General features: G+C 36.2%; 1 protein-coding gene across 1 annotated transcript; it reads left to right on the top strand.

The window, feature by feature from the left end:
* The first annotated feature begins 87,463 nt into the window (after positions 1 to 87,463).
* Positions 87,464 to 234,523, top strand: LY86 (lymphocyte antigen 86). Its single transcript, XM_074208361.1, is given in 6 exon segments — positions 87,464 to 87,654; positions 177,063 to 177,149; positions 181,191 to 181,319; positions 226,023 to 226,075; positions 229,355 to 229,439; positions 229,442 to 234,523. Coding segments are annotated over 6 exon segments (522 nt in total). The 5' UTR covers positions 87,464 to 87,533; the 3' UTR covers positions 229,489 to 234,523.
* The last annotated feature ends 53,835 nt before the right edge of the window (positions 234,524 to 288,358 follow it).

The following is a 288,358-nucleotide window of genomic DNA, read 5'->3' as shown; positions in this document are numbered from 1 at the left end:
TCATTAGCTTTAACTTCTCATTCTTGCTGGCCCCACATATCTGACTATTTGCCTAATTTTACTTTTTCTACCACTAGAACATCTCTCATTCCAGACTTCTCTCCACTTTGTACAGTCACCATCTTAGTTCATGTCCTCATCACCTCTCACCTCCAGACAACTGCAACATCTTCAACTTGTTCCCCATTCAAATACATCCTGTTATCAAAATAAATGTCCTTAATGGTAAATCTAAATATGTCACATTCAATCCAATCCAATAAAAATTTATAAAGTACCATGTGCACCAGGCTGGGCAGCTAGATGGCTCAGAGAGTTGAGTCTGGAGTCAGGAAGACCTGAGTTCAAATATGACCTCAGATCCTAATCACTTAACCTCTATTTGTCTTAGTCCACTGGAGAAGGAAATGGCAAATCACTTCAGTAAGTCTGCCAGGAAAACCCCTGGACGGTATAGACCTTAGGGACATGAAGAGTCAAACTTGACTAAATAACTGAACGACATTTGCTAAGCACTGTGCTAAGTGCTAGGTCACAACTAATTTTTTAAAAATAATGGTTGACCTCAAGAAGGTTCTGTTCTAATATTAGGAGACAATATATAACAGAAGGCAGGAAAGGATGGGGGGTGGGGTGGAGACCGGGGGTACCTGACTCAGTATACAATTGAAACCACTTAGGGCAGCTGATGCATACTGGAATAAGCCCAGCTTCCTCTCTCAATTTAAAAAAAGTCACAGAAGGAGTTTGGTACCCTGCCCTCCAGACCTCCAATCAGAGGGATGAGTAGACTGAGGGAGGTAGTATCTATAGGGCTTAAATTAACAACTAGACTGATGAGATTAGAAGTGAAGAACTTAACCTGGGAGAGATGTCTTGTTCAGTGAAAGGGCATTGTTAAGTCAGTGTTTTGGAAATAGCAATTTAACAACAGTTGAACCCTACAGAGCAGTATATGCAGAGTGGAATGCTGTTGACTCCTTTCAATCATGTCTGACTCTGTGATCTCATCTGAGATTTTCTTGGCAAAGATAATAGAACGGTTTGCATTTCCTTCTCCAGTTCATTTTATAGACAAGGAAACTGAGGCAAGCAGGGTTAAGTGACTTACCCAGGATCATCCAGATAATAGCTATCTGAGGTCAAACTTGAAGTAGATCTTCTTGACTCTAGACCCAGTTTTCTATCCACTCTACTGCCTTAGCTGCCTGGAAAAGTTAAGTGGAGTTTATTTACTAAAAAAATAAATAAATAAACCCAAGTGATCTTTGCTACAAGATTAAGTACAAACTTCTTCTTTGACTTTTGAAGACCTTCCCAACATGGTCCCAGCCTATCTTTCCAAATTCATTGTACTCCCCATCCAAAGCTTACCATCTCTTTGTTCTTTTATACAAATCACTCCATCTCCACCTCCCTGCATTTACAGTAATTGCCCCACCCAGTCTAGAACACTTTTTCTCTTCATCTCTACCTCACAGACTTCTTTTCTCCAAGATACAGTTCATGCTTTTCAAAATGAAGGACAAACAACAACAATAGCTGGTCCCTGTGCCTGGAAGCTCTTCCTCCTCATCTCTGCATACTGCCCTTCCTGTCTTCCAAGTCCCAAACAAAATTCCATCATCTACAGACCATCTCACTCTTTATTATTTCATGAAAGTCTGTTTTTCTAAGATCATACAGCTCATCATTTCTTACAGCACAGAAGTATTCCACCACAATCATATATCTCAACTTGTTCAGTCATTCACCTTTTCCCAATCTCATTTAATTCAGATGCCTTCCCCTCTCTCAGTTATTTCCTGTTTATACTGTTTAAACAGCTTGTTTGCTTATTACCTGTCCTTTTAGACTGTGAAGTCCAGGGTTCAGAGACAGTCTTTTGCCTTTTTTTGAATACCCAGAGTTTAGCATAGTTACATGAACATAGTAGGTGCTTAATAAGTGTTTATTGACTGACTGACCCATAAAACTAGTTTGCAGACAATGGAGAGCATTTTAGGGAGGTAGTATAAAATGAGAATGTCAAAATAAAGGAAAGACAGCTTGTAGGAGTTTTTAAAAACCAGAATAAGTATTCTAGAGGTAAAAAGAACCTCTTGAAGATTTTTTCAGAAGTGAAATGGCATTATGAAGTCAATGTTTTAGAATAATCACCTTGGCAACTGTGTGTAACATGCATTAGAAAGGGGAAAGGCATGAAGCCAATTTGGAATGTATTGAAATCATCCATGTGAAAGGGGATGAGAGAGTGGACTAGGATAGAGATCATGAATGAAAAAAAGAGGATAGATGTAGGAGATCAGAAAAATTGATAGAATTTGGCAACTATATGCAGTTTAATTCAGTTAGTTAATATGAGACAACATTTCTATCACACATTTAGGTTTGCCAAGTTTTTTATATGTCACTTCATTTGAGCTTCACCACCCCATACAGTACTATATTTCCATTTTACAGATGGTGAAACTGATGCTCAGAAAGGTTAAATGGCTTGTCTAGAGTCACTCAGATAATAAGTACTAGAGGAAAGATTTGAACTCAGAGCTTTCTGACTCAAGTCCACCATTTTTGTCTAGGATTCCAGATACACAGTGCTAGACAGCTAGATAAAGGTAAAATGGTCCCTGCTCTCCAGAAGCTTATATTTACTAGGAATGGTCTTGTAGGAAAGGAAGAGTCAAGGAAAATTCCAAGTTTGAGAAACTGGGTAACTGAAAGGAGGGCAGTGTCTTGGGGAAGTTGAAAGAAGATGAGTTTAAGAGGATATATAAGGAATTCCATTTTGGATCTGACAGATTTTAGAACTGTCCTTTAATGATGAGAAAACAGACCCACGGAGAGGTTACAGAGCTAGTATGTGTCTGAAATGGGACAAGAGTTATTTTAAATATAGCAAAGGTTTTCCTTGTTTCCAAACACCAAGAAAGTAATGAAACTTCCAAAACAGCATAATCTAAAATATGCGAAAGATAAATGGTGAAACTCATTTGTGGCAAATTGGTGACATTTCAGATTTTTCCTTAATGTGCTAATGTTTGCACAATTAACATGCAGATGGGCCAGATTCCACCTGGCAAAAGTTTTTCTCTTGATAGAAAATTAGGAGCCTTTAAAAGCCAAATTAGTTTATTTAAATCTCTAGGATACAATTTGGAATATCGTTGCACATTATCAGTGTATTAAATGGGTAACTCCCACAACATGTCACGTCTGAATGCCATCCAAAATTTTGACATTTCATTCAGAGCAATGATCCCATCTTAGAGAACTCACTATCACCCACAACTGGGTTGCCTCCATGATCTTGAATTGAAATATTCCAACTCTGATTATAACCTCTATTATCTTTTCCCATCTTCTCTTTCTCCTTCTTAGAACTTCCCTATTTCTATTGACAACACCATTCTTCTAATCGCCAAGTGTTCCAATCTTAAAATCATCCTTGCCTCTTGCCTTTCCTTCCTACAATCAATCATCAAATTCTGTCAGTCAATCTAGCTGTACAAACTTTTGTCTCCATTCCCTTCTCTGTATTCATTTCAGCCTCATAATTTTATGAAATATGTACTATAAAAATTATTATCTTCATGTAACAGATGATGAATTTGAGGATCAACTATACTAAGCTACTTGATCATAGTAAGAATAGCTGGTAAATCTCAGAGGAACCCAGAGTTTTTTTAATTTCACATTCATCTCTCTCCGTCTTCTCTTCCAAATCAACTCTACACTGTCCTCTGCCCTTGAATCCCTTGTTGCTTTCCAAACCTTGGTTTAGCCCAACCTGATTTCATTCACACTTAATGATGTTTCAGAAAATCCCATAGTTATGTCTCATCTCACCACTGTATGACAAATCTTTTATTCACCTCTAATCAATTCTATCATATTGCTAATAACAGGCACAATTACAAAATTCTTATCTTTTCTTTTTTAGTCTTCTACTTACTTTCCAACAAAGCAGAGATCCCGGATCATTACTTTAGTAGAAAATAGAAGATATCTATTTGAGGGCACTTCTTCCTAACCTACATACACTGCAAAGCTTTTCTACACCAGTCCCTACTATTCTCTTTCCTTTGAGGTAGAGATGGTGAGGCTATCCTTTTTCTTACCAAGGCAATTTATTTATTTATTTGTAATTCCATCCCCTTTCATCTCCACTATGAAACTAGCTCCCTTCAGTCATCATCAACTTCATCATCATTATCATCATTGTCTCTCTCTCTGGTGTTTTCTTTCTCTGTTTCTTTGTCTCTGTTTTTCTCTTTCTCTCCGTCTCTCTGTGTCTCTCATCTCTCTGGGTCTCTGTCTCTCTCGTCTCTCTCTCTCTCTCTCTCTCTCTCTCTCTCTCTCTCTCTCTCTCTCTCTCTCTCTCTCTCTCCCTCCCTCCCCCCCTAACTTAACTGCTTCCTTCCTTTCTATAGCAGATATACTTGTCACTCTCATCTTTAAGAAACTCTGCCATTCACCAAAGTTGTTTGATCTTGTTGCATCCAGGTCATTTTGTCCCATTTATTTCTTAACCTCTTATGATCTGACTTCTGATTCCATCATGCAACTAAAACTACTCTCTATAGCATTACCAGTAATCACTTACATGGTAAACTCAATAACCTTCTATCAGCTCTGATTGTACTTGAACTCTAACTTTTGGATAGCCACTTCTTTCTTATTTTCTATGATGTCGTTCTTTCCTGGAACACTTCCAACTTATCCAATCATTGCTCAGTCTTCTTTTTTCTGCATCATTCATTACCTACCTAGTAATCTTTAATTTTCTTTTATCTTTTCTCTATGATCTTTTTCTTGGTTATCTCATGTTTACAATTGTTATCTTTCTGTAGATGACATTAAAATCAATTCATAGATCTTTCTCTTGAATTTCAGTCTCATGTTGCCATTTGAATGTCCTATATGCACATTAAAGTCAACATGCCTCCCTAAAAGAACTCAACTTCCAAAATCACGCTGTACCTCCAAACTTCCCTATTTCTCTTGAAGGTACCACCTTCACTACACTCTGGTTCCCTAATATAAATTTATTCCCAACTTTTCTTTCTCCAGCAATCCTTTATCTAATCAATTGTCAAGTTTTATCAATTCAACCAACATTTCTTACAAGTATCCTCCCATTTCTTCTCACATGTCCACTTTCCTAATTCAAATCCATGCCACTTCACTCCTAACTTATTACAATATCTCCTTAATAGAACTTCTTTCTTCCAATCTCAATTCTTTTCAACCTATCCACACAGCTGCCAAGTCTTTCTGTGACATAAGTCTGATCATATCACTCCTTTCCAAAGATCTTCCCTGTTTTCCTTTTGCTTTCAGAGTCAAATGTAAAGCCCCTTTCCGGTCTTGCTCCAATCTACTTTTCAAGACTTTTTCCCAATGACTTCATTTGGTTTCATTTTTATTTAAAAATAAGAAAACATTCCTTATTCCAGCTAAACTGTTTAACTGACTTTCCCAGAACTCAATACTCCATCTTCCATCTCCGTACCCTTGTTTAGGCTTCCCCTCCTTTACAAGGACACATTTCTTCCTCACCTACCTCTCCAGAATCCCTAGCTTTCCTCAGGATTGCATCCTATAAGAAAATGTTTTATATTCTTCTAGTTGTCAGTGTTCTACCCCTCTTCAAATTATCTTGAATTTAATTACCTAGTTGAATATAGCATAGGTGGCAGGTATATAGAAGACCCTTACATCTGTTGAATTTAATTATTCATCCATCTTAAATAAGCATCCTACCTCTTTAAAAGAACTGTCAATGGACTGGAAAAAGACAGGTAGCATGAGTAATCAGTCAATTAGAAAGCTCAATAAAGTGCTTCAACACCCTACTTTAGCACACTAAGGCCATGAATAGTGTCTACCTATTCAAAAATATATTGTCAGACTAGCCCATTAGAAGATTAGGAATTCCCTGAGAAAACCTGTGCAATACAGACTACTTCAAACCCATGCCTGAAAATACATGAAGTGTTTGTATGTGTGTGTGTATATATATTTCTGTATGTCTTTCCTAGGCTGAGCCATCACAGACACATGTGTCAATGGGCAACTTTGAGATATTTTTTACTTTCCCAGGAGGCCTAAGCTAAGAGCTGCCCTGGGGAAATGACTTGTGTTTCATCCACCTTGTGACCCATTTTCCATCTGAGACTGACAGAAGTATTTCTGCTACAAGTGACAGGACTGAAGACTGCTCAGTGAAGTGGGTGATGAGTTATATTAACAAACTTCCAGAGGCATTTAATTTTCCTCAGTCGGGTTTTTGCAGAAAGAACTTTGTTTAGAAGTACCACATTTTATTGCTCTTGATGGCAATTTAGCTGGGTGAAGAAATGCAGCTGACCCAGTGGGCCTTTCAGAGGAGTTTTCTCTAGAGAAGCTGAGTTGGTAATGGATGAGCTCGTCAGAGGAAAGGATTCCCCTGAATTAATTCCCATCTGTTCTGAAACTATGGTTGTTCCTGATGCTGAGCCATCCTAAGACATTCAATTCAGCATGTGAAAAAGCCCCCAAGTAGGCTCCAAATCATGTCACATCTTCCTCTTATCTAACTGATACAAGCCATTAGCTGTTTTGATTTGTTTTGTTTTCCAGGGGTTTTCTCTCTTAACCTAAGTTCTTTGTTGTTTGGGCAGAAACATTCCATTCAAACTGTATGAAGCCTGAAAGGGTCTTTGGATTTTCCAACATATTGAAAATAGGGTACACTCCACCTCTTCCCTCAAAATCAGAAGGATCACTATGCTTTGCCTCCCCCTCACATCACATCCTTCCTTGCCATCACTCAGAGCTCTGATGGTTCTCAGTATGAACCTTCCCTCTCACATGCCTATCTTCTGACATCCCTAACCTTTCATACTCACCCCTAAATCCAGGAGGTTGGAACAGATCTATGCTGGGAAACTAAAGTCACCAAAAAAAAACAGGCTTATGAACAATTTTTTTTCTATTACCTTGTATTTTTCTTGAGAACTGGAATGGAGCATCAAAATTCACAATTACTGAAAGGCTGAATTCCAGACTCACCTAAATGGATTTCTCAGCTTTTCTAACACATGAGCCCTTTTTCTTTCCAAAGTGTTAGAAGATGTGCATTGAATTTTTCTTGGCAGATGTTTTAAATTATCCCTTAGAGAGAGAGGGGGAGAGAGAGAGAGAGAGAGAGAGAGAGAGAGAGAGAGAGAGAGAGAGAGAGAGAGAGAAACAGTTTACTTCAATGGAAGGAGTCTTCCACTTGTAGATTTGAATTCCATTTTCATTTTATTATTTCATTTTATTCAGTTCTGGTATTTAATAAGCTATGTATCTTTATCATAGCAGTGCTCTCATTCTCAGTTTCTTATAGTTGTACAACAAGTTGTTCAATAATTTTCAATTGTGTTCAGCTCCTTTATGCTGAGGAAACTGAGACAAATGGGATTGAGTAACTTGCCCAGTTATACATGCAGTAAATGTCTAAAGTCACATTTGAACTCCAAACCCAGAACTCTACTCAGTGTGCCACCTAGCTCTCCCCTCCCATAGTTATAAAGTGGGGCAAACATCTGCCCTATATTATAAGTTTTCTATGAGGGCTTTGAAACTTATAAAGTAACATATAAATTGTCTATTATACCTGCATATATGTTATATGTTAAATATATATCTACTAGAGGTAGCTATGTCTAATGGATAGAACCCAGACCTACCTGACATTAGCTGAGTTCAGGTCCTGCTTCAGACATACACCACCTATGTAACCCAGGCAATTTACTTAACCTGTTAGGGCCCCCAGGAAATTCTCTAATGCTAGGAATTGCAGAGCAGGTTCAGTTCTGCATCTGTGAAGGGAGGTCTAAGGTCTTTATAAAGGTAAAATCACAGATCTGGTCCAAAAAAAAGGAAAAGAAAAATGATAAGTATTACCTCTATTACTTAACCTAATTATGTTGATTTTTTTAACCTCATTTCATTTTAAAGTAGATTGTGTCTTTAATTGGGAGGAAAACAAATTATAGAAGGTGACCTAGTTATTCTGAAAGAGATCACCTTTCTCCCTGTCTCTCTTTGTGTGTCTCTCTGTCTCTCTGTGTCCTCTCTCTCTCTCTCTCTCTCTCTCTCTCTCTCTCTCTCTCTATATGTATACATATATATATATATATATATATATATCTTTTTTTTTGGCCCAAGCTCTTGTTAGCAGTGAGCCTGCTAAATATCTATCATGGCCCTAATTGAGCTAATTGATACCTGTTTGCATCCTTGATGCTTAATGTGGCCCCTATGGAAACAAATTCAGACAAAATAAAAGGTCTCCAGATGAAGTTAGGGCTGAAGCACCCAATCTGAAGAGGAAATAAGGTTTACAACCTAGGAAGCATTCTTGATTCTTTACTCTTATTGCCCCCATCCATAGCAGTTGTCAAGCATTAGCATTTCTATCCCTAATATCTTTTTATCCATCCCCTTCTCTCCATTTTTGCAAAAAAAACTATTATAGTTCAGATCCTTCACAAGCTCTAACCTGGCATATTTGTAATAGCCTTTTTTCTGTTGAAACCTTCAGAAACATTTTGGATACCATATGTTTTTTTTTAATTACCTCAATGTCCCAATATATTCCTTCTGCTTTTTGATTGTCTTAAGGATCTAGTTAGCCTCTTCTCTCACCAAATTAACCTCTCCCCTCTGCAATCCAGCACCTCTTCTCTCCAAATAGCTGCTATATTGATTTTCTAAATAATAGGACTTCTATATCACTCCATTGTTTATAAAGCTTCATTGGTTGGTTCTTTATTGCTGCCAATACAAAATACAAAGTCCTCTATTTGGTATTTACAAGTCTTCAAAACCCCCAATTGTCTTATCAGTCCTGTTGACTTCCCTTCACAAACTCTACCTTCCAGAAAAACCATCTTATTTAATTTTCTCTAGACATGAAATGCCATCTTTCAACTCCATGATTTTGCTCAAGCTATCCCCTATGCCCACAATACTCTCTTCTCATCTCTGTTAGGACCCCCTAACTCAATTTAAGGCTCAACTCCAGTGCTGCTACTATAAAAGAACTTCCTTTATTTCTTTTGAAGTGAGCATTTTCCCCTTGAAATTGCTATTTATCTTTTTTTTTTAGTTTTTACAGGGCAATGGGGTTAAATGACTTGCCCAAAGTCACACAGCTAGGTAATTATTAAGTGTCTGAGGCTGGATTTGAACTCAAGTCCTCCTGACTCCAGAGCCAGTGCTCTATCCACTGGCCACCTAGCTGCCTCAAAATTGCTATTTATCTTGTGTTTACCTATCTGTGAACATGTTTTCCTTCAGTAAAATGTAAGCTTTGTGAGGACAAATACTATTGTTTTTCTCTTTAGAGTCTCAGCTCCTAAAGCAGTATCTAGCATATAGTCAAAACTTAATAAACTTGAATGAAAAATTTAGCTGAAAATGAGTATGGGGAAATAGGACAAACTCTATTCATTCAAGATGGAGAAACATGGAGAGAGTTTGGAAACTGCTCCTGGGAAACAGGACTGGTCCATGAGTAGATATTTTGCTTTTTGCTTTCCATGAGACTGAGGGCAACCTCTTTCCATGGGTCTTGCAACTGGAACTACTCCTTCTGGAAACATACAGGGGGTAAAGGTCTCTTTCAACCACAGAGGGGAAATGATATAATGAGGAGGGGGAGGAGAGGCGATCCAGAAAGCTACCTTTCCCTTCCCTTAGGCATTGTAGATGCAAGAAACTGGCTTAGGGGTTGGATCTTATTTTGTTTGTCTTTTTGAGTTCTAAGTGAAGGGAGTAGAGTTCCAGATCTGAAATTTCAAGTCATGATTAATGGGGATCCTTGAAGTCCGAGAATCTAGATATTGCATCCAATCGAGTAGGTAAGCCATAGAGAAGCCAATATGTGGAGACAGCTGCAAGAAAGGAAAATTATAAAACACCTGACACACAGGAAGCAGGAGTCCAGAGAAATAACACTCACAAAAACATGCCTTGTTACCAATAATGCTTGGAAAATGGGTTCAGAGTTCTTTAAATCCTATTGCCAGCCAGTTCTCCTAGGAACTTTTGCTTTTGCTTGATAGTACACTGATGATGACTTATAGATGAATATAATGCCTCAAAAGACAGGCATACCTATTAACTCAAGTGACTAAAAAATGCATATTAGATTTGAGGGGGAAATTCTTAATTCAATATAAATATGTAAATTTTGTCACCTGGAGAATATCAAAATTTATTCAACCAAAATATCATTTTTATCATTAACCTTCATGACATATACTGAAGAATGATAATAGCGTGTGTCTTATTTAAATTCAAATGCCTTGAATTTCAAAAGTCTTGAAATTGAGAAGTAGAAAAAGCAAAGGACAGAATAAGACAGAGAACAATTCAGTTTACAGTAAGGAAAGAATAAGAGCAGGAGTAGAAGGATCTGCCTGATGAAGAGTCATAAAGCCTCTTTAATTCCCTCCTTTGCACCCAAAGGCAGGGAAAAGGTAGGGAATAAGCTGTGTGCTGCTTCAGGTACTAGTCTCTCTGGGAGGAAAAAAAGGATTAAAATAAAATATTTTTATGAGTTTTTCTCCATATTCTTCCCACTGTTAGAGACCAAGACAGGTTGGTTACAAGTTTTTAAAAAGTCCAAAATTACCTTTTTCCTGACTTCTCAGTGCCTTACTTCTCAGCTCCCCTGAGTAGTTGAGAACAAAATCATACTTTCCCCATTCCAATCTTCATACTCGAGTTGAAGACTACAAATGCCAGAAGAATGGGTTCAAATCCCACCTGTGGTCCCTACTTATGTGAACTTTAGCAAGTCCCTATCTGGAAGCAGGCTGGGTGGATTGATGAATAGAAGATGTAGTTTTCTTGAACTCCTGGACAGATATCACAGTAGGGCATAATATCTCTCCTTTTACTACCCAGAATTTTCTCTATACTATCCAGAATTTTCTCTAGTCCCATTCTTGATCACTCACATGTGAGATACAAGAAAAGAAATCTGTATTTTAAGAGATTGATAAAATTATATTTGGGAATTGGTTAAGATGATATAATAGAGGTAGCAGTTTAGTGGAAGTCTCTCAGTAACTATAAAATAGCACATCAAATTGAATTCTGGAGTGGCACAGGTGGCAAGACCACTGGTTGGACATGACTGCAATAAGAACAGCAACTTCAAGAGCTCTCAATTGAGAAACAGTAGGGGGACTGGAAAACTTATCAGGAAAAAAAAGTTACAGGGGACCCTGTAACATTAGGTGGAGGATTGGGCAGGGTTTGGTAACCCTGTTGCCCATAAGACAGAGGTACTAGAACTTGTGGTGTTAGGGAAGCTAAAAACTCTTAGTACTATTATAATCAAATTCTAGAACTCTCATGCCAAGGAAAAAAAAAATATAAGCAGCCAGAAACAAACCATTCAAATTTTGGGGAGCTCTATAATCAGGATTAGAAAACATTCAGGAGCTTCCATGTTAAAATAATTGAGAGCTTGGAATATGATATCCTAGAAGGCAAAGGAACTACAATTAAAACCAAGAATACTCTACTCAGCAAAACTGAATGCATTCCTACAGGGGCAAAATGGACATTTAATGAAATAGAAGACTTTCAATAAACCATAAGAAACCAATATAGTAAAATTGTCTTCATTTCTATATGGGAAGATGATAAATGTCATTACTAAGAGCTTTATCATTATTAGGGTAGTTAGAAGGACATAAACAGAGGGAAAAGGCATGAGTAGATATTGGGATGACCTAAAAAAATGAAGACATGATAAAAGAGGGATGCACTGGGAAAAGAAGAAGAGGGGAAGAAAATTAAGGGAAATGACCTCAAAAAATGGTGGCATGTAAGGAAGACTTTTTACAATAATAGGGAAAGAGAAGGTACTAAGGGAATTCTTGAACCTCACTCATTTAAATTAGTTCAAAGAGGGAAGAATATGCAAATATACATGCATGCATGTATATATGTAGATTTATATGCACATACACACATATACATACACCCACATAACATGCATTTGATTGGGTAATGACATCAGTCTTGCCAACAGGGAAGTAAAAAGGGAAGAAGATAAGAGGAAAGAAGGAGGTGATCAAAAGGATGGCAAATTAAAGGAGTAGTGAGAAGTAAAACGAACTTCTGAACAAGGACTAGGGGAGAGAGAGAGAGAGAGAGAGAGAGAGAGAGAGAGAGAGAGAGAAGAAGAAGAAGAAGAAGAAGAAGAAGAAGAAGAAGAAGAAGTATAAATTGAACATAACTATGCATATGAATTAGATGAACTTACATAAAATAGTAATAAATAGGAGAATGGGTTAGAAACAAGAATCCAACAAAAAAAAATTTTCAGGAAATACATTTGAGAGACCCAGAGAATTAAAATAAAAGGATAAAGCAAAACCTCTTATGCTTCAGCAAAGGTTAATAATAGGAATGCCAATCATGATTTCAGAAACAAAAGCAAAAACAAAGATAGATCTAATTAAAGGATTCAAGGAAACTATATTTTATTTTGCTAAAAGTTAAAATAGATAATGAAGTAATGTGAATACTAAACAAATATCTACCAAATGACATCTAAATCAGGGTTATGTGATTTTATACAGCTTCCTGTGGGTTTACTAAATGCTTTAGTAAATGAAGACAAACTACCACAGAGCTCTCACTAAAATGGCAAATCAAAATATATAGTCTATTATTTCAATAAAAAACTTTCAAAAGTAAAATTGGACCACCCTGAAATTCTTAAATAAAATATTAAATGAGTTAAAGGAGAAAATAAGAATAAAACCCTACTTATGAGAAACCTCAACTTTTCCTTCTCAGGACTAGGTAAATATAATTATGAAATAAAAAGGAAAGAAGTTGAGATGAACAGAATTTTAGAAAAGGTAAATTTTAAAGACATTTGGAGAAAACTGAATGGAAATGGAAAGGAGTATCTTTTTCTTAGCTGTACGTGGCACCTTCACACAAAAAAAGACCATATATTAAGCCTTAAAAAACTCACTAACAAATGTAGAAAAGCAGAAATGGTAAATGTACCATTTTTGTACTATGTATGATGCAGTAAAAATTATGTTCAATAAAAGGCTTTGAAATATGTATATATATATATATATATATATATATATATATATATAGAGAGAGAGAGAGAGAGAGAGAGAGAGAGAGAGATTAATTCTAAACTAATATAATCCTAAATAATGGGTGGATCAAGAAACAAATCATAGAAACATAATTTCCTAAAGATAATGAATGATATGAGGCAACAAACCAAAATTTGTGAGATGTAGCCAAAGTAATGCTTAGGAGGATACTTTTATCTCTAAAGGTTTACAGCAATAAAAAAGAGAATGAACAGATCAATGAATTGGACGTGCATTTTAAAAAAAAATAGAAATAAAATAAAAAGTCCCAATTAAACATGAAAATAAAAATTTGTAAATCAAAGAATATATTAATAAAATTGAAAATTTTTAAAAAACATTAAATTAATAAATATGATTGAGTTGATTTATGAAAAATTGATTTCATAAGCCACTGGTTAATTTAATTTAAAGAAAAAAGAAAACCAATTACAGTATCAAATATGAAAAGTTTGAATGTGATAAAAAATAAAAATAGAGCAATTATTAGGAGCTATTTTACTCAATTACATGTCAGTAAAATGGATCAAAATGAACATTATGAAAATATAAGTTCCCCAGATTAATAGACAAGGAAATATACTACTTAAATAATTTTATCTTAGGAAAATAAATTGAACAAATTGCAAATGAGTTCCCTAAGAAAAAAATTCCCAGGACTAGATGAATTTACAAAAGAATTTTTTCAAATATTTAAAGAACAAATAATCTCAACACTATATAATCTGTTTGAAAAAAAATAGGTAAAGATGGAGTCCTACCAATTCCCTCTATTAAACAAATATAGCCTTGACACCAGTGAGAGGAAAAACAAAGAAAACTATAGAACAATTTCCCTAATGACAACTGATAGAAAATTTATTAATAAAATACTATCAGAGAGATTGCAATAATGTATTACAAAGATCATACTCTATAAGCAGGTGAGATTTATAACAAAAATGCAGGACTGGTTCAATATTAGGAAAATTATAAGCATAACTGACCATAGCAATAATAAGAACAACAAAAATGATATGATTTTATTAACAGATGTAGAAAAAAGGTTTTGGCAAAACAACAAAACCCATTCCTATATTTTTTAACTAGAAAGCATAGGGGGAAAGATGTAATTTTTTATTAAAAGGTTAAATTGGATAAATCTAAAACCAAGAGCAAATATAATTTTAATGGGGATAAATTAGAAGCCTTACCAATAAGCTCAGGGGTAAATAAAGGAGGGTCACTAACATCAATAATATTCAATATTGTATTAGAAATGCAAACTATAGAATTTGCAGGTGGCACCGAAGTGAGGAAGCTCCCAGAGCTTTTCCTGAAACAACTTTGAATGAAGTCTCTAAATAGATCCTAATGCCATCAAAACCCCTCCCCCAAAAAAAGTAACAGTGAAAGAACTTTTCAATGAGATGTTTTGAAGGAACTTCAGGAAAAACTCTATTTCATGGGTAAAAGGGTTGTGTAGCTCAGTGTAGGTGGGAGAGCTGGGAATCCAGCAAGAGGCTCTTAGCCATGACTCAAGTCCTGGTGTGGTTCAGGTCCCAGCTCAGTAGGCTAGCATTAAGGAGTCTAAACCTCATTTCAGAGAGCAAGTGCAGCATTGGGCTACCCTAGTGCAGTGAGCAAACCATAGACACCTGGGTCACTGCAGAAAATGCTTGGGACTTTACCCTCTATACCACAGGAACCAAATTCAACTATCAAAATGATCAAAAACAACCAAAAGGGGGTGGAGGCAGAGCCAACATGGCGACAAGAATGGGTCGTGTCTTAGGTGCTCTCTCAAAAAACTCATAAGCTAAGGACTCTAACTAAATTTTCGAGAGACAGAACGCACAGAGGGACCCAGTGAGGCAGTTCTCCTACTCAAGGTAACCTGGAAAAGAGCAGAAAGGCTCTGCTCCCTGGGGTTGGAGGGGCGGCTGCCAGAGGGGCAGCCTGCCAGAGCAAAAGAACTTCAGCTTCCTGGAGGCTGCCCCAGGGCACTGGGAGCCTCAGCTCACAGCAGCAGGGGAGTTTCCTGAGCTACACCTTGGGGAGCACCAGGCACAAATTGGGGAAACAGCTGGGGGACCTCTGCCAGAGCGAGCACATGAAGCCCAGCCCTCAGGGTACACAGAGAGCAGCGTGGCCAGCACAGCCCAGATCCAAGAACAGAAGCAGGCAGAGCCCTAAGCAGGAGCCCCCAGGGAGGGGAGTGAAGAGAGACTACTGAGCTCTGTCCTCTGCCCCTGGAACAGGACTCTGGGGCTCTGACCACATTCAGATCCTGATCGCAGTCTAGGCCCCCCCATAGAACAGCAGGCCCCTCCACCTCAGCCCTGTGGCAGAGGGGTGCACATATGGTCATTCACAGACCAGGAGGGAGGACAGAGCCTCACACACTGAGACCCTTGTGGGAGTGTCTCAAAAGCTCAGGAAACACCCCAAAAACAGGATTAGGCCGGGAAAATGAGCAAGCAAAGAAAAAAGAGGAACACCATTGAGAAATATTTTGCATATGAGCCCAAGAAGGATCAAAATACTCAGGGCCTCTTGGTCCCAGAGCCAGGGATCTATCTGCTGCACCACTCAGCTACCCTACAGCAGAGTCAGAGTGAAAGGGGAGAGAAAACATAGTACATGGTAGTGGATAAATAGGAAAGGAGGGAGTTGCGATCAGCAATGGCAATGGTGGAAAAATATGGAAGTAACTTTTGCCATGAACTTATCATAAAGAATGTGATCCACCCATGACAGAGTTGTTGGTGTTGGAACAAATAATCAAGCACATTTTTTATTATTATTATTTTGGGGGGGGGTGCAGGGCAGATGGGGCTGGGTGGCCTGCCTGGGGCTGCATAGCAGGGTGATCGTTGGGTGTCTGAGGCCGCATTTGGACCCGGGTGCTCCTGGCTCAAGGGCCAGTGCTCTGTCCACCACCCAGCCACCCCTACTATTATTACTATTTTATGTTATTTTGGGCCTTTTTTTTTCTTTTTTTTTCTTTTGGTTTTTGCTGGGCAGTGGGGTTTGGGTGGCTTGCATGTCACATGGCTGGGTGATTGTTGGGTGTATGGGGCCAGATGTGGGCTCGGGTGCTCATGGCTCCAGGGCTGGTGCTCTGTCCATTGTGCCACCTGGCCATACCTACAATTATTACTACTATTTTATTTTAATTTTAATCTTTTTTTCTCTCCCCTTTACTTTATTGCCCAAGCAAGTCTATATTTATGGGGGGAGGGGGTATTTCGTTTACTCTTAAACAAGAATATTTTATTAATGTAAAAAAACATTATTTGTACAAAATGAGAATAGATATTAAATTTTAAAAAATCCTAAATACCAAAAAAAAAAAAAAAAACCCAACCAAAAGGGGGTGGCTAGGTAGCAGTGGATAAAGCACCGGCCCTGGAGTCAGGAGTAACTGGGTTCAAATCCGGTCTCAGACACTTAGTAATTACCTAGCTGTGTGGCCTTGGGCAAGCCATTTAACCCCGTTTGCCTTGCAAAAAACCTAAAAAAATAAACCCATTACTCACTAACAGTTACTGATAAGATCAATAAAAATGCTATCTCAGAAGAGGGAAGCAGCAGCAAAATATCTACATGTAAAGCCTCAAAGGGACTTATTAATTGGACTCAAATACAAAAAGATCTCTTGAAAGAGCTCAAAAATGATTTTAAAAAAAACAAAGAAGAGAGGAAGAGGGAAATGGAAAAAAGAAATGAAAAGAAAAAATAAAACCTTAAAACTAGAATTGGACAATGGAAATAAATGACTATGAGACACCAAGATTCCATCAAACAAAACCAAAAGGTTGAAAAAAGAGTTGAAAATATAAAGTACCCCCTAGGAAAAAACCACTAACCTGGAAAAAAATATATCCAAGAGAGATAATTTATGAATTATTGGTTTACCTATAAACTACAAGCAGAGGAACTGCAGTCAGAATTATACAGGATTTAGCAGCATATAAATGAGGGCTCATAGGGCTTGGAATATGATATTCCAGAAGGTAAAAGAACTTGGATTACAACTACCCAGCAAAACTGAACACACTCTCTTTCAGGGTAAAAGGTGAATATTCAATAAAATAGGGGACTTTCAAACTTTCCTGTTGAAATGACTAGAGCTGAACAGAAAGTTTGATCTACAAGTACAGTTCTCAGGTGAAGGATAGAAGGAGTAGATGGGAAGGACAGATAATATGGATTTTATGATGTTGAACTGTGTGTAGTCCTACATAGGAAGATGGTACTGATAACTCATATGAACCTTCTGATTTATTAGAGCAGTTAGAAGGAGCATATATAAACAAGGCACAGGAGGGAGTTGAATGTGGAGGTATAATATGTTATAAAGATGGAGTCCATGGGCAAAAAATGAATGTACTGGGAGAAAGGAGAAGCAGAATGGACTAAGATATTTCATGTAAAAGAGACAAGAAAAAGACTTTGCACTAGAGTGGAGGCAGGGGAAGGGGGGAAGGGGGGGGTGGAATGAATGAGTCTTCATTCTTATAGAAATGACTCTGAAAGAAAACAACATACATTCAATAGGGTATAGAAATCTATCTTACCCTAGATGGAAAAGGAGAGGAAAAGAATGGGAGAAAGCAGACAGGGGGAGGGGAAGATGGGTGTAGATGATAGAAAAAAGGGAAGATTGTAAGGGAGGGTAGTAAGATACCATAAACTTTTGAGGAGGGATAGGTCAAAGGAGAAAGAGAATAAAATAAATGGGGGTGGGGAGGAATAGGATGGAGAGAAATACAGCTAGCAAAAACAACTATGGGAAAAAATATTGAAGCAATTTCTCTGATGGACTTATGATAAAGAATATGATCTATCCCAGAGTCAGGGCTGATGGTAATTGAACACAGACTAAAGTACACTTTTTGTCTCTCATTTTATTTCCCTTTAGATTTCTTTATCTTTGTGAGAGGAGGGAGGATTGTGTTTATTTTTACAAGACTTTTGTAGTAATGTGAAAATAAATAAATTGAAAATGCTAATAGCTCAAAAAAAAATCATTCTTGTACAAAACTAATCTCCTGTTGTCTCTTCCTATCAGGACAAGTCTCCCAACATCCTGATCATTGTCTTCCTCTTCTTGTAGTTAACATAGGGAAGATATCCATGAGTCTTAATTTCTTACTTGGCAAGGTGATTCTCTAAAGAATCAGTCTTTTTACCAAGAATTTAATGTCACTTGTGTCAACAATTTGAGAGAGACCATTCTGAGAAAGCAGGAAACTGGTCTGGTTATCTCTGTAAGAGACCCCCATTAAAACAGAGAGAGAGAGAGAGAGAGAGAGAGAGAGAGAGAGAGAGAGAGAGAGACATGCATACACAAGCAGAAAAAGAGCCTGGAGTATATCCTGCAGGAAATTATCATGGAAAACTGCCCAAATGTCCTAGAACAAGAAGATAAAATAGTTCTTGAAAGAATTCATCTCCATAAAGAGTCCCAAAATAAAAACTTCAAGGAATATTGTAGCCAAAAGAGGAAATTTAGATACCAATGAGCCATAATCAGGATTATACAGGATTTATCAGTTTAAACATTAAAAGATAAGAAATCCTGGAATATGATCATCCAGAGGAAAAAAAAGGAGTTTGATTACAGCCAAGAACCAACTACCCTGGAAAATTCAACATATTCTTTCAGAAGAAAAGATGGACTTTCAGCAAAATAGAGAACTTTCAAACTTTTCTGATTAAAAAGACCAGAACTGAACTAAAAATTTGATCTTCAAATTCAGAACTCATGAGATGTATAAAAAAGATAAACAGAAAAGGGAAAAATTTGCCAATAAGACTAAATTGTCTATAACCCTATATGGGAATATGATACTTGTGACTCTTAAAAATCATATTTCTATTAGGAAAGTTGAAAGGAACATTCTTACACAGAGGGTGTGAATAGGAATTGACTTTTAGCTCTTGAGGATTGTATTTCTATTGGAACAACTGGAGGATGGTACTTGGAAAGGAGGTATGGGTATAAATTAACTGGGATGTGATCAAAATTTTAGCTCTTGAGTGACTATACTTGAAAAGAGGATGTGATTATAAATTGATTATGATGTGAGCTGCTTATGGCACTTGAGAATTGTACTTCTATCAGGACAGTTGTAAGAAGTATACTTTGATAGAGGGAGTAGGTAAAAAAAAGCTATAAAACAATTAGGACATGGGGAAAAGAGATTATACTAGGAGAAGAAAGTGGAGGCATAAGAAGAGAACACCAGTGAAGAGGCACAAAGAGCAAAATATAGTAGAAGGGAAAAAACAGAGGATGTGAGCACTGAGTAAATCGTACTATCAATAGATTCCTCAATAAAGAGGGAATAACATACATCTCCAACTGAGTTTAGAATTTCACCCTACCCTATAGGGAAGCCAGGAGAGAAAAGGGAAGAAAAGGGAAGAAGGGAGTTATAAAAAGGAAGGGGAAAGTAATTTTTTTAAAAAAAGTAATAAAAAAGGAAAGAGAAGGAAAAAGTTAGTGAAAATTGAGGGAGGCAGAAGTCAAAAGCAAAATACAGGTGAGGAGTAATGAGGGGAAAAGAAAGGCAAAAATATAAGTGTGGAAAGGAAATATGGAGTTCACAATTATAGCTATGAATGTGAATGGGATGAACTCTCTCATAAAGCAGAAGCAGATAGCAGAGTAATTAAAAATAATAATATGTTTACAAAAATCATAATTGAATCAGAAAGATACACAAAATTGAAGGTAAAAGACTGGAGCAGATACACTATGCTTCTGTTAAAGTTAAAAATGGCAGGAGTAACAATTCTTATCTTGGACAAAGCAAAAGCAAAAATAGATCACATTAAAAGGGATAAGGAAGAAAACCATATCTTCCTAAAAGGTATCATAGGCAATGAAGTAATATCAATTTTAAACATATAGGAGAAGCTAAAGGGATTAGAGGAAGACATAGACAATAAAATTATATAATTTTATTTATATGAGTGGGAGACCTCAATCTCCCTCTCTCAGAATTAGATAAGTCTAACATAAAATAAACAAGAAGAAGGTTAATGAAGTGAATAGAATTTTTAAAAAGTTAGATATGATAGACCTCTGGCAAAAAATGAATGGGAATAGAAAGGAATATACCTTCTTCTCTGTAGTTAATGGTGGCACCTACACAAAAATTGACTATATATTAGGGCATAAAAAACTCACAATCAGATTCAGAAAGGCAGAAATATTAAATATATCCTATTCATATCATGATGCAATAACATTACTTTTAATTAAGGTTCATGGAAAGATAAACTAAAAATTAATTGGAAACTAGGTAATCTAATATTAAAGAGTGATTGGGAAACAATTTTTACTACTATTATTTCTGACAAAGGATTCATTTCTAAAATGTATAGAGAACTGAGTCAAATTTATAAAAAAAAAAAAGCCATTTTCCAATTGGCAAATGGTCGAAGGATATGCCAAAGCAATTTAGAGATGAGAAAATTAAAGCGATCCATAGTCATATGAAAAATTGTCCTAAATCATTATTGATTAGAGAAATGTTAAAGCATCTCTGAGGTACCACCTCACACTCTCAGACTGGCCAATATGACCAGAAAAGACAATTTTTAATGTTGGAAGTGATGTGGGAAATCTGGGACACTAATGCATTGTTGGTGGAGCTGTGAACTCATCCAACCTTTCTGGAGAGCTATTTGGAATTATACCCAAAGGGCAATTAAAATGTGAATACCCTTTGATCCATCAATACTACTACTGGGCCTATACCCTGAAGTGATCATGAAAAAGGGTAAAAACATCACTTGTATAAAAATATTCATAGGAGCCCTGTTTGTGGTGGCAAAGAATTAGAAATTGAGTGAACATCCATCAATTTGGGGAATGGCGGAACAAATTTTGGTATATGAATGCTATGGAACACTATTGTTCTATTAGAAACCAGGAGGGATGAGAATTCAGAGAAGCCTGGAAGGATTTGCATGAACTGATGATGAGCAAGATGAGCAGAACCAGAAGAACATTGTATACCATAATTGCAATGTGGGGTTGACGATCAGCCATGATGGACTTGCTCATTTCATCAGTGCAGCAGTCAGGGACAATTTGGGGGTATCTGCAATGAGGAATACCATCTGTATCCAAAGAAAGAATTGTGGTGTTTAAACAAAGACCAAAGACTATTACCTTTAATTTAATTTAATTTTTAATTTTTTTAAATTTTTCTTTAATTTATTTACACATTACTAATATATTCTTGTTTAATAGTAAATATAGGGGGCAGAGCCAAGATGGTGACAGGCAAGGACCGTCTTTTAGATGCTCTCTCTCAAAACTTATAAACTTAGGACTCTAACTGAATTTTTGAGAGACAGAACCCACAGAGGGATCCAGTGAGGCAGTTTTCCATCCCAAGGTAACCTGGAAAAGAGCGGAAAGGTTCCACTCCACGGGTTGGAGGGGTAGCCTGCCAGAGTGAAGGAACTTCAGCCTCCCAGAGGCAGCCCCAGGGAACTGGGAGCCACAGCTCATGGCAGCAAGGACAGTTTCCTGGCTTACACTCCGGGAGCACCAGGCACAACTTGGGGGATCAGTGGCGGGGGGGCCTCTGCCAGAATGAGTGTGTGAAGCCCAGCCCTCAGGGCACTCAGCGAGCAGCATGGCCACCGCAGCCCAGATCCAGGAACCAGAAGAAGGAGCCGGTAAGCAGGAGCACCCAGAGTGTGAGTCCTGAGCCTAGGGAGAGGAGTGCAGAGAGACTGCCGACGTCTATCCTCTGTCCCTGGAACAGGATTCTGGGACTCTGACCACATTCAGATCTTGATCACAGTCTAGGTACCCCATAGAACAGCAGCCCCCCCCACCTCAGCCCTGTGGCAGAGGGGTGCACATATGGTCATTCACAGACCAGGAGGGAGAACAGAGCTTCACACATTAAGATCCTTGTGGGGGAGGGTGTCCCAATAATACTCAAAAGCTCAGGAAGCACCCCAAGACCAGGCACAGGCTGGAGAAATGAGTAAGCAGAGAAAAAATAGGAACACCATTGAGAAATACTTTGCCTATGATCCCAAGAAGGATCAAAACATTCAATCTAAAGATGAGGAAATACAAGCTCCTGCATCTAAAGACTCCAAGAAAAACATAAATTGGGCTCAGGCTATGGCAGAGCTCAGAAAAAGACTTTGAAAATCAAGTGAGGGAGATAGAAGAAAAATTAGGAAAAGAAATGAGAGAGATGCAGAAAAAACATGAAAATGAAGTCAGCAGCTTAGTCAAGGAGAGCCAAAAAATGCTGAATAAAATACCATGTTAAAAGCCAGCATAGGTCAAATGGATAAAACAATTACAAAAGTTATTGAGGAGAAGAATGTTTTAAAAAGCAGAATTGGCCAGATGGAAAAAAGAGATAAGAAAGCTCTCTCAAGAAAACAAATCCTTCAGTTATAGACTGGAACTGAGGGAGGCTGCTGATTTTATGAGAAATCAGGACAAATACTTCAAAACCAAAAGAATGAAAAATTAGAAGAAAATGTGAAACACCTCATTGACACCTCATTGAAAAAACAACTGATATGGAAAACAGATTCAGGAAAGATTAATTTAAAATAATTTTAAAATTATTGGAATACCTGAAAGTCATGATCAGGAAAAGAGCCTTGACCTCCTTTTCAAAAAATTACTACAGGAAAATTGCCCTGATATCCTAGAAGCAGAGGGCAAAATAGAAATTGAGAGAATCCACCAATCTACCCAGGAAAGAGATCCAAAAAAACAACCCCCAGGAATATTATAGCCAAGTTCCAGAACTCCCAAGTCAAAGAGAAAATATTACAAGCAGCCAGAAGGACACAATTCAAATATCATGGAGCTGCAGTCAGGATCACACAGGATTTAGCAGCAACTACATTAAAAGCTCATAGAGCTTGGAATATAATATTTCAGAAGGCAAAAGAGCTCAGAATGCAACCAAGAATCAGCTACCCAGCAAAACTGAATGTCCTCTTCCAGGGAAAAAGGATGGACTTTCAATGAACCAGGGGAATTTCAAATGTTCCTGTTGGAATGGCCAGAGCTGAACAGAAGGTTTGATCTTTAAATACAGGACTCAGGTGAAGCATAGAGAGTGGAAGAGAAGGGGAAAATATGAGGGACTTAATGATGATGAACTACATGTATTCCTGCATAGAAAAATAATACTGATAATACTCATATGAACCTTCTCATTTAGTAGAGCAGGTAGACGGAGCTTTTATATATGAAGCACAGGAGAGAGCTGAATTTGAAGATATAACATGGTGTAAAAATGGAGTTAATGACTAAAAGGGAAATGTAATGGGAGAAAGAAAAAGAAGAGGTGGAATAGGCTAAGATTTCATATAATAAGATTTTTTTATTACAATGAGCTATTGCAATGATATGGAAGAGGGAAGGCAAGGGGGAATGAGGGACTCTTTGTTCTCATCAGAGGTGGCTAGGAGAGGAAACAGCATATATACTCAATGGGGTATAGACATCTATATTAAGAAGGAGAGAAGTGGGACAGGAGGAAGGGGGGGATGTGAATGATGGAGGAGAGGATGGATCATGGGGGAGAATGGTCAAATATAACACATTTTCTTTTTTACTTCTTGCAAGGGGCTGGGATTGGATGGCCTGGCCTGGACCATAGGGCAGGGTGGACGCTGGGACTAAGAGGTGGTATGTGGGCTTGGGGCCTCTTGGCCCCAGGGCCGGGGATCTGTCTGCTGTGCCACTCGGCTACTCTACAGCAAAGACAGAGTGAAAGGAGAGAGAAAATATAGTATATGGTAGTGGAGAAGTATGAATGGAGGGAGTTACGATCAGCAATGGCAATGGTGGAAAAATATGGAAGTAGCTTTTGTGATGGATTTATCATAAAGAATGTGATCCATCTGTGACAAAGTTGGAGGTGTTGGAACCCAGACTGAAGCACATTTTTTATTATTATTATTTTTGAGGGGGTGTTGCAGGGCAAATGGGCTGGGTGGCTTGCCTGGGGCCGCATAGCTGGGTAATTGTTGGATGTCTGAGGCTGGATTTGGACCTGGATGCTCCTGGCTCCAGGGCTGGTGCTCTGTCCACCACCTGGCCACCCCTGCTATTATTCTTATTAATATTTTATTTTATTTTGGATCGTTTTTTGGGGGGGTTTTACAGGGCAATGGGGTTGGGGTGGCTTGCCTGGGGTCACATAGCTGGGTGATTGTTGGGTGTCTGGGGCTGGACTTGGGCTCGAGTGCTCCTGGCTCCAGGGTTGGTGCTCAGTCCACTGCACCACCTGGCTACACCTTCTATTATTATTTTTATTATTTTTAATTTTAATTTTTTCTCTCTCCTTTATTGCTAATGCAGGTCTATAGTTTTTTTGGGGGGAAGGGGGTATTATGTTTACTCTTAAACAAGAATATTTTAGTAATGTATAAAAGGCATCATTTATACAAAATAAGAATAAATAAATAAATTAAAAGAAAAAAACAGTAAACATAATAGCTCCTCCCCCACAACTGTATAAAACCTCATAAGAAATAAAGTAAAAGATGTGTTTCAGTCTGTGTTCTGATAAGATCAGCTCTGCCTTGGGTGGATCACTTTATTTATCATAAGTCCATCATAGAAGTTACTTCCATATTTTTCCACAGTTGTTGTTGCTGATTGTAATTCCCTCCATCTATTCCTCCCCACTACCATCTATTCTATTTTCCTCTCTGCTATTTCCTCCTCTGTGCTGTGGGGCAGCAGAGTGCCTGCCACAGGGGACAGAGCACTAGTCCTAGGACCAAGAGACCCCAAGCCCACAACCCACCCCAGAGACACAGCAGCCACCTGACCCCATGATCCCAGTCATATCACCCAATCCCACCACCCTGCAAAAAGTAAAAAAGAAAATGTGCTATATAGGACTATCCTCTCCTATGACCTACCCTCTCCTCTATCACCCACATCACCCTCCCCTCCCCCATCCCCTTCTCTCCTTTTTCTTCTATATGTCTATACCCTACTGAGTATGGATGTTTTTTCCTCTTTGAGCCATTTCCAATGAGAATATAGGATCCCTAATTCCCCCTTGCCTTCCTCCCCTTCCATACCATTGCAAAACTACATGAAGTATCTTTTATATGAAATATCTTAGCCTATTCTACCTCTCCTTTCTCTTACTCCTAGTACATTTCCGTTTCACCCATTGACTCCATTTTTACAATATATTATATCTTCAAATTCAGCTCTCTCCTATGCCTCATCTATAAAAGTTCCTTCTACCTGCTCTATTAAATGAGAAGGTTCGTAAGTATTATCAGTATCATCTTTCCATGCAGAAATATACACAATTCATCATTAAGTCCCTCATAATTTACCCTTCTTGTCCACTCTCTATGCTTCACCTGAGTCCTGTACTGAAGGTCAAATTTTCTGTTCAGCTCTAGTCGTTTCAACAGGAACATTTGAAATTCCCCTGGTTAATTGAAAGTCCATCTTTTCCCCTGGGAGAGGATGCTCAGTTTTGTTGGGTAGTTAATTCTAGGTTGCATTCCAAGCTCTTTTGCCCTCCAGAATATTATATTCCAAGTCCTACAAGTCCTTAATGTAGTTGCTGCTAAGTCCTGGGTAATACTGACTGCAGCACCATGATATATGAATTGTGGCTTTCTGACTGCTTGTAATATTTTCTCTTTGACTTGGGAATTCTGGAACTTGACTATAATATTCCTAGGGGTTGGGGAATCTCTTTCCAGGCAAGATTGGTGGATTCTCTCAGTTTCTATTTTACCCTCTTCTAGGATATGAAGGCAATTTTCTTGTAGAAATTCCTTAAAAATGAGGTCAAGGCTCTTTTCCTGCTCATGACTTTCAGATAGCCCAATAATTTTTTACAAGTATATTCTATCAAACATTTAAGGAACCATTAACTCCAATTCTATATAAATTATTTGAAAAAATAGTTGAAGGAAGAGTCCCACCAAAATCCTTTTATGAAACCAACATAATACTAACACCTAAATCATTAAGAGTCAAAACAGTGAAAGGAAATTATAGACTAATCACTCTAGGGGCAGCTGGGTGGCACAGAGGATAGAGCACTAACCCTGGATACAGGAGGATCTGAGTTCAAATCCAAACTTAGACACTTAGTAATTGTCTAGCTATGTGCTTTGGGCAAGTCACTTAACCTCATTGCCTTAAATAAATAAAGTTTTTTTTAAAAGAGTATAGACTAATAACTTTAATGAATATTGATGTGAAAATTTTAATAAAATATTAGCAAAGAGATTACAATAAGTTATCACTAAGATAATACACTATGATTAGGAAGGATTTATAATAGATATACAGTAATGGTTCAATACTAGGAAAACAATCAACACAATTGACCATATCAATAAGAAAATTGACAGAAATCATATCTGAAAAAACCTTGGATAAAATGCTGCACACATTCCTATTAAAAACTCTAGAGAATATCAGAATAATTGAAGTTTTCCTTAAAATGATAGGCAATATCTATCTAAAACCATCAACAAACATTATATATAATGGGGGGAAACTAGAGACATTCCCAGTAAAATCAGGAATGAAACAAGGATGTCTGTTATCACCATATCACAATATCATCATTATTATATTAGAAATGTTAGCTTTAACCATAAGGGAAGAAAAAAGTAATTGAAGGACGTAGAATAAGCAATGAGAAAACAAAACTATCACTCTTTGCAGGTGATATGATGATATATATATAGAACCCTAGAAAAGCAATCAAAAACTACTTTAAAAAATTAGCAACTTCAGCGAAGTTGCAAGATATAAAAGAAATCCACATACATCATAAGCATTTCAATATATGCCAACAAAGCCCAAAGGCAAAAGATAAAAAGACATATTCCATTTAAAGTAATTGTAGACAACATAAAATACTTGGGAATTTATCTCCCAAGACAAACATAAAAACTATATGAATACAATTACAAAACAATTTTCATGCAAATGAAGTTGGACTTAAACAATTGGGAAAATCTTCTGATAATTGTCCTTCATTCTGGAAGACTATGAAATCAGAGAGGTGATGCCTTGACAAGCACATGAATTGTATTTGAGTGAGGAGCTGCTGTGCTAAGCCACCTACCTCACTTTCTCCTCCAGAGACATCCTGATTCAGTGGCCAGATAAGAATCAGGATGACTGGATATGGCCCAGGGTGTGAAACAATCAGGGTAAGTGACTTGCCCAAAGTCACACAGCTAGTAAGTGATAAATGTCTGAGGCTGGAGTCAAACTCCTATACTCCTGATGCTGAGGTCAGTGCTCTATCCACTTTGCCAGCTAATTGTTAATTAATTAACATTAATGTTAATGGTAATTGCTTATGGTTAGGCCCAGCTAATATAATAAAAATGACAATTCCACCTAAATTAAAATACTTATTCAGTTCCATATCAATCAAACTACCAAAAATATTTTAAAGAGCTAGAAAAAATAGTAATAAAATTAATCTGAAGAAACAAAAGGTCAAGGAAATTAATGAAAAATAATTCAGAGGAAGGTGACCAGCCAACCAGATCTAAAACCATGTTATAAAGCAGCAGTCATCAAAATTGTCTAGTTGGCTAATAAATAGGGAAGTAGATGGGTGGAATAGATTAGGTACAAAAGAAAAAATAGTAAATGACTATGGTGATATACTGTTTGATAAACCCAAAGACTCTAGCTTCTGAGATAAGAATTCAAAATTTGTAAAAAAGTACTGGGAAAATTGGAAACTTGTATGGCAGAAACCAGTCAAAGATCAATATCTTATATCCTATACCAACATAAAATCAAAGTGGGTACTGGATTTAGACATAAAGGGTGACACTATAAATCAATTAGGAGAAAAAGGAATAGTCTGTCAGATCTATGGAATGGGGAGAGGTTTATAACCAAAGAAGAGATATAGAACATTGTAAATTGCAAAATAGATAATTTCGATTACATTAAATAAAAAGTTTTTGCATAGTGCAACTCAGATTAGAAAGAATTCAGAAAGATGAAAAACAATTTTCACAGTATTTCTGATAAAGGACTCATTTGTAAAATATATAGAGAAATGAGTCAAATTTATAAGAATACAAGTCATTCTCCAATTGATAAATGGTCAAAGGATAAGATCAGGCAGTTTCCAGATGAAGAAATTAAATCTATCTATAGTCATATGAAAAAATGTTCCAAATCATTATTAATTGGAGAAATGAAAATTAAAACAATTCTGAGGCACCACCTCATACCTATCAGATTAGCAAAAACGACAAAAAAAAAGGAAACTGATCATTATTGGTGAGAATGTGGGAAAATGAACTCTAATGCATTGTTGATGGAGTAGTGAACATTCTGGAGAGCAATTTGAAACTATGCCCAAAGGGCAATAAAACTATACATACCTTTTGATCCAGCTATACCACTACAAGGTCTGTATCCCAAAGAGATCATAAAAGGGGGAAAAGAATGAGCTGACTTCAGAAAAGTCTAGAAAGACTTGCATGAATTGATGCTGAGTGAAGTGAGCAGAACCAGGAGAACATTGTACAAAGCAAAAGCAATATTGTGAAATAATCAACTACAATGGACTCAGTTCCTCTCAGTAGTTCAGTGATCAAGGACAATCCAGAGACACCTGTTAAGGAAAATGTCATCCATATCCAGAGAAAAAACTTATGGAGTCTAAATTCAGAGCAAAGCGTACTATGTTCACTTTTTTAAATTTCTTCTCTGATTTTTCTTTCTTTCTCAAGTGTTTCCACCTTAGTTCTAATTCTTTCACAGTATGACTAATATAGAAAAATGTTAAATGGAATTTTACACATATAATAAAACATACAGTTTACTGAGAGGTGGGAGGGGGTGGGAAAATATGGAACTCAAAAGCTTGCATAGAGATGAATGATGAAAACTATCTGTGCATGTAATTGGAAAATAAACAAATAAATAAGGAGAGAAAAAGAAATGCTAGCTATAGCAACAAGAAAAGAAAATTAAAGGAATAAAAATATTAAATGAGGAAACAAAACTATCACATTGTAAATGACATAAAGATATATTTAAAGAATACTAGAGAATTAATTAAAAATTAGCTGAAACAATTAGCAACTTTAGCAAAGCTGCAGGATATAAAATAAACCTTTATAAATCCTTGGTATTTCTATATATTACCAACAAAAAATAACAAGAAGCGATAGAGAAATTCCATTTAAAATAACTACAGATATACTTGTAACTCTACCTACAAAGACAAACCCAGAAACTATGATGGCACAATTACAAAATACTTTTCATACAAATAAAAGCAACTGGACAAATGCTAATTACTCAAAGGTAGGCCAAGCCAATATAATAAAAATGACAATTCTACCTGTTTTAATTTACTTATTCAGTGTCTTACCAATTAAACAACCAAAGAATTTTGTAAATCTAGAAAAAAATACTTACAAAATTCATCTGAAAGAACAAAAGTCAAGAATATCAAGGGGAAAATGCAAAGGATGGTGTCCTAATAGTACCAGATTCAAACTATTACAAAATGGCAATGATCAAAACAATTTAGTACTGAATGTATCAGTGGAATAGATTAGATACACAATACACAGAAATAAATGACCATAGTAATCTAATATTTGATCAACTCAAATATCTAAACTTGCTTTATTTACTATTTGACAAAAATTTCTGGAAAAATGGAAAGTAGTTTGGCAGGAAAAAAGGCATATATATCACACCATTTACCAATATAAGGTCAAAACATAGAAATAGTTTGGACATGTTATAAGCAAATTATGGTATTTTGAAGTTTTTTTTTCTATCATATCTATGGACAAGGGAAGAGTTTGTGACCAAATAAAATATAGAGAGGATCACAGAAAACAACCAGATAATTTTGATTACATGAAATTAACAAAAAGTTAATAATATTAAATAAATAAATAAATAAAGCAATTACAATTAGAGAAAAGCTGGAAATTGAGTGAAAAAAATTATGATGTTTCTTTAATAAAGGCCTCACTTCTCAAATTTATAGGGAAGTGCATCAAATTTACTTTAAAAAGATTCATTCCTCTATTATTAAATGGTCATAGTATATAAAAAGAAGACATCAATGCCATCAATAACTATAAAGAAAAAAGATATTCTATTCAATATTAACTAGAGAAATGAAAATTAAAACATCTCTGAGATACCATCTCACACCTATCAGAATGGCTAACATGACAGATAAGCTTAAAATTACTTTACCCAAGAGAGGCTGTAGCATATACAAGATCCTTATCTGCATAGAGTTTGGGGAGATAGCTCCAAATTATCTCTTTAATTTCCTCCTCATTGGTGGTTAGTTCACCCTTTTTATTTCTGATACTGGTAATTTGGTTATCTATTTTCTTTTTCTAAAAATCAGATTAACTAAAGGTTTATCTATTTCATTGGTTTCTTTTCATAAAACAAACTTTTAGTTTTATTTATTAGGTCAATGATTTTTTACTTTAAATTTTATTAATCTCTCCTTTGATTTTCAGAATTTCTAATTTGGTATTTAATTGGAGAACTTTAATTTGTTCTTTTTCTATGTTTTTTAGTTGCAAACCCAATTCATTGATCTCCTCTTTCTCTATTTTATTCATCTAAGCATTTTAGAGATATAAAATTTCCCCGAAGAACTGCTTTGGTTGCATCCCATAAATTTTGGTATGATGCCTCATTGTTATCATTTTCTTGGACAAAATGAATGATTATTTCTATGATTTGTTGTTTGATGCACTCATTCTTTAAAATTATTTAATGTCCAATTAATTTTTGTTTCATCTTTCCATGATCCTTTATTACAGGTAATCCTTATCCCTTTTAATGAGATCAGTTTTTTGCTTTTGCTTATCTGAGTCAGGATCACTACCATTGATTATTTTTACTCCAAATGAAATATAATATATTTTACTCCAGCCTTTTATCTTTACTCTGTGTGTATCCCTCTGCTTTAAAAGTGTTTCTTATAAACAACATATTGTAGGATTTTGTTTTTAATCCATTCTGTAATCTACTTCCGTTTTATGGGAGAATCCATCTCATTCACATTTACAGTTAAAATGATTAATTCTGTATTTCCTTCCTAGTATCTTTCCCCATTTATATTGCTCTATTTCCTTTCTTCTTATTCCTCCTTATCAAAGTTTTACTCCCTTTCCCCTTTAACTTTTCTTTTAAATTTTAACTTTCAGATTATTTTCATTTATACCTTTACCTTTCCTTTTATCAGTTCCTTCTTCCATTTTCTTTCCCTCCTCACCAGCTTCCCTGTAGAGTAGGATAGATTTTTAAACCCATGTGGGAATGTATCTTTTCCCAGTCATTTATTTTTACTTTTAAAAGAGTTGATTTCTTTGGTCAATTTTTCATAATTTTCCTGCATGACTCATTTCTTTTTTTCATTTTTCTTCTTTTCTTCTTTGGTTTTTAAAATTCTTTTTTTTTTTAGGTTTTTGCAAGGCAAACGGGGTTAAGTAGCTTGCCCAAGGCCATACAGCTAGGTAATCATTAAGTGTCTGAGGCTGGATTTGAACTCAGGTACTCCTGACTCCAGGGCCAGTGCTCTATCCACTGCACCATCCAGCTGCCCCTAAATTCTTCTTTTGGTTTTAAATTCTCAAATCCAAAGAGCTTTTGGATTTGAATCCAATTCATGGACTCTTGAGACTCCCCTATAGGTAATTTTTCACTGCTTTCTTCATCTGAGGTGGCATTATTATCATCCTCAGAGAAGTTTTAATTTGCATTTCTCTAATAAGTAATGGTTTAGAGCAATTTTTCATATGACTATGGATTGCTTTGATCTCCTCATCTGTAAATTGCCTTTGCATATCCTTTGACCATTTGTCAATTGGGGAATGGCTTTTTTTTTTAAATTTGACTCAGTTCTCTGTATATTTTAGAAATCAGTCCTTTGTCAGAAACATTAGTTGTAAAGATTGTTTCCCAGTTTACAGCATTTCTTTTGATCTTTTACAGTGGTTTGGTCTGTGCAAAAGATTTTTAATTTAATGTCATTGAAATCATCTAGTTTGTTTTTAGTGATGTTTTCCATCTCTTCCTTAGTCATAAACTGCTTTCCTTTCCATAGATCTGACAGGTAAACTAGTCATTGATCTTCTAGTTTGCTTATATTATTGGTTTTTATGTCTAAATTCTGTATTCATTTCGATCTTATCTTGGTATAGGGTGTGAGGTGTTGATCTAATCTAAGTTTCTTCCATACTAACTTGCAATTTTCCCAGCAGGTTTTATGGAAGAGAGAGTTCTTATCCCAATAGTTGTACTCTTTGGGTTTATCAAACAGCACATTACTATAATTGTTTCCTGCCATTGCACCTAGTCTATTCCATTGGTCTACCACTCTGTTTCTTAGCCAATACCAGACAGTTTTGATGACTGATACTTTATAATATAATTTTAGATCAGGTAGGGCTAAGCCACCTTCTTTTGCACTTTTTTTTTCATTAAATCTCTGGAAATACTTGACTTTTTATTTCTCCATATGAATTTACTTATAACTTTTTCTAAGCCATTAAAGTAATTTTGGGGGATTTTGATTGGTAGGGAACTAAACAGGTAGCTTAGTTTTGGTAGACTTGTCATTTTTTATTATGTTAGCTCTACCTATCCATGAGCAGTTGATGTTTGCCCAGTTATTTAAATCTGATTTGATTGTTTTCAAAAAGTTCCTGAGTGTTCTTTGGCAAATAGACTCCCAGATATTTTTGTCTGAGGTTACTTTGAATGGGATTTCTCTTTCTAGTTCTTCCTGCTGTAGCTTGCTAGTCATACATAGAAAAGTTGAGAATTTATGAGGGTTTATTTTATATCCTGAAACTTTGCTAAAGTTGCTAATTGTTTCCAGTAGTTTTTTGGATGAATTCTTGGGATTCTCTAGGTATACCATCATGTCATCTGCAAAGAGTGAGAGTTTTATCTCTTCCTTCCCAATTCTAATTCTTGAAGAGGAAAATTATTTATATCCTTTGACCACTTGCCATTGAGAAATTAATCTTTCTTTTTGATTTCTCCTTGCATCATCACATATCTTGGGCCTTATTTGAAGTTTCTCTGGAGTCTGATATTGTAAGTTCCTTCTTGTGTGAGGCTGGACAAATCACTAAATTTGTCTTTGCTTCAGTTTCCTTGACTGTAAAATGAGGGGCTCAATTTGATGTCCTCAAAGGTCTCTCCTAGCTCTATCTCTAGGATCCAATGATTTTATGACTTTTTCCTTGTTTCATTTTTTTATCTTTGAATTGATCAACTTACAGGACTTCTGAGGCAGAGCTAAGATTGCAGTGTGAAGCTATCATGCCCTGGAGCTTTCCCTTATACTATGCTAAATGAAACCTCTACACAGACATTAAAGCTATAGATCCCACCAAAAAAAAAGACAAGATACAAAGAAGTTTTCATCTGTAGATATCAAGAAGGATCTTCAGTGAAGGTCTGTCTCTTTGGGGGAAAGGGAAAGTAAAGATCAGTTTGGTGGGAGAGCAGGGAAAGCCAGCAGGAAGCTTTTAGTCACAGTTCAGTTCAGCTTCACAGCTTGTCAACAGCATAGGTCCTGGCAGCAAGCCAGTAGAGAGGGTCCCAACCCCAAATAGAGTCTGAACTCTGGGAACAATGGAGCAAAAGACAGGACTGGGTTGGAAACAAACCACTGCATAGGCAGAACTTGGACATAAAGCAGGAAACAAACCTCAAAGGCAACACCTGGATTGTAAAGGCAACATCTGGATTGGCAACATCTTGACCAACTACAAGCCAGGTACCAGCTCCCAGTCCCAGCATAAAAAAACTTAGGTCTATATCCCTATACCCAGGATTAGAGCTCAAACAATCAAGAGGAGCAAAAAAGTTATAAGAACATTCATTATAAAAAGCTACTATGCAGAAAAAGATGATAATAATGCTGCCTCAGATGAAGAAAGCAGATGCCCAAAGGGCAACAAAAATGTGCATACCCTTTGATCCAATAAGACCACTACTGGGTCTATACCATGAAGAGAAGATGAAAAAGGCTAAAAACATCACTTGTACAAAAATATTCATAGCAGCCCTGTTTGTGGTGGCAAAGAATTGGAAATCAAATAAATGTCCTTCAATTGAGGAATGGCTTAGCAAACTGGTATATCTATGTCATGGAACACTAGTGTTCTATTAGAAACCAGGAAGGATGGGAATTCAGAGAAGCCTGGAGGGATTTGCATGAACTGATGCTGAGTGAGATGAGCAGAACCAGAAAATACTATAAACCCTAACAGCAACATGGGGGCAATTATCAACCTTGATGGACTTCCTCATTCCATCAGTGCAACAATCAGGGACAATTTTGGGCAATCTACAATGGACAATACCATCTGTATCCAGAGAAAGAACTGCTGAGTTTGAACAAAGACCAAAAACTATTACCTTTAATTTAGAAAAAAAATGATATTTTATTGTCTGATCTTGCTATCTCTTATACTTTATGTTTCCTCCTTAAGGATATGATTTCTCTCTCATCACATTCAATTTGGATCAATGTATACCATGAAAACAATGTAAAGATTGACAAATTGCTTTCTGTGTGGGATGGGGGAGGGAAGTAAGATAAGGGGGAAAATTTTAAAACTCAAAATAAATAAAATCTTTAAAAATTTTTCCACCTCAAGAGATAAATTACAAACCATTAATAGCCATACAAAATATTCCTACAAATCACTATTAATGAAAGAAACTCAAATAAAGACAATTGTAAAGTTTGATCTCACTTTCAAAAACTTGACAAATATGACAAATGATTGAAATAATCAGTGTTGGAGGGACTATGGAAAAGTAATCACGCTAATAAAGTTCCTGGTAATTACAAGATGTGATCTCACCTTTCTGGAATCCAATTTGGAATTATGCTAAGAAAGTGATTAAAATACTTGTTGCCCCTGAAAAACCACTATTAAACATACTTCAGGGGGCAGCTAGGTGGCACAGTGGATAGAGCACTGGCCTTGGAGTCAGGAGTACCTGAGTTCAAATCCGGCCTCAGACATTTAATAATTACCTAGCTGTGTGGCCTTGGGCAAGCCACTTAACCCCATTTGCCTTGCAAAAACCTAAAAAAAAATATTTCAGGGAAGTGAAAGAAAGCATCGATATATACCAAAATATTCATAGCAACACTTTTGTTAAAGCAAAGAACTGGGAACAAAGTAGAAGTGCATCAACTGGGGAATGACTAAACAAACTGTGATTTATTAATGTAATGAAATATTACTATGACATAAGAAATGAAGAAAATGTGTTCATGGAGACATGGCAAAATAATATGAACTGATGCAAAGTGAAGTAAACATGATCAGGAAATATATCCACAGCAACAACAAAGTAAGTAGAAATCAATAATAATAAGTCACACATTAAAACTGCAATTATAATGGCATTTGACCCTAAAAAGAGCTATAAGAATGGGTCTCCCTTTCTTCTTTGTAGACAAGGAAAACCATAGTTGTGATATACTCACCATACTGTCAAACAATTTAATTGTTCATTAGTCTTGCTAAATTGTTTTACTTTCCTCTTTTTTGTATCTTAGATATAAGAAATGGCTCTAGGGATGAGGCAAAAGCCAGAAATATGTCATGAAATAAAGACAATATGAAAATAAAATGTACCAATTATAATTTTAATGGAAAGAATGATAATGGTCCTTTTTGAGAAAATGGAAATTTTATTGTGTTTAAATGTCTTTAACTGAAAAGTGACATAAATAGAAGACTAATAATAATTTGAATAAATAGTGATACAATAGAAAAAATTAAAGAAGAGTAACTAAAAATTCTTAGGCAGCCCCAGGTTTGCTACATTATTTTAAAGAACATATCTAGTGCTTTTAAGTTTTAATTCTGAGAATTATTCCTATCACAAAAGAGTTGCTGTTGTTCATTCAATTATAGCTAACTCATCATGGCAAAGATACTGAAATTGTTTCCCATTTCCTTCTTCATGGATTAAGGCAATAGAGATTAAATGATTTGCACAGGGTTACACAATTGGTAAATATCTGACTCTGGATCTGAACTCGTCTTCCTGAATCCAGACCTTTCCTTCAATTGAAGGAACCAGTCTTTGCTCTATTCATTGAGCCACCTACCTAACCCAGAAGAGTACATGAGCCTAAGGCTCTCTTCCATGCTACAGGATAAAATACCTCCCCCCAAAAAAAGGAGTAATGACACAATGTACATACATGGGAGGCTGATAGCATTAAGGATGTTCCCAAGTACTTGGCACTGTTTGCCTTCATTCCTTCTTCTCCAGTTCTAAAGTGTCCAGAACTCAAATGGGTTTAAGAAGGGACCAGATTGCCTTTTATTGTATAATACAGAAGTTTAATGTAAGTCATCTCTCACTAAATAAGTGATATTCTATTTGGGAACCAATTTTGTAAACAGGAAAGAATATAAACAATTTGTAAATCAATATTATTTTTGCACAATTATAACAATCACTTCAACCATGCCAGGAACAGATATGTTAGCTAAAAATAAAGATTCTCATACCCTCTGATACCTTGAAGAAATTGGAAGTAAGGGGCGGCTAGGTGGCACAGTGGATGGAGCACTGGCCTTGGAGTCAGGAGTACCTGAGTTCAAATCCAGCCTCAGACACTTAATAATTACCTAGCCATGTGGCCTTGGGCAAGCCACTTAACCCCATTGCCTTGCAAAATCTAAAAAAAATTGGAAGTAATAATTATGAGAAAACAAGTCTCTCGAAATCTCTTGCTTCATTAAGCAAGAGGAACCTTCATTTTTGCAAAGAAGCATTTTGAGAGGTATACTTAGCTTAACCTAAAACTTAGCTTTTTAAACAATAAAATTCAAAACTAGATCTGAGAAGGTGGTTTCTTAACCTTCTCATATTTGTATAATCTCTCAGACACAATTATAAGGAGAACTTTTGATGCATCCTAAAATTGGAAGGAGCATCTTCATCCTATTAGGTTAACTACACATTGAACTAATTTGGGGGCCAGGAGGGAATTGTTTTTGTGATATTTGAGTAGCACAATATGTGATTTTTATCTGGAGTAAACTTCTGAGGAAATAGAGGGAATTAGTCATCTTTTCCAATGTGTCTTTTTTAACAGTTGTCAAGTTATGAAGCCCTGACTCAACAATTTTAATGTTGCAATATGTCACCTAGCTGTCTCTTTACTTAAAATTTACAAGATTTAGAAGACGGGCTTAAAAAAATAAAATAAAACTGGAACAGGAAAAGGAGAGGATTCAGACAAAGCAAGAGGGAAATTTAAGATAAAGAACTTTTAGGAGTCTAAGTTTAACCATTCTGGCTACAATTTTATACAGTTTCTCTTAAGCGACACATTGCAATTCCATGTTTATCCTCTCAGGGATTTATATGCCATAATTGCCTAGTCAAATGATGATATTTTTAAAACTACCAATGCTGTGAATTTGACTTGGATTCCAATATGTTGTTAAACATTGGAATGGGTCACCCAGAGAGGTGTAGAATCTCCCACTGGAGAGATTTAAGAGTAGAATAGAAGCTGATCTGTCTTGGATGGGGTGGGAGTGCATGGTTTAAGGATTTACTTTTCCAGACTCTTTCTGAAGTTACTCATCACTAAGTACAATATACACAGTTCATTCTGTTTCATCATAATATGTTTGTAGGAGACCATGAACTCTGAAAGGGCAGCATGATATAGTGGAATGAAATCTGGATTTGGAGTTAGGAGAAGTATAGGAGAATTGAGGGAAGGAGGAGGCTGGGTTTTAAATCCTAACTGTGATACTAGATTCCTTCTACCTCTAAATCCTATGATTAGTTAATCAATCAATCAACAAGCATTTATTAATTCACCATATACTAGGCACTAGGGATGCAAAGTTCAATTGTAAGAACCAGTCCTTGCCCTCAAAAGCACATGTATAACTATATACATAGTATATATAAAACAAATGCAATATATATTTAGGGGAAGGCATGAGTTATGGGAAAATCCTTTTGATCTTTTGCAAACCTTATGGAGCTAGAGACATGTAGACTATTATTTCTTGAAGCATTTTCTTAGCAAAGATGATAAATTTTAGCTGATCCATCCATGCCCATTGGTTTTTCTTTGTCACCAAAAGTGTGCGACATAAGCCAGCTGGCCAGGTATAGGGTATACAATCTGTGGCTGGAAAACAGAACTAAACTACCAGGTTCAGGAACTAGATGACCTCAAAAAGCAGCCACCAGTTACACTCTTTAAAAACCTAGCTTCAGTCCTTCAAAAGATCTGTGTTGAATGACTGTGTCTTCTCTCTACTAACTAGAAGTGATTGCAATCCCTCTAACCCTTTAACTGACAGTTTCATTAGTTTCTTATGATCAAAAATATCTGCATCAGATGGCCATCTCTCTCTCTCTCTATCTATCTATCTATATATATATCTATATATAGATAGATAGATAGAGAGAGAGAGAGAGAGAATTCAAATCCAGCCTTATTAGCTGTTCGACCCCAAGCAAGTCATTTCACCCTGTCTACTTCAGTTTCTCTTCTATAAAATAAGCTATAGAAGGAAATAGCAAACCACTCCAATATCTTTGCCAAGAAAACCCCAAATGGGGTCATCAAGAGTATAACACAACTAAAAGAACTAAACAACAATAAACAACCACCATAACGTAAAGAATATAAATTACTAGATTAATGTTCAACAAAGATAGATTTGACCCTTGAGACCCAATGATGGTGATTGAGTAGAACCAACAAAATGACTAGTAATATTGTTATCTAGTTATTAAGAACCTTTTAGGATCATTGATCAAGAGTTGGAAGATACCTCAGAAGGCAACTGGTCTAATCACTTCACTTTGCAGAGGAAACTGAGGCCAAAGAAAATTAAATACTTTCCCAAAACCTCACAGGCAGTAAGTGCCAAAGGTATTATCTGAATCCAAGTCTAAGTAGCAGAAAAGAAAAAACAAAAACAAAAAATGATTCATTTTAGTTTAACTTAAGTAGCATATTTTATATTTGGAGGTACTTAGGAAATATTACTTCAATGATAGAAACTAAATGTTGCACTCAGGTATGAATGTATACAGAAACAAACAAAAAAAATTGAGATAATGTGCATAGGATTAGAATTCTACTAAATGGCAAAAAGCAAAAGTGAGGAAAAGCTGATGATTGCAATAGATCCAAGAGAAAGCAGTGATTCTCCTTAGAATGGTGTAAAACCTATGTCATTTCCTAACCCCATGTTCTATACAATAATCAAATCTAAGGGTTAGAACTTAAGGTTTTCAAGATTATTGTCCAAGAAACATAGGCCTTTGCAGATGAAACAATTTGTCTCAGGTTGTATTTAGAACTCTCCTTTGGTCAAGCAATACTTCATCAGGCAGTTTTGCCAGCCAAAGTGGAAATGTGATCTTCATGGGCCTCTAAATATCTTCCAGACTGATGCTAAATGGGGCAGACTTGGCACAAGCTTCCTTCCTTTCCCAGGAAATTCACACTGAACAGTTAATTGTGTTAAAATGCTCTCCATTTAACTTCCGTCTCTACTAACAAGCAAAACCTCACCATTTCCATTTGTTGTCTCAGTCCCAGATCAGGGTTTCTTTTTTCTGATTTGATTTTCCTAAGACCTTCTCATCCTTTTCATGCTTCTCATCACAGTGTAAGCCAATGAAAAATTAAAAGCTCTGGTTCAGTAGGGAAGCCAGATCCTTTTAAAAGAATGTTCTCACTGACTCAACTCCAGGACATGCATCTCCAAGCAGACAGGAACAGTGAGTTACAAAGTCATCTCTCCAGACACTTCAATTCTCATGCAGTTGCAGCAATAACATTTTGGTTTCTTTTATGGTTTCTTTATCATGCTTTCATATGGGAGCAAATTATGGAATAAAGAAGAATAAATGATCCTTGGTAATAAAATTCACTATTGTAATGTGCACATTCTGGGGACTTTCAGAAGGTACATAATAGAAAAGACAAGGACAGATTGGTTTCAAAACACATGAACAAAAATGGAGTGACAAAGAACTCTTTGTCATAACAAGAATATGCCAGGCACTATGCTACAAATATTATCTAAATTGATCATTACAACAACCCTGGGAGGTAGGTTCTATTATTATTCCTATTTTTTAGATGAGGAAGCTTAAGCAAACAGAGGTCAAGTGACTTTCACAGGGTAACACAGATATATGGGGTAACCATATGATTGACATGAAAAAGCACAAAACGTTACAGTGCATTATAATAAACTTAATTCTTCTTCTCTTTTTGTCTATTTATTTAGATATAAATACAGATATATATGTATATATGTATCATTTATTTAATTTTTCTTTTAGAAATCATATTTGTGTGTGTGTGTGTGTGTGTGTGTCTGTGTCTGTGTCTTTGTGTTACCAGCAACAAAAGGGGAAAGGTGTCTGGATGCAATTCAAGTAACAATAATAGGCTGGTACAAAGTCATACACTAAGTTCCTGCTATCTCTTTACATTCTATTGGACCAGAGGAGACAATTAAAACCTACATGGATAAATAAATATAAAATACATACAAAGGAATTTCAGTTATAATTGGTTGATAAGAGCAAAAACTTTCAATACATCATGATGGCTAGGAGAGCGTTTTCCAAGTACATACAGCTACCCCATGGAATATGAGAGATATAGAAGTGAACAAACCCATAGGCTGAAACTAGGATTAAAAATGCACCTTAATTCTTTCCACACATCTCCATCTTCCATTCCCTCCCTCTGTGCTTAGAGTTGATTTCCCTGGAGAGCAATGTGCTGTCCTCCAAGTGTGGCTGGGCTGCTGACATTTGGCTGGTTCAGTGCATGTGGATATTGTCCTATCAGGAAACCTAGTTTTCATCTTTCCTCAAAGCAAGGCAAAGGAGTGGAATGGCTTACAACTGAGCACACCTGGAGTGAGGAAAGTGGGAGGGGTGGGGGGAAGGGAAGGAAGGAATTACTGGGAGAGAGCAACTCAAATGATATTCCAGGAGAGAGAGAGAGAGAGAGAGAGGAGAGAGGGAGAGAGGGGGAGGATGCAACACAGACAGAGACAGAGACAGAGAATAAAAGTAGGTACAAAAAATAATCTTAGCAGTCTGAAATACATAAGATCCACAGTTTTAGTACTAGGCAACTCTCACTGAGTTGAGCAGAGCTGATCCAGTTTAAATTTAGCCCACTTCAGATTTGTCCTCATCTCTTCTAAGAGAATACAATATATGATACTCACGAGTCAGTCTTAAAAATATAAACAACATCTACCAGCTTTCAAAATGGTTTGCCAGCACACCTCCCACCTCCACTTCCCTGAAGTTTTTACAAGTCTCCAAGTGTTATCTACAATCTTTACTGGGTGGGACCACAAAATAACTGCTTACTTCAGGTGACAAGTGACTATGCATTTTGCAAAAGTCTGAGCAATGTGCCAATATGGGCTAAAGACTTGAAGAGTAACAGTCATAATGATGACTTACTGAATCCTTATTGAATTATACTGAATACTACAATAAGAAGAATGCACTAAAAGTTCCAAAAGCTATGGCAAGGGTTCTCCCTGGATAGATTTCAGAGAGTCATGAGCTTGAATGGGGAGGAAAAAATCTTTAACTTCAATAACTTCTGCCTGAAATTAAATCTTTCCTTCAATTATGATTTTTTTATGATTCTAAGAAGAGGTCCCTTGGCTTCACCAGCTGTCAAAGGTCATGACAAAAAAAGGTTAGGGCATTTGTGATAAAGCAGACCATTCCATAAGCATTTCCCAAGGTTTGCATGTGCTGTAACTAAATTATAGTAAAAGGATTAATTGCCCACAAACTCAGTGTGAACTAACAATGTGGTGGTATAACTGCTTTAAAAGTTAGTGTAATCTTGGACTTTAAAAGAAAGAAAATATGTGGTCCAGGTTAGGATAAGAAAGGGTACAGTACAAAGGTCACACATTATATCTGGAATGGTAGATTCAATCCTAAATTATGGATATTGACAAACTGAGGCATATCTATACAAGAGCAACAATGATCTGGAAAGCATCTCCTACAATCAATCAATCAATAAACATTTGTTTAGTGCCTATCATAGACTAGTCACTAGGTAAAGAACTGACAATACAAAAAAAGAGGCAAAAGACAAACCCTGCCTCCAAGGAACTTACAATCTAATGGGAAAGATGACATGCAAAAAAAATATATATATATATATGTGTGTGTGTGTGTGTGTATTTATTTATATATATATATATGTATATATATATATATATATATATATATACACAAAGCAAGTTATACAGAGAATTAATAGGATGTGCCAGGGGAAACTAGGTAGTACAGTGAATAGAGTATGAGACCTGGAGGCTGGTTGACCTGAGTTCAAAGCTGACTCCAGACACTTACTAGTCATATGACTCTGGACAAGTCATTTAGCTTTGTTTGCCTCAGTTTCTTCATTTGTACAATGAAATGGCAAATCACTCCAGTAGAAACTCTAATGGAGTGACAAAGAGTTGGTCACAACAAATAATATGGCAAGTGGTACTGTGCTACAAATATTATCTAAATTGATCATCCCGGGGAGGCAGGTTCTATTATTATTATTATTATTATTATTATTATTATTATTATTATTATTATTATTATTATTATTCCCATTTTTCAGATGAGGAAACTTAAGCAAACAGAAAATCAAGTGATTTTCACAAAGTCACACAGATAATAAATATCTGAGGCAAAATGTCACTTCAAGTGTTCCTGACTCCAGGCCCAGAAGTTATCCATCATACCACTTAGTTTCCTATTTTTAGAATAGATTTCCAGTCTTTAGGAGAAGAGGTAAGTAGATGACTTTTAAGTTTCTTCCAACTCTAAGATGCTAAAATTCCAGAAGAATGAAACAAAAATATGACTAGTTTTATAAAACCCTGAATGTTTTTAAACTCTAAATGAAAAGTTACTCCTGGGTTTTCACCTTTTTGCTTCATTTTGTTGTAAATTTTCTAAAATAGGACCATGAACTCTGTGATTATTAGGAAGAAATTGAAAACAAGTTGGACCTAACTCAAGCACCTTTCCAAATATGGGCAACTGTAGAATTTTTCTCTAATCATATTTGAAGTTATATATTTCCTAAAGAAACAGAAATCTAAAGCAAGAAAATTCCTCAGGAAGACAAGTTATAAATACTGCTGGGGGTTTCCCCTTCTCCTACCCATATCGAAATTTAGCTGAATTTTGTCTTTAGGTTCACAAATTATACTTCCTGTGAAAACACTAGGAATGGGGTCTATCAGGGGTTGGAGTCAAGAGTCTTCTATGGTGCAGTATGAGGTTTTCCAAGCCAGGAGCAGACAGGTTGCAAAAAAGTCCCTCAAATCCCTGCTCTGAGAAGGGCAGGGAACATTAGACCAAGCCTACAGACCTTCTGCTCAGTTAGTAGAGACTGAGTGCTTCTCTGAGGGATCAGACACAAGCAATGCCAGTTAATACCAAAAAAAAATAGAAGAGAAGCAATATTCAAAAGATATAATAGAAAAGAATAATGTATAACATCTAACTATAGAATACTATGATTATCTGGGTAAAGAGAATTACTGTTATCTCTTTCCTAAAGTTGATAACAAACAAATCTTGGGGGGGGAGAATCAAATTAATTTACTCCTATTAATGCTCTTAATGCTAGCCATATTTCTATAAACAAAAATTCCAAGACCTGAATTATTTATATTCCTTAGAAATACATCAAAATGACAGTCTACCTCAATAATTAAATACAAATGACACATATGTCTTAATACCAGATGTTCATTAATAAGATAACAATGAGATACAATCTGGTTATCATTTTATCAGAATACAATCTAGAAGTGGCACCTTTATTTTAATACCAAACTGTTCCCTATCTGGGACTAGACACCCATTGCCTTCTGATTTTTGATGCTTTTCCAACTTTAGCCATACTTATTGATTAGAAAAGTGAACAAATTAGGAATCATGTTATTGAAATAAAATACAGTAGTCTGCACTAGAAAAGAATGTTTAAGAATACTGTCCTTAAAACCTCAATTGGCTCAACTCCACATACATTTGATCAAGACTTTATTATTAGGATGTGATATTCACTTTCAGTTCTTTGGAAACTTGAGTTCTGTATCTTATAGCCTTATATCAGCAGTAGGATACTGTTGATGTTGCTTCTGTGTCTTTCCTCTGAATTCAAGTAGGTCTTAATTTTAAAAAGTATTCATTAAATCAGTAAAAATGAACAAAACAAATGGGCTATCCCTCAAGATCCCAGTGAATTTGACAATATGGGGAAATAGCCTAAAGTAGAACATTTTTTTGGACTTGACTTTCCTGGACATGTTTTTTGAAGAAAATAAATGCTTTCAAATCGATTCATCAAACTTGGTGTGACCAAAGGTGACAGTGAACAACTTTAGTAAGTACCAGTGAAAATGAAAGGATAAAGAGGCAGAGACAGTACAATAGCAGTTCAATGTCAGTGTGATGATTTGCTCCAAGCCCCAGATGTCCTTGCCTAGGCAATAATTCATTGGGAATGGTGTCCAGGGAAGTATTTACTATGACTCAAATCCTGGGTATCAGAGAATTTGATGCAATATTTAGGAATGGGACAGTATGTAATCAGTTCTGAAACAAGAACATGGAGAAAATCCAAGGTTTTAGAGCTTAGATAAAATCTATATGTTTGGCTTAATAATAAAATGGTGTCATTGTACACATTTCATATTATAACCTAGCCCAATGAAATCTTGAATGGTTTTGAGGTCATAGTGATCTTAATGGGAAAAACAAAAGAATAAAATGGAACTGTGGTAAGAAAAGACTCAAAGAATCTACCAAGATGTGTTTTTTACTTTGGACTCAATGAAGGGTATTTGAGGCAGTCATTTTTGATATCACAATAGCTACATAGTCAGCAAAAATGTGACTTGAAGGAGCACTTTGGTTTTTCTAAATTGTGTTATTGATTGTATTATTGATTCATTTTGCTTTCATATCAGTCATTCAGTTAAAAAAATTTATTAAGCATCAACCATTTGTCAGGCAATAAGCTAAGTATTATAGATACAAAGAAAGACAAAAAACAAAAACAAAAGACTCAGTCCCTGCTCTCAAGGAGCTCGTGGTCTAATAAGGGAAACTAGATATATACAGCTATGAATAAATAAGACATACAGAAAAAGGGAGATTATCCATAAAGGGAAAGCACTAGGATTAAGAGGAATCAAGAAAAGCACCTAATAAAAAATTATCTGACACTACATGGAAGCTAGAAAAAATATTTGGACATGTGTTCATCTATATCTGTAGATATATAGAGACATATGTGTGTGTGAACTTGTATATAACTTGTATTAAGTCCCTTTTGACATAAATCTGGATTTATAAACAAGTGTGCATGTTCACATACACTTGTACTTGAGTGGTATAAGCCCAACAGTATATCTTAGGCATCTGTATTATTATATTTGCATCTTGACATATAGATATATGCATCTTGACTTAGGTACACATATACTTGAGTATGTATACATGTGTATCTGGACTTCCATAATGGACAATGATATGTGAGTCCACACATACATAGAAGCATGAGTGAATCATCTCAAGAAATATATGTACACATGCCACAAAACCATTTATTTGCCAGATAGATATCTTCCATACTTTCTCCTGATTAAAAGATATTGAGGAATAATGGAGCTGTCCACATGTTCTTTGCCCTCACTCAATGATTAAATCACCTTTATTTTCTATCACATATTTTCCTGATGACATCCTTTACTTCTATTCTTCTTCTTCTTCTTCCTTATTTGTTCTATTTTGCAATCTGCTCATACTCACTACACACTCCCATCACCATCTATGTGATGAGTCAGTTCTTTGGAAACTTGAGTTCTGTATCTTATAGCCTTATAACACCAGTAGTATATTGTTGATGTTGCTTCTGAATTCAAGTAGAACAAGTTTGTCCCTTGTTCCACAAGACAACCTGGAAAATTACCAGATCATACTAATTCTGTTTCTGAAAGTCTTCTTTCTTCCAAGCTAAACAGTTCTAGCTACTGTAACTGTCTACTTATAGCATGGTTTTCATCCCACTCATCATCCTGGTCACTCTTATGTTCTTCCTAAAATATACTAGAACTAAAACTATACTCCACATTTGATTTAACCAGTATAAAATAGAATGGATTTATTACTTCCCTCATTTTTTAATTTTTTTTTAGCTAGCATATTGTACTGTTGGCTCATTTTGAACTAGATACTGAAACCCCCAGATCTTTTCCACATGAATAGTTTTCGAGAAATCTCTTATCCATCAGTACTTGTAAAGTTGATTTTTGAAGTCTGGTCAACTTAAGAGGTGAGTCATTTAGGACTTTATATTTCCCTGTTGAAGATATAAATTTCCTTTTAATATTTTGAGGGAATAGATGCTATATCCTAATCCTGGGCACCTATTGACCTATTCACACTTCTCTGAATATGAGTGACTAATCTCATCAATTGGGATAATGTAATTGGCTCAGGTTTTTATGGATGGAGCCAACTCTTTGTACTAGGCCTATTAAATAGGCAGCAGGAAAGCCTCAGCTAGGGAAGAGTTAGAAAACAAGAGAAAAAATAGAGCTTGAGTAGATAGATCATGGTGACAGGGGTGGAAGTCTAGGCATCTTTATAGCTTTCCATCCCTTAGAGTCTTTAATGAAGATGGAACATTTCCATTGGTGTAGTATTTGTCCTTCATTCTTGAAGAAGGCCTTGACATCAGGGAAGAAATGCCATATCATGCATGTGAATTGGATCTGAGTGAGAGGGGTGCTATGTTAAGTTAACTGCCTCACTTTCACCCTTTAGAGCCATCTGGATCTAGTGACCATTTATACATCAGGATGACTGAAGGTAGCCCTGGATGCAAGGCATTGATGGTTAAGTGACTTGCCCAAGGTCACACAGTTAATAAGTATCTGAGCTCAAATTTGAACTCAGATCCTCCTGACTTCAGAACTAATACGCTACCTACTCAGTCATCTAGGTACCCCAATACTCCATTTATATGATATCTTACCTACTGAGAGAGGTGGAAATGAAAGGTAGAATCAATATAACTTCTCTTTTTAAGACTAACATCTCTCAGACTGAGGGTCTTCACAAGTAGATTTAAGAACTTGGGGTCCAGAAACTCCCCAACCCTCTACTCAAGTTTGGACTATGTTAGTTCATCCTCTCCTAGAGTCATGCAGTTTAGAGCCCTGCCTTGATGCATTCGAGATGTGACCCAGTATACAAAAAGAAAAGGCAATAGTTTCTTCTATATACAACTTAAGTCATCTGGGAAAGAGCCTGAGGAACATGTGTCTCAGGGCAAATCGCTCCTCACAGACCTGGTATCAGAGAGAAAAGAGGAGATCTTATCTGACAGACTATGGGTTCCCCACATAGTCCTTTGAAATGCAGTGCCTTGGAGGGGCAGTTAGGTGGTGCAGTAGACAGAGCACTAGCCCTAGAGTCAGGAAGACTTGAATTCAAATCTGATCTCAGACACTTAATTACCTAGCTATGTGACGCTGGGCAAGTCACTTAACCCCATTGCCTTAAATACATTTTAAAAAAAGAGAGATGTGCCTTGAGAAGTAGGGGTGACTGGCTGCCAAGGTTGTTAACCCCAGCCCTAGAAAACATCTAATACTTATAAAGCAAACATTGGCAAGCCTGAGATACATCACCAAAAGGGAGCTAGCTGAAGGAACATGAAGCAACTAAGTTTTATTGAATGAAATGTTGTTGTTTGTCCTTCATTCTTCAAGAAGACCATGACATCAGAGAGGTGATGCCATGATAATGCACATGAGCTGAATTTGAATGAGTGAATTTGAGTGCAAAGTCCTGTCTCATTTTCTCCTCTGGAATTATCTGGGTCCAGTGGCCAGAGATGGAGCAGAAGACTGGAGGTGACTCTGGATGAGAGACAATCAGGGTTAAGTAACTTGCCCAAGGTCCTCTTTGTCCTTCATTCTCTAAGAAGCCCATGACATCAGGGAAGTGAGACCATGCTAAACACATGATCTGGATTTGAGTGAGGGTGCTATGCAAAGTTTCCAACCTCATTTTCTCCTCTGTAGTAATCTGGGTTCAGTGGCTAGAGATGAATCCGTATGACTGGAGATGGCTCTGGATGTGAGGTAATCAGGGTTAAGTGACTTATCCAAGTTCACACAGATAGTAAGTGTTAAGTGTCTGAGGCTGGATTTGAACCCAGGTCCTCCTGACTCCAGGACTGGAGCTCTACCCACTATATCCCCTAGCTGCCTTCAAATAACAAGGATCAGTAAGGAAGGATAGCTATAGCTCAAGTTCATTGGGTGGATTTGAGAGCCTCACACTGGTAGAGCCCACTGGAAATTTATAGGATTATCATCTGAGAGCAGGATCAAGTATTTAGGAGATTGATCAAAAAAATCTAGCCATGATGTGCAAGTTAAGATTAGAGGGACTGGTACTAATCATGCTAAGGGAAACACCTGGGAAAAGATGGCTTTCAGCCATTGCTTCAGAACTTACTTTGACAGGAGGGGGGATTTGAGTCTCCCCTGAAATTTCTTCATAGTCCCATAAGGATACTACTGAAGTTCTGACAATCTCCTTCCACTACCTTAGTATAATGCCTGCCATATAATAGGTGTTCAATAAAAAAAGAACTATGACTGATTTGTTGTACAACCTCTCATTGCCACCTCTCTTCCCATGGTGATGGATGAAAGCACAGTCACCTCTAGAGTATTTGTGCCCCTACATTTGTGCCCAATATTGCATTAGTAAGAAGGAAAGGAGAAAGAAGGGGATCAAACTTTCTTCAACTTCTGCCAAAACCCACGTCTTCTACTGCTATTCTTTCTCTCTCCCTCCTTTCTCTCTCCCCCTCCCTCACTCCCTCCTCCTCTCTCTCTCTCTCTCTCTGTCTCTCTCTCTGTCTCTCTCTCTGTCTCTCTCTCTCTCTCTCTCTCTCTCTCTCTCACACACACACACACACACACAAACATTATCAATGAAATCATATTTTGAAATTTCTCTTCTCCATTTTATAGGTCCAGCACAAAAGATTGACTCTAAAGACTGAACCAATTAAATTACCTTTAAATCAAAGACTAAACACTCATCCCAGTGAAGTGGATTGGTTGCCTACAAGTGCCTGCCTTATAAGAAAAAAAAGGTTCTCAAACCACTCAAAGAGAAATTTCTTTGTAGCCACACCTTCCAGAGAGAGATGCCTGTAACCTCAGGAAGATGAGGACACCAATCCTCAATTCTACCCTCAACTGTGTTGTAATTTACATTTATAGTCATTAGATTTCACAATTGGATTAGGCTCGTTCCCAGCTCCTTAGCTTTTTGGATGGTGCAAGGGATTAGTTAGGTCTCCTGACTTTGTGTCATCTGCCCATTTGCTAACCAGAACATCTATACCTTCCTGCAGATCACCCCCAGCAATCTCTCCCTCCGCTGAAGTCAGCCCCTGTCGGTACCATTTACCTCAGCACTATCATACACTTTTTTGGGCGTTGTCTCCATCTGTGATCTGTTGCAGACCTTTATTTTTAAAAGTGCATCCAGGGCCAGCTCTAGCCATTCTGATCCACATCTGGCTTCTGAACCCCGAGGTCGGTGACCTTGCACAGCCCTCCTCACTTGCATGTCATAGCTGGTCCTCTTCGAGAATCAAAGACAAACAACAGCTGGGGGGGGGGGGGGATCCCGTGACTTTTTTCACATATGTGTCTGGTTTTCACAACTAAGTCATAACTTGGGCACAGGAACTGTCTTCTATGCCTCCTTTATCCTCTCCCAGGAACAAGGCTCTAAGTCCTTGTTAGCGGAGTGGCAGAGGAGCCCGTGCTCAGCCCCCTCCTCCCCCAGACTCCCATCTGCCGCCCGGCTTCAATTCCCTTCCAGCCCCCCCAGCCCACCCCAGTAGCATGTGGCTTTCCTTAGGGAGACCTAACATGGCGGAAATGGAAGAATAAGTGCTCTGATGAAAGAAACATGAATTCCCTTCCAGCGCCAGTAATTAGCGTGCAGAGAGAGGAACAGCAAGCCGGCAGCTTAAGGTGGAGTCTCGTCACTTATTGACTCCCTGCCACAGAAGCTGCGCTTCAATAAGAGCTCCCGGCGAATGCTTATGAAATATTCATCGACTCCTATTTGTAAGTGGCCCAGTGAAGGTTCCGAGCAAAAGACCTCTGCAGAAGCCTCCTGCGCCCACGCTGGGACGGAGGAGCCGCTGCAGTGGGGCCCCGGCCCCGGCCCCGGGCCCCGGGGCAGCTCCACACAGGGCCAGGTGGGCGCCCTTGGGGTCGGGAAGGAAGGGGACTGGGGGACTGACTGCCCGGGCGGACCGCTCCCTCGGAGCCACGGGCCTCCTCACCGCGGCTGCAGCCCGGGGAGCCTCCAACCCTCCCCAAGGGCCCCCAGGGGGCTCACAGCGCCCCGAGAATGTGGTGTGGCAGAGCTCGGGGGAGGGCCGCTGTGCCCCCCCGCGCAGGTGTAATCCCCATCGACGTCCATTGGAATTACCCGACAAGCGCTGGAGACCCCAGAACCCCGAAACTCCCCCAAGCGTTCTGGGGCTCTAACCTTCTCTAATTTTAAAAGCCTGCTGCTTTTCCTGTGTGGCCCTTGGGTGCATCCCCTCCACACCCAACCCCCCCCCCCCACTCCCGCAGGGCGGTCGAAGGGCAGAGGGAAATCCGTTGAACTGATTCCTCCTCCAACCTAATCTGGGGGGCGATCAGAAATGGAGGTGAAAGCCTGGGGGGGGGGGGGCAGGATGCTGAGACAGCAGAGAAAAAACTCTGCAGCTTCTGAAAATGGTGCAAATGGAACACTCCAAGTCCGAAGGAGTTTCCTCTAGTATTGCTGCAGGATTAGCTAGAGACGTGTGCAGCGGAGAAGGCGCTGCTGGAAGGAACCTCACTGGAAAAGTTGGGGAGAATGCGAAATCAAAGAGGGAAAACCTGGAGCGCGCCCGTGCAGCCCATCTGGGCTCAGGGTGTCTGGTTTCCTCATTGTCTGTGGCTCTGTCAGTCTGTCTGTCTCTCCTGAAATCCAACTTTAAATAACCAGATTGCTGGCCTCGGGGCCTTGGTGCAGTGTATGCCCCTGGCCTGCATTGGAAAGCCAGGACATTTTTCTTCTGTTTCGCTTTTGAATTAAATGTTCTGGGTTAGGAAAGATTTACATTCAGGTCAGGTGGCTCTCCAGCTTGAGGCCGGAGCGTCCTTTGCATCTTTGACAAACAGTGCCATCTGGTGGCGGCAGGGGGTGGCGGGAAAAGGTTTGTGTCGTTGAGTCCAGTGATGCATTTGACAGTATTTGTTACTTGTCTTGAACTGTACATTCATAACTTTAAAAATATTTTTCATTCAATATCTGTATTTTAATAATCCATATTTAGGACACCTAGAACACCTAGTATTATATGTTCAACAATAATAATATGCAATATACAAGATCTATGATTCTGTGTATCTGTATGTGAGGATACATTAGACACTATACATACCCACTTTATAGGTGAAATTGTTTTCTAATACGACCTTTTTTGTACTTCCATAAGAAAATCTTCTAACATGAGATTTAAGATAAATCTGTCTCTTATTAACTTCCATTCTATAGGAAACAATGTTGATAGAGTTAGATGGATTTGTTATTGACAATTGACTTGTAATAAGGTTCTCTTCATGGTAGTCCTTGGATTAGGGTAGTGGAATTGAAAACAAAATGAAAATTACTAAAATGAACCCAAATTATACATATGTCCACTGGGCAAAGGCAGGACCAAAAATTTAGACTAAAAATACAGTGCAAAGAATTGTCCTTCATCAATTTGTATTCTGGAAAACCTTCTTTGTCCACAAATACCTGATGTTTTAAATCAATGTAGAGTTTAGATTTTTAATTTTGTCAAATGAATTTTAATAAGTGACCAAAAATATCCTTTATACAAATGCAACACAAATTACCTTTAAACATACACAGACACACACACACACACACACATACACAAACACACACAGCCCTAACACTGAAATCATTATAAGTACAAACTTATGATGATAATGGAAAGAAAATGAATCAGTGACTTGTTAGGAAAATATTAGGTGTGATATTGATAAGTTACATAATATTATGAAATAAAAATTGACCCAGGATTAATTGGAACACCCTAAAAACATTTTTGAATTGTAAATTTGTTTTATTAATTTGATGAAGTATTGTAGTTAGTTATATTATTTTGAACATATAAGAATATTTATATAGCTATATTCTTTCCATGAACAAACAAAACTGAATGAGTACATTGACACCTAGGAAATATATGCTAACTTATTTTGGAGGAGTGTGTAAAATCACTTCTTAATGCTTTAAGGCAATGATTTACAAATAGGATATATTTTGAATCAGCCTGAATTCTCAAAATTGACCCCAGAGAGTGTTAGAATTCCTGAAACATCCTGAAACCTAGGTAGAAGGAAAAAAAGGAAAAGGAAAGAAACTTCAAATCATCGTGAATTCATGAAAGACAAAAATCCAAGAAAGGAGACAGTAATAAAGTCAATGGCCTCGGATAGCGCTATACAAATGTACAAAGAATGATAAACAGGAAATCTTAATGCAAATAGATGAATTTGACATCTTCCATATTAAAGAGACTTGGTGGGTAATATGTGATTGTAATGTTGCCATGAGCTTACCTTATTGGGAAAAAAAATAGGGAAAAAAGCATAAGTGGTTGAATAGATGAATGAATAATGTATGAATGGAAAAGGCTTTATGAAGTTCCTACTACATGCTACAAAAATTAGACAGTCTTTGCCTTCAGGTAGTCTACTTCTAATAGGGGAAGAAACAATGCTTATAGGGGTATGATGACCATAGAAGAATTTGGTTTGAGAAATCACAGAGATGATAAGTGTCAGATAGGTGATTAGAGCCCTTGGTCCTGAGTGAGAAAGACCTTACTTAAAATTGAGCCTCAGATACTTACAACTGTGTGACTTTGAGCAAATCACTTAACTTCTGTTTGCCTCAGCTTCCTCAACTGTAAAATTTAGATAATAGCAACACTTATTTCCCAGAGCTATAGTAAGGGTCATATGTGATAATATTTATTAAGCACTTAGCACAGTAGGTGCTATATAAACATTAGTTATTATTATTATTGTATTTCCCCGTGTATAAGACACACCCTTTTCCAAAAATTTGGGGTCTAAAACCTGAGAGTGAATTATACAGTGGTTGTCGATTGTTTTGCTTGCATTTCCCATTTTTCTGCACTCATCTTTTGCTCATTGCTTCGTATTTGTTACCAATATACTAGGCTATATTTTTACATTCTGCCCAGAAATGGCTCAGAACAGATCTTCATCCAGTGCTGAATTCAAGTTCAAAGTGATCCAGTTTGCAAAAGTGAATGGAAATTATGCTGCTGAAGGTAAGTTTGGTCCTCTTCCAAATGAGGAAACAATCTAAGACTGGCTACAAAAAGAAGAAACCCTACTGAAAAATGCAGAAGACCATGAGAGGCTCGTCAACCAAATGCCCTGATTTAGAAAAGGAATTGAAGATATGGATTGAAGAGCAAAGGGCAATTGCAATTCCTGTGTCTCAGTGGTTCAAGCAGAAGGCCAGATGAATTGTTGATGAAAAAGAAGTAACTGATTTCCAAGGAGAACACAATTGGTGCTTCAGGTTCATGATATAGAATGGATTAAGCATGCGTCCATGTACCAGACTTGATCAGGGAATGCTTGTGATCTACCACAGAACAGCACACTGGCAGGAGAGCAGTAAGAGCCTCTTCTAAGACAGTGATTCATCATCAAACACAAATGAGGACAAGCTAATGGATGAGAGATTTGACAGTGATGAGGAGTTGTGAATTTTATGATGAATAAAACTTGAGCTCAATAACGTAATGTAATACAATTTTTTCAAATTTCAGGCCCCAAAATTAAGGTGCATCTTATATATGGAGAATATGACTATATAAATGATAAACAGAAAATATTAATGCAAAGACATAAATTTGACATCATTATTATTATGGCATCATTATTATTATTTTTTGTGGAGCCAAAAAGGGGTGATAGATATGCTTTTCCAGAATCAGAACTGATTTGGCTCTGGTTCCAGAGCTAGAAAATCATGGGGGGGAAGGGATTAAAAAAAGAAAGAAAGAAAAAGGACCTATATATATGTGTAAAAAAATATTGGTTACAGGTCTTTTGTGGTGGCAAAGAATTAGAAATTGAGGGCATGCCCAGCTTTTGAGTAGTTGCTGAATAAGTTGTTATGGAACACTATTGTACATTAAAAAATAACAATCAGGATGCTTTCATTAAAGCCTAGAAAGATTTACATGAACTGATGCAAAGTGATTGAGCAGAACATTGTATACTGCAACAGTAATATTTTATGATGAAGAACTGTGAATGACTTGTCTACTCTCAGCAATTCAAAGATCCAAAACAATTCTGAAATGAAAAATACTATCCATCTCCAGAGAGGTTTACAGAATACCAAATCTGAATGCAGGGCAGATCAAAATGGGATTTATTTGTTTGCTTGTTTTTTAACTTTATTTTTCAGGGAAGTTTATTTTGTCTTTTTTTTCTCACAATATGACTAAGGGGGATAGGAAGAGAAATGTGAGGAATGGCATTTTATGCATAAAGGTTAGAAAATCAAGGAACTAGTGTAGGATGGAAAACATGTAAGTGAACATTTCCGCCTCACTTGGGGTTTTTTGTATGAAGGCTAGATGAACACTTGTTGAGTATTTCATTGAGGGATTCTTATTCATATGTCATCTGACCACTGAGGGTTCCTTCCATCTTTGAGATGTAATTCTCTGATTCAGAGTCACTTAAGTGACTAGTTAGAGGGGAATCTTGAGAGAATTATTGAGTCTTTCTTTCGTCTTATACTATTTGACATATTTATCCATGACATGGATTAATTTGATTTCATTTCTCTTAATTCAAAAAACCAAGTTTAAATAGCTCACTTTGTACAAGACACTTTGTATTCCTATAGATACAAAGACAAAAATGAGCTTTTATTCTTTAGTGGATACAGCACATATATAGATCAGTTGCTAACAAGATAATTTGAGAAAAAAATAGAAGCTTGTTTTTCAGATTTGTAAATACTAAAAACTGGAAGCGATGGTGCTGTAGACCAATGTCCATGATTCATTGCAGTTTCTATTTTATGGTTTCTATGATTTTTTATTATATTTAAAAAAAGAAATATTTTTTCATCTCATAATTTTCTAATTAAAATCGCTTTCCTTTACTGAGGAATGTAAATGAATTGATACAACTTGCTTTTTAAAAAATTATATATATATATAAAATTTGTTTATGTACATATCTGTTATATATGTATGTGTACATTTTTTATATATCCATATCAATAATTATAGGATTTCTTCTCTTATTAGGATCTTTTTGCATTAGCAATTTACTACCCACCCCCCCAAAAAAATATGAGTTAGCTTTCTTAGGAATTCTGATGGGAAAAGCCATAATAATTTTGAGAAGGACATTGATCCTCTCTTGAGAGCAACCCAAGACCGTTCTCCTGGTACTGTTCTGGCAATTAAAGAGGAAGAACTTCCTGGGAAGATCCATGTTCTTATGATTTGGATACTATCCTATATGCCTTTAGACTTTTAATTGCTTATTGCTTTATTTTGTTTTAACCCTTGAAACCAGCCAAGAAGCTCTCCCTAGTTTCCCCTGTCTCCTTCAGAGATATGTGCCCATCTGGGCCCAAGTATCCTTGCACCTGGAAACATTAATAAGATTTTCCATATTTCTTTTGTTAGCTAACCTTGAGCAAAATAGAAAACACTAAAGTACTATATTCTCTACCACCTCACCACCCCAACTCAGTGACAACATTCAAAGAGCACAAAGCTTAGATCTAGAAACATACAAAAATTTGCTGCCACCACCAGTAATCATTCTGAACCACCTCAAAAGGAGTATCTCTTATGTATGTTTTTCCTACACCAAAAGAGAATGTTTGAAAGCTATCTTTAGAACTACTGTGCCATCATCACAATCTGGATCCAGACTTGAAAGATTGCAACATCCTGTTCCCATCTCCAGTTCTCCCAAGGCTTCAGTTGTTCAAAATATCCTTAAATCTCTTTTGGACACAAACATTTTATGCATGAAATTTCTTCTTTTTCCCCCCTTCCTAGTGAGGACCACATAATTATTCATTAGGAGAGGCATTTGTCATCAAATGTACGAACTTTCAGAGAGAACCTTCAACCACAATGAGTAGTTCTAATTTAGATAGCTAACACCTTATATGATAGACTCAAAATATCTCGAAAGGCTAGAATGAAAGAAAAACTGTAATAGAGGTGAGTGAAAAATTCTATTCTCAGGGTTCAAAATTTAAGTTGCAGAATTATAATCACAATAGTGTTCGGGGAAGGGAGGAGTCCATTTGTTTTAGTTTTTTATAAGCTTCAAGCTCAACATGAGTTAACTGTATAATAAGTTGTTACTCAAAAAGTTAATGCAACTTGAATCTACATTCATAGTTATCTTAATTCAAATTCCATTATTCAAAAGATTCTAATTTGGAAAAGGAATTAAACTTGTAGTACTATGAAGAGTTACAGAGACCAAAAAGGGAAATTTTCTAACAAAGCTATCAGAGAATTAGAAAGGGTTTCCTTGGAAAACTGGAATCCTCTTTACTGATCATCTTTAAACAGTGACTAGATGACCACTTATTAGAAATGTTATAGAGTTTCTATTCTAAGCAACCTCTTAGTTTTGTGTTATTAAGTTTCAAGGGCTATATGAATGTGATCTTTCATCATCTTTTTTTTCAAGGACAGATTTTTGTCAACGAATAATGTTTTGGGTCCAGGAATTAAATTAGAAAAAGAGAACTGATTGGTTAGTATTTACCAGATTGAAGAATGATTTCAATGACCGCAAGATTCTCACTGTCTCAGAAAATCTTGGCATACCAAATCTCAGAAAAATCAAAAAACAAGAGGCAATATAGAAAGATGAATGGTAAGTGTAAACAAATTGTGCATTTCTCAGTGGTGACTTGTATACAGGATGAATTGTGAAATATATCACCATGAATGTATATAACTGTACTAGGAGGTAGGATGGACATGTAATAAGATTAAATGAATGAACTGCTCAAAAATGACTCAGATGTCCTTGAAATATTAAGAGAATCAGAAAAAGGATTCCAGAATTTCAGGTATATACACTTTTGAGGAAATTTACAGAAAGACATGGACAATAATTGCATAGGGATAGCAAAGGATGACTTTTAGTCAGCAACTATATCAGTCAGAACATCCACCAATTGAAGTTTCAATAAGTACCAATGAATTACAAATATAGATGGGCATAAAGGGAAAAGGACAAAAGCATCTTTATCTTAATAACATTTTGATAATTACATGTAAAGATAGTTTTGAAATTCATTTTTTCAACATTCAATATTGTAAGATTTTGAGTTCCAAATTTTTCTTCTTCCCTTTCTTCCTTCCCCACCTCAAGACAGCAAGCAATCTGATAGAAGTTATAAATGCACAATCATGCTAAACATATTTTCATATTAATCATGTTGTGAAAGAAGAATAAGAACAAAATGAAAAAAAATGAGAAGAAAAACAAATAAAAAAAAGTAAAAATAATTTGCATCCATACTACTTTCTCTGGTTGTGGATGACTTTTTCCCATCTCAAGTCTTTTAGAATTATCTTTGATCACTGTATGGCTGAGAGCAGTTAAGTCTATCATGGTTGATCATCACATAATGTTGCTGTTAACTGTGTGTAGTATTCTCCTGTTTCTGCTCATTTTATTCAGCATCAGTTCATGTCTTTCCAAGTTTTTTTGAAATTCTTCTGCTCATCATTTCTTATAGCACAAGAGTATTCAGTTACATTCATATTCCACAGCTTGTTCCATCATTCCCCAATTGAAGGACATCTTGATTTCCAATTCTTTGCCACCACAAAAAAGAACTCCTATAAACATTTTTGTACAAGTAGATCCTTTTCTGTTTTTGTGCTCTTTTGGGGATGCAGACCTAGCAGTGATACTGCTGGATAAAAGGATATAAACAGATCTGTAGTCTTTTGGACATAGTTTCAAATTGCTCCCCAGAAACAAGTATTTTTAAACACCAACTATGTGCCAGACTGAGCTAAGTACTTTATAAATGGCATCCCATTTTATAATTGAAGAAACTGAGGCAGACAGAATTTAAATGAGGAAATTGATACAAAGTTTAGGTGACTTGCCCAGAGTCATATAGCTAGAAAGTGTCTGATGCTGAATTTGGACTCTTCTTCTGATTCCAGGTCTAGTCTCCTATTCATTACATCACCTGACAGGACCTGCTCTCAAGAAGCAAGTATTAAGGACAAGTGTACAAATAGAATACAATGGACATTAAGATAAATTCATAGAAAGGTTCAGGCAAAGTACTATGAACAATTTAAGCAGACAAATATTTTCAGTTTTCAGGAGTTACAAGGTAAGAGAGGAGGAATAGGACAGGCTTTCTAAAGGAAATAGCATCTGAGTTGATTCCTGAAGAAAAGAGGGGACATTATCAAAGAAATTAAAGGTGAGAAATAATTTCAGGTTTGGCAGTTTGGATGAGCAAAGGCACTGAAAGAGCAGAAAAAAAAGAAGTAAAATATGTGAAGAAGAAGTAGTAAGAGATAAAAATGAACAAACAGAGACAGCTTATAGAGATCTTGAATGCCAAAGCCAGGAGTTTATATTATATTTATTCATCAGTTCATGAGCAACTACTGAAGGTTTGTAAAGCAAACAAGTGTTACAATCTTTTTTTTTTTAGGTTTTTGTAAGGCAAACAAGGTTAAATGGCTTGACCAAGGCCACACAGCTAGGTAATTATTAAGTGTCTGAGGTCGGATTTGAACCCAGGTACTCCTGACTCCAGGGCCGGTGCTCTATCAACTGTGCCACCTAGCCGCCCCATTACAATCTTCAATAGGAAGAGATAGAAGACACTAGATATTCAAGATATAATTAAATTTTAATTCAAGAGACATTCATTAATATGCTGGGTGCTAGGAAGACAAAAACAATAATAAAACAATCCTGTCTTCAAGAAGATTTATATTTTATTGAGGAAGGAAATGAAGCTTTGTACACAGAGAAATAAATCTGAAGTAACATGGCGGGGGGGGATAAGATTGGAAGGAGGGGAGGACTTTAACAACTCAGTGCATGGTGAGAATCAGGAAAGACTTCATGTAGAAGGAGAATTTTGAGCTTAATCTTAAAGAGAGACTTAGAAATGGCAAGAGGTAGATGCCAAGAGGGAGGACCTCCCAAGCTTGGATGGTGAAGATCATAGTTTGCTAAGGTCATCTTCAACCCCCTTCTTTTATAGACGAAGAAACTAAGGCCTTGAGAGATTAAGAGATTGGCCCAAATTCGATTTAGATTTATTAAGAGATTGGCCCAAATTCGATTTAGATTTGGTTTTGGTCTTCCCCAACAAGAATGTTGTACTGAATCATTTCCTGGAAATTATAGGGCTCTTCTAGCATTTAATGTCTGAACTATTTAATCACTTGACAACTAGATTGAATAGAATGACAGGACTGGAGTCAAGAAGACCTGAGTTCAAATTTTGTCTTAGAAAAGGCAACTGTGTGAAGCTGGGTAAGTCAATTAACCCTGTTTGTCTCAGTTTCCTCAGTTTTAAAATGGAGGAGGAAATAACAAACCACTCCAGTATCTTTGACGAGAAAACCCCAAATAGGGTCATAAAGAGTCAGACTTGACTGAACATCACTTAGTATTCAGTACCGTAATTTTCTCTAACTTTCCATATATTTGTGTAGATTTTTAAGAGTTTTTTTTAATGAAAGGAAATTTGTTTTATTCTGGTTTTCCCATTATACCAGACATAGCATTTTGCTCAATAATACACACTCAGCTAGGTGTTACAGTGATAGAGCACTGGAATTCAAGTCTGAATTCAAGTTTAAATTCAAATCTGACTTCAGACACATATTAACGCTGTGGCCCACAGCAAGACATTTGACCCTGTTTGCCTGAATTTTCTCATCTGGAGAAGGAAAATGGCAAACCACTTTAAATGATGTCATAGAGAGTTGAACATGACTGAAAAACACTGAACTACAATACCCCACTCAATAATGCATACTTTTTGACTAACTGATTCAAAAACTTTCATGTAATAATAGTAATGATGATGATGATGAAAATACCTGAATTTTTAGCTATATACTTCTCCATCATAGACTTCAAGGGATCATCTTTAAAATAGTTTAAGATCTCATGAAACATCAGCCCTCAGCACTTCTGAATACAAAAATTTTCACACATGGACATGGAAACTGCAGCCTCATATTAAAATTTCCAGTTTGAAAATCCTGAAAATTCTGATGGGTTTTCTTCAAATATATCCAGAAAACTAAATAGCTTTGGCTAAAAGTTCTAGGGCTGTTTGAAGATCCAGAATGGTGGATTCCTGGGCTGTAAACACTCTTTAACTGTTCTTACATGCAGTTCTGGTGAAAAGTCAGCCTCCCACAATAACACCTCCACTGTTTTATCCTTTGCCAAGTTTGTCAGGCTGACAATAACCAGAATAAACTCCTCAGGGAGTTGTTGGCCAGATTTCTATAACACAGCGCAACAGGAGACAGTGATGGTGCTGCTTCAGGAACTGTCTGATGATTTCCTGTTACAAGGAAATTATCTATTCTGAGGCAAAAATCCCTTTAATATTCCTTAAACCTAAGGTTGGTTTTTTTTGGTATGTACATGTGTTAATGTGTTTATGATCCTTTTTTATTCAATCCATTGGCTTTAATCCTCTAGTGATAAAGTATTATCAGTCATTTTTCAAATTTAAAATTAATTTCAATAAATATCACCACTGTTTCCTCCAAACCTCTCACACCATGACTGAATGGATATCATAAAACATAAGCACCTTAGTACATTGTTGGTGAAGTTGTGAATCAGTACTATCATTTTTGGAGTTATAAAAACAAAGTGACTAAAATATTCACACTGACCTAGAGATTCTATTTACTATTATTATGAGGTCATTGATAAAGTACTCATAATCCACAAAATATTTCAAGTAACACTTTTCTATGGTAGTAAAGAAGTATAATCAAAGTAAATACCCATCAATTGAGCAATGCCTGAACTAATTATTAAACCTGAATTTAATAGAATTTTTAATGTGCTTTAAGAAATGATATAGAGGGGCGGCTAGGTGCCACAGTGGATAGAGCACCCGCCCTGGAGTCAGGAGTACCTGAGTTCAAATAGGGCCACAGATACTTAATAATTACCTAGCTGTGTGGCCTTGGGCAAGCCATTTAACCCCATTGCCTTGCAAAAACTAATAAATAAATAAATAAACAAACAAACAAACAGATAAATAAATAAACGGACAAATAAACAAATAAACAAATGAATGAATGAATAAATAAGTAGATAGATAGATAAATAGAAATGATATAGAGAAACTTGAAAATATCTATATAATCTGATGTAAAACAAAGTAGAATAAAAAAACAATATTCATAATGATTATAGCATCATAAATGGAATGAATAGCCAAAAAATCAAAAATAAATTATGCAAAATTAAAAAACAAATATAGCCCCATAGAAGAGATTTGAGAAGCAATACATGTTTTTGCAAAGGTGGGAGGGCAAGGAATGTGCACATTTTTTTCATAGTTTTTAAATATATTGATCTATGATACTGATTTTCTTCTCTTTTCACTTTTTCTCTTAAAGTTTTGTTTCATATAATTTTAAAATTTATGTTTATAAAATTAGGTTCAATATTAATTTATATTGTTTTATTTTTTATTTATATTCAATTAAGTTATTTTAAAATATCATGTACTCATATATGTTAAACATATAAAATAAAATTTACACTTATATAAATATAAATAAATGTATTTATATTTAATACTTATGTTGCTGTTAATCTAATGAAATTATATTTAATTTAATTTTCTAAAATTATCTTTAAAATGTTTAAAAATATTTTATATTAAGCTTTACACTTCTATGAAAGGAGAAAGAATGACATTGGGATAAATTATAATGTTTAGAAAATAAAAAATAGCAATAAAAAATTTTTTAAATGGCTAAATAGACTTTGTCAGTATAGTTGGCAATTTGCACAGAAGTACTGGTAAAGAATTCATAAGCATGGCCCACTGAGTGAAAAGTTAGCCAATTAAAATGTGTTTATCCATCAACTTTCTAGTAGTTTGGCTCTCCTGCTCACTATAACCCAAGTAGAGACTAATGAAGTCAGTGTATATTGAACTGATAGGAGTCCAACCCTCCAAATCTAATCCTCTTAAAGCAGAGGCTCTAATAGATTTAGATCATCTGTACACATCACACAAGGGATTGTTTTGAGCATCTATGAATTTACCAGAAAACTCATTTAATAGCATTCTCCATTGCATATTTTGCAACTTGACAGTTTATCTTCTCTTTTTTATAAAAACTTTTTACAAAACTGTTTTATAAACTCTCCACTAAAACTGCTCTATTGCTCATTACTCCAATATGAAGGGGGGGGGGGGGTGGCAAGAATCCTTCTAGGATTCTTCTTCCCCTCACTTGAGCTCATCTTCTAGTTGAATAAACAGATGTGTGTCTAAGGTCCCATTCTCCTAGGACTATCTCCTGTTGCACAAATTTTGTATGCTTTAAGGTTTAAACTGCACCCAGTCCTATTTATAATTGGTTGCTGAAGTTCTCCAGAAAGCTTAATGATGTGACAAAATTACAATTCCACCTTCATAATCTTGAAGTCTTTTCTAGTTAATCTGAAGAAACCTCATCTTTTACTACTAGTCTATGTTTCTGAGCCTTCATCCACCAACTCCATGAGAGACACTTCGTCTAAAGACCTTATGTAAACCAAAGGCACATAACCCACTACTAAGCCCAATTTCCACTGAGCATGGTGCCCTTTAGGACAGTGGGGCCCAATAGATCCCACATGGGACACTAGACATGACTCAAAGGATGTACCCTCCTATGCTTTTGACTGAGTATCAAGAAGTCATTCTAGGGCAGCTAGGTGGCACCAGCCCTGGAGTCAAGAGTACCTGAGTTCAAATCTGGCCTCAGACACCTAGCTGTGTGGCCTTGGGCAAGCCACTTTACCCCATTGCCTGGCAAAACAAACAAACAAAAAACTTTTTTGAAAAAGTCTTCTAACCATCCTGTTCACCAGACTCCATCCTCAATTTACATGACAGACACATAAATATAGCATAAGCCAGAGTCAAACTTCACTAAGCAATTTGCCATTTAATATATGTATGTGTCTATATGCATATAAACACACTTGCATAAATATATACACACATGCAAATGTATTTTAAAGAATATTTATGAGAGCTCGTGACATATTCTGGGAGGCCAACTGGAGTAAGACACCTGCTGGTGCTGTTTTTCTTTATCATTCTCATATAAAGCCATGCCATCCCTTTTAAATATGCTACTGAACATAGAGACAGTTCATGTCATCTTTGTCTTTACATATGGTGGCCCACTGTTTCTGAGCCACTGCATCCTGACTGATAGATTACAAAAACATCTTAATCCTTTTTTGTGCTTGGGTGGCCTCATTTTGTGCATGTATAATATGTCTACAACTAAGTATGGGTTTTTAAGTGATGGTTCTTGAGTGCCTGAATAGATTGTAAGGGGTCTGTGAACTTAGATGAAAAAAAATACATTTTATTTATTTATTACAACTGAAATTTAGCATTTCCTTAAATTATTATTTTTTAAATTATTTTGAGAAGAGGTTCATAGTCTTTATCAGATTGCCAAAGAGGTCCATGATGTAGAAAAGGTAAAGAACTTCTCATCTAGAGGTAGCATAGTATAGCAGATAAAGTTTCTGAGCCTGGAATAAGAAAAGCATTTGATCAAATTCTGTTTCTGTCTTTTACTAGCTGTGGTATCCTAAGCAAGTCATTTTACTTCTATGTTCCTCAGGCAATTTCTTAGATAATATTTACTAGTCATAAACAGGTGGCATTTAGTGTATGGGGTAATACATCTACATAGAATGGATTTTAAGGGATATATTTGGAACAATAGCTATTAGGGATGTGGTTGGATAGATGACTAGACTGCCATATGGGTAGACAGGACAGGAGTAGGAAAGAAAAAGGTTCCTGTATCTTAGAAATAATATACACACTTGTGTATGTATATGAAAGCAAATATACATGTATGTGTGTATATACATATATGTGAGCACACAAAGACACATATATGTGTGGTTACTATTTAGATGTTTCAGTCATGTTTGGCTCTTTGTGATCCCATTGGAGTTTTCTTGGCAAAAATGCTTGGAATGGTTTGCCATTTCCTTCTGCAATTCAGTTTTCAGATGAGGAGATTGAGACTAGTGGAATTTAAAGCACTTAGTAACACAATTAGAAAATATCTGAGGCCAGATTGAACTTGTGTTTTCTTGACTCCAGATCTGGAGTTCTTAGCCATTGAACTACCTAGGTACATACATATATACATTGCTGCTGTTTGTCCTTCATTCTAAAAGAAGTAATGCTTGGATTGGGGTGGGGGAGGTGTGCTAAGTCACCAGCCTCACTTTCTCCTCCAGAGTCATCTGGGTCCAGTGGTGAGATATGAATCAGAATGACTGGAGATGGCCCTGGATGCAAGGCAATCAAAATTAAGTGACTGGCTAAGGGTCACACAGATAGTAAGTATCTAAGGTTGGACATGAACTCAGGTCTTCCTGACTCTAGGACCAGTGCTCTATCCACTGTACCATCTAGCTATTATATGTGTATGCATACATACATACATAACCACATGTACATATGCACATGTGTATAATAGATTACATGTATAATTTATATAAGATTTGTAATCTTAAATAATAATATATTTATAATGTATAATATAATATATAACATATAATAATATAGTATATGCGTGTGAATGAAGGAAAAAGATTTACTTGTATGCAGAAGAGAAACAGGTTTATCCTTCTTTCTAGTTCTACTTCTGAAAAAAAGCACCCTTCTTTTTTTTAATCTTAATTACCAACCATAACAGGGAAAACTATAAGAGAAGATACAAAATATTAATAAACAATCTTGGCATTATTTGCAAATGCACAGGGACCTAGATTCTCCTCCTTGATAGTTCTGTCTCTTTTACTTATCTCACCACACTTTTTCTAGGCTTGTCTGAGATCGGTCAACCCATCCTCTCTGGATTGGATCAAATGCTTGTTTTTTTAGCTGATATTCAATTTGGCAAGACTATTAAATATTTCAATCCTCCTAGGTTCCTCCTTACAAATCCTGCTAATATCTGCTTCTCCAGTCATATTTCTAGGCATGAGAGCCCCAAGTATTTTGGTATTCTGCCTTTAGAAATGAGTCCTTCCCAAAGGTCTACAAGGAGCTTAGTTGTCTCCTTCATTCTAAACTCTCTGGCAGTGTTCACAAAGGGGTCCTGACCTTGCCTTAACAGTTTGCAGACCGCTTGCCATGAATAAAAACCTTCCTCTATCTAGGCTCTAAAGGCTTCTCTTAGGCTTTGGCCTTCTGCTACTGATCCTAGTTTGCGGAGTACTCCGTTTATTTCAAAATTCCTGGTGTTGGAAACTCTTGTCTTTGAGCCTGTTCTCTTGATCTTGGTTGATATGCTTTAGTTGAATCCACTAGCTACTTATCATGACTGATCCTGATAATAGTGATGAAGTTGGCCTCTTCCTCCTAGTGTCCTCAAGAAATAGCTGGGTCCCATCTCCTTTGTAGTTCATGCCCTAAGGCCATTTGATCAATACCTCCCTGGCTAATCATCCCTTCCGACTTATGCTTTCTCCAGCTCAGGTCCCTCAGTCTTCTGTCTGTTCAAATCCATTCCTTGATCTCTTGCCAAATGCATTGCACCTCTTCCTCCTCTTCAGCCCACAATTCCCTGGCCAAACGGATACAACAGCCAAGATTCTGAGGTCAATCTGCCATGCTCACCCACCTTCCAGTGTAACTTGTAGCTTCATGCTCAGAAGACCTATTCACCATTTTCCTTGAGGTGACTTGAAGATCTAAAGAAGGTAGAGAAAAAATTCTACATCCCAGATCTCAAAATAGAAAAAAATTGCCTAGCATGCTCAGGTAATAATGATAAATGCCTGGATGATCTAGGGTTAGGCAATGGAGCTATTATTTCACTGATTTAGAAACTTTCCTCCAAGAAACTTCCGCTAGTCCCTTCAGAATCTTCCTGTTTGGAAGGCTAGAGGGCAGAACAAAGAACTCTCAAAGCCTCTATTTAATGAGGGCCCCAGGACAGCCAACTCTTCATTTTCTACCAGCTGTCTCCTTGTTTACAACTACACCCCATGAGCTAGGCATCTTCTTCCCCAGCATTTCCTCTCCCCTTTTCAGTTTTCTGTCTGTGTGTGTGTGTGTGTGTGTGTGTGTGTGTGTGTGTGTGTGTGTTGTCTTCTCCCCATTATATTGTGAGTTCCTTGAGAATAGGAACTTCCTTTCTTTTTTTAATTTGTATTCTCAGTGCATAATACAATACATAGTAGGCATATATTAAATGTTTATTGACCAACTGTCTAACATTGTATGTTGTCACTGTCTCTACAGTTTATAGTTTCTGATAGTTCCCTAAAGCAATGAAATGATCAGAGTCAGGACATCCTTGCCTTAAATCATGTTGTCACTCTGAGTAATAAGGGAATACCACCATTTTAAAATACATAGTAGATAGAGTTGCTTGGTTTTTTTGGAAAGGGGCAGAGTTAAATCTTTGACTTCACTGTTATAAGGAACTCCCAGTTAGAAACCTTCATTATCAAGGCTCAATGAAGAAATGCCCTCTTCCAATCCAGACCAGCACTTGCTGCAATGAAAAGAGCACTGGCCTTGGATTCAGGAGGAGGGGAGTTCAAATCTGGCCTCAGACACTTGCCACTTACTATTTGTGTGACCTTGGGCAAGTCAGTTAACCCTGACTGCCTTGCATCCAGGACCATCTCCAGTCATTCTGATTCATATCTGGCCATTGGAGCCAGATGCCTCTGGAAGAGAAAATGAGACTGGTGAGCTTCCTCACTCAAATCCAATTCATGTGCTTGTCATGGCATCACCTCCCTGATGTCGTGGTCTTCTTCAAAAATGAAATATGAACATTATTAGCACCTACTTAGCAACTTATCATCAGAATGAATCATGCAGAATGCAGAGAGATTAAGTGATTTTGTTTTTCAGGGTCGCATAGCCAGTTTGAGCTGGAGATGGGACTTAAACCTCCTATCTTCCTGACTTCAAGATAACCTCTTTGTTGTGTTGCTTTTCATTTCTTAGTTATCAAGTAGGGAGGGAAGGAAAGAAGTCTTTCATTCTAGGGGGGAAAGAATAAGTTATATGATGCCCATGTGTCCTATAATGATAACTGCAATTAATATGCAAAAAGCCGTGGGATTTAATGTTTACAGATTCTTGATAAAGTTTTCTCTCATTTAGCAACAAAAAAATATGGAGTTAAAAACAGTTGAAACAGAGCATAATCCTAGGCAAAAGATGGGTGAATTGTCCTTCTGTCAGTGGTTCTTGCATGTCTTTTCCTAGAATTTTCTGTGGGTGTCTACTTTATGAAGAGATGTTAGGTTTTTAAAAAATCATTTCTACCAAGATTAGCTATAAATCTCTGTACAGAAATTAAAGATGAAAAATACATTTCTTTTTCATTGGTCTCATTCTTCTAATAAATGCCTTAGGGACCCACAGCTCAATCAATGCATCCCATCTCTTGAAATTAAATTACCCTCCTTTACTGAGCTAGATAAAAATGATTTAAGTCCCTGAAATAATTTGGATCTTATCTTAGTATTATTGGGTGAATGGTATTATAATGAATATTTTTCCCTCCTGTGTTATTTATTTCAAATACAACCCAGTATTGTTGCTAAAAGATTATTTAACCAAAGATTATGTTTTCAAAGTACTTGTCATCAGTGGATAGTGTATTCTCAGATTTATATTGTGGAGGAAATATCTAAAACTGAAACCAATACCTTTCACCTAATGAAATTTTGTAGTGATTTAGTTTTCCACAATTACAACATTATTACCTAATGACCTAGAAGTAACTTTGCCTAACTAAATAGCCATTTCAAAGCAACATGAATAGTATATGGAAGGCTTTGAAAGCACGGGGTGGGGTGGGGGACATAATTTGCCTTTCTATAAAGCATACTGAGGCTTATCCTAGAGTGAACCAGGATGAATGATCCACGGGCTATAGAATTCAGAGCCTTACCAATTTAGTGTAAGATTAATACATTTAGTATGGGGATAACAGATGTCCCCTTTACCTAGCCAGTTGCTGGGTGATGAGCTAGAGTGAAATGTCTGTAAGCAAAGAAAGAAGAAGGAAGACTTTAGGGACTCTGAAGCACGATGCAGTCTAACTGGGGGCTCCTGGGAAACCACCTGGCAGACCAACCTGGCATAAGGTAATGAGAGATGGAGCAAGTGTTCCTGGGTAGCACTTTAGACAGACTGGTCTCTAAGAGACAGAACTACAAACTGAGCCATTCTGTACAAATTGTCTCTATCTGAAAGATGATATTAACATAGCCCACAGCATCTTTTTCAAATCTGTGGTGCAGGAAATCTTACAGAGGGGAGAAAATAGAGTCAAATTTGTCAGAATCAGCACTAGACTACTCCAGCTCTAGGGCAGAGGAAAGATGACAAATTAGACTGACCCAAGTGTCATCTCTGGTAAGAAAACAGGCAATAAGAAAAAAAAGAGTCTTGGTACCTTCTACTTGCTTCCTTTGACCTTTCCATTCAGACATTCAGGTAAAATTGGAGTCATAAGGGTGGCCACATGAAAAGGCACAGTTACCACTACACTAAACTTTGGTGCATGAGAGCAAGATGATGGGGGGAAGGAGAATCCAGGGAGCCAGCTCAGCTAGAACACACTCTTAAGTCAGGAGCAAAAGGTCCACAGACCTACGTAACTAAAATTACTGAGTCTGGTAAACTGTGGGGGTAAGTATCTCCTGCCAATCATTCTTTAAAATCATGTACTTCATAGTATACTAGAAAAGCACTGGAACTAGAAAACTGTCATTTGAATCCTGGCACTGCCAATTTCTATCTAAATGACCTTAGGCCTACAGATTCATGAGGTCCTTATTTTCTTTATCCATGGAATAATGAGATTAGGACTAGATGATCTATAAGGTCCTCTCCAGTTTTAGATTTAGAATACTGAGGTCAGAGAGTAGGATTGAGAAAAGAATCTTCTCCTCTAGTCCACCATTATGTTATTTGGATTGGAATGGATTTGGAACATTTGTTGATATGGACGATATTGGAAGGAATAGGTTACTATGAAGCAACTTTATATATTTCATTTGCATTTATTTACATGTTATAAAAACTTATATGATCACAGTATGCTGAATCTATGAATGAATTGGAAAGGGACCTTAGATAGTGAATGTTTCAGGAGTTAACTATAGAAAGAAGGGTTCATATATTAATGTTTAGAGTTATGATCTATTGGATAAAATTGGAATCTAACTACAGATGGGTTAATCATACTGCTTCAGTGCTATTGCAGTATGAGCTTTTTGTGGAAGGCAATTGTCTAGACTTACAAAGGTTGAATCCTATATTATCCCTAGAGAAGACAGCCCAGTCTCTTGAGAAAGGTCCCTCTCACATGCACCAGAGAATAGCAAGGACAATAGGGGTAGCTCAATGAGAGCACCACCTGGTGGATACTTTGATATTGCACTCAACAGGTCTTTGTTCCAGTGTCAATTTGAGAGTATTCATTGCTTTAAGAAACATAATCTTTGATTAAATAATCTTTTAGCAGCAGTCCAAGTATGGAATAGGAATAAATAGCAGAGGAAGCAGCAAACATTTATTATAATACCAGTCAAATTTTCTAGATAATGAATATAATAAAATTATGTTTTCCTGTAAGGTTAAGATACAGGTATAGACAAACAACTAAGGAGTTCTATTTAGGACCTCGGTCTCAAAAGTTTTTGTATTCTTAGATAAAATTTTCTAACTGGTTTCTGATTTCCTCCCTTTTAATTTTAATTTTAAGTATTATCCTGCTTCTTCACTTGAATTTTTTTCTAAACTAGATTTTGGGGTTTTTTTAATATAATGTTTCTCTTAGCATAATTACACATAATTAGATTGCTTTCTGTCAAGGGGAGGGGAGAAGGGAAGGGAGGGAGGGTAGGAGAAAAATGTAAAATTCAAAACCTTGCAAAAATTATTGGTGAAAACTACTGTTGCATGTTGTTGGAAAAACAAATAAACAAAACTATTAATAAAAAAATGTAATATTTCTTTCCTATGGGATCATCTGGTCTTGTGGTTGACTCTCTGAATATAGATTATTCATCTGTCTTAAAATAAAGGAGAGGTGGACTAGATGACTTCTAAAATCCTTTCTGGCTTTAGAGTTATAATTAATTCTATGACTGATAGACAGTGGGGTGGGCATGATAAACTTTCTATTGGTTATTAATGCATTATGTCTCTTGCTTCCAGAAATATTGCTATGCTGATAATCAACACTATTTGTTTATGCACTATCAATAACATTGTTACTAATTTGCATTTGGCACTAAATTCATTGATATTGCTTTAGTGTCTTTTAACCTAGTGTGATAGGAGCAAAATCGAACACATAGACTGGGTTAGTATTCTTGATTGTTAAACTTGTGTTTACAAAATAACCCCAAAATGTGGTGTACAAAATAACCCCAAAATGTGGTGAGAACCTCAATGTGACAATTCATTACAGTCACCTCTTGCCATAAAGGTATTACTTGTGCTCCATTGTGAACCAAAAAATAAAAATAATAAACTGTTAAGTTTACTTTTAGAAGCATGGTACAATGGCTAGAGTATCCTATTTCATTTCAATTCTGAAACTGATGCACCTAACTGATCTGAATTAGGTCTGGTCAACATTTGCTAACTGTTGTTCTATGTTGTTCTGTTTCTTTTATTTGTATTTCAATATAGGCTTCCCTGCTTTTGTTTCTTCTTTGGTTCTACTTGTGTGCTGTTTGTATTATTAATTTAGTAATTATAATTTTAGTAAAATAGAGATCTATTTCTAATATACTGTGCTAGTCCCTGAGCAAATTATTTAATCTCTCAATTTCCTAAAACTGAGACTAATTTGTGGAGAAGTTCCTAGTTTGCATTGATAAATGGAATTTTTTAAAGATACCTACAAAATATCAATGCAGAAAAAACAGTATCAGCTAATCTTTGGAGTTTATATAAAAAAGTATTGCTTTTTTATATCCAAGAAAAAGTATCACCAGATATCATCAACCAGGAATCAGATGGTTCTGAAGTTTGCTGAATTCAGTTAGTCAACACATATTTTAAAGCATTCATTATGTGCTAGGAACTATGCTAAGTGTTGGGGATGTAAAGAAAAACAAAAATATTGTAGAAGTATTCCATAGATATGGATTTCCTTCCATATAATGACTCATTATTAATACATCTCTCAGCTGAGAGGTAGTCCAAAAGAAGGCTATCAGCCCGCTATAATTTCAGTTCAGAAGAGCTATGAGAAACAAATTATAGTTTGAGACTCAAGTTCATTGTCAAGAATTTCAGCAAGTTAATATAGTCTTACTAAGGAATCTTGTGTATTTAGCAAGCACACAAAATAAGTAGTAGACCAAGGAAGAACTGCACAATTGAGAAATTGAGCAACTTGTGTTTATAAAATAACTCCAAAATGTGGTGAGAACCTCAATATGATAATTCATTACAGTCACCTCTTGCCATAAAGGTATTTATTGTACTCCATTATGAACAAAAAGGAAAAATAATAAACTATTAAGTGTACTTTTAGAAGTAATCAGCATAGTGCAATAGCTAGAGCATCACACACTGAGTCAGGATGACTTTCATTTAGTGAAACAAAATGTTAGTAAATTTTTTTTTGTTCTAGACCCTTTTTCCAACTTCCATCTTTGAAGGTGGATTAGACTGGTAATAAAAGGCCTTTCTTTGGAAAATGGATTAAGGGTGGTAAACAAAACTTAGAACAAAAAGTACTCCCTGCCTGGTTTGGATCATTGCCTTCCCAAACCTGAAATCACTGAGCTATTGAACAAAAGAGGCAATCTCGTCTTGATCCTATCAGGGAGTACTTGGTCCAATGAGCTACCTTTTGTTTATTATAGGAGAATACTTGAGGTGAATGGCAACTAATGGACTGAACAGTTGACAGTTGGTTTGCAAAGTTAAAGTCCCAAACATAATCTTTTCCTTCTTTGAGATTCCTATAAATACTATTTCAAAGTATCTTGGAGTAGAGAGTGTCAGAGGACATGTATCTTTCTCTAAATTTGGACTTCTCTCTAAAAAAAGAAATGGCTTGAACATTAGATTAATGTTAAGTTAAATAAAATTGTTTATAGCTTAAAATGCAAACTATGGTATTAATGCCATTGTTTCATCAGCAAAATTCAAACATTAACTGGCTGCTTGACCTTGAGCAAATCATTCAGTCTTTCTATGTCTTTAATTTCTTCTGTGATATGAGGGGATTAGGGTGGGCTCAATGATTCCCAAGTTCCCTTCCAATAATTGTAGAAAGACTGAAATATATGATGATTCAGATTCTTATCCACTAATTCTATTTTGGGCTGAGGAGAACCTTGATCTAGATATTGAAATATCAAACCTAGAAGCAGTTTCTTTCCAGTCTATTGCTTCAGCTATGGGAAAAATTCCTAGATTTTGAAAAAGCTGACAACCAGCCTGGGTCCTCCATAATTTCCACTTTGGGAATTTAGGTTGGCAGATCACAGAAGAGCTAAAACCATGTCACCAATGAATGGACTAGCTTATGATGTAGACAGAAAAAGAGAAGTAGATATGATTCCAAGCACCTTGAACATGTAACGATAATCACAATAATAAATACTTTAGAAATAACTACAATGCTTGAATATGTTGCTTCACATTGACTATGCTTTTCTTTCTTTTGTTTTTTCATTTCATTTGTTGTTTTATGTTAGATAGAATTTATATCTGTGGGGTTTTTTTTTGTTTTTAAAAGCTCATTTGCTTATGTACTAAAGATATTCATGTATCATTGTTACTTGTGCATTTTATGAATTCTGCAAGTTACTTAGCTGTGTTAGTGTTGCTGCAACATGGGGTTGGTGGTAAGAGTCAAAGCAAAGAGTATTCTAACCATTTGTAGGTTATAAGCTCTCTTGTCTCCAGAGGGGGAAACTATATCCTCATAGGGTATTCCTATTCATAGGTGAACCAAAGAGTAATTAACAGCATGACAAAACAACTACTAGATTTTAAAAATTAGGAAAATTTTCTTTTCAATCCTTTCTCAGACACTTATTAACTGTGTGAATCTTAGTAGATCACTTTATATTTCTAGGTTTCAACTTTGCATTTAAAAAATTAAGGATTTGGGGCGACTAGGTGGCGCAGAGGATAAAGCACTGGCCCTGGAGTCAGGAGTACCTGGGTTCAAATCTGATCTCAGACACTTGATAATTACCTAGATGTGTGGCTTTGGGCAAGCCACTTAACCCCATTTGCCTTGCAAAAAACTAAAAAAAAATTAAGCATTTGACTGAAAGGCCTCTAAGGGATATTCTTTTTATAAAGCTGGAAAAGAGTTAGTTAAAGGAATAGATCCTATTGGTAAGCAATTTAGGTGTTGTCTACAATCTACTAAATTCTATTGCAGAATAATTAGTGAAATGGCATACTTTTTTCCTATGTTCAGTTGAGTTATTCATGTCCTACTCTTTGTGACCCCATTTCAGGGGTTTTCTTACCAGAATTGCTTGTCAGTTTATTCTCCACTTCACCGATGAGGAAACTGAGGCAAGCAGAATTAAGTGACTTGTGCAAAGTAACACATCTATGGGGTATCATAAATGTATGCATGAATCTGCTAATAAGTATGGAAAATCTAAGCAGGAATAAATAACTGGGAAAGATATTCTGGAGAGAGAACAATGCAGTTACATTTCCCTCATATTATTTCCTTGTCCTCCAAACTGAAACTATTCTCTTTCTTCTAAAATAATTTTAGAGGCCTTTAAGCAGACCTCTCCCTTTTCTACATCATGCCTGGTCTTGTGTACCTAAAACATTATCCTCCTACCCCCTAATAGAATGTAGAGTCCTTGAGGGAAAATATTCTATTAGGTTTTGACTTTGGTTCTCCAAAAGTGAATAAGATAATAAATATACTAATATAGGATAATGTTATATATTACAGAACACTGAATAATATTCTTTAACATAGTATTTTGAACATAGTAACTGTTTCTTGTGACTGTTAGATTTAATCATGAATTACCACAAATTCTGACGAATCAAAATTGTGAATGACTCAAAATTCAAAAGAAAAGGAAATAGTACATAAAAGTAGATTCCAGCACATTACCTACAATGACTTGGATGTGAGAAGTTGCATAAAAAATATCAAGAAAATGAAGATGGTTTTGTAATTTTTTCTATTTCTTTTAAAATAACTATTTGTTATATGGGATAACTCTCTTTAAAGGGTATTGAGAGAAATTCTGGTGATGTGAAAAACAAAAATATTATTTTTAAAGAAAATATATAATCAGAAAAATTTATATTTGCAAGACCAGGTAAACAAGTCTGAGTATTAAACTTATGTCTATAAAAGGTAAAAATAACTAGAGAAAACCTTCAGTCCATTGAGTAGCTTCTCTGTGGAGGAATTTTTTGATGGACTCTGAGCTAGCAAGATGAGAAAGTATGAATGGGTTATAAACTCTACCAATTAATGGAGTACCATATGGATAAGATCACCAATTAATCAAATTATCAAAATATTTTCTTCCACGTACAAGGAGTCCATATTCATTAACAGCTTGAAATCTATTTGTAAAGGTTATTTAGATACTGGAGGAAGATTAGTTCAGAACATCTTTGCCTTTTCAATAAAAGAGAAAGTATTTGCATTTAGACAGTTTGCACTACAGATATTAATTTATTTAAATATTTTCTGACAAATCCATTTCAAACACTTGGAGAGTAATTTGTCAAGACATGTCACTGCAACTGCAAATATTCAGAGTATACAAAAACTTATTAGACTCCAATAGAGCATGTAAGCCTTTCCCCTTGCTCTGACAAGACCACACCTTGGAAGATGTAGAAAATACAATGCTCCAAAGAAAATTGGCTAATTTTGGTGACTTGGTAGTCATCACAAGGGGAGACTTAATTTCTACTTGCACCTACCATTTGCATCCTTTGTTGACTCTTACATGCTCAGAATGACACCTCCACATTAACAAATGCCATTAGACCTGGTGGGAGACAGTCACCAACAATGTTTTGAAAGAAATAAGATAGAATCCTATACATTCATGATTATGTCCCAACTATACCAAGTATAGAAAATGAATCATGACACTGGGTCTTAGAAATGAAGACTTACAGCTAGAAAGAAACTTAGAGATCCTAACATTCAACTTGTTGATTTTACAGATAAGGAAAAACTGAGACCCAAAGAGACTGAATCAAGATCACAATAAAGTTCATAAAAACAAAGTCAGGATTTGAACCCCATCTCTGACTACAAATATTAATTAATATTTGTATACTATATGAAAAGCTATATGACAAACTTTGTAACTAGTTTTTATACTATGTAATATATATAGATATATAGATATATATATACATATATAATATATAATAAATACTGTGTGTTAAATACTTTCTATTATCTTATCCGATCCTCAAAACAATCCTGGAAAGTAGATACTTTATTATCCCCATTTTATATATGAAGAAGTTGAAGTAAACAAAGACTTAAGTAACTTGCTAGTAATAAGACTAGATTTAAACTCAGGTCTTACTGAGCTTGGAACTCTATCCTCTGTGATACCTAGCTTTTTCATTATAGTACAAGAACTAAATCAAATTAATTTTCAATTTAAAACTCTGTGATATATATATATATATATGAATACATGTCTCATTAGAACTTTATAACAACTTCACACAACATGAGGCAGATACTATAGATATAGATATCCATGGTCTACTGATGAGAAAAATAAGTTTTATAATTTCCCATGGTCACACAACTAAGAAAGACTCAAAGTAGGATATGAATGCTCATCCATCTGACTCTAAATTCAGAAATCTAGAAACTAAAACCAAAAGGTCTCAAGGTTCAGATATACTTCACCAGGGATTTCTCTCATTAGTCTAATAATAATAATAACTAACATTTTATTGCTATGTGCCAGATATTGTACTAATTTTTGTGCTTTTATGAATATTATCTCATTTGAGGCTGAATTTGAACTTGTCTTCCTGACTTGGACCAGGCATTCTCTCTACTGCACCACCTATTTGTCCTATACACAGACTACTTGGAACAATCCATGCAAACTAATCACTCCCAATATCACTATATACTTGGAAGCATAGAGTTTATAATATCATAAAGGAAAATATTCTTAAAAGAGAAACAAAACAGAAATTCTTGAATTAAACAATAGCATATATAAAATCCCAATCTCTTCTGGTTCCAAATATAAATGCATTTCTGATAAAAAAAAAAAATCTCCTCTCCCCAAACAGAAACCCCAACCCCCATCAAAGTCCTGGTTTGGTCAACAGGCCAGCTCCTGGTCAGTAGAAAGGAGTTAGGAACCATTTGTATTCTCTCTCTCGATCCCTCCAGCTTCCCACTGGTTCTTATGGTGTTCCCAGCTCTGTAGTCCAAAATTACTCAGGTACTCTGCTGATGATATATTTTATCTTTTAAACCAGGGCTTCTTTTAAAATTTTGTGGTACCATAGATCCCTTAGGCAACCTGAAAAAGCCTATCGACTCTTTTTTCAGAATAATGTTTTTAAAAACATAAAATAGAATAATATAGAACTACAAAGGAAAACTATTACATTGAAATATAGTTTTCAAAATATTTTTAAAAGCAAATTCACAAACCCCCAGGTTAAGAATCCCTGTTCTAAACCATTTTCTTTTTGCAAGATAAAAGAAAATTCTCCAGTTTCTAGTCACTGCTACTTCTTCCCCCAAGGCCCTACTTCTTCCTCCATCTTCAATTTTTCTCAGTTACCAACTGCACCCATCATCATACATAATTTGGAATAAGCATCTTTTATTTTTTCTAGTTACTCAAATGGGAGAAGTAGGGGCAGGAAAAGAATATTTCAACATTTTCTATGATTTTTTTTCATTCCATTGTCTCCCTGATCTTTCCTATTAAATTCAATAAATCTTTTATAACCTATCTGAAAAAAAGACAAAGCTCGGATATTCTTTTCTATCTACAGAGAGAATAACTAACTCTGAACACATGTGAAAAATATGAAAGTGAGTATTGCTAAAGATTATCTCATAATCGACACTTTACTCTTTAGTAGCTTCATTCTAACATACAATGGCTAAGTATTCTCTACTTTCACTAATTTTGGAAATAATACATTCCACAAAATCATATTCTGATGCATCATTGTGATGAGTAAGTGACTCTTATTTCTCAAGGTTTACAGCAAAAGAAGACAATATCTGGCTACTTTTATCATGTTAGAAGGGTTTCAAAAAAATGTAAGACTGGCAACAGATTGAGCCCACTTTCTAAGGATCAGGCCAACTATATATGTGGAGAGTTTTATCACCAACATACCACCATTTGATGATAAATTATTTGTTCTCAATAACCAATAAAAACTATCCCCTGGACCTTTAGGATTCCCTTCCATTTTTGCAGGTGTCTAAAAAGTAGGAAAATCTTGAACCTAGTATACTCAAATATTCAAATGTATTTGTGATTGCATCTATCTGAAAGTTCCTTTTGCTATCCACATCTATCCATCCTATATTCAAGTACATAACATTCCACAAGTTAACCTCAGAAGTGAATTTTTTTCTGTCAAGATAAAGTCACCAGTGAAGTTCTCTAACTGTATACTTTTCTGCCTTTACCATATGACCAGCCCATTGTATTTTTCTTTCATTTATTTTCTTGATGCCACCAGTTTACTCCTATTCTCTGAATATCCTCATTGGTTTATGTTATAACCTATTCCCACTGGCTTTTTGCCTTTTCATTGCCCTCTGTGTGTTATTCATTTTTCATTCTTTAGAGATTGTATTCCATATCTCATTGCCATTAAATAATTAGTTTATTTGATATGAACAAGATGAGCCTTCATTTCTATGGAAATCTTAGTATCATTAAAAAAAAGTTCTACAATTTCTTGAAGACAATTTAGCTTTGCTCTTCTGTCTCTATTAATCTCTGAGCTCAATTTGTCCATTCATACTGAGACAAATGTACAGATTAATGGATAAATTCTACAGAAAGTCCATCTAATTGTATGTCATAATTGGAAAACAGACATTTTTCATCCACTTGGTCTCTCTTGAGAGGTCAGCCTACACATTTCAAATGTTGAAATGTCATTAGTGTTAAAACATTATTAAGCAAGTGCTTATAGATATCTTCCAAGGACTCTAATAATTCAGGGATTGATGCAAAGGGCAAAATGCTATCTGCAAGAAGGTACATCTGAAGAACATCCCTATTCAAAGAGAATTGTCCTTCCATTGTACTCTGCTCTGTATCCAGTAACAGACACCCCTGTTTTATGTCTCTCCTAATGTTTACAATTAGAGAATTACTGAACAGGGTTAGTCTTTTTAAGAAACTGTGAGAGATTTTGATATACGTATTGAAGATAGCTTGTTGGGGAAAAAAAAAACCTGTTAGATGTCATTTTGAGCTACCAAATCAAATACTTTTTTACAAGCAAGGAAAAATAAGCCCCATAGTCTTCTTATATTCTCCATATCTTTCTATGAATTGTGAAATGGTAAGGATGTGAGCAGTTCTTAAATATTGCTTATTAAAGTCTCCTTGTTCTCTACCAATATCCTCATTGAGTATGCCTTATGTTACATCTTGCCTCTGACACCTACTAGTTGTATGACCCTGGGCAAATCATTTAACCCCTGTTTTAGTTTATTCATCTATTTAAAATGGGGTTAATAAGTGCCCTACTAAACAAAATTCAAAAAAATTACTCTGAGTTAGAAAAATTTGTAAGTAAATTCATATGGAGAAATAAACAGTCAAGAATCTCCAAGGATTTAATGAAAAAAGGTGCAAAATAAGGTGGCTTAGCCCTACTAGATCTAAAATTATATTATAAAGCATCAGTCATCAAAACTGTCTGCTATTGGCTAAGAAATAGTGGTGGATCAGTGGAATAGACTAGGTGCAATAGCAGGAAACAATTATAGTAATCAGCTGATTGATAAACCCAAATAGTTCAGCAATTGGGACAAAAACTCTTCTATGAAAACTGTTGGGAAAATTGGAAGTTAGTATGGCAAAAACTTGGATTAGACCAACACCTTACACCCTATACAAGATAAGATCAAAATGGATACAGGATCTAGATATAAAAACAATATTATAAGCAAACTAGGAGATCAAGGAATAGTTTACCTGTCAGATCTATGGGAAGGGAAGCAGTTTATAAGCAAGGAAGAGATGGAGTACATCATTAAAAATAAACTAGATAATTTTGATTACATTAAATTTAAAATCTTTTGAGGGCGGCTAGGTGGTACAGTGGATAAAGCACCGGCCCTGGAGTCAGGAGTATACCTGGGTTCAAATCTGGTCTCAGATCATTACCTGGCTGTGTGACCTTGGGCAAGCCACTTAACCCCATTTGCCTTGCAAAAACCTAAAATAAATAAATAAATAGATGATAGATAGATAGATAGATAGATAGATAGATGAATAAATAAATAATTGGATAAATGAGTAAATGAATAAATAAATAAATTTAAAAGCTTTTGCACAGACAAAACCACTGTAACCAAAATAAAAAATGTAGTAAATTAGGAAACAATTTTTATGACTAGTATTTCTGACAAAGAACTCATTTGTAAAATATTCATAGAACCAAATCAAATTCTTAAAAAAAAAAGATAAGCCATTCCCCAATTGACAAATGGTCAAAGGATATGCAAAGGCAATTTACAGATGAGGAAATAAAAGTGATCCATAGTCATATGAAAAATTGCTCTAAATCATTACTTATTAGAGAAATGAACATTAACGCATCTGTGAGGTACTACCTCACAACTCTCAGACTGGCCAATATGACCAGAAAAGACAATGGATCAATGTTGGAAGGGATGTAGGAAATCTGGGACACATACATTGTTGGTGGAGCTGTGAACTCATCTAACCTTTCTGGAGAGCAATTTGGAATTATGCCCAAAGGACAACAAAAATGTGCATACCCTTTGTTCCAGTAATACCACTTCATACCCTGACGGGATTATTTAAAAGGGTAAAAACATCACTGGTACAAAAATATTCATAGCAGCTCTGTGGTGGCAAAGAAATGGAAATTGAGTGAATGTTCATCAATTGGGGGTGGTTTAATAAACTGTGGTAATGTATGTGATGAAATATTATTGTTCTATTAGAAACCAGGAGGGAAGGGAATTCAGGGAAGCCTGGAAAGCTTTGCATGAACTGATATTGAACGAGATGAGCAGAATCAGAAGAACATAGTACACCCTAACAGAAACATGGGAGTGATGATCAACCTTAATGGACTTTCTCATTCCAACAGGGCAACAATCAGACACAAATTTGGGGTATCTGTGATGGAGAATGACATTTGTATCCTGAAAAAGAATTGTGCAGTTTGAACAAAGACCACAGACTATTACTTTTAATTTTTTAAAAAGTTATCTTATTATGTAATTTTGCTATATCTCATACTTTATATGTCTTCCTTAAGGATATGATTTCTCTCTCATCACATTCAACTTAGATGAAGGCATATCATGGAAACAATGTAAAGGCTAACAGACTGCCTTCTGTGGGGGGTGGGGGAGGGAAGCAAGATTGGGGCAAAATTGCAAAATTCAAAATAAATAAATTCTTTCTTAAAAAATGGAGATAATAATAGAATCTGCTCTGAATCAAGTGCAGAAAATAGAAACTCATCAAGAAATTGCTATATAACTATGATTCCATAAATTCCAAATAGGTCTATGTATGACCTTTTATTATGAGGTTAAATTTAACATTATTACACATCCTGTTTTGTACTTTTTAAATCTTCTAGTAGCTCTGAGAACTAGATCACTATTATATAGTGTTAACATTGAAAATTCACTATAGCCAAAATAGACTATGCTCTTTTCCTCATACCCTCTATTTTCCCGCCTCTTTGACTTTATTTTTACTTTTCCCTCTGCTTTAAATGAATCTCTGTCATACTTCCCCCTGCCCTCACTCCCACCTCATATTGGCAAGGATGTTTAACTCCCAGATACTTCTGCCGAGGCAACTATTCAAGATGATGGGGAAAGGAAAAGAGGAAGAAGAGAAGACCTTGTAGGCAAACATAGGCTTCCTGACACTTTCAACCCATTCTTCTGCACTGTGGTTTTCCCTCCAAAAATCTATATTCTTTTTACCTTTCCTTCCCTTTCTTCTTTTAAAGTTTTAAAAAAAACCAAAAATCTCCTAGGTCTTCTCTATCTTAATTAATTCCTCTGTGACCCTTGATGACACCAGAGTTCTGAGAAGCTACTTGAATCACCTCCCCCTATTAGGACATAAACATTTTGCACTTCTGATAATGTACTCATATTTCCCTTTTTATGTTCCCTTGATTAATATGTGTACTTTAAAGTTTCTACTCAATTCTTGTCTTTTCTTCAATAATATTTGAAATTCCTCTATTTCCTCAAAGATTCATTTCCCAGGGGCAGCTAGGTGGCACAGTGGAGAGAGCACCGGCCCTGGAGTCAGGAGTACCTGAGTTCAAATCCGGTCTCAGACACTTTCTAATTACCTAGCTGTGTGGCCTTGGGCAAGCCACTTAACCCCATTGCCTTGCAAAAACCTAAGAAGAAAGAAAAAAAGATTCATTCCCCTCCCCTGTAGAATTATTGGTTGTAAACCTTTCTCTGTCCCTCTTGGACTAAATTCTAAGCTTTCAACTCCAACTATAGTAATAGTGATGAAATCTTGTGTGATTCTGGTTGTGCCACCTCAGTATCTGAATCCTTTTTTTCTGGATCCTTGCAATATTTTTTTCTGGATTTTTGATTTTGACATTAGTCAAGTTTTTGTTTTCAAAATAAAGAATTTCTAATTTATTCCTTTTCTAATCAAAGGCTTTCACTTATTGTAACATTTTTAATCCTTTTAAAAGATTTATTTCTTCCCAAGAATTCTAACTGAACTTGTGTTCAACTTCTGATATTTTTCTTTGAGGCTTTACTTATCAATGTTTTGAAGCATTTTTTTCCCCATTTGGAGTTTGTGCTTTGATATCTCTAACACCATAATAGCTCTTTATCATATCATAATAATCTTTTTTGTTTATTTATTTTTCAGTCTTACTTCCTGAATTGTTTTAGATTGGTTAGGTAGACTCTTTTGGAGGGACCATTAGAACCTTATTTGTTTATGTGTTCTGTTTTTCATCCTGTTCTATTCTATGGTCTTATTGTTTTCTTCATGTTATTAAATGCTTCAAGAATCTCAGAAATGACTCAGGCTGGAGTCTTTAAACAAGATCTACTTTAGGGAAAACTCGGATTATTCCTTTCTGGTTGAAGATTTGCGAGTTTCTGACTCTAATTTAAGTAGAGGCAATACAACTAAAGGTTGCCCTGGGTTAGAGGTCCCGTTGACTGCTGCTGGCCTCAGACCCTCTGAAAGTTTAGCATGACAGAGAGCATGATCTCCTTGATCTGAGGTCCCAAATTTCATTACTCACCTGGGATATGGGCTAAATCTGTAACTTTATTCTGGTAACCACACTATTGCCACTTTCTTTAGTTCTTGATCCTTACCCAGTCGACAGCCTTAGGACACATTTGAACTGAATCTGTTAGACAGATAACTATTCTCCTGCACTGGAGTATAGCTCCATGACAGTAGCACATCTACCAGTAGATCCTCTTATAAATTCATCCTGTATCCACAATCCAGCTCTGGGGTTAGAGCTTACAAAGCTATAAAATGATTGCTGTACAGTCTAGTCCAAACTCTGCTAGGTTCATGACTTTTTCTTGCCCAGGAACATAGAGCTTCAGGTCTCCTGCGCCAACACTGAATTTGCAACCATCATCTGTGATAAGGGTTACATGGCTGTTGGTTGGTTCCTATTTCTGTTCTATAGGCTGGAAACATGACTCACTGTATTTTTCTCCTTAGATTTCCCCAAACACTACTTATTAGTCTCACACTGTTTTTATATTACTCTTGGAGCAGTTTTGCAGAGAACTAGGTTATACTGTTTCTTCCTTATCTACTTGGCCAGTCTCTTCTTTTCTTCTGAAAAGAAAAAGCAAAATAAGACAAAAGGGCCCAAAAATAGTCTCTCATTCTCATTTATAGGCCAGCATAAAAAGTCATCTTCTTGAAATAAAAGTATGTTCTCCTAAGTTCCATTTTGTACATTTTGGAGACAGGTCCAATCTCTGAAAACTAATTAGGGAATTGTCAATTTCCTCTTGACAAGGTAGCCATGAGGTATTCATACTCATATTCATATTCATAAAATATGGGATGGAATATGCTCAAACTGATGGACAAAGAAGTAACTCAGTCAACAAGCACAGAAAAATTTATTATATTCATAAATTGTACTAAGCCCAGGGATACAAAGAAGAGGAAAAATCCTGAAAACACCTTATATAATTAATATTATGTATATATGTTATATTCCCTATAAATTGTAAGTTCTATGAAGGCAAAAATACCATCTATTTGAACTTTTTATGTTTATACACCTTCAATAGCCACTTAATTTTATTGAATGTTGCATTGATGGGGACACATTTTTGTGTTAGGAAAATAACTTTGTTGGTATTGTGAGAGAAAGTTTAGAAAGAAAATTGAGGAAGGGTCACTAGAGAGAAGGTTATAACAACAAATCCAGGTAAGAGGAGATGAGGACTTGAGTTATGTGAAAAGAGAGAATGGGATATATGCCAGACATGTTGTGAAGATAGAAATAATATGACTTTGCAACTGGTTAGATATGTGGAAAAAGGGAGTATGAGGAGCTGAGGTTGTAAACCTTGATGATTAGAAGAATGGTGGTGGCCTTAGCCATAATAAAGTAATTTAGAAATAGTATTAGTTGGGGGATTGGAAGGAAAAACTAATGAATCCTGTTTTAGATTGCTAAGTTTGAGACACCTACATTACATCCAGTTTGAAATTGCCCAATTGGCAATTCATTATATAGGACTAGAGCTCAGGTGAGAGACAAGGATTTTATAAATAGAACTGTGAGTCATCAGCATAGGGAAGATAATTGAACCCTTGGGAACTAATGAAGTCACAAAGAAAAAACTTGTAGGGTAAAGGGGGGTAACGGAATTCTATTATTCTGATTGGTCCCTAAACAGAAACAGGTTCTAAGGATAGACATGACAAAAAGACATATTTAGAAGTTTGATGTCATGAAGCAATTAAATAATTAGAGCTATTTAAAAGTATAACCAGGAGTTCCCCCTCACTTGAAGATTTCAAGCAAAGGCTAGATGACAATTTGCCATTGTAGCGGTAATTTTTGTTCAGGAATAGATTGACCTGTGAGCTTTTCTCCAGCCCAGAGAACTCTTCAAAGAATTACCCTTGGCTCACAGTCACAAAAGATTAGCTTTTTAGCAGTTCCCTGGGTCTAGTCAGCAGCCACTGCAGAGAGCATGGAAGCAAGAGAATTCACAAGGATCAGCCATAATGAATGAGTGAACTATTTCAAATCAGTTCCAAATATACCAGAAAAAAAATAGCTCACTCTTTCAAAGTCTGCATAAAAAAGGCACAGATGTCATAATAATGAACTCTTTGCCTTAGCAATAAGAATCTATCATTCTGGTCATTTAGAGTTAGAAGATAACACTCAACCTTGAGTGGGGGATTTAAGATCAGGGTCAACAAACTAGGTTCCATCTTCTTATTTTGCATGAAAATTGCTTCAGCTCTTTGCTGCCCTCCTAAATTAAAACTAATTTCTACCTGAGCTGAATCTTATTTCTATTACATTCACAATCTAGCAAGATTCATGAATGTGTTTTTATCTATGTTGAAGAAAACATTTACGTAATGTGTAGGTGAATCACATGAATTCCAGGTATATCTTTCTGTCAATTGATGTTTCACTGAGGGAGAATCTCAGTAACATGTTTTTCTTCTATAGAGGAAGGCCAAGGGATGAAGCATAATCATTTATGTTTCTATCCATGTAATTTTATTGTAGACTATTTATTGTCAGTATATACCAGTCCTCTCAAACCAGACAACATTCCATTCCCCAAATAATTTCTTTTACTTTAATCAGATGTCATAATTGGCTATTCTTGTTTTCACTGGGAAATAGATCAGACAGATCCATAGTCCCCATCTTTTCCCTAGTTTGTTATATATAAATATGTTTCATAGCCCAATGTAACTATCTTTCTCTTTGTCTGAATCTGGTTACTGAATTGATGCATAAGGCTGCTCTGATAAGATTCAACTCAGATATTAAATATGTGGGTTGTTATTAACCATTAAATGATGCTAACAATTAAGCAGTAGCAATGAAATATAAAAAAGCAAATTTATACTTCAGGTAGACATTAGTTTGTCAACTGGAACAACCTTGGAAAACTCCTCTACAAACTGGCACTTCTGTTGACAATGAAAACAAAAATTCTTGAAGACCATATGCCCATAATTTGACTCATTGGTTGAATGAAAATATGTCACAGGGATTTCCCAGCCAAACTGCAAGGCAGGAGGGGAAGGATTTGGGGTTGGGGTTGGACAAGGAATAACAATCTGAGCATCCCCAGGTGACAAGTGTATGCCAATAATTATTGTCAATTCTTCCCTATATCATAGAAAGTCCTACATGGAAACTTGGACTGAAAAACCCAAATCATCTTTCAGGAAGTAAAATATTTTTCTTTTTTCTATTACATTCACAAGATTCATGAATGTGTTTGTATCTATGTTGAAGAAAACATTTAGATAATGAGTAGGTGAATCACATGAATTCTAGTGATATGCATTTTTCTGGGTTTGTGAATGGAAGAAAGGATGCTAGCTAGTACCTTGGATTTACAGGAAAATTAGAAGCAACTTTAATGATCTTTATAGTGTCAAGAGTAATGAAAACAACAGGGTTGAGGAGGGCCACACAGAACTGGACCACTCTACTAAAGTCAAACTGAGTAGATACTCTGATCATTGCCCAGGACTCTGTCCCTAAGCTTAGCTACCCCAAGCACAAGCCAAAACACAAAAGGCACTATTCTTGCAGCCAGAGTGTTCACTGCTGAAATAATTATCCTAAGTGAGAAATTGAAGCCCTAACGTGCTAACAGAGCCACAGTCAGACTCCAGGTCCCAAATGCCAGGTCCCAGTCAGAGTATGCCATGCCAAGGGGTTGTGTGCCAAATTATAACCAGATTTCACCCCATGGTCCAAGTATTAAAGACACCCTGAGATTTGGGTGAACCTGTCTAATGGAAAACATTTGAGAGATTGTTTTTTTTTCTTTTTTACGCCAGACTTTCCATTTTTATTTCAGTCAGAGAAAGAGCTCCTGGAGTGCAGGGTTTGAGGTTGCCTGAGGCATGAGATCATGTAGCACAGACTGGGGCTTTAAATGTAAACTAGAAACTAAGATTCACAGCTTCTCTAGGCCCAAATGAGCCATCACCCTGTTGTCTTAAGCTGCAAAGTCTGCTCTGCAGTTCAATAATAAATTCTCCAGTTAACTGATCAACTTCTTCCTGCTGTCCCTGTGAGCTTAAAATTTGAGAAGTGAAACTTAACATTTCACCTCTGGAGGGTGGAGGCAGTGGCGGGGAGGCAGGGGAACAGCCCTCTTTTTGTCTGGTTTATCTGAGATTGCTCTGGATGGTATTTTGAGAGGCACACATACACATGCCGCCATCATGAAGATTTTTATGACTCCTTTCTTTGCATTGGTTCTATTATGCTCCAGCTGCAGCAGCGAATGGACCACACACATTGCTTGCAAGAATGACAAATTGGAATTGCTTTACCAGAGTTGTGGTGAGGTCTTTAAATTCATCCATTTGTGTTTATGGCAAAATCAAGGCTGTCGTCAGCAGGGAGCAAATTGTGAGTGGGAGGAGGGGGTGAATGCTACCACCAAATCTTCTTTTCCTACTGTCTAATGTGGGCCTTGTTGTTTTGGGAAGAAAGAAATGAGAAAGAAGCAGGAGGAGCAATGAGAAAGAATAGAGAGGAGAGAGGAAGAAAGAAACAGTAGGGGAAGAAAAGGAAAGAGAAGGACAAAGAAGAGTAAAAATGGAGGATGAAAAGAGAGAAAGAGGAAATAGAGGGAGGAGACAGATCCTTTAACCCAGGAGAGTTCTCAAAGAAATAAAATTGATCTAACAAAGTATTTAAGTTTACTGGATTGAAATAAGGAAAATTACCCTCTATCCAGTACAAAGACAATTTAACAATAAAAGGCTGTATAACTGTATAGTTTTTCAAATTTATTGAATTTATATATAGTGTGAAAAAATATCATTTCTTCCTCCATATAAGTAATCATTCTAAAAAGGATAAGGGATATGCAGATTCCTTCCCTCTTTACTAACAATTCTGGGTCTTAAGGAAGAGCGAGATCTTAACATCTTGGATCTAGTGCTTCTGCCCTGCCTTTGTAGGGAACTATGAAAAAGTTGAAGGGAATTCCCTCCAAGTTGATGTGTGTGGAAGGGAGATGAAGGGCCTTTCATCAAGCGAAACTTGGTTCTGCCTAATATGAGAGATCACATAGACAGAGCAGAATGGGCTGCCTTTGAAATCCTGGTGGAAGTTTATCTAAGTAATGAAATTCTAGTAATTCCATCATCTAAGGACCATAAAGTTGAATCACTTGTAGGATACCCAGGACATGGTTAAAACTGCCTGTCTTTCTTTTCTTTTCTTTTCCTTTTGCCCTTGCCCAAAAGAAGTGGAACATTAGATTGGTTATAACTCACAAAAAAATTATAAATGCTGAATTCCAAAATACTTCCTTCTTTGCTACCTGACTTCATTGTGGTTCTTATCCCTTTGGACACTTTTACTAGCATAGATGGAATAGACTCCCTAGGTATCCCTTTCTTTTCATGTACTTGAAGAGATCACGAGGTTGAAAACAAATGAGCAGGACAGAGGTTCTCTAATTCATTCTCATTTCAAAGATTCTTCTAAACTTCCTCATATATAAAAATGGTGAGAATAATAGCACCTACTGCTCAGGGTTGTTCTGAGGACCAAATGAAATACAGAGACAGATGTATAGATACAGTTAGATACATAGAGAGAGATAGTCTACATAAATACATAGATAATATATATACATAGAGAGATGGATAAAAATAGATACATACATACATAAATAGATGCATACACATAAGCATACTACAAAGGATAAATGCATAGAGAGAAGATCCATAGATAGAATGGATATGTAGATAAAACTGATACCTAGAGAGATAGATAAGATAGATTGATAGACACAAACAGACAGATGGACAGACAGAGATAGTTGTGGTTCCTATAAACAAGTTATATAGTGTCTAACTGTGGCTGATCAGACCAATTTGAGCTCAGAATATTCCACCACATGTTGGGTACAAATAGTCCATGTTTACAAATGGGGTGAGTTTTCTAAATTTGAGCATCTCATGTTTCCTTTGAGCTGCTTCTATTCTGCCTTGCTTATAGGGCACATCACCCTCTCTGATGAGGGTACACCATGCTCAGCAGTCCTGTGCCAGTGTCTCCCATGTACACAATCAAATTCCAAAGATTTTTTTTTTTGGTTTTTGCAAAGCATTGGGGTTAAGTGACTTGTCAAAGGTCACACGGCTAGGTAATTATTAAAATTACCTATTACCTATTACCTATTTGTCTGAAGCTGGATTTGAGACTTTAGGGCCAGTTCTCTATCTGCTGTGCCACCTAGTTGCCTCAATTCAAAGTTCTTAAGAAAGATCTTGAGAGTGACTTTTGTAAAACTTTTTCTGATCCTATATGAATTCTTGTCCTATATGAGTTCTCCATAAAATAGTCTTTTGTAGATGATAGATAGATAAATAGTAGCTAGCTAGCTAGATAGATAGAAAACATTATATAAACATTAGTTGTCATCATGGTTGTTCTGTCTCCTAGTCTTTGCCTTTTTATTCTCATCTCTGCCTTGTGGATGGATTCCAATAAATAACTGAGGTATTAGAGGAAAGTGGAGAACGCAGTGTCAGCTTCACTCCTCCAAAAAGCAGACAACTAAATACCTTTTGGCCAACAGCATGATGCAATTGGGAAGCCTCCCCTTGTCAGCCAGGATCTTGACAGAATATGAGAACTTTTCTTTATAAAACAAGAGGTTTTGCCCAAACTAGTAGATTTGGCCTTGAGGAGATTCTAAAGCCCTAACGGACTGCAGCTCCTGTGAAGCAACTAGGGAAAAATTCAGGATGATTTGGTCATCAAGTAGATATCTTGAATCAGGAAGCAAAGGTATTAAGTTTGTTTCCCAGTTTGACTATATGATGCTGGGATGATTCTTGACCTCTAAGTCGAAGTTTTACATCTTTCTATTACTGGAAACAACAGCATAGTGGATAGAGAGCAAGTCTCAGAACTAGGAAAATCTGTGTTCAAGAATTATTCTGAGGGGTGGCTAGGTGGTGCAATGGATACAGCACCAGCCCTCAGGCGTACCTAAATTCAAATACGAACTCAGACACTTAATAATTATCTAGCCTTGGGCAAGCCACTTAACCCCATTTGCCTTGCAAAAACTTAAAAATGGAAAAGGGAAAGGAAAGGAAAGGAAAGGAAAGGAAAGGAAAGGAAAGGAAAGGAAAGGAAAGGAAAGGAAAGGAAAGGAAAGGGAAGGAAAGGAAAGGAAAAAAGGAAAGGAAAGGAAAGGAAAGGAAAGGAAAGGAAAGGAAAGGAAAGGAAAGGAAAGGAAAGGAAAGGAAAGGAAAGGAAAGGAAAGGAAAGGAAAGGAAAGGAAAGGAAAGGAGGAAAGGAAAGGAAAGGAAAGGAAAGGAAAGGAAAGGAAAGGAAAGGGAAAGGAAAGGAAAGGAAAGGAAAGGAAGGAAAGGAAAGGAAAGGAAAGGAAAAAAGGAAAGGAACAAGGAAAGGAAAGGAAAGGAAAGGAAAGGAAAGGAAAGGAAAGGAAAGGAAAGGAAAGGAAAGGAAAGGAAAGGAAAGGAAAGGAAAGAGAAAAGAAAAGAATTCCTCTGATAGTGTAAAAGAGAGGCAGTTCTCTAAGGCTATAAATTGAAGAAAAGGTGCTAATTAAAATCGGTAGAGGGAGTTTCCTCCCTTAGATGTTCACTACTGAAGTTCACAAAAGACAAGGTAACAAGAATTCATTAAGTGCTTACTATATATTGGTACAGTGCTAAGGACTGGGGATACAAACACAAGCAGTCCTCAAGGAGCTTATAATCTCTTGCTGGAACAGAACAATAAAAGAAGACTGAAGCAAAGGAAAAGGAAAGAAAGTACCTAAGAAGAGATTTGGTAGCAAAGTCTGGAGAGGCAAAAGCATCTCTGGGAAGGGAATGAACCATGGTCAGCCTTGACCCATTCCCAAAAAGGAGGTCCTCAAAGGGCATGGTAAACATTGTGTTTGTCTCTTCTGGAAGAGTACCAATGAGAGAAATGGGCCAGCATTGGTAGACAAATTGTCCAGGATGAAAAGTCCCCAGGCACCAAGCTTAGGTCTTTCTCAGATAAAATGATTTATAATCATATTTTCTCCATCTTGTGCTTGTGAAACAATTTTTTTAAATCTAAGCATAATGATGAATAAATTTCATGTTATTAGTTTCTAGAAGCAGTAGTGAAAAAGAGCCAGCCTTATAGTCAAGAACAGCTGGGTTCAAGTCTCACCTTTTTAACCTTTCTTCACATTCTAGACAAGCTGCTTAACCTTGGTATCAAACAGGCCAAATACTGACCATGACATTTTCTAATGCAGCCTGAACCAGATTAAAATGTAATTTGGAAATATTTAACAAAATATATAGAAATACAAGAAAAAACAGATAACATTACACTTTAAAATTAAGTCAATATGGAGCCAGCAGGGATCCTTATGTATAGATTAGTGGCTCTGATTTTTGAGTTTGACGTCACCCCTGTAAGCAATTCTCTAAGACTATAAGTAACAGAGAAGGTGTCAGAACTATATTAATAGAGAAAATTTCCTCACTTGGTACAGATCCCTATTCCAATGAAATCACAGACAAGTTTTCTATTTCGAATGAATCCTGTAGAATGTCAGAGTCCTCTTCAACTGCTCTCAGTAAACTATCTCAAGATGTCTGGATTAAAATGTTAACTTGAAGGTTTTAGTTCCCATTATTTAGCAAGAAATAATGAGTATAAAATCCTAGGTTTAAACACTATAACACCACTTTAGAAGGGAGCTGGAGTTTGTGATTGGTTTTCCTCTGAGGGATAATAACATGCTGCGGTGCACTGGAGCCAGATGAATAGACTCAGGAGAACTGATTATTAAATGTTCAGTATGAGCATTTGCACCTCAGAAATAAGAAAATGCAACAAAGGAGGACTTGATTCATTATTTTGTTGATTGTCCAGACTTAAGAAGGTGGTGGAAAAATATTAATAATGCAGATTTAACTTAGAAACATGTCAGGCAAATTTGCTTTTTGAGAGTCAATTGTCAAACATTTATCTATATACCCCCTGGGTAATGGAATTATAAAATTATAGTTTTTAGAACTGATAAGTCCAATCCCTTCATTTTACAAATGAAATAGAAGCCAGATGAGGTTGTGACTTGCCCAAAATCACACAGATTATGTGTGGCATATTTTGAACTCAGGTCTTCTTACTCCCCCATTGCACATATCTCACTACAAATGTCAGAATCTAGTCCCAATTTCCATTTAGATTCCCCAATCCCACTGACTCATTGTGAGATCTCAAGCAAGAAATTTCATTTCTCTCAGCTGTTGTTAATTCATAACAAATGTTCTGGTGGTTATTTTTGGAATGCTATAAAGACCCACTATGGAAAATGGGGCCCAACAATGGAATTGCCAGGACAAGAGGAAAAGAATGTAAGAAAGAGGAAGGTAAAAGAGACAAAAGAAGCCAAATAGAGTTGAACTAGACCACAAAGTTGTATTGATCTAAGAATTTCAGGAAAGAAGGAAACTATCATAGTTTATGTTTACATATTGCTTTGTAGTTACAAAGTATACTCACAGATATAATCTCATTTGATCTTCCTTAATTACCCTAAAATAGGAAATATATTATTGTTACTGCTTTATAAATGAGGAAACCAAGAAAGATTCATGAGATAAAGAATTTTTATGAGGTTGCATAGCAATAAGTAGCAGAGTCAGTATCTGAATCCAGGTCTTCTGACTCCAAATTCAATATTTTTTCCTCACTTTACCATATTGCCTCCCTCACAAGAGGCAGGGGTTTCTGGAAAAACATTGAAAGAGCTTGTTGTGAAAAAGATGCAAATAATTGTCAATGTTTGGTGTATTTGGGAGGTGGGGGCAGAGAGGTAAGTTAAATGATGACTATGGATGCTATAAGGCCAATATAGGCAATAATAGCATAACATGCAGCTTGGAGGCAAAGAATGGGTCATGAGTATACAGTAGTATTAAGGGAAGATTTTCTAATAATAAGATTTTCTAATAATCTAAGTAAAACTAATTAATAAATAAAAGCAAATCATGATTACAATTATCATATACAATATCTTTATCTGATCAAAATATGGAATAACATAGAAAAGAGCTTTGTGAAGTTTCAGTGCAAAGTATGAACCTTGAATATAGTTCACTTCTTTCCCCCAGGAGATAAGAAATAAAGGTAAACATATAATACCTGTTCTGTATCCCAGCTACTACTCTGAGGGAAGGGAAGTTTTCCAACCAATGCAATAGAAAAGGGACTGTGACTATAGTTTTCTGGACCATCAGATGTTTTTTGGTCTGGTACAAACAAAAAAAATGCCTCTTCATACCCCATCTACAAAGAGGTTCTAACCTGCAGGAACCTACTGTCTGTTAGTATACTGGGTATCTCAAGAATGCTTACCACAGGGGCAGCTAGGTGGCTTAGTGGATAAAGCACCGGCCTTGGAGTCAAGAGTACCTGGGTTCAAATCCGGTCTCAGACACTTAATAATTACCTAGCTGTGCGGCCTTGGGCAAGCCACTTAACCCTGTTTGCCTTGCAAAAAAACTAAAAAAAAAAATGCTCACCATAAATATATGATGACACAGGGTGAGCACTCAAATGTATATATGAATCTAGGACCTCTTCATTTGAAGAATTCCCTCCAACAATACAGAACAGCTCTTAAAAATTCATCTCATAGGGCCCACTCAGGGTTTTGCAGGCTTTCCTCACTTTCTCCTGATAATAGTAGGTGCCAGTGGAAGACACTGACTATTCTCTTATCATATGACAAACCATATGTCAACTTCTCTTCCAACTACATATTTCCTTGATGATACATTTGCTCATGTCCTTCTTAGCTATATGTTGTAGCTTGCTTACACTCACTATGAACCTTCCATTTTTCTCTGGATGATCATCATTGTTACATTTTTCAGAGTTCATTATATTTGATTTCTTAATGTAATTTTAGTCCTGAAATGATGAGCTTGAGATCACTAAAAAGGCTTTGCAATTTCCCTACTCTCTTCCTCCTGTTCAAGTCTGGAGCTAATTGTCCTTCTACACTTTTTTTCAAGACACACCATACTGATGGATAAGTTCTAGTTTGTAAATAAGTTTTTACACCCAAATGCCTATTCATATCTGGTCAAGAGACATTCTTCATCCACTTGGTCTTTTCTGTGTGGATGGACAGCCATATTCCTTTGAATAATTTCACATCTCTCTTAAAATATTTCACAATGATTTGTAGCTAAATGAAATCACCATAAAGTCATTCACTAGCAAAAGCATGTGAAGGATGTCGCCATCCAAAGGGCATTGCTCTTCTATCCAAATTCTGTTTTGGATCTCCTCTATCACAATTCCAAATATCTGTTTTATGCTCGATCCAATGCTTATTATGACAGTGTCAATGTTATTTCTGTGTAATATCTTCCTAGGAATCTTTGCTGTATTAGTGTAAACACTTTGTAAATACACACACATACACATACATCTTTAAAGATAATACTACTTTATTCTCCTGAATCAAATGTGAATTTTTTCATAATTAAGAAGTAATAAGTATAATAGCATCTTATATTCCCTATTATGTCATTGTTGTTCAGTCATTTCAGTCATGTCCAAATCCTTATAATTCCATTTTTCTTGGCAAAGATACTGAAGTAGTGTGTTGTTTCCATCTCCAGCTCATTTTATAGAAGAGGAATTGAGGTAAAAGTGGTTACTTGCCCAGGGTCACAAAATAAGTAAGTCTTGTCTGAGGCTGGATTTGAACTCTGGAAAATGAATCTTCCTGACTGCAGACCTGGAATTCTAGCCAATATGCCACCTAGCTGCAGATATTCTCTCTCTTTAAAAAAAAGAATCATTTTTAATTATGGAATAAAACAAGCATTTCCATGACATACTATGATAAATAAAAGTTATGTTCTTTCTAGATGTAAGTTGTGAATGGTAATAACTCGCTTCATTGTTGAATATCACCTATAAAATCCTTCTTCTCTAATACTCTTGTTGAGTATGCACTCAATTCATGTATAAATGACTTGAAAGGGGGCACCTAGGTGGTGTAGTGGATAGAACACTGGCCCTGGAGTCAAGAATACCTAAGTTCAAATCTGACCTCAGACACTTAGTAATTACCTAGCTGTGTGACCTTGGGCAAGCCACTTAACCCCATTGCCTAGCAAAAAAACAAAATGAAACAAAACAAATAAATGACTTGAAAATATAAGAATAGGCATATAGGGAGACATATTGGCATTGTCCAATTGCCTTTTGACCTTTTTAATAAGATCTGAGATTTTTTTCCCACATTTTTTGGTTTCTTCCCCCACTTAATATATTGGTCTCTGAATGCCTTAGTAATTTTATTATCTCAGATCCCCTCCTCTGGTTCAATTGCTTTTCCCCATGTCTTTCCTATATCCTTTAGAACTATATCTAGACTGTGGTGTTAGCATAGAACAGTGATTCCAGTATCCTTAATAAAGAAAGCATTTTGTTAAGATAGCTTTTGCAAATATTTTCCAATTTTCTTCTATTTGTGGTCCCCTTTCTGTTTTCATTTTTGAATATCTTTGGAATGACTTTGCTTAGTCAGATGTCTTGCTAAGTAAACTTTCTTTAAAATCATCTTACTCTCCACTGCTCTTTTATGCTTTATGAAAAGTTAGTACTTCTAACTTTTCCTAATTCTTCTGTGAATTATTTTACAAATGGACCCACATTCTAGCTCAGTATTGCCTTTGGCAACTTAATTTTGTTTGCCAAGAGTCATCTGTTTTCTTACTTGAGATGCTTCCTGGGCTATTCCTGGGCTATTGTGACAATTTCTATTGATTAAAATCTAGAAAAAATTAATATAATTCATATCAATTGACTATTTCTCATTTTTTACCTTTTTTAATTATTTGTTTAAATAGTTCAGAGTTGAGTTGATTCAATTATATGCTATATATTTTTGTTTCAGGGGTTTTTTTTTTTGGATGATTTTCTCAGGTTCTCTAAGTATACTATCATGTCATCTGCAAAGAGTGAAAGACTTACTTCCTCATTGCCAACTCTGATTCCTTCGATTTCTTTTTCTGCTCTAATTGCTATAGCTAGCATTTCTAATAGTATATTGAACAGTAATGGTGATAATGGACATCTTTGTATCACCCCTGATTCTATTGGAAATTATCTGAGTTTATTCCCATTAAATAAATTTGTTGATGGTTTTAGATAGATACTATTTATTATTTTAAGGAAAACTCCATTTATTCCTAAACTTTCTAGGGTTTTTAATAAGAATGGATATCGTATTTTAGCAAAGTCTTTTTCAGCATCTATTGAGATAATCATATGATTTCTTTTGGTTTTGTTATTTGATATGTTCAATTATGTTGAATGGTCTTCCTAATACCGAATCATCCCTACCTACCTGGTATAAATCCTACCTAATCAAGGTGTATTATCCTAGTAATAACTTTCTATAATCTCATTGCTAAAATATTATCTAAGATTTTGCATCAATATTAATTAGGGAGATTGTTCTATAATTTTCTTGTTTGTTATGAGTCTTCCTGATTTAGGTATCAGCACCATTATGGTGTCATAAAAGGAATTTGGCTGAACTCCTTCTCCTAATTTTTAAAAATAATTTATGTAGAATAGGAATTAATTGTTCCTTAAATGTTTGGTAGAATTCACTTGTAAATCCATCCGAAGCTGGAGACTTTTTCTTAGGGAGTTTATTGATGATTTCTTCAATTTCTTTTTCTGAAATGGGGTTATTTAAGTATTCTATTTCCATGTCTGTTAATCTGGGAAGTTTACATTTTTGTAAATATTCATCCATTTCACTCAGGTTATCAAATTTATTGGCATACAGTTCAGCAAAGTAGATCCCAATTACCTCTTTAATTTCCTTCTCATTGGTGGTTAGTTCACCCTTTTCATTTTTAATACTGGTAATTTGATTGTCTTCTTTCTCTTTTTTTAATCAGATTAACCAAAGATTTGGCTATTTTATTGTCTTTTTTCATAAAACTACCTCTTAGTTTTATTTATAAGATCAATGATATTTCTTGCTTTCAGTTTTATTAATCTTTCCCTTGATTTTCAGAATTTCTAATTTGGTACTTAATTTGAGATCTTTAATTTGTTCTTTTTCTGGCTTTTTTAGTTGGTTGCATACCCAATTCATTATTCTCCTCTTTCTCTATTTTATTCATATAGGCATTTAGAGATATAAAGTTTCCCCTCAAAACTGCCTTGGCTGCATCCCATAAAGTCTGGTATGATGTCTCATTAGTATCATTTTCTTGGATATAATTATTGATAATTTCTATTATTTTGCTGTTTGATCTACCCATTATTTAAAATTAAGTTATTAATTTCAAATTGGTTTTTGGTTTATCTTTCTATGACCCTTTATTACATGTAATTTTTATTGCATTATGGTCTAAGAAGTATGTATTTATGATTTCTGCCTTTCTGCATTTGATTATAAGGTTTCTGTGCTCTAGTACATGGTCAATTTTGGTATAGGTGCCATGTACAGCTGAGATAAAAGTATATTCTTTTCTATCCTCATTAAGTTTTCTCCAGAGGTCTATCATAACTAAGTTTTCTAAAATTTCATTCACCTTCTTAAATTCCTTCTTCTTTATTTTGTGGTTAGATTTATCTAGTTCTGAGAGAGAGAGAAATTGTTTCCCCCATTATTAAAGTTTTGCTGTCTATGTCTCTCCTTGTAAGTAAGCCAGCTTTTCCTCTAGGAATTTAGATGCTACACCACTAGGTGCATATATGTTTAGTAATAGCTTCATTTCCAGTGGTGCCTTTTAAGAAGATATAGTTCCCTTCCTTATCCCTTTTAATGAGATTGATTTTTCCTCTTACTTTGTCTGAGATCAGGCTTGCTACCCCTTATTTTTTTTTACTTCAGATACCTATTATGCTACTAATAGAACATTCTTTTTGTGGAAAAAACTTACTGCAAGTTCCATCCTGAGATAACAGAAACAATCAACATCATAATTATTATATTTATGTAACACTTTAAACTTTATAAATCACTCTACATGTTTTATCTCATTTTAACCCTACTATCCCTACCTCATAGATGAATAATGGAAGTTGAGGGAAATTGACTTACTCAAAATCCCATCAATGATAAATATATGAGGTCAAATTTGAATTCAGATCTCCCTGACTTCAAGATTCAGGCTCTATCCTCTATGAGTATCCTGCTATAACTAGTTACCATATTTCCTACCCATACGGTTCCTGTCAAAGACTCCCCTTTAACTGGAGGGCAGAGTAGTGAAGTTGAAAGAACACTGCATTTGAATTGGGGTCCTGGATTTGAATCCCAACCCTTTTAGTAACCACACATGTGACATTGGGCAAGATATATATAAGCTGTTTTTATAAGAGCTTTTTCATCTGTAAAATGACAAGATTAGAATATATATGGCGTGTAAGGTCCCTTCTTGGTATCAAATCATATCCACTTTCCATTGTCTGTACCAGATTAGCTAGAATTAGGTTCCTGAAACCAATGTAGAAGCAGGTAGGGTCCTCAATAATCTCAGGGAGGATAATAGAGCAGTAGAATATTGGAGACAGTTCAAACTGACTTAGAAGAGCTGATTATTAAAAATTTCAGAGTGAACATTTATATGTCAGAAGTCAACAAAAGCTATAAATCAGAGCTTGATTTATTGTTTTGTTGCATGTCAAGGTTTAAAAGGGGGAAAATATTAATAATGCAAATTAAATTTAACATATATATTTCCCTCCTAAGAGCCAGTTATTAATTATTTACCCACACATACTTATATGAATAGAGAAGGTGCATGAAATTCCCAGAAACTTTAGGGGAAGAGTTAAAAATCACTACATAAGTGATTTTGTTATTGTTCATTTGAGGTTTTTTTCCTCAAGACAGTGGAGTGGTTTGCCATTTCCTTCTTCAGCTCATTTTACTGTTGAGGAAACTGAGGCAAACAGAGTTAAATGGCTTGCCCAGGATCATATGAGCAGCAAGTTTTTGAGATCACATTTGAACTGACTCCGGACTTTGCTTAAAGGCCAGTGTTCTATCCATTGTACCACCCAGCTGGACCACCTCAGTGATAAGGGAATTCTATTAGGGGAGGAGCAAAATTTTCTATCACGAGGCAATTGTTGAAAACCACAGCAGTGGTTTTCTCTGACACTTTCTAGGATCATAGGATTAGAACTGGAAAGAACTGCAGAGATAATTTAGAATTAATTTACAGTGAAAAAACACATGCCTAGAGAAGCTAAATTACTTATCCAAGGTTACCTGCAGCTAACCAGTAGTAAAGCTCATATTTAGAAAAAGGGTTTCTGATTTTAAATCCAATGTTCTTTCCACTATGACACATGAAGGAATTTTCATAAATCAAGGAAATAAGAGTCTGAAGGAATACAGGATATATAATTGATGAACTTTTAAACAAATTCATAGTTAATGCATATAGTTGATAAAAGAAAAAAAAAGATACATGTCCTTTAAACTCTTCTCCCAAGAATGACAGAAGGACTGAATTGGGAGTTCAGGATTCCTTCTTTTTTTTTTAAGGTTTTTGCAAGGCAATAGGGTTAAGTGGCTTGCCCAATGCCATACAGCTAAGTAATTATTAAATGTCTGAGGTCAGATCTGAACCCAGGTACTCCTGATTCCAGGGCCATGCTCTATCCACTGTGCCACCTAGCCATCCCCAGGATTCCTTCTTATTTAAGGTTTCTTAACCTTTTTTTGAGTCATGAACTCTTTTACCAGTTCTTTTCAGAGTAATGGTTTTAAATATACAAAATAAAACATATAAGATTACAAAGGAAGTCAATTATTGAAATACAATAATCAAAATATTTTTAAAACAAATTCATGGTTCAGTACTCCTATCTAGTCTAATCTATCCCCTCTATTGTTTTCAATTTTCCTCTATAGCACACTGGATATATTTTTTGCATAAAGACATCTACTAAAGGTATACCACTACATTCCATATAACTTCATTTTCTTGAATAGCTCAAATTATTATAATGATGTTCCTAATATCCGGTCAAAATCTATCACTACAACATCAAATACTTATTCCCATGTAACTCTAGAGCCAAGTATTTATGTGGCACATTGGATAAAGCCCTGGTATTGTAGTCAGGAAGATAGGAGTTTAGATCCAACCTCATACACTTGTCACTAACTAGCTGTGTGATCTTTGGCAAATCACTTAACCATGATTGCCATATATCATCTCCAGTCATCCCAATTCATATGTAGCCACTGAATCCAAATGACTTTGGAGGAAAAAGTGAGGTTGGTGACTTAGCACAGCCTCCCTCACTCAAATCCAATTCATGTGCTTATCATGGCATCACCTCCCTAATGTCATGGTCCTTTTCAAGAATGAAGGACAAACATCATCATGATCAGAGTCAAGCAGAGCAAATTTAATCCATTTTACACATGGACACCCTGAAAAAAAAACAGAAAATTCTCTTGTCATCCCTTCTCTAAGTTAAACAACACCAACAGTTAAATGTTTGTTTCAACTTGAGCCTCTATTGGCATGAACTCAAGACCTTTTACTAAGAACCATCTCCAGTTTACCAGCTGCCATTCTAAAACATGATACACAAAGTTAAATACTTCTCTAGAGGTAAAGTCTGACCAGAGTAGGAGAGTTATCATATCTTTAGCCATGGAAACCATTGCTCATTTAATATTGCCTAAGACTTTTTTTGGATTTCCATATCACTCTATTGATTCATAGTAAGTTTACAGTTGATTAGAAACCCTAAATTTTTTTTAAGGAAAACTTTTTCAAGAAAATAGCTTTTGCTTCTTGATTTATGAAACTGAAATCTTTAACTCAAGCATAAAATTTAACATTTATTCTTATTAAATTTCATCTTACTCCAAAACCAGACCTCTGTCCACTATTCTATGCTGTCCTCAGTCTTGCACATATGAGCTGTTTAGTATACACATGTTGTAAAAAGCAATGAAACCTAAAACTAGGAAATGCTTGTTGAATTTATTCAACTACCTCTACATTAACCTCATTATATTATTGTCTAGTCCAGATGTTCTCTTTTTTCACAAGTAGTAGAACTTTTCATTTTAAACAAAAATTTGGCAGAATGCTTGTAGTAAAATCCTATAAATTAATTATTATTTTTATTAAGAAACAACATAAATTTCACCTAAACAAACAAACAAGCAAACTCAGAATGTTTCAGGATTCCTTTGTAGTGGTTGAAAAATACTGATCCAGACCATTTTATTCACAAGAAAAGTCAGAGTGGGCAAGAGCTCCACCAGCCTCAAACTCTCCCAGCAGCAGAGGTAACTGGAATGCACCAATACTCTAAGCTATAAAAATTCACTTTGTCTTTGGGAAACCCCCCCCACCCCAAATCATCTTCTCCATTTTGCCCTATTTTTCACTCCCTTCCCACCCCTACCCCCTCAAGGAAAGACAGCATTTCATTTAGTTCATTTGCTGATCCAGAAGTAACACAGAGCCCTTCCCACTTCTCCATTCCTCCTTCAGTATTGAATTCAGATCTATCCTCCATGATGTTCTCAGCTGATAATTAATGCAAATTAATTGCCTAATAAATTGGTACCTTTCAGAACTTTGTGCTTATGTAAGGGCATTCCTGTGTAAAGTATTCAATCTCTCAGGGACCACCTATACTTCAATAGGAATTCCCAAGTGGTGTGGTCTGTCAGAGAGAAAAAGAATTAGTGTTTTTTGCTGTTACTCTATCATTGGATTTTTTTCCCCTCTCTTTTTTTTTCTTTCTATCTCACTATGTTAATCTTTGGACCATTTGGAGAATGAAATAGCCCTTTAATCAGCATCGACACATTGGGAAATCATTTAAATTTCTAAAAAGAACAATCAATGTCTGACCTGGTTCTACTGGTCAGACATAGGAGAGCATAACATCCTTCTTTGTCTGATGAATGATAGATTAAAAACAAAAGGCTTAGTGCTATTCAGAACAGAGATAAAACCTAGACCCCACAGCATCTTTTTCAGTCATATTTCCTCTTCTACTCATATATTTACCACTCTACATAAAGTTTTCATCATGTCTTGCCCAGATAGTTGGCAAAAAACGCCTCGATTTTTCTCTCCCTTTCTCTATAGAGTCTCTCCTCTGTCCAATCCATACTTTATATAGTTGCCAAAATAAACTCTCTAATGGAATGAGCAAAACACTTAACCTCTTCAAACTTTAATTTCCTTATCTGTGACATGAAGGTAGAAATACTTTCTATATCAACCTAAGTTGCTATGAGACTAAGATAATATGAAAAACTTATATATGTTTATGACATATATATATATATATAGTTTTGCAAAATGTAAAGTGCTCTTTAAAAAAGTAAATTATTTTTCATGTGATGAACCCTGAACTAAGTACTAAAAGGCCTGGGTTTGAGATCTGATTTTTTATAAATTCTTTGTTTAATTTGAACAAATCACTTAACCTTTTTTGGTCACAGGTCCCTTCTTTGTATAAGATGATGAAACAAAAGTAGTCCAGAAATCCTCAAACTTTTTAGTTTCTTTGTCCCTTTATGCTCATTAAAAAACTTGAATACTCTCCTAAAGAGCTTTTGTTTTATGGATTATATCTATCAACATTCACCATATTAGAATTTTTTATGCCTTATTAGATTTGACCTCATGAATCCCCTGAAAGGGTCTCAAGGGTCCTTGGACAAGCCTTTGAGAACCCCTGACCTAGACACTCTCCAGGATTCCTCTTAGTTCTGAAATACTATGAAACTATGATTATCTATACAACCCATCTTAAAATTGTTGACTTTCAAGCAGTTGTAAAATGGTTCATTATAAAAATTACCTTTACCAATATATGAGGCTGTTTGGGCAGTATGTATGTCTATTTTTTTTTCAGAGAATTCAGCTCAATGCAACAAGAATTTCTTTAGTTTTTAATTAGGTATTAGGCATTGTACTGGGTGGAGATACAAAGACAAGAAATTGAAATTGCTTCTTGCCCTCAAAGAATACATTCTCCTGGAATGATGAGGAGAAAGAGGTTGGGATGAGACAGAAAATGGCAAAGGAACTTGGGATCAGAAGTACTCTGGCCAAAGTCCCAATCTGACTTGTGGCTTTCAGATGCAACAGATCTAAAAGTTACCTTAACCTAGCCTTGCACATTCAAAGTAGTCTGGTATATTTGAATTTGGAAGAAACTCAAACATGATCCCCAAAAATTTCAATGGTGTTCCTTTTTTTCTCTATTCTACACTTGACTTAGGTCTCTCTGTGTTGTTAAGATTTTGAAAATTCTGAAGAATTTAGACCTAAATAAAGCAGTAGAAGGATCAAGTATTTTGTCATTTATAAAAGATCATGCTTCCCTTTCTTTTTCATCCAGAGGGAACCCATTACACCTGTGCTGTATCTCTTAGTAACACAGAGCTCTTCCTTTTTCTCAGCATGCACATAAAACTGGGACAGTCTTGATCTTTTCAGAAATACAAAAAAGAAAAGATGCCCAGCATATATGGGTGCTATTTTGTTGTAAGGCTATTTGGATAGATAGCATCCCAAATTAAACAGTGGGAAAATGAGAAGGAAAGCACATTATAGTGACAGTGGTTTGTTTTTTGGTTTTTTTTTTTTTTGCAAAAATAGAATCACCTATTGAGCATGAAGAGGTTCTCATTGACAGTTGAGATCAAGTGGTGATTGAAAGGTAGGAGTATGCTACATAATCTTACTCAGGACTGGCCACCTCTGCCAACACAATAAATTTGTGAGTGGATCAACAAGAGATTCTTGCCTTCCCTTAAAGTTCTAGTCCTAGAGAAACCACTTCTCACCTTGGAAACTTACTTCAGAACCTGGCAGGAATACCTCCACAATGAAACACTCGCTAATCAATCTTTCTTTCAGTGGAGCTACGTTACATGATTTTCTATGTCTCCATGGTTTTTGACTTAGTGGTCATTTTTCAAAGGAAGAGTCATATTTTAAGCACAGATGATACATAAACTAAATCAGGTCAAGTAGTCCAGAACAATCCATCAGGATACTAAAGTATGAGAATCAAGACAGGTTCCCAAAATGCAAAGCAGTACTGCCAACTGTCTCCTTCAACCCAAAATAGAGAGTGAGTCACAAATGACAGAGCAACATAGCACATTGAATGAGTTATTATGATTAAACATTTATAGCAACATTAAAAAAAAAGGATAGGGATAAGGGGAGGGGAAGGAAAGGGAAATGTCTTTCCTTATAACCTACTAATTCTGAAGTAAATGGAGCAAGAAAACCCAAGCCAAGAAGCCCTGCAATAATCATTTCAAACATTGTCTGAGAAAAGCAATTTCCTTCTTAGTCCATGTTCCAAATCCACAATGATATAAATACTAAACAACAGAGAAAAGTGCCACAAATACCTTGGGAGGCAACAATACAGTTCCACAATGATATAATTATGTGTATGGAAGTAAATGACCCTCTTAAAGACAGTCAGGCTGTCTTCCTTCTGTATAGATCTCAAAGAGAACTGAGCAAAGAAAAACCATATTATAGCTATAAAAATCTCAACATTTGTCTACATTTCAAAAAGGACAAATTGAAAAATAGACTAAGAAGCCACTTTAGATCTATTCAAATGCCAAGTCACTGGGATTACTCCCAGTTTCCCTCTGATTGTATAAAACATAATTTTATAGTTCTTATCCATCGCAATTTTCAATAGACTGTTAACTCTCAGAAAGGCCTTTAAACAGAGCAATTAAGGGGCTTAGTTAACAAGGAGCTGGGATGGGAGGTGAATGGAACACTGAAGGAAGCTTCTCAATACTAGTTATAGAAATTCCTTCTCAAATATTATTCCCATCTTCTTTTACATCCTGAGAGAAGTCACGAAGTTCTCGTTTGTTCATGTTTATTCATTTTCCCAACCAGGCAATGGAAGGAGAGTCTATTGAGGCTTTGGGGGGTGGTGGAAGGCCGTCTTCCAGACCAGCAGTTATTTTTGCAAAAAATTTGAGAACAGGCGAGACATCCCGCATTCCCCTCCCACCCTCACAGCAGCCACAAATCTGCTCCTCACACCCAAGTTAAGCAAATAGTGGGTGAGAGTTCAGACTAGGAGGTTAGAAGCACTAGATCCCTCAGGGGGGTTAGAAGAACAGAAATAGCTCCTTCCCTCAGGGGTTAAGAAAACCCAGATGAGAAGAAAGCCCTTCCCACCTCCCCCAAGGAGGCTATGTTTTACTGGAAGAACCCACATGTTCCTAGGCCATAAAGGAGCCAAGACAGCTGGCAGAGCTTTCACCAGCTGATATTAAATGGAGGATCTGGAAGCCAGAGGATGAGGGGAAAGGATGGCAAAAACAGAGGGAAGCATGTGTTTCTCAGTTAGAATCACAGGCAAGTGGGCCAACATATGCTCCAGGGAGAGAGCAGTACCTCCTTGGAATGGAGGCCAGTCCAAAAGCATTTGTTTTCTTTCAGAGACATCTTTAAATGGTGATGCCATTATAGGTTATATCTAAGTTTCTAGAGGAAAAGATAGAGGATGGCTCTTTGACTTTGTGCACCACCCCTACTCACCCTACATATAATCATAATGATAGGTAACATTTATGTAGAGATTGCTAAGCATTTTTAAAAAAATTATTGACTTATTTGATCCTCACAACAACCTTTAGAGGTAAATATGCTATTATCATCCCCAATTTACACATGAAGGAAACTGAGACAAAGGTTAAATGCTTTGTCCAGTGTCTCACAGATATTTAAGTAACTGAGGTCAGGTTTTTACTCAGTTCCTGACTCCAGGCCCAATATTCTATCAGTTCTGGACTCTGCTGTTCAGGAAGACATGAATAAACTGGGGAATGTCCAGCCAATCAATGGAAAAGGAGGGCAGCTAAGGTGGTGCAGTGGATAGAGCACTGGTCAGGAGGACCAGTCAATAGAAAAACATTTATAAGTGACTACTATATTCTAAGCACTGCACTAAACACTATTCAGGCAGAGCAGCTAAGATGTTGAAGGGTCGCAAGATCATATGAAACCTGTTGAAGGAATTGGGCATTTTTAGCCAGGAGGTGAAAGGCAACAAGGAGAATTGTCTTAAAATGTTTGAAGGACTATCATGAGGAATGATTGTACTTATTCTAGGAGTAATGAATGGAGCAAATTAAACCTTAAAGTCAGGAAATATATTCTGATAAGTAGACTAATCCAAGAATAGGAAGGGGAAGTCTCCCCTACCCCCCCATCCCATTCTCCCCTCCCCCATCCCATTCTCCCCTCCCATCCCCAACCCTGGCAATATGGTAGAGGGAGTCTTGGGCAGCCCTTGAGGCCCTACCACCTTGGAAATTTGGTAGCTTTGTCATTCTATGTCTTCAGGGTGATGTGAGGCTGGGAGAATGTGTTTAAATGCTGTCTAGTCAAGGATGATGGGTAACTAAAGTAGTTTATGTTGAATCATAGCAATGTGTAAATGAACAGCTGTCATTGTTCTGGATTGACTGTATATTTAAAAAATCATCTCTGGGCTCTTCTTAAAGCCTTAGTGGTATGTTCCACTAGTGTCTCTCCCCCATTTGAAAGAGAAGATGCTGGAAAATGGAAGAGCTAAGAGATGTGCAGCAAAGTGGGGAAATGTGTAGAAGGTGGGTAAAAGTAAGGAACCCAGAGTAAATAGCAAAATGGCCCAGAAACCCCCTTAGTCCCAACACAATTTGCTCTTAGAGCTGAGATGACTGGCAAATTTCAATCAACAAGTTTCCTTATTTGAGAGCCTGACACATATAACCCCAGTCTTTTGACATCATCATCATCATCATCATCACCACCATCATCATCATCATCACTAACATTGTACTGGGCATTTTGATCCTCACAATAACCATAAGTGTTAGTTATGATGATTCCCATTTTACAGATGAGAAAAATGAGGCAAACAGAAGTGATTCCCCTAAGTTAAACAGCTAATAAATGTCTGAGGCTGGATTTGAACTCAGGTACTCCCAACTCCAGACTCGGTGCTCTATCTTCTAAGACACCTTGTTGTAAATTTTAGTTGGGGGGCATCCAGAAGAGGAATCACCATAACTCTCTTGAGCTGCCTTAATGGTCAGAGCTCTCCAAGCCTGCCTGTTAAAAGTACACCCTGGAGGACCTGTTGGAGATGAATTCATAGAGATAGACACCATCTGAAGTCTCCATTGGACAGAGAGGTGGCTAGCAGCCACAAAATCCCTGGCTGATGGTTGGGACACAACACAAACCTACATCCCCAGACACCTTCCTGAAGTCACTCTTTAAAGTAAATTCACCAGAGACAAGAAACAAGTTCTTGAAAGAGCTCTAGGGTACAGCTGCTGCCAGCCAAGCATGCTTGGAATCCTTAATGCCATCCGACCCGCCTAGCAAAAGAGGGCCAGTGGTAATTGGCAGATTTCCCCTGCCCTCCCAGCCCACCCTTCTCCTTTCCCAAAGAGATGAAAATAACACACTGCTCCAAACACTGGCCAACTCTCTCGGCTATTCAGTAACAAAGGCCTTTGGTCTGGTCAATTATGACACACAAAGGGCCCACACAGTGGAGACGGGGAAGGGGAAGGAGAAGGGGAGGGGGTGGGGGAGGGAGCAGGCAGCCAGGGGGCTGTGGTTAAGTGGCCCTGGGCCTCTCAAGTATCCCTTTTGTGTGCTCTGAGTGCCGCCTCTCAGGGCTGAAGGAGTCGGGCTTGCTGACACTGTGCCTAGCTGCTGCCTGCAAAGTGTTTATATACCCGTAATTGTGTCGATTTCTGTTAATTAGCACTGAAAGCGAGCCGGCGCGCTGGAGCAGTCACAATAGTCCCCTGTTATTCAGAGAACTTGCTTGGGTGTCATGCTGCAGAATGGTAGGTGGGAGACAGGGAGCCCAATATGCTCCCACCCGATGGGCGTTGTTGGCATGGAGCAAAGGGCAGAGGGGGATGCTGCTCTGCTCTTTGAATGCTAGAGGTCATTGACATATGATGCTACATGGCTAGTGCAATCTTATCTCTAAGTACAGAAAGAACTGTTATGTGCAAAATGAGGAAGGCCATAGTTCCCCTCTACTTCCCACCAGTCCAGTCTCATATGGAGGAATATTCTAGTCCTCTGCCAACAATGCAAGAGGAGCAATCACAACCTATAGTGTCCAGATGATGCATCAGGGTGGATGGTATGGAAATTATGTCATAGGAGGGAGAATAGAAGGAATTAGGGATATCTTAACAAAGGGAAAGCTTTAGGTGGAATATAATAATTCTCTTCAAAAATATTTGCAGCATTAATTTATTCTTTTAATAATATTTTATTTTTCCCAATTAATGTAAAAACAATTTTAACATTGTTTTTTCATTTAAGTTTTGAATACCAAGTTCTATCCTTTCCTCTCCTTCCCCCTCCCTGAGTTCCCAATATCCTATGCATCCCTAAGGTGATAAGTAATCTGATATAGGTTATAGACGTGCAATTTTGCAAAATATTGTCAAATTAGTCAATTTGGGGAAGAAGAAAGGAAACAAGAAAAAAATAGGAAGGAAGGAAGGAAGGAAGGAAGGAAGGAAGGAAGGAAGGAAGGAAGGAAGGAAGGAAGGAAGGAAGGAAGGAAGGAGAGAAAGAAAAAAAGGAAGAAACAAGAGAAAGAGAAAAAGAAATGAAGAGACAAAGAGGAAAAAAAGAAAGGCAAAAGGAGAGAAAGAGAGAGAGAGAGAGAGAGAGAGAGAGAGAGAATGTTACAGTGTGTATTCAGACAGCATCGGTTCTTTTCCTAGAGGCAGATAGTATTTTTCATCATTAGTTCTTTGGGATTGCCTTGGATCATTGTGCTACCGAGAATAGCTAAATCATTCACAGTTTTTCATCCTGCAATAGTGCTGTTTCTGTGTATAAGAATTTCCTAGTTCTACTCAGATAGCTTTGTATCAGTTCTGTAAATCTTTCCAGGTTTTTCTTGCAGGGCTATTTTATACAACAGAGATTAAACATATTCTGTGTAGCCTCAGAAGACAAAATAAAGGCCAGTGTGTAGAAGTTCTAAAAGGAAGAATTTTTCCTAATTGAATAGATTTTTTTAATAATTAGAGTCATTCAAATATGAAACAAACCACCTTGTAAAGCAGAAAGTTTCCTTTTGATAGAAATATTTCAGCTGTGGGAAATACTGTAGAGAGAAACTCTGCATTGGGTAGAAAGTTGGAACAGATAAGCCCTTATGTCCATTCTGATGCCAAGATTCTGTGATTCTATCATTCTAGTCCAACAGTCTCATCTGACAGATGAGGAAACTCTTGTTCATTCCCCTTTGGAAACACATAAAAATCCCAGGTCATGCATAGCACAGATTATTAGGCAGATGCTCAAATGCTCTGTAAGGTTTGGAATTATCTCTGAGTGGAACCTTGTCCAATATAATAAACTCCTGGTTCAGCCTGACCTATACCAGGCTGTGTCAAGTCCAACTTGTGGAAGGAGTGGGAAAGAAAACAGTTTTTCTTGGGTGAAAAACAACTTTTACACCTCACATTTGGCTTTGATGAGATTAAGAACCAATTTTTGTTTGTTTCCAAAAAATGTCTGAAGAAAAAAAAAAGCAATCTGCTCTCAGGTTTATTTGAATTGGTAGTGGAGCACATATTCCAGATCTGCTCACAAGGATTGAGTTTCATGAGCGAAACGTGTCTGAGGTTTTAAAAGTCAATAATCAGAATAGACAATGACTCTTAGTATATGTTGTTGTTCAGTCTTTTCAGTGGTGTCTGGTTATCTGTAATCCCATTTGGATTTTTTTTTTTTTGGCAAAGGTAATAGAATGGTTAACTTTTTGTTCAGCTCATTTTACAGATCAAGAAACTGAGGCAAATAGGGTTAAGTAACTTGCTACAGGTCTGAGAACAGATTTAAACTGGTGCACTATCCACAGCACTACCTAGCTGTATCTAATACATTATTTCCTTTGTTTCAAAGAGAATCAATGACATCATGAGATGATATCTTGACTCACCAGTAAACTGGATTTAAGTGAGACAGAATTACATTGACATCAGTTTCACTACCTCTTTTAGAATCATTAATGTTCATTAGCAAGACAAAAGTCAAAATGACCGGTTATTGCCCCTAGATACAGTGGATGAACTTGGCATCTTCGATGTCTGACCAAGTTCTAATACTGTATAAAGGAATTCTGCAATGGGTAGAAAGTTGGAACAGTAAGCCCTCCTGTCCATTCTGATGCCAAGATTCTGTGATTCTATCATTCTAGTCTAGAAGCCCCTCCATAGGGCTTCAACTGCCTTCATGGCCATTAAAACAAATTGTTCTCTTCTACCCATTCTGCCAGGGGAAGTCTTCACATGCTTGGGAAAGACATTCTCCTAACTCACTAACAGGTTTGAGACCTGTTGGTTACCCTAATATGATGATGTTTTGTCCTTCATTCTCAAAGAGGACCATGACATCAGAAGGTGATGACCTGACAAGCACATGAATTGAATTTGAGTGAGGAGGGGTTGTGCTAAGTCACCAGCCTCACTTTCTCCTCCAAAGCCATCTGGGTCCAGAGGTCAAATATGAATCAGGAACTAGAGATGGCCCTGGATGTGAGGCAGTTAGGGTTAAGTGACTTGTCCAAGCTTACACAGTAAGTGGCTAGTGTCTGAGACTTCTGTTAACTCCTGACTCTAAGACCAGTGCTCTTATACACTGCACCATCTAACTTAGCCATGAGGACATCACAACATTTACAAGATTCAGGGATCTGTGTTCAGAGCACAGGGTGAAAGAGTAAGGAAAAAGCGATATAAGCATGACTCCATTTGTCCAGAACTTCACACACAGAGCATTAAATGCCCTTCTAATTCTCCAACTTCACCCACACAGAACTGTCACCTAATATGCTTATAATTCATTAGTGCATCCATAACAGGATTGTGCTTGAGCCAATTCAAATCAGATTAAGAATCAGTAGTTAAATTTTCAATGTAAAGTATTGCAGTGTAAACTAGAAACTGGCTATAAATCAGGGCTTGATTCTTTTTGTTGCTGTTACTGTTGATTGTCTAGATTCAAGAAAGTGATAGAGAAAATATTAATAATGCAAATTAAACATAAAAGTATATGGTAGATTCATTTTTTGAGAGAGAGCTAGATATTTGTTGACTAGACTGCTGGGTAAATATTATTGTGTCATTTTTCAGTCTCTCTAACTTTTTGTGAACCCATTTGGAATTTTCTTGGCAAAGATGCTAAAGTACTTTGCTATTTCCTTTTTCTAGCTCATTTTACAGAGGAAAAAACTGATACAAATAGGACTAAGTGACTTAACCAGAGTCAAACAACTAGTAAGTGTCTGAGACCAGATTTGAACTTAGAAATTGAACTCACAAAAAGGAGACTTGTTGACTAGGCCCAACACTCTATCCACTGTGTTACCTAGCTGCCCAGATAAATCCTATTTAAGTATCAAATAACTGTGACTAGTCTAGCCTTTGCAAATGATACAAAATGATAGCCATATAAATGAGGAAAAAATTAAGTACATGTGAGATGTTTTGGAAATAGAATCAGCAAGATCTGGCATCTGATTGAATTATGGGAATATGGTAGGCTTGCTGTGATTTGGTCCCTTGGTAGTTTAGGTCTGCAATTGGAACAAAACGAAACACTTAAAAATCATTCAATGATTAACAATATGAGATTTGTTTCCTTTTAGACATAGAATAAAAAAGATATTGAACAATGATACATCATTTAGCTCAGGTAGAAACAGCCCCACTTCCCAATCCAGCTTCCATAAATGGTCAATAAGGCAGGGTATGGTACCATATGGTCCTTAGGCCAACTGCAAAGTCTGAAGAGCCCTGACTCCACAAGGTCTTTTACTATCATTAAACAGGAAGTAATGTCCATATGTCTTAAACCCACCAAGAAGCCGTCTATGGTATTTGGGTCTGATCCTCTAGATCTGATTAAGTCTTTGGAAACATTATATTTTTTAATGTTTACATTTTTAAATTTTATTTTATTCTAAACCTAAGAAATAAAACAAGCATTTCCATAACATAGAAGAATGGGAAAAAAATAATTGCTCATAAAACTACCAAACTGTAATGTACTATTTGCTATTCCTATAAATATATAATAAAGTTATCATGTAATTTCATTATTTTTCCCTTCCCTCTACACCTTGTCGTAAAGACAAATTAGGCACAAAAATGAATATATGTAAAATCTTTCTACATATATTTCTGTTTATCAGTTCTTTCTCTACCTTCATAGTTACGTTGTAGTTAATTTAGATATTTATAGTAGTTAAAATGACTTGGGTCCTCAAAGTTCTTCTTAAAACAATATTGCTGGCAGAGCCAAGATGGCAAAAGGAAAAGAACCTCTTCTAGGTGTGCTCTCCATAATATTTCAAAAACTTTAAAATTATGACTCTAACTAAATTTTCTAGAGATAGAACCCACAGAAAGATCCAGTGAGACAATTCTCCAGACCAAGGTAACCTGGAAAATAGTGGAAAAATTCCACTCCACGGAGTAAGAGTGGCAGCCCCCACAAGAGTGAAGAAACTTCAGGCTCCCAGAAAGAGCCCCAGAGCACCTGGAAGCCACAGCTCCCACAGCAGAAGCAGTTTCCTGACTTGCACCCCAGGGAGCACAGGACACAACTTGGAGGATCAGCAATTGGGGACCCCTGCCAGAGAGAGCATGAAACCCAGACCCTCAGGGCACTCAGTGGTGGCAGCGCAGCAGCCCAGATCCAGGAAACAGAAGCAGGCAAGCAGGAATCACCAGGCAACTGAGCCCTGAGTGCTCAACCCACCGAAGGTAGGGGAGGGAAACTTCCCAGGTCTGTCCTCTGTACCTGGAACAGGACTTTGGGGCTCTGAACACATTCAGATCCTGATCACAGTCTAGGGCCCCCCATAGAACAGAGACCCCCCCACCTCAGCTCCATGGCAGAGTATTTCTGTGAGCACTCAGAGTTTCAAACACTGAGAACCTTGTGGGAGGGTGTTCCAATAATACCCAAAAGCTCAGGAAGCACCCCAAAACTATTCACAGGCTGGGGAAATGAGTAAACAGAGAAAAAAAGGAACACCATTGAGAAATACTTTGTCTATGATCCCAAGAATGATCAAAATACTCATTCTGAAGAAAAGGAAGTACAAGCTTCTGCATCTAAAGACTCCAAGAAAAACAGAATTTGGGCTCAGGCTTTGACAGAGATCAGAAAAGATTTTGAAAATCAAGTAAGGGGGATAGAAGAAAAATTGGGAAAAGAAATGAAAGAGATACAGGAAAAACATGAAAAAAGAAGTCAGTAGCTTAGTCAAGGAGATCCAAAAAATGCTGAAGAAAATAACATGTTAAAAACCAGCATAGGTCAAATTAATAAAACAGTCTAAAAGTTACTGAGGAGAAGAATGCTTTAAAAACCAGAATTGGCCAGATGGAAAAAGAGATAAGAAAGCTCTCTAAGTAAAACAAATCCTTCATATGTAGAATGGATCTAGAGGAAGCTGATGACTTTATAGGAAGTCAAAATACAATATTTTAACATCAAAAGAATGAAAAATTAGAAGAAAATGTGAAACATCTCATTGAAAAAACAACTGATCTGGAAAACAGATTCAGGAAAGATAATTTAAAAATATTGGGATACCTGAAAGTCATGATAAGGAAAAGAGCCTTGACCTCATTTTTAAAGAATTACTACAGGAAAATTGCCCTGATATCCTAGAAGCAGAGGGCAAAATAGAAATTGAAAGAATCCACTGATCTCCCCTGGAAAGAGATACAAAAAAACAACCCCCAGGAAAATTATAGCCAGGTTCCAGAACTCCCAAGTCAAAGAGAAAATATTACAAGCAACTAGAAGGACACAATTCAAATATTATGGAACTGCAGTCAGGATTGCACAGGACTTAGCAGAGACAACAAAAAGGGCTAGTAGGACTTGGAATATAATATTCTGGAAAGCAAAAGAGCTTGGAATGCAACTGAGAATCAACTACCCAGCAAAACTGAACAACCTCTTCCAGGGGAAAAGATAGACTTTTCAATGAACCAGGGGAATTTCAAATGTTCCTATTGAAATGACCAGAGCTGAACAGAAAGTTTGATCTTCAAATACAGGACTCAGGTGAAGCATAGAGAGTGGAGAAGGGTAAAATATGAGGGACTTAAGGCTGATGAACTGCATGTATTCCTGCATAGAAAAATGATACTGATTAATACTCATATGAAACTTCTCATTTAATAGAACAGGTAGAAGGAGCTTTTATAGATGAAGCACAGGAGAGAGCTGAATTTGAAGATATAATGTAAAAATGGAGTCAATGGCTAAAAGAGAAATGTACTAGGAATAAGAGAAAGGAGAGGTAGAATAGGCTAAGATATTTCATATAAAAGACATATATATATATATTGCAATGAGCTATTGCAATGATATGGAAGGGGGAAAGGTGAGAGGGAATGAGGGAACCTTCACTCTCATCAGAAATGGCTCAGAGAGGAAACAGCATACACACTCAATAGGGTATAGACATCTAGAGTAAAAAGGAGAGAAGGGGCAAAGGGGGAGGAAGGGGGATGTGGGTGATAGAGGAGAGGGTAGATCTCAGGGGAGAATAGTCAGATTGGGATTGGGTGGCCTGTCTGGGACCACGGGCCCAGGTGGTTGCTGGGTCTCAGGGTTGGGTTTGTGGGCTTGGGGCCTCTTGGCCCCAGGGCTGGTGATCAGTCCCCTGCACCATTCAGGTACCCTACAGCACATTTTAGAAGAGGGACAGAGTGAAAGGAGAGAGAAGATATAATATATGGTAATGGGGAGGTGTGGATGGAGGGAATTACAATCAGCAACAGCAACAGTAGAAAAATATGGAAGTAACTTTTGTGATGGACTTATCATAAATAATGTGATCCACCTGAGACAGAGCTGATGGTATCAGAACACAGACTGAAACACATTTTTTTCTCTTTCATGAGGGTCTATATTTTTTGGGGGGAGGGGGTATTATGTTTACTCTTAAACAAGAATATTTTAGTAATGTATAAAAATCACTTGTACAAAAATAAAAAGTAATAAAAAGAAATTACTTTAAAAATAAATAAAAGTTTTTAAAAAACATAAAAAAACAATATTGCTATAACTGTCATGTAGTAGTAATGGCTTTTCTTTATTTCATACAAGTGTATTCATATTTTTCTAAAATCATTGAGTTCATCATTTCTTATAGCATAATCGTATTCCAGCATGATCATATACCAGAACTTGTTCCATCATTCCCTGGGATCATTTTCTTGGCTTCTAATTTTTTGGGGGGGTTTTGTTGTTGTTGTTTTGCAAGGCATTGGGGTTAAGTGGCTTGCCCAAGGCCACACAGCTAGGTCATTATTAAGTGTCTGAGGCCGGATTTGAACTCAGGTACTCCTGACTCCAGGACCGGTGCTCTATCTACTGCGCCACCTAGCCACCCCTTCTTGGCTTTTAGGAAGAGAATTAAACTAACCTACATGGTTTGTGTGGGAATACAGAGCATATAGTCCATCCAAAGGGATGATGGAGATTGAGTAGTCAATGATGATTTCAATGTAGCAAACCTCAGAAATTAGGATGATGCCCTTAACAGAAATAAAAAATTCATAAAAGCAAAAAAAGAAGAAACTACTAAGTTCTATGGCAGACATGTTGCTTTGAGAGGTCTATGAAACATTCAATTAGAAATGTCCAATCTCCAATTAGTGATGTGGCAATGAATCACAGGAAAAAATACGTGGGAGTCATCATAGCATCATCATCATAAAGATGATAAATAAAGCCTCCCACAGAGTGTAAAGAGCATCCAGGATAGAGTATTGTGGGTAGACCCATAGTTGGGAATTGTGATATGACTGATAGTTCAGCAAAAGAGACTGATGGGAAGTCAGAAAGGTAGGAGCAGAACCAAGAAAGAACAGTGGGTATAAACCAGAGATGCCAGAGTATCTGGGAGGAAAGGGTAATGTCAATAGTCAGAGGCTAGAAAGAAGTCAAGAAGGCTAAGAATTAAGAAATGACCATTGAACTTTGTGATTAAAGGATTATTAATAATTGAAATTTTTTCAGTTGATTAAATTGGAAGCTAGATTTCTATAAATATAGCCCAAGGCAGACAAAATCTAGGTTTTAATGCTTTTTACAGACACGAGACCCTAAGATGATAAAGTTAGCCTATCTGAATAATAAAATTCCATGTGGCATAACAATCATTAGAGGAGTGGGAAGTGTGTAAGAGGAGATGTTGGTAGGGAAGTAGATGACTGAAGATCAAAAAGCAAAGAATATCTGGAGATATTCTGAGAAGTAAGTAGGAACAAAGGTTAATTTTTGCTTCTCAGGTAACCTTCCCTAGTGCTTCATTCACCATCTTTTCAATTATCAAATATTTATTCAACATCAACTATAGTGCTAGGTTTTGAAGAGACAAAAATAGAAATAAAGCACAGTTCCTGTCCTCAAAGAGTTTATGTTCTACAGGGGAGAAGGGAATAGGGAAGGGGAAATAACATGCAAAAATATAACTATATAAATATTACATATATATTTTACATATAAGTATGGAAGATAAATACAAACTAATTTTGGAGGGAAGGACTTTAGTTTAGGAAAAGTGACACATATCAAGAAAATTTAGTTTTAAGATATAACTATTGACTAAGACTATTGACCATTCACCAATGATTTTAGACATTGCTTCTACCAAAAATAAATTATTATTCCCATCTGGAGGAAGTACAATCTATCGCTCTAGAAAAACAAAGAAATGGAAAAGTACTGGACTATAATTCAATATGTGGAAGGTGAAAGGGAATTGATTCGAAGTGGAGCCTGGGGGACTTAGATTGAAATTCCTGCCACTCCCTTCTTCAGAAATTTGGAAGAATAGGAAAATCAACATGAAAGGTGCCTTTTAACTAGCAGAAATTGAGCTTCAAGCCTTACCACCCACCCCTTTTAATTTTCTTTCCATTCCAGAAGCAGCAAAATAGAATAATCAATATAATCTGCCTCTTTGTAGAAAATATGGTTGCAGAGTCAAACTGATGTAATGAAAAGTGCCCATTCTCTGAAGTTAGAGTTTGGGTTCAAATCCGAGCACCATTGCTTACTATTGCAGTCTAATCTTGGGCAAATCACTTAAAACCTTAGGTCTCAGTTTCCTCATCAGTAAAATGAAAGAGATGGACTCTAGAATCTTTTCCAACACTAAATCTATGATTCTATAAAATACTCAACATCTCTGTGACATTTAATAATCCAAGTGATTAATTAACAAAGCTTCCAATGGACACAGAGCTGGACTGGTCTCTAAGACCAACTAAAATTAGGGAAGTTTTAGGGGGCAGCTAGGTGGGACAGTCAATAGAGCACTGACCCTGGAGTCAGGAGTACCTGAGTTCAAATCCAGTCTCAGACATTTAGTAATTTCCTAGCTGTGTGGCCTTAGGCAAGTCACTTAACCCTATGCAAAAAAAAAACCTTTAAAAAAAGAATTAGAGCAGTTTTAAGTTTCTAATGTTTTTAATGATATTATGAACAAAATCACAGACCAAAGATCTTTAGAGTTCATTTAAATGAATTCTCTTATTTTTACAGAGTGGGGAATTCAAACACAGGAAGGTTATATACATTTGGAAAATGGCAGAATTGGGACTCAGACAAGGGCTTCTGATAAGGAAGTTCAGCACTAGTTCCATCATAGCATATTGATTCATTTACATTGGTGAGGGTAACTTTATGGAGGCAAAGTTGTCATTTATTCATTCACTCAATAATGATTTATTGATTACTTGCTATTTAATTAGTACAACCATTATCTCTAAACATTGCCATAATCCCTGTTGACCTTCTTAGCACTGGAAATATTATAGTGAGTGTTAGGAACAAGAAAGGCATGATGTTTTTTTCCCTGGGATGCAAAACTCCCTTCTCTCCTTATTCCTTCCCCAAATTTTTCCCTCCATCTGCCTATTCCCTTCTTCTCTGATGGCTCCTGGCATTAAAAAGCTTATCCAAGGGCACAAACACTAGGGAAATGGGGAAATGTGCCATCTTTGAATAGCTCTTGTACAGCTCAACAGTTCAGCAATTGTGTTCATGACATTTCCCATTGGCATTTTTTGCATATGAATGAAGTCCTCCATAGCAAATAGAGTGGAAGGTACATCTAATTAAGCATTGATACAGAACAGCTCTTTTTTTCCTCCTCTTATTCCACAGGGTGACTGGCATATAATAGGTGCACAATAACTATTTGTTGATTGATTGAAAGGAAAAAAGTCAACACAGACTATCACCTTTTCCTAAAGGAGTTTAACCAATGTAAATTAATCATCATAATGTGGCCGCCAAAAGTGTCTAGAAACAGTTTCAGCCAGCAAATACTTGTTTTCTTGGCCAAGAAAAGATATAGCAGCCAAAAACAACACAGGATTGTAAAATCTTACCAAGGAGAATGATGGAAGACTATAAGCAGTGTCACCTCATAAAACAGTGAGAAACAGTAGATGGAAAGATAGATTAACTGAAAGCTTGGTTAGAGATCCAACTAGGCAAATTCATCCTGAGGACATTAAAGGCAGAAATTGAAAAGAGGAAAAACTGATGGAGAAAAAATAAAAGGAAATCCATAAAGATTTTTCTTTTCATCATCTGTGATAATAGAACTACCACACTTGGATTCAAATATCACAGACCCAGAAATATATATGTCCCTGAAGAAAACAAAGATGGAAAAAGCAATTGAACTAGACTACTTTACTTATACACAGAGGACTGTGCTAGAAGTGATATCATTTTGAGGGCATTGAAAGGTCAATTTTCAAGACGTCTGAAAAGGGGGAGGATACCAAAGATTTGATATGGAGTGGGGGGTAATTTTATACTTCATTATTCCCCAAAAAAATAATTAAGAGAATATCAATAACAATTTATCTATATTTCCTTCTTATGTTTTCAAGTTATTTATAAGAAAAATCTACACATGCTTAGATAAAATCCTTAATGAAGGAATGGGAGGGGTAAAGGCAGACTTTAGAAATGTTATTATATTGCAGATTATATCATTACAGTAAAACAATTTACTGAAAAAGTATGGGAAATACATGCTTTCACTGCTTATTATTTATTAACTACCAAAAATTATTAGATTTGGTAAAGCAAAACAATGTCATAAAGGCTCTACTCCAAAAAACTGTCTCCCATGCATATATCAAAATCAAACAAGGATTTTTGGAAGATGTAGCAGTAGAGATAACTATTAAATAACCCTCTGATTCTTAATATCAAGTTAGATACAATGCACATTGTTTGACAAGTCTGTTTCACCATTGTCATGGAGAACAACCAAAGCAGAGTCCAAATCAAAGAGATTTACCTTCAAATGACAATATTATATTGATTTTATCAAGTCCTAAAATAAAGTCTGTTAGACAGGTTTTGTAATCATTCAGAAATTTTCATTTGAACAGTCAATACAGGAAAATTCAAGTTGATAAAGAATATATTTTGTCCAGATTTTGATATACAGTTGAATGAATAATTCATAAAAGTTGCCCACAGTCTGTGGGTATACATACAAATATACATATATATGCATATATATTAATGTATGTACAGACATGGTAAATAAACAGTGGGCTCTAAGGGCAAACATGGTAGGGAGAACAGACTAACTTTTTTTTTGGTAGATTGAACAAAGCTCTTAATAACCACAGCTTCTGGGGCAGCTGGGTGGTGGTGCAATGTATAGAGCACCAGCCTTGGAGTCAGGAGTACCTGAGTTCAAATGTGACCTCAGACACTTAATAATTACCTAGCTGTATGACCTTGGGCAAGCCACTTAACTCCATTTGCCTTGCAAAAACCTAAAAAAAAAAAAAGAAAAAAAAAAAACACAGCTTCTTCCACGAGATGAGTAGGGAGGAAGGCCCATATTTTCAACATCTATTGATGTTGTATAATTGTGAATCATAGAAAACTGCAATATACAAAGAACTGGATTTTCTTGTTGTTGTTAATTTGTTTCAGGTGTGTCTGTCTCTTCATGACCCTCCCATCTTGGCAAAGATATTGATCATTTCTTTCTTTACCTCATTTTATAAATAAGAAACTGAGCAAAACAGGATTAAATGACCTGCCCAGGGTTACACAGCTAGTAAGTCACTTAGATCTGATTTGAATTTAGGAAAATGAATATTCCTGATTCCAGACATGGTGCTCTATCCACTATACCACCTAGTTGCCTAAATTTGATTTGAGAAGCAATCAAAAGACCATGGAGAGGTCTATGGTCAACTTGAGCAAGCTGCAAAAGATTACAAATAAAGAATTAAACAGGAGAATTGACATAAAAGATGTTATCCAAGAGATGTGTTCCCAGAAAAAAAATGACTTGTCACAAAGCAAAAGAAAGGTAGAAAAGACTATGTGTTCTCTACTGTTGTCCAATGACAATCAATCACAAGGGAAAGCCTTCAACACTGGAACAATCATGGACGGGTTGGGATCTGCTTTGTAAGATAGAGTACCAACATTGATGAATTCACGATTCTTTGTATACTAAAGGTACTGAAATAATAAGAGCTGAGTATTGTTAGAAGAATAGATTCAAGGGAACATTTTGCTTAATGGATTTTGGGTTTTAAAGATTATTTTTTTCTTAATACTTTCATGTTTGCATCATAATTATCTCTAAAAAAATATTCCTTTACAGGGGTAGCTGGGTGCCACAGTGGATAGAGCACTGGCCTTCAAGTTAGGAGGACCTGAGTTCACATCTGGTCTTAGACACTTAATAATCACCTAGCTGTGTGACCTTGGGCAAGTCATTTAACCCTGTTGCCTTGCAAAAATCAAATATGTCTGTGTGTGTGTATTTGTGTGTGTGTGTGTGTGTGTGTGTGTCCTTTCCTACTACCAGCCCATTGTAGCAATTATTTAAAAATAAAGATAAAAAGGTAATTCAGTGAAATTAATCAATATAGTCCAAAGAAATATACAATATTCCACATCCATAGGGATCCATCTCTGCAGTGAAAAGAATTTGTATTTGAATTTGCAATGAAAATATTTGTAAAATAATTTTATGAATGCTTCTTCAGGGTCAAACTTGTCATTGTAATTTGTAGAGTTTTCCACTTAAATGGTTGTAGTCATGTAAACTGCTTACTTGCTTCACTTTGTGTCTGTTCATATTAAGTATTCCATAGACATCATTTCTTACCATTCTGAAATAATCCATTTTTCATAAACCACAGCTTGTTTAGCAATTCAGTGATTGAGGGGCATCTACTTTGTTTCCAGTTTTTCTTCCATACACAATGCTATTATGAATATTTTTATGTATATTCTTCCTGCCTTTGACCTTCTTGGAGAATATGCCTGGCTGATGACTCTGGTTCAAAGGATGTATATCTTTTTCTTAATATAATTCCAAATTACTTTCCAGAATGATCAGAATTCACAGCTCTCCACCCGTATATTGGCGAACTGGATTGTGCGAATTCTCCATTATTGACTATTTATATATTTTTTTCATTTTTGCAAATTTCCTAGATATAAAGTAAAATTTCAGCTTAAGACAGTATGTCAAGTAGATAACTTAAAAAATGAAATTCCTAAGAGGAGGTGTGGAGACAAACTTCAAAATTTGCCTTTCATTTGCACATTATTCTTGACCTAAGGGAGAAGGGGAAAGCAATTAGTAAGAAAAAAATCTAAATATTTATAAAGTAATTTTAATTTCTCAAGTCAAAACCATTATTCAAGCATAAAATATTGTAACAGCACAATATATTGTACTGTACATTTACACCATAACATATACTAACATATAAATGCTTATTGGATTGAATTGGATTAGACTGAAATTTGAAATCCTAAGTAATATCTGGTGTTCTGATTTTTCCTAGAGGGTTCTCACTTACACTAATGCTTTTAAAATATTATGTTCTGAAAGCACATCATGTATCATAAGGAAAACCAAAATTATTTGAATGTTTACTAAATACTTTCTTAGTATTTAATCAAAATAAAAATTCTATCTTATGGATATTATCCTAGGTTTTTCCTTGAGTTTAGACTAATATATCTGAGAACATATATATATGTGTGTGTGTGTGTGTGTGTGTGTGTGTGTGTGTATGTGTATATGTATATGTATATATACAGTGTGTATGTGGCACATATGTGCCACCTTTGAAGAACTCATATATTACATTATAAATATACATTATAATATTTGTCTATATATCATATACATATATGCAAGAAAAAAGAAAAGGAAACCGTGTGTGTATGCACATATTTGTATATACAAAATGCATGTATTTGTATTACAATCAGCATAGATTGTAAGCCCTCTAGACTTTAGACCTTGCATGAACAAAATAATTATCACCTGGTGAACAAATACCTGGTTTTGAATCTCTCTGACCTTATCTGGACAGGTGCTCAGTTGACTCATAATCTGTCACCAGGTTGAAACTTGATGTCTTTCTGGCTTAGAAATATCTTCCAGAGTTGCCCTCTGCTGGCATCACCTTCAAGAGCAAAGTGTCACCATGAGAAATCAAGATAGGATTTTAATAGATAATCTACGCATATATAAAAGTATATGCATGTGAAGATAAAAATCAATTAAACAATAAACAATAATTAATCACCTATTACCATGAACCAGACACTGGATATATTTATATGCATTCATGCATATGTGAGCAAGTGTATGAAAATATACATAAACACATACATCACTGGAGGGTTGGGTTGAGGGTGTAAAATGGAAAGCCCATGGTGCCAAACCTTTATCCTAACCACTTCTAGTAAGTTATGTACTTTGACTGTGAAACTAGACAATTATAGTTGATCCCCATTTGCTTCCTCTTCCCTCCCCTTTCTTTTTCACCCCCACCTTCACAGGAGGCTGTATTGCAGAGGATTGGTTTCTGATCTTTAAGAGTTTTCCACTCCATAATTTTTAAAGGGAAAAATAATTTCTGTTCTTGATCTCTTCCCATCTGCTGATCTTGTGGGGAATTTTCTAGTCTGTCTTTGGACTTCTAACATAGGAGGAGGATTTCAACTTTTTCCACTCTACTGACCAGCAGCAAGGATATCTGCCCTCATAAAGCAATGAGTATATATGCTGGCTTAGATGAGTCAGTCCTCAAGGCTCTGAACTTCCCTTCTGTCTTGTGCTTCTTTCTCTGAGTGTAAGAGAGTGAATGACAATTTTGAGAAATATATATTTTGAACCCACAATCTTCAAGTCCCCTTCTTGTAACTGCTATTCAGCTATCTATGCTTAGGGAAAGAAAAAGAGCAGAAGAGATAGCTAGAGACTTGTAGTTCAGTTGCTAGTTTCTCTAGATAAGCGCATAAAACCGCTGACAAATGTGGGAAGTCTTCCTCCTCCAAAAGTCTCAAGGGAAAGACTTGAAGGCTTCCAAAATACTCAGCTAACAGAAAAAATAGGGAGGCAACAGAAACTCTCTCTTCCTTCAAAGAATACGATAATTGAAATGGAATATAATATGATTGTAATGGATTGTTACTGTGCTGTAAGATATGGTAAGCAGGAGGATTTCCAAAAAACCTGAAAGACTGATAAGAACAGATGCAAAATAAAGTGAAGAACCAGAAGAATGTTATACATAGTAACATCAATATTTTTCAGTGAAGAATTGTGTATGACTTAGCTATTTTCAGAAATACAGTGATCTAAGACAATCCCAAAGGACTAATGATAAAGCATTATAACTGCCTCCAGAGAAAGAACTGATATTAATTGAATACAAATTGAAGTGTACTGTTTTTCACTTTCTTTTCTTTTTTTCTTTTATTCAAGTCTTGTTCAGAATAACTAACATGGAAATGTTTTCCATGCTTACACATGTATAACATATATCTGATCATTTACTATCTCAAGGGGGAGAGATGGGAAAAAGGATAGAATTTGGAGTTCAAAACTTTAAAAAAATTGTTAAGGTAAGGTAAGATTAATTTAGTACTATGGTAGGAAGGATAGGGGATCTATAGAGAAACCTCTTGATCTGACACTCAGGTTGTTTCAGACTCATGTGAAGTCAGGTCAATGAGGAAACAGAGACATAATCTCAAGTAATAGGGATTTTAATGGAAGGGGTGGAGTCTTATCCAAACATATCTAAATGATTTACCATCTCTGATATCAGGGATAGGACAGCATTAATTAGTGAGATTACATTGGACATAGATTGCTCCGAATAAGGGAAAGGGGAATTCCAGAAAAGGAAGAAAGTAGTTATGCCAGGCTGGAAGAGACTATGCCTAAAACAAGAGTCAGTCACAAAAAAGCTAGACTTAGAAACCCAGAGGTTTTTAGCCTACAGATAGCTAGAGATATACATATATTCTATAAATATGTGGGAAAGGATGAAATTTAGTAGGATTAACATAGCTACATCTACATATCTATTTTCTATCAGTATATCTAGCCATATGTATATCTGGGTGAGGCATAGTTAGACAGCAGTTGTTCTTGAAAATATCTAAGGATTTTAGTAGATTGCAAGCTCAATATGTGTTCAGCATAACATGGAAGTCAAAAAAAAAAAGACCCTAATTTGATCTTGAGTTGCATTTAAAAAGGCAAAGCTTCCAGGAACAGGAACACTCTGTGTTCTGCCTCAACAGACCTCATCTGGAGGATTATAGTCAATTTTGGTCATCATGGTTTAAGAAGATCTTTAATAATATGAAGACTAGCTGGAGAAAGAAAACCAGGATGATGAAGAACTGAGTCCAAGAGGTTCTTCGAAAGAATTAAGCATGTTGATCCTGGAAAAGAGAAGATGCAGAATATAATATTAAGTATTGAAAGGTTAGTCTATGAAGGAATGATTAGATTTCATTTGTTTGTACCCAGAGAACAGAACCAGGAGCAGTGGGAAGCTGAAAGAAGTCAAATTTAGGCTTCATGTCAAAAAAATTTTTATTAAAAATATTGAGCTGTCTAAAGATGAAATGGATCATATCAAGAGGTGTTAGTTTCCTCCTCCAGGGGGACTTCAAGTAGAAACAACTGAGGTCCCTTTAAATTCCAAAATTCTGTGAATTTAAATGCATCAATATAGGTACTACAAATTTATATATGGATATAACTATAGCTATAGCCATAGATATTGATTTGAATATAATAGATATATGATGGGGGTGTTTATTTGTTTTTCAGCCAAAACTGACTCTTCATAGTCTCATTTGGGTTTTTCTTGGCAAAGACACTAGAGTTATTTGTCATTTCTATCTCTAGCTCATTTTTACAGATGAGGAACTGAGGCAAACAAGGTTAAGTGATTTGTCCAGAGTCATATATATAAGTATATAAGGCCAAATTTAAACTTAAGATTTCTTGACTGAAAACCTGGAACTCTAGGCACTGTACCACATAGTTGCCCTAATATAAATATATAGATATAGGTTATATAGATATATAATTTAGTAAGCTTAGAGACAAACATCTCCATGCCTACTATATGGTACTTCATTGGGTGGAATTATGCACTAATCAACAACCCAAAAAAAGTCTCATATCTCTAATTGCTACCACCATATTTCCTTACTAATTCTGTACCTGGTTCTAATACTTCCCTGTAAATTATAGCAGTTCTTTTTGTAGAACTGGAAATTGCAGGGATGCCCATCAATTGAGGAAATGTTGAACAAGTTACGATTTATGATTGTGATGGAATACTACTGTGCTATAAGAAATGAGGAGCTCAGTGATTTTAGAATAACATAAAAAGACTTCTCTGAAATAATAGATTGAAATGAGCAGAACCAAGAGAATAGTGTATGCAATAATAGCAATATTGTTTTAAGAACAATTTTGTTTTGGGGTTTTTGTTGTTTTTAGGTTTTTTGCAAGGCAATGGGGTTAAGTGGCTTGCCGAGGGCCACACAGTAGGTAATTATTAAGTGTCTGAGGATGGATTTGAACTCCAGGTACTCCTGACTCCAGGGCTGGTGCTCTACCCACTGCACCACCTAGCTGCCCCTAAGAATAACTTTGAATGAATGTTATTTTGCCAATTATGAATATCCAAATTAACTATAATGGACATAAGAAGAAAAAAGGTTATCTGCATCCAGATATATATATATATATATATATATATATATATATATACACACACACACACCTAGAAGTGTCTAATGATAACCATCTCAAGAAATTTACATGATAAATTTGTTGTAGATTTGAAACAATTAGCAAATTAGCAAATTGTACTTAGTAGATTTACAGTTTCATGTCCAATCATCTTTTTAAATTTTACTATGTCATGGAAATGTTTGTTTTATTCCATAAATTTAAAAATAAAAAATTAGCATAAATATAAAATCTCTCTTATTAATTAATCAATCCTCCCTATTTTTATAAATACATTAGAAAACATATTTCCTCCTTCACTTTCACCAATCTATCAGTATCAAATTCTTGTCTCAAAGTCTTGGACGAACATCATCATTATTGGCTATACAACTTATTATCAGTGTAACAAACAATACAAAATCTCTTTAAATATTTTAACAATGAGGGCAGGTAGGTGGCCCAGTTCAAATCCGACCTCAGACACTTTCTAATTACCTAGCTGTGTGGCCTTGGGCAAGCCACTTAACCCCATTGCCTTGCAAAAACCTAAATAAAAAAAAAAGAATGTGAATGCATTCATTTAAATATTTTAACAATGAGTCAGCTGTGAGAAAGATCACAAGAGCACTTCTTATGATCAACTGCAACTATTGACTTTTCTTAAGAATTATTGTCTCTTCATTCAGGTCTCTCAGGATGGCAGTCTCTCAAGAATTTTCTCCAGTATATCATATCTATATAGCATATCTTCCTTCCAGATTAAGAATTAAACCCAGTTCTCTCAAAATATCTCTGCAGTTTTTCTCCAAGATAACAACTGATGCATTAACTCAATCAAATAATTAAATTTTGAGTTTTCTTCCTGTGCTTCACATAACCTCTTTCAGCCATAACAATGAACTCCCTTCAAAGTAATAATTAAAACTATCCCAAGAATCTATTTCCTCTTAAATGTACAGTAAGTGTATCTATATAGTCTCTGTTGGAAGAGCTATTGAATATAGTGTGACATATAGATATGAATATAGATTTAGATACTTGTATCCTATTCAATTTCATCCTTTTCTCCTCTCTTGAGAAATCTTTCCACATCTAAAGAACTACATAGAAAAAGATAAAATAAAGAAAAAAAGGAAAAAATATAAAATAGACCCTTGTTCATCTGTTCATCCCCTCCTTCCAATTCCTTCTCCTCTTCTTCAGCATAACTCAAAATTTTGTTTGAATACGGTTTTATGATTTTCATTAGTCCTCTTTACCAAATTAATATTGCAATGTAGTCTTCTAAGAATGGTCATTATCCTGAGATGCAGTAGTGCAATTATGTCAAATGCAAATAGAAACAGGAGTCACTAATATAAAAGGATCCCTATGGGTCACTTTTTGACTTAATTTTGAAATGTAGTATAATAATCATAATGGCTCACATAAAGTACTTACTGTGTGCCAGTCCCTGGCTAAGTGCTTTACAAAAATACTGTCAGTTGATTCTCACAACAACATGAAAAGTAGGCACTATTGTTATCCCTACTTTATAGATGAAAATACATTGAATTCCCTCATGTATGTTCAGGGCTTTCATACATCCACACTTTTGCTAATATTGAATGCCCTCATCTGGGTTTGTTTGGGGGTCTTTTTGCATTTTTGTTAATTTTGTTAAATATTTGCTAATTATATTTAAATATGGTTTTGGACAGCACTCATGTACATCAGTGGCTGAAGGTCATATATTTAATACCTTTGATATAAATAAATATAGGGATTGACTTCGAAACAAAAATATAGATTTAGATCTTAACTCTGATCTGACAGTTTATTTAACCTATATCCTTCAGTTTTCTCCACTATAAATTGGGCCTATTGTTATAATATGTATGGCATTTACCTGATAGGAAACTGGGGTTTTTTTTGAAAATTGATCTTAATTATATATTTAAATTTTTGTTATTTTATTTTATTTTTTTCCAATTAAAATGCAAAGACAATGTTTAACATGCATCTCTTTGTAAGTTTTTGAGTTCCATATATTTTTATCATCCTCCCTCCCTACCTCCCTTCCCATGGCAGTCAGTAATCTGATATAGATTGTACAATTATGTTTAACATAGTTCCATATTAGTTATGTCGTGAAAAAAGAATTAGAACTAAAGGAAAAAACACGAGAAAGACAGGAAAAAAAAGTTTTTAAAAGCGAACATAGTATACCTTGCCTGAATTCAGACTCTATAGTTCTTTTTTTTCTGAATGTGTTTCGCATTTTCCATCACAAGTCTTTTAGGATTATCCTTGGTTACTGAACTGCTGAGAGCAGCTGAGTCTATCATAGCTGATATCTCACAATGTTGTGTTTACTATATACAATGTTCTCCTGGTTCTGCTCACTTCACTCAACATTAGTTCATGCAAGTCTTTCCAGGCTGTTCCAGGCTTTGAAGTCCTCCCAACTCATGATTTCTTAAAGAACTTCATCACATTCATATACCATAATTTGTTTAGTAATTCCCCAATTGATGGACATTTCCTCAGTTCCCAATAGAAAAAGAATTGCTATGAATATTTTCGAACATGTGGGTCTTTTTCTCCTTTTTAAGATCTCTTTAAGTTCATAGTGGTGCTGGGTCAATAGGTATACATAGTTTTATTGCCCTTTGGACATTGTTCCAAATTGCTCTCCAGAATGGTTGGATCAATTCAGAACTCCACCAACAGTGCTTTAGTGTCAGTTTTCCCACAACCCCCTTCAACATTGATCATTTTCCTTTTTTATCATTTTAACCAATCTGAGAGGTGTGAGGTGGTTCCTCAGAGTTATTTTAATTTATATTTCTCTAATCAATAATGATTTAGAGCATTTTTTCATATGACTAAAGATAGCTTTAAATTCTTCATCTAAAAAGTGCCTGTAGGGGCAACTAGGTGGCACAGTGGATAGAGCACTGACCCTGGAGTCAGGAGTACCTGAGTTCAAATCCACCCTCGGACACTTAATAATTACCTAGCTGTGTGGCCTTGGGCAAACCACTTAACACCATTGCCTTACAAAAAAAGAAAATACATTCTTATAAATAAAATAAGTCATTCTATAATTGATAAGTGGTCAAAAGATATGAACAGGCAGCTTTTATGTGGTATTTTTTAGGGGTTTTTTTGGCAAGGTAATGGGGTTAAGTGACTTACCCAAGGTCACACAGCTAGGTAATTATTAAGTGTCCGAGGTTGGATTTGAACTCAGGTACTCCTGACTCCAGGGCCTTTGCTCTATTCACTGTGCCACCCAGCTGCCCATAAGAATGTATTCTTATAAATTTGACTCAGTTCTCAATTCAATATATTTTAGATATAGAAAACTAGCTGTGAAAATTGTTTCCCAGCTTTCCTGAGAGGAGGCTCAGGTGGGAAAAAAATCATAGATTTAGAAGAAAGAAGCCTTGTAGACTTCTACTCCAACTCCTTTTATTCATAGAAGTAAAAGTTGAAACCTAAGGAAGTTAATTAATTTTCCCAAGTCTATACACAGTACCAAATGTCAAAACAGACCACTCCTAGTTCTCTGGATCCAAATCCATTATTATCTCCACTGTCCCATACAGCATCCCAACATGCTGTATGTCAAATTTTGTGCAGTTTTTAATGAACTATGTGTGTTGGTGATTATTGTTATTATTATTATTATTATTATTATTATTATTATTATTATTACTTTATGTAAGAGAACCACTCACTTAACTCTTACTATTATATCTTCCAAGATTTTATGCTTAGTTATATGTGGCTCTCCCAAGACTATACCTGCTAAGTTAATAGATTTTGTCCTATTATTTGACCTAAATCAGCTAAATTACCTTTTATGAGCTCTAGGCATTTTCAGAATGCCTATTTCAGATGTACTATGTATGCTACAAAAAAGACATGGAACACTTCTTTGTGTATATCCCTTTCTTTAAAAGTGAATCCCTATACTATGGTTCAGAAAATATCTAACAACAGAAAATTAATGAGATGCTGAAGGAAACCAAATTTTCCATGTCTCACTTCATTAACCTTCAAGTATTAGCTAAATGTGTTGTTAATATTATCATATTATAGAATTTTTCTTTTGTATTCACATGTTGTATATATTTCCCTCACAGGATACTCTGGGGAGTAGTGAAACATTACCAGAAATTGAAGGCTCCTAAAAATTTTAGGGTACTTTTGGAAAACTCTGGTAAAAATAGATTTTGCTCCTCAGAAGAGGATTTCATTATTCCATTCCATTGTATCAATCCATGAAGAAGAGATAAATAATATGAAGTTGAGTCTAGTGAGTTTTCCATCATGAGAAGTGTTTGAACATAGGCTAGGGAGAAAGTGTGAAAAGAGCAATGAATTTGGAATCAAATATTCAGGCTGATCTGGTTCTGCCAAATATATGAGGTGTGACTTGGATAAATTGCTTCACCTTTTGAATGAAATTTCCTCATCAATAAAATTAAGAAGGGGTTGGATCTCTAGAGTCTTTTTTCAGTCTGTTTCTAACATTTTTTTCATTCCAGAAAACCACTATCAGAGATATAGCAGAAATATTTCCTTCACTGAAGTAGAAGATTGGACTTCTAGGTTATCTCTCAGCTCTAGGAGAACATCTCTTTCCTGTGCTTCTCTTAAGCATAATCCTTAAAAGGAATACTCAAAGTGTAATTGATATACTTCCAGAGTTTCTATATATACCAACAAAATTTCAATATGAGTCTGTGAAAACACATCAAAGAAAATCTCAACATCCAAAGGTTTGCTGTGATGATGTAAAGGGTAGATGGTAAAGTGATTTTCATTTTGCTTCTGAAAACTGAGGACAAGATTTTTAAATGTCATTTGGCTCCTTGTTTTACTGGCCTTATCTCCCACTATGCTCCTCCAGCCAAATTCTTCTTGGTGTTGTTCAATCAATTCAGTTGGGTCTTAGTTCTTCATGCGACTTAACTCTTCTTGGCAATGATGCTAGAGTGGTTTGCTCCAGTTAGGTAGATTCCATGATTTCCATTTTACATGTTCAGTACTTTCCCAACTCTGTGCCTTTGCTTAGGCCTCACTTTGAATTGCTTCCATTTATCTCCTTCTCCATCTCACAACTGCAACCTCTTCCATGAAGCTTTTCTTGTTCTTTCCATGGAAGAATGAATCTTTTCTTTCTCTAATCTCATGTATTCTTCATATATTTCTTATACTTTTATCATGTTCTATTTTGCATTATGAAGAGTCAGTGTAATAAAGAGCCCATAGGATTTGAAGTCAAGAAACTTTAATTCTAATCCTGACTTCAAAGCTGCTGCTGACTACCACAACAAATGGCTTAATTTTTGTGAATCTGGTTTTTTATCCTTAAAATGGAGATAACAATGTCATCCCTAACTACTCACAAGAGTACCGTGAAGAAAGCACTTTGTTAACCTTTCAAATGTTAGCTAAATGTGTTATTACTATTATTAAATTATAGAATATTTCCTTCTTATGTGCACATTTTGTATCTTCACTGCTATTATACAAAGTTCAAGAGGGCAGGGACTGATTCTTAACTGTCTTTGCATCTTTCCTCAAATATAGAACAGAGTTCCATATGCAGTACAGAATTAACTTATGATGCATTAACTATATGTATTTAAGAATGATAAATATATGTATTTAAGACATAATTATTGAATAAAAGAAAAAATTATGCAGTACAGTCAGGATTAGGATTACTGGTGACTGCTCCCTTCCTGGTAAGAAACCAGAGTCCACTTTATCTCATTAACACTGCTTGCACATCTCATCTCTGTTTTTCCTAATTCAATGAAAAGATTTCAGGTAGTCTCTGAACACAGTTGGGAATTTTTTTCATCTTTATTTTCCTCATTTAGCATTTTTTCAAATATTTAAAAGTATTATTCTGAGAAACTATCTATCGGTTTCTCCTGACTGAAGTGGTCCATTTTACAGACACACACACACACACACACACACACACACAGAACCTCACTGTAAAACTATTTTTGATTTGACTTTAAATGGGGTAAAAAGTTCCACCTTCAGACCCATGAAGAAAAAGTTTAGGGTACTTCCTTAGAAGATAGTTATTTGTTGGCAGTCAGACTGTGCCAGATGCTTCTGGTTCTTTTTCCCTCTAGCATCCTCAAGCAATTGCTCTTAGTCCTAAATTATTCAAGCCCACATGACCCCACTCCCTAATGATCTTATGTTGCACAAATTCCAACAGCATAAACAAGAGTGAGAGAGTTTCTCATGGAAATATTTTCCTTCCTCTTCCCTTCAGGGAGAGCTTCATTACAGAGTTGGAACATGTACCTCATCTATTCTGGCTTCATCTGGTGTGAGAGGTGAAAGAAGTATATGGGGCAAAGACATGAGGGGCAAACAGCCTGTTGGGGACAAAGCTCTAACAATCCCTTATTCTCCATTTTAGACAGAATGTCCAGCATATGTTATTAATAGCTTCTTAGTTATACAAAGGAAATTTCCTAGGTTTTCTCCATGAAGACTTTATCCACTGGCCTAAAAATGATTCTGTCTCACACTGCACCCTGAAGGGCAATTCTTTATCATCATCATGATCATCCTTAAATATTTATGCTTCCTTCAAGTGCTCCTACATGGAGGCACTACTCCTACTCATTTTGTAGCTTAGTTGGCCGAGTTTCAGAAACAGCACAACTGTCTGGTCCCACTGCTGAGAGGCTAACAGGAAAAATGGGGCCTCTTTTCTTGTCAGCTCTTTCAACAGGATTTCTCCCTGTGAAATGTGTAAATTGAATGTGTGTTTTTTTCCATATGATTCTGGCAGGAAATGATGACAGCCAATTCATTACCACTCTACATGTCATTCTGATCAGCTATGTTGGGACAGACTGCACTATTTGGAGCATTTCTCACCCAACTGGAGCTTGTATTTAGTTGGTCCTGGGAAAGAAAGCATCTCTGGAACAATTGTAGGAAGAAAGAATTGTCCTTCAGACTATTATGACACAGGTTATCCATCAACAAGCTGATCAGTCAACAATATGTGACAGGGCATATAAGAAAAAGCAAGAAGTCCCATTTTAACAAAGGAAACAACATACAAACTACTAAGTCCATACAATAGATATACAGGGTAAATTAGAGGGATTTCAGAGGGAAGGCACCCAAAATATAGGCATCAGGAAAAGTCTCTTGCAGAAGGTAGGATTTTAGCTGGAACTTGGAGAAAGCCAAGAGACCAAAATGAGAAGGGAATACATTATGGGCAAGAGAGGGATATCTGGGTGAGATGGGATAAAATGTATCACTTCTTCATGTGGAGGGGATTGTCTTGTTAAGAAGAAGCTATGACACAGGAGTGAAGGAAGAGTAAGGAAAGGAAATTAAATGATGTGAGATGAGGAGGAAGGTAAAAGAGGGAGGCTAATGGCCTCAATTTTTCAGTGAAATATGAGTCAAGGTTCTCAACTGAGAAAATAGGGAGGGGAGCTATGAGAGGTTTGAGCAGAGATGAAAGGTTTGGAAAACCCATGTGCTGAGTGGGCTAGTGAGTCATACAGACCTTGTTGCAGTGTGGACCCAATTGAAATATTATTGTTCTATTAGTGGATCCAGTCAGCAAAATTCCATGGTTTTCTTTAACTCCATTCAGCAGAAAACTGATGGAAGCACATTCAAGATTCAGTGGGGCAATCCAAGGCTAGGGCTTGGTAAGGCAACAGTTTCAATAAGACAAGGGAGCAAGAGACTTGAGAGTAGAGGACAGTGTAGAGTTTAACTAGGACACAGTGGGGAAGAGAGAATAGAATAGTCGGTGCAGGTATGATGGCCTGGAAAGAAGTAGATAGTAGAATGATTAGAGATCACAATCAGTTTGAAGGGTTGGAGGTCATGAGGCAGAGGGAAGGATAAACTGATAAAAAAAATTAATAATCTGATAAAGAAATGTAAGTGTTTTATAATCTGGAAGTGCAATATCTGTGAGTGATGGCAAGGTCAAGGGTATTGACCCTCTCTTTAACTGAAATGAGATGGAGGAACAAATCATGAGAAAAGTGTAAAGTGAGGAACTGGGAAGTTAGGGTGTTTAAGGTGCTAATGTATAATCAGTATCTATGTTGATGTCACGTTTCCTTTGAGCTGTTTCAATTCTGCCTTCCTCATAGACTTCAGCACCCTCACTGATGAGGGCATGCCATTCTGGGTGGTCCTGTGCCAGTGTTTCCCATACTGTACGAGTAATTCTAAAGTTCTTCAATGAGACCTTCAAAGTGTCCTGGTATCGCTTCTTCTGACCACCTTGTGAATGATTGCCCTGTGTGAGTTCTCCATAAAAAAGGGGGTTTTTTGGCAAGTGTACATTTGGCAAGTCACTTACAATGTGATAGGTGAGCAGGATTTGGAGAGAAGAAAAAGACTATGAGTCACTAAGTTCATTGAGAAAAGAAGGAGAAGGTCCCGGGAACTGGCAGATTACAGCTATCAGAATATTGATTGGGTGATAAATATAGATTTAATGACATTCAAAACCAGGGAGCTTAGTGAGTTTATGGTGTTAGAGGGAGAGTTTGAAAGTGGCAATGACACTGATCAAAATCACACGTGGTCTAGGATGGAAAGAGGTCAGTAGCTAAAAGGGATACCTATCTGCCAATTCTTTTACACACATCACCACCACTGCCACCACTATTACCCTAATATTAGAGATCAAAAACCAGTAGTAAAGGTATAGAAGGTATAGAAAATGGATGTTGTGAAATTAAACAAACTTATGCAATTATATAAGCTAGGTCCCCAAAAAAAGAGATATGAAAAGATATCTCCCCCTCCCACCTATTCTGTGGAGGTAGGAAGATTCCCAGGTGCAAGACATTGCAATTACCATGGGGAGTAGAGGTAGTATATATATTCATCAGCTTTGCTGATTTTTTCTTCCATTCATCCTTTTTTCTATCTTTTTTGTAAATTCTTTGTTATAACATGGTTTTTTTGAGAATGAAGGGGGTAGGGTTATAAGGGAGAATCTAAGTAATGTAAAAAATTTGAATATCAATAAGACCTATTTTTTAAAAGTAGATATACAGTTATAACTTTCATGCATCTTCCAGGCATATTTCATAAATCATCCCTCCATCAAAATATCACTTTGCTTTCCATGTTATTATCATTGAGTATGAACATAGCCTCAAGGTCAGTCACCTCCCTAATGGCAAATTCTTCAACTTGGAAAGGCTATAAGTCACGACCAAAGTAGAGGGAGTGTTGGTGCATGATCTTCTGTTTGCAGATGATTGTGACTCAACACAGCCTCCAAGCTGAGATGCAACAAAGTCTAGATGGATTCTCTGCTGCTTGTGCTCATTTCATTCTAATAATTAACACCAAGAAAACCCAGGTGCTCCATCAGCCAGCACCACACCATCCATATGTGGAATCATCAATTACAGCAAATGGAGAAGTTTTGAGAACTGTGGACCTTTCTAAAGAGGTACACAGTGACAATTATGTTGACACTCACATTGCCAGAGTTAGCTCAGTATTTGGAAAGCTCCAAAAGAAAGTATGGGTGAGAAGAGGTATTGGACTGACTACCAAACTGAAGGTCTACAGAGTCATTGCTGACCTCATTGCTATAGCTTGTGAAACTTCGACAGTCTACCAGGGTCATGTCAGGAAAGTGAATCAATTCCATTTAAATTGTCTTAGGAAGATTCTAAAGATCACCTGGCAGGAGAAGATACCAGACACTGAGGTCCTTTCATGAGCTAAACTGCCTAGCATTCCAACATTACTACAGAGAGTGAAACTATGATGGGATGGACAAGTTGTTAGAATGCCAAATGTACACTTGCCAAAAAAAAACTTTTTTATGGAGAACTCACACAGGGCAAGCATTCACAAGGGGGTCAGAAGAAGCGATACCAGGACACCTTGAAGGTCTCATTGAAGAAGTTTAGAATTACTTGTACGTATGGGAAACACTGGCACAGGACCACCTAGCATGGCATGCCCTCATCAGTGAGGGTGCTGAACTCTATGAGGAAGGCAGAATTGAAATGGCTCAAAGGAAACGTGACATCTATAAGTTTAGAGTACCCACCCCAGGTGTTCACATGGACTATTTGTGCCCAAAGTGTAGTAGAGCATTCTGAGCTCCTATTGATCTGATCAGCTACTGTGATTTGTTTCAAAAATAGTGATGCCATTTTGGTCTTCTTCAATAACGAGGGACAAGAACCAACCAACCAAAGTATGCTTTGCAAAGACCAAAGATAAAAGTAAAAACACCACCATTCACCTTGGATTTCACCCCATCAGGAGTCTAGCCCTATCACTTCACTGTGTGTGTATGTGTCTATTTCTCTGAGTAAGACACTGACCCTGAGCCCAAGACCAGATGACCAGAATGGCCATGCCAGTTTCCTAAACAGAGCTTTGTGGATTCCACATGGCCAAAACCTGCCCTCTACAGCAAACTGCACAACACCCTACATGGGTCCAGTGAAGCTGATATCTTTATTACAGGATGCTGAATGAACTAAGTGGGTAGATGCTCTTCTGAGTGTCTTTGGAAAGAGAAAGCAAATTGGAGTGGAGGAAACAAACAAAATTTCATTGCTGCTTAAACCTATTCAGCTGACATCAAGGAAAATTCAAGTCTCCAAATTTCAATTTTGTTTTCAAGAACAGAACAAGAAGTAATAGGATTGAATGACCACAGGGGATGTTTTTATTAGACATTAAGTTTTTCCTGTCTGTGAGGGTTATAGACATTAGTATCTATAGACCAAAAAAAAAAAAACTAGACTGTGCATCCTTCTTTGGAAATATCTAAAGAAAAAAATGCAAAAAACTATTTTTCTAGGCTAGTTTTAAGTACAGTGCTATCTAAAGTTAGGGGAAAGGAATTAGTACAAATACTTCTTAATTAAGTTCAACTCAACATACATTTATTAAGCAGAAATTATGTGCAAAGTATTGATGCCAGGCAGTAGTATCACAAAGACAATAAAGTAACACTCCCCACCCTACATTTGATTCAGAGAATATAATATAAGCCTGATACAGTTTAAAAAATTAATTTAAAGTGAGATAATACTAACACATGGGGCGATCAGGAAAGACTCCATAGAAAAGGCCTGAACTCAGTTTTGAAAGAAGTTAAGTAACCTCAGATTGCAGGAGAAAGTATATTAGAGGTTTGTGAAATGGCTTCTGCTAATGTACAAGAAGATGAAATCTTGAATTTGAAGATTAGCTAGTGGAACAACTTGACTGGAACCAAGAATGTGTGAAAACAAGCAATATAAAATGAGGCTTAGGTGTCCTTTAAAGATCCTTCTATGCCTTTGATCCTGTGAATTTATATTCTGATATATATATGTGTGTGTGTGTGTGTGTGTGTGTGTGTGTGTGTGTGTGTGTGTAAATAGGCACATGTGTGCATATCACATCCACAGGCATACACACACACTTACCTATCTTATGAAATGATAACAGTTTGTATTTCTTGCTTTCTCTATTAGGAAAGTGAATCTCTTAGTCCCTTTCCTTCCTCTGCATCATCTATCAAAAAAAAATGAAGGTATCAGATGAGTAATCTAATTTGATATCTTCTCTGACTTCAAGGGAAACTTCCAAATTTGCATCTAATCACAGAGAAAAATGGACCAATTATCAAATACCATGGCCTGAGAACTGAGGGTAATAATCCAAACTTTGCTTTACCATGAGCTTGTCTAGAACAAACAGGTTAAGATTTATCAAAGAGGAAATAGGTACAGTATCAACAATGGGAGGCTGTCATTTTCCCCTTCTAGTCAAGTCTCAGGAGAGGAACAACTTGTTTAGAGGATAAGTATGACTTCTGTTACCCAAAGTAGTTTAATTATTATTGATAACTCACTTTAATTTGCTTCAAATGAAGTGTTTGAAGACTTTTCCTACAACTATATAAGTAATGTCTATGATGTAACTATTATTTTACTCATTTTAAATTTGAAAAAACTGAGGTTAGAGCAGTACAAGGATTTACCAAGGATCATATAGTTATTTTTGTTCAGTCATTTCAACCATGTCTGACTCTTTATGACCCTGTTTGGGTTTTATTGGTAAAGATTCTGAAGTGATTCTCTACTTCCTTTTCCAGCTCATTTTACAGGTGAGGTACTGAGGCAAAAAAGGAATAAAGTGATTTGCCCAGGGTTACACAGCTAATAAGCATCAAATGAGACTCTGACCAAGGTTTTCATTGACTCCATCTATCATCTATCATTCTCTTATCTATCATTCCTCCCTTTATTTCTTCCTTTCTCCCTTCCTTCCTTCTTCCCTCCCTCCTTTCCATTTTCCTTCCTTCCTTCATTCCTTCATTTATTTGTTCAACAGACATTTATAGAGTACTGTCATATTTTTTGGCACCTAGGTGTTACAGTAGATAGAGCATTAGACCCAGAGTCAAGAAGACTGAGTTAAAGTCCTACCTTAAACACTATCTGTATGACTCTGAGCAAGTCAGTTAACCTCTTCTGTTTCAAGTTTCCTCTGTTATAAAATATGGATAATATTATCACTTCTTAAGGTTATTTGTAAAGATCAAATGAGACAATAAATTTGTAAAGTATATAACATAGTACCTAGTACATATTGAGTTCCTTCCTTCCATGCCTTAATGGGAAAAAGTATGGAAAGAATATTCTTGATCAAGGCAGTGGTTTAGAAAGATGTGTACTTCAAGAAAATCGATTTTGCCACTGTGAGAAGGATGATTGGAGATGAGAGAGATTGGAGACAAATAGATAGATGAGAAGTAATTAAAATCCAAACCATGTGAATAGAGAGAATAGGGCAGATAAAAGTGATATTACTGAGAAAGAATCAATAAGTCTTGATCACTGATTGTAGATGAGGGGATAAGAGAGATAAGGGAGAGAAAAAGGGCCAAGTCAAAATGATTCTAAAGTTGACTCTAACTACATTTCATAATCAGAATTGTAGGCATTTTTATTCCCTTGATTTTTCCTTTATGTATTGTTAGTAAGATATTTTTTGAGTGGCCATATATCTAATACTATTCTAGAGCATGGGGCCATCAGCCTCAATATTATCTGCCTTTACTTCTTATATAAACTTTGGCAAATCTCTTACTTTCTTTGAACTTCAGTTTCCTTTCCAGTAAAATGAGGGGATTAAATTAGATGACCTCTGACTCTTTGTGATCCCATTTGAGATTGGCAAAGATACAAGAGTAGTTTGCCATTTCCTTCTCCAACTCATTTTACAGATGAGGAAACTGAGATTAGGGGACTTATCCAGAGTTACACAGCTAGTAAGTCTCTAAGGTTACATTTGAATTCAGGTCCTGCTGCTTCCAAGCCAGAACTCTATCCACTGTACCACCTAACTAGTTGCCCAATGATATAGATAATGAGGGGGTTCTGAGTGGGGGGGGTGTATCTATCAAAGAATTTCATATGTAAGACAGAAACTTTGCTAGAAAAGAGATTTTTAATGTTTTAGTCTTCTGAGTTAAATATATTTTTGTAACCAAAAAACAGTAAACAAAGCAAGGATCTTGTATTCTCCTAACCTGCCAGTCATTTGTGTGACTCTAAACCCAAGACTTGTAGAAAATCATTTCCAAAGATAGCCATTTCCCTTCTTATTTTTCATCAAGGACATCCTGAAAACAGTAATGGGTCATTTTCACAAAATTTTTAGATTTGAAAAAGTAGGCATATGAGTCAGTAGTTGCTGTATCTTCTCAATCACTCTTTTTGGTAAAAGTACCATCTGTGATCTTTCCTTCTAAAAAAAATTTTCTCTTTGAAATATTTTTAAAATTGATCACTTTAAAAATGAGTCACCTCCAATATGGATTCCTTCTGTGTATATAAATATATATATATACATATATATATATATATATATATATATATATATATATATATATATATTTGGTGGAAAAACCACTCTTCCTGAATTCATCTTCTTGTGTGCTTTTTTAAATTTCTCATTATCACTTCAGGTATTGTCTGTATTCGTTTGTGTTAGAAACCATGTGTAGCAGTTTCACTGTCAACAATCAAGCCAAACCCACTTTATATCTGGTACTGTCTAAACAAAGAGGATACAGATATAAACGTCAAAGTGTCTACCTTCAAGAGGCTTGCATTCTAATGACAGAAGATGACAAATCTGTTCCACTTCATTTATATTTCTCTCCTTCCACTTTCGTCTATAAATACTCTTGGGGCACTATTGCTTAGTTATTCATGTGCTAAGCTTTATACCAGTTCATCTTCTCTTTCTACTACTGTTCATGCTTTGTGAAATAGCATTATTTATTTATAGTCTTTTGTCATTCTTTTCTGATGCTATTGCTGTTGCTCAGTTGTTTCAATTGTATTTGACTCCTATGAACCCATTTGGGGTTTACTTGGCAAAGATACTGAAGTGTCTTGACATTTCCTTCTCCAGTTAATTTTACAGATGAGGGAACTGACACAAGCAAGATTAAGTGACCTGACCAGGGTCACACAGCTAGTTAGAGGATGAGGGAAGACTTAAATTCAGTTCTTCCAGATTCCAGGTCCAGGACTCTATCCACTTTACCACATAGCTTTACCTCCTCTGTAAGATACTGCAAATGAGTTTGTGTTCTTAATGAGTCTTACTTTTGAGACAATTTTCAGATTCTTTTTTAGTCTCTTCATGGGGTCCACAGTTTTGTATTAATTAAACATCTCTATGAAAGGATAGAAATAATCAGTCATTATCTTTACAGCATTTGTGTCCATTTTTCAGACTCAATAGCCTTTTTAAATAAAGCAAGCTGAATTTTTGTAATTTCACACAGTGTTTTCTTTTCATTGGTTCCTCTAATATTTCTCCACTTGATGATCTGACAGAACACAGACAGTTGGTTTTGAATTTTTTTGTTTTATTTTAAATTTTTATTTATTTAAGGCAATGGGATTAAGTGACTTGCCCAAGGTCACACAGCTAGGCAATTATTAAATGTCTGAGGCCAGATTTGAATTTAGATCTTCCTGACTCCAGGGCCAGTGCTCTGTCCAATGTGCCACCTAGCTGCCCCTAAACAACTGGTTTTAAAAGGACTGTCAAGTCAGTGCTCCATCCTTTCCAATCAATTTAGATATATTGAATTTCATTGTTGTTATATTGTTTAATGACTTCCAACTTTCTCCTTGAAGAATTTTTTCAGGATACATGTAGAACATTTCTGAGTGGGAGGAGTGTAGCTTCTAAAATATTGGTTAATGAACCTCTATCAATGACAATATTATTTTATCAATTGATATCTCTTCAATCACAATTAACTAATTAATATCAATTAACATCAATTACCCCAAGAAAATTTAGAAGAACATTTATTTCTCTGTACCCATGCAAGTGGGCTCAAATTTAAAATGCCTGATACACAATATTCTCCATTCTTCTCACTCATACTACCCTCCCCAAATCAGAACACATTTTTCTTCATGCATATATACAGACTCTGAGGAGATAGTTGCCATCAAATACTCTCCTCCCAACCTGGATGAAGGCAGGAGACAGTACTTCTTGGCTATGGGTGTCTTTTTCTCCTCTTTTTTTCAGAGTCCTCACCAATTTCCCTTATGAATATGAAATAGCCAATGGACAAGTTGCTCCCTCTGGTAGCACTTGGATAGACTCCTCAGGAATGAATATCAGAAAACTATACTACCAAATACAGTTATGGAATTTCGTATGTCTCCTCTCATGTTTTAAAGTTATTGGGGTTAATGATCTTTTTCTGTGTCTAATTCACCTGAGATCAGAAAAAAATAAACACAAAGTCCAAAAAAGACAGAGGTACCATGAATTCATGGTCATAAGGTGGCTAAATAGCAGAGGAGCTTCAATAGTCAATTAAAAGGTTTCCTATCATCACATAATAAAGTTGAGAATTTATCAAATAACACCATGCTGTAGAGTCAAGGTAAAGAACTCTCCTTTATTAATGTAGGTTCACCAAGTCATCATGTGGGCTGGAACCAGGCACTCATATTGTCCCTGCTCTAAGACTTGGACCCATTAGCAAATCCCTCATTACAATAATAGTCAACCAGGTCCTTGGATTTTTTAAATTTCTCATTGATGAATATATTTTATCTTATACCTGTCTTCCCAATGAAGTTACAAGAATTGAGTTCTGCAGGAAACCTTCCCAAACCCTCTTAATTTCAGTGCCTTTCTTTTGTGAATTATTTTTTATTCATTCAGTATATAGTTTGCTTTGTATACATTTGTTTGCATGCTGTCTTCCCCATTAGATTGCAATCTCATTGAGTACAAGTAGGCATATGAGATAGTAGCTGCTGATATGTTATATGGATACCCACTTTGATGGATCTTGCCACATTCTTCATAGACACCCTCTACTTCTTCATCCTTTGCAAGGATGTTGGTACAGAAGTTGCAGTGGTAATGATGATGGTAGTAATTTTCTTACATTATGGACATTACAAGACAATATAACTAACATGAAGCTATTTTTGATGTCTTCAGGTTTACAAAGATAGCAATTCCACTAACTCCTTCAATCAATGCCCCAAAGATAGCCTATGAATTAGAGCCTTCAGATTCAGTTTAATATTGTCAATATGTAAGGGACTGACTTGGACAGACATAGGCATGATGAAGTAAATTCACATTTGCAAGTAGTCTAAAGTCATTTGAGGATATCATTATCCTTTAATATACCCAGGTTCATAAACTTAAATTCATATTTGCGTTTGCCTTCCCTTCAGTCTCCATATCCAGTTAGCTGTCAAGGTTCATTGATTTTAACTCCACAATGTACCTCAGAGCCACCGTCCTCTTTTCACTTACAGACCTCATCATCTCAAACTTCTATACCTTTAACAGTCTGTCCTACCTCCAAAGGCTCTCCCTCTCTATCCATTCCTTCACACAGTTGCCAGAATAATGCACAGATCTAATGCATCCTCCATTCAGTCATTAAAATGATTTTCCTTCTTAATGCACAGGTCATGTTCTACAAAAGAACTTACAGTGGTTACCTTTGCCCCTAGGATAAAATATCAGTTAATACTCATTAAGTATAAAAACATGCTAATCATTATACCAAGCAGGGGGGGAAAAAGAGCTAAAAGACAGTCCCTACCCTCAAAGGAGATTTCAAACTAATGGAAGAGAAACAAGCAAACAAATATGTACAATAAAATAAATGATGATGATAATGTTTGTCCTTCATTCTCAAAGAAGACCATGATATCAGGGAGGTGATGCCATGACAAACACATGAAATGTATGTGAGTGAGAGTTACTCCACTAAGTCACCAACTTCCCTTTGTCCTCTGGGTCCATGAAGATGACCCTTGATGTGAGGCAGAGTTAAGTGACTTGCCCAAGGTCACACAGCTAGTGTCAAGTGTCTGAGGCTGGACTCAAGTTCTCATCTTCCAAACTCCAAGACCAGTGCTCTATCTACTCTGCCACCTAAATAAATAGAAAATAATTAACAGAGGAAAAGCAGTAAAATTAAGGAGGTTTAGGGAAGATTTCCTGTCGAAGGTGGGATTTTAGTTGAAATAATGCCAGGGAGGTCAGTAGTTGGAGCCAAAGTAGAAGAACATTCCAGGCATGGGAGAAAGCAAGAGAAAATGGAGTGTCTTATTCATGGAAAGGAGACCAATGACACTGGATTACTGTGTCAAGGAATAAGGCATAAGAAGACTGGAAAAATAGGAAGGTGTTATATTATAAAAGAATTTGAATGTCAAACAGAGCATTTTGAATTTGATCCCGGAGGTAACAGGAAGAAACTGGAGCTTATTGAAGAGGAGTGGGTTGTGTGTGACAGGTTTGGAACTGTGCTTTAGGAAAATCACTTCAGTGGCTGAATGGATAATGGATTATAGAGGGAAGAGACTTGAGGCAGGCAGACCCACCAGCAGACTATTTCAGTGATCTAAATGTGAAGTAATGAGGGCTTTCGCTAGAGTATATTAGTATCAGAAGAGAAAAGGGAACACATATTCAAGAAATGCTGCAAAGATTAAATCAATAGACCTTGGCAAGAGCTTGAGTATGTGAAGAGGGGGAAAGAGAAGGAAAAAGATAGTGAGTTGTCAAAAAATTATACTTAAGCTATGAGCCTGAAGGACTGGGAAGATAGTGTTGCCCACTATAGTAATAGGGAGGGTAGGAAGGGGAGAGGATTTAGGGGAAAAGATAAATGAATTCTATTTTGGACATAATGAATTTAAGATATTTATTGGGCATTCGACTGGAAATGTCTGAAAGGCAGTTGCAGATATGAGATTGGAGCTCAGCAGAGACTAGGTAGGATAGGTAGATCTGAGAATCATCAGCATAGAGATAGTAATTAAATCCATGGGAACTGATGAGATCACCAAGTAAAGTAGTACTAGAGAAAGAAGAGAAGAGAGCCTATAACAAAATGCTTTGAGCACCTATGGTTAGAGGGTATGTTCTGGAAGAGGTTTCAGAAAAAAGAGACAGAGAAGGGGGGAATCAGATAGAAGGAGAACCAGGAGACAGCAGTGTCCTGAAAAACCTAGAGAGAATAAGTATGAAGGAAATGATGATAATCAACAGTGTCAAAAGTTACAAAGAGGTCAAGGACATTGATGATCGATAAAAGATCATTGGATTTGACAGCTAAGAAATCATTAGTAACTATGAAGAGAGCTGGAGAGTAACTATAGAGAGTTTTGCTGGAATGATAAGCTAGGAAGCTGGATTGTAAGGGGTCAAGACAAAAATGAGAGGACCATCTCAAGACCCTTTTCAAAAAATTTAACCACACAAGGTTAAAAAAAGGCAACAGTTAACAGGGATGGAAGGATCGAGTGACGGTTTTTGAGAATGAAGGAAATATGGTCATACTTTTAGGCAGAAGGAAATGAGCTAGTAGACTGGGAGAAATTGAAAATAAGTAAAACAAAATGGGTCCATGGAAGCAATCTGTTGGAGTCCAGATGGAATGAAATCATTTAAACAAGTAGAGAGGTCAGCCTTGGTAAAGTCACTTCATCATATGAGACAGTTAAGGAGATAATGGCAAAGGTCATCTGAGAAACATGAGATGAGGAAAGAAGAGCAAAGAGGGAACTGGTGGTCTCAATTTTTCTGTAAAATATGATAAGGGAAATAACATGAAATCAACTATGAACATATAAAATTATTAATGTAAATGGAGATAATCTCAGAGGCCCAGGGTAGAGGGAAGATTGGCAAAAAAAATGTTTTCTTATAGAAGATAATTATGGTGGATCTTGAAGGAAGGCAGGGAAGACAAGAGGTGAGATTGGAGAGCATTCCAGGCTTGGAATTCAAGATATGGAGTGCTGTATATGGAGACATGGAAGACTAGTGTCATTCTTGGACACAAAGTCATTCTTGTAGAAGATAGTTAAGCATATGTACTGATGTAGAAGTTGCTACCTCTCATGACCATAGAGTTCATAGTATCGATGCCATCGCAATTTGTAAGGAAATAGATGTAGCCATGGTTCCTAGGACTGATGATCTGAGGAAAGATCCATATCAGTGTTTTACTTCGTATCAGCCAACACAGTTTATCACTTGGATAAGATTGTCTATACCAAATAGACCTGGTATGGACTGCAGGGAACCAGGATAACCTCTATGGCACAACAAAGCTGAGATTTTAAGACCCCAAAAGTAAATTTGACCTCAGATTTGCTGGGATGATGTACTCTACAAATAGAAGATACCTACAGAAGGGCTTCTGTAGAATTTATGGTGTTTAATATAAATTCTTTCAGAATTTATGTCTAGAGGAAAACTAGCCTAGAGATTTTCTTTCTCCCATTTAACCTAATATTTAGTATCCAATTATCTCAGCTTTCCCCCACAAATAGACTTAGTATCCTATAACTATGATAAAAGAAGCACAGAATTTAAGGTTCTGAACAGTGATGGGTTGAGCTTTTTACATATCTACCCCTAAAACAAACAAATAATCTATTAAAGCTCTTTCAAGTCACTTCCAATAAACTTTCTCTTAAACAAAAATCCTTTAAAGAAGCTTTTACATTGTTTGCCATTACTTAGAGCTCCAGAAGGAATAGAAAGATAGAAGCTGAAAATGCAAACATATTTCAGTAACTCCCCAAAATTTTGATTCCAGTCCAGTTTAAAAAAAAAAAAAAACAAAGACCAGGCTGATTTCAGATGTTATCTGAGCTAGTCTGACAACCCTGCTCATCATTCATTTTTCCTACACTCACTGTGCCCATACTGATGCCAAGAACAAACGTCTCATCTGTGTCTTGTAAATCATCCCCTTGCACGCAAACAGTCTAAGCACCGCTGTTGTTTTTCATATGCAGAAGCAATCTCATCCAAAGAAATGCCCTCTTCATCAGCTTTCCTCTTCACATACTGCACAGACAAGCAAGCCAGCCACCCCGTGACATCCCTGTCCCTGTGCCTTGCTAGGCATGGCATTATCCTGTCAGAAGCTGTGTAGATGTGAGGAGAACAGAGAAATGCAGGCTGACAGATGTATGCTGGTTGTACCTCAGTGTCACTGATCACTGTCGTTGCTCCATCTGTTCCAAAGTCAGGGAATAGCCAAGGGAATAGCAAAAGTTCTCTTTCCCCAGAAGAAATCTCTTATGGGATTGGAGCAGGCACAAAGTCACTTACTTCCCCAAACTTGAAGTGGGGAATCATATTTACCAATACATTTTTTGGAGGAAAGGCTAACCCTACCAAGCTTTTCCACCTCAAATTCTGATGCTTGAACCAAAGATTTTAAGCTTTTTTGTATCATGAACTCCATTGGCAATTGGTAAAAGACAGAATAATGGTCTTAAATAAAATATACATGAGATTACAAAGAAAATCATTATATAGTTTTCAAAATATCAATATAACATCAACTTTTAAAAATTGTTATATTTTAATTTGCTATTAAACAACTACGATATTGTTATAAAATTATTATATAATCTGTTGTTATTGTTCAGTATTTTTCCGCCATGTCCAATGTTTTATGACTCTATTTGAGGTTTCTTGGAAAAGATATTAGAATGTTTGCTATTTTCTTTTCCAACTCATTTTATGAATGAGGAAGTGAGGCAAACAGGGTTAAACTGGGCCAGGCTACAGAGTTAGTGAATATCTGTGGTCAGATTTGTACTCAGACTTAACTTCCCAAATCCAGGCCCAGCATTCTATCTATCACCTAGCTACATAATAAAATACAAGTCATGGATCCCAGAGTAAGAACCTTTGCATCTAGATTAATGATTAGGGTTCAGAACATCTCTACCAACACCAACTATGAAGATCCTATAATACTGAGGACACTAGAAAGAGCTTCTAAGGGAAGGTTCCTTGCTGTAATTATCATCAAAAGAATAATACTATTGCCTGCCTTCAGATTCACTAAATGGAAAAAACTTCATAACCACCATTAGGAATTCAATTCAATGTAAGGAATTCCATCTCTATGGTTGTTTTCTAACATGAATAGAAAACTCTGCCTTCTTAGTTACTCAAAAATTCAGTGTAATTATTTGAAGGGGAAGAAATAACTACCAAACCATAGTCCAAGACACCAAGCCATAATCCAGCATCTCACTATCATTAAACATAACAAAGGCATAAAAATGCAATTCCAAAAGAATATGACTAACACATGAAATCATGTATGTATAACAAGGAAATCATTTCAATACTGAAAAATTCTCTGTATCTACACACAAAAGGAGCTCATGCATTTAAGCAAATTATATGCTCATGGAAAGCAATCCCTTTAGAGGTCCTTTCTCCAAACACCTCACTTTACACATGAGAAAACTGAGGCCAAAAGAGCTTTACTGATTTGCCCAGGGTCAGCAGATACAACTGCAAAAAAGGATTCAAGGTCTAGAGTCTCCAACTTCAACCCTCTTTCCAATACACTATAATGCCTCAAATCTATGCCATAGGTGTTATAATCTAACTACCCTTTAATCTCTCTAATCCCTCAACATACTTAAATAACATTGCCATTTATTCATAGTCCCTTTACCCTCATAGTGTATGGGAGGTTAAGAGAGAATTAGCACATAGTGAAGTCTCCTTTTCCCTCAGTTCTGTTGTCACCAACATCATTTTCCTGGTGGAACATCAGGTTTCAGGATGTTATGACCACCAGCCCAAGTGATCATCCTTTCCTCACTCAGTCCCCACCATAGTTTCACATCTTGCCATTCCCATTCTCTTGTACCTTTGACTCTCTCATTGAAACCTCCCATCTTTGAGAATTTCTGTACCAGGAAGAAAAAATGTCTACAGGAAATTTATGTTACATCAAGTTTAATGAGCCTTCCAATGGAGTAAATAGGAAAGGCTGTAGATTGATGCTCACTGTAGATCCTTGGGTAAAATGCTTTAACTATGGCAGTGCTTCAGTAAACTTTCATTGAAGGATGGGAAGGAAGATGGAAGGAAGGAAGGAAGGAAGGAAGGAAGGAAGGAAGGAAGGAAGGAAGGAAGGAAGGAAGGAAGGAAGAGTGAGGGCAAAATAGGGGAAGGAAGAAAGAGAAGTAAAGAAAAAAGAGAGGAATTAAAGAAAGGCAAAAAGTATTCGTTAATAATGTTTGTCCTTCATTCTCAAGAAGACCATGACATTAAGGAGATTAGGGTTGACAAACTCATGGGGATTGGATTTGAATGAGGGGGGGCTGTGCTAAGTCACCATCCTCACTTACTTCTCCAAAGCCACGTGAATCAGGATGACTGAAGATGGCCCTGGATGTGAGGCAATCAGGGTTACTTAACTTACCCAAAGTCACCCAGCTAGTAAGTGTCAGAGGTTGGATTCAAACTCCTGTCCTCCTGATTCTAAAGCCAGTGCTCTATCCATTGTGCCACTGTACAGTTGGTGATGCAGTAGATAGAGCACTGACCTTGAAGTCAGAAGGATGGGAATTTGAATCCAGCCTCAGATACTCGACACTTACTAGCTGTATGACCTTGGGCAAGTCATTTAACCCTTACTGCCTTGTATCCAGGGCCATCTCCAGTCATCCTGATTCATATCTGGTCACTGGATCCAAATGGCTCTGGAGGAGAAAGTGAGGCTAATTTAGCACAGCACCACCTCATTCAAACTCAATTCAAGTATTTGTCATGGCATCATCTCTAAGCAGTTATTCAGTTTGTTAAGTGCTGTCAATATGAGGGGACTTCATGTTAGGCCCTTTACATATATTATTTTAATTGGCTGGAAGGGAGATGTTATTATTATCCACATTTTAGAGCTAAAGGAGCAGGCAGACACAAATTCAGTGACTTCACCAGAGTCACACAGCTGGTGAGAGTCTAAATCTGGATTTGAATTCAAGTCTTCTTGTATTCAATCCACAGTGCTACTTAACTGCCCATAGGGAATAAACAAATGAACAAACAAATGAAGGAAAGGAAAAGGGAAGGAAGGAAAAGAAAGGACGTGAGGGAAAAAAGGAAAGAAGGAAAAGCTGAACTTCAAACCTAGAAAGCACTGCAGTGTTTCCAGAAATTCCAAGAATGAGCATTGGAATCATTAGTTTTTCTATTTTAATCTTTCTTATTACAATTTCCTGTTATTACTTCCAGACTTTGTAACCCTGTGATGTTGTGACAGAAAGCTGAAGATGGACCTTCAGCTCTCATAGTTAATCTCCTCCCAAGAGAGTCTAGGTGAAAGTTCAAAAAACTAAAAACAGCTTTGGACAATTCATTTTGCCAAGAGCTGGGAGAACCCTTTTGCTAGATATTTTAAAATTACTGTAAAATGCCCAGGTTCATTGCATTATATCTTTCTGGTCTACTTTAAATAAATAAATATATGTGTGTGTGTGTGTGTGTGTGTGTGTGTGTGTGTGTGTGTGTGTATATGTATATATATATGTAAGTTAAAAAGATCACCTCCACAGATGATTAAATGTATATTTAAGTTACTTAAAGAATTTCAAATCCAAAAGGGCTTTATGGGTCCATTTCAATGAACTTCAGAGACTTCAGAAGTTTCACTTTGCAGCCTGGAATTGACAGGTAGGGAACCATTCTTGTAGTCTGCAGAAGTTTATCTTAACCCAACCCCCAAAATATACCTACCAAAACCATTGGTAGTCTGTAAAAAACTCCCTCTTAGCCACAGGACATAATGTATTCCTTTGTGACATACCCAATTCAGTTCTTTTTCAATGAGAGCAAATATGTTTAGGAATTTTAATTAACTGCTAAATCTTATGGACTCTACTCAGTCCCCACTCTCCCCCACTTTTCTGCAGTTTTTGAAACTATTAACCTCTCATCCTCCTCTTGTATATCCTAAATGCAAAGAGTTATCATTGCTGGAGTCTGGAAGACATCAAGCTCAATACAGCCTTAGATAAATACTCACTGTGTGACCCTTGACAAATCATTTAACCTTTATTTGCCTCACTTTCCTCAACTGTAAAATGAGAATATTAATAACTTTTATCTTCCATGGTTGTTGTAAGGATAAAAAGAGATAATATTTGTAAAGCACTCTGGATTTTATTTGTTTATTACAATTAATCTTTATTTTATTTTTTCTCAATTATATTTAAACAAAAATTTTTAACATTTTTTTAATATTGAGTTCCAAATTCTCTCCCTCCTTCCCCACCTTTCCCTAAACATGAGAAGGCAAGCAATTTGATACAGATTATATTTGTGCAGTGATATAAACATTTCCATTTTAGCCAGTTGTAAAAGAAAAGGTAGACCAAAAAATAAAATAAAGTAAGAAAATACAAAAAACTTTGTAAATCTTAAAATGCCACAATTCTAATTCTTCCTATCATCATCATCATCATCATCATCATCTTCATTGTTGTCTTTCATGTCACTGCTCTCTGCTCATTCCCCCCCTAACTGTCTGATCACTCTTGCTGTGTCCTTAGCTTGTTCCTGATCCCTTCCCTTCCTTCTAACTTTCCCAAGTCTCTGTCTTCAGCCCTTTTCTTTTCTATCTCTCTAAATGGTTCCATGAATTTAAAGATCTTCTGTTTACAGAGAGCTTCCAAAGCTAGATATTAAATCCCAGGCTCCCCTAAATTCTAGACTTACATCCACAGCTCCTGCAGGATAGCTTTACCTATACAAACTGTAGGCATCTACAACTCAACAAATCTGAAACTAGTCTCACAATCTTCCCCAATAGACATGCTCTCTCCAATCAAGAAAAAAATTCCCCTATGGTGGGTACCATGACCTTGTCAGCAACCCATGTTCACAACCCCCATCATCCTTGACTCTTCCCTCTCTCTCATTCTCCAAATAGGATCAATTTCTAAGCTTTATTTCGTTCATATTCATGCCATTCTCTCCGTTTCAGATACCACTCTGAATTAATTAACCCTAATTAAGAGCTACATCACCTGTTATCAAAAAAAATAATAACCTCCAGATCTGATGTCCTACTTCCACTCTCTCTCTCTCTCTCCTGCCAATCCATCTTTCCCACATTGGTCAAAATAAACTTCCTACTTTCCTTCCCCCCGAGTCTGACCCTATCACTTCCTTCCTCAAAAATCCTCAATAGCTTTCTATTGCTTCTAAGCATAAAAGTCAGAATCTTTAGACTGGCATTTAGGACCCTACACAATCGGACTCCCATGTGTTTTTACAGTTTTATTTTATTTTAACTCTCTCCAAGAACTTTATTTCCATCCAAGAAGGACTTATAACTAAACTCAACATTCCAACTCCTGCTTTCATGGCATTTCACAAGTTATTTCTCTGTGCTGGAAATATAATTCCTCTTTCCTAAGTCCCAGAGTCCTTATCTTTTTCAAGGTCAACTCACTTGCTATCTTCTCTGCTAAGTCTTCCAAGTTCCCCCAACTGTTAGTGTACTCTCCTCCAATTACCTTGTAATTTTTTTCACCCTTTCTCTAGGTAGCTCCTGATATAGGGACTGCTTCTTTTTTTCCTCTTTCTATCCCCAAGACCTCCATAGAATGGTTTACTTTCAGATATTCAATATTTAACAAATATTTGTAGAGCTGAATTTAATATACATAAGCAAAGAATTTGAAAATTGTCAGACCTGACACCCAATTTTGATTTCATGTGAAAATGACCTTTCACATCTCTGACAAAGAAACTGCCTGCATTCTTTTGTTGTAGGGGAATCTGGTTGTAGCAGAATTTGTTTATGCTATCACTTAAAACAAGCAGGCTGTAGGCTGGCATTTGGTTATATTTTTGCTCCGAAAGGACTTTGCACCATCACAGTTTTTGTTGTCGTGGGATATGATCTGTACATAGAAGGTAAAATAGTATGAAAAAAACATGAGGACAGAATTGGAATATGCTTATAGTATTCTAAGTGAATTTTGTGAGTCAGCCATGGTAACCCCTGTGCATTTCAGTTTCCTCAATTATAAAATGGAAATAGAATATTCCAGGCTTATTGTAAATGTCAAGTGAAATAATATTTGTAAAGCACATATATCAGGCACATTAATTGACTCTTCATGACTCCATTTGGGGTTTCCTTGGCAAAGATACTAGAGTGGTTTGCTATTTCCTTCTCTGCTCATTTGACAAATGAGAAAAGTGAGTTAAATGACTTGCACTAGCAAGTATCTGAGACCAGATTTGAGCTCAGGATGAGGAGTTTTCTTGACTCCAGGCCCAGCATCTATCCGCTATACCACATAGCTACTCTTCTGGCACATAAAAGGTGCCATTTAAAAGTTGGCTGTTATTATTTTTATTTCCTGAAAATCCTGTTTTTCTCTTGAGTCTCAGCCATCACCACCATAATTCAGTTAAGGTCACCTCTAAACTGGAGTGTTGCAAAAAAAAAGTATATTTTCAGAGTCCCAGGATCCCTCCATAAGTTCTTTATGGAAATGTATTGGTAAATGTTTAACAATCAACTCTAGGATGGAGCTGTACAAATCACTTTTCACTTTAATTTGCATTAATATTTTCTTCATCACTTTCTTAAACCTAGAGTTTGGATTCCAGAAAATCAAGAAAACAATAAATCAAGCCCTAATTTGTATCATTTGCTAATCTCCAAGTTATTAATGTTCACGCAAAATATTTAAAATTCAACTTCTACAAGTCAGGTAGAACAGGCTCAGCACACCCAGTTTTCCATCACTATCACTAGAATACTATTGGTTTACAAGTTTGGAAATAATGAAAAAGGAATGAAATACAAGTCAATTGATCATGTTTGAGAAAAAGTTAAGAATGATGGCAAGGACATGGGTTACAAAAACTGAAGTCCTCTTGATCCCAAACTGGACTTTTAAATAAACTCAGAAATTCCATCATGACTGCAAAAGTAACCTGACCTAGTACTGTGGTTATTATATTAATAGCATCATTGGGCGGCTAGGTGGCACATTGGATAGAGCACTGGCCCTGGAGTCAGAAGTACCTGAGTTCAAATTCGGCCTCCGACACTTAATAATTACCTAGCTGTGTGACCTTGGGCACTCCACTTAACCCCATGTGCCTTGCAAAAACCTAAAAACAAAACAAAAAAAAAAATCATCCCACATGTCCTCCCCCCATTACAAACCCTCCCCCCATTTTACAAATGATGAGCCCTGGGGGAAACTAAGGGAGATGAAATGATTTATCTGAGATTACAAAACCAAATTTTATAATTCCACTTGTGCAATCTAACTAAACTCCATCCTCTTTTGCATTCATGTATTATTCTATTGTTTTCACCATTTATCTACAAGAGACTCTTGTAAAACAATTATTAGAAATATACAGAAGTTTTAAATTTCTTTGCCTCTTAAACAATGCCAACATGAAGGATTTGTTTTTATTCAGAATTTACAAAGTTATTGGTGTAAATAATTATTGAGTATCTACTGTTTTCAAGACATTATGCTAAGTATAGTGAGAGTTACAAAGATGTATAAAACATAGACTCCTAACCTCGAGGAGTTTATAATCTGAGAATTAGAACATCTCTATATAACAAGAAACGAAACAATAAGGCAGGAAGCAAATAATAATAATACATGAATTCTATAATCAAGTCTCAGTATTTCTTCATGAAAGGAATAGATCACTTTGGGCTGGTCCAGTCAGGTAGGTTTAAATTAGGATTTGTAACCTTGTGCATATTGTAGTTGGAAAGAGCACTGGCCTTTGAGCAAAAGAACCCAAGTTCTAATCTTGAATTTAACTCTTGATTTAAAAAAAAATGATGGCCTTGGGTAAATTATTTGATCACTCCAGGCCTTAGGTTCCTCAGCCTTAAAATTAGGGAGTTAGATTATATGACCTCTCAGTTTCATTCCAGCTGTAAAGCTAGGACCTTACAAGAGCTTTGGGAAGGAGATGAGACTGGAATTGACTCTTGTAGGGTAGATAAGATTTGGAGAGGTGGTGATGGGAAATTGGAGATGGCATGAGCAAAGAACCAAAGAGAGAGAAATGGGAGGTGAACAGACCTATATCACTTAAGAATAGAGGAAACAAATAAGGGAAACGGGGAAGAGAAAGTAGAAAGGGGGAAGTTGATACAGCCAAATAGATGAGGTTTATCTTGATTCTAAATTGACTACTGAAAACAAATGCACTGAGTCTACAATCTTCATTTTACAATTGAGAAATCTGAGTCATAGAGAAATGACTTGCCCAGGGAACAGAACTAGCATGTATCTCAGTCAAAATTTGAAAGTTGGCTTTCCTGACTCTAGGTCCAGTGATTTAACTCATTTATGCCTCATTACATGATACCACATTGAACTTTAACTGAAAAGCAAGTTATAGAAGGGATAGCTGTAGGAGATGCTACAACTTAGAACCCTGTATCCATTGATAATAGTAAGAGTAAGAGGGAAAAGAAACCAATGACCTAGATGGAAGGACAGAGGCCTCTGCACTCTGTGGATTCAAATATTTCACAAAGTTCCCCTTTTTATAAAACAACAAAGAATAGAGTCTGCTCAGTTTGTGTTAACAACTTTCAACACTTATTTTCTCATGGGGCACCCCTTCCCACCACAAGCCAAGGCTAGCCAGAGCCTTTTTTTTTAACTGATAAAGCTTTCTTTGCCTTCCTTCCTCCCTACTCCCACCCCCATCTCTGCTGTTAGAAAAGGAGTTACCATGGAGTTCCTTTTATAATCACCAACATTCTACTAGAGTTAGTTTGTATTATGCCAACAGCAGGCAGCCTCCAGAGGGAGGGGAGAGCCTTTGAGGACTAGCAGTATCAGGAGAGGAATGCTTATAGTCTGCATCTCGTGACTCTGCCAGATGCTAAATACAGAAGTGAGAAAGAGAAGTAATGCTTCATTGTCTATGGCCTAGTGTGCCAAAAAGGATATGGGCCACTGAGTGTGTAGATGTGTGTGTGTGTCTATGTGTGTCTGTGTGTGTCAGAGAGGGGGAGGGGAGAAAGAGAGACAAAGAGACAGGGGGAGGGAGAGAGAGAGAGAGAGAGAGAGAGAGAGAGAGAGAGAGAGAGAGAGGACAGAGACAGAGAGAGGACAGAGACAGACAGAGACAGAGAGACAGAGAGAGACAGGGGGAGGGAGAGAGAGAGAGAGAGAGAGAGAGAGAGAGAGAGAGAGAGAGAGAGAGGACAGAGACAGACAGAGAGACAGAGAGAGTGAAAGGGGGGAAAGACAGAGAGAGACAAGGGAGAGAGAGAGAGAGAGAGAGAGAGAGAGAGAGAGAGAGAGAGAGAGAGAGAGAGGACAGAGACAGAGAGACAGACAGAGAGAGAGTGAAAGGGGGGAAAGACAGAGAGAGACAAGGGGGAGAGAGAGAGAGAGAGAGAGAGAGAGAGAGAGAGGACAGAGACAGAGAGACAGACAGAGACAGAGAGACAAAGAGAGTGAAAGGGGGGAAAGACAGAGAGAAACAAGGGAGAGGGAGAGAGAGAGGGAAGAGAGGACAGAGGACAGAGACAGACAGAGACAGACAGAGACAGAGAGACAGAGAGAGACAGGGGGAGAGAGAGAGTAAGAAATATGCTGGTGGGGGGAGGAATTGAGAGTAAGCTGGGTGAAGGTTGGATGGGCAAGGAGAGAGGAAATTTTCAATCATAGAATTAGAATATGAATAAAACCCTCCCTCAAGTGTAGGAGCCCAGTTCTTCACTTACTCAAAACTAGTTCTGAGGGTAGTTAGGTGCTGTAGTGGATAGAACACAGACCCTGGAGTCAGGAGGACCTAAGTTCAAATCTGACCTCAGATACTTAATTGCCTAGCTGTGTGACCTTTGGCAAGTCACTTAACCCCATTTCCTTACATAAAATGTTTTTTTTAAAAACGAGTTCTGAAAACTGAAGTGAGATTAGTATATATAATATATGAAACTAATCATCTATTCATAACTGTTATCCATACTACACAAAACCTGATAGGGGTCATCTTCCTTTCTAGATTGAAGAATTGGGTTCAAATCCAGACTCTGTTACTTTTTTCTCATGTGATTTTGGTCAGGCCAATTTAATCTTTATTTCTTAAATCTATAAAAATAGGAGAGTCAGGGAATAATCTAGATGATCTTTAGGGCATCTTCCAGCTCTTAAACTATTGAACCTATGATCCTGTGAACCAAAAAAAAAAAATCAGTCTCAGGGAACTCAGGACTTCTCAGTTTATATCTTGATTCTATCTTGGCATTCACCCACCTTTTGATCCATTTTTGCTTTTTGACGGAACTGCAGTTTCAGAAACTGTACTTCTACTTCAAGGTAGAGTGAAAATGGACAGACCTTAGATTTCTACTCCTACATCTACATTTACTAGAGCTCTGTAACCTTGGACAAATCATTTTATTTCCAGAGCTTCAGTTTTCTCATCCATAAAATGAAGGTGATAATATTGCGCCTACTTCTTGAGATAAATTAGGAATAAAACGTTGTATAACTTAAAACATTTCTTAAATATAAACTACTATTATAAATATATAATTTTCTGCTTATGGCTCCTTCTGGGTGTCTGAATAGAACAAAAAATATCTGAACACCGAGTAACAATCCTGAATAGAAAATATCAAGACAAATTCAGTCAGGGTCTCTTTCTCTCCTTTCTGTTTAAAGTCCAGTTCTAACAGCTTCCAGGGACATAGACTACTGTTTCAGCAAAACGGAATGCAAAAATGTGCCTGGGTTCTGGGCTTGTGTTATCCAAGACAGTCCTGCTAAGTGTACTGAAAACACACAATTCCATTCATTTATTGCTTTCCTTTGTATTCAAAGTTGATGCTGCTGACATTTCCTGTAGCATATTTCTCACTGTCAGCAGGATTTTCACAGTTTAGAGTGTAGATTGTATAACAGAAGCATATAAAGTCCCTGGGGGCAAGATCAGGGAGCAGGGAGCTAAGAGTGTAGTCCAGCTTCATAGAAGTTTCTTATCAACCTGTTCTTCAATGGAATCATTAAGGTTTGAAAAGGCTTGAGGAAGTAGTAAAGTCAACAAAATGAAAGTGGGAGCATTCAAGATAAATTTCTTATCAATATGATCAAAAAGTCAAAAGCTAATGGGCTTAAAATTGGAAAATTGGAAGGAGACTCAAAAGTTGGAGTCAAATCAAGTAAAGTCAACAATTACTCTGTCAGTCAATGACATTACAATGAAATACAAAGAAAGGCAAAAACAATCACTTTCTCTAGAATCTAATGATTTAATGGGGAAGACAACATGCCAACAATTATGAACAAATAGGAGATATACAGGATAAATTGAAAATAATCACTGACATTGAAGAGAATGGGAAAGGCTTCTTGTTGAAAATGAGGTTTTAGTTAAGACTTGAAGGAAAGCAGGGAAGCCAAGGGACAGACAGAGAGAGAGAAAGAGAGAGAGAGAGAGAGAGAGAGAGAGAGAGAGAGAGAGAGAGAGAAAGAGGGGGGATAGGATTCTAGACATGGATGACAATCATTGAAAATTCACTGAGATGGGAACTAGGGTGTCCTGTTCAAGGAACAGCAAGAAGGAGGACAATGTCACCAAAATAGTAGACTCCTGGGGTGGGGGGGAGTTACATGGAAAAAGACTGAAAAGTCAAAAAGAAACTGTAAGGACTGTAAAACTGACTCATACATAAATAAAGCATCTTTGCCACAGCTTCCCCCAGAATCTGGGTTACTCACTCTCTGCTTTAAGACATCCAGTGATGGAGAATGCTCTACATTCAAAGGCAAAGGCAACCCACTAGGGATTGGTTTTAACTTTTAGCAAATTTTGCTTTATATTTAGTTGAAAGTGCTTCTCTATAACTTCTACTAATTGCTCATCATTCTGCCTTCCAGTACCTCTTCCATGTTTCAATCATATTTGAATCATGTACCTCCAAAGATCTCTCAAGACTAAACCTTCCCAATTCCTTCATCAGATCATAAGACAAGGCTTCAAGTCTCTTTACAATTATAGTCTAGACAGATTCCAGGTTGTTAATGTCCCTTCTAAAATGACACTCCTAGAACTAGAAATGAGTTCCACTGTGGTCTGATAAGGTTAAAAGATAGAGGGACTAGCATTCCCTTACTTTGGATACTATATACTTACAATCTGTAATCTCATTGTCATGTCACCTAAAATGGTAAAGATAGCAGCCAATCCATGCCAGCTCATTCCATATAACTTCTGTTCATATCTTTCTACAAGTACATTGCAATGTATACATTGAAGGGGCTCTGGAAGTCTTCGAGTTCTTTTGATTTTACTGGAATACCGATGAAATACAAAAGCTATTCACTAATTATCCCTTGCTCTTGTCACATATACAGCCTTTTTTCTTAATCATATACTTTTTTGATGACAATATGTCACTTCTCAATCATACTGGCGCTTTACCTTCCCCCACATACTCTATGATGCAATGACATTAGGGTTCTTGGTGTCCCTCTAAAACAGGGGTGGGGAACCTTTTTCCTGCCAAAGGTCACTTATATATTTATGAATCATTCACAGGCTATATTTGATCAAACATTTAATTAACTTACCACTAAAAACTACTTGATTTATTGAATTTCAAGTCCCTCCTGCGGTTGCTTGGCCAATATGGTCCTTAGATCAACATAATACTTCATCTCCTAATTGCATGCTTTCTCATTTCCTATTCTTCAACCTTTCTTCCCTCTGTCTCTTAGCTTCCCAGGTTTTCCTTAAGTCTCAACTAAAATCCTACCCTCTGTAAAAGGTATTCCTGTTCCTCTCTTCCATTCCACCCCTAATGTTAATGCTTTTTCTTCTGGGATTAACTCCCATTTATACTATATAAATGTTATATGTGCATAGTTGGGGCAGCTAGGTGGTTTAATGGTTGGAGCTCCAGGCCTGGAGGTAGGAAGACTCATGTTCCTGAGTTCAAATCTGGCCTCAGACACTAGCTCTGTAACCATGGACAAGTTACTTAATTCCTTTTGTCTCCATTTTCTCATCTATAAAATGAGCTAGAGAAGGAAATGGCAAACCATTTCAATATCTTTGCTAAAAAAAATCTCAAATGAGGTTACAAAGAGTCAGACATGACTGAAACGACTCAACAGTAACAAGTCAATAGTTATATGTTGTCCCACCACCCCCTTTATTATATGAACTCCTTAAAGGCAGGACACATATTTCACATATTTTTGTCTTTATTTAATCTCCAGTGCTTAGGATAGTACCTGGCACATGGTGAACACTGGTTAAAAGACAGACAGACAGACAGACAGACAGAGAGACAGAGAGAAACAGAGACAGAGAAGGAAAGAGAGATGATAAATGGATTGATAGATGGGTGGATAGGTAGATGAACAGATAGATACATACATACATATGTACATAGTTACTTATATACATATAGATAGGAAGGACTGGATTGAAATGTGCTGCAGATTCTCATATCTACCATCTGCCTCTCCATTGCTCTTTGGATGGTATTCAGTTTTAGGTCAATTATAGAATATAATCAAATATATAGAATGTAGTCAATTATAGAATGACTATATCTATCATTCCATATTTCTCAATCATAGGACTTCCCTAAAAGACTATTGATATTAAAAATATGGGCCTCTGATTCAGGAAGAACTTTAGGACCATTAAGAGAAATTTACAATTTCCCAAAGGGTATCTAGTTCATTTTTCTCCTCTCATTTAATTCTGGAACCAATTTGTTAGACCAATGTCTGTCCAAGATGTTTATATGTATATATGTAGATATCTCTATCTATGTATATCTAGATAGATATAAATTATACATTATGTTTATATAATTTTATATGTTTTATATAAAATTATGTATAAAATATTTAATATAAATATATTTATATAGTATGTATGTAAATCTATAGCATGAATGGTTATATATACAGAAAGAACAAAGGAAGAAAGGAAGGAAAAGGAAAAGAAAGAGGAAAAAAGAAAGAGTTCTGCATGTTGTCTATCCAACTGTGTAGTATTATTTGGATAAAAAGTAATATTCATTTACATGGTTCTTCTAATAGTTGTTATTGTCCTTCATATTTGAAGAGGACCACGCCAAGCAAATGAATAGTGATATGACACACCTATTAATTTATTATAGTGAGGGTATGTTGTACAAAGACATTCTTCTCACTTGCCTTTTTCAGAACCATTTCATCCCATAGTTTGATTTGTTAAGAAACAGGACTTCTGGTGATGATCTGAAGACTGCAGGAGCCTCTTGGCCTTTGATTGTGGTTTCCTCTCCCCTATCAGCAAGGCAACCAGCTAATCATTTTTGAACTTTTGTTCTTGATTAAAGAAAACATCCTTGGAGAATGTTTTAGCTATGGTCTGTCTTGCGCAAATCCAAGAATTTCACCTCAAGTGGCACAATACAAATGCTCCCAGACGTCCCTCTTAATCATGGTCCAAGTTCTGAAAACCACCAAAATAGAAGCAGGGTCCTATTCCATTATTCCTAGCTGGGATATCCAGGTGATTCAGGCCTGCTTTGAACACTACTTTTTCAAACTCTTCTGGTATCTTGGGAAGCTCAGCTAAGAGCATCAAGGGAGTATGAGAGGCAGTGACTGGGACAGGTGGTAGCACCCCTCAAGGGTAGCAACTTTAATATGATCTATTAGAGATGAAATTACTGTGGCTACTGGCACCAGACTTGCCCTCAATGGGTCCTCGTTGAAGGATTTAAAGTTGACTCATTGATGAGCAGAACCAGAACACTGTACACCCTAACAGCAGCATGGGGGTGATGATCAGTCTTGATGGACTTGCTCATTCCATCAGCGCAACAATCAGGAACAATTTTGGGATATCTGAGATGGAGAATACTATCTGTATCCAGGGAAGGAATTTTTTTAAAAAACCTGTTATCTTATTATGTAATTTTGCTATCTCTTATACTTTATTTTTTTCCTTAAGGATATGATTTCTCTCTCAGCACATTCAACTGAGATCAATGTATAGCATGGAAACAATGTAAAGACAGACTGCCTTCTGTGGGGAGGGAAGGGAAGTGAGATTAGGGGAAAAATTGTAAAATTCAAAATAAATAAATTAATACATTTTTTAAAAAATTAAGTTGACTCATTCCAATTTCAGGGCCTCAAAAGAGTCCTCCATTGCTATTTTTCATCATTATCTCCCCGGGTTGAGTGGGTAATTTGTGTGCCTGTCTTCCTTAGATGTGGTAGCTGGTTCTCTATCTGCTCCAAAGCAGCTTCCCCCAACACAGGGATCCACTACTACTTGCTGTCATCTGATTTTCAATCTCTCTGATGAGAAGAGGAGCCATATCTTCCTCTGTGAGACACAACTTCCATCTCCTACTGCCTAACATCTCACTTGAGGGAAGACAGCAAGAGGTCAGGTTATATATTTTCCATCTGCCCCAAAGCAATCATTCCTACCTGTATCAGCACAAGGCAATTTTCACCTCCTGCTTCCAGTTTAATCTACCAAATGGAATGTGGAGAATCACCTGTGCAATGAAGAGCACTCCCCCCCCACACCCCACCCCTGACTTTAGGCTTCCCATCTCCTTGCTGTGCCTATCCCTTAAGGGAAGAGAAAGAGGAAAGTTGGTAAGAATTTTTTTCCCTGTTATGCAGGTTTTTCTCCTGCTATAGAGGTTCAAGTTTCATGTCCTTCTGGACTTTTTCTGCTTTATCTCTACCCTTCTGAAGGAATAGGAGTAGTGAAATGAAGTCTACTATTTCACCATATGCCTTTCATTTTGCACTGTACTTGTCTCCAGGGTAATATACAGCCTCCTTTAGGAAAAGGAGTGACACCCTTTAATCAATACACACACACACACATATGTGTATATATATATATATATATATATATATATATATATTAACACACTAGGTAATACTCTTTACATCCCAGTAATTCTGAACCCCTATGAGTTATCATATGAACTCCAGTTCTAATTCCCAATCACTTGATTCCTTATTCCCTTTCCTTCAACCCTTCCCCCCTAAAGATCCAATCAAATACCTACCACCTGCCCTTTCTACTGTTCTACTGTGTCCTGTAGAATGCCTGTGTCATTGGCAACAAACTTCCCTTCATCAAAATCTTTTCCTCTCCCACTCCTTCCATTTTCCAGAACTGGCTGCACCTTCACTCATTCCCCTCTGCCCACTGATCAAGGTGGAGGAGCTCAAATACTACTTGCTCCTTTTTTTGCCACTTCTGGGTTCTCACTCTCCCTCTATAACTTGGTAATCTCTCCTCTTTGGAGGTTTATGCTGTTTATATCTACCACATAATCAAAATTCTGGAGGCTGTTAGGTATGAACCTTCATGTCATTCCCTTTTCCTTCCTCTATGAGTTCTGTATCTGGCTCACAATTTTTTTCTCCTCTCTAACTTCTTCATGACTTCCTCCTCTCTAACACTTCATGAGTATGTCTTCATGCTAAGGAACTTCAACATACATGTTGACTCTCCCTCAAAAACTTTATCCACTCAATTCCTCAACCTATTCACTTTCCATGGTCTATTCTTCTAACTCACCTAACTCACTTTCCTTGATCTATTCCTCTAACTCACTCACAAAATAGTCATACCCTTGATTTTGTCATCACCTTAGTCTTGTCATCACCTGCAGACATATCACCTCTATGTTCAAGAATCCCAAAATCTTCTTATCCAATGATAATATATTGGCCTTTTACCTCTCTCCACCTGCCCTTATGAAACCCTGTCTTTCTTCCACACTGTGACCTTCACTGTGATTCCTAAATTCTCTCCCAAGTCATTTTTCCTATACTTTCTACTCTTATCTTTTTCCTCCATCTTGACCCCTTGATGACTCAATTCAACTCTACGCTGTTTTCCTCTCTTAAATCCCTTCTAATTTCACTGATTACACCTTGCCAACCCTCAGCCTTGGATCATTCCCACCATTTGCCACCTTCACTCCTACACATGAGTTGCTGAACAAAGGTAAAAAAAAAAATCATGCAACCATTCTGACTGGGCCTACTACTATTGAATAATTTCAATTGGGCCTTCACTAACCCTAGACCATCCTTCTACATATATCTTACTGACTAACTGACTATACCACTCTCCATAGAGGCTCTTCCAAATCTTTTCATCCCTTCTCAAACCTCCCAGAGCTTCCCCTCTCTACATCCTCTCAGCTGAGAACCTTACCCTCATATTTTATAGAAAAAAAATGAGGCTATTCATTGTGAACTCCCTCTTCTCATATCACTCAGTTGCCTTTTTGCCACAGTCTCCTCCTTCATTCATTTCACATCATGGTCTTATTCTTTTCCAAAAGCTAACTCTTCTATCTGCTCAAATGATCCTATTCCATCCCATCTCCTCCAACAGATTGCTCCTTTTGTTATCTCTCCTCTATTACTTATTTTCTTTTTCATAGATTTTACTTTTGTTAAATTTTAAGTTTTAAACTGTCTCAGGCCATCATTTGATGTAGATTTATAAATATATGCAAAACTGTACTATACATAATTCTAGTTAACTTTCTGTAGAGGTGGATACATTTTCCTTCATAGAAATTTTATTGTTGATTTTAAGTATTTATAGAACCCAGAATAGCTTAGTTGTTCACAATTGTACTTCAAATAATACTACTATTAATGTATACATTCTCCTGGTTCTGCTCATTTCACTTTTTATTATTTCATGCAAGTCTTTCCATGCTTTTACTAAAACCTATCAGTTCATCATTTCTTATAGCACTGTAATATTTCATCACAATCATATACCACCAATTGATGGGCATCCTCTTAATTTCCAGTCCTTTGCCATCACAAAAGCTCTTCTGGCATAATTCCAGATTGATCCCCAGGATGGTTGGATCAGTTCACAATTCACCAATAATGCATTAATTTCCCAAGTTTTCCATCTCCCCTGCAATATTTGTCATTTTTCCCCTTCTATCATTTTAACCAATTTGATATGTATGAGAAAGTATACCAAAGTTAGTTTAATTTGCATTTCACTAATCATTAATTATTTAAAATATTTTTTCAAATGACTATAGACAGTTTTGCTTTCTTCTTCCAAAAACTGCTCAAATATTTTGACCATTTATCACTTGGAGAATGTCTCATATTCTTATAAATTTGAAAAAGTTATCTATTTGAGATATGACTTTGAGAAACTATAATAATTTCCCCAAAATTTTCTGCTTTCCTTCTAATTTTGGCTATATTGGTTTTATTTGCACAAAAATCAATATAATTTAAGTTTTAAAAATATAATTTAAATTATCTATTTTATATTTCACATCCTTATCTCTTGTTTAATTCATAAATTCTCTCTTATTCATAAGTCTGATAGGGAATATGTTCCATGTTCTTCTAGCTTTCTTATAATATCTCCCTTTATGTCTAGATCATATATCCATTTTGACCTTATCTTGGTAAATAGTAGAAGTTATTGATTTTTTTACCCAATTTCTGCAAGAGCTGTTTCCAACAGTTTTTTAATTATTAACTATTTTTAACTATTTTTAAATAGTGTATTCTTATCCCCAAAACTTAAATCTTTACATTTGTCAAACATAAGGTTACTTATCTATGTATACTGTTCTACCTTTCTATTTCTTAGCCAGTACCAGATAGTTTTGATAATTACTGCCTTATAATATAGTTCAAGAACTGGAACTGCTAAACTTCCTTCCTTTACATTTTTTTTAGTTTCTTTGATATTCTTGACTTTTTGTTCTTCCAGATAAATTTTATCATTATTTTTCTAGCTCAAAATAATTTTGGTAGTTTGATTGAATAGATTAGTTAATGTAGAATTATCATTTTTATAATATTGGTTCTGTTCACCCATGAACAATTAATATTTCTCCTATTATTTAAATCTGACCTTATTTGTATAAAAAGTGCTTCATAATAATGTTCGTGTAGTTCCTGGGCTTGCCTTGGCAGATTTACTCTTAGATATTTTATACAGTCTACACTTATTTTATTTTATTTTATTTAGTATTTTATTTTCCCCAGATTCATGTAAAAACAATTTTTAACATTTATTTTTAAAATTCTGAATTCCAGATTCTCTCCCTTCCTCCTCCCCCCATTGAAAAGATAAACAATTCAATATTGGCTATACATATATAGTCATGTAAAATATTTCCATAGTAGTCATATTGTAAAAGAAAATATAGACCAAAAAACCCTCAAGAAAAAAAATAAAGTTAAAAAAAGTATGCTTCTATCTGTATTCAGACCCCATCAGTTCTTTCTCTGGGCATGGATAGTATTTTTCATCATAAGTCCTTCAGAGTAGTCTTGGATCATTGTATTGCTGAATCGATAAATCATTCACAGTTGATCATCTTACAATTTTGTTGTTACTTTGCACACAGTACATTCCACTGTGAATTAGCTCAGGGAAATCTTTCCAAGTTTTACTAAGAGTTCCACACTCATCATTTCTTTTAGCACAATAGGATTTCACCATAATCACATACCACAATTTGCTCAGCCATTCCCCAATTAATGGGTATCCCCTCAAGTTTCAATTCATTGCTACCAGAAAAGAGCTTCTATAAATATTTTAAGCATATAAATCCTTTGTCTTTTTTATCTCTTTTGGGAAATAAATGTATCTCACAATTTCTTCTTGCAGACTTTAGTTGTTGATTTATAGAAATGTGATGATTTATGATTTATTCCCACTTATGTTCCATATGCTACTGCCAGTGGCTCATATCCTACTGCCTACAAACATGCTCATTTCTTTCCCTATCCTCAAAAAATTTCAACTTGATCCTTCTATACCTGATAACTATTTTCCTTTATCTTCTCTTTGTGATTAAACTTTGAGAAGGGTCTACAATAAGTACCTCCACTTTCTCTCCTCTCACTTATTTTCTTAATCTTTTAATAATCTAATTTCTAACCTTATTATTCCACTAAACCTGCTCTCTCCAATATCACTAATGATTTCTTAGTTACCAAATCCAATGGTCTTTTATCAATCCTCATTGTCCTTGTCTCTCTGCAAACTTTAACACCTTTTGTCAGCCCTTCTTCCTTGAAATTCTCTTCTCTCTGGATTTTAAAGTATCACTGTCTCCTGGTTCTTCTCCTACCTATCTGACTCCTGTCTCCTTTGCTGCATCTTCATCCAGGTCACACCCTCTGAATCTAAGTGTTGTATTCTCCTCTCTTTCCCTCTTACACTACTTCACTTGGTGATCTCATCAGCTCTCATGGATTTAATTACTATCTCTATGCTGATGATTTTCAGATCTACCTATATTATTCCAAACTATCTATTGAACTCCAGAATATTTAACTCTATAGAACCCAGAATATTGAACTCTATTGAACTGCCTTTCAGACATCTTAAACTGTATTTCAACAGTAGCTTTAAACATGTCAAAACGGAACTAATTATCTCTAAACCATTTTTCCACCTTCTACTTTCTCTGTACAAGGCACCAACATCCTCCAAGACCCTTAGTCTCACAACTTAAGTATCATCCTTGACTTCTCACTATCTCTAACTGCCCCCCATATCCAAGATGATGCCAAGGCTTGTAAAGTTCACTTTTGCAAATTCTCAGAATAAACCCTTTTCTCTCCTCTGACACCACCACCAATTTAATACAGGACCTCATTTCCTCATGTCTTGATTGCTACAATAGTCTGCTGATGGCTTTCTCTGCTTCACATCTCTCCCTACTCTAGTCCACAAATTCAGCCACTAAAATGATTTTCCTATAGCCTCTCAGCTCCGCTCAATTTATTCCAGTGGGTCCCTGTTGCCTCCAAGTTCAAATACAAAAATCTTGCTTGGCATTCAAAGAATTTCATAACCTACCTTTCTCCTACCTTTACAATATTCTTATATGTTATTCCCTTTATGAACTCTGATCCTTCTGCTCCAACTATTACACAAACAAGAAACTCCATTTCTCAGTTCTGGGCATTTTCTGTCTCTCCTTCTTCAATTCCACCAACTGACCTCCTTAGCTTTATTTAAGTCTTAACTAAAATCCCATCTTCCACAGAAAGCCTTTCCCAAACCCTCTTAACACTAGTGTTTTCCACTATTATTTTAACAGTGTTTATAGTTATAAATATATGTATGTATATATGTATATATTTTGGTTGCCTTCCTCCCATTAAAATGTTAGCTCCCTAAGGGCAAGTAGTCTCTTGCTCCTTTCTTTATTCCCAGTGCTTAGTATATTAATTGGCACATTGCAGAGCCTTAATAAATGTTTATTTATTGGTTAATTGATTAGTTTTGTGTGTATGAATTGTTAAGCTAAATTCTTTTGAATAGCTTTGGATCTCTTTTAGGAGACATAGAAATACTCCCAAGAATACGTTAGGTTCTTTTGTCTAGTCATTTATTCCAAGAGATTATTGCTATCACCAGGAGCCCTGAACTCTAGCTCTCATTGTTTTTCATTGTTTCAGAAGAGACATATTCAGATGAAATATTTGGGGTTCATGGTAAACTTAAAGGAATCAAGTTTCTTAACATTTTTTGATGTTCCTATCAATGTTCATCCAATAGATGGAAAACCTTATTAAAATTACATTTTCATTAGCTATCTTTCCTCATTACTGACTTCTGAACTCCCTGGCTTTCCTTCAAGACCTAGTTAAAATCCTACCTTCTGCAGGAAGTTTTTCCCAATTCCCCACAATGCTAGGGCCTTTCCTCTGTGATAATTGTATATATCTTGCTTTTCCATAGGTTTGTATAAGAACAAGAAGTCTCATAGACCATTAGAATAATGAGAGATTAATAACTGAGAGCAGGGACTGAATTTGGTGTGTGTGTGTGTGTGTGTGTGTGTGTGTGTGTGCGCGCACGCACGTGGAGTGTGATTGCAAATGAGTGTGTGTGTGTCAGCAAGTGTGTATGAGTATGTGTTTGGGTGAGTGTATGTTTGAGTGTGTGCAAGTATGTGTATTTGAGTGTGTGTGAATGTGTGGGTGAGTTTGAGAGTGTGTGAGTGTGTGTGTTGTCTTTGTATACTCAGTACTTGTATATTCTGCACTCTGTACATAATAAAAGGTATTTCACAAATGCTTGCTGACTTGATGTCCTACAGTTGTCCTTTCTGATGTATTCAATTCTCTGTGACCTCATTTTGGGTTTTCTTGGAAGAGATATAGGAGTGGTTTGCCATTTCCTTGCCCAGCTCATTTTATAGATGAAGAAACTTAGACAGGCAAGGTTAAGTGATTTATACCCAAGGTCTCTTAAACACACATACACAAAGCTAGTAAGTGTCTGAGGCAGAATTTGAATTCAGGTCATCCTTATTTCAGGCCTAGTGTTTTATCCACTGTACCACCTAATGGCCTGATTTGCAACTATCTTTTATTTTATAAGTTCTTCTAGAGTATTCATAGAATTAACTGAGATTGATAAATGAAAAGATGATTTTTAAAAATCTCATCAGCTACAGACAATCATCAGAGATGAGTGGGTGACACATTACTCTTTAAGAATACTGTTTTCAGGGGGTCGGGGGAGAGAAGTAAGATTGGGAGAAAAATTGTAAAACACAAATAAAATCTTTAATTAAAAAAAAAGAATACTGTTTTTGGGGCGGCTAGGTGGTTCAGTGGATAGAACACCCACCCTGGAATCAGGAGTACCTGAGTTCAAATGTGGCCTCAGACATTTAATAATTACCTAGCTGTGTGACCTTGGGCAAGCCACTTGACCCCATTTGCCTTACAAAATACTAAAAAAAAAGAAAAAAGAATACTGTTTTCAATGGCTGGTTAATTTTGCTTAAGTTTTTTTTTCAAATAATCAATAAATAGTAATTAAGTGCTTTAAAATGTTGGGCATTATGCTAAGTACTATAGATATAAAAACAAGAAAAGAAATATTCTTTGATGTCAAGGAACATATATTCTACAGGGAAGATAATATATATGCCCATAAATATATCCAAAATTAATATAAAATAAATAATAATTAAATATAAAGTAATTTGAAAAGGGGGTTACTGACATTTGGGGATTTCAAAAAGGCCTCTTGTACAAGATAATATTTGGGTTGTGTTTTGAAGGAAGAAAGTGATTACTTAAGGTGGAGATAAAGAGGGAGTGCATTCCAGGCATGGAAAATGACTATTAGAGTTAGAGGATGGAGTGCTATGTGTGAGGAACTGGAAAAGTAACAAGAAATGGTTTGTGAGATTGGGAAGAGGGAGAATAGGAAGAGGAAGCATATATTTAAAAAGCATAAGAGATTCAAAGGTAAAATCTATCATTAAAAAATAAAATTTTAAAACATTTTGCATCTTCAAAATCCATCAAGTTGCTCTTTAAATTCATATGTGTGCATATATATATATATATATAGTATCATATTTACTTCCAAATAAATTCTTTTCCTGTGCCCTACACAGAGAATCAGTCCTTAAAATAAAAGGGGAAAATGAAAAAGGGGAAAACAAATCAATTTGGTGAACTAACCAGCACGTCAAATAAATCTAACTGTGTAAGTAATGTTCTGTGCTCATAGCCCTCCAACTCTTCAGAGAAGAAAAGTATTTGCATTTTTCACATTGCTCCTTTAGAGACAAACTCAATGGATCATTCTTAAAAGCCATTACAAAAATTTTAATAGACAAACACCCTTCCCAAAGAAAAGCAAAACTTGCTTCTTCTCCAATTCAAACTGACCAAAATACTTTCTAGCAGTCTCTTTGTGTTTTTCCCCACTGTTTCTTTCATGATACTACTTGAAAATTTACCATTTGCCTAACATCAAAACAGATGCTTTTCTTTCATTTCTTCTACCTGTTCTTAAGTTTATTCCTTTCTTCCTCCCTAAATCTATTAAATATTTACAAATTGAAGAATCACTCTGTAACTATCATTTAACCAAGCAATACATAATTATCTTCTTTTATCTCTCTTCAAAAGTAGACTTATATTCCCCTACCTTTTAAAGTTACTTTTTTTTCTAAAGGTCCCTGTGACCCTGATTTATGATTATATATTCATCAGTATATGAATATCCTTCCATCCATGCAGATCAGTAACTGTTTTAGAGAGTTGCTAGGAGTTCTAATATGATAAAGATTTGCTCATAATTATACTAATAATATGTGCCAGAGAAGGACTTAACACTCAGGTCTGACTTCAAAGTTCTCTCTCTATGAATATGCCATATTTACTGTATTAGTCTAGGCCTACACACACACACACACACACACACACACACACACAGAAAGAGTTTTGTAGCAAATATAGTACAGAAGAAGACCTACCAGATACCAGAATAGATAATGTTCTACCAAGGCAATTTTACAATCAAAGCAACAGTACTGCAGCAATTGCCCTAACATTTTCTTTGCTGCTACTGTTTTTTTAGGGTGTGAAATTATGGATTCAGAGGCATTGGAAAGTGATATGTAAAGGGATAAAAACTAAAATATTCAGAATTTAAATGGAGTGCACCAGGAAAATTAATCATGAAGCCTAAGACTTCTAACCATCAAAGAATCAGACTTAAAGGTGGAAGGGATCTTAAAGGTCACCAGATTCAGCAATCATCTTACAGGTGAAAGAACTGAGACCAAGAGAGAATATTCACGTGTTTAAAAAAAGATGGGGTTTGGTGTGATATTGACACAAGGGGAGTTAAAGGCACTGAACAATTTTTCAAAAGCAAACTTTACTTTCTCCTTTTCAAATCTGAGTTCAGTTCTTCGACTCATTTTGCATCTGCATTGTTTATTCTAGATAGATATGTAGATAAAAAAAAGAAATGTGAAAATAGGGATATGGAGATAGGAATACAGAAGACATTCATAAAATAAACCCTGATGTACTTATTCAATAGACTGATCATTCACATACATGTCAAAATCCAAATACTAGGTATTTTTCATCCATTTAGTTTGTCTTGTATAGATTATTAGAACAATTTCTTTTGTATTATCATCAGTTTAATTGAGAAGCCCCTGAAATGTTCTGGGATCTGACGCCCTTAACATGAGAGCATCTCTAAACAGAAGAAGGGGGGAAGTGAACAAACATTTGTCCTACTATGTACTAGATTTGGATGTAATACAACAAACTAGAATCGGAACCAAACCCCATCCCAAACCAAAACCATAATCCAAACCTAAGATCCTGAATTTAGGACTCAACAATGTTTTGGCAACAAGGGAACCTCTCAAACAAAGGCAGAGACTCCTCAAGGAAGAAAAGAACAAAGCTTATATAGATTTCTATATAGACATGAATTGAATTGGATATGAAGTCCCTTAGGATAGTACAGGCCTGTTGCTGGGGGCTAGTAACAGAAAATAACCCTACCCTGATAGATAGGACTGTCCTTGTTGTTTCAACTGTGATTCAAAGGGGTAAGATAGAAGAACTGCAGGCAAAATGAAGTTGTTGCTTTCTCTGCTGCCCACACAAGTTTGGTGTTGAGGGCTTAGAAAAAGACTTATCAGGAGCATTTGTAGTTTACTAGCCATCAGTAATCACTTTTCCCTCAAAACCCTGTCCAACAACTATATAATAGAAGTGATCATCTTTATTGAATATGTCTTCCTGTTTTATGTTCATAGAAAAATCTATCTTGATATAGTGCATCCACCTACCACTTAATTCTCATTTCCTTGAAATTTGTTCCTGTTGCCACTACTTTAGAAAAACTTTATGCTTACTACAAATACAACTTTATTAAATTAAACTGTTTTTCCCCATGCCCTTATTTTGACTTCTCCATTTACATAAAAAAACAAAAAGTTAACTCATATAAAGCAGTCATCACAATAAAAAGGCCAAAATAGATCAGAAATTGCCTAAGCCATTCACCATTTGATATCTCTTCCAGATGGAGAGAGATTTCAGCCAAGGACAACACTGGTAAATTATTGCTTTATTTTGTACCAAATTGTACCAAATCTGATACACAGCAGTACAAATGTTTGTTCACATCCCCCTTTTTCATGTTTGGAGACGTTCTCATGTTAAGGGCATCAAGTCCCACTTATTGCTTTATTGCCAAGTCCAATGACCTGATCTTAGGCCTGATCTCATACTACTTCACCTTTTCTGGAGCATCTCACATTGTTGACCACTCACTCCCTCTATCTGGCTACTATCTCCTCCCTAAATTTTCATGACACTGCCCTGCCATGGTTTCCTTCCTACCAAGTAGATCAATCCCTAATGGTATCCTTTGCAAATGTCATTCATATCTCACCCTGTTTCTATAGCTATATAGATATATCCTAGGACTCTTTCCTGGGTTCTCTCCTATGGATTCAATTATCATATCTTTGATGATAGCTCTCAGTCTACCATATCCTGCCCTACTCTTTCTCCTGAGTTTTCATTGTTGTTCATTTGTTTCAGTCATGTTCAATTCTTTGTGAGTCCATTTAGTCAGTATCACAAAGATCCTGGAATGGTTTGCCATTTCCTTCTCTAGACCATTTTACAGACAAGGAACTGAGGCAAAACAGGTTTAGGTGACTTGCCCAGGATCTGACTGACTATACAATGTTCTGTACTCATAGCCCCCAACTGTTAAAAGAAGAGAAGGATTTGCATTTTCTCATCTCTTCTCAATTGGTAAGTGTCTAAGGCTGGATTTGAACCAGGAAGATAAGTCTTCATGATTCTAGGTCTCGCATTCTATCCATTCAACACCTAGCTACCCTTAGTATTCACTATGTAAATGCTAACTCCTTCAATTGATATTAATAGAGTGATCACTAGACAGTTATCTCAGTGGTTGCATTTGACAAGGAATCTTTTATGATCTTAACATATAGATGAGATATTTTTCATTTTAGAAGGTTTAAAGAAGTTTTTGTGGCATGCCAAATATTAGGGGATGAGTTATAAACAATAAACAAATTGGAATATTTTACTTCCTGTATCTTTCAATGTATCTTCAATGTAACTATAAAGATGTATCATTTTATAGGAAATCATTTGTGAAAGGCTATCTGTTCAATTTTCCATCTCTCTTTTTGTCCTCTCAGTTTCATCTTTTAATTTATTTGACAGTGTACATCTTGGTTAAATTCTATATGTCCATCTTTCTTGCCCATCATTTTCACTGCTTTGGTTTTTATGAAGTAATTTTTTATTGCCTCACAATAGTCTCATCTATAGTATTGCAAAAATGATTTTATATTCTAAACCAGTGTTGCCCTTGGCTGCCATCTCTCTCCATCTGGCAGAGCTATCATGTGCTGACTGGCTAAAGCAATTTCTGATCTATTTTGGCCTTTTTATTGTGATGATTGCTTTATATGAGTTAATTTTTTGTTTTTTATACAAATGGAGAAGACAAAATAAAGGCATGGGGAAAAATTAAATAGCAATTCAAATTGTGTCAAATAAGTTATACTTATTAAATGAGGACTGGGCAAATAGGGTTTTAGTTGAAAATGAGGTGCATAGAACATTTGTCATAGATCTTGTAAGTCCTGGAAGTGACCTTAGATTTTCAAAAGGCAGTAGAATATAAGTTCTAGAAAGTCCTACCAAGAGGCTTCTAATACTGGCTCATCAGTACATAATATGTCTATCATCTGAGGATCTTACTGCTTAAGTATGGAGAGGCAGATAATGGAAAAGTTGAACACCAAGTATTTTAATTTGGGGACCATAGCAACTCATGAAGTCATCAACTTAGTCTTGGAGAAGTTGTGATCTACATCAAAGGGTAGATCTCTCCTGAATGCACTCTTGTCTTTCTAAACTTTCCCTACTCTACCCTTCATTTTCTTCCTCCCTGCCTCTACATTTCAATCTCCATTTTGTTATGTTGTCTTTCTTCATTAAAAGGTAAGCTCTTTGAGGACTTTCTGGTTTTATTTCTATTTCTAGCACAGTACCTGGGATATAGCAAGCAAAACCTAAATAAATGTTTGTTGATTTGATTTGTTGACCTCACTCATTAAGTCATGACCTTTTGAAGGACAATCAGTTCTGGGATGTTGGGATGTATTCATTGCTTCAACTCAGCACTCTCAGAATTGAGCAACAAAAAGCAAAGTACCTATTGTAAAAATGGAATTGGAATAAAATATTCCAAAACTTCGTTAGTGACACATTAAAAAAGTTATGAACCTAATAAAAACAATGACACAATTTTATACATTTCAAATGGTTAAGAAATATATATAAATATTACAACAATAGTATGTACATGACTTTGTGGCCACATTTAGGGTTTTCTTAGCAAAAATACTAGAGTAGTTCTACAACTCATTTTGCAGATGAGGAAACTGGTAAATGGGGTTAAGTGGTTTGCCCAAGTCACATGGCTAATAAGTGTCTGAGACCAGATTTGAACTCAGGTTCTCCTGACTCCAGAGTCAGCACTATATCTACTCTACTACATAGCTGCCTCAGGAAGGAAATGGCAAACCACTCCAATATCTTTGCCAAGAAAACCCCAAATGGGGTCATGAAGAGTTGAACAGGTTTGAATTGATTGAATAACAGCATGCTATTGATGGAGTGACGAATAGAGAATACAACCAGGAGTGTAATGGTCCAGCTGATACTTATGCTACTATTTCACAAGTGGATTGATTATAGTCAGAACCAGAAAATATCCATAAATGGAGAGAACAAATGAAATATCTTGAAGTTCTAGAAGTTCTCAACTTCAGCCCACTGCTCAGACTATGCTCTCATACCCCTAGTTCTAGGCTGGTAAAGTTGAAGACTACAGGAGAGGGGATGACCTTTATGGGCTACAACTTCAGGATTCGTACAACTTGTGGTTTTGAAAGAGTACTTTTTAATAAAAAAAAACTATCTAAGTTTGAAAGAATAGCAAAAGCTAATCCTGGAGGATAATATACTTGGTGATCTGAAGTAGCTTAATAGCTGTTGGAGGTATACACATGTGTGTTTTATTCATTTTTTTGGTGATTCAATTCAACTAAGTGTAGTTTGTCTTCTCACTGTTTCAGGTGAAACTGTGCATAACAAATCAAAATTCATGTTGGATTCAAATTATTCCTTAATGTAATCAGATTGAAACAAATTTGAGTTTTCAAAATATGCATTATAGCAGAATTCACTGTACTGAGGTAGTATCTAACCTGCCTACTTCACAGAGTTTGGGGGAAGACCAAATGAGATATAAAGTCTGTGAGAGTGCTTAGTAAATTCTATCAATCAATAAGCATTTATTAAGTATGAGGAACAGTTCCTCACTCTAATGCTAGGGATACAAAAACAAAGAAGAAATGATGCCTGCTTTAAATTTAAATATTCAGTATCTATATGAAACAGAAAAATCTTTAAAGATTTATAACAATTTCAAAGGACATAAAAAATGGAGAGTTGGACAGATAAATTTTTTAAAGAAGAGTATTTAGAAAAAAGAAGGAAAGGAAATAAGCATTTATACAGTGTCTGCAATATAACAGGCAGTAACCTTAACCTCTCTTGCTTCCTCATCTGTAAAAAGGGGCTAAAATTCATACATACCTCAAAAGATTGTTGAGCTAAGTGTTGCAAGGGGTTTTTTTGCATTTATTATCTCATTTGAGTCTCACAAGCACCCTGTGAGATGGGAGCTGCAACTATTCCCATTTTAGAGTTGTAGAAATTGAGGTAAACAGAAGTTAATGGACTTGCACAGAGTCACACTGTAGTAAGGGTGTGAGGCTGGACATGAACCCAGTTCTTTCTGATTCCCAAGTACAGTGCTCTGTTCTTTGTGTCATAAAATAGATACAAGATTTGTGAATATAGTTAACTTTTTTTAAAATGTAGCTAATAAGTATATAGAACTTTAAGACTTAGAAAGTAGTTGTTTCTTATATCTGCCTTTTGATGTAAATACTAATTTTAAATCCTTTCTTACAGATGAGGAAACAGAGAAGTTAAATGACTTGCTCAAAGTCTTATCAGTTGAATGTCTGTGCGCAGCCTTTCTGATTCTAGATCCAAGGTCTTATATATACCAGCGAACTATCTAATATAAGATTTAATGATGGAAATGAAAACAATCTATTGTTTTCCTTGTGACAGATCCACTACAAGACTTTGGCTTCTCTGTGGACCATTGTAACAATCCATTAAGTGAAAATCTCAAAATTCGATTTGGAATTATTCTGAGTAAGTAAAAATTACCAACTTAAACATTTAAAGTAAGATTTTTATATATTTTATATATTTATATATTTTATATATTTTCCAACCGCCAAGATGACTTGCCTTACAATATCACTGTCTTCTCTACAATGCACTGTATTTTCTTCTCATCTCTCATTTGTCTGTTTAGAGGATAAATTCCATAGGCAGAAACCACATCTAATAAGCTGTTCAATTAATATGTACTTTAGGCACTCATTTAAGTGAGCATGATGACAGAAAAAACTGGAATCAAAAGACTCAACAATAAGCTAAGTATTTGGTTCTCAATACATTATGACTGTCAATCTGCTCAACAATTTGATGTGAAGCAATTGTCTCAACAACATACAAATCCTCCACCATCAGCATGTTTTGTACCTCTCCCTCACAAGGAAACTCTTAAATATTGGCATGACCCCCTAAAGAGAAGTGACCCCTAGATTGTGTAGTTGGAATTGAATTTCTCCTTTTTTAACTTAGATGTAATTATGTCTCTGAAATTAATCTAGCCCTGTGGTTACTCTAATTATTAAAAGGTCTCCATTGAAATATTTTCATCAAGTTTCAAGTGGTAGGATTTTGCTATATTTTGCATGTAAGATCACTCCATATTTAAACACCTATTGATGAAACAATAATTTAGTAAGTATTTATTAAACAACTACCATGTGACAAGTGAGAGGAAGCAGGAAGACCTGAATTCATTTCATGCTATTGGCATATACATATAGCCTGTTTGATCCTGGCAAGTCACTTAATCTCTCATTTCCCCTAGAAAATTCTCTAAGACTATGATAGGTAGATAGATAGATAGATAGATAGATAGATAGATAGATAGATAGATAGATAGATAAACATATATATAGTATATATAGACAGGCAGGTAATTAGACAGAGAATATGTATATACATATAACCATACAGACAGACATGCAGACAGATGCATGCATATATATGCAGCCAGGGTTGGGTAGACAGAGAGAGGGAGAGAGGGAGACAAAGAGGCAGAGGGAAAGAACATATATACATATTGTTTTATATATATATATATATACATACACACATACAAATACACTCACAAATAGGCATGTAGATAGATACACATATATATGTATATATATATAAATATAAATATATATATATGTATATATATATATATATATACACTGACAGACAAAGGGTAGGTAGACAGACCAAGAGTTCAATAGACAGATCAATGGATACACAATACATGTGTATATATACATAGAGAAACAGGTGTGCAAATATACAGTTATGTACACTCAAACCTGGACAAAAAACTTGTAGATAATTGGATAGATAGGTAGATAGATTGATTAATAGATACAATATTTATTAAGTGATTACTATGTATAAGTTACTGTGCTAAATGCTGCAAATATAAATACAAGCCAAAAAAGAAGTCCCTTCCTCATAGGAGCTTACATTATGATGGGTGATGATGTCACATGCAAGGGAGCTGTAAAAGAAGAGAGATGAAATGGGATCTATAGAGGAGCAAGGCTGTTGGTGAGGAAGTGGAAAGTTCAGAAAGCCAATAGTGAAGCTGGAAAAGAAGTATGGATGTCCTAGGCATGAGACAACAATGCTGACCAATCAGAAGAGAGGATCATGATCGATCAATAAATCAATCAATAAGTAATGATTTAACATTGATTATATTACAGGCATTGTGCTAGTAAATCAGTCAACAACCATTAATTAAGCACTTACCATGTGCTAACCCCAAGGTTCTCAGTTCTGGGAACACAAAAAGAGACAAAACTATGGAGGCCCTGTCTAATGAGAGAAACCACATATAAAGAACCACCATATACAGATTAATGGGAAATAATCTTGAAGGGAAGCACTAAATTAAGACACAAAAATAAAAAATTACAGAGTAGTTGCTGATTCACAATAATAGAAATTCCTTTACCAAAAGAAAAAAAATTTTAAATAGCAGGATAGATGCTAAGGTTACAAAGACAAAAAAAAAGTTTTCATTCTGTTGGGAATGACATGTACATGTACACATGCACAATGTGAATAAAAACCTAAGCTAAAAAAATTATGCTTTTTTAACTACATAAACTACCACATTTTCCTCTGTTTTCATGACTTTCACTCATCTTTTAGCTGAACCTTTTCCTCAACAGTTATCTCCCACCTCAAGCAAATCTATCAAGTTTTCTCTATCAATAGTTATGATCGGTTGGCTTCCACTTTTCCTCTGAAGAAAGCTCTAGCTACTAGCTAGATAGTTTTACCTGTCTATCTGTCTATCTATATTGTGTGTATGTGTATGGTATTGGTATATGTGTATATATAGCAGAGTTATATGAAGAAAAAAGGCATGAATTCAAATACCAATTTTGCTACTATAGCCTATGTAACTTTGTCTGATCATTTTTCTTCAGAAGGCCTAAATTTCATCATTTGTAAATCAAGAGATCCTAAACTATGTGACTTTTTAAAATTATTTTGATAATTGTGTTTTGTATATTTTATTTTATGCATTTAAAAATATTGTCCTAACGAGTTCATAAGCTTTCCAAGATTGTCAAAGGAGATCATGAAAGAAATAAGGTTAAGAACTCCTGGAATAAATGGTCTCCAAGGTGTCTACCAGCTCAGACATTCTATGATTCTAAAACTTTCTCCATTGTCTTTTTCTTCTTATTTTGTTCAGTCATTTTCAGTCATGTTCCAACTCATCAAGACCCCATTTGAGGTCACATGTAAGTCTATATCATTATTCATAGATGCACTAACATAGTCTACATTTCATTGACACCACATACTTGCACTAAATAAATTTATATTACCAAGTTGCCTATTGGCAATGAGGGGAGGAGAGACAGAGACAGAGACAGAGAGAGAGACAGAAAGACAGAGAAACAGACAGAAAGACGGAGAAACAGACAGAAAAATGGAGAAAAGACAGAAAGACAGAGAGAGAGAGAGAAAGATTTTTAAAAAATAAGATTCTAATCTCAACTCTGTTTCTAACTCACAGTGTAATTTAGTGCAAAGTAAGTTCTCTTTTCTGAGATTTAATTTTCTCATCCATAAAGCAGAATTAATACCGTTTTTCTCTACTCTAATTGTTTGTTAGAGAAACACACTGAGGTAATGGATTTGAAAGTGCCTTTTAAAAATATGATATGCTGTAGAGATTACTTATTAGTTGATCATGTATTAGTGAAGCCCTATTTTAAAATTATATTCTAAAAGTCAAGCTGCCTTGACATATACACCATAAACACATAGAATAATACTAGAATTTAGTAAGTGTTAAACAAGGCAACTAGAGACATTTGAATCATTGTCCTTTCTTGGATTATTGCATTACATTTCACAGTGAAGACTCTTCTGTAATTTTACAGACATTGCCAGGATTTCTGGGAGTAGAATGACAATAATGTCGTACTTCCATCTCCATCTGCAGATACTGGAACTTTGCTATTGTTAGTACATAAAATGGTTATTGTTTGGATCAAAAAGCAGGTAAACAAATTAAATTTTCATTTGGAAGGCTTTGGAAATTTCATTCCTAATATCTGGAATTTAACAAACTCATACCAAAAGTTTTGAGGTGTTTAGTTTCAATGGTTTAATTCCTGAGAGCTAGAAATAATGTTATTTGCATGTTTTGTGATTTATGACCCCATCATACAAATATGACATAAAAAGACTCATAAAACTCTCAGCTTGACTATTTGTGGTATTGAGCAGATTGGAAAATTGTCATATGAGGTTAAAAGAATCTAGAGGACTGATGAAAAATAAAGAACTAGAAAGGTCTGTTTTCAATTCCATGAGTTTTATCTATTTCAACACTATCCAACAATACAGCATGACAAGGACCATATCCAAAAACCAAGGAAACAAGGTGACCTTTTTTCTGAAAATGAATGATTATCTGGTTCACACTAACACAGATGTTAATATAAAGCTAAAAAAAAAAGGTCGATCTTGCTCTCTACAACTTTTGCAAACCCACTCTTCTCTGTTGTTTAGGATATGACATCAAAGAGCTGTTTCTTGACATCAGTCTTTTCTCAATGGGAAAGTCCTTGTATTCCTTTTCATATCCTGTTTGTGAAATGGATTTCCCAAAATTTTCTTTCTGTGGAAGAAGGAAAGGAGGTAAGTTTTTTGTTGTACTACCTTGAGGCTTAAAAAAAACAGAAAGTAGAAATGATTCCATGATGAGATATAAAGTTAGGTTTACCTGTGAAGAGCAAACAGTATAAATAGGAAAGTGAGTGGGGGGGGCAGGAGAGGGAAGAAGAGAGAGAGAATCATGTTGAAGAGAAGCAACTAACAGGGTCCTTGGAGTTTAAGGTAAACGGCTATTCTGAAATAAAAAAAAATGGCTAAGCTGCAAAGTGAGATTGGTAGATCAGAGAAGCTTGAATTTGACTTACAAATTCTTGTTTCCTTCAACCTGAGTCTCAACTGTGGAGGCTGTCTTTGATTCTATTATTCCAAATAATTTTTACCAGTCAATCATTTTCCCACCTAAATGATAATAGTTGTTACTTAAACTTAAATTTTTAATTAAATTTAATTATTAATAAAAAATTAATTAAATTTAAGTTAATTAAATTTAAAATTACTTAAAAGTTTTACATAGTTTATCACAATATTTGTTGCAAAGTGAGATTTCTCTTAATCCTGGTTCCAAAATTGCTTTCCTCATTGAGACAACCTCTGATTATTCTCCTATGTCTAATGAAGAAGTTTTTCATAAATTTTCATTTTTCATCCCTAAGTTCTTATTTTTTTTATTTTTACAAGGCAAATGGGGTTAAGTGGCTTGTCCAAGGCCACACAACTAGGTAATTATTAAATGTCTGAGCCTGGATTTGAACCCAGGTACTCCTGACTCCAAGGCCGGTGCTTTATCCACTACACCACCTAGCCGCCACCTAGCCACCCCCCCCCAAGTTCTTATTAAATGAGCTCTTCCCTACTTCCTTTTCTCAGTCCATGTCACTAAAACCTTATGCCTGTGTTGGACGCTGTTGTCCAATAATAGGCAGACTACCATCCAACATTCTCCCATAATTAAGCACCATTATGTTAATGACCCATCTAACAACCAAATTGACCATGTATTTTTCTCAATCCCTTCAGCACCAAAGACTTTCTTCTCTACCTCACTTCAGTCAAAACAGTGATTGGGTCACACCATAGACATTACATTCTAAGATAAATAGTTAAATAATAAAAGTATAAAGCTGTCCTTAGTGAATTCAAATCAATGAGCCCAGATAAAATGTATCCTAAACTAATGAAAGAATTAGGAGATTTAATTTCTAAAATAGCAATCTTTCAAAAATTGTGAAGGGGAAATCAGGTGGCACAATGGATAGAGAAGGGAGATTATGAAGAACAGGACTAGAGAATTCTCTAAATTTATACATCCCATGTTCCCTTTGAGATATTTCAATTATTTTTTTGAAAAGGAAAGGGAAAAGAAGCCTACAAACTATAGGCTATTGCACTTGACTTCAATTCTAAGAAGTATTCTAGAAGAGCCTTATTAGGATATTAAGAATATTTTAAAAGGAAGCAGCAATTATAATAAAACAACATCAAAAACGAGTCATACCAACACTTCTATGATATTATGAGAATAAAGAAAAGTGAGCAGAAGAATATACAATGACTTCAGCACTATAAATTAAGTCAGTTAGGAAAGGGACAAAACTTTAGTCAAATACAATGTTCAAGTCTCACAATCAGTATCAGTAAGAGGCAGAAAATCATAGATACAATAGTCAATGTTAGCAACATGTTTCCAAAGTTAAAGAATATAGCCTCTGTTCGGTTAAAAACTGATCCACAAACCATTTTCTTGAAGACCATATGTTGAAAAACTGGTTATTTTTTGGATGGTCCAGACAGTGGAGGGATTTAGAGGTTGGGGCAGGGCAGAAGAGGTATAAAATAAAGTTTATGAATTCCATGGTTCATGGAAGATCATTAGCTTTACTAACTCCACCCAGTTCTTCCTAGTTTTGCTCTTAAAGTGATTTACAAGGACCCAAGCTTATCCCCAGTGATATGATGAGAGTTCAAAGGAATTTCCCTGATCATAATTCAAATATGAGTTTAAAATAACAAAGTCTGAGTGAGGGGCCACAGAAAAACTCAGCTTTAAAGATAGATTTAAAGACCAAAGACTTCTCTGTCCTTCCATGCCTGGGTGTGAAGTACTAACCAAAACAAATAAACAAACCCAAAATACTAAAATACCCTGGACCACTCTTCCTTGGAAGAAGAGACTTCCAGTCAGTTGAAGATCAGCAGAGCAGAGTAAATAATTCCATAGAGATGCCAGCAGAGAGCAGCACAACAAAGAGGATAGATCAACAGAAGATTTCCTTTGTCACATACATCTCACCCCCAACTCAGAAGAAAAAGCATCTTGCAGCTTAAAGGCAGAATCATAGGAATTCCATAGCAAACAAGAAGCATTGCATCCATTGTCCCCAGCTACTGTGACATAAAAGTTAATAAAGTACAGAGGTGTCTAGTAGGGAAAGGTTCCAGTGTAGGAAGGATATTAGAAACATGAATTACTGAGTATGCATGTTTTTTGGTCACATGTTCCCTATTCAAGTGTTCCCCTCCAGAGGAGAAGAAAGTGAGACTGGTGGCTTTTGCACAGCACTCCCTCACTCAGATTCAACTCACTTGCTTATCATGGCATCACCTTGATTCGTGGTCTTCTCCAAGAATTAAGTACAAACATAACTAGAATCAACTATAAACTCAAGCCCCTGTCATCCTTGTTCAATCAATTTTTCCAACTTTTTGATGCATTATTCTCTATTCTACACTAGGTGATCCATCCATACAGACCTTCTCTCTGTTTCTCCAGCATAACATTCCGTCTCCCATTTCTCTTCCTTTTAAGATTCCATCCCCCTTCCCAGACCTAGAAGGCACTTTCTCCTCATCTTTGCTCCAGAGAATCCCTCTCTTCCTTCAAGATCTAGCTGAAACATTACCTTCTCCATGAAGCTTTCCTAATCCTTTCAAATATGCTCTTCCTCTCAAATTACCTTGTATTTAGTTTCCATATATTTATTCTTTTTATATTTATTCTGTAATAATTAAATATAAAATATATATAATTGGTTGATTGAAGTCCTTCTTTCTTGAAGAGGACCAAATGGCTTCACTATGTTAGAGACAAGTTACATTGTGTCCAACTGTGGTGGATCAGACCAGTATGAGTTTGGAATGTTCTACCTCAGGTCAGGCACAAATAAACTATGTGAACTTTTGGGATGGATTCTCCAAATTTGCTCATCTCTTGTTTATTTTGAGCTACTTCAATTCTTCTTTGCTCATAAGAGACAGCACCCTCTCTGATGAGGACATGCCAGGCTAGGTGGTCCTGTGCCAGTGTCACACAATTAATTTCAAAATTCTTAAGAGTGAACTTGAGTATCTTTGTATTGCTTTTTTCTGACCCCATGTAAGTACTTGCCCTCTCTGAGTTCTCCACAAAATAGTCTTATATATGCTTAAATTTATATGACAACTTATACCTTAAATATACTTATATATACTTAAATATATTATATATTTATATTTATAAACATAAAATAGTTAAATAATATCTAAAATATAATAATGTTAAAAGAATAAATATAAATCATAAATAGATGTAGATATAGATAGATAAAAATATCCTTGGTGTCTTACTTTCAATTAGGAATTGTTTCATTTGTTGAATTTATATGTCATTCTTAGCACAGAGTCTGCATAGGTACTTAGTTAATGTTTATTGATTGATTCATTGTGCCTCATCTGTAAAATGAGGAGTTTAGACTCAGTAAACTCTAAGGTTCCTTTTAACTCTAAGACTATAATTCTGTAATGTTCTTTCTTCCCTTGGCTTCAAAATTACTACATCTTCCTTCTCCAAGCTCATCTTTATCCCCTTTGATACTTCAGTAGATATTTCCCTAAGTCCTGTCCTTTGCCTTCTTCTCTTCTATCTCTTCATGCTCCCTTGGGCAATTTCATTTACTCCTAAGACTTCAATCACCACCTCCCTCCAAATGATTACCAAATATGACTCTTTTTTTTTAGGTTTTTGCAAGACAAATGGGGTTAAGTGACTTGCCCAAGGCCACACAGCTAGGTAATTATTAAGTGTCTGAGTCAGAATTTGAACTCAGGTACTCCTGACTCCAAATATGACTCTTTAATTCTTACTTCTGAACTAAGCTCCAGACCCACAGATCTCAGTCCTCCATCAGGACTTGAAGTTCTCATTGTTACTTTATTCAGTGTGTCCAAAACTATATTTATTATCCTTTCCCCTAAACTCATGCTTTCTTTTAACTTTTCTATTTCCATCATTGGCACCAAAATTTATCCAGCTTCCCCAGTTCAAAATATAGGTGGGCTTTTTTCCAAATCTTCCTCTCTTTAGCACAGTACCTAATATGGAGAGGACCCTTAATAAATGCTATTGACTACTTCCTCACTTCTTAGTTATCTTAGTCAGCTGACTCCATCTCTGTTATATCTCTTGTATTCATCCTTTCTTTTTTCTTCATTACCATTTTCCTGAATTATTACAAAAACCTCCCAACAGTTCTTCCTTCCTCCATGGTGTTCCTTGCTCCTATATAAGTATTGCCAGGACCACATTCCTTCTACATAGGTCAGAACATTTTATTTCTCTTGCTCCATAATTTTGTGTCTGCCTATTGTCAGCTAAAGTCAAGAAAAACTACTTCTCCTTGAATTCAAGGTCAATCAAATGCCAATCAAATTGGATAGTAATCTAATGCCAATCAAATTGGATAGCAGTCTGTTTCCACAAAACATTCCCTGAATATCCCCATCTTTTTTATTTTTTTGTTTACTTTGACCCATCATTAGAACATCCTTCATCCCCTCAGATGAATTCCTCCCTATCCAATAAAATACCTCCTATCAACAACCTTCTACTTGAACCTTTCATAGCAATTGCTTCTGTATATCTCTCAAGGGCTTGTTTACTTATTTTGTTTTGTTTTCTTTTGTTTTCTTTTGTAGAGGCAATAGGAGTTATGTAATTTGCCCAGGGTCACACAGCTAGCAAGTGTCAAGTGTCTAAGGTTGGATTTGAACTCGGATCCTTCTGACTCTAAGACAGGTGTTTCATACACTGCTCAGCCTATGTGCCTCTAGCTTATTATGTACAACAATTTTTTATATTTGTGTCTTATCTCCCTTTTATTTTTTTGTTCTTGTTGCTATTCAGTCATTTTCAGTTATATCTAACTCTTCATGATCCCATCTGGGATTTCTTAGGAAAGTTGCTAGAGTGGTTTGCTATTTCCTTCTCTGGTTCATTCTACAGATGAGGAAACTGAGGCAAATAGGGTTAAGTGACTTGTCCGGAGTCTGCTAATTCATGTTTGAGATCAGATTTGAACTCAGGAAGATGAGTCTTCCTGACTCCAGTCCTGGTGCTCTATTCATTGTGCCGCCCAGTTGCTAACTGAACTAAAGGATCCATAAAGATGGGAATTATGTCTTATCTAAGTTTTGTATCTCCCAAGTACATAGCAGAGTTTGGAAAGCAAGGATCTTAGTGAATGTCAACCATGGTATGCCCTCAGACATCTTGACCACAAAGCACTCCCCTCTACATTCATTCAATCATTCATTAAATATTTAATTTCAATAAGGAATTGGGCTAGGTGCTATGGAAGTGAATAAGGCATAACCCCTGATCTCAGAAAGAGGACTTAAAAATCCAAAGTAATAATAAAAATATGTATACTGATAATTATAAGATAGCATATGGTCATTTTTTTCCAAATAGAAGAAATTAAGTACAAAAGAGTTCAGAAGGTATCAAACCCAAACATAATTTCTATCAACATTAATATACATAATGTGAAAATTCATTAGAGGTTTGTCTGTTTTTGTTTTCTAATATATTTTAAACTTTTTAAAAGAATTCAGCCTTTTCCATAACTGGCTTTACAAGCCTCCCTCTCTTGTCATATTCCAAGGCAGCTCAAGACTTCAGTGGCTAACTAAGGTACTAGGAATTGACAGAGGGGAGCAGCTCAGAGACAGTGGACAGCAGGGAGTGATCCTCATTGCTGTGGCTATTGGCATAAGTACCTATAATTGAGCAACATTGTGCACCTAGAAGAAGGATGAATTACCAGACTAGACCCTAAGGAAGCTAAATGGAGAGTTTTCTGAATCGATAGTCATTTATTGGAGAATTAGGAATCAAGTGACAAGAAGTGAGAAGAAGTCTCAGAAAGGTCATGAGGGACAGCAGCCAAAATGTGAGGGTAGTGGTCTTGTCATTCTAAAGTAGAAGGGATCAGAGCAAATGGACAATATTTTGAAGTGACATTCGTACAGTGCCTTAAAATTCCTTTGCAGTTTCTCCATCTGTAAAATGGAAAAAATAATAAAATAATAATAATAATAATAATAGCACTTATCTCCTTTGGTTGTTAAAAGGATGAAAAGAGATAATATTTATAAAGTGTTTATCACAGAGCCTCACACACAGTAGACATTAAAATGCTTGTCCCCTTCCTTCCCTCATTAACACTCTTATTTGAATGTCACAAAAGATACCATGAGACAGGTATTATCATCATCTCCTGTTACAACTGAAGAAACACTTGAGTTCAAGCCCAGGTACAGGAACTTACAGTGTGATCCTGGGCAAATCACTGAAATGGCCCCACCTATCCTAGGGCTCAGACCACTCAATGGTCCCTGACCTTTCTGTATGCTATAAATAAAATTGTACAATAATGCTTCTTTGCTGAATTTTAAACTTTCCTAATGATGTATTATCTTTTTATTTGACATACTATATTGTAGTGGAATCCAAAGCTCCCTGTGCGTGGGACAAGAGATCAGACAGTCTTGGGAAAGATTTGTTTTCAAAGAGACTGGTGACATTCCTAAGGCTATTGTTTATCTACAACTTCTCAGGTCCCATCCTCTGGTCCTAAGCCTGTCTTCCTGTCTACCCCACCCCCGCTAAGAAACATCCTGGCACTTAGACTTGAAAATAAAAACAAGTGGAAGTGCTACCAGATCAGCAGAATAGATGGGCTTTCCCCTAGGCTTATGAACAGAAACAGCCTGAATGTGGGCTGTTCATTCAACAAGTATTTATTGAGTATCTTCTATGTGAAAGCCACTGTTCTGGGAAATCTGGAGTGCACAGAGATGAATAAAATATGGACCTAGTCTTCATGGAATTTATAATCTAGTGAGGAAGTTATGGCAAATATATGAAAACAATGTTGATTGTATTCTGTGATTTTATACACCTATAATTAAGGGATGATACCATTTTTTTTCAATAATACAGGTAGCATGGATCCAGACCAAGACTGGTACAAATAAAAGAAGGCAGCATGAGAGGTCTTATCATTGCTACCTTAATTGTACCAATAATTGAGTATTTATTAAATGGATATTATGTGGCATGCACTCCTAGGGGGAGGGGGTTACAAATACAAGGGATCATAAGAGGGAGGGTACTAGAAATTGAGGAGACTGAGAAAGGCTTCACATAGAAAGTGATGCTTGAGCTGTGTCTTAAAGAAGAGAAGGGATTCTAAAAAAGTAAGAAGGGAGTATATTTCAAGTGTGGCTGACAGTCAGAATAAAGGCATAGAGATGAAAGATAAAGAGCTTTGAATGAGGAACAGAGAGAGGCTGGTTTGTCTGTATCAGAGTGAGGGAGAAGAAATAATTATCTTGGGACTCATGAACCCTAAACATGGGTCCCATTCAGCCGATGAGAAAGACGATAGGCTGCTCTCAACATTCAATCATTTCTGCTAGAAATCTCAGAAAGCTGGGGTTTGCCTTGGGTGAATCCAGACATCTGCATCAAGTAGTATTCCTTCATTTGCTCTACTGCTTGAGGGTGGGGGTGAGGATAACTACAGGCAGGCCTGCTGATAAGATGGCACTTGGGGAATTGCCAGCAAATTTCATGTAGCATAGAGTTATCAGAAAAGTGATATACACAAATGCAGCACGAGCAACCAATTATGCAAATTCTGTAAGCCAAGGAAATAGAAATCCTCAATTTAGAGGCTTCTTAGGATATTAAAAAAAAAGCCCACCCACCAGCATCCTGAAGGTCTGATTCTATTCCAAAGAAGTGATTAATAATAAGACCCGAGGAAGAAAACAACAAGACACTAAAAAGAATGAAAGTCAATCTCAAACTAGGCACAAGCTGCTGTTTACATATTAAACCACAAATCCAGATCCTCTGGGGTTTTCAGGTCCTTAGGCTTAGTGCAGTGAGAAGATTTCTGTTTGCACTGAGTGTGTTACATTATGATGTCAATTGCAGATGATTTGTTTGGTTATTTTTTCCCAAGCTTTAGTATTCATGTCATTTCAGCAAGAGCATCACTTAGTATTTCCTAAGCTGCATAAAACTAGGAAATGAGTCAACCTTAGAAAGCAAATATGGTTAAAATTTACTTCCCTTTTCCTCCTCATTTTAGCTCATTTGCATTAAAGCACCAGACAAATCAGACCAAATGAATACACCTCTGATGGATACTACCTTGGGCAAGTCAGTTAACTTCCCAGGATCTCAACTTCCCATCAGTCAATTAATTAACAAGTCCACTTGTTGAATGTCTACTTTGTGCCAAACAATGTGGTAGGAATATAAAGGTAGTTAATGAAACTAGTTTTCAAGAAACTTGAATTCTAATAGAGAAGATAAGTTCATATGGAATATTTCTTTCCAAAAACATGCCTGTTTCCTACTAATACCTATATATAAATGATGTCCTGGAAGTAAATATGTATTATTCTCATAAAAATGTTAAATAGATGGAAAAGTAAGCAAAGAAATTGATGTTTCAGTTGTCTTCTTTTGATATTTATGCTTAAACACAAAGATACATATGCATACAATAAATATAAAAAGGAAATATAAATAAATTCAAAGTAATTAATTACTTTGGTAAGAAGGACATTGGCAGGGGTGGCTAGGTGGCATAGTGGATAAAGCACAGGCCCTGGAGTCAGGAGTACCTGGGTTCAAATCCGGTCTCAGACACTTAATAATTACCTAGCTGTGTGGCCTTGGGCAAGCCACTTAACCCCATTTGCCTTGCAAAAACCAAAAAAAAAAAAAACCTTAAAACAAAAAAGCAGGACATTGGCAATTGGGGAGGAAGGAATCAGGAAAGGTTTCCTGTTAAAGACAGTATATGAGTTCCATCTTGAAAAAAAGCAATGATTCATGAGATGGAAAGGAGGAGATCCCAAGCAAGGGGAATAGCAAGTGGGGTGATGGAGTATCAGAAACACAGAGAAGGTCAATTAAGCTGAATTACTTCTATAAAAGGAAAGAATTGGTTTCATTGGCCTCTAAAGTTTCTTCTAGTTCTAAATCTATCAGTGTGGAAATATCCATACTATGACCAGATGATGCTGTTTGAGTAGGAATCACAAGTAATTGTAAAATATTAGAGTCAGAAAGGAATCTAGTTCAGAGCATTTCAAGTATAATGCCCTCTTTGGGCTTATTTCCCCAATTTGTACTGCCACTGATAAGTTGTATCTCTAAGGAGCAGCTGCTACTTCTACTCTAAGGATCCTAGAGTTGATCTTATCAATGGCTATCTTCCTAACATTAACTCACAAGCTCTCATCAGTGTGCTCTGCCCAATAATCAGTCAGCAGACTAAACTCTTTAGCAAAACTATTTACTCAAATTACATAGAAAGAATAGTAACTATAAAACATTTTCCCTATAAACCTGTAGTGTATTCTCCCACAAATACATTTGGAGAATCCATGGGGAGAAAAGTAAATCTTAAAGTACAACGATAGTGAGACGACCTTTTCATCCCTCTTTTTCCAGAGGATATTGAATTGGTTTTAATACTTGAGTGCCTGTAATGTTATTACTCTTTTGTTAATTGTCTAGATTTAAGAAAGTATTAATGATACAGATTAAATTTAAAAGCATGTAAATGTATACATGTATACACTGTATACAGTATACAGTATACAGTATAAATGTACACATTTATTTTTGGAAAGCCCAGTTGTTAAATATTTGTCAACACCGCCTTTGTATTGATTGCTATATAAACATTCCTTAAGCTTAGCAGAAGTGCAGTAAAAGTGAATGAAGTTTGTACCAGATTGGAGTCTTAGTAACTTTAAGCTACAAAAGTAACAAAAACAATAGCATGCATTTTTATAATACTTTAAGGTTTTCAAAGTGTTTTATATTGATTAACTCATTTGAGGGGTCTACATTAATAGACACCCCACAGACCTATCACACTAAGTATACTACTTCTGAGTTATACTTAGGAATTAGAAATTTCTCTCTTCTTTCATTCCCTCAGAGCCTCAGCTCTAAGGTTCCTTATTCCTTTGCTGGCTTCTTCACAATTGACCTATTCAAGTTTCAAACCCAATGTGGAATGTTTCTTTTACATCTAAAGGCTTGCTTTTTCATGTCAATTTATCTAACTCTCAACTTTCCTAAAGTCTCACTAGAACAGACAGTAATCACCTAGTATTGCACAGAATTATCTCCTTATATAGAGTGTGCATATTATTAAGTCTAAATTTTATTTAGCACTTTACATTTCTTAAAATATTTTCTTCATAGAGCTACTGCAAACACCATTGCTCCATTTAATAGATGAGAAAACTGGGGCTCACAAAAATTTAATGATATGTCTTATAAGTATGAAAATAAGAATTTGAACCCAGGTCTCTCCTGACTCCAATTTAGTCCTTTTTTTCACAATCCTGAGTTTTACTGACAGAAGATAAGTATGCTAGAAAGTTTGTTAGCTCTGACTGAGAACAAACAGTATCATAGAGTTAAAAAGGTTCTGGAAAGAATGTCCATTCTTGGAACATCTGGTTTCCTTATCTTCTCTTCTTCCTCTTTCTGAAATTCCTGGCCTCCCTCAAGTCTCTGTTCAAATGCTGTCACCTACATGAAGTCCTTTCTGATTGTCCACCCCATAAAAATTACTTGATATGCTCTTTGTATGAATTTTTCTTTGTATATGATGTTGCTCAATCATTTCAGTCATGTTTAAAAACCCATTTGGGATTTTCTTGATATAAATGGTTTGCCAAGGTGGCACAGTTGGGAGGCAACTAGGAGGTACAGTGGATAGAGCACTGACCCTGAAGTCAGGAGGACCTGAGTTTAAATTTGGCTTCAGACACTTAATAAGTAATTAACTTATGTGACCCTGGGCAAGTCATTTAGTCCCATTGACTTGCAAAAAAACAAAAGAAAAAAAGAAAAAAGAAAAAGATGATTTGCCATTTTCTTCTCCAGCCCATTTTACAGATAAGGAAACCGAGGCAAATTGGGTTAAGTGACTTGTCTAGCATCACATAGCTAGTGTCTCAGGACAAATATGAACTCAAGTCTTCCCAATTCTAAGTCCATCACTCTGTTCATTGAGTCATGTCTAGTCATCTCTTCACTGTCTACTGAGAAGGAAAAATAGAGGTTGTTTATGGGGTTTCATTAATATAGAGTCTCCCAAATGAGGAAACTTTTTTAAAAAATATTCTTTGCGCTTTCTCTGAATTTTATGGTCTTAGAGCAGGGCTGTCCAATACTTTTTAAAGGTTTTACTGAAACAAAAGACAACATATTTTGAATTGCCATTTTAGTGAGCACTCTGGTAGCTCAGTGGTAGCTCGGCTTCCTTACTAAAGCATTTAGTAAACTCCCAGGCAGGCTGCATTTTGTACAGCCCTGGTCTTAGAGATGTTGACTGATAAATTCACGGTATTTGAAGATGAGCCTGAAAAAAAATCTTAGACCTTATTAATGCCTCCAAATAACCGTTGAGAGAGCATCAACCTCTAGGCCCACTTTTTCATCTAAATAAAATTTTTATGAGACTACAATATGCATATCCAGGGCATTATTGATCAGGATATTAGTAGGGAACAGATAATATTTTGAAAGAAATATTTCACTTTCTTATAATTCCACAGCTGACTGAATCAGAGGTGTCAAACACATGGCCCACATGCCTCATGCAGAAGTCCTGAATGTATCACAAAACAGATTAAAATATAATCTGGAGATATAACATAATAAACAAAAAATTCAAAAAGACTTAGACATTATTACATTTTTAAATTTTCAATACATAGTCTGTAGGGGTCTTTATGTATGCTTCTATTTGTATTTGACACCATTGGTCTAGATGACATAGAGGTTGTATTTTGTCTAAGGTCACACAGAGATGGTTCCCAACCCTCAGATCAGTTGTCTATCTATTACATTTCACTACCTCTCAATCTATGGGGATTCCCCCTTAAACAGAGCTATACCTTTGTTTGGGGAGCAAACATTTCTGTTCTACAGAGTTTGACCTGTTGTGTCCCACATTAGAATATATGCAGTGAGGGCAAAAATTATTCTTGTTGGTAAGTTATTTTTAATTTTTAGTTGGTTTGATTTGTTTGTTTGTTGCTTTGTCATCCCAGTATTTATCAATGTACCATAGTCAGTGGTTAATAAATGCTTGATGTTATTGATCAGTAGGCAATAAGATTATCTCTCATTTTAACTTTCAAGGAATCTTGTATACTTTGGAGATGTGTGTATGTATATGTGTATATATATATATATATATATATACACTCACACACACATATATGAACTCCTTTTTGTAAGATAACCTTTAAGATAATACTTTGTTCTAATAAAACCAAAATTTCCTTATAGTTAATAAATAGAGAAGCAATCTCTATTTCTACAACTTTCAGTCAGTTGTGGAATTATAAAAATGAGGAATATTGCTTTCAAAAGATTACTAATACCCTGATCAGTGATGCCCTGGATATGCATATTGTAGTTTCATAAAAATTTTATTTAGATGAAAAAGTGGGCCTAAAGATTGATAGTCTCTCAGTGGTTTTTAGGAGGCATTAATAAGATCCAAGAGTTTTTTCAGGCCCACCTTCAAATACCTTGTGAATTTATCATTCAACACTCTCAAAATTGTATCACCTAAAACCTACAAAAGACCCTAGCTTAAAAAGACCACCGTGTCCCACTGCATTCAGGGCCATCTCCAGTTGTACTGATCTTTATGTGGCCACTGGACCCACCTGACACACAGGGGAAAATCCCCATTACTTAAATCCAATACAATTACATGCCATGGTATCACATCCCTGATGTAATGGTCTTCTTCAAAAACAAAGGACAAACAACAGCAATCATGCAGAATTGGTCAAATCCACTTGCTTATCCTGTCTTTCTTCATTTCTGCTCACTTTGGATATTCTCATCCATGACTTTAATAAGAAGGTCCAAGTATGTTTGATTCATCATCCCTGATAGTGAAAAAAATAGTTATAAAAATCTTTTGAAGATGTTTCCATATTTTTATATCATGGTTGTCCTCCTTCTAGATTCATCTATAATTATCCTTAAGAAGATTGACTTATTTGGATCTTTCACCAAGTTTTCTTTAAACTAGTTTTACCTTTCGTTTATGCAACTAGATAGCAAATTGATAGAACTGTGGAGGCATTCTAATTCTGCCTCAAACGTTTTCTGTATATTTGACCTTAGACATGCCTCTTGGACTGGAGTCAGGAAGTTCTGGGCACAAATCTAACTTCAGATACTTACTAGTTTTTTTGACTGATCTGTTAATTGTTTTAGAATCATATTATCTTAAATGTAGACAAATATAATAATCTATTTTCAGCTATAAGGGAGAAAACTTTGTATTTTTAAAATGTCCTTAAAAAGCATGCAATTTTTTAAAACAATTTAGAATAACACCTCAATTTTAAGATTCTGCACACTAAATTAAGTGTGAAAAATAAATGTGTAGAAAAAAAAGAGAACTCTTTATAAGGTGAGCCATTGTAGAAACCCTCTCTGCCTTCCCCTCTGAGCACAAATGTTGCATAAACAACATGACCTTTTTCTCAGCCATCATTATCATTGTTATTTACTTTATGTTTAAAAATCAACTAATAATTCTGAAACACTGTATAATGGATAAAGATTTTTGTGTGATCATAAATCTTTTGCTGAGCTAGAGGACATTTTTGCAGTTTTCCTTGTCATCAAAACGTGATTAAAATTTAAAACTGAAGGTCTCAGAAAACTTACAAAATTTATAAATTTTATAATTTAGCTTTATATATATTTGACATAGAAATATACAAAATGACATAACATATTCTAGCATATAAATGTGTAATTTATAATTTATCTTACAAAATTTATCCAAGTAGAGTGTAGACCAGGCAGTCTTGGGAAATAAATATTAAAACTTTAATAAATAAATAAATAAATGAATGAATGAATGAATGAATGAATGAAAGAATAAAAGAACCCAAACAAGTCACTTAACTTCAAACTGTCTCAGTTTCCTCTACTTTAAGATGGAGATAATAGTACCTACCTCTCAGTGTTGCTGTGAGGATCAAATTTATAAATGTAACAGAGCTTATTATACATAGTAGGAGCTTAATAAACATCCCCTTGCCTTCCCCCCAGCTTCTCTTGGCTTCATTTTACTCACCTGTAATAAAGAAATTAAAAGCACTTACCTACAGGGTTGTTATCAGGATCAAATGAAATAATAAATGTAGCTATTATATAAATGCAAGTTAGTATTGCTACTGTTATACTATTATTGTTATTATTATCAATTCTTTCTCTTTATGAAGCAATATTATCCATAATCCTTTAGCATTCTTTTCTGAAAGTTTTACTAATGAGTTCATCTTCTATGTTGGTGCTGTACATGTCTGTCATTTCTCTGTTTCGCAAGTAATCAAGATTTTACTAGATGCTAGTACTTAGCTATTTTCATCATGGCAATTGAAGTGTATTATTTGAACTTCAGGATGAAATTATTATCATCTATATCTATATAATTTTTCCAACCATTTCTCATTTTTCTTCATCAAGATCCCATTTAAATAGGTCAAATTATACTTGTCTTTGTTAGATACCACATATTTTTCTTATCTTTGTTCCTTTTTACTAGTTTTATATCAATTTTGATCTCTGCTCTAATTGGCAGCAATCTGATGATACATAGATGATTCAGGAATAATTCCCACAGAAATAATTATTCATTTTCTATTCATTAACATATAATTGATATCATTTTTATGATTTTACTTGATGGCCATCATGTCTAACATGTTTTGATTCTTTCCTTAAAGAAAATGTACATGTTGTATAAGTTTTAGGATTCTGTGTAGTCTAAAAAGTCTTTGAGCTCTATCCATTGGTATGATAGTAAATGTTTAATACTTAATTGAAAAAAATACTCATGATTCACATTTAAGTTTAATGAACATTATTAATATTTTTATCATTTTCTTAAGACAATCAACAATATAATAAATCAAGCCCTAATTTGTAATATTTATCAGTTCCTGAAGTATTAATGTTCAGACTGAAAATTTAACAATTGACTCTTATGAGCAGACCACAGCCTGGGAGAAGATAAAAATGATTGATATTGCTACTTATTAATTTCTTCTGTCAATGGGCACTATTGAGAGGCTTTGTTTTAAGGTCATTTTGTTTTGCTGCTGTTATTATTGTTCTTTTGCATAGAAGAAATAATTACTTGTTGTATATCTAATTTCCGTTGCACATTGATCACTTTTCTACTATCTACTTCAGGGATACTCTAGATATGAGACTAACCTCATCTTTAAGCAAATATTCCCTAGAGGCTAGGATGAGGGTCTAATGAACTAAGAGAAAAGGAATCTGATACTTTTATTTAGGTGATCTGGCTCCACAAAGACTGAATCTGGTGCTTATGCATGGGTCCAGAGAAGATGAATCCCTCAGAGGAGGAGAGAATATATTGCCTTAGTCCCTTAGGCCCAGTAGTAGTTTCTAATGGGTCGAAATTAATAAATGAATGACTCTAATACATCTCTTTTACCTTTCCCTGGGGCATCCAAAGCCTCATTCTTAGAGAAGTGGGCACATTATAAAGAAATTGACATGGGCCATCCCTGACTCATTCTTTTTTCATGATGGCCAAGTCATTTTTAACTCATTTGTTGGCATCATGTCAAATGGATTAAACTGTCTTCAGCTTCATCAGATTTCTCTCATGTTTTCAAATATTAGTCATCTCAATAGTGCTAACTCATCAGTTTCACTGTCATTTTTTGTTTTGTTTTGCTTTGTTTAGCAACTTTATGTCATAAAGGAAAATAGCTTTTCTTGGTACTGAAATTATAAACAGAAGTATTACACATATGCAGTATATATATATATATATATATATATATATATATATATATGTATATGTATAAGCAACATCTATAAGCCACAATTGTGTGTACTACATATAAATAATAGAGTTCTACATATGAGTGACATATATATACATATATATATATATATATATATATATATATATATATATACCACATCTAAGCAACATATATAGCAAGCATTACCTGCTTTCTTTTTTTTTTTTTTAGATTTTTGCAAGGCAAACGGGATTAAGTGGCTTGCCCAAGGCCACACAGCTAGGTAATTATCAAGTGTCTGAGGCCAGATTTGAACCCAGGTACTCCTGACTCCAGGGCTGGTGCTTTATCCACTATGACACCTAGCTGCCCCATTACCTGCTTTCAATAACCAAATGATGGAATCTAGAATTTCTGATGTCCTTTTGTTCCCCCAATGTATTTCCATGTGGTACTTTTGTTGTAGGTTGTAGTTGTTACCTTTAATTGGACAGGATGGTACCTGAATTTTCCACTGCCTATACCAGTTAGATAATGATGCAAATCTTCTGTTGACTTTGTGCAGTTCTCCTCTGGTTCTCTCAAGTTGCTTATGCAGTGGTCATTTTTTGATGATTGCCCTTAAGTATCCCCTTGATAAATCCACTTTTATTTTGTAGTTATTACTGGGCCTGAAGATCCTCTATGCAGATCCTCAAGTGTGTTTCTCCACTGGATCAAACATTGTAAGAGAAGGTTTTCATTCTTGATATGATGAAGGCACTAGCTTTTTAAAATAAAATTTTTTGGCATAACTGGTTTAGCATATTTAGATTCATGTTATTAGACTCAAAAAAGGGTCCTGATCTAAATCTCTTTTTCAGTCATTTGATGTAGCAGGGATATTTTTGTTATACGTTTTGTTATTAGGTATAATTTTTGAAATTTGTAGTAAGTAAAGATATTCAGTGACCTCAGAGTCTTCAGTATTTCTCTCTTCAGATTTTAGTAGCATCATGTGGACTATTATTATCATCATTATTATTTAATGATCACAGAGACGTGTCGACTCTCTTTTCACTATTCTTTGCATTGTCAACCAGAATAAGTATTGCTACATTTGATTTAGTAGGGAGAAGTAGAAGAGAGAGGAAATAAGTACTTCTTAATTGGGAAAAAATTATAATTTTAAAAAGTATATTGTTAGATTTTAAGGCAAAGGAAACTTAACTTTTTCCATGCTGGAAAAAAAAATTTCCTTTCATCCCAGTGATGAATATTTTATGCCAAATCTGGGCCAAAATACAACTTTCACAAAGGATCAATTATAGTTGCAATTTATGTTAGTTTCTTCTCAACTACCCTATAAATGAACCTAAAATAAATAAATAATAAAACTTGCAGAAAACATGTATTTTTCCAACATAACATTCTCCCACAATGAAAGAGTTAAAGCAGTCTGTAGGGGGAGGGGAGGAAAGCAAGAATGGGGGGGATTGTAAAATTCAAAATAAATAAAATCTTTCTAAAGTCAAGAAGAAGGCACTAAAAAAAACCCAATGACTTAAATTTTCTACCTCCACTAGAATTCAAGTAAAACCTATAAATATTCAATGTTCAAGTTTACTGTAATTAAAGTAAAAGCTAAAGTCTGTTTTCTAAATTCAGATAATAAATAACCTGAAGAAGTCTTGCCTCAAAATTTAAAAAAGAGTTAAAACAGGATAATAATGCAGGAATGCATGGGGCACAGATCTCAATTTCTCTCTGTTTTTATTTCTCTGTTTCTATCTGTCTGTCTGTCTGCCTCTCTGTATGCCTAAGATTTTGAGATTATACTGGTGTAATACATGGAATCAAAAGACCTGAGTTCTAGCTTATCCTTTCTTCTCTAACAACTATTAGCTGTGTAAGACCTATGTCTCTGAGATAGCTGCCTCATCTATAAATAAAAAAAATCATAATATTTCACCCTTTTTCAATACTCATTCTCTTCTATATCTCTGTAGCCTTTAACACTATTAATCATTCATATCATCTTGACCCTCTTTTCTCTGGGTTTTCTTCCTATCTCTCTGTTCCTTCTCTGTCTCCTTTGCTGCATGCTCCCAAGATCGCACTTCTAAACAGAGAAATCACTCAGAGTTCTGCCCTGGGTCCTCTTTTCTTCTCTCTCTATACTCCTTCATTTGGTGATCTCCTCAGCTCCTATGTATTTAATGATGATGTCAGATCTACCTCTTCTGCCCCAACCTTTCTGCTGACCTCCAATCTCACATTTCCAAACATCTTTCAGATATTTAAGTTCAACATATACAAAATGGAATTCAATGTCTTCCCCCAAACTCTTCTCCTCGTCCTAGAGAACAACACCATCCTCTCAGGCCATCAGACTCACAACCTAAGAGCCATCCTGGTTTCCTCATTATCTCTCACCTCCCATGTCCAAATTATTGCCTGCCAAGACCTGTCAGTCACACCTCCTGAATGTCCCCACTTCTCTCTTCTGACAATGCCACTACTCAGGTTAGACTTTCATTACCTTTCATCTGGATTATTGCAGTAACCTGTACTGGTGGATCTACCTGCCTCCAGTTTCTCCTCACCAACTACTAAAGTGACTTTTCTTAAATACAAGTCATGTTAAAATTCTCTCTCTCTCTCTCTCTCTCTCTCTCTCTCTCTCTCTCTCTCTCTCTCTCTCTCTCTCTCCTCTAATGACTCCTTCTTGCCTTCAAGAGCAAATACAAAATGCTCTGTTTGGCATTCAAAGCCCTTCATAACCTAACCCCACCACCACCACCACCACCATTCTAGTCCTCTTACATTTTACTGCCTGATGAGTCCTTTTTGATCCAGTGACACTGGTCTCCTGGCTGTTCCTCAAACAGCACACTCCACCTCTCAGCTCTGGCTTTTTTCCTGGCTATCCCCCAAGCCTAGCACATCATCCCTCTTCATCTCTGCCTACTGATTTCCATGGTTTCCTTTAAGTCTCAATTAAAATCCCATCTTCTACAGGAAATCTTTCTCTATCCTTTTAATTCTATTGCTTTATCTCTTATTTCCTATTTATCCTGTGAAAAAATATATATGTAGATATATAGATATATTTTATATATGTATGTATGTATGTTTGTATGTATGTATGTATGTATTCTTGTTTGTTTTTTCCCGAGATTAGATTATGAGCTCTTGAGTCCTCACTGCTTAGCACAGTGTGGGCACTTAATAAATGTGAATTTGTGGGTTAGTTGGTTGTTTTAAAGGCAGGAAGCTAGGCCAGGTGGTTTCTTAAGCTCCTTTGTGGTAGTTTTCCAAAATCCATGTTTTTATGAAATAGCAGACCAATCTCTGAAACTGGTCAACAAGAATATCATTTTAGAAATGTAGCCTTTATCAATAACTAGCCACTATCCCCCACCACTGCCATCATCATTAGCAGCAGCAGCAGCAGCAGCAGCAGCAACAGTGGCTAATAGCTAACATTTCTATAGAACATACTCCAAGCACTGAACTATAACCTTATAATTATTATCACAATTAATCCTCATGACAATCCTGGGAGATTGGTTTATTTTAAAAGTATAATAATATAGGGGCAGCTAAGTGGCACAGTGGGTAGAGTACCAGTCCTGGAGTCAGAAAGATCTGGTCTCAGACATTTAATAATTACCTAGCAGCTAGGTAATTGCCCAAGTGACCTTGGGCAAGTCACTTAACCCCTTGCAAAAACAAAACAAAAAAATAAAAAATATATAATAATATGTAACATATTTAAATATAACATAATAATATGGGAATAAATATTCCCATACAGCAATAAATATTCCCATATTTCAGATGAGGAAACTGAGTCATTCAAAATTAAGTTAAATGAGTTGCCCAAGATCATGTAACCATATTTGAATTTAGATCTTTATTATTCTGTGTTTCATGTTCTATCCACTAAGCATCTAGGCATCAATTCTTTAATGGAGACTTTATTAGATCTGTAATCTCACAAGTGTGTGTAGGCTATATGGTGAAAAAAAAATCACAATTTATTCATATCTTTTTATCCTGGAAACCTCCTGTCCATGTCCTCCCATAAATCCTTCAAAGTTGTAGAAACCATTTGCTGGGGAATCTATCCATCAATGACTAGCCTTCTCTCTGTTAATTATCTCCAACTCATGTCACCATTTTCTTATTTGGACAAAGATGTGTGTGTGTATAGTCTACCCCATTAAACCATAAGCTCCTTATAGTTAGGAATTGTCTTTTGTTTTTCATTGTAACAACGATGCTTTGTACAGTTCCTGGAACTGTATAGATTCTTAATAAACATTAATTGATTGACATTAGCAGCCCACTGACTTTACTGATCCTTCATCTCTGTAATATTTTTTACAAAAAAGGTCAAATTCTCCCAATAGGTTCTATGCTGCTCCTGTGCATTAGGGACCAGATTAAAATATAACTGGGAAGTGTTTAACAAAATAAAAAACAATACAATATAGGTAGTGTTAATATGTGATTTTCTCAGTCAATATACTGTTCATAGGGATCCCTTTCTATTTGACCTCACTGTTTGACCCCACTTCTTCTTAACCATTCTTCTTTTATATGTTATAACTTGTTATATGCCTTTCTATGACTCTTTGGGGGACAGTTTCACTAAAAACAATTTCTTCTGTTTTCTTTCAATCTTTTTTTGTTATTATTATCATAACTCTCAATTTTATGGCACTTTTAATGCTTACAAAGCAGTTTTCATAACAACTCTGGGAGGAATACAGTATAAATATTGGTATCCCCATTTTTCAGATAAGCAAATTGTACCTAAAGATGATGAAAGGAAGATGCCCTTATAGCAAGTTAATTTTAAATGAGGATTTAAACTCAAGTCTCCATAATACCATTTAGTTTTCATTATAATTATTTAATTTCACTGTCCTCCATGATAGACTTCAAAGATCTATCATACCTCAGAGTAACTAGACCTATGACTAGACCTCTCAATAAAGGAATTCCTTCTACAAAGACCAGCACCTTATCTGCTACTTGTAGTCTTAGGAAATGTCCTAAATAGTAAAGAGAATGACTTGCCCAACATCACACAGTCATTCTCTGTAAGAGATAGGACTAATACTCAGATCTTTCTGGATTCAAGTAAAGCTATCTCTCTGTCTGTTATACCACATAGCTTCATTGTGTCCTAGAAGGCTTTAATGAATGTCTCCCCTATATCCAATTGGTCTGAAGTGAGAATTCAGACTTAAAACAGCATCATTTTAAATTACCATTGCCACTAGGACCTGCAATATAACCAATAGAGAATCTGTTCTTAGTTAGGGCCAGGTTATCAAGGAAGGGCAATTTATCAGTTGAAATGACTGTAAATTTAGCCAAATGAGATGACAGTAAAATTCAGCTAAATCACAGCACCTTCACTTCAAACCTTCAGAGCAGTTAGGTGATGCAAATCATAGAGTGTTAGCCCTGAAGGCAAGAGGTTCAAATCCAGTCTTAGATACAAATTAGCTGTATGACAAGTCACTTAATCCTGTTTGTCTCTGTTTCCTCATCTGTAAAAATGATCTGGAGAATGAAATAGGGGTCATGAAGAGTCAGATACAACTAATCAACTAAACAGCACAACACTTCAAATCTTTATTTCAAACCTAAAAAATAGAAATAGAAAAAAATATAAAAGGGTCGGCTAGGTGGCATAGTGGATAAAACACCAGCCTTGGAGTCAGGAGGAGTACCTGGGTTCAAATCCGGTCTCAGACACTTAATAATTACCTAGCTGTGTGGCCTTGGGCAAGCCACTTAACTCCATTTGCCTTGCAAAAACCTTAAAAAAAAAGAAATAGAAAAAAAATCTTTATTTCAATGTCCTTGTGAATGGGTACTGAATATTAGAAAGAAAACTGAGATTGTGCTTTAAGTATTTCCTTGCTTGCCATAACTTCTTTAGGGAAGGCATGTGGACTGGCATGAGAGTTTTTTCATCAATGCAAGAGAAGCTAAGGAAACAGGCTGGGAATGTAATGGGTTGGATTTTTTTTAGCACCGGGTAAACCAGCATGATGAAACAATCAAGAACAATAACATTGACCATTCAGCCTACACTGGCAAAACGGCCTCTTTTTAAGGAAAACCCTTCGTTTTCCATATGGTAAGGGGACTTAGAAAAAGGAAGCAGAAAGAAAAATAGGAAATGGGAAAAGCAATGGACTCTGATTCAGAAGACATTAGTTCTGTCACTACCAAATAGCTTTGAGCAAGTCACTTTCACTGTCTTTATAAAATCAGGGACCACAGGATTCTAGATATAGAATTAGACGGGTTCTTGAAAGCAGAAAAGGAAACTGAGGCACAGAGCAATTTAGTAACTTGTTCAACAACATGCAATTAGAGTGCTGGAATGAGCTCTAAAACATACTGACAGGATTGCTATGAAGACCAAATGAGGAAACATTTAAAGAGTTTTACATATTTTAAAATTCTATATAAATATCAAGAGAGTGAGAGGTGGAGGGTGTAGGGAGATCACTAACAGTTCTAGAGACCCTATCAACTGAAGGAATCCTTAGATAAAACCCTGTTCCTCATCATTCTTTCAGCAAGACCTATTTAGCATATTATCTAAATGTACAGAGTCAAAACATCAAGCAAAAGGCAATAATATTCCATGTCACAAATAGTTAATTTTTTCTTGCCATTTGGAATGTCTATACTTAGTCTGGCAAACAACCTAGAGAAAAGGGGATGATTTGGGCCAGACAGTAATTCTATCGGGAGTAGACCGATAACACCATCAGCACTGGTTGATCCAGACTCTGGAACGAGAATGCTTCATGGAGGTCTAGTTCTTTATTACAGAAGAATCTGGGTGTTTCCTAAACTATCCTTCTGAGAAGAAGAATTTAGAGAATAATTTGCCAGAAACACAAATTAATTGGCCATCTGTCTAGCAGAAATGAAATTAGATGATACCTAACCTGAGAACTAGGTAAGAAGTTGGATAAGAATGAAGTGAGGTAGAAATGAAGGTAATGAGGCTAAAATGAAGCAAAAATGAAATAATCAGTGTTTGGAAATAGAAAGATATCATTGGGTAGGATTGCACAGATGGAGCAAAATTTCCATTTGGGAATGGTCTCAGAGAAGATTTGAAAAGAGGGACAGATTGAGGCCAGAGAATAAACAGGATACAAGATCAACATTTCAGGTCCTAGAGAGAAATATTTATCTTGGACATTCAACTTGCCAAAAATGGTTCTGGTTATGTCTCTATTTGTATTATTCAGAACAGAACCTTATCCAAGTTAAAGTGATTTTGGCTTTTCATTTTTGGCCACCTAGGGTCTCAAAAACTCCTCATTGATTGATTGGTGACAGTGTAGATATTCACACCCAAACTCCTGCCAGAGCCATATGAAAGTTTAAGGAAATTTGAGACACTAATGAACCTACATTAAAAACTCTAAATGACAAGATCACAATCAGTAGATGTCAGTTGTCATTGACATGGTGCCCTGAAAAGTAAGCTGAGAGTCCCTGTTTATTGCCTCCAATGGTAAAGTTGGTCAGAACTTCAGAGCATGAAATAGGATGCAATTACTCTTATATTTAAGAAGAAAGAAACTGTCCTTGAGATTAGAGAATTTACAGTATGAATAAAGGCATGAAAAAGTCAAACAGAAGTTGAATGACCACTGTAAAATATATAAGAACTGAGGATAATGCAAGTCTATTTCCCTCATTTTATTGATGAGGAAACTGAGATCAAGAGATGTGATATGTCTTGCCCAGAAAGACCAAGTCTACCTCTCTCATTGAGAGAGACCAGAAAATTATCAGATAACACTCCATCTAACACTGAAAGAAATTACTTCTTTAGGTCTAGATAGATAGTAGATAAAGGCAATGTAATGTAGTAGGAAGAATATTGATTCTAAGAGCCAAAGACCTGGGTCTAAATTTGTCATTTTAGAATGGAAAAGTGTAGGTCATTCCATTTCTACTGTGATCCCTTCTATGCTCTCTAAAGTCTCTTCCAACTCTGACATTCTATGACTCAATGAAATCTACTATATATTAGTAAATATATGAATATATATCTAGGTCTGTATAGAGTCAGTCCTCATTATTCACAGATTTTCAATTTTCAGATTCACCTACTCACTTAAATTTATTCATAACCCCAAAATCAATGTTCACAGAGCTTTAATTCTCATTCTTTGATATGAGTAGAGTTGTGTAAAATTTGTCACCCAGTATGTTCCCAACTGAGGTCAAAGAAGGTGAGGCTCTTCCTTCTTATTCCAACTCATACAGTAAACAAATATTCTTTTCACAATCTATTTAGAATCACTTTTTTACATTTTTAATGCTTTTTGTTTATTCTTTAGCTATTTAAAATGTCCCCCACCCACCCAAGCATGGTACTGAAGTATTGTCTAGAGTTTCTAAGAGCAAGAAAACTATGATGCTTTACAGAGAAATTACTGTGTTAGATAAGCTTCATTCAGGCATTAGGGATAGTGCTATTTGGCCATGAGTTCAATGTTAAACAATTAGCAATATGGTACACCCAGAAAAAGGAAGAGAAAATTCATTGACTCGTGCACAAGACTATTCCAGAAAGTACCAAAGTAAAATGTGACCAGAAGCTCACAGGAACCTAACCCTATGTTTTCCCTAATAGTTCAGTATTTGCTTATTCAATGCTTGCCATAATTCCATAAAATATGACCTGTGAGGAACAGCCAGGTGGTGTAGTAGATAGAGCACTGACCCTGGAGTCAGGAGGACCTGAGTTCAAAATCCACCCTCAGACACTCAATAATTACTTAGCTGTGTGGCTTGGGGCAAGTCACTTTATCTCATTGCCTTGCAAAAAGAGAAACAAAAGAAACTGTGAATAATGAGAATCAACCCCATATAGAATTCTTAAAGTCTTAGTGTCAATTAAATTTTAATATCTTAAAATGGCATAGACTTTTGGAATATGCTATATATTCAGATAGCCTGTTTATCAAATTTCTCTTCACACATGATATATATGCCAATCAAACTGGGTCAACTCTTCCCCTAGTTCATCATGTAATCTCTCAAATCTATGTATTTATTTAGAACATTTCTCTTGGCTGAGACAAAATTCCATTGGTTCTCTAAATTCAGCAGTTTTGAAAACCTTCAAGTATGAACATTCTGTCTACTTCAGAAAACTTCCCTGATTGCCCCCCACCTACAGGAGATCCATCAAAGTTCACCATTCTGAATTTATTTATCATATTTTAATACTACACTTGGAGGCAGGTAGGTGGCTTAGTGGATAGTGTGCTGGATCTGGAGTCGGGAAGACCTGTGTTCAAATGTGACTTCAGACATTCACTAGCTGTGTGACAAGAGCAAGTCACTGAACACTGTTTGCCTGTATCCACCAGAAAAGGAATGGACAGCATTGGCATGTTATAGTCCCCGGGGTTACAAAGAGTTGGACACAACTAAACAACAAATAATAAGGTTATTTGCCTCCCTTCCCTACCCCATATAGTAAATACCATATAGTAAATTTCTCAGATTTGAGAACTATGTAAAATTTTTCTCTGGGTATTCCCAGTATTCTCTGTACACAATCACAATTTAATACATTTTTGTTGAATTTGAAATGCAAATGTAACATCCCTTTGGGCTTCTTATTTCAATTCACACTGTCTTTCACTGGTTAAACCCTCAGAGGAGTAATTACTACCTGCAGTCCCACAGATAAACCTGTGGGTGACTATCCCTCTAATATTCTAGCAAATAGCAATAATAAGAGTCATAAGAAAGCTAGTCCCTGCTTTGGCTTTGATAGGATGCGTAGCATTTTATATATATATCTCTCATCTGATCCTCAAAACAACTCTGGAGGCAAACACTACTATTATAATTAAAGAAACAAGACTTGCCTGGGATCAAGCAGCTAGGAAATGATTGAATTCAGGTATTTCTGACTCCAGACCTTGTACTATATCCACTTCTTACTTACCTCATGAGCCCACACTGGTGTGCTTCCCATTAACAGTCAGCCAAAAGATTCAATTAGTTTCTAGAAAAAGTATTTACTCAGATAAGAAGAATAGTAATTACAATGCATTTTCCCTCAAAACCTGAGGGGGAAGCCTCTGGAAGGAGAGAAGTACAACCTCAAAATACAATAGTAATGAAGCAGAATCACAGGGAACACATATGACCAATATAGTCAACTGAAGAACAACTTCAATTTTTTTTTTATTCAGAGGGTCTTCCAGAAGTTCACTGAGGGATAGAGTATAAGTGTCCATGATAAATGAATTGTTCTATTGATAGGATGAACTGTATCCCCACAGGACACAGTATCTCTGATTAAACAAATGGCTCAGCTGGCTTTGCTCTTCATAAAGTGAGGCATTTTAGCAGAAGAGGTTGATCTGCTCTGGGCTGAGCTAAACAGATTACTCAGTGATTGGACTAGCTCTTCACTAGGTTCAGCTGCTTCTGGACTGGATCAGGCAAGTTGCTCAGTTATCTTAACAGTTATGCAGCATCTCTGTAGGAGATCCAGGGATGTTCTGGGGCCAGCTATAACTTAATTAGAACATCCAGTTGTTGAATTTTCAACATGAGTGTTTCACTGTGGTAAAGACTACAAATTGGGATAGGGGTTTTTTTTTTGTTACTGCTGATTATCTAGACCAGACATAACAAACTTGTGTCTAAGGCCCTAATGAAATTAAAATGTAATTGGAAAATGCTTAACAAAATAAAAATATAATAAGTAATGTTACTTTGTCATTTTCTAAGTCAATATGTGATCCACAGGGATCATTTCTATTTGAGTCATGCACTTGCTCTACAAAATACCCAACAAATAGACATCTATTGTTGCTATTGTTGGTCATCTTTTGATATTGAAGAGGTGCATGAATTGGAATTAAGGGAGGCAGAACTACACAGTCATCAGCTTTTTTCTTTCCTCCAGAGTAATTGAAGTCCAGTAGCAGTACAACATCAAGGTGATTGATAAAACAATCACAGAGCCTTCACCTAAAGACCTCCAGTGAGAAAAGCCTATTATCTCCTACATTAACAAGTTTTTCTTTTCAACAAACCTGTAGTCAATTATTTCCTTCTTTGTAACTTTAACCCAATGTCCCTGGTGTTGTCTGTCCTATCTTTGTCCTTCTACTCATCTTTGATCCCCTCTATTTTTGCAACTTCCTGCATCCTGAACCACCTACTTGGCTTGATCCTTTACTTCCTTCCTAATCCTTCATTGTGGTTCAGTTGGTTCTGGTTTTCAGATCTATAGAAGCACTGCATTGACCATTACCCAAGATTTAACTTGATATCACAGCCTTGGTTTTAGTAATATCACTCACCATTCCAATGAACTTACCAACCAGTTCAACTAGGACAATGGGAAAAACAAATAGGTTAGTTGATGGGGTTAGTGCCTGGTGTATGGAATGAGGTAGGGAAAGGAGACAAAAAAAATGTGTCTGACTCTTTATAATTCTGGGGACTATAGCATGCCAATGCTGTTTAATTCAATGCAATTAGAACACATTTATCTGCTACCCTTATTTGTTGAGTAATTGTTATGGATTGCTGTTGTTAATTACTATTATGCTTTTGATTTTATTGATGTAGGGAACTCTTGGTAAGGAACTTTTTCACTAATGAAGATTGCTTATCTTTAACTTATGGTTTTAAACATTGTCTGGTACACTGAAATATTATGTGACTTGTCTAATCTGTCATGCAGTCAGTATGTAATCAAAGGCAGGACTTCAATTCAGATTTTTTAGGGTTTTGCAAGGCAATGGGGTTAAGTGGCTTGCCCAAGGCCACACAGCTAGGTAATTATTAAGCATCTGAGGCCAGATTTGAACTCAGGTTCTCCTGACTCCAGGGCCAGTGCTCTATCCACCACACCACCTAGCCGCCCCAAGCCACCCCCAGATTTTTCTTGATCCAAGCTCAGTTAGCTCCCTATTCTTTATGGTTTAGTGCTTCATTGAATTCTTAACCAAACTTTAAAGTCCAAATCAAATGTCATGAAGCCTTTTTACACATCTCTAAAGCACTTACTATGTACTGTTATTTATTACAGAAACCTATTGTATGTCATATCCTATTATGAGGGATGAAGCTCCATGAGTTTATTTTTTCAATTACATGCAAAAATAATTTTCAACATTCATCCTTTTGCAAACTGTTTCTCCCTCCCTCACTTCCCTATCCCTTCCCAATGATAGTGATAGGTTATATATGAGCAATCATGTTTAACATATCTATATTAATCATGTTGTGAAAGAAGAATCAGAACTAAAGGAAAAAGCATAAAATAGATTTTAAAGAGTGAAAACAGTTTGCTTTGATCTGCATTCAGATTCAATAGATTTTTCTCTGGATATGATTGGCATTTTCCATCACAAGTCTTTTAGAATTGTCCTTGATCGCTGAATTGCTGAGAGGACTTGAATTATTCAGAGTTGATCATCACACAATGTTGTATTGATGTGTACAATGTTCTCCTGGTTCTGCTCACTTCACTCAGCATCAGTTCATACAAGTCTTTCCAGGCTCTTCTGGTCTGTCCAGCTCATGATTCTTTATAGAATATAGTACTCCATCATATTCATTCATATACCATAATTTATTCAGTCAGCTGATAGGTATCACCCTCATTGTCCAATTCTTTGCCACTACAAAAAAAAAAGTTAATATAAATATTCCTGTATATTTTCTCCTTTTATGATCCCTTTGGAATATAGATCTAGATCAAAGGTATATACAGTTTTATTGCTCTTTTGACATAGGGGAACATCTTTTCAAAATGTTATCTATATCTTCTCCAAGACAAGGGTCAGGGGTCTACCTTCTTTCTGTTATCATCCCCAATTTCTCCTGTATTTATCTTATTTGTACCTAATTGTTTATATATACTGTCTCCCTAGTCTAGTGGAAGTCTCCTTGATAGCTGAGACTGTCTTTTATCTTTCTTTGTATACCCAGAATTAGGCATAGCACTCAGAACATAGTAGGTGATTAATGAATGTTTATCGACTGAATGGATATAAACAGTAACAACTTAATAAAGATTTAGTGACTGGAATTAAACAAAAAGCTAAAAATATTCATAATTCTAGTAGTAGTAACATCACATAAAATCAAAGTATCTCATAGTTGAAAGAACCTCCCAATCCCCTGTCTGTACACTGGCTGCTTTTTGTTCCATGAAAAAGATACTTGATCTCTTGGCTCTGGGAATTTTTCCTGGCTTTCCCTCATCCCTGTAGTGCTCTCCCTCCCTGAATCCACCATCTGGCTTCCCTGACTTCTTTGAAGACCCAGCAAAAAAAAAAAAAAAAACTTATCTTCTAGAGAAAATTTTTCAGAACTCCTCAATTCTAGGGCCTTCCCTCTTTTAATGATTTCCTATTTATCTAGGATATATAGCTTGTATGTACATATTTATTTTCTTGTTGTGAGATTGTGAACATGAGGACAGGGACTGTCTTTGCTTCATTTTCTACCCCCAGCACAGTGGCTAATATATAATAGAGGGTGCTTAAAAAATGTTTGATTGATTGATTTAACCATTGATTTAAATGATTGATTTAACCATTCAGTCTCAGTTTCTTTAGTTGTAAAATGAAGACAACAATAGCACCTATCTCACAGTGAAATAAAGGATATATAACACTTTACAAACCTTAAAATGCTATAGAAATGCTGGCTATTAGACTTCCCAAGTTACTTTAACCAGTCTTTATATGGCATGAACCTGAAGTTCTACCATTCTAGTTGCCCTCCTTCAGACACTATTCTTTCTAAAATGTGGTGCCCAGAACTACAATAGGGTGAACCCTTCCTTATTCCTGGAAGTTGTTCCTTCTCAGAGGACAACTAGGTAGTGCAGTTGACAGAGCACTGACCTTGGACTCAGGAGAACCTGAGTTAAAATATGATCTCAGACATGGGACATTATTAGCAGTGTGACCTTGGGCAAGTCACTTAATCCTGATTGCTTCATATCCAAGGCCATCTCCAGGCATCCTGATTCATATCTGGTTGTCAGACTCAAATGACTCTGGAAGAGAAAATGAGACTAGTGACTTAGTACAGCATCCTCTCACTCAAATTCAATTCATGTGCCTGTCATAGCAGCACCTCCCCTGATGACATAATCTTCTTCAAGAACAAAGGACATACCTAGAGAATCCAAAAGGACATCTAAAAAAACTACTGGAAACAATTAACAACTTTAGCAAAGTGGCAGGATATAAAATAAACCCTCATAAATCCTCAACTTTTCTATATAAGACTAGCAAGATACAGCAGGAAGAGCTAGAAAGAGAGATCCCATTCAAAGTAACCACAGACAATACCTGGGAGTCTATTTGCCAAGGCAGACTCAGAAACTTTTTGAAAACGATTACAAAACAGTTCTCCCAGAAACAAAATCAGATTTAAATAACTGGGAAAACATCAACTGCTCATGGATAGGTCAAGCTAATATAATAAAAATGACAATTCTACCAAAACTAAACTACCTGTTTAGTCAAAATTTCAAAAACTTGCTTTAACAAATTAGGAAAAAGTTGTAAGTAAATTCATATGCAGAAATAAAAAGTCAAGAATTTCCAGGGAGTCAATGAAAAAAAGTGCAAAAGAAGGTGGCTTAGCCCTACCAGATCTAAAATTATATTCTATTATAAAGCATTAGTCATCAAAACTATCTGGTATTGGCTAAAAAATAGTGGTAGACCAGTAGAATAGACTAGGTGCAATAGCAGGAAATGATTATAGTAATCTGCTGTTTGATAAACCCAAAGAGTCCATCTATTGGAATAAAAACTCTCTTCAATAAAAACTACTGGGAAAATTGGAAGTTAGTATGGAAGAAACTTAGATTACACCAATACCTCATACCCTATACCAAGATAAGAACTAAATGGATATAGGATGTACACATAAAAAACAATACTATAAGCAAACTAGAAGATCAGGGAATAGTTTACCTGTCAGATCTATAGAAAGGGAAGCAGTTTATGACTAAGGAAGAGATAGAGAACATCACTAAAAACAAACTAGATGGTTTCTATTACATTAAATTAAAAAGCTTTTGCACAGACAAAACCACTGTAACCAAGATAAAAAGAAATGTAATAAATTGGGAAACAATTTTTACAACTATAATTTCTAACAAAGGACTCATTGCTAAAATATGCAGAGAACTGAGTCAAATTTTTTAAAAAAAACAAGCCATTCCCCAATTGACAAATGGTCAAAGGATATGCAAAGGCAATTTACAGATGAGGAAATCAAAGCAATCCATAGTCATATGAAAAATTGCTCTAAATCATTATTTATTAGAGAAATGCAAATTAAAGCTTCTCTGAGGTACCACCTCACACCTCTCAGACTGGCCAATGTGACCAGAAAGGATAATGATCATTGTTGGAAGGGTTGTGGGAAATCTGGGACACTATTACATTGTTGGTAGATCTGTGAACCCATCCAACCTTTCTGGAGAGAAATTTGGAACTACGCCCAAAGGGCAACAAAAATATGCATACCCTTTGATCCAGCAATGCCACTACTGGGTCTATACCCTGAAGAGATGATGAAAAAGGGTAAAAACATCACTTGTACAAAAATATTCATAGCAGCCCTGTTTGTGGTGGCAAAGAATTGGAAATCAAGAAAATACCCTTCAGTTGGGGAATGGCTTAACAAATTGTGGTATATGTATGTTCGTGGAACACCATTGTTCTATTAGAAACCAGGAGGGATGGGAATTCAGGGAAGCATGGAAGGATTTGCATGAACTGATCCTGAGTGAGATGAGCAGAACCAGAAAAACATTGTTCATCCTAACAGCAACATGGGGGTGATGATCAACTTTGTTGGACTTGCTCATTCTATCAGTGCAACAATCAGGGACAATTCTGGGCTATCTGCAATGGAGAATACCATCTGTATCTGGAGAAAAAAATTGTGGAGTTTGAACAAAAACCAAGGACTATTATCTTTAATTTAGAAAAAAACGGATATCTTATTATGTAATTTTTCTATCTCTTATACTTTATTTATCTTCCTTAAGGATATGATTTCTCTCTCATCACATTCAGTTTGGATCAATGTATACCATGGAAACAATGTAGACTGGCAAATTGCCTTCTGTGGGGGGTGGGAGTAGGGAAACAAGATTAGGGGAAAATTGTAAAAATCAAAATAAATAAAATCTTTAAAAGAAAAAAAGAACAAAGGGCAAACATCATACTCATCATCATCATCATCATCATCATCATCATCCTTCTCTTAATGTAGTCTGAGATTGCATTTGCTCTTTTTGCCTGTAATAATACAATGTTTTAACTTATTGAGCTTATATCCTTATATCCCCCAATTCTTTGATTTTTCAAAAAATTTTACTAAATTTCATTCTATTAGATGCAACCCAATTCTGATGTTTCATTGCTAAAGATGTTGAAACAAAAAACAACAACAACAAACATTTGAGCCAGGGGAAATCCCTGGGATATTCCCTCTAAAGACTTTCCAAATTGAGACTGACATGGAACCATTAATGACCACTCTTGGAAAATCTATCCAATCAACCAGTTCTTTTTTTTTTTTTTAGATTTTTTTGCAAGGCAAATGGGGTTAAGTGGCTTGCCCAAGGCCACACAGCTAGGTAATTATTAAGTGTCTGAGACCAGATTTGAACCCAGGTACTCCTGACTCCAAGGCCAGTGCTTTATCCACTACACCACCTAGCTGCCCCTCAACCAGTTCTTAATCGAACTAATTGAACTGTTTTCTAGTTCACATTTCTCCATCTGTTCCACAAAAGTAGTATAGAATAATTTATCAATGTTTCCCCAAAATCTAGATAATTACTTCATATCATTTCCCTAATCTATCAGTTTGATATTCTTATTTTTAAAAGAATTAAAGTTAGTCTGTCATGACCTATTCTTGAAAAATCAGTCTGACTTTATGATCACTTCTTTCTTTCTGTACTAGTTATCACTTTAATGATATGGTCTAGAATTTTGTCACCAAACTCTACAGTTAAAAAAAATGATATCTTTGCATTTTAAAAAATCAGAATATTTCTTCAATCAAATGTTAGTTCTCCTATTCTTCAGGTTTTTTTTAAATATTATTCATTGTGGGGCATCTATGTGTCACAGTGGATAGAACACCAGTCCTGGAGTCAGGGGGACCTGAGTTCAGTTCCAGCCCCAAACACTTAATAATTATCTAGCTGTGTGACCTTAGACAAGTCACTGAGCCCCCATTGCCTTGCAAAAAAACAAACAAACAAAAGATCATTTATGGCAACTAGATAGACATATCAGTTGATTCTCTCAGTACCTCAGAATATTAGTTCTTTGGAGCTAGATAAATCTCTCACATAAAGAATAGTCAGCTTTTTCTATCCCCCCATCTTTATTATCTATTTTTATTATATGCTTTTCAATCCAAAGTATTCTCTATGGAAAAACAAAGGAATTAAATATATATATATATATATATATATATATCTGTCTGTATAGTAAGAGATGAGTACTTCTAACTTCTCTCCCTTGTTAATTATCATTATTCCATCCACCCTGGACAGTGGTCCTGCTCCTTCTTTGATTTTCCTATTTCTTTTGTTTGCTTGTTTGCTTTCTTTTATTTTGCTTTGGGGGTTTTTTAATCTTCCTGTTTCTTATGGCTTATTTAACAAATATTTTTTATCTATTGATTCTATATATTTTCCTACCATGGTTTCTGTTGAAGATACTGTGTTACTCTATAAAATAATAGCATTATTTTTTTGAGTTCTTTGTACCTTTAAGTTTTTATACCTTTAGAGTTTCCAATGTTATTAGTGCAGTAATTTCCATTTATAAAATTCATTCAGGTTAAAGGCTTTTTCCAACTTAGAGACTCATTCCCTCTTAGGTTTTCTTATCACTATCTGATTGTTATTTCTCTTTTGCCTTATCTGGCTCTTCAGTCAAGTCATACCCATTAGCCATGGGTGTCACCAGTATTGTTTTACCATGAGCTTCCCCTCAAAAAAAAGAAATGAACAGACCACAAACTTTTAATCTGCATTAATATTTCCTCCATAACTTTCTCAATTCAAGACTTCTAACAGAACAACAAATTAAGCCCCAAGATTGCTCATTTCTGCAACATAAATGCTCACATCAAAAATTTAAACTCTCAGGAGCCTAGACTGAGTTGACTCTAGCCATTATCCTATATGACCCTCAAAATTCTGTGCCATCTTCTGTTCTTTCCCTAAACTATTCAATTAGTGCTTAGAGTCTCTCCTAATTTCTAGCACCTCATCATCAAATGCTTTTTGGACATTGAGAACTGGATCTCTCATAGGCAACTTTAACTCACTATATCCAAAACAGAATTCATCTTTTCTCCAAAAATGCTTCTCTCTTCTAAATTTTCTCATTACTTTCAAGAGCACCACCATCCTCCCAATCACCAGGCTCCAAACTTTAGTGTCTTCTTTGACTTCTCACTCAAGTTCTTTCCAAGCATCAGATCCCCTGCCAAATCTTGATTTTTCTTTCTCCTCTTAGATTATTCATACATAGCTCTTCTATGCACTCACACAGACACCACCCTGGTGCAAGTCCTTATCATTTCTCTCCTAGATGACTTCAATAGACTTCAGGCTAATCTACTTGCCTCAAGTCTCTCTCTCCTCCCATCCATCCCTTCCCTCAATTACCAAAGTGATTTTCCCAAAAAGGAGATCTGACTATCCTCTTACACAACTTCTCAACAAACGCTAATAATCTTTTATTTCCAAGATCTAATAGAAAATCCTGTTTGGAATTCTTTACAACCTGATCCTATATTTCCAGTCTTTTAATACCTTTTTCCCCTTCTAGTTAGCTTATAGTTGGTTTATTTATAGTTCCTTGAAATATCACTCTGTCTCCAATGCCCCTTATTTCTGAAATACTCACTTTGGTCTCTTACTTTCCCTGACTTTCTTCAAGACTCAGTTCAAATCCCCCTTATGGAGGAGGCTTTTCCTGGTCCTCCCACCTACTAATCCCTTCCCCTTTCAGATAACCCTTCATCTGTTATGTGTATATCACATATGGGAAGGGGAAAGGTTAAGTATTTCCATAGTATCTCTACTATGTCAGGCACAGTGTGAGTGATTTATAAATATTTTCTCATTTGAACCTCACAACCCTGGAAGGCAGATGTTATTCTCATTTTACAATTGAAGAAATTGAGCAAACAAAGATCAAGTCATTTGCCAAGATTTACAAATAGATAAGGGTCTGAGGTTACATTCAAACTCAAGTCTACCTAATTCCAGGTCCAGAGCTTAAGCATTGAACTATATGCTCTATGTACCTAATAAATAGAGAAATTTTGAATGCTGTGAACAAGTTCATTGACTTTGGCAGTGTACTTCCCAGGGAGATACACATTGATTGAGGTTGACATATGCATTGCCAGAGCTAGCTCAGTATTTGGGAGGTTCAGAAAGAAAATCTGGGAGAAAAGAGATTATTAGACTGACTTCCAAAATGAAGCTCTACAGAAGCCATTGTTCTGATCTAATTATTGTATGCCCATGAAAGTTGGACAGTCTACTAGCACCAAGTCAGGAAATTAAATGGCTTTCATCTAAATTGTCTTAAGAAGATTCTGAAGATCAGTTGGTAGGAGAAGATAATAGACTCTGAGGTCCTTTTCTTGAGCTAAACTGCCAAGCATTCAATCGTACAGAGAGCACAAATTTGGTGGGCTGGCCATGTTGTTTGAATGTCAAGCATATACTTGCCAAAAAGACTATTTTATGGAGAATTCACACAGTGCAAGTGCTCACTTGGTGGTCAGAAAAAGTGATACAAGATAATCTGAAAGTTTGTCTTAAGAATGTTGGGGTTGTGCGACATGAGAGACACTGGCACAGGGCTGCCCAGCATGGAGCGCCCTCATCAGAGAAGGTGCTCTAAGAGCAAGGCAGAATTGAAGCAGCTCCAAAGAGATGTGCAAATTTGGAAAATCTACTTCAAATGTTCATATGGCCTATGAACCATGGGAGAGCATTCCAAGCTCATCTTGGCCTCATCAGTCACAGTTGGATACACTGTAACTCAAATCTAATATAATGATGTCATTTAAGTCCTCTTTGAAAATGAAGGACACCCCAACCAACGTATATTTATCATCTTCCACTAGTAATAGAAACTCATACAGGGCAGGAGCTGTTTCTGTTTTGGGGATGGGTTTTTTTGTCTTTTGTTATCACAGTATCTGAAATATAGGAAGTTTACACAAGAATTTAATGATACTTATGACTAATTGACAGGTAAGGGTACATTCCATGCCACCATGATCATTCATGACATTACTTGGAAGCTTTTGGAGACATGCTAAGGGAGGAAAACAAAAAACACTACAGAATGGTTCTCCCTTATAATTCTTAATAAAGCTGTGGTGTTTCCATTACTTGTCAGCTTATTTCTGTGAAGTTTATAGTGCCTACATGCATCCTGGTAAATAAAGCTGATTAGGGATTTCTGAAAAATGGACTCCAAGCTCCTGGGGTGATCCATCTTAGAAATATAAGCCTATATTAACAAGGTCTCTGGGGCAGTAATAAAGTCTTGGCAGGTTTAGAAGGTCATGATATTTTATTTGTTAGGCTGATGGGAGAAGAATCTGGGCCCCAACAACTCTTTTTCTAATGGCTAACAAAAACTATTATTCTTGGTCTTCCTTAAGGAGAGACAACCTTATTGTTCTCATTTTTTTAGAGGCAACGATTCAAGTACCCAAACGACAGGCTCCATTTCCTAGGATTTCTGCCCCTCTGTTTACTTCATGTTTTATTCTCTGTAATACAAGTTTTAGTCCCCTGAGTATATATAGCTTAGGAACTACTTCAAAATTCACTCAGAACCTGAGATGACAGAGATATAATCATTGTAGTAGCAGAAATCTATTGTACCTTCACTGAAATTGTTTGGAACCAAGAAAATATGGTGGACATGGAATAGCAAGTAAGTGTGGTTGGATTCTTAATGGAAAACTTTTCCTTTAACGGCAAAATGTAAAGAAACCAAGTCAATCCAAATGCAATTTTTACAAATCTGCCATGTGGCAGGCACACTAGTCACTACTGAGGAAAGAAAGACAAAACTGAAATTGTGCTTCAATAGATTTAAATTCTTTGGTTGTTACTGTTGTGTTTAGTCTTTCAATATGTGTTACTCTTTGTGATGTTATGAGCCATGGCATACTAGACCCTTCTATCCTCCACTGTCAAGTCTATCTAAATTATATTGCTTCCATGATACTATCGATCCCTCTCAATAGGTTTGTATATAAAACTAAGGCTCCAATATCAGAATGCAGAACATGTGATATAAGCTAAATTCTGATCAATGCAAAGAAGAAGTCCAAACAAAGAATTATAAGAAAATAGAGAGGGATAGAGAGAGTTCCCTATCAGCTGGTGTGATCAAGGAAACTTTGTGGAGGAAGTGGCACCAGGGATGGGACCTGAAGGAATAGAGGGAGTAATAGAGAGTGTGCCTTCTAGGAATTGTGAAGGCAGAGAGGTAAGAGTGCATAATAAGGTGGATGGTTGAAGCATAGAGCAATGAGAGAGAACAAGATGAGATCAGACTGGCAAGTTTAGCTTGAGCCAGGCTGTGGTGGAAGTTTAAATGCCACACTGAGTAGTTTGCATTTTATTTTCAAAACAATAGACAGCCTCTGGAAGAATCTTCTGGAATTTTTTTACAGCTAAAAACCTCCCTCATTTTAGAGATGAAAAAAAATGATATCCTAAAAAACTTCAGTGACTTATCCAAGGTAAAACAGATTCAGATGCAAGAATAAAAGTCCAGTCTCCTATCTCCTTATCCAGTGTGCTCTCCCCAAACCATAACCTTCTTAAGTCACTATTTAATGATAGATCCAGGACTAAAATCCAGGTCTCCTATCTTCCTCTCCAGAACTTTCTACTGATTTTCCCTATAGGAGCTGAAAACTTAATGAATAAGAAGGTTAGAGTAGTTTTAATAAACTGAAGAACACCTCTTGCCCAGAATTACCTTCTCTTCTGTTGGGCATTACATTTTTTTTAGGTTTTTGCAAGTCAATGGGGTTAAGTGGCTTGCCCAAGACCACACAGCTAGGTAATTATTAAGTGCCTTAAGCCAGATTTGAACTCAGGTACTCCTGACTCCAGGGCCTGTGCTCTATTCACTGCACCATCTAGTAACCCCTGGACATTACATTTTAAAAGAGCATATTCTCTCCTGACAATCCTGTATATAAAAGAACCTAAGTAGAAAAGGACCATTCTTTGCCTGTACTTCCAAATGTATCACATAAATATGAATTCTTCAAATTTTAGCATCATGTCATAAAAACAAAATCATAAACTGTTCAGAGTTTTTTAAATTGAAACATCAAAGGATTCAAAACCCTGGAAAATCCATTTGATACTTTCTATAATGTGTCATAGGTGAATTGTAAATGGTTCCCCATGTTATGGGGGTTAGGACACAGCTCCCCAGAAATCTGGAAAATCCACAAAAAAAAAATGTTGTTCCTCCCTTTATACCAGAGAAGAAATCTGAATTGCTATGGTACTAAAAAATAAAATATTTGATATTATATAATACTATACATATTTATGTATTTCAGAACTTCTAAATTTTGCCTATGTTATCACCTGGTCTCTACCTGTCATCTGCAGCTTCAAAAAAAACTCCCAAAAATTCCCATTTAATTTCTTATGACTACCAGCAATATATCAAAACCACAATGGAAAAAGTTATGATATAGAAGGGATAACTGTATTATCATATACTGGTATATAAAGCTGACTGGGTAAATACTATGCTTTTATTTCCATCCAAGACCCTTGTTTTAAAGATTAACATCTACTAAGAGGAGAAAGTTTTGAAAGGGTCAGTTTCATTGTATACATTTTAAAACCAGGCTCAACAGAGAAAGTAAATATAGGGACATTAGGATTCATGTAAACTGGTACCTCAAATAAGATCTTATCTTAGAAGTCCTTGAGTTCAATCTTTTTATTTTTCAGATAAAAAAAAATAATGAGGCCAAAAGAGATTAAGTGACAGAAGTTGTGAATGGCTGAGCTAGTATCTGAACACAAATCTTCCTACTTCAAATTCAATATTCTTTCCACTGCATCAATTATAGGCACAACTCACTGGAGAGGAATTGTTTTCTCATATATTGGGAACTAGCTTCAAATTAAGTATAAATAAATGGGTGCATTTTAAACTGTGATCACCCAGGCAACTGGGTGTTGGGTTTATCTAACAATTTTATAAATAACCTGAAAGAGTGAGCAGTGAAATCTCCAGATCTATCAAAAGTAGCAAAATAGCAAACCTAAAAAGAGATAATGAAGACTTTATGTATCTGGACAAGGGGGTGGAAAAAATGGCCAGTATAGTTCAGTGGCAGTGTAAAGTAATACATTAAGGGAGAAATAAATCAAAATATACTAATAAGAGACTTAAGGAATAGATCTCATAGTCAACATAAAATAACTCTTCCCAGAAGACAACACTCCAATGAGTGATAAGAAGTGCCAATAAACTTCTAAGCATCTAAGGAAAGGTTTTATAAACAAAATATAAGACATTACCCTGTCATACACAAAACCAGATTGCATCTGATTCTAAAGAAACTATGTGCAGTCCTGGTTCATATATCTTAAAAGCAGCATGAAAAAAAACTGGAAAAAGAAAGGAAAATTGTGATATAGAAGAGAAATTCTTGAGTTTGAAGTTAGTCATAAGATCTGGTTCTAATCCAGGTGTTGACATATAAGACGTGTAAGACCACAGAATCACAAGAATGGGGGAGTATAAGGTGGAATGGTAAGTGTTGAGAAATGAGTCCAGAAAGATTATCAGTACTGGAGGGAATTGTGTTGAAAGAAGCACATCTTAAGATTGTTGGAGTTCCTCCTTTGAGGTTCAAACTCATGGCAAGTGTTGGGTAATGTATCCTGTGAGACCTGAAGAGGTCTGTTTTATTGGAAACAGGAATAGAAGCAGGTAGGGGAGACCTGTCAGAAAGACATAGAGCATTGCCATTGATGAAGAAGCCCCTAGAAGCTATAGGCACTATATTAATCGATGAGAATACAGAAAAGAAGCAAAAAACAATCCTTGCCTTCAAAGAGGCAATCTTACAATTTAAGACTGTGGGTGCTTAGCTGAATCAGGAAGAGTTTCCAACATAGAGAAAAATACAGATTTGAACCTCCAGCACCTTCTCCCAAAAAAAGGAAAATTTATGAAGCAATCCTAGAGTAAAATACACTGGAATACTAATCAGTACTAAAATGTTTTTAAATTATTCCCTAATGTAATCAAATTGGTCTGAGATAAAAAGCTTTTAGAAACTCCTTATTCATCAATTTACCTTTCATATTATTCTATGCTCCACCCCAGTGAGGTCTCCAAGAAAAAGATTCAGACTACAAAAAATTGCCTAGGATAAAAAAATTAATTAAATAAACATCACCACCAAAAACCCCAAATTCAAAAAAGAAAGCACCATACCCAATTAAAAATTAATAAAGGTTTCCAATGAAGCAAAGGAAGAAGCGGGTGCAGATGTACTGGGGGGGTCTTTTTATAGTAGTGTGAGAATGTTAATTAAAAGAATCTCACCATAAGAAAAGATCTGAGAAGGAAAGGAGAGAAAAGTTAATTTTAGGTGTTGCTTCATGGGGGGGCGGATAGGGCACATGAAGGAGGTGAGGAAGCTACATGAGTTACTTGCAGCAATTCTCAGGCTCCCCCCAAAAGGCTCAATTTAAAATTGGAAACTGCCAGAGACCTACTTAATGAAAATATCTCACCTCAGTTAAGAATGTGTTAATAGGGAGGAGCAAAGTCTAGCTGATGTTAGGTCTCTAAGTGAGTATCAAAGGAGAGTTAGTAGACATGTTAACTGTAGAGGTAACATTCCTCAGAGCTGGATCATATCCAACTGGAAGTGAGCAAGCAATGAATGACACATAGCAACTGAACAATAGCCCAGAGGAGACCCACAAAAGAAAAATGAAATCAGTGATCCTGAGGCCTCTGTATTGGCCAAATGGCTGTGACTTTGGGCTAGTTGAGTTTCTCTACACAACATTCACAACATTCATCTTAAAGGGAATAGCATAGATTGTTATAACTTATCTAAGAGCATGCAGACAGCCAAGAAGTGGAGTACAATTGTCATCTGAGTCTTTCAGCTCCCCCTGAGCCCATACCCTCCTCTTCAGGGGCCTGATATGTGGGATAACTAAAGCATCTCTGCTAGGTTCATGTTTATCTCAGAGGGATTTGTCAGAGCTGTAGACAAACATATTTCCCAGGTACAAATCAAAGATTTTCAGAACAAAAATTAGCAATACTTAGGTCTTCCGTCAAGTATCAAGGGTTCACTCAGATTCTACCCTTTCTTTGAGGCCTTCTGAACCACTATCATTTACTATACCTCTGCTGAAGTTAAAAACAGAAACAAAGGATCACAGATTTAGGGATGGAAGGGTTAGTTAATCAAACTCATAAAGGTTAAGTAACTTGCCCAAAATCACACAAGGCCAGGGGAGCCTGATTCTCCTCCAGATCTGTTGACTCCAATCTAATATTCTTTCCACAGTACCATATTGTCTCCTTACTCACAAGGACTATATTGGTATTTAAAGGTAAATGTATTTTACATATATAGCAGTTAGTCTATCTAGATTGCAAAATCATTGAAGATATAACTATTTGTTTTACTTTCTCCATGGTGGTTTGTTCATAGTAGGTTCTCCAGAAGTATTTATTGAATGAATAAAATAAAATGAAGTAATATTTTTCTAAATGAGACCTTCCCAGGGTTTTCATACACCCCCTGCAGGACAAGGTGAGATGTAGAGGCCATAAGGAGAAAGGGAAATACTGAGAGAGGACACATGCCATAGACATGGTGACCTCTGAAGCTTCTTGGAAGGTGCTCTGCCACATATGATATCCTTGCTCCATCAGCAGAGATGACAGAAGTAAGGAAAAAGCCCTTAGATTCCTCAGGAAGAAAGGGAAGCAACCAAAATTCCCATTTTTGCAATTACTAGGGACAAAGGCAACTTGCAATGGTCCAATAGAACTCATTCTCTTATGTGAAAGAGAAATTACTAACTTTCAGGGGGCCCCAAGATATTAAAACAACCACAAACATTTATTAAGTCCTTATTGTTTAAAAGCAATATGCAATAAGTCCTTAAAGATGATAAGTATAAAGTTTATATACAAACTAATCCCTGTCCTCAATGGAGAGGTAGTTTTGTATTACAACCAATCAATTAATAGCTGTTTATTAACTATGTTCAAGTCTAATTGCTATGGATACAAAAACAAAATTTAGAGTCCTCAGATAAGGCAGTCAAGAAGAAGGGTCTCTATCTTCATTCCTTTAACATATTGCTCTGTTTGGTGTAAATCTTTATTAGAAAAGCCACTAGAGATTGCACACACACACATACACACACACACACACACACACACACACACACACACACACACACAGTCAGACAAGGGAGAAGTGAGAGAATTAAAAAAGAGTGATTTTTCTTCTAGTGTAAAGAGGAGGATGGGGTAAGTCCTGTCTGTCTTTCTAATTTGACTAGAATGAGAATTGCCTCTCTAGAAGTACATTCCTCTCCCTATGTGCCAAACTTTTTTAGACTATAAAGCTGTTTTAGCTAACTAGAGACTCCAAGGTTACATTTATTTATTTCCACAAGGGAAAATGCTATCCACATGCAAAAGAACTGATGGAATCTGAATGCAGATCAAAGCATACTATTTTCACTTTATTTTGGGTGTGTGTGTGTGTGTGTGTGTGTGTGTGTGTGTGTGTGTGTGTTTTCTGTTGGCCTGTTTCTTCTTCACAATATGACTAATATGTTAATATATTTTACATGATTACACATATATAACCTATATCAAATTGTGTACTGTCTTAAGGAAGGAGGAAGGGAGAGAGGGAGGAAGAGATATGAAACAATCTTTTAAAAATAGATGATAAAAATTGTCTTTGCATGTAATTGGAAAAAATAAAATACTATTTGGGAGTGGAGAACTATCCCTGCTGATTCATGAAATTGAAAGATACTTCAGCAGCTCAAATCTAATTAATAAATAAATATTTATTAAGTTCCTACCATATGCCAGTCATGTATATACTGGGAGCCCTGTATTTACTAGGTGCTGAGAATGCAGAGATAGCTTTCTCCAAGGAACTTATATTCAATCAGTTTTTCTTAATTAATCAACAGACATATGAGGTATCCAAATGCAATTTTGTTTTAATGCCTTCAGAAGAAAAAAAGAACATTTTTAAAACAATTATATTTTTAATTTATATTCTTAAAAATTCAATATAACTACCATCTTATACTATAGATCTTGACTCAATTTTTAAACTTTGTAAAAACTTTTATCAGCTGCCATTTAGTCACTGAAAGAGCCACTGATTGCATTTGTAATGCTAACCTTAAGATCATCCAAAGAATGAGGTTTTGATCAAATAAGATATTTTTAAAGATTGCTTAGCATATAATAGACACTATGCAAAAAAAAATGCTTACTTCCTTCCCATCCCTTCCACTTCTTCTATAAATATATATATATATATATATATACATACACACACACACACACACACACACACACACACAATTTTGACATGACCCCACCAAAAAAAATTGTCAAATGGAGCTACAAGAGGCTACTGAGGGAGGCAAAAAATACTCTGCTGGATTCATTATTCTGTGAAAGTGTCATCCACTTTCACTGGGCCTGCACAAATTTATTATCCAAATTTCATAAAAACCTCAATAAGTATAAAATAAATTTAAATAAATTTTCAAATGATGCAGTTTGTAAGTTTATGGCATTTATATGTCTGAAGTTATTAAAGCTTAAAATTGCACTAAGACTTTTGGGACATGAACATACCATATTTTGGACACCTACTACACACAAGGTATTATATAAATGAATCTCTTAAAAAGGTTAGTCAATACCATTAATTTGCATTTACTGACCTGCATGACTAGGCTTGAACATTCCTATTCTAATGCAACATTATTCCAGACCCCCAACTCTGCTAAACAAGGGAAAGAAGCTTTCATAGTTCCAGCCCATTGTACCCTGCCACTACATGGAGATACACAACATTGTTCCTCGGGCTGAAGCAATTAAGTCTCTAGCCCTTGCTCCCATGTGATGTAGGCAATGGAGATGGAGCAAACACAGGTCATTGTCATACTCATATCCTGGCCCTCCTCACTCTCAAATTTTACCTCATATTAATCATTATTATTAGTCAAATACAGAAAAATGGCACCTTGTGGTTATAAGAGATTCAAAGGGCTTATTTTCTTTTCAGTATATGAAATTAATGCCTTTCTGTCTTTTACAGAAATGATCTACTATGCTGGAGCCATCAAAAACTCTGCCTTTCCAATTGGCAAGGTAAGTTATTTCCTAGAAGCTTAGAGTTCTCCCAAAGACTCAGGTCAGGTAATCCTGACTGTAATCACCACATTTTAAAAATGATGTTTCTTAGAAAGTATCTGGGTGTCATTTTGTATTTTTATCACAGTTACCATGGCCAAATATACCATATTGTTAGCAACATCAAAAGATTAAATAATACTAGTGAGTGTAAGTAGCCTATTCCTAGTGATAACTTGTATATGAGAAATGATATAAAACATTATTTGGAACATGCATGCCCATCAAAAATATAGGTTGGAGTGAGAACAGAGAATGAGAGAACACAACACACTCTGGGGTGTTGGATAAATCCATCAAGGAACTGATAAGAATTACCCAAGTTGAAAAATCATGGATGGAGTTTGGGTACTACTAGGGGAACAGAAACTATAGCATAAGCATATACATCCTTTTCTAAAACAAACAAACAAACAAACAACAGCAACAACAACAAACCTATTCTTCACCCTTTCCTCCCTCTCAAACCTGTACCTGACTCCAGGGAAACATTTTCTCTTATAAAAACTCCATCCTTCATTCAGCCTCAAATCTTTCTTTTCATTTTCCATCTCTGAGTTCCTTTTCCTTAGGGAATCATCTCATTGAGGGCCCCTGGCTTTCATTTTCTTTCTTGGACAGCAATTTCTGATTTCTCCCCCCTCAAGGTCTCTTCTCCAGATTTTTCTTCTCTTTGTCTTTTGATCTGATGTTATAGAGCCATGAGCAAGAAAAACAGCTTCTTCACCCCTAGGAGCAAATAAGCCTATAGAAAACTTTCCCTGATTATAGGGGAGTTTTCTACTTTTGTTTTATGAATAGAATGTTTTTCCTTTTCTGAGAAGATACCACTGACTACCATCTGGTATACAATGTTTTCTGCAATAATTACTTTTATTTATAGTTTAACAGCATCTTTGCTAATTTCCCCTAATGAAAAAACTTAGAGGCAGAGCATTATTTTTTAAATATATGTATGTATATAATCCCTCAAAACATAAAATTAATAAAACTTAAACAGGCTACAACACTTATAAAGGCAAATCAGTATACCATCCTTTAATCAATCACTTGAGGATGTGGTAAAGATACAACACCTGGAGATTCTGTGCCTTTAAAGCTCCCCTTAATCACAAAACCAAAGAACAGTCTCCAGAGATTCAGATAAGATCCCAGACTATCAGATAGTCACCCAAGACCCAAGAGACTTCTTCATCTCCCTCTAGTTGTAGAGATCTTTTTGAGGAAGAAAACAGAGCCAGGTCCTCCCTCCAGTCCTCTTTCTCTGAAATGGAGCTGGATGTCCCCTTAAGGTTCCATTTTGCACATGGGCAACAACAAAAACATTCTTATTATAATAATCAATCTGTCATCATCATCATACCAACAACAATAATAGTAAGGCAATTAGATGGCACAGTGAATAAAGTATTTGCTTCCTAAAGTCAAGAAAATCTGAGTTCAAATTTGGCCTCAGACATTTACTAGCTTTGTAACCCTGGGAAAATCACTTAGCTTCTATTTGCTTCAGTTTCCTATAACATTTAAATAATAATATCATCTTGTAGAATTTTTGTGAAGATCAAATGGGTTAATATTTGTAAAGTGTCAGACATATAATAAGCATTTAATAAATGCTTGTTACCTTCCTTATAGTGCTTTACAGTTTCTGGTTTTATATATAACATCTCATTTGATCTTCACAACAATGCTGTGAAATGATATTGTCATCCTCATTTTGCAAATAAGGAAACTAAGACTGAGCAAGTTTATAGGATATTCAGTTTTACTCAGATAGTACGTGACTGAGGTAATTTTCAAACTCAAGACTTCCTGACTCTAAGTACAATTCAGTGTAACTTGTGAATAAAAACCTAAACCATGTAATTGCTAAGAAAGAAACCATACTCCTGGTTCCTAACACGAGTGCTATGCTCAGCAGAATGTAGATTAACTGTTCTCTCTCCTCATTGCTCTGATGAGAACCAAGAAACCTAAAACCAAAACTTCATTTCAAGACAATCTGAAATCTTAAGACAGACTGGTACTTTTTTTCCATCTTCTTTTTTTTTTTTGGTTTGAGTTTTATTCCACAAACTGGGCAATGTGGAAATATGTTTTACATGATTGCACGTGTATTACCTGTATCAGATTGCTTACCATCTGAGGAGGAGTGGGGAGATGGGAGAGAGGAAAGAATATAATTTGGAATCCAAACTGAAGGGAAAAAAAACAACCAAATATTAAAACTTTTCACATGTAATTGGGGGGGAAAATAAGAAAAAGAAAGAAACCAGAGCTTCCCAACATAGATCCAACTGGCTCCATTACCCCTATGTTGGCATATCCTCCTAGTAAACTTTTCCCAAACTAAAGCATACACTTCTGATCTACAAACTTCATGTCCCATCCTTCAATTACTTCAACATTTCTTATTTCCACTATGGTAGAGTGACAAAGACTATGCCCCAGGGCACCATGTTTGTCAAATTTAGAGGGGACTGATAATATTTATCATCTACAGCATATAGAAGCAACAGAGTTCAATATCCAGTTAGCAAGAATTAAAACTGGAAAATTAATAGGGCAAACTCTAATTCAAACTTATCCTCACTCCTTCCTCATTCTCTATTCCCCATCCCCTAATGTATTTAAAAGTAATGGCCTAATATCCATGTTTCTCAGGCTCTATTCTCCCACCTCAGGGTTTTGTTGCACCTTCTCAATAGGAGGCTAGTTTCATGCCATTTATTAAAGGTGTTATTTATTTGTGGTCCTTGCCTCAAATAAAAATCTTCCTAGGTAATAGTTTCACCACAAAACAATGAAATACGTTTCCCATTAGCAAGTCTTTTGTGAGTGACTTCTATAGAGTTCACCCTTGGCTGTTTACTAAAAAAAAAGTATGATTTTTTTAAAAAACTTAAAACAAAGAAGGTGAGAAAGTTTAAGGGGAGCATTTTCTCATAATTTATACACCCTCTTTATGTATATAAACATAGGTGTTCAATACTTGAACAATAAACAACTGGGAGATAAGATACCCATCAGTTGGAATCTTTCTCATACTGATTACACACTTGCTCCAAGGGCAGAGGGGAGGCAGAATCAATGTTTCTGAAAGGCCAACAGTGAAGTGGGAATCCTAAAATAATCATATCATTCTTCTAATAAAGTATTTTCTTGATAACCCTTTGTACCTCAGTTTTGATGGTGCCAAAGGACATTAGCTTAATATTTTGTTTTTGTCTCTTGCAGGGAGAATATCACATCTTATTGAAACTATACAATGAAAACAATTTCACCATTGCTTGTGCCAACTTTACTGTCCTTAGCTACTCACCATCACCCTTTTCTCAAGCTCAAAAGCATGGCCAAGTGTAACTGTATAAGAAAGTCCAAATCTCCACAATTAGGCAAGCTCTCCAAGAAAACCTCAAGTCAGCAACAGAGGGACTGGGCTGCAAGAACCAATTTTCACCAGAAGCCTCAGGTGCTGGTTTTAAGCCCCAGGAGCAGATGTCCCCAGAACCCTCAGGTTTAATTAATCCCATGAAATTAGCTATCTCTTTCTAATGAGTCTAGCATTAGTAGTTAAGGGCTCCCTAGTCCTCATTTGCTGTTTTCTAATTGATCATCAAAGACCAAATGCTCAGCTTTTTGACTCCTTGGGGATTTACCCAAGGAGTTAAACAGAATGAAGAATCCAGCTCACAGAGTTAACCTGTGATTTGTTCAAAGAATTTCAGTACTGTATTGGATTTGAAATTTAATTTCATCTCCCTGATGCCTGGTGTTAGAGCAGTGCAATCAAATCTTAAACTAAATGTGGAGCTTTAAGGAGATGCCTACCATCCTTGCAAATGAAACCATGTCAAAGGCCCACCAGATAAATCTGATATGAAAGGTGTATTAAAGGTAAATCTGAGATTATGCCACAGACTGAATGTTCATTTGTGGACCCACAGATGTGCAGATATATTAGACACAGATGAGAAGATACATTAGAGACCAACTAATCCAATTCCACTTCTGATCCAACCTTTATTTGAACACTTCTAGTGACAAGAAACTCACTGCCTACTTCACATAGAACCTGCTCCATTTCAAGACCAATCTAATAGTTATTTAAAGTCTAACCTTTTATTGCATTGATCTGTACTTCTACCCTCTTTTCTAGTTCTTTCCTCAGGAGACCAGCAGAGAGGAGAAACCTCTCAGAATTTGAATAAAAGTGTAAAATCCATGGTTTTCCTCAAAGGTGCAAGTTTTCTCATCCTTAAATGTTCCAAAAAGCCTACCCTAGATAGGCATGCATACATTCATTCACTCACACATGGGAACAGATATTCCTAGATTCAGTATAGACTCAGTAACAAATGAATAGGTTTCCTTCCTCCATCTTTCTTAATGCTGAAGAGTCCTATGACAGTTATTGTCCAGTCTTTCAGTCATGTCAGACTCTTCATGAGACTGTGGACCACATATCCATGGAGCTTTCTTGACAAAGATACTAGAGTGGTTTGCCATTTCCTTCTCCAATGGATTAAGACAAATAAAAGTGACTTACCCAAGTTCACTCAGCTAATAAGTGTCTAAAGCCAGATTTAAACCCAGGTCTTCCTGACTCCAAGCCCAGTGCTCTACACAGAGCCACCTACCTACCTTCTAATGACAGTAAAGCCCCTTATTTTCATATCATCTTTAGGGCTATCATAATGACATTTTGCTTACTGGAGCTAAGGAAAAAAGATTTATTCTTCAGTCTCTTATCAACCTGTCAGCATATATCGATTTACCCCTCTATTTTGAAATCAACGATCCCATTTTTCCTGGTCAGGGAATTGGCTCTGCTAGAGGCTGAAACACAAAGGATTTAGTTAAGAACTAAAAAAGATAGAGTTTTACTTTCAAGTCAACAAAGTGTTACTACATTTCCATGTACAAGCCTATCTTACATTCATGGTGGTCTCAATAAATTTAAAGAATTTAAAACAAAACCTTAAATTTAAAAGTTAGCTTCTGATGATGACTATCCACAAGGAATATATAAATCCACTGGAAAGAGTCTGGCACAACTACAATTATGCCTTCCACATCACAGGCAGTAAGGGCATGATTTTCCACAATCTGGAAAATCAATGTAAACTCCCCTCCACCATTAGAGAAGCAGCACGAATTTTTTCTTTTTCTTTTATGGGTCTTTACAGTATTAAAGGATAAAATATGTTGATATTATATAATACTATACATATATTTTGTGCTTTTCTGGGTTTATAAACTTTTTCTGTGTCATCAGCTGGCCTTCACATGCCATGTGTGGCTTCCACAAAACTCCCAAAGAGTTTCCATTTAATTTCTTATGCCAACCTATGATATAGCAAAACCAATGTGGGGGAAAGTTGTGGTGAGGAAAGGAGATTATATCCATGGAATACTGGCGTCTTGTATATATTCCTGGGTTACTAAAAAATGTTTTGTTGTCCCATGTTCTCAAAGAAGACCAAAACAACATCACTTTGTTAGAGACAAGTTATAGTGTGCTGACTGTGACTGATCAGATCAATATGAGTCTGGAATGCTCTATCATAGGTCAGGCACAAATAAGCCATGTGAACACCTGGGTGGTTTCTCTTAACTTGTGCACCTCCTGTTTCTTTTGAGAGCCTACAATTCTGCTCTGCTCGTAGAGCTCAGCTCCTTCTATGATGAGGGCACTCTATGCAGGGTGTTCCTGTGCCAGTGAATCCCATGACTCATAATCAATTCTAAAGTCCTTAAGAGAGACCTTGAGTGTCCTTGTATTCACTTTCTTTGACAATCATGTAAGTCTACCTGTTCTGTGTGAGTTGTCCATAAAATAGTCTTTTTGACAAGTGTATGTTTGGCGTTTGAACAATGTGGCCAGTCCATCAGAGGTGTGCTCTTTGGAGCAGAATTTGAACGCTTGGTAGTTTAGTTCAAGAAAGGATTTCAGTATATGAGATATTGAGCATAATGGTGCAGCTCCCTATTTCCAGGCTCAATGACAAAGAGTTCTTAGCAAAAAGAATATCTTTTTGGAGAACCAGCTGCTAAATATTTACCAAAAGAATCCTGTTTGTACTAGTAGTGCCCACTAATTCAGAAACAGCACCCCCCACACTCAAATCCAATTTACATGCTTGTCAGGACATCACCTCCCTGATGTTTTGGTCTTTTTCGAGAATGAAGGACAACCATTATTATTATGAAGACAAAAGGCTATCTTAATTCAGAAGGGACCATAACCCACACCCTTTATAACTTATACCCAGCAATTGGTCATCCAACCCTTGCATAAAGACATCAGATGAAGAGGAATCCATTACCACCTGTATCACTTTGGGAACTAAAATTGCTCTGATTATTATAAATTTTTACAAATTATATAAATATTTTCTCTACAAAGACCAACGATTACAAATACCTCAAAGGAACAGGATATTCACAATGCATTTTTTTAATAAAGAGAACACTGGCAAAGGTGTTAACCATCTTTTCATAAAAACAAATATAATAGGGGCAGCTAGGTGGCACACCGGATAGGCCCTGGAGTCAGGATGACCTGAGTGCAAATCCAGCCTCAGACACTTAATAATTGCCTAGCTGTGTGGCCTTGGGCAAGTCACTTAACCCCATTGCCTTAAATTTAAAAAAGAAAAAACAAAGGTTATTAGTGGTGTAAAATTAACATTAAGAAAGGTAAAGAAATCTCCTGCTCCATAAGTGAGACTGAATAGTGTCACTTCATGTTGTCACCTAGAGACAAAGATGACCCTGTGGTTGTACACTTGCCAAAAAGACTATTTTATGGACAGCTCACACAGAACAGGTACCTACATGATTGTCAAAGAAAGTGAATACAAGGACACCCAAGGTCTCTATAAATCCTTTATGGTTTTTTTTTCTGGCTGATCAGTAGACCTATCTCTAAAGTTCTAGAGAAATATTACAACCTCCCTTTCAGTTGTTATTTTTTTCTTTATTGGTACACAGGCAAAGAAGACCCCTGAAGGGAAATATATGAATGTTCAGTTAATAATTGTGCTTCCTCCCCTTCTCTTCCTAATATAATTACCATGTATTTTCATCCTCATGGATCAGTGTAATTTTCAATATAAGGCTCTCCCTGAAGCAAATGTTTTCCCCACAAACCCATACTCCTCAAAAACCCTAGAAGAAAGAGGTAGAATTTTTTGTCTTTTTTTCTTTAACCCTTTCTGTCCTGATTGTTTTTAAAGTTTGGTTTGGGGGTAGCTAGGTGGCACAGTGGATAGAGCACCAGGCCTGGAGTCAGAAGTAGCTGAGTTCAAATCCAGTCTCAGACACTTAATAATTACCTAGCTGTGTGGCCTTGGGCAAGCCACTTCAACCCCATTGCCTTGCAAAAAAACCCAAAAAGTTTGATTTGGTTTCCTTAGACCCTGGGCCTATGGGCATATGCTACCAGTTGGGGAGATAAAGAAAGGGTGGGGGGGTCATATCTTCCCTCTCTCGCTATAACCAGTGACTCTATCTTTAAACTAGCTTTCATTTCAGTATAAGATTAAACAGACTCACCCCTTCCCTTGTTTATATCTTGCTTTTTTCTGATTCCCATACTAAACTAACCATAGGTTCATCACTTTAGCATTTAATGGAAACTTAAAGAACATCAAATCCACCTTCTTTTTTCAGAAAAGAGACCTAAGACCCAAAGAGGTTAATGACCCATCTGGAGTGACACAGTAGGAAGTCCCTGAGGGAGGATTTACACTCAGGTCTTCCAGACTCTAAACCCATCTCTACCATCCCTAGAATGACAGCAACAATAATAAAGAGAGAGACCACTGGCAATGTTAATCATCTTATAAAAACAAAGATTATTAGTGTTATAAATTTAACATTAAGAAAGAACGCCAGATTAGCAAACCTCTGACCAGCTGCCAAAACCCAGATTGATTTCCCACCATTCTTCTATTTCCTATATTATATTGGTAGGAGATTGTTTGTATTGAGAGTTCATTTGGTTGACAGAGGAAAGCTGTGAATGAGTTAATTTCTCCCTGCTGTGTCTTGTAATAATAATAAAGTTTCTTCATATGATCTCTACCCTAAATGTGTATAGCCTGGTCCTTTTATCATGGCACAATGGTTCCCAGGCTTTTAAAGTATAAAGGCTTTATTTCACTATCAGGAAATTTCTCAGACCCCAGCAACTAATAGTTTTACCAGGTATATGTTGGAGTCAACTCAAACTGGCTCATGAAAAGCAATTGTTAAAATTTTCAGTGTGAGAATTTATCCCCTCAGAAATCAGTAAATACTACAAATCAGGTCTTGATTTATTGTTTCATTGCTCTCTTGACTTAAGAAAGTGATGGAGAAAATCATCAGATTTTTTTCCAAAATATGCTTAAAAGTGTGTCATGGGTACATTTGGGGGGGGGGGGGGGGGGGAAGGGAGCACCAGGTCTTAAATAATTGCTAACAGAGACCTAGTTGCACCAGTAGTACTATTGCTTCAGAAAACAAATGATGACAAAATTTTAAATTTAGATGAGACATTTGGGGCAATCTACCCTAACCCATACATGAAAAAAGAATCCCTTTACAATTTACATTCAATATATGATCATCTAACCTTTGCATAAAGACTTCAAGTGAAAGAAAACCCACTATTTCCTTTATCACCCTGAGATGTGTGATCATTCTATTTAACAAAGTTTTTCTTTACAAAGAATAAAATTTCAGAGTATCTCAAAAGACCAAAATGTATCATTCTATCCATGATAGAAATGTCCATTTCTTTTTTGTTGTTTATTTGTTTATTAATTCATTTTTCCAACTTCATGAAATGGTAACTTTCAACAATCATTTTTCTATAATGTTTTGAGTTTTACATTTTTCTTCCTCCCTCTCTTCCCCCCCTTCCCCCGCTCCCAACAGAAAACAATCCAACATAGGCCCTACATGTATAATCATGCTAAAACAGATCCTTGTTAGTTATGCTGTGAGAGAAGAATCAAATCACAACAGAGAAAAAACAATGAGGAAAAAAATACATAAGATAAATTTCAAAAATTGAAGATAAGAAGTTTTGGTTTGCATTTAAACTCCAGATCCTTCTCTGGATCTGGATGGTGTTTTCCATCATAAATCTTTTAGAACTGTCTTTGACTATTGTACTGCTGAAGTGAAAAAGTTCATCATAGTTGATCATCACCCAGTGTTTCTGTTTTTATGTTCTTCTGACTCTGCTCACTTCACTCAGCGTCACTTCTTGCAAGTCTTTCCAAGTTATTCTGAAGTCCCATCCCTCGTGGTTTCTTAGACAATAATAGTACTCTATCTCATTCATATACCACAATTTGTTCAGTCATTTCCCAATTGATGGGCATTCCCTCAATTTCCAATTCTTTGTCAAAAAAGCTGCTATAAATATTTTTGTACATGTAGGATTTTTTACCCTTTTAGAAATGTTTATTTCAAAGTCAAATTATAATAAAAATTTTGCATTTTGAAGTTGTGACATCTGAAATTTTAATTTCATTTCTATATATTAAAAAATAAAATTTACATGGGTCTGGTCCTTCCAGTATTAAGCTTAAGTTAGCCTTTGATGTTTTCCCCTATGTTTCCTCCTTCTATGCTGTGAGAATGATCAAAATGGATCCAGTACCTTTTTTCCCACATGACAGTCCTCCACAAGGTGAAGACAGTTATCATTGGGCAATACTGTTGACTTTTTTGGTGAGACTGCCCTGGGACAACAATATTCAGTTCTTTTGTTAGAAAGGATTCACTAAACCTAGCTTACCCACAGAGGTCCTCAGAGAAATGAGGTCTTCTAGTGCTTAAAACACACCCTTTCCTCCAGAAAGGTCCCAATGGGACCTGGTTAGGATGAATATATTGCTTTAATCTAATCTAGACTTCAAAGTTCAGACTCCTAATAAGTGGGATTAAATACTATATTACTTATCTTTTTATTCCTTCAGCTCCCAACCATCTAGTGTCCAGGACATAGCTTAATATGATGACTGTCACATAGTAGGCACTTCATAAATGTTTATTAATTGACTAAGATGCAAATTGTCTAAGGTTCTATAGCTATAGGGAGACATATAATAACACTAATGGAGGACAATTAGAACTGACCCAATTTTTCTCTGCATTCTTACTCTCTGTCCTTTTTTACATTAATAGCAATAATATCTGCATACATTAGAAAAATAGTAATACATATATCCAAAAATGTGGACATTATTCAATTTATATAAGATGTGAAAAGCAATGGGGTATGGGGGATAGAGAGCTAGTCTCAGAGTCAGGAAAACCTAAATTTAAATCCCCCCCCCCAATACAATTCTGGGCATGAGATGAACAAGTTATAATTTCTCAGTGCCAAAAGCAATTTTCTATATAAAACTATAAAGTGCAGAATAGTTGCTGAGCTACATTGGTAGAGAGTTTTCTCACTTAGAGATCCCTAGATCACATACATGTACCATATATTTGCTTATTTATGAATTATTATTTAAACAGATAAATAAGTGAAGTTTACATATACTATACATATAGATACATATATTGACATCTATCATATATATGATAAATGTCTATGTGTGTGTATATAGACACATGTTTACATATATCTTTTCACACATGGATTTATAGGACCTTGCACTATGCTTTTTAATTGGTTCATAAAATGTAAAAATAATTTAATGATAACACTTGAGTTACTAATCTAAAGTTTCAACCCTGCCCCACCTAAGGAAAATGGATTTATTTGGTGTAGAGTTACTATTTTGTTTTGCTTTGTTTTCGATTAAACCCCCATTTCCTACAGTAAAAGATTTACATATAGAAAGTGAAGGAATTAATTGTAACATCTGAAATTTTAACTTCATTTATATTTATTTTTTAAATATTTTAATGGCCAACATGGGAATTGAAACACATTCTAATGATAACTTTGATATTTTATAAAGGGAAAGTATATCACTACCAAACATCCAACTTCCAGTTTGAGTCTGATTGTGTATTTGTTCCTTTCTCAATAAAACAAGGCTTTCAGAACTCAATAGCTATTATCTAGCACTTAAGAAGTTTACACAAATTAGAAAGAAAATGTTTGGTGGAATTTTGTATTCTTGTAAATGTGACATTTAATTTGGAAACCACTTTAAAAATTAAGACCTTTCAGCTATCTTTCAAAGGTGCCAGTCTTAAAGAGAACTTTCCTCTTTTCAGTCTGACTTTTTTTTACTGTAATACCAAGACCATATTCATATATCAGAGCCTCTTGACCTTACTCTCATTGAGGAGCAAGGAGTCTTGCATCTAGATAGCTACAGAAGTAAATAAGTGCTTTTATATCAGAGAAAGATCAGAGATTCATAAGAATTAGAGGTAGAAGGCACTTTATTATTATACCATTAATGTTAAAGGGGAGAGAGACTCAAAACCTTCCTATAAAAAATGTTTCTAAAATAAAATTAGAAACAAATTGTCCACATGCTCTCCCTCTCCGGGACTTTTTTTTCTTTTCTTTCTTTTTTTAAAAATCCTGAACTTTCTTCCATTATGCATCAAATCAAAGAATTTAGGGTATTCCTCCCTTCTCTTTACCCCATCCCATTTGTGGTATAGATGACTTCTAGCAGAAGCACTTGATACTAGGTGATTTGTCTTTGCCAGTGATCTGAGAAGAAAATGCTAAGTTATTTTAATATCCTGTGTAGAAATAAGAAGGATTTTTGAAGTCCATTGCCTGTGTGATCACTGGTTAAGAAGGAACATTTTGGAGGAGCATGAGCTTTGGGAATTGACTCATAAATTGAATCCTAAGTTCTCGAATTGCTCAGTTCAAAGGTTCAGATAGAAAGTCTTCTAGAGAAAGAAAAAAGTTTTCTAGAGAAAAAAGAAAATGTTCCATGGAGTAAGCTTCCAGAAAAAGAGAACACATGGTTCTTTAGTTTCTTGGACAAGACAGAAGGGGTATTTGTTTAGCAAGTTCCATGCTTACCTTCTAGGGTAAAGTCAGAATTATCATATGATATGCAATGTAAGATTGTGTAAGCTCCATAGGAAAGAAGAGCTCACTGGAAAGACAGAGAGTTTCCCCAATAGCAACTTCAAGTTTGGTTCCCCTCCTGGGGAACTGATAGCTGGTTTGAATATTTTTTGTGTTTAATGTGTTTGTGTATAATATATATATATATATATATATATATATATATATATATATATATATATATATATATACTGTTATATCCCTTGGGGGGGTGGAGAACAAAGGTTTTCTCATACTGAAAACTTACGTTGTACTTTGAAATTATATGTGGGAAGTCAAAAACATTTGGGGGAAGTATGACATAGATCCTTAGAGTAAAAGCTCCAGGGGTTTGTTGTTCAATTGTTTCAGTCATGTCCAACTCATTTTACCACCATTTGGGGTTTTCTTAGCAAAGATCCTAGAGTGGTTTGTCATTTTCTTCTCCAGTTGATTTTACAAATGAGAAACTGGGTCAAACAGAATTATGTGATTTGCCCAAGGTCAGAGTTGGGTTACAGGATCAAAGAGTCATGGAGATATAATGACCCACTTAAGGTGAGCCCTCAGAATCAGAGCTAGTCTGTGTAAGCCCAGGGTCTTTAGGGAGTTCCCTGTTTAATGAGAAATACATGGAAAATAGAATATAGGCTTTTTCTTCTTGTCCCTAGAAGGGAAAATTAAGGGTAATGGGTGGAAATCACAAAGAGATTAAGCTCCCTAATAAATTAACAATGATCTTAGATTTGGCTATGGAAGAGACTTTAGTGGTTATCAATACCCTCATTTTTAAGGAAACTAAGGCACAGAACAGTTAGGTGAGTTGCTCAGTCACAAAGCTAGTACATGAGGCAGGATTTGAAGCCAGATCTTCCTGACTCTTTACAACTAGTTTCCTCTCCATTTCATTATGCTAATCTGTCCAAAGGCAGAATAAGTAAGCATACAGAAGGTTCCACACAAAGGCTTAATAACTATTTGTTGAGCAGATAATCAGGGGGATTTTTCAGGTACAGATTGAACTAACTAGATTTTGATGTCCCTTGCAACTCTGAGATTCTCTGATTCTATAATCCCAAGAGATTGTCCAAATTGAAATTATAAATTAGTCCAAAACTGCTTTAAAGTCAACAATGAGGCATCTAGGTAGTGCAGGAGATAAGGTACCAAGTCTATACAGTCAAGAAGACTCATCTTCCTGAGTTCAAAACTGGCCTCAGACACTCACTGTGTGAACCTGGGCAAGTCACAGATTCCCTTTTTAAAAGATGGAGATAACAGCACCCAGGGTTGTTGTGAGTTCCAAATGAGATATTATTTATAAAGTACTTAGCACACTGTCTAGTCCACAGTAAGCATTATATAAATGTTAGTCTTTATCATTATTTCCATATCCAGTTACTATAAGAAAACTGATTATGTTTGGAGAACCTCTACTGGTTCGCCAGGTTAGTCACAGAAGACACTGGAGCAGGGGCGGCTAGGTGGCACAGTGGATAGAGCACTAGCCCTGGAGTCAGGAGTACCTGAGTTCAAATCCGACATCAAACACTTAATAATTACCAAGCTGTGTGGCCTTGGGCAAGCCACTTAACCCCATTTGCCTTGCAAAAACCTAAAGGAAAAAAAAAGCACTCCAGTATAAAGAATTGATACATCCTATCTTCTACCTCAACAGAGATTTGGAAACCTCTAGCATCTCTCTCTCATATCTATCTGTTTAAAAAAAAAAACTTTCAATATATCAGTATTGTGCATGGGTTTCCTTTTTCTCCTCTAGTACAGGCTCTTGAGTTATCACATAAATCCTTCAATTGGAGAGGTATTTGCTGCCAAATAAAAGAATAAAAACAGACAGGAAATATTGATCAAATTTCCTCATCATTTTTAAATTGTTTAAACTTTCAGAGCCCTTATTCCAATTACTGCAGTGAAAGGCCCGAATTTATGTTTATAATAGTGCTTGATAAAATGCAAAGCACAATATAAATACACAATATTATTATGATTATCATATCATACTCTAATGCTATTATTACCATTCTGGGTAAGTATTTTCTAAGGAGAAGAAAAGGTAATAAAGATTTTTCAAGTATTTTAAGGTCTGTCAAGGGGAGGGGGGAAGCATTAGATATTTAAAGATTCAAAGATTTAGAGTAGAAAGAGATCTTCCAGGTCACCTAGTCAAACCCCTTCCTTTCACATCTAAGGAAACCAAGGTCTAGTTAGTAAGTGGCAGAATCCAACTTTAAACCAAGATCACTGACTCCAGATTCAAAATTCTATCCATCATACAACACTTGGCCCTGGAACAAGAGTTATCAACCTGGTAAGTCAAGTAATATTTAATAAGTAATTATATTATCCTATTAAAATATTTTAAAACTAAGCATATTATCCCATTAAAATATTCCAAAAATAGTAATTTTAATGAGAAAATGGGAATCATAGAGAGAAAGGTAAGAAGGTTGAAAGGAATGGAAGGAAAAGAAAAAGGACTTTATAAGTGAATCTGGAAAATTTGAAAATGACAGGTAAAGGATAATACTAAAAGTATTAAGTAAGGAGGCTTGGATATTGAACCAGAAGAAATCAGAAACAGCAGCTCAGTAAAAAAAGAGCTAATCAGTCTTCCCAATGATCAGAAACTCATTGATTTCCTATCGATGGACACACTTAGAGAAGCCAAACTTACTAAATGTGCTCACAGAGCTATAATTCTGTGTAGGCCAAACAACTCTATGAATTAGAATTTTCAGTCCTGTTCTCAATCAAATTCAAAACAAGAAACATACTGACAGGACTGAACAAGATAAATGAGTTCCCTTTTAAAAATTTCACTGAGAATAAAACTGTTGACTGACAAGAAACAGTCTTATTTATTTGACTGCTCTTATGAACATTTATGGACTTTTTGACCCTAAGAAATGTTTTTATGAATTTATTAAAATTTTCTTTATGAAAAATAAATTCATCTATTTTATTGCTTAAATACACTTGCATGATGAACTCCAGAATTTACTTGCTTTCATATTAGACAGGGAATAAAGGAGGATTTATTGAAACCCAAGGAGTACAGAAACTGAAAAACACTTCCCTAGAACTAAGAACAACTGCTGGAAGATACAGCAAGACAAATTTAGGCTTGAAGTAAAACAAAAACTTGATATGGTTAGAGCTATCAAAAAAATGGAGTGGGTAGCCTCAGGAAGTAATAGATTCTTCCTCTTTGAAGTTCTTCAAGCAGAGAGACTGGATGACCATTTATTGAGTTTATGGTGCAGAAGGAATTCTTTTTGGAGCCATGACTCTGAAGTCCACCTGAGTTCAAATCCTACCATTGCTGCTTGCTTTCTTCCAAGGGGACCTTCGGTAAGTTGCTTAACCCCTCAGTTTCCTCATCTGTCTAATGAGTTGGTTGGACAACAAGGCTAAAGAGGTCCTTTCTAATTGGAAGATTCTGTGATTTGACAGATTTGACAACTGAGTTTTCATCTCCTGTGTTTTGAAAGTGCTATGAACACATCATGAGGTAATTAGCAAGAAACAATCAATAATGATCCTCTGGACACATAAGAACTTGCTTACTACCTACTTTTCCTTCCTTTCCCTAACTTCTATTTTGGTGGATGGAAGGAAAAAGAAGGACTCCTAGCTCAGGAGATATTGATTGTAATGGTGTTTTCATTGGAAATACAAACTTTAATTGAGCACCTCTCCTGCCACTTGAGTTCTCTCCTTCAGTCCCAACTTTGGAGAGGCAAATTATACCAGAGCCTATTAAGAGTCTTATTACTTCTGACTGGTTTACTAGGCTATAAATTTTCATTTTCATCCTGGACTTAGTCATTGTCCCTTCCTCTGAAATCATACTATTTGGTTGTCCTGGTTTTCTTTCCCAAGGCCACCCAAGTTCTCTCTACCTGTGCAGTTTTGCTGTTTTTATTCTCAAAAAAGAGGGTTTTTAATTGTATTTCATTAATATTTTTCATGTTTAGGCTTTATTTCTTCCTATCCTGTCTAAAACACAGACCAGACTCCTGGCAACAAAAGCACCCAAATGGAATGTCTCACCCTTTCACTAGAAACTTGTCGCTCCTTTTCATATTCAGTTTCTCCAGAACAACCACAGCCACAGTGCTGCCAGGGGAGCCTTTTCAGAACAAAAGACTCACTACTTCACATCAAGAAGGAGGGTAGGGGTATGTTTGTGTGTAAAAATGCACATTCTTACATATATTTAAATGTAGAAACAAGCATACTATATGTGCATATACATTTGTACATATGTAGATGCACACATATGTGTATAGGTAGGTATACATATATGGCTAAACCTATATAGAGTATATAATGGGGGGAGGCAGTTAGGTGGCACAAGTGGATAGAGTGTCAGACCTGAAGTCAGGAAGATGAATTTTACCAGACTCAGATACTAACTAGTTGGTTGATTCAGGACAAATCACATGACCTTGTTTAACTCAGTTCCTTCATTTGTAAAATGAATTAGAGAAAGTGACAAACCACTCCAGAATCCTTGCCAAGAAAATTCCAAATGGGGTCAACTGAAATGATTGAAAAACAACAAAAAAAGCATGTGTGTATATACATACATGTGTATGTGTATTCTGCACATTTTATCTGTTAAATATTTACTAATAGAAGGTCACAGAATGGTACAGTAGGAAAGAACATTGACTCTGGAGTTGGAGAAATACTGTTTAAATCCTGTTTCAGATACTTAATAGTTATGTGAGCTTGAGTAAATGACTAAACTTTTCCTGGCAATTTCTTCTTCTGTAAATTGAGAGAGTTAGACATGAAGATCTCTAAAGTCCCTTCCAGGTCTAAACCTATGCTGAACCTATGATTCATCCTCCATCCTCACTCCTATATAAAACATAGCAAGCAAGTCAGCAATATGTGCTAAGTGGATAGAAATACAAAGAAAAAAAGAAAGATGATCTCTGTCCTCAAGGAGCTTATATCCTAATGAAGAAGACAACAAATAAAAGGGAGCTAATGGTGGCAAAGAACTTCTTCTGGAAAATGAAATATAACCTGCATAGGTCTATCACCTAAAATGGAGGGCCCAAAATGAATTCACCAATGCAATAAGGGAACAGATATGTCTCCTTCTCTGGACATTTGATGAAGGAAAAAGATTCTGTTCTATCTGGGTTGGCTCAATAAGTCACAAAAATCAGTAAGGGTGTTCAGGCTTAAAAGAAATTAATTTGGACCCTCCCATGTTGCCCCCTGCTTCCCCATGCTTCTATTTCATTTAAATTTAGCCCTCCTTCAATGGGTTAAAAAAGAGAACTATAAAAGCTATTGTCATTTGTGAAACCTCTTCCAAGTCCTACTGTTGATGCTAGTGATTGAGGCACTGTTTTCGTGTATTTTTTTTTCTTTTAATGTTTGGTTTTTCTTTATTTGCATGTTTGTTTAGTATTGGAAAGATTAGGAGCAGCTAGGTGGCACAGTGGATAGAGCACCAGCCCTCCTAGAGTCAGGATAATTGCCCAGCTGTGAGACCTTGGGCAAGTCACTTAACCCCATTGCCTTGCAAAAGAAAAAAGTATAGGAAAGATCTGAGGTCTAATTTAGATTAGAAGGGAAGGAGTTTTACAGAAAGGAAGTACGAGAGAGAGAGAGAGAGAGAGAGAGAGAGAGAGAGAGAGAGAGAGAGAGAGAGAGAGAGAATGGATGGTCAGTGGAGTGAAATTCCAGAGCCTCAGGGGCAGCTAGGTGGAGCAGTGGATAAAACCCTCGAGTCAGGAGTACCTGGGTTCAAATCTGATCTCAGACACTTGATAATTACCTAGCAGTGTGGCCTTGGGCAAGCCACTTAACCCCATTTGCCTTGCAAAAACCTAAAAAAAAAAAAAAAAAAAGAGAGAGCCTTCTTTCCCTCTGAGACAGAAAGATGGAGGAGAGAAAGCAGAAAGGACTTGAGGGAAGCTTAAACTGCTCTGCTTGGGAAAAGTAGAAGAGAAGCTATCTAGGGAGAGGCTGCCCAGGTTTTGGAATTCAAAAAAAGAATAGAAAAGTTTAGAATAACCACTTTTGAAAATGCAATAGACCGGTGTCTGTTGTCAGCTAGCTTTTCATTCATGGTCAGAATTAAGCTCAAAGTAGGAACTTCCCCTTCAAACTACTTCAAGATTGTCTGCAAGAAAAGTCAAGAATTTATTGTCTGTTTCACTTTTAAAGAAATGAGATTTCCAACATGTCCTTAGCTGAATCTGATGAGGGCTGAGGCCCTAGTAGTTTAGTTTCGATATTGGAATAAAATGATGTTTTCATGGAACATTCAATAACTAACAAAAGGAGATTTACTTAGCCATCACAGGAGAAAGATGTTCAACAAGGACAGGCATTGAGAACACTTCAAGTTGTTTCAGCTATGTAAAGCTCCCATCTCAATCTACCACCCAAACTTTTGAGACCTCTTCGAGCTCCTTGTGCCTCCCTTTTACTCAACTGAAGAGAAAGTGATGTCAAAAGTCTAAGTAAAGCCTTAGTCCCTGAGGCAATCATGTCTCAAAGAATATCTCAGTATCTTTTTTTTTAGGTTTATTTGTTTTGTTTTGTTTTGTAAGGCAATGGGGTTAAGTGGCTTTCCCAAGGCCACACAACTAGGTAATTATTAAGTATCTGAGGTTAGATTTGAACTCAGGCACTCCTGACTCCAGGGCTGATGCTCTATCCACTGTGCAACCTAGCCGCCCCATCTCAGTATCTTTGGTTTCTTTTTTTTTTTTTTTTTTTAGGTTTTTGCAAGGCAAACGGGGTTAAGTGCATCTCAGTATCTTTTAAAGAACACCAGCCTAACCTGCATTTGGGTAGCGTGGTAAGTGGAATGAAAGGCTATTGTCTTATTACTAATAGGGTGTCATTTGTGAAACCTCCTCTAAGTCCTATTATTGATGCTAGTGATTGTGGCACTGTTTTATTTTTTTAGTGTTAGTGTTTTTTTAGTGTTTTTTAGTTTTTTTAGTGTTTTTTCCTTTTAGTGTTTTGTTTTTCTTTATTTGCATGTTTATTTAGTATTGGAAAGATCAAGGGGCAGCTAGATGGCACAGTGGATAGAGCACTGGCCCTGGAGTCAGAAGGACCTGAATTCAAATATGATCCAAAAAAATAGCAGGTGTCTAGAGAGACGATAGTTAAAGTGTCCCATTTTGTCAATATGTTATCTTTGAACCAGTTTTATGATTTGTAAAGCATCATTCATGTCTTCCAAAAGAATTATTTCTACCCTTCAAAGGAAAACATTATTCATATCTCTCATCTGGCCAGGCTACATGTAATATAGTCCCCAAGCATCACCCCCTTTTTCTCTCTTCTTTTATCACCATTCAAACGCCTCACCTATATTTTCACCCACAGACTCTAGAGTTCCATTTAGATGACTATCTTTCTAAAACAGACTCTGTTGTTACCCCTTTTACTATATCAATATAGTAGCATGGGACTTTTGTGAAGACCAAATGAGATGAAGATTGGAATACTCTACCAAGGGGCGGCTAGGTGGCACAGTGAATAGAGCACCGGCCCTGGAGGCAGGAGTACCTGAGTTCAAATCCAGTCTCAGACACTTAATAATGACCTCGCTGTGTGGCCTTGGGCAAGCCACTTAACCCCGTTGCCTTGAAAAATCTCAAAAAAAAAATTACTCTACCAAGCACTGTTCTATAAATAAATGTGTATTAGGAAGAGCACCTAGCTTGGAGTTAGGAAGATCTGGGTTCAAAGGTCAGTCACAATTTTCCTATTTAAATAAGGTCCACAATCTTTTCCATGCTTTTGGGATTTCCCATTCTTTAGATACCTTTCATATAGTTTTCTCTTCATGATCTCCAATGCCATCCACCAGCCCTAAAGGACAATGTCAGAGATGATATCAAGACCTCACCAGTCTCAATATATTCCATCCATTTTTTAGATACCTTGTCATTCAGAATTGTTTCTCTACAATCCAGCCACCGTTCCCAACCTTGTTCTCTTTAGAACTATTTTTACATCCCTAAGGCATATCTGGGACTTTTAGGGTTCATGTGTAGTTGTGGCACTGACTTTTGAGATAAATGATTATTGATAACTAATTCAGAAAATTCAGAATTCTCCTTTTTTTCTATTTGCAAAACCTCAGTCTCTGAAGGTCAAGTAAACTTCCTGTATTTTACAAGGAATCTCTAATATAAGGTGAATCTATTCAAACTTGGGTGGAAACAGTCTTTTGTCTAAATTGCCCAAAATGTGGAGGGGGAGCAGCAAGGAGGGGGGTAGCCTCAGAATAAATATTCTCTCTGTCCAAGTGACATGATGATGTCACTCTCAGGCCCTCATTGAATTATTCATTTTCTCATTAATTGTTCACCAGTCTGAGTTGATTTCTACCCTAGGGAATCTACTTTCCAAGGGGATATAACTGTAAGATGACCACCATGATGGTCTTTGGTCTAAGAGAGACTGCTAAATGAACATCCTTTTATTAAAATGCTGGCATTATTAATAAAATTATTAAATTACCCAGAAATTATGTCTCTCTAACCTTCTTAATCATCACCTTTAATTTATTGTCATGATAGAAGCAATTTCTTATAATCAGCATTATGAATCTTTTTCCATTTTTCCTTGTATTAGTTGTCCTCCTTCCATTTTCATCCCTGGGATAACTGTTTAATTGGAATTCTTGTTGAGCTTTCTTTAAACTGCTTTTACCCTGCACTGCTTCTCTATATTTTGTTAGACAATATTGCCTATCATAATGCATCACTCTTCATAGTATAAATCAGTATTGCCTTTGCCTACCATCTGCTTTAGCAAGTACAATCAAATATTTATTAAAGGATTTTCTAGGCATGCTTTGTTGTTATTGTTGTAGTAATAAATCTATAATGTTTAAACTTCTGAATTAAGGTATAATAATCCGTCATGGGATAGTTAGATGGTGCAGTGAATATAGGGCCTGCCCTAAAGTCAGAAGGACCTGAGTTCATATCTAACTTCAGACCCTTATTAGCTTTGTGACTCGGGGCAAGTTATTTAACCCTTTTTTCCTCAGTTTCCTCATCTGTAAAATGATCTGAAGAAAGCAATGGCAAACCGTCCTAGTATCTTTTCTTTTTCTTTTTTTTTTTTAAGGTTTTTGCAAGGCAAATGGGGTTAAGTGGCTTGCCCAAGGCCACACAGCTAGGTAATTACTAAGTGTCTGAGACCATATTTGAACCCAGGTACTCCTGACTCCAGGGCCAGTGCTTTATCCACTGTGGCCACCTAGCCACCCCTGCACCACCTAGCTGCCCCTAGTGTCTTTTCTAAGAAAACCACATATGGCATCACCAAAACACAACTAAACAACAACAAAAATCAGTGTCAATGTTGCTTGTGATAGCCATTTCTCATTTGCTATTTTTAATTCTTTGTTTAAAAAACTTCAGGATTTTGGGAGGAGGCAGAAGATACAATCAATCTTCAATATTTGTATGTTTAACTTGCAGGGCATTCACATGATTTTTATTAGCAACTTATTTTCACTTTCATTGGCAACTGTATACATATACAGCAGAGAAAAAAAATAGAGGCCTGAGGGCACAAGTTTGTGGAGTGGCTAATATCCTTTTAGGCGTTTTGCTGGTCTTGCTCACCCTGCAATTGTGGAGTAAAGAACTCCCTATGCATTCACTGTATATTTTCATTGTTAGCCTTTAAAACTCAAATTTTATGTTGCAATTAGGCCCCCAAAATATAGTGCTAGTCCTTTGTACTCTAAGCCCAACTGTGTAAAGTCATTTATATGACTTAGTGAAAAAATAAAGGTTTTAGATAAACTTCATGCCAAAATACCTATAGTCTAACTGTAGAAAGACCCTTAAGGATCTCAAAGCACAGAAAGCAGAAGTCACTGATGGATCATTTCAAATTAGTTTGCCCTACATGATCTCCAGTGCCATCCACCAGCCCTGAAGGACAATGTCAGAGATGATATCAAGACCTCACCAGTCTCAACATATTCCATCAACAGCAACTAAAATCCCAACATCCCCTACCTTGGTTTTCAAAAGGGTGGTCAAGTTAGAGAGTTTTACAACAGTATAGAATATAGTATAATGCCTTCACACTGCCATCTGACACAAAGGAAGGTAAGATTCAAGTCTTAAAATATTTTAGAGTTAAGAATTTTATTTGTAATTTGTATTTTTGGTACTGTAGATTTCATGTGTTATAAAAAGTAATTTTTGTCTGAAATCAATGTTTTGCTTTGTTTTGTTTTATTTTTTTATTACGATGCTAGCACAAAAGTTTACAGAATTCTAGGGAATAACAAACAAGAAAAATGTTTTGCATGTTACCAATTTTATTTTGTTTATGGCATTTTATGTGTTAATTCATGGTTATTATCTTAGGAAAAGGGCATATTATCAGAATTAATGATTGCAAAAAAGTATATTTCAGCAGTCTCTCCTGAAAGATTACATGGTTGGATGATCAAGGGAATCTAACCTCTTATTTCCCTTAGGTTCAATCAATCAACATTCATGTTTTTAACTTATGCACCAGTTTATAGGAATGTTACAAAGAAAGCTAAGGATTAACTCTATTTCTAACGTGCGAATTCAAGAGCTAGAGTAAGTTTCCAAACAGAAGCGGTTTCTGGGCATAGTAGAGAAAAAGCATAACCCATAACGAAATGACTCATTAGACTTTTCTCCTATGCTTTAGTTGCCTTCTCACTCTAAAAGATTCCTGTGTCCCTGAAGTCATTTGAGCAAGTATTGAAGATAGTCATCCTCCTTTCCTAACTATTTTGACTCTCCCAACTTCATTAATCTTTTGCAAGTACCTTCTCTCTCCCAATCCATCACTACTTTTCAGCTCCTTTTAATACCTTCCCCAGTTAGAAAATAAGCCCTTGAGAACAGGCCTGACTTTCTTTCTTCCTTCCTTCCTTCCTTACTTGCTTCCTTCCTTTCTTTTTGTGTATTTTCAGCACTTGACCTGATAGCTTCATCCCCCCATTCTCTCCAAACCACAGCAGCTGTCTCTTCCTGGAAGTTCACTTCACCCCTGGACTTTTCACACTGAGGCCCTTTCCTCTAATTGCCTGGTAGCTTACAGAAACTCCATTGTAAGGAAAACACCCGAATTAGCCATGTCTTCATTCCTCTCCAGGTTTCCCTTTCCATTCTAGATTCCTTAACATGGCCCTACACAAGTACCTCTCCTCTCTCTTTGCAACTTCCTCTATATGTATTGTCTTCCCCCACTAGAATGGAAACTCCTAAAGGACAGGGATTGTTTTTCTTTCTGCATGTGTTTGTTTAGCACAGTACTTGGTAAATGGCAAATGCTTAATAAATATTTGTAGACTTACCTTGCTTAATTAATACTTATTGACTTTAATGAACTCATATTTCCTGTGGAAACAAAGGTCCATCTTTTTTTTTCTTTTTTTTGGGGGGGAGATCCACTTTCTTAATATCAATATTTCACTAATATTGCTGTATACAAAAAAAAGGAAAAAGAAAAGGTATACAACAGTCTCCAAAAATTTTTAAAGTGAATATTGCATAAGGGTCAATGGAGAGATGCATGGTAAATATAAAAGTAGGCTGTAACATATAACCAATGACTATTAAAATATATAATTAAAGAACGTTAAAACTCAGAATGAGTTTAAGCTGGCACAAAAAGCTGAGGATAACAATAAGGTGTTAGGGGGGGTTTTATAAGCAACATGAGGGGGAAAGAAGAAAAAGATCAAAGAAGGAATAGGATTGCTGCACAGATTGCTTGGGAGGCAACAAAAAGAGGTAGGATTGCTCAAATTTTTATTTTGCTTCTGTTTTCTTTGCCCAGGAAAGGGACTGTTGGACTAATGACTTCCCAGCATGTTAGGAGAGAGCCAACCTTGATGAATTTAAGTAACCTGAACCAAATTTGCTCAAATCTCAGATACTAAAAGAATTGGAAGAAGTAATTGATAAACCACTACTAGTGATATTTGAAAGACAATGGAGAAAGAAAGAAGTTCAATCAAGGGCAAAAAAGGACAAGAACAAAGGGAAGAGAATAAAATTCTATAAAATATAGATAAGTAAACTTGTCTTTGTTTCCTGGCAGATTTGTGGAATGGAGTATTAAAAAGATAGTTAGTAAATTTTCTGTTATGCTGGAAAAGAAACCACACTGATCACGGAGATCCAATATAACTTATTCAGAAACAAATCATGTGAGAAGTACATTGACATGTTAGATAGCAAACAGGTCTTAAAGTCTAGAAAACCTAATTTCAAACCCCACATCTGATGTATGCTGACTGTGTGAGCAAACACAATCATCTGACTCAGTATTCTAGGCAAGTCTTGAAGATCTTAAGTTGCAAAGCTGTCCAAATTCATAGGAAGTTTTAGATGAATGGATATTAGAGAGAGAGAGAGAGAGAGAGAGAGAGAGAGAGAGATCAGTGAAAAAATAAGTCATATCCTTAAGAGAAAAAGAAAAGGGGAAAAGGAACAAGTCATATCAGACTAATCTTTTTCTTGACAGTTACTAAACTTTAAATCAGGAGAATCAATCCAACAGCAAATATTTTTTAATCTGTCACTATGTTCCAGGAACAAAGCTCCAGGGATCCAAAGAAAAATCCAAACAGTCCCTGTCCTCAAGGAGCTCACATTCTTTTTTTTTTTTGTATACAAAAGATATTTGTATTTACACTTTACAAAAGTTTGGTATTTGATTATAATTTTTCAGCCAGTAAATTAATTCGGTACAATAATTTGATATTATCAACCATTTTGTTCAATTTATTTAATTAATGAGTTCTTGGAGACCCTATATATTGACGTTTTCAGTTTTAGATTTTTGTTATTTTGATGTCTTTTTTTGTATTTTTATTAACATCTTTTATTTGTTTTCCAATTATATACAATAATAATATGTACCTATCATTCTTTGTAAGGTCTTGAATTTTACAAATTTTTCCCCCTCCTTCCCTTCCCTCCCCCCCAAAAAAGTTGTCTGATAGTCTCTACATTATTTCCATGCTATACACTGATGTAAATTGAATGTGTTATAAGAGTAGACATAAAACCCCTCCCTGCCCCCAAGAAGATGAGAAACCTCAAAAATAGAGAGAGGAAAAAAAAATTGTACTTCAGTCTGTGTTCAGATTTCAATGGCCCTGTCTCTGGGGTGAGTTGCTTTCTTTATCTTAAGTCCACCAGAGAAGTTGCTTCAGTATTTTTTCCACAGTTGCTATTACTAGCTGTACCTCCATGCTATTCCTCCCCACTCTCATTTATTCTATTCTCTCTCTCCTTTCATCCTGGCCCTGTCCAAAAGTGCGTTGAATCTGAGTACCCTCTCCCTCGATCTTCCCTCTCTTCTATCACCTATTCCCCCCTTCCCTCCCCTCCCATTCCCCCTCATCCCATCCCTTTCCTCCCATCCTTTTCCAGGGCAAGATAGATTTCCTCACCCTATTAAGTGTGTATGTCATTTCCTCCCTGAGCCATTTCCAATGAGAATGAAGGCTCACTCATTCCCCCTTGCCTTCCCCCTTTCTGCTCCATTGGAAAAAGCTTTTTCTTGACTCTTATGTGAAATTTCTTAGCTTCTTCATCAAGGAGCTCACATTCTAATGAAAGTGTCAGCATAAATATGATATTCAATTCTGGGCATTCTAGTTTAAGAAGGAAAAAATATTACTTTAGTGCCTATTATAAGTCAGGCACTGAAGTAAATACTTACAAATATTATTTCATTTAAGCCTTCTCAGGGAAATGTATGCCATTATGATCTTCATTTTACAGTTGAGGAAACTGAGGCAGGTAGAGGTTAAGAGACTCGCCCAGGATCCCACAGCTAGGTAGTGTCTGAGGCCAAATTTGGTCTTCCTGAACATGCCTTCCTGTTTGAAGGGCTGTTATACCAACCTGGTTGCCTCTAAAGTATTGCTATGCTGGAGAGTCATCAGGATGATAGTGAAAGGACTTGAGTTCATGTTATATGAGAACCAAATGAAAAACCCAAAGCTATTGAATCTGAAAAAAGAGATTGGGGTAGAAGAGAGAGGTGGGACCAGTGGGACATGTCTTCAAAATCAGAATCTTTTTTCTCAGAGGATAGACCAAAAATCAGTGAGTGGAAGTTCCAAAATTAGACTTGATGTAAGGGAAAAACTCCCTCACAATTAAAGCTGTCTAAAAATGGAATTAACTTCCTTGAGAGATATAAGTCTAAGCAAAAATTGGTTAATTACTTATGTAGCAAGGATTCCAAGGGAGGCATGAGTTGGATTATAAGGGCCCTGAATGCCTTACAACTTTAAAATTTCATGGTTCTTTTGATGTTAAGTGGGTACCAATGGTGCCCATGAATTGTCATTCATTATCCCTTATTCTTGACATGACAATTCATCTACTTCAGTCCTACATCTCTCTGATGTTATCTTTACAGTATATATTTCTTTTATTTCATATAAATGCAAGAAAATTTTTTTCTACTAGTTCTCTCACCCATCATTGGCAAATAATGGAATCTTCATGATAAATTCACTCTATTATGGAAAACTTGTCCTGGGTATTTAGGGTCACATGATGATTTTCTCCATTTTCTCTTGAAGATTTGCTTAACTCTGGATTAATTCATTAGCATTAGAAATGGATTACCAGCCTCAACAAAAGTCTCTTAACTTTTCAACCTGAATTTGCTCCTTGGGGCTTCATAGATTAGCAAATATTAAACAGGAACCAATTTTTTAATTTCACTCTCAACTCTCTCTCTCTCTCTCTCTCTCTCTCTCTCTCTCTCTCTCTCTCTCTCTCTCTCTCTCTTTTCATCTTCAAACTGTTTTCAAGCTGTATTTTTTTTTGTCCACTCTGTGGAAACACATTGATTTCTGGCCATCCAGCCAATGTTACGCCCTCAGGAATATTTTCAACTTTAGACAGATGAGAGCAAAGTCATGCTGCAAAGAATCAGACCTGTACACTAGGATTAGCATATTTAAGCCAGTCAGATGGGAATATGCAGATAAACTGGCTGTGACATCAAGAGGCTCAGTCACCATTCTAGGCTGCAATATGATAATATGTACTCCATGTGCAGTATCCCCCGGTGTCCAGTTGGATTTGTTTCAAAGAATGTGTACTGTCGGCTGTGATGAAACCAGGACCCAATGTGCAATGCTTGGGATTCCTCTCCTGCCACATTCCATCTGCCAAGGGTAAAGAGAACTATGCAAAGGACACTTACCATGTTTAGGATGTTCGCCTGCCTGAGTGAGTCTTTTTCCTGGCAAAATGCCTAATATGACAGTACCACAGTTGAGAATCTGTCTGAAAGCTGACTCTAGGGGGAAGCATATGTAGCAGTTCTACTGGCCCAAAGCCACCCACCTCCTTATTTGTCATTATCCACATCCACTGAAAAATGGACAATCTTATAAAACTAATAAGGATCTAATTTTAACTTCCTTGCTTCCTGAGATGATCCCTGTTTTTCCTCATTTCCTGACTTGATTTCCTTTCTTATTCTTTTTGGACCAGATCTAGCAAGGTAATCAATCAACTGTTTCTAGAAAACAGTTACAGGAGTTATTATCAGAATTCAGCTAAAGATGAGCCAGACAGTCAGAGATTTGGTCTTTTCTATCATAAATGACAGATAAGATTTTTCTCACAAAATTCTGGTTACATTATCCTCCTACTCATATATTCACTAGGGAACCATCTGTTACCTTTTCAATCTCTATGTGACTCAAGATGTTCTGTGATATGACCAAGTACATTTAAGAGCAGATTGCCTCCATTGGATATTCCCCTTCTCCTGACAATAGTGTGAGCAGTTTATTGACATGAGCTTTATACAAGTGGTTCATTCATTCTGCTAGGGAAATCAGAGCTCCAGTCCCATCGACTAGAGAAAGAAAGAAAGGGTCAAGAGAAAACAATGAGATTATCTAAAGGATTTAGCTTGCAGTTTGTCCAAACTAAAGTTAACTTTCCCTGAAAAAAATGGGAGACAAATAAAGGAGCCAATAACCTGGAATCACTGAAAATAACATTTATATAAGTATCCTAAGATTTTCCAAAGCAATATATAGGCATGCATTTATTTTTTTGTACATACATAACACTATATAGTAAGATACTAGTACAATAACATAAACAGAAATAAATGTATCTCTCTAAATATACATGTGTTTATATCATTCAAATATTTATACATACATATATTTATTTGTACACCCATGTAATAATGTTTGTCCTTCATTTTCGAAGAAGACAACAACATCAAGGAGGTGATGCCAAAACAAGCAAATGAACTGGATTTGAGTGAGGGGGGTTGTGCTAAATCACCAGCCTCACTGTCTCCTCCAGAGCCATCCGGGTCCAGTGATCAGATATGGATCAGGACAACTGGAGATGACCCTAGATGAGAGGCAATCAGGGTTAAATGATTTGCCCAAGGTCACACAGCTAATGAGAGTCAAGTTTCTGAGGCTGGATTCAAACTCCTGTCCTCCTGATTCCAAGGCCAGTGCTCTATCCACTGCACCACCTAGCTGCACTTGTACCCATATAACATTACGTATATATAGAAAGATACAGGTACAATAATATACAATAATATAGACAGAAATATGGATTGTCTACATATTCATATGTGATTATATCATATTAATATACATTAATATACTGTGCACATATGCATGTGTGTGTATAGGGGTAGAAACACACATAGGATGATAAACCAAACTATACCAATCAGAGAATTCTTTAAAGTGATACTTAAAATTTTTTTTAATTTATTTATTTAATATTTATTCTCATTTTGTACAAATAATGTTTTCTTACATTAATAAAATATTCTTATTTAAGAGTAAATGGAATACCGCCTCCCCCCATAAATATAGACTTGCTTGAGCGATAAAGTAAAGGGGAGAGAAAAAAATTAAAATTAAAAAAAATAATAGTAATAATTGTAGGTATGGCCAGGTGGCGCAATAGACAGAACACCAGCCCTGCAGCCACAAGCACCCAAGCCCGCATCCGGCCCCATACACCCAACAATCACCCAGCCGTGTGACATGCAAGCCACCCAAACCCCACTGCCCTGCAAAAACCAAAAAAAAGAAAAAAAGACCCAAAATAAAATAAAATAGTAATAAAAGTAGGGGTGGCTGAGTGGCAGAGCATTGGCCTTTGAGCCAGGAGCACCTGGGTCCAAATCCAGCCTCAGACACCCAATGGTGATCTTTTAAATTTTGAGGAATACTTAGATTGAGAATCTTCTTGGTTTCTAATTGAAATTCTTCCTGTTTTTTAACTTCTTGCTTTAGGTAAATTAAACTAGTTGCAATTACTTGTATTAAAATAAAGATATAAAATCTATAGAAAAAATTTAGGATCATCTTCAAAAGTAAGCAAAAACAGCTTACATTTACTTTCCAACATTTTAAAGGTGTATGTTAGAAAAGAACAGAAAAGTTTCTTTTTGTTTGTTTTTACAAGCACTAGGGGTTAAGTAATTTGCCCAAGGCCACAAAAAGTGTCTTGGCTTGAATTTGAATTCAGATTCTCCTAACTCCATAGTCTAAGTTCTATTCACTGCACCACTTAGCTGCCCCAACTTTCTTATCTGTTATGGAGAAGAGAACAGAACTGATTATTTAATATTTTGACTTGCTCTTCTTAGTATTCTTATGATTGATGTTGACATAAATCAGCACAGAAATCTTTTCAGACTATCTTAATTGGATTGTAGGCAAGGAGCACTGGATTTGAAATCAGAGAACCTGAGTTTGAATCTTGCCTGATATTTACTAGTTACATGACCTTCAGGTAAGCCACTTCTCCCTTTTGGGTCCCACATTTCATCTTTAAAATGAGGGGGAGGGGGGACATTTAGGTGGAGCAGTGGATAGAACACAGGCCCTGGAGTCAGTAGGACCTGAGTTCAAATACTGACTCAAACATTTAATAATTACCTAGCTGTGTGACCTTGGGCAAGTCATTTAATCCCCTTGCCTTAAATAAATTTAAAAAATGAAGGGGGAGAAATAAATGTCTAAGGTCTCTTTCAACTTTCAAGCTATGCTTCAGAAGTCTTAGAAATATTTCCTTTCATAAAGCAAAACCGAAGCTAAGAATATCTATCTCAGGATTAATGTTTGGTCAGATAAAGAAACATGAAAAAAATCACATAATTTGAAACTTGGAAAAGGTCTCAATTGTCAAATAATCCAGGGGCAGAAACATTCTTGGACGTTAAAATCATTTGGTCTGGCACTGCCAGGGCAACTGCAAATGGGAACTCAAAATTAAATAAATCTAGGAGTTTGTGGAGGGTAAATTAATTAAATGTTTGATCAAATATAGCAGGCTACTTTTTAAGTTGATTATTTTATATGGTACGCAAATGATACTATAAATATCCAAATGGTCCTTGGCAGAAAAATGTTCCCCAACTCTGATCCAATCCAAGCATCCCCACTATAACATACCTGATCTCAATCATCTGAATCATCTGAATAAGCACATACTAAAGATGCTAAGAATGTAAAGTGTCTCCATTTCTTCAGGATGCGAGGGGGTTCTCCTAATCCTCACAGGCTGTCCCAGGGAGAGTTCTAATCCATACATGGAAGAGAATAGAAGATGGAAAAAAGCAATAGTAGGAGATGTTCTTCTTTTAAATCTACAAAATTGAGAAACAGCTCTTCCTGTTCATGGCCTAAGATTACTTCATTGTCTCAAGATGCCAAGTCCTTCAGCATTCAGCCAACCAAAAGTGACCTGGGGTCTTGTAATTCAGCTTCATATGATGGCCCCCTGAGGTGTTCACATGTTTGTGCCTACCAGTGGTTCAGCATTCTGAACTCATATTGGTCTGATCAACTACAGTAAAACATACTGCAACTCGACTCTAATATCATGATGTCATTTTGGGCCTCTATGAGTATAAGAACCACCATCATAATCATGACTGGCATTTATATAGTGCTTTATTTCTTTTGATCCCTGTGAAATAGGTATTGTGCTGACAGTTAGATGATGTGGTTGATAGAATGTTTGACACAGAGTCTACAAGATTTGAATTCAAATCCAAACATACTCACTATGTGATCCTGGGAAAGCTATTTAATTTGTGTCCACCTCAGTTTTCTTATCTTAAAAAATGGGAATAATAAAAGTACCTGACTCCTGGGGTTTTTGTGAGGATATTAGAAAAGAGTTTTGCAAACTTTAAATTACTATATAAGGGGCGGCTAGGTGGCATAGTGGATAAAGCACCGGCCCTGGAGTCAGGAGTACCTGGGTTCAAATCAGGTCTCAGACACTTAATAATTACCTAGCTGTGTGGCCTTGGGCAAGCCACTTAACCCCGCTTGCCTTGCAAAAACCTAAAACAAATAAATAAATTACTATATAAATGCTAGCTATTATTTTATTACTATCATCTTCATTTTTAAAGATGAGAATCAGAAGTTAAAGCAATTTCCCATGATCACCCAAGTATGAGAGGCAGAATTCAAACCAAACACTTCCAGATCCCTGGTCCAGCACTCTTCCTACTGTAACATCCTTCCTCTAAAACAAATAAGTATCCTAGGATGCTTTTTTTTATTTTATTTTTTTACTCCAAGTCAATCTAAAACTACCAAATATGAGATTTTGACCACAACCTAAAATTCAGGGAGAATTCCTTAAGGAAAAGTCAAGAGTAAGGGAGTAAAATTGAAATTTAAGTTGTTCTAAAATGCCATTTTTTTGCTGAGTGAATTAATGTCATTTATGTGTAGCTTTTTAATAGTAGTTTTTTTTACAAAGTGCTTCTTATCTAATAGGTTGTCCATTGCCTTGAAGTCTGATAAACATGATTTTCTTTTTTTTCCCCATTTCAGTTAGTTTCTCCATAGACTCTAGATCCTTTCACTCCACCCTATCTGTTGCTACAGTTTTTTTCAGTATTAAATCATGTTCTCCTCAAGGTTATCTGCCTGCTATTCAGACCTGGGAAGAGATCTCCACAGCTTTCCAAGTCTTTGCAGTTTAGACAATGAATTCAGATCAGTTACATGCTGTTCTCTGTGTTCTTTCTGTGCTTCTAGAAGATTAAATTTCTTTCAAATTTTTCCAGTTTTTGAATCACTGGCTTTCTTCTCTTTTTTGTTGGGAAGAAGAATACAGGCCACTGGAAGTCAACAAAAAGCAACAGAGGCTGTGAGACATGAAGATTAAGATCTGTCTCAAAGAGTAGCAAGAGCTTGACAGGATTAAGTACATTTAGAGAGGTATATAACCGTAATGACCTAATAAGAGAAATCAGAATGTCAGGGGCAGAACCTATATATTATCCTTTAGGGACATGTAAACAAATATATACAATATATAATCTCTTTGTAAGAGTAGAAATCCTATGATCTTTGATTTCAATCTTTACATACTATAAATAAGTAAACTGAGTCACAAAAAAAAATAAAAGGAATTGCCCGGGGTCATAAAACTAGTTAATGTCCGAATCCAAATCTAACTAATTCCTTATTCTAGGTCAATGTTCTATCCATTCTGTATACTGCCTCCAAAAAATTAATAACTAAACATAGACAGATAGATAGATAGATAGATAGATAAATGACTACAGATAGATAGATATAGACCTTCTTTTTTCTGGTGTAGTCCTTGCATTATTTTAAGTAAGAACTTAAACAAGAATCAGCTAAGAAGTGCAGTGTATAGAGCACAAGTCCTGAAGTCAGAAGGACTGAGATCAAATCTAACCTCAGACACTTAATAGCCATGTGACTTTGAGCAAGTTGCTTATTTAAAAAAAAAATAAATGATTTCAATAGGTGACCCTTCCTTTAAAAAAATTCCAATCATATCTAATTCATATTTGATGAATTTTCATCTCTCATTTCTTGATTCCCTACAGATTTCAGTCTTAAAATTAATCATATTGTGCTGTTATAAAAAACAAATGTTGGTTCCTGTCCTGGTCACATTCAAATGCAGCTAATTGTCAATAAACATCTATTAAGCACCTACTTTGAGCCAGATTCTACCTCATAAGGAAGACAATTTCATTTTGGAGATATATATACATATATCTATATATTTAAATTATCTATTTAATGGAAAAATTAAAATCTAATTATGTGAACACAAGGTCTTATCGGGTGAAGCTAGGATGTGCAGTGCATAGGTGGGCTGGACTTTCAGGCAGAAAGACTTAGTTCAAATCAGGCTCCTGACTCTTACTGTGTGACCCTAGCTGAGTGGTCGTGCTGTGACAGGCATACGGAGATCTCTTTCTTAGTCACCACTTGCAAGATTCTTGCCAGAATCCTCCTTAGTAAGCTAATGCTTCTTCTGGAAGATGGTCATCTACCAGAAAGGGTAGAGGAGGGGCAGCTAGGTAGTACAGTAGATAGAGCACAAACCCTGGAGTCAGGAGTACCTGAGTCAAATCCAGACACAAACACTTAATAGTTACCTAGCTATGTGGCTTTGGGCAAGTCACTTAACCCCATTATCTTGCAAAAAAATAACCTAAAAAACAAAAAAAAAAAAACAGAAAGGGTAGAGGAATGTGCTGTTTGCCATCTGAGGATTCCAGGGGAAATTCAGGGAGTGATCTGTAAACAATATTCATCAACTTGTCCAAGCCTTTGATACTGTCAGTCATGAGCATTTGTGGAAAATGATGACAGAATCTGGGTACCTGGAGAAGTTCCTCAATATTGTATGTTTATTTAATGACAGCATGCTTGTAAAGGTTCTGGATAATGTACAATGTTCTAGTACCTTCTTAGTCACCAGTGATATGAAGGAGGGTTGAGTGCTTTCTCCATGCTTTTTAGCATAATGTTTTCAACAATGTCGTCATACACCTTCAACTAGAACAAAAATGGCATCAAGGTTAGCTACTACACTGACTCTAAATTATTTAACTTATAAAAGCTGTACACCAAGAATATAGTGGAGGGAGAGTTGGTACACAACTTTTGTTTACAAATGATGGTATACTCAATGTAGCCCCTGGGGCTGAAATGCAACAGAGAATGGATCAATACTCAGTCACTTGTGCTAATTTTTACTAACAATTAGCAAGAAAACACAACCCCACAGACCAGCACCACACAATCCATCTGTTGAATCACTGGTTACATCAAATGGAGAAATGGAGTGATAAGTTCACTGACCTGGGCAGTATACTTTCCAGTAATGTACATTTAGATGATGAGGCTGAGGTAAGCATTGCCAGAGCTAGTTGAGGGTTTAGGAGACCTGCATGCCATAGAGATCTTGAAGTAGCCCATAACTGTTATAGTATAAATAAGCAACTGTTTTTGCCATCCATGTTCCCCAGCTGGCTTTGATCCTGACATGAACTTGACATCCAAGTTAATTCGTTTATAGTTTGTTGCTAATGTTTTTTAGTTTTGTGGTTTTGCCATCATTTAAACATAATGACCAATTTGCAAGGTATGTTACACTAACTTTGAAAAGGATAAGTGGGAACAATATAAAGCCAAAAACCAAGATGTCTAACTGTTGATTGACATGGAATCAATGGAATCTCACTCCAATTGGTGGTCTAGATATCTGGGAATACTCAACAATGATTTTCAAATTAGTAACTTGCTTATGGCAGACAAATTTCTTTCCCAACTCAAAGTTTTCTTTGAGAGCTATTATCCTCTTAGGGGCTTTGGAACCAGGAATCTGGAACCTGGTAATTACTTGCTGATATTTGTCACATCTTCACCAACTGTTCATGTCAAAGTACATTTAATGGGAAGGAATCAAGTCAAGCAGTCCTACTGGCAACAACAGAGAGGAAAATGGCAAAGACAAGATGGAGCCATTGGAACTGGCTTCCATAATATATGTGGGACTTAATCAATGTCATTAAGTTGAGAATGCTGTTAAATAAGGGATATCTTATTCAAGTTTTATTTTAAAGATGAATCACTGAAATTAATGATAGGTGTTTAGTGGTATCCTTCCAGATGATGGTACACTCAATGCAGCCCCTGAGGCTGAGATGCAACATAGAATGGATCAATACTCAGTCACTTGTGCTAATTTTGACGAACAATTAACAAGAAAACACAACTCCACCAGACGAGCACCTGTGTGTATGTGTATATGAGCTTATTGGTCATTGCCCTGTTATATGTCATGCCCATATTTCACCCATCCTTTTTTTTTAATGACCCTTATTTGATCCATCAATCCTGTCTTGCTCTTGTCCTCAAGCTTAGTTATCAAAAGGAGAAAAGATAGCTAAACTTGAGAAAGTTGACTCCATTTCCTTTTCTCTTATTCTCTTTTTAACTCTTTGAAATCTGGTTTCTCATCATTCAACAGTACCTCTCAAAAATAACCATTGATTTCTTAGTTGCCTGATACAATGGACTTCTCTCAATCCTCACCCTTCTTGACCTCTCTGCAGCCTTTAACAATATCATCCGCTTATCCTTCTTACTTTCTTCTCCAAAGATTTTTGTAATCCTGGTTCTCCTCTGATCTCTCCTCAGTCTCCTTTGCTAGATTTTCATCTAGGTCATCATCTGCCTGGATGTATCATAAACATCCTAAATTCAACTAGTCCAAAATTGAATTTACTTTTTGAGCTCAATTTGAATTCACCTTTTCCCTCAAAATTCTCCTCTCTTCCTAACTTTCCTATTACTATAGAAGGTATTATCATCCTTCTATTCATCTATGCTTAAAACCTAGCTGCTATCCTTGACTCCTCACTCTTTCATTTTCCTATTTTCAATCCATTATCAAGTCTTATCAATTTTATCTTTCTAACATCTCTCACACACATTCTCTTCACTCCTCTGACCTAGCCAACATCCTGGACCCCATCACCTCATACCTAGACAATTTCAATAACTCACTGGTTGGTCTCCCTGCCATTAGGGTCTCCCCACTCCAGTCCATCCTCCCAGCTATCAAAAATGATCTTCCTAAAATTCAAGTCTTTCTATGTCTCCCCCTCCCACCAAATTCAATAAACTCCAGTGTTCCCTATTCCCTTCAGTATTTAATATAAAATCCTTTATTTGGCTTTAAAAGTCCTCCATAATCTGATCCCCTTTCTAGACTTCTTTCCCCTGATACAACCCCATTCTACTTATTCTATGATCGAGTAACACTGGCTTCCTTGATGATCCTTGCCCAGGACACCCCATCTCTTGATTCTGGGTTTTCATTGATGTTCTCAATACCTGGAACACTCTCCTTCTTCATCTCTGCCTCCTAGCCTCCAGGATTCCCTCAGGTCTACACTTAAGTCACATCTTCTACAAGAAGACTTTCCCATTTCTGCTTATTGAGAGTGCCTTTTCTGTGTTGATTATCTCCAATTTATCAATTATCTCCTATTTAACAAGATTGTAGTTATTTGTGTGTTTCCTCCAATCATCTGCTTCTTGAGATCAGGAGCTGACTATATCCTCAAGGCTTAGCATTTAATTTATAGAAGATGTTCTTCTTAGTAGTACAGTAAAGTAGTTGATTAAAAACATATCTTGGAAGCAATCAGGAGTTAAATGGCTTCCCCAGGGTCACAAGGTTAGTTAAGTGTCTGAGTCAGATTAGGACTCTGGTCCTCCTGGCTCCAGAGTCAATGTTCTACCTACTGCACCCCCTAGTTGCCCTAATTGATAACATTTCATAACTTACAGTAGGATTTGTGTGAATGGTGTGCAAGTTAGGGAATATTTCTACATCAGCAGCATAAAAAGATCCTGTTCCCAGAATTCCATCCCCAATTCATGAAGCACATAATAAAGGACATACATATATACCTATCAATATGAACAAGCATTTATTAAGCTCTTATAATGTGCTAGGCAAACTGTAAATGTTAGAGAGATACAAAGACAAAAGTGAAACAATCCCTGCCTTCAAGCAGTTTACATTCTAGTAGGTAAAACAACATATATGCCCTCTTTGGAGCAGACTCAGTTATTTTTCTTGGAGACTACCTAGGATCTTTTGGAGACCTCAGAGGATCTTAGGGTGATCCTTCTTTGGCTATGCATGACTTAGGAATTTGCCATGGGGAAAAAGATGAAGACTACCCTAATTGTCCACTGATTCCACAGCAGCTGAATTATCTTTTCCCTCTGACTTTTGATGTTTGTTCTTTCTTAGTCTTGGTTGGGCAGCCAGGTGGCATAGTGGATAGAGTGCCTGACCTGAAGTTAGGAAGACTCTTTTTTGTGGATTCCAATCTGACCTCAGACACTAGTTGTTTGACCCTGGGCAAATCATCCAACCTTGTTTGTCTCAGTTCCTTCATTTGTAAAATGAGCTGGAAAAGAAACTGGCAAATCACTCCAATATCTTTGCCTTCAAATCCCCCAAGAGACATCACAAAGAGTTGGCCACAATTTAAAATGAATCAATAATAGTCTTAATTGAACTCATATTCCACAGGGGTTATATCCTAGATAAGCAGCAACCTTGTAACTTCAAAAAGTTTGAAGATTAGAGGCTGTGGTGGTAGCAGCAATAACCAAAGGAGTTCCATTGGATGATGGCAAAGGAAACATCTATACTGGGAGAAGATGGACACAGCCAGAATAGATTCAGAAAGTTAACCAGTTGAAGAAGGAAGCAGCTTCAAGAAGCATAAACTCTGGTATATGGAGAAAATGGTCATCCATACCTGTACGAATGTCAAGCTTAGCTATTTAATAGGACAGTGCCCCATGCTGAGCTGGAATGTGAAATGGTTAATTAGTAGCCTTTCAAATTATTTTATCTCTTAATGAGTCTACCAGACTTCCATAGATATGTTAAATTTACTGGATCCTTTTTAAACTTTTCTGTCTAATGCATGTTGATATTTTTCTCACTTTACTGTTTGCTCTCTCTATAATGAAAAATTACTGTCCCATTTCTGATTCTTATTTTGCATGGGGTATCCCTTTTGTTTTCCCCTTTGGGAGACCCAGACATAAGCCATAATTCAAACTATAATTAACTTTGGGATACTAGAGATGAGGAGGAGTTGTTAGTCACAGAAAGTGAGAATGGAAGCCTAATCCCTCTAATTAGAGATCAGATTTCTTCAGATCTAAACCCACAAAAACCTCAATGACTACAGGATAGATGATAGCTATAAAAATGGCCAATAGAAATCTTTAGTTATCTGGAATGAGAAACTCCCTAATGATCAATTTAATCAGAATTCATGACCTGATTAGTTTTATTAGTGTTAAATTAAGCCAAACAATTCTCTACCTAGGTTATGAGCATATCATTCATCTGTTTAAAAAAATCTGCAGTAGCTCCCTATTCCCTTTAGTTCAAAACACAAACTCAGAATCAAAGAATTATGGGATCTTATAATAGGTCAGAATCTTTGAAACTACCTAAGCTCATCCATACCCGACCAAGTATCCCTCCAATAATATAAACTGACATGTAGAACAGGTTTTGGGAGGTCACTTTCCAAATCTCCACTCAAAACTGGCAGATTGGATACTACTGCTCTCATAATTCTACAGTTAACATCTTTGATCCCTATTGGTATGCTCCCTTATTAATTATGAGTTGAAATCAAATAGACAGACCAACAGCATTAACATTTAGACATGAGCATTTATTAAAATCATATCCTAAGAAGAAGTGATAGCAAAAATTTTCCCAAACTGGAGACATAATCTCCCCCAAATACATAGAGAGCAAATGTATCTAAAATTTTAACTCACAGTTCTTCATTGCTTAAAGTACTTTTCTCCCTTCTTGGGGTTCTCATTAAGCTCCCCTTAAGCATAGTATAGTGTTCTATCGGGTTATAATAGAATACTGAACCTGCCTTCCTTCTGTGTGTTTAGTTCAACATTGGCAAACTAGTTTTGGGCTGTGGGTCAGCTATGACCTAGCACCTGTTTTTGTGCAACCCACAAGCTAAAATTGGTCTTTACATTTGTAGTTTGCCACCTCCCAGTGCCAGTGTTGCCATCAGTCACAGCTGTGACCAGGACACTACTAGAACACTCTCTGGAAAGTCCCAAATCTTCCAATTCTTTGAAGTTCACAAAGTCATCCTTTGGTTGAGGGTATAGAGGTAGAAACAAAACTTCTTTCTCCTCCTTTCCCCCTGAGGCATTCCTTCTCAAAGGCATAGCTTAGAACTGCTTTCCACTGCTACGCTGGCTGCTGGAAATATCCAATTCCAAAACTAGCTTGTTGTTTTCAAATAAACTCTACATGGCAAGACTGAATCTCCCCAACCAATCCCTATACTTTCTGTGTAGAATAATTTCATTCCATTCAATATTTTTTTGCTTCTTCCAAATAGCTGAGTTCTGGAGAAAGGAAAGGAATTCCAGAAAAACATCTACTTCTGTTTCATTTGCCTTGCAAAAACCTAAAAAAAAAAAAGGAATTAATACGAGTTATTCCCTGGAAGATCAAATACTAAAGTTAAAGCTTAACTCCTTTGACCACATGAGAAGATGGGACTCATTGGAAAAAAACTTTGATGGAAAAGATTGAAGGCAAAAGGAAAGGGGGATGGCAGAGGATGAGTTGGAGAGAAAGTATCATGGAAACAACAAACACAAACTTGGAAAGACTTCAAAAGATAATGGAGGATAGAAAGACTTGGTGTGCTATGATGCATGGAGTCACAAAGAGTTGAATGGGGTTAAACAACAACTTAATGTCTTTGATTGAGTGATTGCTACAATAGAGGTGTTCTTAACTGATAAAGGGATCAGCTCAGATCATCTTGTTTTTTAAGTGACAGAGGATGATTAATTGAATAATTCAATTGAACCTCACAATTATACGTAAATGATCATACAATCTTCCTATGAAGATTTTAAGTGAGGGGAAATCCACCATCTCCTAAAACAGGCGTGGAGAACATTTTTTGTTCTGCCAAGGGCTTTTTGGATATTTATAACATATTTCATTGACCATACAAAATTATTAACATAAAAAATAGCCTGTTATACTTGGTCAAACATTTAATTAATTTACCCCTAAAAGTTCCTAAATTTCTTGAATTTTGAGTACTGCCTGCAGTTGTGGTAGCGCTGGACCAAATAATTTCATGGACAATTTTACTTTCAAAATAATTCTAATTATTATAAATTTTTTTCTTATTTCTTGGTAATATTTATGTATTGCTCCTAGGTCTCCCCTCTGAGGCCAAGCTAAACAAAACCCAACCTTCTTCTGTGGGGTAGTCTTTCAGGCATTTGAGGTCAACTCTCATGTTTCTATTCATTCTCCCACAAGTCTTCTCTACTGAGAACTAAGTTAAAAAACTTTTTATTTAATCAGTTTTCAATGACATGATCACTTCACCATGCCCTGAGAAGTTCATCATTATTGTATGTCAACTCCATGATGGCATGCCTGCCTGGGTTCTGGCTAGGGGATGATAATCTCGAGATTTCCCAGATGTGTACTTGCTCCCATACTTTTTAGCATAATGTTTTCAATCATATTATCAAACACCTTCACTGAGGATGAACATAGCCTCAAAGTCAGTTACCATACTGATGACAAATTCTTCAACTTGAAAAGACTACAAACCAAGACCAAAGTAGAGGAAGTGTTGGAGATGATTGTGACTCAATACAGCCTCTGAAGCTGAGATGCAACAAAGTCTGTATCAATTCTCTGCTACTTGTGCTCCTTTTGGTCTAACAATTAACTCCAAGAAGACATAAATGCTCCATCAGCCAGCACTATACCATCCATATGTAGAACCATTGATTATAGCAAATGGAGAAGTTTTGAGTACTGGACAAGTTCACTTGGCAATGTCCTTTCCAGGGAGGTACACATTGACAAAGAGATTGACACACACATTGTCAGAGCTAGCTCAGAGTTTGAGAGGCTCCGAGAGAAAGTATGGGAAAGAAAAAGTATTAACCTGACTACCAAACTGAAGGTCTGCAGAGCCTTTATTCAGACCTCATTGCTTGGGGCAGCTAGGTGGCGCAGTGGATAAAGCACTGACCCTGGAGTCAGGAGTACCTGGGTTCAAATCAGATCTCAGACACTTAATAATTACCTAACTGGCCTTGGGCAAGCCACTTAACCCCATTTGCCTTGCAAAACAAAAAACAAAAAAAAAACAAAAAAAAAAACCATTTAAATTATCTTAGGAAGAATATGAAGATCACCTGGCAGGAGAAGATACCAGACACTGAGGTCCTTTCTTGAGCAAACTGCCTAGCATTCCAACATCACTACAGTGAGTATAACTATGATGGGCTGGGCATGTTGTTAGAATGCCTGATGTTAGATTGCCAAAAAACTATTTTATGGAGAACTCACACAGGGCAAGCACTTGCAAGAGGGTCAGAAGAAGCAATACCAAGACACCCTGAAAGTCCCATTGAAAAATTTTAGATTTGATTGTATAGCATGGGAGACATTGGTATAGGACCACCCAGCATGGCATGCCCTCATCAGTGAGGGTGATGCATTCTCTGAGGAAGGTAGAATTGAAACAGCTCAAAGTATATGTGACATTCATTAAGTTCAGAGTACCCATTGCAGGGTTTATATGGACTACTTGTGCCTGAGCTATGGTCAAGCATTCCAAGATCATATTGTTCTGATAGCCACAGTCGGTCACATTGTAATTTGTCTCAAACACAGTGATGTCATTTTGGTCATCTTTGGTAACAAAGGACAAGAATCAACCAACCAACTAACCATGCTGGCTGCTTATCATGCCCTTCCTAAAATCTAATGGGAACCTGAACAAAATACTTGATATGTGGTCTAACCAGGGCAGAATCCAGCTGGATCTCTGTGTTCTGAACACTGTGTTATATTTATGCAACACGTGATCAAGTATTTTTTCTAATCATTATATTATATCCAAGGCTATGAAGGAGACAGTAGCACATCTTGGAAAATGTACTTTTAAATTTTCAGTGTGAGAATTGGCAGAAATTGGCAATCACTACAAATTAGGATTTGATTTATTGTTTTGTTGGTTATCTAGGCTTTTTAAAAGTGTTAATAATTCAGATTAAGCTTTAAAATATGTATACTTTTTTTAGAGCTCAGTTATCAGCATTTACCAGAATCCCTATAACGCTCTATAAACACAGCAGGAGTGTAATAGAAAGCTCAGGAATAAAATTATCACCTGACTAGATGCCTGTAGAAGTGTTTGTACGTTAGTGATGATAATAGTAATAGTAATAATAATAATTGGCACTTATATAACTTTTTAATGTTTGCAATGTGTTTTATTTCCATTATCTCATTAAGCCTCATGATACTTCTGACTATATCAGTTTGAACTTCCAATTTCTCATATCATTTTCAGATGAATTACTATCTAGCCATATCTACTCTATTTTATACTTGTAGAGCTCATCTTCTTTTAAATATGTGTATAAGACTTTGCATTTAACCCAAATTGGCATTTAAAAGCTCCTACATGCTACAGCTAATCTACCTTATTCATTCCTATTACACTTTCAAATACTCTGCACTACCAACCTAGACTGATTTACTGTTCATAGATAACATTAATAGGCATTTGCACAGACTATCCAACCCTTAGGCTTTTTTTTGTCTTTTTATCCTCCGCACTTTGCACAATGCCTTACATTTACCTGTGGGACTTTAGACAAGTTATTTAAAATGTCTAGGCCTCAATTTCCTCATTTTAGGGCACTGGACTCTAAGACCTCTCACCTATCTCTATATCTACAATCCTCGACTTACATTTGAATTCTGTTTTCAACATTCCCTTCTCACTACCTGGAAATATGGAAAAGTAGGCTAAAATTTGTGTTACTTCCTACTGCCTAGCATGGGACTCAATATAGATGCTTGGCAAAATTAATTGAATAGAGTTGAACTGAATTTTTCAATCTATTATGCAGTTCAGATAGGGTCCAGGAGATGGCAGGAGTAACCTGAAAACAAAGTTTCACCATTGTGAAACCATCAGTTTTTCATTGTGTGCGTGTGATGTTTCCTGGTTCTCTAATCTGATGGTTGTGAAAGCAGTTTGCTTCTTTCAAAAACACCAGACCCAAACAAACAGAAACTAACTCCATCCTGCAGCTACAAAAAAGCTAGGGTTCACAAGTCCCAGAGCCCTCCTGTCCTTAAGCCACCCTCCATGTTACATTTCACCAGGCAGCTAAGAAGGGCTAAGGGCTTCCCAGTTGAGAATGTAAAATGGTTTCCTGGGCAAGAGACCCATCACCCTTCATCACCAGCTCCGACTTTGGTTGGGCAGAAGGGACAGACATTGTCATTAAAAGTGGACAAATGAATCCCATCACTCTGTTCATGGTACTGTTGAGGGTTTTGAATGACCCTGAAGGAGAGATTAAAGCTCTAATATAACACCCCTCCCCCCAGCACCTCCCTCGCTGTGGGGCGACTCCTGAGTCATTGAATCCAAAGCCTTTTCCAAGTTGTCACTCCCATCCGAGTATCAGAGCTCTCTGAGGCAACTGTCACTAACTGGACCCCGCCAGATTGAACCAGCTCTCTGCCAAAGACACAGCATTCAACTGCATCTATTTTAATTTTATTTCTGACCTGATGATTTTGTTCAGAGAGAGGAGAGGAAAACCACAATCCTTTTTGCTAACACTGTGTTTCTTTTCCCCCCTGCTATCATCAAACTCAGACTGGATATTTCTGGGTTTCGTGAGACCTTTTTTGTTTCTGGATGAATTCCTTGGAGTAAAGTCCTGCTGTGCTAGTCTGGGAACCACATTTAAGAAGGACATTGATAGGCTGGAGAGCATTCAGAAAGAGAACATTAGGATGCTGATGGGCCTGGACTAGCTAGAACCTGGAGGAGTCTTCTAACCTCTCTGAGTCTCCATTTCCTCATCTATAAAATGATCACAATAGTAGCTCCTACCTCTCAGACTCAAAGCAGATAATATATAAAATATTTTGCCTGTCTTTAAGCATTTTATGGATGATGATGATGATGATAGGATTGTGGAAAGAAGGATGAAGATGCTGATCAAACAATCTGAAAAGCTGAAGACACTGAAGATTTAACTTGGAAAAGACTGGGTGAGGGAACAGGAGAAATTGAACATGAAAAAGAGGTATAAGAGAGGGATTCAGTTTGTTGTGCCTAGAATCAGAGGGAAGAATCAAATTGTGAAAGTGGTAAGGAGGCAGAAGTAAGTTTGACAAAGGGATAAATTTCCTAAACTCTTTGATGTTGCTCAAGTCTTCTGACACTTTATGACCCTTTTGGAAATTTTCTTGACAACGATACTGCTATTGGTATTTGTCATTTCCTTCTTCAGTCATTTTACACATGAAGAAACTAAGGCAGACAGGGTTAAGTGACTTGCCCAGGACACACAGCTGCTAAGTTCTGATATCAGATTTGAACTCTTGAGTTCAAATTTTCTGAATTTTCCTGACTCCAGGTCAGGCTCTCTAGCCATCATGCCAGCTGATTGCCTAAGTTCTTGAGTTGTTCAAATGTAGACCAATAATCTGAAGTAACAGTACAATAGATTTAGACAAGGAAGAACCTTAGCAATACTCTAGAGACCCCTTCATCTTACAAATGAAGAAATGAAAGTCAAGAGGGGTTAATTGACTTGCCCAAATTCACATAGCTACTAAGTGAGTTTACAGAAATTTGAATTCATGGTCTCTGATTCCAAAGGCAATCATTTAGGTAGTGGGTTCTCCTTTACCTAGGGTTTTTAAGCAAAAGTTGGATGACCACCTGTTGGGCATGATTCCTGTTCTGTTACAGGTTGTATTAGACAGCCTCTAACATCCTTTCTAATTATGAAATTCTGTTATTTTATGAAGGAGGGTATTGCCTCAAGCCTGGTACTATAGTAGAATGGCCAGGGAAGGGCACATCCTTGCTAGGAAGTGGGACAGAAAGCAGATCAGGGAAGAAGGATGTAAATAGCTCCAGTCTACTGGTGCCTTTAAAAAAAAAACCTGGAGGCTTATTACATGCAATCAACCCTAAGACCTCCCCACCCTCACCCCACCCTCCAATCTCCAAAGCTCAGCACCCTCCCTTTTCCACATACACTCCCTTCAGGCTCTCCTATTGTATGACTTCCTTACCCCAACCTGGCTCCAACTTGATTTCACCTGTATAAAATTGTTTGGGCTGGCACAGGGTGTGATTAGTACCAGATCCAGCACCCCCTGGTTCCATTCCTTGATTTAGCTGAAGACAGTGAAGCTGTAGCCAGGTGAAAATTTCCATTAAATGACCATCCTCAGCATTAAAACTCATCCAGTAAAATGTTTCCTTACATGGGTAGCATAACCCTTAACATAAGTATTAGGTATCTGGGTATTAATACATCTTAATATTTTCCAAAGTAAGACACTCTCATTAAATTAGAAAGGTATTGAGATGAACAGATGCTAAAGAGCCAAAAAGGAGAGCCAGTAAATATCAATTTCACACCTATTACTCTCTGTGAATCAGCTTGCAAGCAGGACCAGGTGTTCTTTCTAAAGGAACTAAATAGGTGTGCCATTTGTCCATTGTTTTGAGTCATGGAAATGTGCTATGTTGACCTTGTTCTCCAGGCCTCTCTCATGAGATCTTAAACCATTTTATGTGAGCACCAAGCCAGTGGCATCAGCTTTTGCCTGAACCTTTTCCAAATGACTTCACATCCAAATAAGTTAAGTGAGGAATAGAATGATTCAGTCTCCCATGTGGGAACTTCCAAAACTATAAAAGTGGCCCTACAAAATAAGAAGTTTAGCTTCTTTAAGTTTAACCCAGTCAAACTAATTTAATTGAACTTATTTTATTTCAATTCAAATAAAGAGTAATTGAACCCATGCTTTTCATTGCTATCCCAGAAGAGGAAACTCCCTCTACAGGTATGGATCAGCACCTTTTCCAGTCTTTGAGAGTTGACTGGTTCTTTCAGAGATTAAATGACTTGCCCAGTCTAAATGAAACCAATATATATCAGATAAAAAATTGTCAGGTTTTCCTGACTGCAAGACCTGTTCTCTATTCACCATGCCACATTACTTCTCAATTCAACAACTATTTTAAGTGCCTACTGTATACTATGCATAATTCACTTACTAAGGCCCATGAAGGTAGTTACAAACTTACATATTAGGTTACAGAAGTCTATTTGTGAAATGATTATTTTCTTATACACATAACATTATAAATGGTAGTTAGGTTCCTAGGAAAACTGTTTAGACAACTTACAAAAGTCTATAACCAAACCATATTATAATAGTATTTATAAATAACTATATTTCATTTATAGTATTACTTCTATAAGAAAATTCATTCCCATTTCCCAATTCTCAATGCCCAAAACTTTTCCCCCTACCACTATATCTTCCTCAGCCTTCTCTATATTAAATCTTCCCTCCCCTATTTTCTGTACCAGAAGACAGTAGTAGAAATAGGACCCCAAAGCTAGAAGAGCACCAGAGAAGGGATGAAAACAAGGAGGATACCAAGTATCTTCAGTAGCAATAAGGAGTGGAGAATGATCCCAAGTATACTCAGACCTGACAGGAAAGATATAAGTGCCAAACTTTTGCATATGATTGAGTAGGGTGAAGGTTCCAACAGCTATAGTGAAAGGGTGGTTCCCTAATTAGGGTTCAGTTAACATATGGGACATTTCTAAGTCATTTGTGTGTGTGTGTGTGTGTGTGTGTGTGTGTGTGTGTGTGCACGCATGCACTTCCCTGGGTGAGGATTAGACAAATCTGGATGCTGATTAGCAGAGACAGAGAAGGAAATGACAAGCAGTCAAAGGGAATGTGTTGGGGAGATTCAAGGTCAGGGATGGGAGAAAGATGAATGACAGCTGAAGGAGCAGTCCTTTGTGCCAGGGCCTTCCTTTAAGTTTGCTCCCCCTGCTCCATGAGCAATAAGTTAGCCATGGTGTGAAATAGTCAAGGATCCCTTCCAACTACAGAACATCAAACTACAAAACATCAAATGGAAAAACACCCTAGAGTCAGATTGTGCCCAGCTAGGTTGTGCTAGGGATTCAGAGGGGTGAGGTTGGTACTGGATATACATGTTTATTTCTGCATTGAGGAGATTTTAATGATTCTCAACTTTGAGATAGCAGCTAAAGGAATTTCCAAGGCTGAACCTGAATACCTTGAATTTACTATACTAAAATGCCTAGGTTCTGAACAAAGGTTGGAGTCTAGATCTCAGAAAGTTACAAGTAAATAATTCTATGGAAGATGTTTTATGGTATATTGTCTTATTCCTCTAATTGATTCTATATCTACTCACCCCCCAAAAAACCCATTATATGCAGTATGTCTTTTTCCTTCAGTGACTGACTCCAAAATGCCATCAAGTTTCAGTAAATCATAACAGATTAAGGGAAGAAACCAGGTTTCTAATAGGTAGAGGCTCAAGAATTAATTATAATTGAATAAATCCATACTAATCACATCCCCTGGTGTCTAATAAAAAAAAAAAGTACAGTCACCCAAAAGAGAGAAGTTGGGTATCATAAGGTTACCTACACTCTGAGAACCATAGAGTTTGGAATGCTCCAATGGTGAATGTAGAACTTCTCATGACCTGGCCCTTTACAGTGAATAGGATCAGGTTAGTGGCTAACAATGCCATTTGGTTGTTAAACATATACTATGTAATGGAAAACAAATATATATACACCAGATTTACATTAGTACTGACCCTCCACAAAATCCTATTCCAATGCTTCATTATGGCACAGAAGTGACCTACAATCCTCAATAAACCTTAAAAAATAGGGGAAGCAAAGGTGTACACTATTTTGTTGGCAATAAAAAATAAAGTATAAGGTGAAGCAGGATTCCCTGTGAATAGTCCTCCAAATTATCTGCATGCAATGTGTTAGTTGCATCAAACCTTCTGTAAAAAAAAATCCCTAGTTATTCAAACAAGAGGCTTAACCATCCATACATTTGGGAAAAATTCAGTAGATGAAAAATGTCAATTATCCAAATTTAATTTCTTTTGTATACATTCTTTTTTTTTAGGTTTTGGCAAGGCAATGGGGTAAAGTGGCTTGCCCAAGGCCACACAGCTAGGTAATTATTAAGTATCTGAGGCTGGATTTAAACTCAGGTACTCCTGACTCCAGGGCAGGTGCTCTATCCACTGTGCCACCTAGCTGCCCCCTATTTAATTTATTTTGAACTGTTATTCTAAATCAGAGGTGAGGAATCTTTTTTTTTTTGCCAACAGCCATTAGGATATTTATAATATCATTTGAGGATCATTCAAAATTATCAACTTAAAATTAGCCTGCTATACTTGATCAAATATTCAACTAATTCACCCATAGATTTAATGCATTTCAAATCCCTCGTGCAGTTGCCTTGGTAGCACCAGGCTAAATGATTTCTCAGACCTTATATGGCATGTGGGCCAAACATTTCCCACCCCCTGTTTTAAATGGTGTTTTCAACTCAGAATTAAGCAGGAGAAGAGTAAGCTGGATTGTCTCTAAGAACTTGCAAAGCCCTTTTATTGATCCCAAACTTCTCCCCTAAACAAAAGTCTTATTTTTTTAATATCAACAGTCTTCCAATATCATTTGATATCTATGAGACAGGGACTACAACAAAGAATAAAAAATATTTATCAAACACAGAGTAATGGAAAGGGGTATGATGGGTATAAGCAGTGTACCATATAACCAATAAGGAACTTCTCAGAGAAATAGGAGTAAAGGAGGTCAGCAGAAAAACTTACAAAACAGATTAATCACATAGTAAGGACAAGGTGAGTATTCTAGTAATATCCTCATGATTTTAGGTGAAAGAGAAGACCATCAGCACACTGGGTGAATTCCTTTTGGAAGACTTGTGGAAGGTCATGAAGATGAGTCACACAAATGAATAGTCATAGGACTGTGAGCAGTACCCTTGAAGGGAATATCCTACTAACAAGATCCTAAATATTCGAGAGTATTGAACATCCCAGCATCTGGAAGCTGCCTCTTATATTAACGATCCTGCCTGAGTAAGAGAGTAAGATCGGCTACTGGGTTGGAAATCTCCTCACCTAAGAAACTACTTCCACATTTGCAAACACCATCTACTCTCTCAAAAGAGGTATTTGTAAATCCCTTAGCACAAAGCCTGGAATATAACAATGTTTGTTCTCTTATCTTTTCCCTTTCCCCTGCTTAAACACACCTTATGAAATAAGCATCACCTATCATCCATAACCATCAAACTCACACACTCCAGTTCTCTCACAGTCAAGATACCATCCAGGAGCAGAGCCTCAGACACTAGAAATAGCTCATTGGTACAGAACTCTAAACTTGAAGTGAGGAAGACCTGAGATCAAATCCTGCTTCAATATTTACTAGACCTGCAACTTTAGATAGGTCATTTAACCTATCTCAGTCTTATTTTCCTCATGGGACTAATAAAAAGACCTATCTCATCAGCTATTGTGATGATCAAATATGATAAAATACATAAAGAATGGTGCAAACCTTAAAGTACAAAAATAAATGCTAAAGTACAAAATAAATTACTATTATGGCCCCATCAGGAGCCATATGCAAAATATTCTCTTTGTGAGAATTTATCATTTTGGATTAAGCAAAAGAATTATAGCCAAGTATTTATTGATACAGACACCCAGTCTGATATCCCTCCTGGTTCAATCCTCCTTCCTGTATGTTTGAAAGTCTGGTTTGCCATCCTTTGCCACCACAGAATTCTGGAAGATCAGTTCCCTATTCTTTTGGTGAATAGCCCATCCCAAGACTATCAATAAAGCTGTCACCTTCTCCCCTGATCCCAGGGATTCAGTTTCAATCTACTTGAGGCAAAAAGTCACTTTCCCAGTCACAAAATGCTAACCTCCCATTCCTATTCTTTAACCCTAGTTTAACCCTAGTCCTCCCAAAGCAATTCCCTTGCTTTCTGTTGTTCACTCTAGACCTAGGGTACTCAGGCAAACTCAGAACCCTCAGGATAATGCTTCATCCCTCACCAGTTTCTCTGGTACTTTTTCTTGCTCTAGTAACTTCTATCCATAGAACCTGAAAGAAGTACAGTCTTATTCTTTGCTCCTTATGACCACTTCCAGACCCTCTATCGTCTGCCATTACTCAACAACCTGGGGGAGGGGGGAATGAGTCAGATCACACTGTTTCAGGAGAGCTGGTTGAACATTAATCATTTACACTTTGGAAATCAATAAATGTTACAGACTAGATCATTGTTTGGGAATAATAACAGCACCTATCATCTGGAATGGTTATGTGAATTAAATAAAATATTTGCAAAGCCTGAAACAAACACTAAAGAAAGTGATGGATAAAATGTTACATTTGAAAAAATTTGTCATTTAAAAGTTTAGAAGATTAGAAGAATTTAAAAGAAAATCTTTTAAAAGTTTGTTGCACACCCCTACCCCTTTTTTGTCAGAGAACTGTGTGTTAAACCAGCACATCTCTGAATCCAGTGGAAAGAAAGTATGATAAGGTTGGAGTCATAGTTAAACTGTGAATGCAAGTTATAACCCATGTCACTGAATATTTGTGGAATTAAATAAAAAAGTCCCTTGTTTGTGGAAGGCTAAGCAGGGACATTGTAGACATTAAGAAGCTCTGCTATTTAAATCTTATGTAACTTTAGAGAAATAATTTAATCTCTTTGGTCCTCAATTTTCTTATCTATAAAATGAAAGGGCTAGTTTAGATGACCTCTAATGTCTATTCCAGGTCTAATTCTATGATTTTATTTCCATTCCTGGGCAACATAATAAAGTTAAAAGAACATTGTCTCTAGTATCAAAAAAACCCAAAAACTAGTTTAAATTCCACTTCTGAAGCTTATTTGTATGATCTTGGGCAAATCATTCAAATTTCTTATACTCTAATTTCCTAATCTATAAATAAAGATGGTCCCTGAGGTTCCTCCCAGATCAAGATCTGTAATTCTAATTACCACATTACAACTTTAAAGCATTCTTACATAGGACCTAGGTTATAAAACATAGTTAGATTTTTATAGTCTTATTTTTTACATACATTATACTCTAAGCAGGTATTTGTGAGCTGACCGGAGAACCTAATCATGACATAGAATATTATTTCTCTTTTTTTTTTTTTTAAGTTTTTGCAAGGCAAATGGGGTTAAGTGGCTTGCCCAAGGCCACACAGCTAGGTAATTATTAAGTGTCTGAGACCAGATTTGAACCCAGGTACTCCTGACTCCAGGGCTGGTGCTTTATCCACTGTGCCACCTAGCCACCCCCTAGAATATTATTTCTCTAAGAAAATATATCTTAAGCTCTGAATAACTAATTTGAAAATCTTTGGATTTGTAAGATGAATGGATAAAGGAACTGCCCATGTCTTATTTCTTCAGGGATTTTGTTTCTTATAATTACCATTGCCAAGAAGTTGAGATGAGCTTGACAGAATGTAAATACACATAACTGTCTAATTAAAAGAATGAGGCAAAATGGAGTCAATGGATTTATCTCAGATAAGACATTATCATTTTTGATAGTCACAAAATCAAAATATACTGTCCTTTAAAACAAAGTATATCAATTCCCTGTTCCAAAGTAAACCATAGATGAATGGAGTTTGGAGTATATGAGAAGATATTCAAAGTTGAATATTTATGGTAAAATAGTGATTTGTTTTGATTTTGATGGAAGAACTGCAAATAATCTCTAAACTGGAGGAACATAAAAATTTCCATTAACTTTCAAAATTAAAATAAATTTGAAAATGTATTAAATAAGAACAAAGGGTACCAAGTCTCAGATGTGTGACCATTGAGCAAGTCATTTAAACTGTTTGCCTCTATTTGGGGATATAATAGTACCTATCTTCCAGACTAGTTATGAGGATTAAATGAGATAATATTTACAAAGTGCTTAATAAATCTGAAAACACTATATATACTAACTGTCCCTGTTCTTCAAGGCCTATTTCAAATGCTGCTTCTCCAAAATATCCTTCCCCACACTCCCCAATTCTAAATAATCTGATCTCCTGATACTTTCTATTCTTTTTCACAAATTATATTCTAGTTTCTATTATTTTTGTTTTCATACATGTTCCAACATTCCTACTAGATTATAAATTCTATGAGTGTTAAGACTATGACTTTATCCTTGAATATCCTCTAGTGTGTAGGATAGTGACTTGAATAGAAAGTGCTCTATAATTGGTGAATTAGTGAATAGATGAATGAGATTTCCAGCTTGTAAATTTCATAATACATAATACATTTTTATCACTCAACTGTCATTTGGTAATTCTTTTATATATCCAGAAAAGGTCAACATTAACAAAAAATTAACCAAAAATATCTATAGAATACAACCTTGCATGATCAAAACTCTCCCTTTCAAAAGCTAAGCCTCTTTTAACTAGGCTACAAAAAATGTTGGCAGACTTCCATAGGAATTCAGAAATAGTATTTTCATATCAAGATGGTTCACACATTTTTCCATGAATATATTAGGCATAGACTCAGAGGGTTTAAAACATTAATAGAGAAAAATCATCTCAAATGCAATATAAGCTCATGATGATTTATCCACAAAGTGGGGTTTTTTTTACTCATTAGATACTGTCTAAATATTTGGGTTAAATGATGATGACTTTGGATGATAGGGACAAATATAGTCCATATGACATTCAAAATAAAAGGGATAAAAATGGTTCCATGAAAATGAGGCTAGCTCATGATTTTGGAGTTATAAAACAATCAGTCCATCAGAGAGTCATCAGCTAAACATCTCTTCAAGTTATAAGCTGGGGAATACATTGGGTGTTCAGTACCTGTGGTGCAAGGGCTGACCTTTGCTGTCTACCTGTCACCCAACTCTCACTCAAGAAGCTTTAGTATGTTCAATGACCACATTCAGTAAAACAGTCTCAGGAGTGGGGCTAAACTAGGTTGAGGGTAGCCAATAGGATACAAATCCATCAATGAGTTAGGCTATCTATCCCAGGCATGTGAAAACTTCCCCAGAGAAATGAGAGGATGAAAACAATTTATTCCTATGACTCTGAAGGCAGTTGAAGCAGGCACTGTGAAGTCAATAGAGCTTGGTCAAACATGCAAGAGGCCAAGGTCATCCACTGCACTGGGCTATCACTAGTCATTTTGACTGCTGTCCTGCTACTATTCTTGGATGACTCTGGAATAAAATAAGACTGATGACTGCATAACTCTGTCTCACTTAAATTCACACTCAAGTCTGGACATCATCCCATGATGTCATTGATCTTCTTCAAAAAGAAAGGACAAACAACAAAAGTGACTCTCTAAGTCTCTAGCAAGAAAACTGTAAGAGTAACCATTTTACAGAGTACCTTAAAGCACAGTGCATTTCTCATGACACCATTGTAATATAGCATAAATAGCATTGTCCTCATTTTGCAGATGAGTAAATAGAGCCACAGAAAAGTGAAGTAACTTTTTCCTGGACTACATAGATAGTAAGCAGCAGAGTTCATATTCAAATCCAAGTCTTTCTTACTTTTCTCAATAATATATAGAAGTCCAATTTGGTTGAACAAATATTTATTGAGTATGCACTGCAAAAGATACAAAAATGAACATGAAGTTCATCATTATCTTAATATTAATAATACCCCCAAGGAGTTTACAATCTAATAAGAGACAAAGATCCAAATAATAGAAGTCAAAATGGCTGGTGATTATAGCACAGTGAAGGTACAAAGAAAGGGCAAAGAGATTTTATAATGTTAAAAGTCAGGTCCTTCATGTCTTCCTGAAAGGGGAAGGTGGAAAAATAGAAGAGATTTCATGAAGAATGAGGTTATGAGCAGTAGATTTGAAGGAAGGGTGTGGGGAAGAAAGCCACTCTAGGTGGGGGAAATAACATGAGAAAGTCCAAGACAAGATAATGATGGGACAAGTTTGAAAAATGGGGAGTAGTCCACTTGGCAGACACCCAGAACATGAAGGAAAAGAAGAGATAAGGATGGCAAAGTAGGTTGAAGTCTGATTGAATGCTAAGATTAAGAAGTTTGGACTTTTTTCAGTGGGTAATAGGGAACCATTGCAAGATTTTGAGCAGGAAACTGATATGATCAGAGTTGTTCATTAGGAAGATTTCTTTGACAGTAATAGAGAGGAACAATTGAAAGGAAAATCTAAAGATAGACCAATTTGGAGTCTATAGCCAGGGCAGCTAGGTGGAGCAGTTAGGTTAGAATGGCAGTCCTGGAGTCAGAAAGACTCATCTTTTCTGAGTTCAAATCAAATCTCAGATACTTATCAGCCATGTGATCTGGGAAAGTCACTTAAATCAGTTTGCCTCAGTTTGCTCATTTATAAAACAAACTGGAGAAGAAAATGGCAAACCACTCTAATACCTTTGTCAAGAAAACCCTAAATGGGTTTTCAGAAATGACTGAACAACAATACAAATAACTCAGATAAATTGCAATGAGGTCCTAAAATAAACTTGTAGCAGGGGCAGGGAGGGAGGAAGCAAAACATTAAAGAATACTAGAAATTAGAGGGGCGGCTAGGTGCGCAGTGGATAGAGCACTGGCCTTGGAGTCAGGAGTACCTGAGTTCAAATCCAGCCTCAGACACTTAATAATTACCTAGCCGTGTGGCCTTGGGCAAGCCACTTAACCCCACTGCCTTGAAAAATCTAAAAAAAAAAAATTAGAGAGAGTGAAAATTCATAGTAATATTTTATTTAATTTTTATAGGTTACACCTAAATATATATTCTAGACAGAAAGAAACCACTGATCAGAGAGAGATTGAAAATAAGAGAGGAGATGATTAATGAAGGTGGAAGGGAAAGAGATAAGGAACACAGATGTCTATGGTCACTTTTGTAGCTCAGTGGAAGAGAAGGGGGCATGAGAGAGAAAAGAATCAATGATAAGGTTTCAAGTCTGAAGAACTGGAAGAAATCAAGAAGAAAAAAATCAAGAGGTTTGCAGGAATGGGGTTGGGGAAATGATGAGCATTTTTAATTTTTTATTATTCTGATCTTAAGAAATTATCATTTCCATTTTTAAAAAGGTAGAATAGAAAGAGTTAACCTTAAACTACAGATCTATATACAATTTGCTATTCCTTTTAAATATGCAACAAAGTTACATGTAGTTTTCTTTTTTTCCCTCCCTCCTCCCATAACTAGCATGTATGTGTGTGTCTGTGTGTCAGTTCTTTCTTTGGATGCAAATAGCATCTTCCTTCATAGGACCTTTGCAATTAATTTGGGTATTTATAACAGAATGACGTGGTTGCTCAAAGTTGTGCTTAAAACAATATTGTGGTTACTATATACCACATTCTCAGAGAAATGAGCTTTAAGTACAAGGAGATTCTTAGCTATCAAAGGGAATACTATATTTAGTTGGAAACAGTTTCCAATTCAGTTGGAGATCTAGGGAGAAGTCAGGTCTTGAGAAAGGGATTTGAGAGTCATTCACATAAAATGGACATTGAAACATGGGAGAGAGTGAAGGAAAAAAGAGAAAGAAGCTTCCAAGGTCTTTACCCTGGTGGGTGTAGGGGAAGGGAGAAGGGGCAGGGTTCTCACATTTAGAAAACAGGAAGAGTAAGAGGAACTAAAGGAGGAGCTCACAGAGAGGTAGGAGGAGAACCAGAAAAGTGTGCCTGCTTAGGGTAGGCTTAGGGAACCAAGAGAGAAGAGATGGTATAAGAAAAGAGAAGGTGGGCACTAAGGTCAAATGCTACAGAAAAGTTAAAGAAGAGGTAGACTGAGGACAGGCTTTAGATTTAGCACCTGAGAGGTCATTGTTGACTTTTAATAGAATAATTTCAACAGAATGGTACAGATGGAAGCTAGATCATGAAGAGAGAGTGTGTGCTAAGGAAAGAAGGATCAATTGTGGAATGCCTTGCTAGGAATTTGACAGAGAAGGAATTTTAAAATTTGGTAAGTTGAGTAGGTAGCAGGGTAAAAGCGATTTCTTATTTTGTTCCATTTTAATAGAAAAGAACTGGGAATATTTCTAGGCAAAAGGAAAGAAGCCTTTGCATAGGAAAAGATTGAAATCCCCAACAGAAGTCAGAAAGGTTGGGGTGAAGAGCACAGATAGCCAGTTTGGCCTTAGTAAAGAGCAGGGCTACCTCTTTTACTGAAACAGGAGGGAAAGAAGAAAAGATTTGTGAAGAACTAGAAAGGTGCTGCAGAAATAGAATAGAGGGAGTAATGAGGATTACTTCTAAGGACCTGTTATCAGTAAAGCAGGTCACTAGGTCATTCTCGGAGCAAAGAAGTTGGGTATAATGTTAGAAGACTGAGAATAGAAAAAATTTGTAATAGTTGTTCTGGATTGGTATTGTTCTAGATTGGTTCTGGATTGGTATTCTCAATAAGATATCAATAAGAAATGAACAAAAGGATTATGGTACAGAGTTTCAATAGCATCAATTTGCAATTCCCCTCTTTCTCAACATTAGTCCTCCATTTTTCCCATCAGAGTAGTTTCCCATCTTTCTTCATCAGTCCTGGGATGCTGAGGAGTAGAGAAAGGGAGAAGATATCCTAGAGCTCAGCATGGAAAGGATGGTAGCAAGTTGGCTATGATGAGGTTAAGAGTCCTAATTGATTTCCCCAGGCTTTACCTCTACTACTTAAAATGAAACAGAGTTTCCCAGGGAAAAGAAAGGCACTGGGTTGAAACATGTTCTCTTGCCCTAATTTTCCATCTTTCTGTATGCAGGCAAAATTTCATGCAAATCAAATATTTTCACATAGCAATAGTTTCACACGCCCAAAAAACAAAAACCAAACTCTGAGGTTATTTTTGGCTAAGTTACGCAGTTCTCTACAAAAAAAAAAAAAAGCAATTTTTAAAAGCATTTTTAAAAGAATAGGTCCTAAGAGTGGTTGAAATCTATGCAGAAATGAATGGGATCCACCCTTTGGATGTGGATGAATTCTGAGTACTCAAAGGCTTCCCTGGCAAGTTCAGTCATGGAGAGGCGGCTTTAGATGACACAGCTCTGAGCCTTGATGTTGCGCCTTCCTGGGAGTCATTCCTCTCCCCCTCCCTTGCTATTGGAACATATGCTGCAACATATTCCTGTCTCTACCCACGAGATACAGTAGCCTTCCTCATCATAAGAGAAGCACAGCCCCTGCAGGCCAAGAAGGTGAGCAAACAGGAGCATGCAAGCACCTCCTTCTCCCTTGGGCTTCTTTCCGGTAAAAGGCCAGACTCAGTCACTGAAAGCAGGAAATACAGAATCTAGTTCCCAACATAGTAGAGAATATCCCTCTGTGACCTCAGGGAAAGTATTATTTAAACAACAACAATGTGCCAGTTTTGCTATTTCCTTCTCCAGTTCATTTTACAAACAAGAAAACTGAAGCAAACAGGGTCGAGTGACTTTTTCAGGGTCACGCAGCTAAGAAGTATCTGAGGTCAGATTTATACTCATGAAAAAGTGTCTTCCTAATTCCATTGTAAAGTTAAGAACTTTACCTCATTTGAGAGGTTAAAAAAAGGTGTCTTCCTAATAACCACTGTAAAGCTAAGAGCTTTACCTCATTTGAGAATCACAATAACCTTGGAAAGTGGGTAATATTATTATTCCCATTTTACAGATGAGAAAACTGATACATAGGTTAAATGATTTGCCTAGGTTCACAGATCTAGTGCTTACTGCAAGAATTGAACCATGGTTTTTCCTGACTCTAAACTATTTTCTAAACTGAATTCTCTGTCCTCTGAGTTACCTACTTCAGTTTCCTCATCTGTCTAATGAGAATAACAAATTCCCTCCCTTCAAATATGTTATAAGAAAGAGGTTTGTAAACTGTGGAGGTTTTTTGGTTTGTTTGTTTAAATTATGAGTAGAACAATGAACCCTGAAGCTAAGAATTGCTCTCTGGTGAATGAACCCTCATGGTAAGGCTGCTTCTGGTGGCCTGGTTTCTCCCTCTCCACATAATCCTTTGACTACATACAACCCAAGAAGCCCCAAGGGAAAGCATATAAGAAAGACATTCCATCCCTTAAAGATCTGATTATGTGGTAATTACCAACAGGTAAAGGGTTTGTTTCTGAACTATCTGAATAAGCAACCAAGATGGAAAGAGAGGGATTAACAGAAAGGATCTGGAGCCCCAAGCTGTACCCTTCCTATTAAACAAAGTCCAGCATATGTGTTCCTCCAAACACATCCAAAACTGAATCCAGATTTAAACTTCCATCATATAAAGTTTGCAAGGATGATTTGAGAGTTGGGGGTAGTTTGAAGTGACCTTGGAAAAAGTAGAGCCAAGCCAGATTTTTTTCTGTAAGAACAAATGGGGTTTCCCCAGTTGGGGAACCAGGGAATTCAACTCTTTATATTGAGGCATCCACAATGCCTCAATGCTAAGCAGTAGGAAGAGAAAGGACTTAGGTAAAATCTTGATAAATTTGTAAGGGAGGTTATGAAATTCCATTTTCCAGAGTATGTACACACACACACACACACACACACACACACACACACACACACACACACACACATACTCCAAATAGACCATTTTCATATAGAGGGAAATTCCTTGAAAAGGTAAGACCTTTAAGATTGAATATATATAGGTATACCTTCCTTTTTAGGGAATACAACACTACTTCTGGGTTCCTTCTATCAGGGAAGTTAGTTCTAATACAAATTTCAACTACTGGATTCAATTCACATCCATTTCATGGCATCACTTCCTTGGTATCATAGTCTTCTTCTAGCATGAAGGACCATCAACAACCCCCAATTTATCCTCTATACATCTTGTTTGTACATAGTTGTTTGTATGTTGTCTTCCGCCTGACCCCATTAAATTGTGAATGTTTTGAAGCTAGAGACTGTTTATGCCTTAGTCTTCTAGGAGCTTAGTCAAGATCTGACACATAGTAGGTGCTTAATCAGTGTTTGTTGATTTGATTGTTATCATCAAAGGACAGCTGATCTAGCAACCTGCTGTCATCAGCATAAAGAGAAAAGTAGCTATATCAGCTATTCATATCTCAACTGCTTTGAAAAGATGTAAACATCTTGGCAAAAATTTTGTATAAATTCCCCAAGAGATTTTCTTTAATGAGACTCTTATGAGATTTGTAACTGAATCTCTTCTCTACTTTTCTAATTACATTACCAAAAATTTCCATAGGGAAAACTGTTGTATAATCAAGTACACCTGACAAGTTTTCAAACCTATTCATAAGTTATGGATAAATTGCTCAGATATGTGTATGCCATACAAAGAAATTTTACTCTGTAGCAACTATAAACTTGATTCCTGTGTCTGTCCAAATTATACCAAAGATAAAATAAAACCTTAAGAAAAACCATCAACTTATAACCTCTCTAAATACATATTTGATGCATATTTCTAATTTTAGTATAGACAAAATATTTTACTGCTAAGGAAAAGGTAAACTGTATGGATTATTTTAAAGGAGCCAAGAGTTAATTGATAAATAGAGAACAATGGGAAAGCAGTCATGCTAGAGTAAAGAGAAAGGTACCCCTTCATTGCTTTCAATGAAGTGACTACTTTGTGACCATGTAGATTTATACCAGGGATCTTGTTGACTGGGAAAAAGCCAGAAATCAGAAGTATAAACTGCCAAAATATCAGCATGGGAGTTTATCCATAGGAACACCACAAGGTAGACAGTCATTTGAGCCTCACAAAGTTCATGATGTCTACAATCTCCCTGCTTAGTCTCCCACATACAAGGGACATTTATTTCAAAAAATAATCAGTGAATATGGGTTATATTGAGTATTCATAGCTATTCTCTGCATGGCCCATTCAAACTTAAAGGAGCTTTTGCACGACATACAACCAAGTAATGAAGACTTGGTATTTTACTATAACAAAGTAGACCCTGAGAGATCCATCAGTCTCCCTCCCAGTAATTGCAGCCCAAATTTTTCTGCCTTTCCTTTTCTTGTGACTTTGTAAGTCTGAAACATCTGAAGGCATACAGGTGGCATGTCTAAAGAAGCTTCTATTAGAGCAGTTGGTTTCAGTGGGAGCAGTGGCAGGAATGAACTGGTAGCAAGAAGAATGACCAGTATCTACTCTAGCTTCTCCATCAAAGAGAGTGGCTACCAGAAAAATTAGCTAAATCTTAGCCATTTGATCAAGAAGGAAGGAACAAAGGAATGAACAAACAAAGGAAAGAACAAAGGAATAGTTAAAGACTTAATCTGTGCCAGACACTGTGCTAAATGCTTTACAAATATTATCCCATTTGATTAGGATAAAACCTAGTCACAGTGAATTATAAGAGATTTTAAACTCCTTATGTACAAAAATGATATTTTGTCTTTTTTTTTCTCGTATTCCTGGAACTTAGCACAGAGCTTGATACATGGTAGACACTTAATAAATGTTTATTGATTGATTGATATAAAATGGCTAATTAGAAGCCTTCAAAATGGTTTTATGGACATATATGATTTAACTAAGTCACCTACCTATAGTGATAAATAATTAAATCCTGTTTAAATCGTTCTGGCAATACACTTTGTCTTCTTCCTATGGTTAGCATTTCTTTTTGTGTAGGAATAAATTACCTGTCCCACATTTGATTCATATAGTATTGTAGATCTCTTTACACCACACCCTCATTTGGAGTCATAACTCTAACCACAAGTAGCTTAATAAGCTGAAAAATATAAGAATAAGGAGTCTAATTCCCCTTATTAGTGGTCATGTTTCCCCAGAACTGAACCTGGTCCACAAACTGGAGTGGCTGAATAGAAAACAAAGAGTAGTATAGGTCTCCAGTCCTTGGGGGTCCAGCCAAACAGTTTTTTTTTAATGCTAGAATATATCAAAAGGCTGATAGAAAGCTGAACCTAGAGTCAGGAACACCCAAATTCAAATCTGGCCTCAAATACTTACTAACTGGATGATCCTGGACAAATCACTTGACCTCTATATACCTCAGCTTTCTCAACTATAAAATGGGGATAATAGTAATCCCTTTGTCCCAAGGTTGTTGTGAGGATGAAATAATATTTGTAAAGTGCTTAGCACAGTGTAAAGTACTGGCACATAGTAGGTAAATTATAAAAGCTAACTTTTATTGTTGTTATTATTAGTATTATTTTATTATTAAGAGTCTTCTATGAGCTAGTTGGCATTAATGCAAAAAAATAAGTTTTGTGATAAAATACAAAGTTTTGTTTATAATCCCAAAGTTTGTTAGAGACCAAAAAATAAAGGGATCTTTGGGATGCGAAGGCACAGGAAGATCATAAAGATGCTCACTGTCAAATATCTATAGACAATCATAACAAAGAATCAGATTCAATGATATAATATTTACTTCACCTGATGGCATACTCTCTCATGGAAAGTCCCAGATACTTGTGTCATAATGTCTTATAGTAGCTTCTGTTTCATTTCACTTCACAGGTTGTCTTCACCCCTTCATGATTATCCCCAAGACTTTGAATACACATAGCCCATGGGATAGGACATTTGCATCCATGTTAATCTTCCTAGGCCAAGAATACACACTGAGCTCATGGTTGCCTAGCACCACTCCCCATCTCTGGCTAGAGACAACCAGCTTAGCATTTGTGAGAACATGTCAGAGGATAGGTGTCCATCCATATTTAGAATCGAGCTCCAAATACAATCTTGGAGCTCGTCAGTAACAACTCTCTCCAGAGCTAAGAATTCCTGGTTTAAGGATGAGATAACTAGTCTTGTTGACAGTGAATTCCCTAATGGTAAATTCAGTAAACGTTTGCTGACCACAGTTATCTTTTTCCCTTATTTAAAGTCAAATAGTACATCCTAGTCTTTTTAGCCATACCTGTGTGATCTAATAATTATAAACTAGATGCCATTAAATTATTCATATGATTTCTAAGGTTTTATATCTAAATATATATAATTTTTTTTCTGATACTGCTTTCTAAAATCCTAAGAGTTGGTGAAGTAGATGGCATTCATTTCTCCTCGGGTACAATTCACATCCCACTTATGCAATGAGAACACAGAAGTCTTTATACTGAACTTCTTTTTCTCATAATTATTCTGTTACTAAAACATAAAAAATCTACAAAGTAAAATTTCTCCAGCTATACCCTAGAGCTGAAGAGTTTAGTGCTTCTTTGATGTTCTTTGCTGGTCTTTACCTTTATCTTCCAAACC

The sequence above is a fragment of the Macrotis lagotis genome, chromosome X, assembly GCF_037893015.1.
Source record: "Macrotis lagotis isolate mMagLag1 chromosome X, bilby.v1.9.chrom.fasta, whole genome shotgun sequence".
NCBI lineage: Eukaryota > Metazoa > Chordata > Mammalia > Peramelemorphia > Peramelidae > Macrotis > Macrotis lagotis.
Note: the sequence above shows the minus strand (reverse complement) of the source record. Positions and strands in the feature narration are given on the sequence as shown.